At 37.9% G+C, this 288,358-nt stretch overlaps 3 protein-coding genes and 1 long non-coding RNA gene across 12 annotated transcripts; 2 read left to right on the forward strand and 2 right to left on the reverse strand.

Moving 5' to 3' along the window:
* Positions 1 to 13,868: 13,868 nt before the first annotated feature.
* MOSPD2 (motile sperm domain containing 2) lies at positions 13,869 to 47,269 on the reverse strand. Of its 3 annotated transcripts, XM_085550498.1 has the most exons (16): positions 47,232 to 47,269; positions 46,970 to 47,033; positions 44,929 to 45,020; positions 37,621 to 37,776; positions 36,816 to 36,902; positions 34,970 to 35,124; positions 32,599 to 32,659; positions 31,299 to 31,337; positions 30,166 to 30,290; positions 26,048 to 26,218; positions 23,192 to 23,304; positions 19,600 to 19,696; positions 18,706 to 18,802; positions 18,034 to 18,163; positions 16,471 to 16,573; positions 13,869 to 15,964 (listed from the first exon to the last, which is right to left on the reverse strand). In XM_085550498.1, exons 3-16 carry the CDS (start codon positions 44,999 to 45,001, stop codon positions 15,818 to 15,820), a joined length of 1,554 nt encoding a protein of 517 aa, XP_085406624.1. In that variant the 5' UTR covers positions 45,002 to 45,020; positions 46,970 to 47,033; positions 47,232 to 47,269; the 3' UTR covers positions 13,869 to 15,817. The 3 variants fall into 3 exon arrangements, 2 of the variants coding, with proteins under 2 accessions (XP_085406624.1, XP_015742196.3); XM_015886710.3 differs by lacking the exon at positions 44,929 to 45,020; XR_014947247.1 differs by lacking the exons at positions 23,192 to 23,304; positions 44,929 to 45,020.
* Positions 47,270 to 47,366: 97 nt separating this feature from the next.
* Positions 47,367 to 62,881, forward strand: FANCB (FA complementation group B). Of its 4 annotated transcripts, XR_014947228.1 has the most exons (10): positions 47,367 to 47,479; positions 47,917 to 48,947; positions 49,704 to 49,856; positions 50,349 to 50,441; positions 55,318 to 55,446; positions 56,247 to 56,410; positions 58,449 to 58,903; positions 59,742 to 59,979; positions 60,523 to 60,628; positions 62,136 to 62,260. XR_014947228.1 is itself a non-coding variant. In XM_015886683.3 (9 exons), the coding sequence occupies exons 2-9, from the start codon at positions 48,015 to 48,017 to the stop codon at positions 62,554 to 62,556; spliced, it is 2,586 nt and encodes an 861-aa protein (XP_015742169.2). In that variant the 5' UTR covers positions 47,367 to 47,479; positions 47,917 to 48,014; the 3' UTR covers positions 62,557 to 62,881. The 4 variants fall into 4 exon arrangements, 2 of the variants coding, with proteins under 2 accessions (XP_015742169.2, XP_015742182.2); XR_014947244.1 differs by lacking the exon at positions 60,523 to 60,628 and having other exon boundaries at positions 56,251 to 56,410; positions 62,136 to 62,881; XM_015886683.3 differs by lacking the exon at positions 60,523 to 60,628 and having other exon boundaries at positions 62,136 to 62,881.
* A 20,590-nt stretch (positions 62,882 to 83,471) lies between these two features.
* LOC107325658 (uncharacterized) lies at positions 83,472 to 106,216 on the forward strand. The gene is made up of 4 exons (XR_001559734.3): positions 83,472 to 83,606; positions 86,055 to 86,134; positions 86,913 to 86,986; positions 106,128 to 106,216. It is a non-coding gene; the product is annotated as an uncharacterized LOC107325658 (long non-coding RNA).
* On the reverse strand, positions 93,782 to 213,417 carry GLRA2 (glycine receptor alpha 2). 4 transcript variants are annotated; one of them, XM_085550517.1, is made up of 10 exons: positions 212,650 to 213,367; positions 210,288 to 210,421; positions 194,633 to 194,700; positions 194,469 to 194,536; positions 187,299 to 187,522; positions 173,381 to 173,463; positions 171,931 to 172,068; positions 170,276 to 170,490; positions 119,933 to 120,082; positions 93,782 to 95,299 (listed from the first exon to the last, which is right to left on the reverse strand). In XM_085550517.1, exons 4-10 carry the CDS (start codon positions 194,469 to 194,471, stop codon positions 95,021 to 95,023), a joined length of 1,092 nt encoding a protein of 363 aa, XP_085406643.1. In that variant the 5' UTR covers positions 194,472 to 194,536; positions 194,633 to 194,700; positions 210,288 to 210,421; positions 212,650 to 213,367; the 3' UTR covers positions 93,782 to 95,020. The 4 variants fall into 4 exon arrangements, with proteins under 4 accessions (XP_085406643.1, XP_015742209.2, XP_015742219.2 ...); XM_015886723.3 differs by lacking the exon at positions 194,469 to 194,536 and having other exon boundaries at positions 212,650 to 213,408; XM_015886733.3 differs by lacking the exon at positions 194,633 to 194,700 and having other exon boundaries at positions 212,650 to 213,334.
* Between the last annotated feature and the right edge of the window lie 74,941 nt (positions 213,418 to 288,358).

Raw genomic sequence — 288,358 nt, forward strand, 5'->3', positions numbered from 1 at the left:
GTTTCATTTTCATCAGTAGTTAAAATATTATTTAACCAAGCTTGTTTAATCCCAAATGACCCTGCAGATTTCTTGTGATTCCTTCCTTTTCTCATATTGCTTCCCAGTAGTAATGGGGAATGCAGTGTAATGCACTCCCCAGGCAGCTGGGCCTGTATCTCAGTCTGACACTGGATATAAACCTGACAAGGAACTTCAGCAGTTTTCTAACTTAAAAAAAAAATACCTGTCCCTTTGACTGACAGGTGTTCTGTGCTCATTTCAAATATTTAATGCACTCAGTTTCCCTGTAAATCCCCACTTTAGGAGGAACCTGATGACTACAGTGTTAGAATGCATATGGCTGGATTTGATGATCTTACTGGTCTTTTCCAACCTTAATGTTTCTATGATTCTATAATCAGCAGCTACCTCATCCAGAGCATGGTGATGGGACTGTAGACAGAAGCCACACACAAAAATGTACTGTGGTCATTAATTTCATCAAAAAGTGCAATGAGTCAGAACTTTTATTATTACAGTGTATAAAAAGGGGGAAAAAAAACCTCATTGAAAAGCTATAAAGATTTTTAAAACAAGAGTAAGTAGATGGATCTTCCTCAGTAGGAGCAAGATCCTGTGAACTCAAGCTCAAAAGAAAGAGCCTGTCTAGAGATTAAACACTGCCTGGTGGCGGCAAAGAGCTGACAATAACTCCTAAAGGACAAGTAATTCCTAAAGAAAATAAACTTAATGTTCCTGAATTTCCAAGTGATAAAAAAACCACTAGAACATCAAAGCCTAATAATTCCCAGGTATCAGCATAAAGGATTCTACTGTAATTCTCCCATCCTGTGCCAGGTTTAGATGGGATCATTGTGCTGTTATTAACTCGTCTACTCAATAAACAATCTTGAACACATATACTCAAGGAGAAAATGTGCAAGGATGTGGAGGAAACCAGAGTTTGTATTCAGGCTGTCTGTATAATACTCTTCTCAAAGGATCATGCTTGCCTTCCAGGTGCAGTACAACAAGAGTGAGAAAAGACCTGAGCCTATTTAAGCTACAGAGGCAAGACACAGCCTCTCATGCCACACTTTTCTAGATAATATTTGAATAAAATTTCACTGTCTGCTGTTGAAAAATATGCTTAAAAAGAAAAAAAAAAAAAAAAGAAAAGTTGCTAAAGCAACTTGGTCTATCAAGTTCCTGCCTGGAAAAAGCCATGGATTTTATAATGTAAAAAACATCATAAAAGTGCAACTAAATGAAGCATACATGATATAAATACGTATATCTATTGCATATGGAGCATACAGAACCTTTGGAAAAATAAACCTCAATTTCTGTTGGCAGAATAAAAATAAGCAGGTATACAAGGCCTGGGTTCCTGCTTCATTTAAAAGGAAGAACTATTGTTGCCCGTTCTTTGATTTGCTACAGATATCAGAGTGACTTTTATGAGATTTGGCTTTTCCGGCTGTTAGACCTCCACTGACTCTTGTCAAGGTCATTCCTTTGCTATGGAGACATCACATATCATCCATCCTCCCTTGACAGATGTGGGTCTACGAGGCAGCACTTGAAAGCTTTCCAAAAGATGTCTTGAGCCTTCTTTCCTTTCTAATGTGATGGAGGAAACTCACATAATATTTGTTTCTGCATAGATCTGCTCTGTTTGTATTTCCTCAGTAGTTTCTGCTGACTGCAGAGCTAGGATTTTAATCTGGGAAGAGGAATCTGTGGTATAATGGTAATGTAACCAGTGCTAACTGGAAGTAGCCAATTATAGTATGTGATTTTGGTGTTCTGGATTATAAATCTTGCAGAGAGGTTTGGAAGAGGCCATGCACACCCTCCTAGTACATTCCCAACATGCAAAGTCTTCTTACTTCTGCGCTGTCTAAGGAGAGGGGAAAAGTCTTCTTCTGCACTGACAAAGGAGAGGGAAGGAGTAGGACAAAGGTATAAAAAAGCAAGCTTGACACTTGATGAGTTCACCACTCATCCCTTCTGGAGCAGGAAAGCAGAGTACTTTTCCCCAGCATTGCCTCTACTTATCTGTGAAGGCTTTGGCTGTATGTATCCCAGTGCTTCACACTGTGCAGGGAAGGCCTCTTGTCTCGAGTTAATCAAGAAAGAACAATTTGCACTCTTGTTGGACAGCTGCTTGTGCCACCGTAAACAGCAAGATGAAGACCAAGTTTCTCAAATCTTGCAGGCTTGCCAGGACTCTGGGATCTAATTGTTCTTCAAGCATACAACAAAGGCACCACTGAAATCATGGTAATGAAGAACTTTCATGTTCCTTTAGTAGTATTACTGGAGACTTATCTACTTCATGCAACATCTTAAACATCTTTAATGCTCAAGCTTGAGCAATGGTTTTCCTCTGCTGATTATTTTCAGAAGTACTGCACTGACTTTTAAAGAAACAGGCAAGAGTATTTTCACGGAAAAATGAATGCTTTATGAAAGGTATAAACTGTAGAATATAATCTTAGGACTGGAAACATCATCAGAGAAATTGTCAGAGTATGCTGCTGCGGCAGGGGAAAGAGGAAGGGAAGCTTCTCTTATCATGTGATACACTTCTCTTTTCTTATCATATGAATGCATGCAGGGGGAGGCAAAAAGAAGGCAGAGCAATGCTTCAGAAGATGTGCTATGGAAAAATAAACAACAGGAAACTGCATGAATGTTGGTCCCAGAGACAAGAGCAGGTGCTGCATCATGGCCATGCTCAGAGTCCTTTCATTGGATGCTCATGGATTTACTTGTGGAGGATGACTCAACCTCTCTCTGGCAGCAGGACACTGGAAAAAGCAATTCAATGCCCAGAGATCCTCTGTAGAAGACCAGGGTTCCTCAAACCCTGTGGACTTCTGGCCACTTTCATACAGCTTTTCAGCTCCTCTCATGCTTTGATGTCCATTGGCCGACCTCTATATGCATTTCTACATTTATATTTGGATTCAAAGATCAAAATAAAATAAGAAATCCACTGTTTTACATTTATACAGGCAATGTATGCCTGTATCTAAATTCAAGATCTAAAACAAATAAATCCATTGTTTTATGTTTTGGTAACCGGTGCTGCAGTTAAGCTCTGGATGGACTTCCCTTTTGTTTCTCAGACAATCCACTCGGAGTTGCCTGGCTTCCTAAAACTTCAGAAGGAGAGAACATACAAGCAGACTGCATATCTGGTTATTTCTAGAAGACACAAACCAAGTAACTACCTTCAGAAACTGACTTTGTGGTGACCTATGTGGGAGAACTTCTGGAATTCTGTCATGCGTCTCCCACATTACAAAAAAACACTATGGAAAAAGCAGCAGGCTTCTGTAAACAGTGGGCACTGCTTTTGTCCTGACCTTCTTATTTTGGCTTTCTCATAAAAATAAATAAATGAAAGAACAATTAGATAGATAGATAGATAGATAGATAGATAGATAGATAGAGAGATAAATAATGAGATAAGGCTAAGACCATCCAGAAAAAGAGATTAAAAAAGGCAAAATGAAGCCAAGATATTAATGTGCTATTTATATGTTCATATAGATGTATGCTTTTTTGTTTTGTTTTGTTTTGTTCTTGTTGTTTTTTGTTTTTTGTTTTAATAAAATGCTCTATTACTCATGAGGTGCAGATTATGGGAAAACCAGGCTGTTTTTTTTTGCTTGGTTGACTGTTTTTACATCTGTTTGCAGTTACTGCTTGGAGCCACATATGCCTGACTAGAACTGTCAAGTAACCATGGCATCCAAATACATTCAGATAATAGGATGTGCACAGCTTTGCAAATAATGATGTCAAGTTGTCAGAGAGGAGAACATAACCCCTAGAACCACAGTATTGCCCTTTCTCAATGCTTTGATATTTATTTTGCCTCCATGTTGTTATTAAATTCATATGAACTTGGATGATATTTCAATTTGATGAAAACTTAAATTATAAATGAATCCATGCAGCTGGAAAGAAATCAGCTCATATAAGTGTCATGTTTGAGGTACTGAAATAAGGGAATTTGAAGCACCTCTCAATGAGACAAAATAATTGAGAGATGTTTGGTAGTATTTGTAATACATACTAATATGGAGAGGCTCTCTATGACTCAAGTCTTTCTTCATGCGGTATTTGAACATGATGCTTTCTCCTCAGATTCCATGTAAAAGTTTTTAACTCCTTCTGTGGAAAGTAAAGCCTGTATATGCTCTTAACCCTGTGTACCAGAGTGATTTATTAACCATAAGGTTTTTTCCTTCTGATCTCTAATCCCTCCATCAATCTGATCTACCGAGGATCCACTGTCTGGCTGAATTGCCACTGCCCCACTCTGCATGGCCAAGGCAGACTTCTCGGTTTCTGTGGCAGAAGGGAAAATATCACAATAGTGGACTCATGGTCATGTCCCAGAGCACAGCATTTGTGGCCACTTTCCCTGTTTGGACCTGGGAGGGCCATTGAAGAGGCTGCCCAGGGGAATTGTGGAGTCTCCTTCTCTGGAGATATTCAAGACCCGCCCGGGACACCTACCTGTGCGACGTGGTGTAGGGAACCTGCTTTGGCAGGGGGGCTGGACTCGATGATCTCTGGAGGTCCCTTCCAACCCCTACAGTTCTGTGATTCTGTGATTCTGTGATGCCATCACAGACACCTTCTGCCTTAGGCCATAGTGACACAGGGTCAGCTGAATCTCTTCCCCAACACCTGAGGCCCTCTCACTCATTGAGATACTGTGGTCTTCAAGAGACAGGAAGGTGACAGTGACCTGTCCTGACAAAGTGACAAAGCTCTACAGGGCTGCTCTCTTACTTCAGCAGAGTGACAGGGGGCTGGGTACAGCAACAAGTGGGAGAATAGGGATCATTACTGGAGTGGAAGGAGGTGGAAGAAACTGGGAAAGATGGATAGGTGGATGGATGGATGGATGGATGGATGGATGGATGGATGGATGGATGGATGGGCAAGTTTTCACGTTATGTCAGTCTGACAGCGTTTACGTTTGTTATCCTTCTGGTTCTCAGTTTTTCTCCAACATCTTTCTTATTTTACAAAAAGGAGGGGAAAAAAAAAAAAAAAGAAATAATTTGAAAACCTTACAGGAGAAGGTCTGACTTTCTATTTTTAAAGTGAGTTAATCCTACCACTCATGCCTTTGTCTGATATTGTCTCACACCTGCCAGTTTACAGTATCCTGCCCACAAACATTAGGAAGTGGGCTGAATTTTCCATCCTTTGTTTTGCTATGGGTGGGATAGAAAAGAAACCACCTTTCTTACAGAAGGAGTCCACATACACAAAATAGCACTAATCTGTTAATGAAAGTGAATTATACTATTCCCACCCTGTTAAAATGTCAAAATTAACTGATTGCCAGGCTGTCTTCCACAGGCTACACCTAGCCTTTAGATTTTCCTCTTTGACTCTTTAAGGCCTCTTCTCTTTACCATCTCCATTGGGGGTGCATCACTGCCAGCCTGGTGAGGGATTGTTCTGCTCTGCTCTGTGATGTGTTGTCTCATCTCTGCTCTGTGTGACAGGGACAGGGCCCGAGGGAACGGCATGGAGCTGTGCCAGGGGAGGGGCAGCTGGGGGTCAGGGAAAGGGGCTGCACCACAGGGCGGTGGGCATGGAACGGGATGCACAGGGCTGTGGGCACGGCCCCCAGTGCTGGAGTTCAAGGAGCATCTGGACAGTGCTCTCAGACATAGGGTTTGGTTTTGGGTGTTCCTGTGTGGAGCCAGGGGTTGGAATCTGTGATCCTTGTGGGTCCCTTCCAACGTGGGATATTTTATGACTCTGTGTTTTCTAAAATGAGGTCCCAAGTCTCAAATATTTCACCTGAGCAATGAAACACCGGAAGGACAAGTTTAGAGAGTTACAGACCTACAGATAACAATGATATTGCTTTCAAGGATCTCTTTTTATGGGTGTCAGGTAGAAAACTTACATGAATGTGTACACCGTGAAAGGGGAGGACAAGAAGATGGGCCATTAGTGAAAAGAAATAATTTAAAACAGACTTCTCTCAAGCAGTAATAAGCAGCTTGTGGGTAAGAGGATGCTGTGTTCCCAAAAGCTGAAATTGAACAAAAAAAGGCCCAAGAATCTTCTGGGCCCAAACACCCAGAAGATGCTTTCCAGGAGCAGGTTTGGTGCCAGAGGGAGAAGCACAAGGCCACAGAGCGAAAGTCCCTACAGCCTCTGTGCCTCTGCTGGGTTGAAGGTGGGAGGACACCTCCTGCCCCCAGACCCTATGCCCTTCATGTTCCCATGTCTCACACATGAGAAGCTTATGCCCCCATCTCACCACATGAAACATTTCTTTCAGGAGAGCAGAAACAAAAGGAGGCTTTCCCCTGGAGTCTCCTGCTGAGCTCAGAAGAACATAAACAAATAACTGCTAGGAAAGCCAGACTGCATGTCCTCTCCTCATCACCAAGCAGCTTGCAGCCCTCAGCTCACCTTCAGAAACTCCAGCACTGGATTTCTGAACTTTCTAATGTTTATTTTTCTTTGACAGCCAAACAAAAATTGCAGCAGAGCACTCTTTTTCCACTCCTGTCACTTTTACTGTCTAAATTACAAATGTCTCTGCAATGAGATGCCTTCACACAGACTCTGTTGTGAGCTGTGATCATTACTTAAAACACTGGTGAAGCTTTCTCACTTGGCACAAGGAGTCTCTTGATGCATGTTGCAAGAGCTCTGTTCATTTGGGGTTTTTAAACACTTCCAGCAAACCAACTCGGTCATTTTTGCCAATGATGCAGGGTACCCCATCTGTGCCAATCTCATTTGTCTAATTTAGATCAATCCAGTTAAATAGTATTACTCACTGTCACACCTGCAAGAGACTTCCCTGGTTCTTCAGCCACGTCAGAGCATTGTGCAGGAGGCCACCCTGTGGCACACCAGGGTTTTCAGCATCACACCGAGAAATAAGCAGGTCTGCATTCATCAGCATCATGGTCATTATTAATTATTAATGGTACTAATTTACAGCCAAGAAACCCCTGATTTGTGCTGGCAGGCCACTCAGTGCTCAGCACTGTAATATTGTGACCCTACATGTAAGCACAGTGCCCATCACTCTCCAGGCTGAAGGGAAGCTGAGAAGCGCTAACACAGGGCTGTCTAACCTCACAGCTTGGCAACTTCACCACTCCTAAAGTCTTCTCTTTTGTGGCAATAAAATGGCTGTAGGCATTAAATACATATAAAGTTTATATATATAACATATACATTACCGATAGAGCATAATCACATCATTTTAATTTCATTTATTAAATCTTTATGCTTTTTTAAATTATTCTTTCCCTGTACAATCAGGTTACAAAGCAGATCTGTTAGGACAGTTCAGAAGGATTTTCATCATGGAGTTGGACAAATGGCTGCATTTCACTACAGCTGCAATTTAGTTGCCAGAAGCAACGAACCTCTCTCTGCTCCGAACACACACCTGCCTACCGTGAGAGGTTAAATCACTTCCTTCTAATGGCAGCTTTGTATTTTTAGCCTTTGATCACCTTCAGCATTTGAAGACTGTCATAACTAGCAATTACAGTGAAATTTGTGTAAGTCTGAAGCAAGCCTATTTAAAAAAAAAGACTACAGGCAAAACTCTGTCAGGTTTCTGCTGAGCTTCGTGCTCCATACTACCTTCCACCTCTCAAGACGTAGATGTGGCCAGCAGACATGACACCAGTACCATTCACTCCTGCCCTCCTCAGCAGCTTGCAGCGTGCATGCCAGCCCTGGTGACACCTCTTCAGCATCACCCTGGCTGAGAGTCAGGTGAGAAAGGTGTTTATTATTTTTTATTCACGTTTTAGATAGCATTAAATCCTTTGTATTCAGTAAACAGAACTATTTTGAACATGTTTTCTACTTCTTGAAAACTACTGTGATACCACCCTTATCCAGCTTTCTACAGGCCTAAATTCTGGCTAAATACTCACTTATACCAATCAAATATTTTCTCCAATTCAATAACATTTTGATTTCATTGTCCTGCAGCGCTCTATCACAAACTATACTGGGAATTATTAATCAGTTTCTCCCACAGCATCTGGCATTTTGCTGTGTGATATCAGACAAGGCCTGGGTGGAAATCTTATCATAACTAACACCAGAACATATTGGTAGCTCTGAAGAAAATATGTGGCACAGATTTATGTCTCTAGATAGAGTCTTTTCAACCCATTTTCATGTACCAGAACTTACATTTCCTAAAGGAAAAATAAACCCATTGGAAATTTTACCCAGCAAATTTTAACCAAACTTTGATTTATCTTAATATGTTATTATGTAATAAAACAAGCTGAATCATCACATGGTTTTGGTCATCAGTTGATTGAGATTACTTTTTGGTAACAGATGTGTATAGAACAGCATCATTTTGATCTGAATGCCCTGATGTCCCCCTCCCACATCTTTCAGAGCACACTGAGAACAGCAAGGACAGGAAGGTTTCATTCCTCCAGGCAACTCGGTGCAGTCCATCTTCAAGAGAGAGCATGCACTGCAGGCATATTTCAAGCACCTGTCCTAAAGAGTGTCATGCTATGACTTGAGTAAGCTTTTTGTTTTCTTCTGAGCCCAATCTTCACATCTTTCCCATTCTTGCTTATTCATAAAGCAGTAACCTATGCAAAAGACCAGAGTGCTTTATTAGAAGTCTGACATCCTGTTTTGCAAAAGCATGACTCACACGTAAAAAACTCTATCAAAGAAACAAATCATTTGGTAAACAGATAAGTGGTTCCCTCAGTTTCAGTGATGGGAACACTTCAAAAAAAACCTTCAAAACCTGATTGCCTTCTAGGAGACTGTAACCTGGTCATGAGATTTCTATCTGACAGATAGCATCTAATCCAAATGGAAGATGACTGCATTCTTCCTTTGTTCTTTGCAAGTTCAGATGTGTTCAAAACAGGAGGACCTAAATTACAATGTTGGGCAACTTCTCGTGTGGAAAAGAAAGGTGGCTGACATCCAAACAGCAGAGATGAAATTAGGGATACTGTGCCACAACCACTTGTAAGATGATTTAGCCTGATATGCATAAGTCATTAATTTATCTTCGTCTTGATCTGTAACTGCTTGCAAAAACCAGCTTGACGTCAACCAGCATTATTTCCTAGAGCGACAAGGAGCAAGGGGCTGAGGAGTGAGAATACATTTGCTGAGGAATGGTACGTGATCAGCTAGCAACAGCAAAACGAGATGGCTGCACTTCAGCCTGTTCTTTTGAAACTCACAGCTCTGACAACCCAGAAGATCACACATCACACCACTAACAAGACAGCCTTGCTATAGATCTTGTGTGTTTCTCATGTGATGATGGGTTGGTGTATGAACAGATACAACCTGGATGCTGAGATTTGGAAATTAGGCTTGGAAAATAGAAAAACTTGAATGGGTGAAAATGATCATTCATGTTCTTCATTCCATCTGGCTCAGTGATGTCTTGGGAAGATTTTTGATTACACAGTTTTCCAATTCCACATTTCCACTGTTAAATTATATGCAGAAAAATAGATGTGGCAAGGTCCTCCCTACTGCAGCAGTATGAGCTGTAAGGCAAGCTTCCTTAAGATCTTGCATGCTATCAGAGACACTGACGCACTGCTATGTCAAAGCAATGAGAGTACGTGAAGATGATGTAAATTGCTTCACATTCATGCACTACAGTTAAGAGCTACAGCAGCAGACCATAGAAGAATCCTCTCCCCCTTGCCCTTCTTTCAGAGAAGACCTTATGAAATCCTGAGAATTCTGCTGCTTAAAGGGCCCTCGTCACTGGAATCACTGCTTTGTCTGCGTTATTTCACCCTATCATTTTTTTCTTCATCCACTTATTGTGCAAAATAGATGCTGGAAAATAGTGTATTTATCTGGTGAGGTTGGTAATACATGTATTGATGTCTTAAAACCTCTCCTTATGCAGCTGTAAGAGTTCTTAAGATACAAATGCCTTAATTAGCTGGTTTTATTAGTCCTCTACAATAGCAGAGGTATTGGAGGTGTAGGAGGAATTCCTTTACAAAGTTTTATGGAACTAAGGTTCCTTTGCAACATTAATGAAGAACTCTTAGACTGTTCCTGAAGATCTGATCTATATTTCTTAAAACATTATTGGAAATACTACATAAGATACAAATGAAATGTTTTACTATTTATTTCATATATAGAGCATGGCAAGCTATGAAAAAACACACAAATGGCACCTGAAATTCAGCCCATGGCATGCCATGTACTGTGGTTTCTCAGCTCTACACACCAGTAACTCACCTTGGCAGAACTGAGAAGCACATGAAAAGACATCACACTACATCACACGTTCTCCAGCACCGGCTCGTTATCCTCTCTGACTCATACAAAGTGACACTTCAGGAGATAAAGTGCTTCTGAGCCGTGAATGTTCTTGTTTTGTCAAAAGAGCAAAGCTCACTTCTCTACTAATTTGTCCCAGCTTTATATTTTGATCTGCAAGTACATTAAAATAAACTAATTAAATGTGCATGGCCCAAAAGTTGGCAAAACTTTGACATTTAAGACACTTCTTTGTTGTTTGTGTTAAGCAGATTCCAGTCATTACAGCTGGAAAGACTAATTTGATCTTCTTGGACTTCAGTTCTCCCCATGTTTAATGGCAATAGGACCAATGTGTATTTCAAGATTTCTGTTATGATAGATACACAATAAGACAGTGAAGTGCTCAAACAGTAGAAGCACAGCAACAAAGACAAGTGGAACAAACTGAAGAAACAATACAGAATGAGCATGTTTCCTCTTGTCTGCAATTCTCCTGCAAACACGGTTTTCTTGAGTCATCTAAGAACTAACATGCCATTTCCAATTACTGACTGCTCTAAGGCAGCATTTATGTGACTAATGAACTTCAGGTACATATCCAAGCTGAGATGGCTAATGGAAGGTAAATCTCACTGGAAATGGATGGAGTGCAAATGTACCCAGCTGCCACAGAATCACAGTGTCACAGAATCACAGAATTATCAAGGTTGGAAAAGACCTAGAATATCATCCAGTCCAACCATCACCAATACTTCCCAGCTAAATCATATCCCTCAATACAACATCCAAACGTTTCTTGAACACTCCCATGGTCGGTGGGAGTCTGCTCTTTTCCAAAGAGCAGACAAAATCAAGACACAGCTTTTTCCTTGACTACTTCACCTTTTTCTTTTTTGTGTAACACTTCTCAAGGTTTCTAAAAGGTGTACCTACCTAATGTAATGGAGAGAATTACATACGCCTCCAGAGATGCTGTTGCAATTTCTCCTTGATTTGGGAGATGGGTAGTGGGTGCCCTGAAGGCTCTCAGACTGCACCAGATCCTCAAGTTCCCCATCCATACACCAGTACATGACAGCAGCACAGGTTGGAAGAAAATTACTTAGCACCTACTCCACACTCAGCCAGGCATTCAGTGTGAAGGACTGTGACAATCACAGTGACTGCCAGAACAGCAGCATCTGGGATTACATACAGACTAGCACAAATGAACATTGCTTTTCTATGGTTTCCCACTGCTTTCCAGGCTAGACTGAGAACCCATGTTTTTACATCATGGCAGCATGTTAAGCATCAATCTGTAAGTGTCAGTTGTAAAAGATTAATGAAGCACCTGTGGTGGCTGCCCAGACCTGCTTTTCCTTGCAGGAGTTTCTCAAATATAGCATACTAGAAAACAAAAGTGTAACAAATTCTGTTGATGCTTCCTTTCCACACCATTGTTGTCATCTGTATTTATTTAAACAATGCTTCTTGTTTCTGACAGTTTCCTTGGGGTTTGAATAACAGGTGTTCAGATACAGCTCCAAGCTGTCAAAAATGATACTGGCAATGATTTTAACAGATACAGGGCAGCGGAAATATAAGAAGTTTGCAGTTTTGAAACATTCAGCACCACACAGGGTTTGCTAAACTGCATCACCGTTACCCAAACGGATAATCTTAATTCAGATCTCATCATAATCACAAAATGAGATGGTGGTCGTGATGAGACTGATAGTGGAGACCTGGTTTTCTTGTGTCTGAAGCATCTATTTGCAAATTAAACTAAACTACATTGGATCTGAAACAAAATATATCAAAATTGCTTTTGTTCCCTCCTGGGCCCTAGAGTAAGGCAATACTTGCTCTAGGGAGGCTACTTCCATGGCCATGGAATATACCATGTGCCAGTGCTCCACTTTGCATTCACAGTCACAGTCTCACAGTCTCGTGCGGGTTGGAAGGGACCTTAGAGATCATTGAGTCCAACCCCCGGGATTCGAGCCTCTGTGTAGCAGAGCGGCACTTCTACCACTCGCGCCACAAGGGATTCGAACCCGGGCCTCCGGTGTTGCAAAGTAGCGTTCCTACCACTGCGCCACCAGAGGCGCCAAATTCCTGGCAGTCGAAATGAAATTGATAAGATGGGCAGAACCTTTACCATTTTTCTCCTAATGCAGGAATGCTAGTTTACTGTTTTGGCTATTTCATAGCATACAGGAATATACAGGAACATACATAAGTACTGGAATAACAGGAGTAGGTGTAACAAGTTTTTTTTTACTTAGCTATATAGCAGAAAGTACCCACGACACTATCAGTTGCTTCTGGTAAGATCTAACAAAGTCTTTTGCTCCACAATAAAATAAGCTTGCACAGACACGTAATTATTTCAGGAGGAAGGTCTGAACAAGACGAAAGAAAAGATGTACAGCGACATAATGCTTTTGAAAAACATTTCAAGGAACTCACTGCTTTCCTGCTGGTTGAATCAAGTGCTGGCATATCTCACGGACTCATCAAGATGAAGAAAATGCATAATTTACCATCCATCTAAGAAGGTATTTTTAGCAAGAGGCAAAATCTACAAAAATGTTTTGTGAAGAAAAACCCAAGTGGTGGTAAAATAATGAATACATTCTACTGTGGACCTAAGGAAATAAAAGATAAATAAAGAGAAGATAAAGGCTTTTTTTTTTTCATATTCAAGTTTTCCTAAATTTCCACCAACGCTAGTACAGGGCTAATACACCAGATAGGATGAGAAAACAGGAAAGAGGAAGTATTACTAACAAATCAGAAGACACTGAATTGGCACAAGGAAGAATTACTACTACTGCTACTGCTATTCTTTGGACTGTGCTACGACTGGAGTTTGTTCTTGGATGTATGAGGTCATAGAATCACAGAAGGGCCTGAGTTGAAAGGAACCACAATGATTATCTGGTTTCAACCCTCCTGCTATGTGCAGGGTCATCAACCACCAGACCAGGCTGTCCAGAGCCACATCCAGCCTGGCCTTGAATGCCTCCAGGGATGGGGCATCCACAACCTCCTTGGGCAACCTGTTCCAGTGCATCACCACTTTGAGTGAAAAACTTCCTCCTCATATCTAACCTAAACCTCCTCTGTCTCAGTTTAAAACTATTCTCACTTGTCCTATAACTATCCACCCTTGTAAACAGCCTTTCCCCCTCCTGTTCATATGCTCTGTTCACGTACTAGAATGCCGCAGTGAGGTCTCCCAGGCCTTTCTTCAAGCAAAACAAGCCCAGTTCCCTCAACTTTCCTCACAGGAGAGGTGCTCCAGCCCTCTGATCATCTTAGTGGCCCTCCTCTGCACATTGCCAGTCTCACTAGAAAGGAAGTTCAATAATACTTCCTCTCAGTTCTGAGTAAAATGTCAATTCACGTGACTGCTGAACACTCTATAACTTCAGTATTGTCAGTAGTTCTATCACACTGGAGGCGATGGGCCATTACCATACTGACCTCTCATTCATGTTAAGCACCCGTAGACTAAAAAGAGAATCAAAACCTAAGAAGATGTAGCTATTTTTAAAAGACTAAACATTAAAGACTGTGTATTTCCTCAAATTTATTTTGTAATTGTATTTTTCTGGAACATATTAAAATAGAAAAAAATGCTCATCTGATTCATCGTACAAAGAAAATACCAACATAGTAATAAAATACAGAAAATATTTATGAAAGCACCGAAACATTAAAATATTCATATTGGCAAAGGCTGTAAGAATATATTTCTCACAATTTTACAGTAAAGTGCTATTCAATCCACTCAAATCAAGGAATCAGCATTTTAATAGCATGGTTAGTAGTTATTATCTGAAAGTTATCAATCACTTTGTTACTCTTCTCAACAACACAACAATTCATTCTGCTGGAAGCAAAGCATCTGAATTTTGTGCTGTGAAAATAACTTAAAACATTCAGTGGTTAGCAGTGAACAATGTAACCTGTGAATTCATTCAGAAAAAAAGGAAGTCGAGAAGGAAAATGTACAGAAATCGGATAAATGAAAAATGAAGAAACGCAGACCATGGTAAAATAAGGTATAAATTAAGAAAGGACAGAAGACCAGGCACCAAGCAATTATGACAATTTGCCTTTTACACAGTAGTTTTTAGCAATCGCTTTGAGCCATTCCTGCTTCTTTAGTTGATCACTTTATTAATGCATTTTCTAACCTGCCCTTTTCTATTCCCTACAAATGATACTATAACTACAACACATCAGAGAGATACCATCACCAAAGAGACAGAAGCAGATTATGACCTTTGCTTTTCCCCAGTAATCTCTTATTATCTACTGAAGCCAATGAACCAAAGCTAAATCTATTTATTACAAAGCTAACTTGTAGCAAAAATTAATTCCAGTAAACAAATTAGACATCATCTACAGTTATAAAATTAATTTTTTGAAAGATACCATCAGTCTCCTTTAAGGTGTTTAGCATTTTAATGTACATATTTACAGCCATGAATACAAAGAATTCTTGTTAGAATAAAGTAATGCTAGCTTCATACACCATTCTTACAATACTTTAAGAGAAATGGTAGAAATAACACTTCCATATTGCCTTCGGCAATACCTAATCTTCCTGGCTTGACTTTTTTTTCATAAATTCATTTGTGATTTAAGCATATTGCACATCTCAGAGTAAGTCCTTACACTATTCGTTAGTCCTTTTAGGAACCATAACTTGGTCAACAAAAGCCAACTATCACACTCCTGCAATTTCACTAAGAGCTGTTTCCAAAAATTAGCCATGAAAATAATACATAGGGAGGGAATGGGAACTGTATGTCAGCATGGCTATTATTTCATTACTATTTTTGGAATCGAGCCATAATTATTTTGCTGGTCAATATGGCTATGTGCACAGTATTTGGAAGAAAACTTTTATAGTATGTTTGCCTTCAGGAAAAGGAAAGAAAATAGAATTTAATTAAAGAAAGTAATAGCCCTGAAGTACCAAAATAATTGATAACAAATATCTTCCTTTATACCAGACTGTACATAGATTATACAAGAAGTCTGCTTGCAGTACATAATTTCTGTAAATTTTCCTGAAAGAACATGTGAAACTTTACAATACATCAAGCAGACTGCTTACACCTTCTGTGAGAGTAATTTTGAATGCAGGAATGAATGTGATGGAAATAAATGAAATACTGTATGTAAAGTATTTGAGTAGAGGAAAAAAGCAACTGAAGTTTTAAATTATGTTGTTGTATTTGGTTTTCTTCTTCCAGTTCAGTTGTATTTATTAAGTTGTAGAGTGGAAATAACTCCCAGCTCTATCATCTCCTTCACGCGCTGTTCCAAGCGTCAACCTTCAGTAACTTCCTTTGCTGGCCATTCACTTCACTGTTCAGCAAACTCATCCACAATTGTGGATCCACAAACCTCATATTGGCAGTTCCAGAATCTGAGCGTAGTACAGCAATCATTTCCACTCCAGACAACCATGATAGGCAGCATCTTTAGCGCAAAATGGTTCTTTTTAGCTTCTCTGGCTGTATGCCAGGTAGAAGCAGAAGGCAACAATAGTAACTGATAACGATGATAAAACAACTGACAACTGCTGGAACCAAAGGCAGCGATCAATCTGCTCTTGAAGTCTTTTATTAATTTGCAGTAAATGAGTTAGCTGAAAATAGAAAACATTTCAATAATTTTAAATTACCACCTATGAAAGCACTTGCTAATGTAGAGCTATTTAGCCACAAAACTTTAAGTACATTAAAAGCACAGCTTCTCTTAGTGATACTTTTTCTATCACTACATACTTCAAGAGTCTGTTCCACTAAAGAAGCTTAGAACTTTGCAGGTTATGGATAATTTATATTGCCTGTACTAAGCAGGCGACATCTCCAGAGCAAAAAGCAATAGACTCTGCTGAGTCTTGTTCACATTTGAGATGCATCATAAAACAAGACCAATGAATAAAGTGCACTGGAAGCACATCTTATTGAACTGTTAGCACTCAATAAAGTAAAATAATTCAATTACAGTCAATGATTGAGTTACTTTTGAGCTCTAAGCTTTTCAAGCAGTCTAATTTATGAAGTATCAAGGACATTTAGTACAAAACAAATCTTTTTATCATACTTTATATGCTTGCTCATGATTTAGCACAAAGAAATACACTATTACCTGCATATGTAAATCTTCATTGGTTTTTGCTGGAATATTGAGTGCATTTTCTTTTAATGTCAGAGTAGAAGGCTTACTGCTTTCTAGGACATGACACCTGAGCCTGTTTGAATGATTAAAAAAAAAAACATGCACAGCAAAAATCAACAATTAAAATTGAACAGGGAAAGAAAACTGCCCAAATAACTGTTATTTAGATATGCTTTGTCATTTATTAATTTTATAAATTACTATTGTAGTGATAGTCTGAAAAAGTTTCATCAATTATATCTTGACAGCTTTTGATATAAAGACAGATCAAAATGATCTGTAAGCAGAGATAAAATATACCTTCATCATTTGAAATCTGTAATACAGGATTTACTCAACCAAATCCTTAGTACCTGAAATGCAGTGAAGTGCTAACAGCAAACAAAATCTAAAGGTTTAAACCTTTAGTAACCTTATTTTTCAAGTCCTCCACCTTTATCACAGTTGAATATGTGCAGGAACAGAGTTTCAAGCCACTATTAGAGGTAGTGGAATTCTACACAATTTGTAAGATACAACAGAATATCCTCTGGTAAAATAAATACTTTTCCTAGAGATGTACTACTAGATAATACTAGATGCGAACAAACATAACAAAGTAAAAACAGGTATATCTGAAATAGTGTGTTGGGGTATGTGTCTTTGTAGGGCTATTTTCCCATCATTATATAAGGAAAACACATGGATTCACATGGAATGAGTTTTACAGAGCTTCTGTACAATTATTTTTTTTCTAGCAAGTAGAGAGTACTTTCTAATAATTCCTAGTATACACTTTTTGCATTGGTAATTCTCTCCTTGCTAGTGTAAAACGAGGGTGTCATTAAAAAAAAGGGATAAATAAACTTCATTTAAATCTTTGAGTATACACATGTATATACAAGTATATACGAGGGTGGGCAGTGATAGGACAAGGTTTTAAACTAGGTCAAAGGAGGTATAGGTTAGATATGAGGAGGACATTTTTCACACAGAGGGTGGTGACACACTGGAACAGGTTGCCCAAGGTGGCTGTGGATGCCCCATCCCCGGAGGCACTCAAGGCCAGGCTGGATGTGGCTCTGGGCAGCCCGATCTGGTGGTTAGTGACCCTGCACATCGCAGTGAGGTTGAAACTAAGTGATCTTTGAGGTCCTTTTCAACCCAGGCCATTCTGTGATTCTATTATATATATACATATATATATATATATATATGTATGTACCTATACATGTATACACACACACACGCACATAAATACACTGCACAGGTGCATTTTCACATCTATTTATATTTTTTCTGTTTAACCCTTAAGCTGTACAATAAAGCTACAATAAAAAGAAAAGCACGCACAGACTACCATGCATGGTGTTTACATAAAATATTAAAAATCTCATCATTTAAAACAGAGAGAAAGCCAATGGTAACATACTTCAGTCAGCAAGCACACAACTGAGTTTGGAGAATCCTTTACTGACTATGATAATGCAAGTGCTATAAATCAGATAAATTACAATGGCTAAAAAAAATATCAGCAGAAAGCCCTATACTTACCTATGTTCCATCACCTTGGTTCTAGGGACTTCTTTCCAAAACTGAGCCAGTTCTGGGACACCAGATCCAGAAGACTGGTCCATTTCTGCTGCCATTATAAGGAAACGATCCTGCAGAGAAGCTGAAAAACCTGCCCTCAAAGAAAAAAAGTCAAAAGAAAAAGAAAAAATAAAAGGGAAGTGCTTGGGTAAAATATTAGTATTACAAAGCACATGGAGCACTTTTGAGCATAGTGTTATAAAATGAGAACTTGCGCAGAACACTAAAGACTGACTTATCGAAACTAAAAATGATACAATCATTCCCTTATGCTCAACAGTTTTAATTACCATTTTTTCCAAATTTCTTCAGTTTCTTTTCAACAGAATTAGTTTCATCTGAGCAATTCAATGGTAACCCACAACTCTTTAAGGAATGTATTTTTTTACTATAAGAAATAGACTCAGTTGCAGACAACACCTGCTTATGCCTATGTGGAGTAGTAAATCAATACGTGCAGCTACTCAAATGCTGCATGACAAACATGTTCACTTACAAATGGTAATACTGTCATACAGCAGTTAAGTAGACAACAGTTTCACTCAGCCTTTCTACCTGCGAATGTTTGTAACCAGTCAGCCTTGATGTTATCATCCAGGTTTTCTAAAAAATTTTGCATAAGATTTTACTTACCACCATGAAGAGAGACTATTATGTCTAACGACGTGCCAGGTTCACAGCTGCTGTTACTGGGTTTAACTCTGTATTTTTCAGGAGCAGTTGTCCTTACCTAAATTAAAGAAAAAAAAAATAAGCAGGTATACAGTACATACATAGATGATGACCATTCATAATCTAACTCTGCAATGACTAATAATACAGAAATCCTTGAATACTGATTAAGACAGAGTGATGCATATCTTTAAAATACCTTACCCTACAGGAATAATCACAATCACACAATTCACAGGAATAATCACAGTCACACATCCTACAGGAATAATCACACTATTTCATTTTTTTTCCTCTCAACCACTTTCAAATGGAACACCTGACAAAATTCTTGAGAGTATGGAAACTTTAGTTACTCGTGTATGAAGAGCACATAAAACACATGTTGGAAAACCAAACCAGGATGCAAGTCAAATCAGTATTTTTGAAGCAAACATAACTCCATTCATTCCTTTGATAGTGACATTTGCAGATTGAGCTGCATCATTATGGAGAGTTACTAACTTATTCCCAGCCAAGATTTTAAAAGGCAAAAAGTTCTAAGGACATTCATCTCCAAAGCTCAGTACTTTCTTGTAGGTTATAATTAAGCACTATACTGTCACCAAAGAACTAACCATCCCTAAAGCTCTTTTTCAGCCAACGCCCCAAAGATTTGTATTACTGATTGTCTTATGGGGCACCACACCACAGGGACAAATTCAGACAAAATATCTGCTTCAAACACCCCAACAGTGTTAAGAAAAATAAAACCCTTGAAAAGAAACGTAACAGCATTTCTTCCTCCTTATCAAAACTATGTAGAAGAAGTTAAACATTTAATAAAGTAAACCAGATTGTGCTTAATATATTTACCTTAAAAGCTACTACATTTTTAGTGACGTTTGTCAGAACTATCAAACACTTTTTCTCTCCAGTTTCTTTGGATCCAAAATATAGTTCTTCCGCAGGACTGGTAAGAAAATATGGAAGGGTTGGTTTATTCAAATTATCTTTATTACGCATGATATAAAAAAACACCTCATCACTTCCACAGGTAAATAAAATACATTCAACCTTTCAGCTAGTTGCTATAAACAACTTTGCATTAAAAAAATGTGAAAAAAGAATTTTGTACTGAAGCTTACAGTTGACTCATGACCACAAATGGACCCAGCTACATCAGTTAAATTTGAGTACTACCCTTGGATTCTTCTACCTGAATGAGCATGACCACTGGCAGAAGCATGGAGAGACAGAAGATATGTACAGTCCCTTCAGCCACCGCATTTTATAATGGTATGTTAAGGGGAAACTTAATCAGTTTCAGTTCTATTATGAAAGGCCATAAGCTGTTACAGAGAGGGAGCAAGTTCCACCTCATAGGTAAGTCTGCCCTTGTTAATGGCTGTGGTGCACACACAAGAGGAGTAGGCATTTATCTGTAAGTGGCAAACATTAAAATTGCTACTGCTAAATTCATTTGTGCTTATGAGTCAGTCTTTACATACTTCTGGAGATGTGTAAATAAACCTAAGGTTTTGCTTATTTGAATATCTTGTGCAATTAAGAGTCATGCATAAAAACTTTTAAAACCACATCTAACTACTTCAATTCATTTTGGATTATGTATTCAAATGAAAACTGCGAGGCTTAAAGTAGGGCATGCTCATTTACAAGTTGAGAGGAAATTCAAGTAACGTAACAATGAAAAACTGCTTCCTCCAAATATGCAGCGTAAGGACTATGCAATGAACTCCTGCGGCCTGTAATAACATGGAACTGGGTATTCTTTTTCAAAAATGACTTACGTCTGCTTCCTTCTGCCCTTTGTCTCTTTCTAGAATACTAGTTTCACGTTTGACCTCTTCCTCAAACAATCTCATTTAATAATACCATGACTTTATTCTCTCTCATTTAAACACATCAGCACATCAACCAAGAGAAAAAAATTCTTGGTGGATGGGAAGCCTGAGCTCCTATGCTAGAAAAAGAATCCAATGGTGATTGCGTGGGAGGAAGGTGCCTATGTTTTGGAATGCACTAGATAGTCCACATGAAAGCATTCTTGATAGGGAGGAAGTAAATGTGCTAAGCAAGGCAGAAACTGATGGGTGTGAAAAAGACTATTAATGTAACCAAATATACCTCCTTTTCCTCTGAGATCTTTTATTTCCTTTCACAAATCCTCAAATAATCAACAAGAATAAAGAAAAGGACTGTAGTTACAAGGCATTTCAGTTACATTAAGCTACCGTAGATGTGAATGTTAGAGAAACTGCAAGATATATCATAAATGGGACTAGAAAGCATAAACTAGTGTCAAACAGGCAAAAAGCGTTGGAGGAAAGGAATACTGTGCCACAGCCTCATGCTTCTTGCTGTATCACCAGCAGTGACAAGTGACCAAAAAAGAAGCCCACAGCAGAACACTTGAGAGCCAGCTCTGAAGGCTTACTGCCTGTCAAGTCAAGCAGTTACGTAGTATGGGATGGAAGTGATATTTACAAGCACTCAGGCCTTCTCACACTACTTTCTTTTACTGTCTGAGGTGTGAGGGGGAATAAACAGTTCATAGCGTATTGCAAAGTCTGGTCTATAAACATACTATGAGATACTCTTTTGCTAAAAAATGTGAATAAAAAGATGCAGTTGTTGGTTTTTTTTTTGGTTTTTTTTGGTCTTTTTTTTTTATTTTTTTTAAACATTATCAAATACAATATCTTATGTGTCAGTAAGGCCAACAAACATTAGCCATTCCTAGGCAGGCGTGCAAGGCAAATGCAACAGTGATACTAATGAGGTAGAAAGAAAAGTTACTTGCAAGCATTACCATATGTGAGAGAAGAAAAGAGCATGTTTGCCAGTTCTGCTTTGTTATTCAGCTTTGGTCTTATACCAGGGCAAACAACAGGGTAGGCAGTGATAGGTGAAGAATATCAATGCAGGAGGGTCCTCTGCAGAAGCAGATAGGGACAAAAAGGCAACTGAGCCTTAGTGACTTTATAATACCAGCACTGCTGTAACTCAGCTTCTGCTTCAGTCTTTACACTGTCCCTCTGCCAAGACAACAATGCTGGTATAACAAAGGCTAACTCTACAGTTTATTCATGCCTCATGTGTGATACAGATACTTGTCAGCAGAAAACTGCTGGCTATTTGTTTGTAAATTGCAATATGTAAAAACAGTTCCGTGCTCTAAGAAGCCAGGGAAACCCTAAGCAGGTCTAATATCTACAAAGTGACAGTATAAGCGAAGAGCAACAGAAGAGTGTTTTAAGAGTTTACTTGAGGAAAAAACAGCAGGACCAATGGGGATACCAGTATTTTTATTTTCCATCACAGCAAGGCAGTCAACTATAGAGGTGCTAATATTCATAACATTTATTCTTCTTGATATTCACATAATCTGCAAGACGTCTGTCTATTCCAATAGCAGGGGAAAAAAAAATGGCTTTTTCTCTTAAACTTTCTTTTACATTTTATTGTTTTCTTTAAGTAGGTGGATGGATCTACTTCTTTTGTCAGAAGGAACGAAAACAAAGTATTTCCTCCAAGTTCTCTTCATGCAAAATCTTAAGTAGATGTCCATGGATTTTATAAATCCCTTTAAGATAACAATTCCTCAGTCTATGCCTTTATACTGCCAACCAAGAAAGTAGGACTTCACACAGTTATTTATATGCAAAAAGCTAATTTTCATTTCAAACATAGGAAAATTTGACATACAAACGTTTAGATGCTAATGAATATATCATTATTCAAATCCATTCCAAATCTAATTCAGTACAGCAGTTACAAAATTAGCTAAGGAATCATCTCTAAATTACGTATTTTCTTAATTCATCTAATTACAAACTGTAAACGAAAATAGAGATCTACATCATTTTCTAACCAAGCATCTGAACCTGAAAAGCAGTGAGAAAGGAGATTGTCTAACTGATTCTTCTTGGACTTTCATGATTAAAAACAGATTAACTGTCAACAAAAAAAATATTATAATCTGAGATCATAAGCAGATACAGCACTTCCCGCACAAAGAATTGTGCCCATTCAAATTGGTTCAAGTTACTAGCACAGTATATGCCATCTTTAATTTTGCTTCAATGGTTCTTAACAGTGGAAGTTGTTTTCCCAAAAATTGTTGATTTCATTCATGTAAGAAATAGTGCCAAATTACTAACTGTTCTTATTACAGATACACGCTGATGACAGTATTCCAATATATCTATTTATATGTATACACATACATTTAAGTAGAAAAAAGCATGCCAGTGGATACACAAAGATTCACTGAAAATGCATATAGGCAGAAGAACCATATAAATAGTTTATACTTGTTAATACCTGTTTTTTAATAGTCTGAAAATTAAAAAAAAAAAAAACAAAAAAAAAACCCCGTTTTATTTTAAAAACTAATTAATCAATGTCCAAGGCACATTGTTGAAAAGAAAATTATTATTATTACCTGATATGTAACAAAGGTCCTTTAAAAGTGGTTAGTGCTTTCTTTGCATTCTTTGGTTTGAACTCTGTTTTGTCATTTTCCTCTGACTTGGAAATTTGTTCTACAGAATTCATCTGAGTAAAAATGATGGTTATAGTGATTAACTAGCAGTCTGGGTTACACAAGCTACAGATTCATGCAGGTATTTCAAAGAACACGAGGAGGCTTATTTCAACAGTTTACATTTTAGAGACAAAATTTAACATGTATTCATTCCTTGAGGATTCTGGAAGACCATCACATTAAAAAAAAATGTAAGTTATGTTATATATTAAAAATACATGATACTACACTTTTTTTTGTTGTTGTTGTTTGGTTTTTTTGTCTTCCCCCCCCCCCCCCGGTATATTTTCCTGATGCCCAAGTTGGTTGTTTTTGTAGACACCAGATGAGCAAGGTGTGGTACTTCTAATACCAGTTTAGAAAGTACTGATGTTATACTTTTGCTGCAAAAGTTTCCAAGTGACACCCCAGTATAATCACTGTAGCACTGAACAGAAAACACAGCAACAGCTCCACATTTCATTGCACTGAATACTTGCTGAATGCATTTTTATTTCTTCTAAACTGATCTCTGAAGTACCGGGGAGCTCAATTAACAGAACTTAAGTTCTGAGGTTCTTCCTCTGTTACATTAAGAAACTACATACAAGACAACAAGCCTGCTGGACGCCCACCTCATAATTCTATAGAGTTCTTTATTTTCAATAAAATGCAAAATGGGGGTGAAAAAAAATACAGAGAATTGGAAAAATAAGTGGCATGTTGACTTGAGAAAATCAGCTAGCTAAACAGTTTGCTTAGGTTTGTGTTTATTTCACTTGAAACAGTGACAGAATATAGGAAGAGTATTTTAGTTTATGTAAATTATCTATGGTATGGGAATTGAAGAAATACAGTATCATAAAAGATAGACTTTTGTTAAAAAAAACAAAAAAAAACCCACCTCAAACATAGTAATTTCATTTTTTGTAACTGTAGTTATTTTAGAAGATCCCTGTATAAATACATTGCATAGTCAATGTGTTTGGATTTATTCTACATAATTTCAATTTAAACTACTAGGAAAGGAAAAATTACAATAGTACCCACTGAAGGTGGAGTCTCATGTGCCAAATACAGGTGTTTACAGAGAAGGCACTTACAATTAAGTTTATTGCTCATGGTTCCCTCTATTCTGTGGAATGAAAGAGGCACTTCTACAGGATGAGAAGAGGCATGCATAAAAATAAATCAGATGAATTCTTAGTAATTACAGAAATCTGCAGATAATGCAAATAAATACTAGTAACATAGTAAATAATAATGAAATCTGACAGGCCACTTTAAACCTGTCATTTCAGAAGCTGACCTCTTTCAGAAATATTCATTAAGTTATATTTATGAATAGTCAAGTACAAAATAATCTCTTTTAAAATGCCAACCATTCATAGAATAAGGAACAGTTTCTGAAAACTGTTTAGGAAGAAGCTCAGCAGAGAAGGGGCAAACACTGACATACTGTGTTAGAAATAGCAAGTGTTATTTTTATGTGAACAGAAAGCATACTGAAGTAAGACAACTGGCTGTTTTTTTTCCTATAGCAGGAACAGTGCAAACAATGGGATGCGGCCTGAATTTTAAAAGCAAGTTAAAAGTTGGGTAATAAATATGTCTTTAAATTAATGATGCATGAGTATAATTGATCAGCTTAATTCAAAAGATTGAGTAGAAAGCTTGATTATGCTGTAGGAAATAGAAAATACCATAAACCATTATTTTTAAATACTGAAAAGGTACAGTAAGTAGAAATCTGAAGTCAAACAAGTAATTAAATTAAATACTGAGGCAGTTAGCACCAAAACTAACATTCATACTAAACAGTGATTATCTTTCTGTACCCGAGAATCAAATCTTATCAGATGTGCCACAACCAAAACAAGCTAGTCTACCTGTTGTGAAGTTAGAATAGCTACGTAAGGTCTCCTCCTGACCTTAAGCTCAGTGATATATATATGTTTACATAAATAGATGGGCAATTTATAAACGAGCACTGGAAAGTCAGCCATATGTCAAATTACTCTGAAGAAAATTTAAAACTGTAAATGAAAGCAAAAATGTTAAAGAGTTTCACTGCTTTAAATAAAAGTTTTGCAATCCATATTCCAAAATGAAGTGTGGCACTTTTAATTTCACATATATTTTTTCTCTTTCCCTCCCCTGTCCTTTTTAATAACAATACCCCCACTGACTGTGATTGCATATTCTGAGGTATAACTTCACAGAATTCTACATAAAGCAATACCTTTATATTTGTGGACAAACATTACTGCAGGAAAATTACATTTTCAATACAAGATGATGCATTAGGGCTGTAGTTTCTTCTGAGATAAATGATTACTTTTATGATTTTCAGAAGTTGGCATGTAGTAAAATTTTACTATTTATCTGATATTTTCTCAAGTATTAAATTTAAGCATCTGAGAAAAACAGATGCTTTAAGTTGTTTGCCACAAAATATCCTAAGATTAAAAATTCCCTAGTTAGAAAAGTTTTGAACATAGTAAATCTTTAAATTTTACCACATAATTCACTATAATCAAGAGATACTAAGTACTAAGTACACAATTTACTGATTTAGAAGCTAGTCTTAACAGTCAAATCTTTTCAAACTAAGACTCAAGGCAGAAACTATAATTTTGATTATCCATTTCACTGTGTACATATTTCAAATTGAGGAAATATGAAGTAAAAGCCTGACAAGAAACAAATATCGCATGCCTCTTATCCTGCTTTGTAGCCATACGATTAGTTGTCTCAGCTTTCAGAGTTAGATACCTTTTTCTGATTAAGATTTTGTTCTTCATTCACATCTCCAGGCTCCTTGGTGTCGGTATCTATCTCTTCTTTACTTTCAGGCTCATCTTCACTAGTGATAGGCCCATTTTCACATAAAGGTGTTTGAAAATCATCATCTACCAGTGGAGGATAACTGTACTTGAAAGAATCCTAATAAGAAAAAGGAGATTTATAAAGGACCTCTTAGGATAATGCAAAGAGCCTTTTCTACTGTTTTTAAGTGGAAATACCATCAATTCATTATATTGTTACAAACGACTTGTAGGTTTCAATTATCCATTTTACATTGCATCACTGTACAGAAAGCTTATGCTACCAATAGTTCAATTTCACCATTGATTGTATCATTGCCAGCAGCACTTAATGGCCACTCAGAAGGCAACAGTATCCTGCACTGCATCAAAAAGGAGTGGTGGCCAGCAGGGAAGGGGAGGGGAACATCCCTGACTACTCTGGCCTCCTGAGGCTGTCTGGAGTACTGTATGTGTTGAGACCTGGTGCCTCCCAGCTCAGCAAAGACATAGAGCTTTTGCTGAGGGGCCAGAGGAAAGTCACTAAGATGATCAGAGAGAGCTGGAGCACCTCTCCTATGAAGACAAGCTGAAGGAGTTGGGCTTGTTCAGCCAGGAGAAGATTCCTGGGAAACTTTATTGCAGGCTTTAATATTTAAAGACAGATTATAAAAAGGAGGGAAATCAACTTTTTACACAGTAGTTACTGATAGAACAAGGGAGAATAGTTCTAAATTAAAGAACGTGAGATTTGCATTACATGTTGGGAAGGTTTTCACTGAAAGGGTGATGAAGTGATGGAACAGGCTTCCAAGAGAGGCTATGGATTCCCCATCCTTGGAGTGCTCAAGGCCACAATGGATGGGGTCAGACAGATGCTTGGACTTCATGATCTTGAAGGTCTTTTCCAACAGAGATGATTTTATGTTTTCAAAGAACACTCCAAGTGACAGAAAAAGTTATTTTTTTAATTTTTAAGCACGTAGTAGTTGCAATTGAAAAGTAATATTTAAATCCTCTAATTTTAATTGACTGTGTGGATTTAATGAATTCTGCAGCTCATACTTTTGCATGCCAAATCAATTCAAAGATCTCCTTCAGGACAAGTGAGTAAGAAGCAGCAGCATACTAAGCTTCTCAGTACTTCCATAACAAAGAGAACCAGTAGAAATTAGATTTTGTTAACTAGAAATGCTCTTTATCTTCCCAAATTAGTTTTCAAATGTTAGTTTTCAATGTAAGAAACCAGGTTTAAATAGGGCCCTTTGTTCTTACTGTAATTTCAAACAGCCTTAAACCCTCAAGTAAACTAAACTGGTCAATATTACAGCTTTGAATTCTGTGAGACAGACTGGAGCCATACCCCCAGGTCCCAAACTATTCTACCAGCAGAGATGAAATAAGCAGGTTTATTTTGCTTGTGCAACAGAAATAAATTATGTGATCCCATGAAAGAAATTTAGACAGTCACCCAAAGAAACCTCAAATAATACCACATACTTCCTTCTTTATCTTTAATCAAGGTATAAAGATTTCCTATCCTTCAGGCTGAAGTAACTCTTGTAGACCTCCAGCTGAAAGATGAAAGGAAAGATTCACCAGCTCAAGCAGTTTTCTGTTAAAGGGCCTGGTGAATAAGTTTAAGTATTGCTAACAGACTAATTAACTGTTAAAATATTCCAGACAGAGAGAAATATTGTGGAAAACTTGCAGAATGTTCCCCTTCACTCAAGCAATACAGAGCCTTTTCACTCCCTTCCAGCGTACAACAGAGGACATATGGCAAAGCGGCCTTAATAAAGAGATGCTAAATTTGCTGTACACCTCACCTGGCCACATTAACCCACAATGCTGAGTAATGGCAGCAGCTGAAAAGCACCTCATCATTGTGACATCTCAAAGTTCCACACTTCCCAGTCACAATCCATCAGTTTCAGTGACACTGGGTTATCTACTAACAGGGTTGAAGTCTTAGACAGATAAAGAAGACAGATTTATTTGATGCTCAATGCATCCATTCCAGAAAAATGATAATTTGCTATTATGGGAGATGCAGCATGTTGGCCATACAAGTTTTAATCATGGTAGCGATATTTTCTAAGACCAGGTGTACACAGTGGCCATGAAATCACATGCAAAAGGCATAAATTGACATACATTAAATACTGACCCAAAAACAGTGCTTCAAGTAAACAAGCTATGAGAACCAGGTGAAGAGCACAGTATTCTAGTTAAAAACACAGCTCAATTCTAGCACTAGCACAGAGAGCCTTGTCAATTCAAGGCTGAACTGCTCACTTCGACAATATGGGCAAATACATGATAATCCTTGAGCAAAATGAAGCTCATTCAGAGTTCTGAAAAATCTTCATTTATGTTTACCTTAATCAGTATTAATGTTCTAAACACTCTGCAGTCACAGTCCATTATTTGTCAATAAACATATAAGTCATCCTCCTCCTTTACTAGCTGGGTTATAATTGATTGAAGGATTTTAATGCTAAAGACAGACTTACTTGCCAACGACCCTTGACAGTACAAAAACAAAGTATATTTGAAGACAAGATCAAAACGGAAACAGAATAGTTCCCTTGACAGAGAGAAGGAATTAGTAACTTCAAGACTATATAACACTTTGGCAATAGAATTTGCTTTTTTTTTATTATTATGATTATTTTTTAATCCCCAAAGCAGTCTCAAAAATTTCTTTTGGATACCTGGATTCCATAGCATGTATTTTCTCTGCATTTCCCCAAAGTAAACAGTATCACCTGTCACTCCTAGGACAGATGTCATTAGGGAGTAAAGCAGAAAGGAGGGTCTACTTTGCTCATTCAATACTACAGCCAAAAGATAAATAGATACGCCGTGCTCTTCTTCAACTTTATCATGCTGGCTGCAAAACTGACTGTCTATTCCTAAATCGGTAGAAATCAGAGGATGAAAAGAAAGGAGAAGGGAAAAGGTGTTTCAGAGGAAAGTACAAGGAATTAGGTTTTACAAATCTGATAGTATCTTAAAATAAACAGAAAACCCCATCATCCTGTCAACAGTAATAGCAGTAGGTGCACTCCCTCATCAGATTTCAAGTTGACCCAGAAGGAGACAAGGTCAATCACTCCATGAAAATCTGCCTTCTCAGAAAAGATACTGGAGCCTAACTTAATATTTGTTAACAACACTTCCGAACAGTGACAGTTCTGAGGTTTAAAGTTCAGAACACCCATCTAAGCAGGTTAAATATCAAAAATGCTCAATATTTAGACAAAACATTTGCCGGCTCAAAATACATGGCTTTTAAAAAGCATGCATACGCTTTTTCTGCCATTATAAACACACTTGGAGTCCTTGTCAAACAAATACACTCCTATGCTACTAATCTATCACTGCCAATGCAACTTATTACCACAGATCAGTAAGTTTAGGTAAACTGCCTCCAAGATTCTGGAACTCAGTGACATTCCTAGAAGTTGGGCAACATAGAGCCAGCATATCACTAGCTAAGCACTGAAACATTTCAGGATTGAAGCAGGATAAAGGACAACCAAGTCTGCACGCTCCATACAGACGCTTAAGGAAAATACTTAGCAAAGCCACAAGCTTCTTTCTTCAAAGAGGGAAGTAGCTATGAGGTATGATAGTAGAGAATACAGAACCGTGGCTTTGGTGAAAGATGAAAAACTTCAGGGGGCCAAAAAATCTATTTTCTGCTTGCACAACTTGTCATAAACCAACACACAATCTCTCTAATTCATCAGATGGGGGAAAACAAGATAAGTGAGAAAAGGAAAGGCACTTGAAAAGGACAGGTGCTTTTTTGTTGAAGATCTGAAAACAAGGCCCCCTATGACTTGAAAGTGAATAATTAAAATCATTCACAGAATTGATTTTCATACTTAAGACTGCAAGATAGCAAATTCTCATAAAATTAATCCTTTTTTAACTGATGTGATTTGCAAACTATCACTCTGACAGAATCAAGAAATCTCACAGCCATGAAGTGCCAAACTGTAACACCACATATGTTATTTAAATAAACATGCCTCAACTTAACACATTAGGATGATGGAATGTTAATATACTTACAGTTCCACCCATGTGAGGTGGCAGATATTCTCCACTGATGTATTCCTGTACATCACTCTTGTTTGTGAATTTTAGCATGCTTATTGCTTCAGGGCCAAGCCAACCCTTCACAATTTTAAAAGCAGCTTTAAAGGGGAAAAAAAAGATATGCATAAGTTGTCACGATTTTTTTTTTCTTCAGGGTATTGGTAGATCTTACAGAAGTTGTACACTGTACCCCATAAAATATGGCAACACCTGTTCTGAAAATATTAGAATATGGGGACAGTGAAAAGAAAAAAAAAATATATTACTGGTAAGAAAAATATTTTACCAAAATAAATAAATAAATAAAACCAATAGCAACATCCTTCTCTATACTGGAATGCAGACTGACCATAGACTTTCAAAGGAAAGAGGATCTTTGATTTAGTCAGTAACTATTTCCTTCTCTTGGAATTTAGTTCAGGAAGAAGAGAGTGGCACAGGGGAGAGGTGTAAAACAATTATGTTTCAAGTCTAATTGAGGGATATAGGAGAAGTTAATTTTCTTCACAGTTGAAATATTTTGCTGCTTTAAATGGCAGTTGTTTACATTTGAAGTGGTTTCGAACACATCAGTTATTTCATTGGTGGTAAGATATGAATACTCAGGAAAAAAAGTATGGAACTAACAAAAATGTATCTGCATAGCATAGATAAAAGAATAAGCTACTTATCATATGCATATACGCATTATGGTTAAGAATATCAATTGAAACTCAATGTACACAACCAATTGCAGTTCCGAGGGTCATGTGTCTAGCTGAAAGTGTGCAGCCTACTTATTTATTTTTTGACTGGTAAGAAGTGTTTGTCAATTATTATAGTGTTCCTAAATAATGAGCTTAACTTTGAAAGGATTACAGCTGGAAGCATCCAACAAATGTTTATCAAAGTCTCCCAACTTTTAAAGGTAACATGTGAATATGAGCTCCATTTAAAGAATAAACCAAGATAAAATGCTAGACAGAAAGAGGGTGTGTTAACTATGTAATAGGTTTACAAATTCACCACTTAGCTAAAACAGAAAGCAGGGAAAAGCTTCTTGTTTATGCTAGGTTTAAGTTGCCATCTTGGGGGGAAAAAAACAACAAAAACAACAACTGACTTACCATTCATTATCCATGGCATTTCAAAGATCACTATCTTTGCTGAAAAAGAAAAGGAAATAATCTGAATACCAAATGTATGTATTTCTCTGTTTAACATGAAGTGCAGCCATAATAGTCAGACAGAAAGAGAAATACTCTTTTTTTTTTTTTTTTTAAAGTGTTAATTTTACTTCCTTGCGGAAGCAATTTGTTTATTGTTTTTTACATGCTGTATCTATCACTATAGAAAGACAGTAGGTATTTTACATGAAAGAGAAGAAAAACGGTAGAATTCCATGATTTACAGACTTATCTGACTTAATACTTTTCTGACATATTGTTACTAGTAAGTAATTGTAACAAATAAGGCAGGGAAAGGTACGAATTTACCCTGATATAGAAAAATAACTACTTAATGGAAAAGAAAACTAAGATTAACAGGTATATTCAGCATCTCCTCTTCCCAAAAAATTAGCAAGAACCTTTGCTAGTTTAGGCTTGTTCTCAGACTTCAAGTTAGGAGAGGAGCTTGAAAAACTTAACATTTTGACTCAAAAACACCCCCAAGTATTTTTCTAAAATGTCAAAAATAACATAAAAATATTATGTCAAATTTCAGTCAATGATCAAACTTCTGGCAGCAAATGGAAACCTAATTTTCAGTGTTTAAGCAGTAACTGTTACAGAGCTTCAAAATTCACAGATATCTTTGCATAACATTTAAAATTCACTATGAGCTTGCAAAAATGATTTAGTTTCCATCTATTCATAAGAAATAAGCAGGCACATATGGGGGTTTTTTCTAAATGCAAATGTGCCATAACCCCATTCTGAAAAAGCACACTGTGGCTACTGAGGATTTTTTAAAGTCAGTCTTTTGTTCCCTGAAGACTCTTTAAGGACACCAGTTGTTAGACATGTTTCCAAAACTATCCACTTAACAAGGAATTAAGGGATAAAAAGGTTCATTCAATTCTATGTGCATAAGTACAAAACAAATTGTTTGTATATCACAAAAAGCTAGCTGATTTTAGATGTATTGAAAATAAACTTCAGATTTTAAAGTTGTGCTGATTCTTACAAGCACAAATATATTCTGAATCTATAGTGTTAAAACATTCCATGCAATTCAGCTTTATCTAAAAATCTCATCTTCTGTTATGATCGAAACACTAAATTCCAAGGACAAATCTTTCATTTCTGAAAACAAGATAAAGTGCGTGCAAGAATACAAAAAAACCCAAAACTCTCCCCCACCACTAATGATATTCTTAACTCCTCTTGTTATACAAGTCTAACGTATCTCACATACAATACTTACTAAGGAAGTTCGGATAATAGTCTGTAAAACAGTTGACAATAAAACGAACAAAGTCCAAGTCCTAAAATAAAAACAGAGCAAGTAACCTAAATCAAAATATTAGAATACAAACTTGGTTAAGATAAAGCACTTGAGTAATACAAGATAAATATATTTTAGTCATCTGTACTCCAGTTTTATATGTATTACAAACATTATCCAAATTCTCTGTGCAATGCTTTGCACCTTGTTGAATTTTTGCAGGATTATGGACAAACAAGCTTAGCTTTATGATGCAAGGAAGAAGCTAGCAGGCTTGTTATCAACACAACAATTTGTTGTCTAAACTACCACGGAGTATGGATGGAATTTAAAGTATACAGGAAACAGCAGAAAAATAAACCTTTAGCACTAGAGCAGCTTGATAGATTGCTTTCAAAGCCTTAAGAATCAGAGCTAAACACAATGAAATTTCTATTGAATAACTTAACTTACACATTGTTCAATCTATAAGTGCAGTCAGAATCTACAAGAGAAAGTCAGTCAGAGGCAGCAGGCAACAAAGCTGCTTACATATCACCCATTTTAAGGATGCTCCCATCCAACGGGGAACAGGGCAGAAACGATGCAACTGAGTCACTGATATTACAGCCAGATTTTGTAATGGTAACACAGCAAAGGGTAAAAAAGAGAGATATATATGATACTGTGAGGCATACCTTATCACAATACTTGGGTGAGGTGGAAAACCATAAGTGCTTCTGTTTTCCCTAGTAATTCTAACAGAAATAACCAGAACAAAGGAGACTTCCAAAGGCAAAGTAAAATGCAGTATTGATACAATACCTAAGATCCTCTCATTAGAACAACAAAATACCATGGAGAATGGACTTCCAAAGTGATATAAACACACTACTACAACATTTACAGATAAAGCAACAAAAAATAAATAAATAACTACTGTAAAGAAGACTGTCAACAAACTGAAAGCCTGATTAGTAGCTTCAGTAATTACAAAGCAACAGAAAGCTCAGATATCTCTGGAGGCAAAAGATAGCATTTTGCAGAAGTATTTATCTCAACTGGTAGTTGCCGGTACCAAAACAATATCTATCACTTAACAGCATAAACACAGTGATAGATTGTCAAGTAATGATTAGAGTCTCCTGTGCATTAACAAGCACACTGCTCTCACTTCTGCTGTGTACCCAAAAGCAATACTATCAGCTATAAGGAGGTTGAATCCATTATTTTGATGAAAGTTCACACATAAGAATTTAGATGTGAGCAGAGAATTTAATAACCACATCAACTCTAGTTACCCGAAATGCTGCAACAAGGCATGAACCATCAGAATTACTTGACTGCATACCAATGAGAGTAGCTGACATATGAGATGAGGCTATAGCAACAATCGGACAAGCAAATGAAAAACCTGCTGGAAAACAGATTAAAACCTCAAGCTCTTTTAGGATAAAATTTATCAAATACTCTATGGGGCTACCAACTGACATTAAAAACAATCCCTAGCAAAGTGAGATTGTGCCATGGAAGACTTATGAACTGCACTTGCTGTTCTCAAGTCACAGGTAAAAACCTCCAACTCTAAATTGCAAAACTAAATTATCCCACACTTATATAAATAACTGTCTTCTTAAAAAAGTGTCTTCTAGAATATTAATTGCTCTGATGAATTAAGCTGAATAGAACACCACAGGACTCCACAGGCAGTTACTCAAAATGTTATTTTCAGAACAGATCCTCATTCTCAAAGATCTCAGCTACTGCATCCACGGGTCTGAGTACTTCACCATTACCACATTTTTCCATCCCTCACTATTGACAGATTTTGCTTCGCTGAGAAAAGAAAACAATGAAGCCTGAACTACTGAAGGTAAAGCTACAACTACATTCACAACAAAAGAGAGCTCAGACTACTGCCTTTTGGGTGCTTAAAAATTATGTTCTGCTACTGTCATCCAAAACAACTGACCAACCAATCTGATAAGTAACTATTGCACAGGAATCATTTTGACTCAGTCATTTATCAAATTAAAAGTTTTCAGTGTAGCGCACTGAATATAATATTATATACAGGAGCACATAATATTAAAACAGATTTTAATATGTAATAAAGAATTTCAGAAATTGCTTATGTTACGGGAACAAGCCTTACGCATTGCTGCTGTGAGCAACTGCCATTTTACTTAGGTTTAAAGGACACCACAGAGAATCTTCTGCTATGGAGAAACAGAATCACAGAACTGCAGTGGTTGGAAGGTGCCTCCAGAGATCATCAAGCCCAACTCCCCTGTTAAAGCAGGTACTCTGCAGTAGTTCATTCAAATAATTCAAAAAGCAAGCAGAACAAAAACCCAATGAGCATACTTACTATGTGACTGATTCCAGTTTCAGCCATGTCAAATACCACTGTTAAGGGCTTTCCATGATCTCTCTTGGCATAATGTTCTAGCCAGAAAGCTACAAGTTTCTTTTTATCAAGTTGCTGTTTTTGGTCCCTTACATGAAGTTTCACTTTGAACCAAACTGGTGAGGAGAAAGGAAAAAGAAGCACACAAAAAGTGAAACAAGGAAGCAAAATTAACAGAAACCATTATTTGTATAACTACATGGATGCACTGTGAAATTTACCAATGCTTCAGTGACTGTACTTTACACTTCTAAAGATTCTATGGTGACACCAAACAGTCATAGGAATAACTACATATTTATTTTCTCCCCTATTTTCTCGCATCGTCTGTATTAAAAGGACAAAAACCAAGCATTACAGAAAACAAGGAAGAGTAGAGAAGAAAAACACTCTTCATGTACTTTTTAAAGGCTTCTACTGCTTATCAAAGAAATTAATTCATTATTTAAAATTAAATTCATGTACTCCTCAGCTATCATGACCTGTATGTATTCCAAGTATTGCTGTGGTTGACATTTCGCTTCGATTTCTGCTTAAATTTTCTATGCTGTTGAAGTTGGCATGTTCTGAACAAAACTATATACACATTATTGTAAACTACATAAAAAGACAAGAAATCCAGAAGATGAGTAACGTCACTTAAATAAAAGCCTGATGCTTATTCTTCTGGAATAATAAATGACTCACACAGAGACAAGTTTCTCTTGTAAGAAGCTGATTTCCAAGTAACAGATTTCATAAGAATGCCTGAAACCAAACGACTGGTTATATAATGAAGTGATAGAAGTATTCAAGAGGTCCAACATGAAAAACACTCATTTTCAGTACCTCTTCAACAGAAAAATAGACAAGTCCTAGAAACAACTGTGGATGCACTAATATTTTTCTCCCTGAAGCCTAGAAAAGTTTTACTTAACGTACTATTATTTTGCTTATTAATGTCTTTTACTTCCTTATCTTAAGTTCATTCTGTGAATTGCATGGAAGAAAGTTTTCCACTTTCTATACATACAAAAATAAAATAAAAAGACTTAAGTGTAACATATTGATGGGATTCTCAAACTTCAGAAAGATCCTCTGTTCAAAGCAGAACTCTCATGAAAGTAACACTTCTCAAAGAATTTCTATATAGTTAAAAAACACCTACTTCTGATAATAATGAAAATTGAGTGATGTTTCTTGTGCCATATGCTCAAGTGCTACTTAACCGGTAACTCTTAGCTGCTATGCAACCTGAATTTGCATGCTGAGATATTCTCAACAATTAACATTCCTGGCAAAAAACAACTGGGTGTGGGAAATTGAGAGATTAATTATCAGTGACCATAAAATAAAGGTGTTATTCAATGATCTGATTTGCATATGCTTGTCATGAGACAGTTCTGCAGTTTCCTCAGTCCAACCACCAAAATATGTTACATCTTATTACTTCAATTCCCAACGTCACCAAATTGAACCAACCAGTATAATCATGTTCAGCTTCTTAAGTACATACTATAAAAATGCATCATCACTACTTATCCTTGATTAGTTATCTTGAGAGGCTATACAAAAATCATGAAGCATAACAACATAGCAATTGTTCATAAAGCACTCATGACTTACATGGATAAGATAAAAGTTCTTGACAAAACAGATCCCTGAAATAGAAACTATTCAACTCCTAATCTCTTTTAGTAAAGACAGTTCTCCATACCTTCCTCCTCGTACTTTCAAATCATTTATTTTCCAAAACAGATGCTGCTAAAATGCTTAGGAAAAAAAAAAAAGTAATAAAGGATGACTGATTATGTTTTGTGTTACTTACATAATTTATAGCCTTCTTTATCATATCCATGCAGAAAGAGAGCACCACTTTCAAACAACCATTTTGGAAGGACGGATTCAGACAAGTCTGCAAAGCCAAATGAAAGATTATTTCAGCAATCAGATTAATAATCACAATTCTGCTAAAAGTGCAAAAATCCATCAACAAAATACAAAGGTCTTTGTAAGCATCCTTCCAAGGCACTTGCAAACTTAATAAAGAAAAATTGGGCTAATTTGAGAATTTTACTACCTTCTCCTGCTCAAGCTTCACAGTATGATTTAGGTAGAAACATGAATAAGACTTAGAAGAATAAATAGTACTGCAAATGTTTAGTTTTAGGCCCATATCTACAGCCTTACTTTATCCTTTCTTAAATCAGACTGTACATTCTTGTGAAGTTCATCTACAAAACACTCCCACAAAACAAAAATCACACCTGTTCTACCTAGAGTATCAAGCCATTGCTTGACCTGACTATTATTTTGAGGTCCATTTTAGTCGTGGGGGATGTAGAGGTCGAGCCTCTGCAACTACACAAAGAAAACAAGATAGCTACTTTCCTTATTCCCATTGCAACAGACATATGGAAGTACAGCTTGATGGTAAAAGCAGCAAACCTTCGTTGTTTTTTTCCATTTATTTTTCTAAACTGGGTTAAAAAAAATAAGTCACTGCTTAGCACTCCATGGTATTTACACAATCTTCAAGAGTAAGAGCATTAAAGAAACTAGATACAGAGGTTAAATGTAGTTCAAAATGAAAGCAACATATGCCGTCACAGGAATTATTCAACACAGCTTACCATTAACAGTATATTCTTTCCTCCATTGAAAGCTTTCGTCGATCATCTTTAACGTATCATCCACAACATCATGACGCCAAATCAGGTAGTTTTCAACCCATTTATCGTCTTGCTGAAGTCTTTCCACATCTCTAGAATCGTACTTATCTGATTTATCTAGCAAATAAAATAATGATTGTAAGAATTATAGCATCTGCAATGAATACACAAAAAGGAGATTTGTAATGTTTCAATCCCACTAAATATAAAGGATTTCTTTCAGTCTCATAATTTAACAGGTAAAAGCTTTCTATTAACTTCTCATGCTATCTACTCAGAAGATATTTAGAAACACTACCAGATTACCCTCACAAAAACAATCTGTGATCCTTACTCAAACCAAAAAAACATCAGACAACAAGAAGATAGGGGAGACAAGTACAGTTTTCCAAGTCAAAACCAAGCTTCTATACTTAACACATAAGCAGGCACACAGTCTTTGTACCGGTGGGTACCAGCTGTCTGGCATCGGGATGAGAGACCAAGACGTGTCAGAACAGATATAAAAATGACTCTTTTTGACTGTACATTATATATCATCACATTTCTTTAAAAAGATTACATCTTATACTTGGCATAGATTGTTACTTTAGTGAAAGCAAAGTACATGCAACTCTAGAGCAGTTCAAAATCCTCAAGCCTCATAGTCATATCACATTAACAACAGGTTAACATGTTTTATAAAGCACTTAGGATGAAACAGAAGCTTCTTCTACTCTTTATTACCACTATTTATTCACAGCTTGGTTTTTGTTGTTGCTGTTTTATTTTTTAACAGATAAGTTTGTTACAAAAATGCAAAAGCAAATCTCCTTTTATTGTAGGTATGCTTAAAGAACACCACCTCCATTTTTAATTCAGTGTTCCTCTTTCACAATACAATCTGCATTATTGGAACGTAAATGAAACAAGAAAATTGAAACAGGCTTCTGAAGGCAACAAACACTGATAAGCATCTCTTTGCTGATCACCAAAACTCATAAGCTCTTTTAATTGTTGACTTGAACTGGTCAGTGATTTATCCCATTTATTTTTGGGGTGAGAAATTTTAACAATGGCTCTTAATTAGATGTTACTGTTGCACATAGTTGAAAACTGCTCTTCAGCAGCAATAAGTACTTTTAGGCAGAGCCACCACAATTGAATTAAGTATTTATAACTGCAAGTGATACCTACTTCAATCAGAAACCTTAACTCAGAGGAGAACATGCTAAGAAAAGAATATTACATTCTGCTAATATTTTTAATTCCATTGAGATAATTGTAAAGATATAACTTACTTGACTGATATTTTAATTCATATTCTTAGTTTACTGCTACGCAATCAACTTAAAATATAAGAATATGTAAGCATTTTAAATGCATACATCCACTCAGATTGCAGCTGCATCCCCCCCCCCCCCCCCCCACTTTACATCTAACTGCTTTTCACATACATTACTTGCTCAGTTTCCTCTTCATTATGTTTCAAGTGTTTGCTTCCTTGGACCCCATCCCACCACCTTACCTTGTTCCTTAGCCAAGCTTAGAGTCAAATCCCTCTTCTTTAGTTCCCTTCCTGCTCCTTTCCACCCTTCAGCCTCTCACCTACTAAAAGCTCTTTCAGTTCCTCCTCTGATCATTTCCATAATCGCATCAGACAACTTACTCCCTGTATTCTGACAAAATACAGGTCTGAGTACCCAACACATGAAAGACTGAAATGCTGTTCAACTTCTCTGTGGATCTAGATCACCCACAGGCAGAAATAGTTGCAAAGATTTTGCATATTTAGTTCTGCAAAGTCTAAACCGCTCATTTGAAACTTTATTATTCCTGAAGTGATTTATGGTTTGGTCAGTTTTGCCTGAGAAAGACTAACAGTATCTAGTTTCAAGTTACAGAAAGAAGAAAGGTGACCTGCAGAAACCAGCTCCAGCTCACACCATAGCAATTCAAACAGGCAACTAAATCAAGTTTTGAAAAGTGAAAAAGGTAGAAAGATTCCACATCATCGTCTGGTATTCAGTCCGAATCCCCTTCAAAGATACTACGATATACAGTAACTAAACTGACAGATCCACCCTGAGCTACAGTAAGAGTAGTACTGGCTTCTCTTAGCCTTGGAGTATTAGCTGGCCCTCTGCCATGGACTTACTGAATATGCCATGCTGGCTATCTGTACCATTTATGACTACTCATAGCCACAGCAAACCAGGGCTCTGAAATACTAAACACTTAGTTCACATCAGTGTTACATGTCTAGTGCAATAGCTTACAACTAAGTACAACCGCTATGAATAAGCACAATGCTTGTCCAAGACCCATTCCATATACATCCTATTCGTAAAGGGGATTTAAGTATTGTGTAAATGAAGAACAAAGTACATGCACCACAAAGCAGAAGCTAGAAGGATTCACACTGTTTTCTAAGGCTCCTTCTGCACTCATTATATATTTGGGAGCACAACTGTCAAAAGAACGACTAAACAGTGCATACTGTATCAAATAATAAATATGTCTGCATATTATGTGGAAGGTGCCTCAGAACACTCATTTCTGGGCCACTTACAGATTTTTCCCAAACTTTGGACTGAAATAATATTGAAAAAATAGAAATTCAACTTTAATTCATACTTTTCAAAAACAAAAGTGGAAGACGCACATAGAAAACACCACAAACTTTCAAAAGCAAAAGGTAAAGAAAGCAGGATTGATGGGCAAGGAAAGCAGAAAAGTGAGTTTCCTCCCACCCTCTTCAGCCACTAAACTCAACAAGGTGGCACACAGTGTGAATTTAACTCCAAATCAGGAGCAACCAGTAAGATTTGGCCTCAGCATGCACTTGTAGAACGCCTTTATTTCAGTCAGGGAAACACAGCAAGACTTGATAGAGCCATATGAGTACTGACTGCTGTTTTAACCTTACCTGATTTATCCAACTCTTGCTAGAAAATAAATATAATTTAGAATGAGTTTGTGAATCCAAAATAAAAATGTAATATATTACGCATAGAACAGTGACGTGAAGTCATTCCAGTAATCCAGTCATTGGAAGTACATCAATTTAAGGGAGGAATTGCTCTTTAAATCTGTATCTTGCCCCTAACTCTATTTGGAAACTTTCTATCAAACAATGCTGTCAAAGAATCAGGACGCTTATAAACTCAAGTTAATCACGCAACATTTAAATGCAGTTACTGAATTATTAGAAATTGCTGGATTCAAAGCAGAATATATTGAAAGAAAGTAGATCTTTCTCGTTTTCAACATACAGTTTACATACGATCTGCACTGCAACAGTTAATAAGACAAAATGAAACAGAAGTGGAGGGGCACTGAAATGGAAACTCAAATGGAACTATAAATTGAAGTATCTTACTTCGGACACAGTCTCCAAGACCAACCACATAACACACCTGTCAACACCTATTTATGGTATTTATGGTTTAATTTCATTTTTTTTGCCCCTACTAGCAAGTTAAACACTTCACTTCTTATACCTGCAGAGCTACCACCACTGAGTTTAGTCATCTTCTACTCAGGAAGAAGGGCATCTCTACAATTTAGTCCATAATCAACGTTTTCTAAGGTATTTCTGTTTAACCTCAAGGAAAGTGAGGAGTGTTCCAAGCAACAGCGTTCGCAGTTCCTTCAGTTAACAAAAGCTGCAAATTCAGCAACAGTACCAAGCTCTTGTCGAACATTTCATAGTTAATAAAACAGTCTATAAGCATGGAATCCTGGTTTCTCCTTCAGCTTAATAGGGTCACCCCCACTATCTTGCAGAGGAGCCCCACAACCAGTGGAAAAGGCAAAGCAGGAACATGGCAAGAATCTTTTCCTGAGTTGTTTAGTGACTAACCAAGCTCAGATCCAGAAAAGCAAGAGAAAGCATGTACTGCTTAGCAAATTGGATTTTTACCAGAGAGCACTAGATATCTAAAGTATGGTTTAAAACAGTGAAAAAAGCAAGGAGAGGAAATCAAAACTAGCTCTGTTCATTTTCACAACTAACAAGCCTCCAGGAAACCGAAAGAGGAAAAAAAGACAGATCAAATCCCACAAACAACTTCTAAGGTTTCAAGCTTCATGATCTTACTTAACCCTTTAAAAAAGGCAATGACTTGAAAACACTTTTATTTTCTCATTGAACATCTGAGGTAACAGGAGAGAAGAAAAACTCATTTTGACAAGCCATATCTTCCCATTACTCAGCTTCCTTTTTTCTTGTCTAAGTGCAGCCTTCTGATTTACATTATTTGTTAGGGATGCATCCCTCCCTACTAATAGGTGCTGTCTTCAAGTTGAGAAAACTAAGGTGAAACTATTATTTAATTATCATCTTCCAAGACAGAAGATTCTGTACTACCACTACTACTACAATAACGCAAAACCACTACAACTCCAAAAATCATGTAAAGCCAAAGAAACAAGTTCCTCCACAACATTCACTTTTTATTTTATGTGTGAGTTTCATCTATCTTACCAGGAGATAAAACTGCATCATGTTTTTTCTTGGGGTATTTTTAGGAGAAGTGAACGAAATTTCACAAGATTCAACAAGAACTGAAAAAATACAAGACTCGAAAATATGAGACAGAAAAAGATGCAGTACAGTTAAGTTCCACACTAAGATATCCTAGAGAAGTTAATAAATTACAGTCTCTAATAATGAGTCTTCCCTCTGGGAACAGCTCTATTCTGTAACATCTTTTCCAGATAGAAGTCATATACAAGGCCAAGAATTAGGGACGGCAACTACGTACCTACAAGAAAAAGGAAAAACCACAACAAAAAATACTTCGTTACGATAAAGAATTAGAATAAGCAGTAAACAAGCCTTTCAGTTTAACTAACAGTGTTCTAAATGATATTTCAGTCAAGAAGTCTTGTATCTGAAACCGTCATAATGATTCCCCTGGCTATGGTCAGGAAGAGGAAACCCACTGTAATTGACTTTTGATTTCTAACACTTTAAGTACTTTAACCACACAGATCTCTGCCTTCAATTGTTAAGTGAGGAAATCAGCAAGGCTGAAAGCAGTTTAGGAATGTCTGCAGCCACACAAGGACTGGGATGAGGAAAACGAAATCACTTCCACCCAAAAAGGAGCTGTTCCAATTCAACAAAATAAAACTACAAGATATAAATAAAATATCTGCCTCCAAAAGAGATAAGTTTAAACTTCCAGCAATCTCAGTGATCATAAAATTTACTTTCAATAGGAAGGTTAAGCATCAATATCACAACATTCTATACAAGTCTCTTTGCTAACTTGTCCTTACAATTTTCCTGTCTCACCCTTCCAAGACTCCTCAGTCTTAAAGCCAAGAATCTGTGAAAATGAATTTTTCAGAGCATAAAGAAAGGAAGGTATTCAAAACATTATCCTAACAGTTTTCAACAAGTCGCATCACCACAATTGGCATATGCATCCTAAAAACTCTATTTGCATTTGACCAATTTGATTTTACAGAATACACTTTGCCATTGGCTTGAAGTTGCAAATAATTTCTGTTGAAGATTAAAATGGAAATTAATATTCCAGGAACAAAATGTAGTTTCAGAGATCCTTTAACAAGTGAAATCCGCTGAAGAATGAGGGAAAACTGTTTGCTAGAAAACACTGCCAGTACCAGTCAGTACAGGACAATAATCTTCTTTTTTCATTGTTCCTGTCACCACCCAGATCATTTACATTTATCAGCTCTCACAAAGAATCCAAACAGACAGAATAGAAATTGGGCCCCAGACTGCCAGAATAAGACACTGCCTACCACAGACAGCACTAAGAAGCACTTTCACATGCTGAAATTCAAGGGCTTTAATTGCTACTAGGAAAAACATTCTTCACATGCTCTGAAGTTTTGTCTTCCAAATACAGACAAAATTCACCACGGACAACGGGGAAAAAAAAAGCAAACAATCATGTAACTCAAGACCTCAGTTAACATAAAATACTGTTCTGAAGGAGGATTCACAGTGGCCAAGTTTTCCTCCTAGGAAGTATTACTTCTCGGAAAGGGTAGTCAGGCATTGGAATGCACTGCCCAGGGAGGTGGTGGAGTCACCGACCATGGGAGTGTTCAAGAACGTTTGGATGTTGTGTTGATGAATATGATTTAGCCGGGAAGTATTGGTAATGGTTGGACTAGATGATCTTCTAGGTCTTTTCCAACCTTGATAATTCTGTGATTCTGTGATTCAAAGGCCATAAGTTCAGCAATGTCAACAAGAAGCTCCCCACGCAAACTTTGTGGAGGTGAGCCATTGAGGTTCTCATACACTTCCAAACTGTATCTGACCATTAGAAGGATTCTTTGACTTAGTCACATAAATGCGACAGCTGCTCAGCTGTTTAATCCAAGAAATGGATTTCTAGAGCTTTTATTTGAAAATAGCAATTTTCAAGGCAGAATGGGAAAAGTCGAGATTGTAGTGTTTAAGGTGGATGTAACTTTTATGTGAGATATTCCTCCATGTATTAGTTGTGGCAGTTAATAAAAGACTTTTCTGTATCAGCTATAAACTTCAACATAGTCTGCTTTAATCTAAAACACTGTACTCTGCCAATGAATGATTTCAATCAAACTAAGGACTTTCAAAGGCCCTATACCTTTTCATTTCACAATACACATTACTACAAACCACCACGGCATATGCATAACATAGAAAACCTGCCTGTGTGAGGGGAATCCAGCAACTACGAGTTTCAAGAAGTGACTCTTTCCTACTATCACACAATCACAGTCTTAAAATAATCAGGACCACCGCTTTCCTCAGAAGGAGAATGAAACAGATGAAGCTGTAACTTCCTAGAATCAGAATCACAGAATTATCAAGGTTGGAAAAGACCTAGGAGATCATCTAGTCCAACCATTACCAATACTTCCCGGCTAAATCATATTCATCAACACCACATCCAAACGTTTCTTGAACACTCCCATGGTCGGTGACTCCACCACTTCCCTGGGCAGTGTATTCCAATGCCTGTGTTATGAAAACTTTTCTCAAGTTTCATCACTTGCAGCTTACCTGAAAAAGGAATTTGATTCACTCTATAGACGCTCACTATTCTACTGCCACACTGAACTTTCTGTGAATGAATCAGTTTCTCAGGGTACCTTGACAGCACCTTCACTTTTTTCATGGAGATCACAATTGCTGAATATCCAGCAATCAACTGCACCTTTATAACACAGAAAGTTGCGTGTATCCAAGCCCCTTCACAGTTCTTTTCAACTAAGAGGAAAGATTAATATATATATATGTATTTTAGAACATACACGATAAAGACAGGAGGACCATAAACACACTGAAGTCTTGTGGTTTCCATACTTCAAATGGGTGTGACATCATTAATTTGCTTGTAGCATTCCTAAATGTTAGATACGGATTAAAGAAAATAATAAAAAAATATAATCTCATTTTCTTGAAAGGGATAAGAGCCCTAAATCACAATGCAAAAAAGGACTTACTAAGGAAGTGTGTGTTCAAAACATCACAGAGAGGATTATAGTCTCCCATGCAACAGTAACATGTTATTTTAACGATTCTTAACAACCAGCCCAACAGAGGCTTCATTAGAGCAACAGCTAAGTAGCGTGGAGGTACACGGAGTTAGTTACAGGTTTCTAAGGGGTAGCTCAAGCTAAGACGCAACACTCCCTTTCAGCAGGAACTGTCTCAAAGCGCTTCAAGGCAAGGCAGCTTCCTCTAAAGACAGGTCCTGAACACTTCTATGCAGACAGGCTAAGGGAGTTGTGCTTGTTCAGCTTGAAGATGAGAAGGCTCCAGGGAGATCTCACTGCAGTCTTTTGGGTACTTGAAGGAAGGGAGCTTATCAATAGGAGGGAGGCAGATTTTTCACATGGGCATACAGTGATAGAACAAGGGGGAACGGCTTCAAACTAAAAGAGCACAAATTTAGGTTAATTGTTAGGAAGAGGTTCTTTACTCAGAGGTTGGTGAGGCACTGGCACAGCTACCCAGAGAAGCTGTGGTGCCCCATCCCTGAAGGGGCTCAAGGCCAGGTTGGACGGGGCACAGGAAGCCCCAGCTTGGGGCTGGGTGGGCTGTGATGTCCCTTCTAACTCAAATCATTCCGTGATTAAGGAAAAATTAAACAAACAAAGTAAACAGCAAGTGTAACTCTAGAATAATAGATACATCTACCACAAAACACACACACAGAATGAATTGAAATAACCAATAGCAAAAAGAATTTATAGCTTAAGATTCTTCTTCATTCTCTTGCTTTATGACTGCCAAAGACAGCTTTAACCACACAGAACAATGAAAAGGTAAAATAAACTCACTGTCCTTCAAGGTGCTATTCTAATAATGCTATCATGTAATGACTAAACAAAGGCCAGTCATTTCTTTGTTTTGTATGTTTGCCCTGCAAATAATCATAAAGTCACGCTGCATTTAAGACCCTTCAAAAGTTATAAAGATAAGCGCTACAGCCAACCACAGAAAACGCATACGTGTGTATGAGTTTCTTTCATATGTTTCTTCACTAGGAGAGTGGTTAGGTCCTGGAACAGGCTGCCCAGGGAGGTTGTGGATGCCCTGTCCTTGGAGGTGTTCAAGACCAGGTTGGACGGGGCCCTGGGCAACCTGATCTAGTAAATGTGTATGTTTGGTGGCCCTGCCAGGCAGGGGGGTTGGAACTACATGATCCTTGAGGTCCCTTCCAACCCGGGTCATTCTGTGATTCTGTGATCTGTGTGCACAAACCTTATATAAAAGAAGTAAGTAACTCTTAATATCTACGATCAGGCACATCAGTGCAAAGCAGGTGTTTGCAGAATTGAGGCTTATGTTACAGGAGATACACACAACCCCTGAACTACTGGGTTATAAGGGTATTTGCATTAGGAATTAGTAAGGGTACGTTTTTAATAGAAAACATTTATACAGTCATAACAAAGCGTTCTGCTTGCTCCAGCTCTTAGTGCACTGTACTACTATATAGCTTTCGATCATAAGAAATGCAAATCAAGCTGGAATTGAAGTGAAAGCCCTTCAGGCTCTGTGTCATTCCCATCTCACGAGGATCCCTAGCGCCTTTCATTTACAAACCTAAAAGCTTCCCTAGATTCAAAACAGGGTCAGACAAACAGCAGCCTTAATTACAGACAACATAAAGCGCAAGCAGCTCCAGATAAACAACTTCTGCGGACAAACCCGACCAGAACAGCACGTTAAGCACACCATCACCATGCCCCAACACCCTTTATAGCACCACAGAGACCCAAAAGGCGGCACCAAGAGCTGGACAGGGACCGAGAACAGAGGTGCAGCCCTCCAAAGTGCGCTCACCTGACAGGTATTCCGCCTCGAAACGCCGCCTCGTCTCGGCGATCAGCGCGGCCTTATCCTGCTGCTGCGAACGAGAAACCAGCGGGACGTGAAAGGGCCCAGCACAGCACAACACAACACAACTGCTCACCTCAACCTGCGCGGCTAAGCCAGCCGACCACCTCACCGCTTAACCGCCAACCAACCGCCAACCAACCGCCACTTCACCCCCCCCCTTCGCACCAACCCCACCCGCTTTAGGGACGGCGAGAAGCCCACTCACGTCAGCCATAGTGCGGCGGGGCCGCCCGCAGTGAGCGCAGGGGGACAGGAAGGAGCGGCGATGGAGGCGCCGCGTGACCCGGGGGGCGTGGCCAACGCGGGTGGGCGTGGCCATGCGTCCACGGCGGGAGCGGGAGCCGGGCGCACAGTGGCCCCTCCTCCTACAGCGCCATGGCCCCGCCTCCTCCGCCCGCTTCCTTTCCCTTAATGCACCGCGTGGCGCGAGTTTTGGCGTTGCTGAGTGGGAAGGTGGGTGAGGCCGCGTCTGTGTGGGGGGATTAGGCCTTACGAGCTGAGGGAGCTGGGATTGTTCAGCCTGGAGAAGAGGAGGCTCAGAGAGACCTTATTGCTCTCTGTAACTTCCTGAAGGGAGGTTGTAGTGAGCTGGGGGTTGGCCTCTTCTCTTGTGTAATCGGTGATAGATCTAGAGGGAATGGTTTTAAGCTGTGCCAGGCTTAACATTAGGAAGTATTACTTCTCAGAAAGGTTGGTCAGGCATTGGAATGCACTGCCCAGGGAGGTGGTGGAGTCACCGACCATGGGAGTGTTCAAGAAATGTTTAAATATTGTGTTGATGAATATGATTTAGCCGGGAAGTATTGGTAATGGTTGGACTAGATGATCTCCTAGGTCTTTTCCAACCTCGATAATTCTGTGATTCTTTTTGTTCTGCTTTCATTTTGCAGGGGGAGAGCTTATAGCTGAGCTAAACATGATGTAAATGGAGTGATATACAGAGTTATATAGTTTTCCTGTAGGAGAATGCACGTACAGGGAATTAAAGATGCTTCTGAGTGAACAACAGCACGTCTTAGCCTACAATGGAGAGCTCCTCATCTTTCAGCTGTCAAAAGCAAAGCGTAAGGAGGGAGCAGCTGACAAAACAGTGAAGCTGTGTGTCAGGAGGATGGCATATGACAGAGACACCCAGCTGTTTGTTCAGAAGTCTTCTGGAGCATTTAATGTGCCTGCAAAACACTCAGAAACTGAAATCGTTTGCTGTGACTGCACCACGCATTCCAAAACAGGGATTGTTCTTCCTTGTGTTTTGATGAAAGTGAAAAGACGTAACAGTGTTGTCGAGCATCTTTTACTGTTGCTCCACAGCTCCAATTGGTTTGAGCAGTGCTGTTGTTTTAAATTGGATTATGAGCTGAAAGAGGACATCAGGTTGTTCGCTGGCCCCTCGGTGCTGTGGAGACATGCTAACAAGCTGTTCTACATCTCTTCTGATACCTGCACGGTTCTGAGTGCTCCTGTCCAACTTTCTTCCATTGTGTGGGCAGGTGAAATTGAGGGCGAAGGAACTGTTGTGTTAGGGATCAGAGCTGCTTGCCTGCCAGAGAGTGAAGATGGGGATGAGTTTGCCACTTCAGACAGAGCCATCTGGGGCAGTGAGTTCTTTGGATATGCAATTGAAAGGCAAAAAATGCTGACTGACACATGCTTTATGCCTCATGCTTACAGCAGAGTGGTATCTTCTGTCTGTGTCTTCAAGAATGAGAGACTGAAAAAGCAGCTCAGAGTATCAGCTGTTGCCATCACACATAAGAATCAACTGATCTGGTTCCAAGATGGTGTCCCTAAAGGTGTTTGTGAACTTCCTTATGAAAAACCATGTTTGATAAAAACTGCTGTAACCAGTGGCAATGATTTGCTATTTATTGTATCTTTTTCCTCTGGGAATATATGTGTTGTACGGAGAGAGAACTTGCAGGTATTTGTGCCTTAAGTAAAAAAAAGCTACTAGTTTAAGATTTATTGTTTTTTGTCTTTCCTGTCAACTTCTGTTTAAATAACCGGATTTAACTATAAGTTTTTAGGTTTTCACCCAGAGGGAGGTGTCACCCTGGAACAGGTTGCCCAAGGAGGCTGTGGGTGCCCCATCCCTGGAGGCATTCAAGGCCGGGCTGGATGTGGCTCTGGGCAGCCTGGGCTGGGCTGGGGAGTTGAAACTAGGTGATCAGTGTGGTTTTTTTCAGCCCAGGCCATTATATGATATGATTAAGTGTATGGTTGGTTGGTTGTTGCTTTTTTGGGTTTTGTTTTTTCTTTCATTGCTTTCTTAATATATTTGAAAATAAATCATGGTTTCTAATATTTAATGCTACACTTTGAGTCTGATGTGTAGCCTCTACTGAAAACAAAATTAATAATATGTGAATTTAAAGACAGCTATGAATGTGCTTGTGAAATTTAGGTTAAAATCATAGTTAACTGTTATTATTTTAAAGCATGAACTTCTTGGAATTGATAAGCTTTTTGAGTTTTCCTTCTCAGTGTCATAAAACATTATTTCCCAGAAATGACAAGGAGGTCCTCACTTCATTTTTCCTTAAGTCTGTAGAGACAGAATTAACTACTAGGTTTTTGTAATACTTGTCTTTCAGATAAGATACTTATCTTTCAGATAAGCCTTATCTTAACAAAATCATATAGAAGAATATGTGTTTTAAAACCTCTTCTACTTCAGGTTGTGTCCAAATGGGAGACGGTCAAGTCTGTTCTGGTAGATGATTTCATTGGTTCTGGAACTGAGCAACTGCTACTGCTTTTTAATGATGACTCCAATACAGATGTGTTAAATACGTTTAAAATAACCGACTTTGGAAAGATAAACTATGAGGTAAGTTCTGTTTGCCTTTTCTCAGTTGCTTTAAAAAAAAACTTGAGAAATGATTAAAGCAGTGGTGCTGAGTGAAATCGTACGTTTGTTGTGAAATGCCCTGAAGTTTGAATATAATGGAGTATAATACTCTCTGAATAATAATGTAGTTTATCTGGGGAGATTATTGTACTTCCTGGATAGTATCAGCATCCTTCTGGGAACATGGTTGAAGATGTTTCAGATACGTAACAGGCCTTTTACAATGCTTTGCTTTCAGTTAAGAAAATTAAGGTTGTAGTGCATGTTAATTACTGTCTCATAATCGTGTCTTTCTTTTATGTATTATCAATCCTTAATTGCTTCCAGAAGATAAGATTGTTCTTTTAAAATGAACATGGCTATTCTTCTGGTTTTTCTCACCCTTTTTCTTTTCTGTTATAATAGTGATGTGTAGTAGCCTGGACCTTACATTCAGCTTTTAAATATTTTTAAAATATTATTTTATTTTAGAGTGGTATTCATTATAAAGACGATGTTCCTGCTGCAGAAGGATTACAGGAGAATGGTTTGTTTACCATCCAAGCTCTTGAAACAAGATTACAGGTTTGTGCTAAATAGATCTGCCTTCATATTTTCTCCAAATTAATTTTCTGTTTCATTAGCCTAAAGGGTGAGGTTAATAATACTGTTTTTATTGGAGAAGTGGTTCGGGGAGAAATTAGTGTTATTAACTATCCATTCTTGAATTGGTGGTAGTCTGTTTCAGCTCCTTCAGTTGTTACAAATGCATTTAGGTAATTAGAAGGATCTAATTTAATTTTAATTAAATTTTTCTGATAATGTTGAAGCCATCTTACAAAAAGCTTTGTAACAGTTATTTTACTCATGGGTGTTTAAATGCTAGTTTTGTAATATTTTGTAATGCTAGTTTTGTAAAAGATTGACTTCTTTTGCTCAGCATTACAGACTTTGAGATGCCAGGTTTCCAAATTGTACTGGGGAGTAGCAGCTCTTCCTGAAAGAATTAACTGTTTCTTTGTCTAGAGACTTCAGTCACCTTAGTTTAAACTTCTGTCCAAGTTAGTGACCAGTGCAATTTCAACACCTGCTGATGCTTTTCTTCCTGATATTATTGATATAATATTGCGATGTGGAGTGAATGAAGTTAAAGCCCATATTAATTAATGGGGTTAAAACCCCTTTTTAATTAGCTTTATATTAGTGTGCTAATATACATGCTGGAGCATAGGTAATCAGTGGGAATATATCATCTGCTGGTGAAACTTGAAGATATAGCTTTCTAGGTTAGGTTCTGTTAGCAAACATCCAGCACACTCCTAGATGTTCTTTAGCACTATTGTGTTTGGTTACCTTGGTCAAAGTAAGCAGTGATTGACCAAATAAGAAAATTATTGAGAATAGACAAAACACTAACAACTTCTGAAGACAGCCTAAATCATGGATTAAGTCAATGTAAGAATGTTGTTAGTAATACTAACAACTTCTGAAGACAGCCTAAATCATGGATTAAGTCAATGTAAGAATGTTGTTAGTTTATTTAAAATGCTTTAAGTATAAAATAGGAGGTAATTATTCTATTCACTTGTGAGTTAGTGAAAACTTTAGCGTATGGTGGTAGTTTGATCTGTAGCTTGTAAGAGGAAGGAATTTGGACAGTTTATTACTGAAAGAAAAAGAGGACTCTGGGTCCATTAGCTAAACTGTCTGAAAGACAGAAGCTGCTATTTAGAGAACTGAGAACAATAGATTTACCTTTCCTGCAAGTGAGAAGGGAGCAGTTGGATTAATTTTGAGACCCACTAGGACCCTTGTAGCACTGTATTTATTTATTTATTATTATTTTTATAGCTCTTCACTTTGATTACTACATAGAGGCCTATTGGTTTTTACATACAGAGGTGCAAGTTTCCTTCACAACTCATTACTTTCTACCCATGGCTTGGGTAGTGATATACTTTAAACATGTTATTTTTGCTTCTGTATTCTTCTTGTTACGTTACTTTGTCCTTTAACCAAGCAGACATTAGTTTCTATCTCTTGTTTTTTGCTCCTTCTGCTTTTGTTGTGAAGATTGTCTGCCCTGCCACTGTTAAATGTTTTATGTAACTTGTCTTTTGATATTTCTCTTTTTATACACTGGCTGGCTTTCTGTTTTTACAGCTTTGTGAATCTGCGTTACAATCAAATGAATACTCTGTATTGCATATTGGTTTTGATAGAAGCAAGCCACTGACTGGAAATCTTATGTGTCATCTCCTGATAAAGCCCTTCTGACGGAGACACAGAATCCTTCATAAGGCTTTTTTTTCCCCCCAGATTTCTTTTAGACATAGTAGATCTTTAGTTTTCCAAGTCACATTCTAACACAGGCACTGTAAGGAAATTGAAAATCCTCTTATTTTTTAATGCTGAAAATCTTTCATATTGCCATGGCAATGAATTTGGAAGTAGGAGGAGGTATGATTTTAGCCTTAATGCTGCAAAGTTGCTTCCTTGCTGAGGTCTCTGTTGGTCTGTATGCTTCTTTGAATAGTAAAGTCTGTTGCCTTTTTGTTATCTGATGTCACTGAATTTCAGGAATGTTTCTTTTGATGCAGTAGTGCTTAGTTTGGAAATTTCCAAAAGTTATTAGTTATTTTGTTACCAAAATTCAAGTTGTCACGTGTTAACAGTCTCTGTGGTATCTCCTATTTTAGGGCAAAAAGAAATAGCAAATGCATGGGGTTTTTTTGATACCTCTGTTGCTACCCCATAATAAACATTTTATGCTTGCATAGTTGTTTTCTAGCCATGTGAGATCTCTGGTAGGTGTTACACTCCACAATGTTGAAATATGCTGCATTTAAGTCATGTGCAGTGATATGTGTAAGTTGCATGTTGCAGACAGTGAAACTGAAAAATGTCAGTCTGTGTATTTTTAGAACTGCTCTGTGTTTATAATGTATCCGGTCTTAAAGGCCTTCACACAGCCTTTATGCCTCTAGATTCTTAACATTCATTAAGCTATTTTTGGAGGAGGACTTCCTTTGGCAAAGTAGTGCAGCTATACTATATCTGTGGTTACAGTGTTTCTCATGGTTTTACTTTCTGTTCTGACATGAATACAGGACTATTCAACACCAACTACTGAGAGTTTTGTGAGGATTGTGGTGCCAGGCTCTTGATTAATTTTCTTTCCTTTCACTTGGCTTGCCTGTTTTTTGTTTATTTTTGGGGTTGATTGGTTTGTGTGTTCTTTTTTTCCACTCCCATTCATTGACTTGAGAATTTATTTGTTCCCATTCCATTGTGTTGTTTTGGTAGTGGGTGGGAAGTTATTCAAGAAATGCTCTGTACATTTTATTTTTAAAACTTAGATTAGAAATTATAACAAGTAGCTGTTTTCTGTACAACCTTTGCTGTGCATTGAGGTTTTTTTGATACTTCTTCATAAAATATTTCAGTTGCTTGGAAACCACAGAGACTCTTATTAAATAAAAGAGCAGCTTCACACTCTAGATATCTGAACATGCAGTTATTGGGGGTGTGCAAGGAACAATTGGATGTTGTGCTGAGGGACATGGTTTACTGGGAGCTATTGGTAATAGGTGAACGGTTGGACTGGATGATCTTTTAGGTCTTTCCCAACCTTGGCGATTCTATGATTCTATGAATTATGTTTCCCTCTAGCATTTTTGTCTACTTTCACTGTTTCACCTTTGCTTTTCACTGTAGTTCTAGTTCTGCCCATTGTGAATCTTCCTTTCCATTTTCTGCCCTTTGCAGAAAGTTCTTGGCTTAGTATTTTTAGCTTTGTATGTACGAGTATTGTTTTATTTATGAATATTGTAAGTTTAATTGCAATGTGTCAAAGCACTATCCTACTTACTACTAAGACTCTGCTTTAATTTGCTTTGCTTTCTGACAATGATTCATCTGTTGTACTGTTTGTGCTGAATTTTCTCTCAGCTTTGTTTGTTCATCTCTATACTACAATGTTTTAAAGTGGATGTTTATTTTCAGTTTTTGAAATGATTCACTTTTATTTTCCATTTCATGGTGTAGAGGCTATGACTTCTACTGGTCCTTGTTATTCTGTACATCTGGGGTATGGGCCTAAGGATGTAAGTTTTCCATGTTCCAGGAACAGTGGTAGAGAGTTACTCTAGTTTTTGCTGTGTGACAAATTTCAAGTTCTCATTCTTGTGTTGCTTGCAAAAGTCACACTGGAGAACAATTGGATCAGTAGATCATTGGCTACATTGTTTCTCACTATGTACTTCCTTGTTTTTTTTTTTTTCATCTATATCTGAATTTCTTGCTTGGGAGTTATAAATAGGAGTAATAGTAGCTTGATATTCTGCTGACTACAGTTAGGAAGAGTCTGTAGAAACAAAATAATAGAATCATAGAATAGTTGGAATTTGGAGGGACCTTTAAGGTCGTGTAGTTCCAACCCCCCTTGCTATAGACAGGGATGCCTCCCTCTAGACCAGGATGCTCAGAGCCCTATCCAGCCTGCCTCAAATGCTTCCAGGGAGGGGGCATTCACCAGCTCACTGGACAACCTGTACCAGTGTCTCACTGTCCTTACAGTAATTCTTTTTTTTTTTTCTAAAATCTGATCTAAATCTCTTCTCTCCCAGCTTCAAACAATTTCCCTTTGTCCTTTCTCTACATGCGGTCATAAAAAGTCACTCCACTCTTTACTCTTAAGTTTTTCTTCAGTCTGGCACTGGAGTATTTCATGGAAACTGGTATTTGTGATGTTTGCTTTGATAGGTGGCAAGTCATTTTTTTTTTAGAGAATGTATCATGATCAGTTCTGTTTTCTCTAAATGCCCTTTTTCTTTCCTCATGAGCAAATGGCATTGCTCCTTTTACTTGGTGTGCTTTTCATTCTGCTTGTCATTTGGTGATTACTGAATCTGATGTCTTTTTTAGTTTATTAGTTCTAAGGCTGTTTTTCCTTTCCAGTGATAGGCTTTGTTCTCCTCTCTCTTGTTATTGACAGTAACAGACTTCTCAGGAGCTTACTTTCCAGAGAACACTTTTTGAAGAATGTTTTAAAATATAATAATCTATTTATAACTTGTCTACGTATTTGTCTGTTTGTAAGGCAGATAATCTTCAGTGTAAGTCTTGACGAAAAATCAAAAATGATGTTAATAAAAAAAAAGGGGGGGGGGGAGAAACAATAATGAAAGAGTTGAATGTCTATGTAAGCATCTAATGTAAATATTCTCAAGATAAGCTCAGAATGTAATCCTAAGAGAACAAGATTCTTAGATTCATATCTTGGCAGCCAAGTAACCTGACTAGAACAATTTTTAGAAGCATTACTTAAGGAACATCAGAAACTTGGATTGTGATCCTCGCATAATATGGAAAGCTCAGAGTTATTTTGGTAGCTTCGATACCAATCCTTATTTGCAGTAGACTAGAGACTGTGTCCAATGGCTACTTTTCTATTTTACAGGCTGGTCTCACCTCTGTTCGAGAGCTACAGCAGCATTTAGGTCTCAAGAAGAGGGTTATTCTTGGATCATGCAAAGCACTAGTAGATCTTGTTGAAGGAAGAAGCCATATTTTACCAAGTGCAAAAAAGGTAAAATACAGGAAAAAAGCACAGATAGCTTCTGCTTTTTGCTGAGCTATTTGTAGAAGGTTCTTTCCTCAAACACTTGCTACTTTTACCAGTCAAAACCGCCACTATCAAAACTCTTTAATTTCCTTTAAGTAAAGTCTGATTCATTATCTTAACCTGACAATTTATGTAGTTAAGTTTATTTTTTTCCTTGAAATTGAGCTGCACAATATCTCCTGGTGACTGGTTTGTACAGGGGAATAACTTTTAACAGTGAGTTAATGACAAACAGTAGGAGGACTGTATTTTCTTAATTGGCACAGTTACCTGGATATTGAATGCCTGTCTGTTATCTAATATGATGGGAAGAATGAGCAGTGATTTCTGTAGGCAAAATTTATTTTACAGTGGGACAGAGTGAACTGTGAGCTGAAAAGATGACAGGGTTTGGGCAAATGTTATATCTGTATGCTTCTTAAACTAAGGCTTGTAATTAATTGAAAGACCATGTAGATTTCAAGTAATATTTTATTCTCCTTCAGATCAACCAAGTTTAGACAGCAAAATTTTAAGCAATTAATAAAGTAACATCTAGTGCCCTCTTTGGAAGAAAATATGTACAAGGAAAGGAGGAGTTGTTTGTCATGATAGCTTTTGTTCTAAGGAAGTGGTTTTATATCTTGTAAATCTAGTCTAGAAAATAAACTAGTTTGTATAGATTACATTTTATGTAGTAGATTTTATAGTAGAACATGAATTAACGCAATATAAAAAGAACTAATATCTGCACTAATTTATCTAAACAATCATTTTTCTGTAAGGAAGGCCTTGTCAGTCTCTGGGATGATGCAGAAAAACCTTATTCTGTTAGTAAAGAGCCATCATTGACACCTAAACTTCAAGATCACTTCGTAGAGAAATTATGGCAACGTGTTGTGGGTGACAGCTTGGTAGTTGGAGTAAAACTAACCAAATCATTTTGTTTGTAAGTATATAAATAAAATAATTTTATTTAGTGCTTTAATAGAAATTGAGACTGCAAGTAAAGCCCTGCAGCAGAAAGAGGATTTTTGAAATTTGACTTCTCTCATTTCAACTTCTGTGTATGAAGTATTTTGAGTGCATTTTGCCATTATTGTTGCTGTGGCATGTCTCTCTAGTTCTGTGCCAAAAATATATCATCTAGCCAAAAATCAGCTGCGTAAGTATAACTACGTCATTACTGGAGGCATTTATAACAGAGCTTTCTTTGACAGAAATTATGGTTCTTTTATAGTTCATATTAGCATAGGTATACTGACGTCAGTGAGAGGTATAGATTTAGCTCTATTTTAACTATACTGTTGCTGCTGCCTAAGCGTTAATATTTCACCATTCATAGATAGTGATCTCCTTTAAAAAGCAGAAGAAAATATTTTTAATTCCCTGATCGACTTAATAAATATTCAGCTATGCTGTGGTCAGATATCAAATCAAATAAGTATTTTCTGAGCCTATGCATTATATAAATTACATAGAACAAGCAGGCTTAAAAGCTTCAAAAAGATTTGTTCTTATTATTATCTTTATAGTGATTTGTTTATTCTGTTCATTTTAGTTGCTTAGCTTTAGTCATGATTACGGCTGATGTTATTCTCCCATTGACGAAGGAGCTTATTTGGAATGCACTTTGAAAGAACAGGATTATCTGAAACAAACTTATGATAGACAGTGCGTAATGTAAACTTTGGCAGTTAGAAGTTACTTTTAGACCTGTACTCTCATGGGCATTGTAGCTGACACTGTATTAAGGCAAGTTTAAGGAGTATTGATGCCTCTGAAAATCATTCAAGTGACTGTGGGGGAACTGACCTATCATGTCCTTTGGTTGTCCTGCTGGAGCTGCAGGTATATTATTTCTCAACTGCAGCTTGCTATAACTTTTCAAGGAAGTTGACCTTGTCTTCTTGACGGCTTCTGTTAAGAGCACCAAGGCAAAAGATTGTTTTTGCCTTTCCACTGTTTATTGTTTTAGCTTTGATGACAGTGACTTTGGATTTGAAAATGAAATACCTAATTCCAATATAGGTTCAGAAGTCCTGAAAAATTTGGAACTACTTTTTTAAAACCAGCAGCAACCTTGCCCTCATTTTTACAAGCTGAGAACCAATCTGTGAAGGTTAAGTCATTTGTGAAAGGTTACTTGGTAGGCGCTAGCAACAGAAGGTTGTAGTAGGTGTAGTAGGTCTACTGGGCTCCAGGATCCCAGGTTCATGGGCCTGTGGTTTTGCAGAAAAGGGTCTGCTTTCTTTTCAGCTCCAGTGTACAAGTTTTCACTGATTATTTTTGGGCTTTCTACTAATGCAAGATTATATTGATGTTTTAGATTACACTGTGAGGTGATGATACTTCCCATAAAGGAATCTCAATGTTTGTATGACTTCAGGTGTTGGTGACATCTTGAGATTAGGTTGAAAAATCTTCACTGAAAGAAGATCTGAAAAACTGCAACTAGGATTTCACAAAATAATCTTGTGTTGAATGAACACACATTTCAGAAAATTACTACATGTTTAAGGAAACAGAATTTTAAACCCTCTATTTTACTGTCTACATGCACTTCTGTTTGAATACTTGAGAAAACAGTGTAAATATTAACAGAGCTTTTAGTTCTCAAAGAGGCAGAATTTTTTATTTCTGTAGTCTTTTTTTATTATTATTAAAAAAAAATTAAGTCTTTAAAAAGTGTGAATATCATAAAGTATCTGCAAGGGCTGTGTTGAATATTCAACATTTTCTGAGTGAATTAAATGTCAAAATTATTTCAGCTTACGTGAGGGATTTAACTCCTAGGAGTTCTTAATACAAATGACTATTTCCTCTAAGATTATAAGTACTTTACACACTGCGCAGTCTCTGAATTAACTTGGAATGTTATTGGAGTTTGTAGTAGTCCTAAGCATTGTAAAGTATTGCTTTTTGTTATTTATCAAAAAAGCAAAATACAAACTGGCTGTGCAGTCATCTTATGTGGATTTTTACAGGTCAGTGGGTGATATCAGTTTATCATTAGTGATGGATCAAGACTTCTCTTTGATTTCTCCAATTATTGAGTGTCGGAATAAAATCATTAAGATGAACGAAGTCTCCTCAGCATTATTTGCCTTCTCATGTCAAATTGAGCCTCCTCAAAAAAAGATGAAATTGGACTTGCACAGCAAGAAAGATCTGAAAGAAGAATTTCGTAACAGATGTTCTAGGACTCAGGTGGATAAAACAAATACAGTCACTGCTGTTACAAGCCTTTCACCACTACTGGCATTTCATCGTGTTTGTTGTGCAGTTCTGCTACATGCAAAGAAACAAAGACATCGGAATGGTGATTTACTGAAGAGCAAAAGGATTACTTTTCTCTGTGGGAAAATTTTGCTAAGTCTGGAAGATATTTCAAATAGGAAATATTCAGTAAATATGCTCAAGGATAATAGTTATTGTGCAGGTAATTGGATTGATAGAGTTTGGATTCATAAAGATGTGGCTTTCTAGATGAGATTAAGCTAAATTTTCAGGGTGTAATTATGTTTCTTTCTTTGAACTCAACACATACAGACTTCAGAATTAAAAGCTGGGTGAAATAGTAGAAGACCCATCTTTTTTTTTTTTAATTTGTTTTAAAAAAATTGGAACCATTACTATAAGGTTTTACGGCATTGGTGCTGAAGTGCATCGAGAAAGTTTAATTTTGAAGATAAATCTGAATACCAAGTATAGGTTGCTTATTTTTTCACTACAAATAAGATATTTACTGTTGATTAGATGCATTTATTTTTCCTGATTTAGTGTTACTATTTAAGTAATACCAAAGTAACTGGAGCTTTTCCTCATCTGCACAGCTATTGAGATCCTCTATATTTTATTTTTTTTTAAGTTCCGAATTGAACTGATTTTGAACTGGGCTTTTGCTAATGTAGTGAAATGTCCTTTTGATCATTTGCTATGAATTTTAATTTCTTCCTTTAATGCCATGTCATCAGCTAACACCAAAGTGCCATCTTAATGTCACAGGAGGCTATTAATAGTGTTCTCTTGGCAAGGTGACATTTATCTTTAGAGCTCTCTTATTATATAGTTGCAGCTTTGTTAATCAGGTAACCATTTTGCTCAACAAAGATAAGTGTAAGAATATAGGCGAGTAGAAAATTTCCAAAGAAAACATTGAATTCAGGTGTAGACTGTAAGTAAAACCGGGAGTTTGAATCAAAAATGTGTGCTCATCTTCTACATGATGCCTGATCAAAGTATTTAGGTTAAGTATCTTTCTTTGTATTTTCTTGCAGCTTCCATGGAAGACATAGTTGCTATCCTTGCCGTATCTATCAGATTTACTTTTCAGATTGTGTCTTCTGATTGCACGCTGACTAGAGTAAATTCATGGCTACTTGGAGAAATGGACTGCTTACCATTTAAGGAATGCCATGACATGGTATTCTCTCATAAAGCAGGAAATATCTATGGTACAGTCTTTAGCTGGACACTGAAAAGCCCATTTGAAGGAGTTCTAACGCTGTTTTGCAGGTAAAATTGGTCAGAAGTTTTACAGTATATTCATCTTATGCTCATGCCTTTATCTTCACGTTGTCTCTTACCAGCATCATAGCCAACAGCCATAGTTCTGATATGAGAATGTCAGAGCCTGAATTGTATCATTTAATTTTGTGGTAGTACACTGAATTCCAAATAATTGTAGTCCCTTTTAATAGACGCTTGGTACCGTTTCTTTTGCTCATTTCAGTGCATAGTAATTTTATATTTGTTTTCAATATGTTTTTTCAACATATGCTGGTGTTTTTTAAAATCATAAGGGAATGTTTGTTTTTAACAAAAACAAGCTAGATTATTTAAATTACGTTCTATTTACGTCATTTTTAGTTTAGTAGTGCAACATGCATCTAGTCTAACTTGTACATTTTTTTCTGATATATTTTATTTTCTATCTGCTATTATATTGAAGAGGAAATAATCTGAAGAATTCAGTTATGTAGATTTTCAAACTATTTGGGATAAAATGATGTATATCAGGTAAACAAGTTAGTAACACTTCCATTTTTTATGATTTAGCTGGATAAGGCTCACACTGTGAACAGTAATTTTCAAGTACTGACAAACTCTTCTTTTTCTGAAGAGTTCAAGCTTAAAAACAGACAAAGAAAAACCGTAAAAGAAGGTAAGGGTACATCTCTTAGGAACCTGTAACTAGTGGTAAAAGGTAAAACTTCATTCAATTAGCAGTTGAGTGCCTTTCATGTGAGAACAAGAGTAATGTTTTTAAAAATGAAGACTTTCAATTTTAATTCCAATTTAATATCAGTACTTAATGAGCTATATAATGAGCTTATACTTGTATGTTTATACTTGTGTTTTCAGTATTGTTTTTTTCCCCCTTCATTGGATCAATCTCTTTCTAGTACAATATTTCTCTGACAGATTGAAGGTTTACTGACAATTTTTCTTTTCCACAGCCATTCAGAAACGAGATAAGCTGAATCTGTTATAAGTAGTGGAAAATTAAGATAAGTGAATTGCAATGGAACAGCTTTACTGATTACTGCAAGAAAACTAGCTACTTGAGGATGTGTTGTGGTTTGAAGAGTTAATCATCTCAAAAGAAAGCAGGGAAGGAAGAGGAAGAAACCCAGTGGAGATAGGGGAAACTAATATATTAAGAGGAATGTGAGATATACAGAATAATAAAGAATAATAAATGAATCAAAAATAAACTGGAGGAAAGAGTCAGACTAAGTGCTGGTTGTCATGCCCTCACCAACTGGTGTCCTAGAAAAGAGAACTTCCTTCTCACTCAAAATCAGGAGATCACATCTCCCAGGGCTGGAGCTTGTATAAAGTAGCTGAGTCTGCTAGAAGCAAAGCACACGGGAATTGCACCCACCACTGATCTTAAGCATCAGGCAGCCTGCCATATCATACCATGATATGGAATACTGACAAAACCAGGACAGGATGGTTTTTTTGTTTTGTTTTTTATATATATTCTTCTCTTTTTTTCCTGACATAATTTTTTAAATGTTTCCTTCAAAAGACATCTTCTGAGAAACTCATCTGGCCAAACACAGGAAATAAGACTTTGGACAAACTGCATTTCTCTTGAAATAAGTGTCAGTCTATTGCTGCATCATGCTGGTGTCTGGAGAAATAGGTTCCCATTGATTAATACCAGCACTATTTTATTCTGGGTCCTTAGTTTGGACATCTAATTGTTGTTAAGCATGACACTTCCTCACCAGTGGCTGTTCAAAAAAGAGCAGCAGTAAGCCACCTGATAGCTCTGCAGTGCATATCTATTGATGGTGACAATATATGAATCCATCTTTCTTCTGCCCCTAAATGTATACTAGATAACTTTGTGTTGTCACATGTGGTTGTTACATACGATCAATTGTTTCTTAAAGAAAGAAGTGATGCTTGTATGACTGGATATGTATTTTGATGTTGAATATTTGTTACTGAAGCAACAGATCTTTTGATGTACAGCAGCTATTCCTCATTCCATTAGAAAGTCTTTGCTGGCAGTTATGTTTACTGTATGCGTAATACTTAAAATCGTAAACAACCTAAGTTTTTGTCTGTTTAATTTAAAGTAGTTGTATTATATTTACCACTATAGAATTTTGAACACACGAGCTATCTTTAATAATAGTACTCTTACTTTGCAGAAGCCTGACTGTCTTGTTCCAGTGTCTTCATAGCCTTATTAGAGTTCTCCCACCAAGCTGTGATGTAAAACTCCTGAAATCTGGAAGTAAAGCTGCACTTACTGAGCAGTTAGTACTGGCTTTGGAAAAAGAAATGTTCACCTCAAGGAGTTTCCTCTCCTCAAAAGAAGGTAAAGCTGAAAACAACATGACAAGGTGGAATGTACCTGGCAAGAAAATCAGTGATCCTCCCATGGCTTCTTTACTGGACACTGAGGCTGGTGTTCAGCAATTCAGAGAGAGGCTTCAAAATGAAAAGGAACAGTTTGTACTAAGTATGAATGAAACAATGGATGGTACCCTTTACAAGGAAGTGGCTTTGAAAGTAGCAGAAGCTCAACTCAGTTCTGATATGATTGTGTGGAGACTGGGCAATTCCTAGAAATGTACCTAAATTTATTTTGAATACAATTTTAATAAAATTGTAATATAAAATATTTATATTCTCATATATATTTATGTCATTTACTTTATAGCTCAGGTGTTTGTAGAGATAACAGTATTTTGGTTGATGACTTCAATCTGATTCAGGAACATATTAAAAGTAAAAGTCATTATTTGGTTACAGTTTTCTGAAACATGTTTTAAGGTACTTTTCTAATAAATATTATTTGAAAGTTATAATTCTTGATCTTTAAATGAAATAGGAAGAAGTAAGTATGGATTGTTTAAAATAGTCCTATTAAATTTCTACTGGAACTATTAAACCAGACTATGCTAAGTTTGTTTATTTTAAGTCTTAAGACTAAGCTACAGGAAGCTAAGCAATTTTAATTCATAATTTGATTATGAGGTTTGATAATTTCAAAGCAGCAGCCTATTTTCATGATATATAATGCCTTTTAAATATCTTTTTCCATATCTACACACCATTTGTCAAATCTGAGGGAGAAAGCTCTGGCTGTACTTTGCAGCCCATTTTTGAAGAGGCCACCCTTGGATTTGAGATATTTTGGAGTATGCACTGGGGCTGGGGAAACTAGATTAAGCCTTTTACAAAATCCATGAACTCTTGAACATTCATCCTTGTGATCATGGATGTTATTGGGCTTTTAAATTGTTGAGGTCCATCCTTGCTGACAAGACCATGGAAAGGCTAATTTGCTTAGTAAATCTTGGACAAAGCTCTCTTTCCTTGGAATTTAACCCAGCTTCTCTGAGTTCCCAGTTCCCTGAGTTATAAATGTTTGTCTGTTGATATGAGCTGCTCAGTACTTTAGACCTATTCTCCACTACTGTAAGTAATGAGAAACTCCTTGCCTGTAACGCTTTACTTCTGCCTAGAAGAAAATAGTATGTGTGTATCCCAGAAGAGAGCTGCTTGTGATCTTGCATGTACTTCTTGTTATGATAGTTGCTTTTTTATCTTTTTCTTTTTCCCTATCATAGGTATATATATATTTTTTTCTTAGCTTTGCAAGTGACAGAAGGCTTGGAAAATCACAAATCATAACACTTTGTTTCCTTTTATCTCTGCTTTATGCAAGCAAAATTGTAGTGTTTGTCACCTTTTGTTCAAAAGTTGTCAGTTTGCTGCAAACAAGGTTTTAATAGTTAACAGCTTCAGCATGTACTCTGGCAGTGCGTGTTTGGCTTGAAGAATGAAAGCTCTATTGATTCAGAAGAACAATCCTTGGTTTTTTGGTTTTTGTTTTCGTTTTATTTATTTATTTTGTCAATAGTTCCCATCGTGGTTTAACCCAGAAGGCAGCTAAGCACAACAGAGCACTTCATTTACTCCCACCCAGTGGGGGTATTGGGTGCACATAATTTTTTTAAGTGTAACAAGTGGATTGAGATAATGACAGTAAGACAGAAAATAAAGGGAAAATATTAGTAATGGTAACAAGACGGGTAGATATGCAAAACAAGTGATGCACTCATCTCCTGATGACTTATGCCCAACCAGTTCCCAGGCAGTGGCAGTCCCTGCAGGCAACCCCTCCTCTTATTGTTCTGCTTGATGTCAAACGATATGAGATGTCCCTCTGGCCAATTTTGGGTCACGTCTTCTGGTTTTGTTCCCTCCCTACTTTTGCTCACCTTCACCCCACTCACTTGCAGTGCAATGCAAGAAGCTGAAATGTGCCTGAATTAGCATAAGTTATAAGCAGTTATGGGAAGAAATCTTGAAACCTTATCTTGCAGTTAAAGGAAATACATTGGTAAACCAGCTGAGAAGAGACTTTCAGAGCAATAAAATTATTATTCATCTCAAGGTACTTAAAGGAGTTTTTGCAAAGTTGTGGAAACAGTTTGGCCATTGATTATTTTAGGAGGAAGCAAGTTGTCTATAGTAGCATTGGTGTGCATGTCTCTCTAAAGGGAAATTCTCATTTGTATTTCCATGCATTACTTGGCAGAACTAGCAGAGTTGACAAAATGAAGAGAAGCTGCTACATACAGAAGTTGCCAGTTTGTAATTCCATGGGCTTGGTAGCTATTGTTATTTAAAAGCAGCACGTAGTTAAATCACATAATTACATGATTCTTCCTTTGCCAGATAATAACCTATACAACAACATGTTTCTGCTAATGAGTGCTTCCAGAGGCGTGAATGCTGATTTTGGATCATGAGATGAAGTCATCGTAAGCTTTCCTAAGAGAGCCCTAAGATTCCTGGGAGTAGTTTCCCAACTCTCTAGTAATAACACTGCACAACTTCCTTTGGAAGTGTTGTAATGGATAAATGTAATGTATATACATGAGAGATACCTCAACATCCCAAAATCTAAATATCTGCTAGAAATGCCTGGAAGGTTTCTGCTGGTTAACTTTTGGGTCAGGAACCATGCAAAGAAGTACAGCTTTTCTGAGCAAAATTGTGCCAAGTTCTCTAGCATCTTCTCATGAAGTGGCAGCAATGGGAACATTTTTTTTTAGAAATATTTGATTTCCTAAACTAGAGGTGTTGGAATTCTGTTTCTCTAGTGTGATGATTAATATCTGGACATGTTCTGCTGAAACGTAAAATCCAAATTGCGCTAAGAGAATCACTTAGGTTGGCTCCCTATGTTTCTAGCTCATTTTCTGGATTTCTGTATTATGATAACTATTCACACAATGCTTGTGCTTCCACAGAATTACTCAGCAGAAGCAACTACTGGGAGGATAGTCTATAAGACCCTTAGAGCTCAGGCTTTGTGATAGGTAGTTCAGGAAGTCTCTCAAAGGACCCTTTGCTACCAGGTGCACATATCTATCCCTGCAGTGTTTTTGTCTTTGTGTTTTTTACTCTTCGTTAGCAACCACTAACTTCTTGTGCAACGTCCAAGTTATGCAACGTGTTGTTGATACAAGTCTGGGTAGTAACTGTGTGCACCAACAGACTTCTGATTTTGTTAGTTTATTTTATTTTTTTCCACATATAAACTTTTGGCAAGATCACCAAATTGTGCTCAGATACAACTTGTCTTGACCCCCCGAAAGTCTAGTAAAAGTAGTTTTTATTTTCTGGAAACCATCAAGCATCAGTGTTTTCTACCAGGTATCTGTAGTTCTCTTTCTTATCAGGGCTGTGGTCAACATGAAATGCTCACTAATAACTATTTGAAGAGGCTTGATGTGAAAGGGAATCTTTGTACAGAAAATATGAGCTTTCACGCCTGATAGAACACTTAGGTCTGTCTTATCACTAAAGTCGGCATGACTTAAGGCTGTAAGACAAGGCGTTGTGTGTCAAGGGACTGTTTTCCTAGCCAAGCTGGCATAATAAATAAAATTAATTGTTATAGCAATTTTCTCCGTTGTTCGCAGACCTCTCAGCCAGGGGAAATGTGTCTGCTCTAGAGTAATCTCTGTTGGATAGTAATATTTCCTTTTTAAGTGGGTGTGTGTATACATACGCATTTTATGTCAACCAAAAGGCTGCTGGATTTGTTTTTGTGGTAATGAGAGCTAAGCCTTCTCTCTCAGCTAAGAACTAATTGTTTTCCCACAGCTTTTGAAAATTTGGAAACTGTGACAGTCTTATGACTGTTCTGAATCATGCTGACTGTGCTAAGACGGCAAAATAATAATGCTAGCCTGCTTATCCATGACTGAGTTAGTCATTAAAGGCTATTAACAAAGATGATGGGGTCAGCACAAGCAGTATCCAAATAATGGTAGTTTTCTTCTCCGCTCTTCCCTACTTTGCTGGGAGAACTGAAGTTTGAGAGTAGAAGGTAAGTGTCAGTCAATGCAAGGATAAAGGCATGAGTGTTTGGTCGTTGTTTTGGTGTGTATATGTATATATGTGTGTGTATGCATCTGGAGTTTTTTTGTTTATTTTTACAATACTCTCTATGTCTGTGTATTTTAGGCATGCCCTTAGGTGGGAACAAGGTGATCATATTGGATCAGTAGATGTTTCTACCTAAGACAAAGGCTGTATCAAATACTCCCAGGGGAAAGGCAAATGAGTAGGTGGTTTAATACCGCCCTTTAATTATTGCTTCAAGAAGGTGATGCTACTTTGGTATTTTTTGTGACCTTAGGTTTCTAGTACGTGACAACCCTTTGGTGCATTGAGAAATTCATGATTCACAGGTGCATGATGGCAACTGATACTTATAACTAGGTTAGGCTAAAGGGTTAGGTCTGCATTAGTGCAGCTGTGGCTTGAAATCCCACATTCACAAACCCCTGTTGCTTAACTGTGGTATTTAGGTCAGGTCTTCAGCTTAGTAAAGATGTCTCAGGTTAACTAATTCTTCTCCTCGTTGTCTAAGTGAGGTGGTGAATCATCCACCCAGCTGCAATCCTTACCTATGCAGAGAGGTATAAAGAAAAGTGCTTTGTAATGAGTCCTTCAGAACTGTGTGTGCTGCCTCTGTACCTGCCCCCTTCTCTATACCCAGAGCCCCAGTTACAATTTTGAGCTGAATGTATGATGTCTTTTATAATCCAGCCTTTGAAACATTCTCAAGTACAAGGAGAAAAACAGAAGCTGCAGTATCTCCCAAAATGTCTGGATGGTGAGACTCTGCTGTTTCTGCACAGTCTGTACTGTTCTTTCCCTACAGGCTCTACCGACAGGTTACTGTGACAGCCTTCCTTCTTCCCTTTCCCTTTTACTCCAATGGTTAAATGCCGAGGACTGAAAAAATGGCAGTCACTTTTGAAATGCTAAAATCAACTTTGCATAGCTTTGCTATGTCAGGAGCAAGTATATTCTCTTTCCCAAAGGATGTGACTTGCTATGTCAGATAACCTACAGATAAAGGTCATGTCCCCTGTGCAAAGCGCACCTTGATAAAGCTTTCAGGTGCCTGGTACGCTAAAGCAAGAAATACTATAACACATAATAAACCACATCTCTGACACCCCCAGCAGAATGCTTGAGGACAGACTGTAAGTTGTTGTGGTTTTTTTTAATAAGCTTTCTTTAATTAATGTTCATTTTTAATTCAAGATCTACTTACTGGCTGTGGATTTCAATACTATCAATAATCATTTAAAGACTTCACTTTAATTTTACTTTTTAATCTCATTTAAGAAAATTCAGCAGTCATTAGATATGCTGCTGTACTACAGCTTTTTAAACTTGAGTTCTAATGCAAATTTCTAATATATATGTTTTGTAGAAATCCAAGGAGGAATGAATTTTAGGGAGTTTTTGTTTGTTTTGTTTTGTTCCTTAGCAGAATCGTTTAGGTGTGACCTAATGCAGAAAAGGTACACAGGCTTCTTTAACCATCCTAAACCAGATGAGTAAGAGGAAATTGCAACAGAGAAATCAGAGGAAGTCATGTGACATTGTAGGTATGGATTTGTTTTTTCAGTGCAGTGGGAAGAGAGAATAACAGAGATAGTCAAACCAGTCCAGTACTTTTCACTGCTGGTCAGCTTTTTCAAACACATAGTTTCGTCACCATGAACAGCTGTTGGATTTGAAGAGACCTCGAACTTTCATGCTAAAACAGTCTAAGAGTAAGAATAGATACATATTTCATAGAACCACCTGTGCTGTAAGAGACCACCTTCAAGATGACCAAGTCTAACCATGAACCTGATTTGTGATCACATTCATTAGATTATGTTCTTCCCCATACTTGTCAGTGTAATGCCCACGTTGTATGAAAGTGTTGTCTTTCACCATCTCATCAAAAGACTGTCTCTGTATTAATGACATGATGATGAACACAAAAGTCATCCTCTGAATATCAGTGATTGCCACCCCTGCAGGGGACTTGTAGAAAGCCCAAATCACAGTTTCCAGGGGAGGAAAATCATCTGTTTTTTAACACTGTTGATTATTATGGGATTATTCTGGAATATTTTTCCCTAGTGACATCCTTAAATTTCTTAAAGTACAAGACCCATATTTAGCTACTTAAATACATCATTTCAATCGTGTTTCATTAACTAAAACACAGATTTAAAACTTGTTTACTCCATGTGTTTTTGACTTGCGCACTGTGACATAATTTACCTGCCTCTTATCCTAGGGAGTGCTTGTGTAGATTAATAAAGAACCATTAATATTCCTGAGGTCATATCTTTGTCATTCCATCTCTCTGATGAACTAACCAAATTATTTCAGTGCAAAGTACCTCACTACTATGCAATACTTTCTTGGTAAGCTTGTGGTATTTTTACACTTTATTGCTGAGGTGGTTTATCTGTGAAAGAAATTGCTGATTTAAGGTTTCTCCCCTTTTGGGGGGTTGAACAATGAAATAGAATTGGCAGAAATAATCAGAAAAGATGAATCAATGATCCCTGTATATTGTATTTCCCCCAAATTTGAATATATTCTCTTCTGAAGTTATAACTAAACGATCCACTGAAATACCATAAACAGTATGAGGAGAGGAGAAGGAGAGGAGAAGGAGAGGAGAAGGAGAGGAGAAGGAGAGGAGAAGGAGAGGAGAAGGAGAGGAGAAGGAGAGGAGAAGGAGAGGAGAAGGAGAGGAGAAGGAGAGGAGAAGGAGAGGAGAAGGAGAGGAGAAGGAGAGGAGAAAGAAGGAGAGGAGAAGGAGAGGAGAAAGAAGGAGAGGAGAAAGAAGGAGAGGAGAAGGAGAGGAGAAAGAAGGAGAGGAGAAAGAAGGAGAGGAGAAGGAGAGGAGAAGGAGAGGAGAAGGAGAGGAGAAGGAGAGGAGAAGGAGAGGAGAAGGAGAGGAGAAGGAGAGGAGAAGGAGAGGAGAAGGAGAGGAGAAGGAGAGGAGAAGGAGAGGAGAAGGAGAGGAGAAGGAGAGGAGAAGGAGAGGAGAAGGAGAGGAGAAGGAGAGGAGAGGAGAGGAGAGGAGAGGAGAGGAGAGGAGAGGAGAGGAGAGGAGAGGAGAGGAGAAGGAGGCTTGCAGGAGGAATAAATCCTTACTCCATTTTCCTAACAAAGAGAGATGAATTTTCCTAAATGAGTGTATTTTCTGGATAAATTGATTTAAATCCTGGCCTCATTCAAGAAATCTTTCTGAAGGCTTCTAGGCTCTGGACACCAACAAACTGATTTAGTGTTTGCTTTTGGTTTCGTCTCAGTGCTGGAGCCCAGATCCTGAAATATTCTATCCCTGCACTTAGTCTTTTTTTAGCTGTTAGCATAATTTTTTAACAGATACATCTAGGTTTAACTTCACAGACTGAAGGCAGAGAATAATAAATTGGCAATATATTCAGGCCTGTATTTATTTTGCAGTTAACTATTGTTTGTTTCTGAGTCTCTGTTCTTACTCTTTTATTTACACAGGCAACAGACATGATGCTTCAATTTTATTTGAAATTGTTTGTACTAAAGCTGGCCAATAATTTGCCCATTGTGAACAATGAAACAGCACATCTTATTGAAGTAATTGCTAACAATATTTTTGACTGTAAATCTTCATGTCAAAGCGCACACTTTGAGGGATGAATGAACAAACACTGGAATACACGTGCTCTGAGTATCAAGTTTAAGAAAGCCAGGCTTCAGCGATGAGCTATGAGAAATCATTAAGGATAACATCATTCTTTTTTCAAGGTGTAGTAGAAATCATATTTCCTTTTAAGTTCTAGTTCTTTTTACATCATAACAAAGGAATAAAGATAGTCTCAGAAGTTCATATTTCTAGCTTTTAACATGTTTGAGAGACATAAAGAACAACTTAAATCAAAAGCTAAATTGACCTTACTGATACTTGACTAAATGTTTCCAAAAATAACTATTCAGTTGTTTTGAGTGGGCCATCAAAACATAAGAAGCTTTACAGCTATCACCCTCCTACTCAAAGACTCTCCAACCTCACTGTGACAGGTGCTATTATATGGAAAAGTGATATCAGTACAACTAAATTAGTTAAGCTGTTTCTCTTACGAGTTTGAAAGCTATACAGGGCAGGAGGACTAGATTGCCAGTGAGACAGATACAGCCGCTCTGAGATGGTGGAGTTCTCTGGGCTGATTCTGGTGAGTTGTGAGAATACACTGTAGGAAGTGCTTGCTTTCTTTGACATGCTCTTTTGTATGTCCCTGTGGTCTCTTGAGGTTAGTAATGTTAGCAAAAAGATAATTCATTTATCTTAAGAAGTTTCTACAAGATAACCTATCCTGATACAATGCTTCAAAGGTATGTGCTAAACAACATTTTTATCTTATCGCTTCCTGAGGGGAAAAAAAATAAGAAAAAAAAAGTGTCTGCTGTTCTTATGCATCTAAATAGGCTTTATCTTTTCCCCTGTCAGTTTACAAGTCTTATCCTTATTGCCTTATTGCAGGTGGCGTGCATTGATTTACATCACCTTTGTGCTGAAATCCCTTATCAATCTGTTCTGAATCTGAGCAAATCTTATCTTGTAAACTGTACTGAGCTTCTGTTTGAACCATACTGCAATTACAAAACCATTTACAAATTTGTATTTGCCAGAGGAAGGGAAAAAATAAAGGCAGGTTTGACTTTACTCTGCTTGTATTAAAACTGCATGGAGAGTTTTGAAGATGAGAGTATTTATCAGTGGTGTAGATAAAGGTGATTTGATCTCACAAAAATGAAGCTAAAAGTACAAATTCCAGAAGAGTCAATGTGAAGCTATGACCTCAGACAGAGGGGTGGAGAGGCTGGCTGGACTGGGACTTCATTAGCCCACACCTATTTGAACCCCATGCCCTGGAAGACCCTCCTGATGATGCAGGACTCAGCTGTGCTTTGTAGGCCCCAGGCTGCACAGGCCTCAGGTCCTTCCATGTCCCAGCCTGGAAAGAACTGGCCACCAGCAGCTACGTGTAGTACTGAAATGAGAGCACAGTTGTGTTTTTTCCAGCATGAAGTGACAGTCAATCCCAACAGTGCTGCTGGTGAGTGGATGTGGTTGGCCAACCGAAGAGTAAACATAGATGGAGGGGACAATTTCTATCCCTTCGGCTGGAGCTTGGCAGTGTATATGACAATGAAGGTGCAGGTGAGGAGTTATTTGCAGTGAATGGATTAATGCCTTATTCTTGAGAAGCTGTCTCACCTTTAGAGGTATCGGTTCCTGTTTTTTTCTAGTGGTCTCTCTGAAGAAAGCCAGTGTGAAGGACACAAAGCAGAATGCAGCAAGCTACTGCAACTCTACCCCTACATCAGCAGTTCATGTTTCTGGTCCTTGTGAGCCTTCACAAGTTGGAATGTCAAATGAGGCAGAGGAAATAAATTCCTCAGTGAAAATTAGTAACTTGACCTGGACTTCTTCTGAGAAACTGCCTCCTCATCAGATATAAATTGTGCTCTTTTATAATGCATGCATTGTGGAGATGAGACTTCTGATGGAATCCACCTGGAGTTATCTCTCTAAGCACACAAATGAAGTTGAGTACTTGTTCAGGTGAATAAATACCTTATGAATTATTTTACTTCACACATTAGTTCATCTATTTGTTTCAGATACTTTTGCAATTGGTAGGAAAGGGAGGATCTCTACAGCCACATGTCAACGAATGACTGTATGGAGAAACAACTGGTGGGAGCTCGGCACTTTGATGTCTCTGCTGGTACTTTTCTGCTTAGCAATATTCAAGAGCCTCCCATATTAGAGATGGAGGATGGGCTCAGCGTGTTTGTGTGTTCATTTATTTCCCTCACAGCATTTTATTTACCTAGTCCTTTTCCTCTTCTGTTTCAAAATATCATTATAAAGCATGCTTTTGTGTGTGCGTTATGAACTGTAAACTTTGCTAATCTTGCATTTAAACCAAAAATCTCATAGCCCAGATTTTTTTTTTTTTTTTTTTTTTTTTTTTTGCAGAGATTTATATAAAAGAAGAGAGGAGAGGGACTTGCTACCCTGCTGATACCTAGCTAATATAGCCTATCTTCTCTGATCTTGCTGGATTTTGTAACATTTCTGCAAGACTGATAATTACTATTCTCTCAATAATAAGCTCAATCAGAGATCAGTCCTGAGACTTTGTATTATCATGTACCATGCAGAAATCTTTAAGGTATTTTAATGACATATTTTGTAGAATAGAACTTTTTAGAACCTATACTGAGCGTCCACCCACATCCTCATTTCTGCCACCGAATTCGTGCTTACATCTCATTACGCTGTATAAAATGCAATACTACATTTCGTTTCATGTCCAAAATTGTACTCTTCCACCATGGCCAAATGCCACCTAGTGGTTAAAGTAGGGATTGCAAGTAATCACAATTTTGTGGAACATGCAAGAAAACACCTGTTAGAACAATTCTTAAAGAGATCAAATTCATCATTGTGATTTGAGAAGTCTGTTATAAAAGTCTTATCTATACTAACTATAAGTTAATCAATCTTTAATTCCCTAATTGTAGCACTATGCAGTTACAAAGAATCAGTTAATAGTGATAAGATGCATTTTCCTAAAGACAACATTTCTCATTCAGTGTTGACAACTGCTTATATAGTGAGCATTTTTCAGGCTATCCAACTGGCTAGCATGTTATGTCTGTTTTGCTCCTTCCACAAGTCACATTTTGCCGCTCCTGAATAGCCACACCAAATACTTTCATGAGAGATCATGACATTTCTGTTTCTGTATTTCTTGTTTATTTTTTGTGTTTTAAAAATACTCGCTTTTTCCTAATGTTGGGCAATCTTTTTGCAGAAGAATGCAGAACCTGTTTTACAGAGATGAATTTCTTTACTTTCTCTGGTATGATTTCATACCAACATCTCTCCTTTCACAGGCTACCGCACCATTAAGCTCTGCACATTCATAGCTGGTTATCTACTACCTGATGATACTCAGAGTCTAGGATTATCTCCCACAGGGCTTACCCCATGGTTGTGGCATCTGCCTTCACAGAGAGCAGTATGAGAGCCTACCAGGCCTGCAAGATGCTGGATCACGTTAGGGAGCAGTGCCTATCAGCATGCCATGTTGAGGAGGTAGATAATGTAACTTTTCCTCCCATACATATCATCCTATGACACTTTCCTGGTCACAACTTAATGCTTGCCTTGACCTAGCCTGAAATGCAAATTTAATGTGCTCTGCATGACTGATGCAACACTAGAAAATCCAGTGCCTCACCAGGCATAAAATATCATCCTTAACCTTGGCTTTGCATGAGATTCATTTATGTGAACTGTACCTAGTTAAACTTGCATCTTTGCTTGCTTGGTCGCTCTCAATGCATCACAGTTCCTGATGTAATTTCCTGTCACTCTGCACTCATTTCTCTTGTGCTGACCCACAGAAATTTGTCAAGAAAGCGAATTGTTCATCCACCTTTTTATGAAATCGAGCTCTGAATGGTAAAAATCATAAACAAAAATAATGGCTTCTGAAAATAATCCAATACTCAGAATGCAACAGATGGTCTCCAGACACAAAAGAAAAGAGTGCCTGACCTGAAAGTCATAAGCTCCTCAGTAGAAGAAAACATGGCTTTCAAGAGAGAAATACATGATTGTTCAAGAAAATTTTTTACATTTACACAATTATATTCACATGGAAAAACAACAACAACAGCAGCAAAAAACAAGCTGTTGTGACTAAATGCTTTTATACAATATTCTCTGTTACCAGTGGAATTTCAGGAGGAAATGTTTTAGCCTTTCATTTTAGTGATGTCAATGCACTGGAGCAGAAACAGAAAATTTGTTAAAGCTGATCAGTATAGTGTATGTGTATTTACCTGTTCTTTCTGTTTTTTGCCAACATTTTGTTATTTTATTTTATTTTTTTATTATTATTTTTACTTTGAGGACATCTGTGCAGAAGACTGAAATGCCGTATTTTGATTTAAACTGCTGGAATGCAGGTATACCCTTAAACAATTCAGTAAAAAGTTTAAGAAGGAAAAACAATCCTTTTGAAAAGACTCATTCGTAATTTATAATGGAGCCCATCTCACCCAATAGATTTGTAAGCTGATAATTAGCCAGAAAAAGGAAGGTCCATCATTCGGTAATTTGATGAGTAAAGGCTGCCAACCAAAATCTCTTGGCACGGCATGTCAACCTGCAGAGCTTACTACAGATGGCATGACAGTGCCTGACCATCTGATTAAGTCAGGAGGTGCTGATGAAAAAGCAGTATGAGCTCCAGACAATATTTTCTAATTCTTCAAAAGCTTCAGAAATGAACAGTAGAATCTCCACATCCTTCACCATGAATTTCAGGAGAGGGAGAGAAACTCAGTCCCAGGTCAGTGTTAGAAGTATAACACAGCATAAAACAACAAAATTACATATGTATTATTTAACGCCATTACTGGAGAGGATGAAGTGGTGAGGAAAAAAGCTACTATAAGAGGATGAAGTGTAATCCCAGAGCATTTATAATATCCATCTTCCCTGTGGCACAAACTGGCACACATACAGCTAGCTGTTATTTCTTGCAATTTGTACAATTCAAAGCTGTTTTTCACCCCTTCTTAAAAGGCCTACCCAGCGGTCTTTACTCAAAGGAAAACTGTAAATGATAGCTACTGCATGTTGGATCTCCATTCACCCAATAAAACACAGCTGAGCTGTGTGATGAAAATCGCAGTTTTCCAAGTCTGTTTAGCAGTGCTGTGGGCATTGCAGATGCTACAGCTTTATGGAGTTACAGGGTACCACATGTGTGCATAAACACCGATTGGATAGAAATAAATAGTGATAAAGAAGTGCATTTTTTCTCTTTCCAAACAAAGCCACACCAAACCGTGCTCTGGGCTTCATTCAGCCATTTACCTCAGGGTGAATACTTGCTCTTAAACCAAGACGAACTGCTGTGAGCTTACTCCAGGCAAGACAGTAAAATCATCAAAATCAGCCACCCTGGCCATAGACAAACACAGTTGGTGAGCTGCTGGCTGCATCAGTCTGGAAAAGCAAAGCTGTTTGGCTTCCAGGGCCAGCTTCTCCTTCTGGGAAGGAGGCAGTGAGGGGATTTGTCTGTTATTAACCTCATCCAACAGTAAAATGGAGGTGTGGGTTGATATACCAAACCCAGACACCTCGTACTGCGAAAAGCCTCAACCTAGTCAACTCCCCAGCACAACTTGCAACAAGAGGATGGTGACCTATCACATTTAACACACCATACATGCCTTTTCCAGACAGACCGCAAGGAAGATAGATGTCAGATATCTTGAGTTAGAAAGGATGTACAAGGAACATCAGGTCCAACTCCAGTATTTTCCAAACCAGGAAAAATAAGTAATAGTCAGCAACCTAACCGAAGAATTAGAGACCTGAAGTCAGTACGATATTCAAACTATGGGCTGTGTTGCCACAGGAGCTGATAGCTGCCAAAGGACATGAGAGGTATGTCAAAAATGCTTTTTCTGCAGTTCTCAGGATGAACCCCAGTGAAAAATGGAGGACTTGGCAGCTGACAACTCTTGTGGATGTTGTTGTTGTTGAAAGGTACGAATTATGTCTGTTGTTTGTGTTCCATGGAGTTTCCTACAAGGGGGCTATCAGCAAAATGTTCACCTGCTGAATGCCATAATGATCTGTAAATATGATTATCTTATGAGTTTCCGTTTTCTTTCATTTGGAAAAGAGTATATCAAGAAGAGACTTTTTTTTTTAATTATTATTTATTTATTTAAGATTTATTTCAAGGTAATTGAGACTAATGTTTCAGTGAATAGAAAAAATATTTCTTGTTTTCCTGCTGCCAGCACATATGGGACACACATGACTGCTGCAGTGACACCATCTGTTCTGAATTAAATTTAATGCGTGTTTCATACATGCAGAAGGAAATGATGCACTGACTATATTATTTGGCAGAGCTCATGAACCATCACTTTAGCTATGCTTTAAGATATTTTTGGGCTTTAGAGATAGCTTAATTATAAAGGTTAGGAGTAGTTCCACAGGCAGGATTAAAATGAATTCAAACTTAAATCTAAGGTTCTATTTCTTAGTATGTACCTTTCCCAGATGACACCAATTGCATTTTCTAAGGCTTTACAAATTAAACACACTGATTAGAAATTAAAATTAATTCATATTAGTATGCCAGAGCACATAACATCCAATGTAAAAATTCTTTTTGCTGCCCTTTATCTCCCTGGTGGAAACACGTGGAGCTGTATCTTTTGCTTTCTACAAAGCAGCAACATTATGAAAGTGCTCCTTCTTCTTCCACTTCCCTGACAATACCATTTTAATCAGAAAACAGGAAGGCTGTGAGCTATACAAGCACTGCCACATTACCTGATCTCTTATGTATGGAATCAGTGCCCTTGTTGGAGGGACTGTAAAGAATGGTGCTATTTGTGAGCACAGTGCAAAGGCTCTAGGAAGTTTAGAAGGAACTTTAAGAAGAAGTTTTTCACTCAGAGGGTGATGATGCACTGGAACAGGTTGTCCAAGGAGGTTATGGATGCCCCATCCTTAGAGGCATTCAAGGCCAGGTTGGATATGGTTCTAGGCAGCCTGGTCTGCTGGTTGGCGACCCTGCCCATGGCAGAGGGGTTGACACTAGATGACCCTTGTGGTCCTTTCCAACCCAGGCCATTCTATGATACTATGATTCCAATACACATCAAATCTGCAGAAGCTTTCTGGAGGAGGTATTTTCCTGTGTTGCATGTCCTTTGGAAGGAGCAATAACCACTTGCAGTAATAGAAATGGTGGTTAACTGTTTTCCTCAAATATCTGTTTCTTCTCTCAGCAGAGATGAGGCCATAGAGCTCCAAATGTTGGCCATCTCCAGGAGCACATGTCTGCTGCCATTTCTGACTCATGAGTATAGAAAACCTCTGTAAGAGCTTGGATGTACCACCAGCACTTGGCATGCAGCAGATAAACTTGTGAAAGAAAAACCTGCTAATGTCAATAGTGATGACAGCAAATCAGTCCTCTGTGTCTGCATAGGGCTGAAATCAAAGATAAATCTACAAGAAGAGACTTCTATGGTGATGCCACTTCTGCATCACCTTGTGGCCTTTTGTTGGTTGCCAGGAGCCTCGACAATTATTCCAAACACAAGAAATTAAAGGTTCACTCTTCTAAAAAAAAAGCAGATTTTTGTTGGAAGGTAATTTTCAAATGTAGAAATATTAAGGATAAAAATGGATGTTGATCAGAAACATTATTTTGAAAATCTTAAGATATTTGCTGTGTGTCCTTCAGGGGGAAAGAAAAAGAGGTAGGAAAATGTGACTACAGATGTATGTGTTGTGTTCAGGAGAAGTAAGGCTTAGCAGAAGCTGCTTGTCAGGAATAGTGCTATAAAACCCATGTTGATCATGAGTTGCTCCAGGAAAACAGGCAGCTGTCTATCCAGGTAGTTTTGTGGCTCCTGCTCCTTTAGCACTGATTTGAAATGCATATAATGGTTATTTATTTTTAATGTTTTCCCCTCAAGGTGTCACTGCAGGGTAGACTTTAGGCTATTTACAAACCTCAGCTGTATGTTTTCATTCCTAAAAGCATTTGGCTCTCTTTGAAATACAACCTTAGCTACAAACACTTTGAGTAAACACCGCGTGGATTGGAGGTAATGCAGCATCTCCGAAATGGCAGTCTAACTTAAATTACTCTTTGGTTTTCCTTTTCTTCATCTTTGCATAACTCACCTGGGAAGAGGCATGAATGGCTAAGGCATCAGGTTTAAGCCCATTCAGAAGCAGCTGTCTTGCTGGTACCAGAAAAATACAGATTTGGGATACCATTCCCACCTCTGCAGTAATGCTTCTACCTGCACTAGCCTCCTATTGAAATACCTTTCTGGGAATCGTATAGTTTTCTGTGCAACACTGGAATCCAAGAGACTGTTAACACTTCATGACACTTTACCTGGCATCTTAGGTGTTGAAAGGCATACAGAACAATTCAGGCCTACTTAAAGTGCTTGCTACCTTTTTAAATAGGAATGGGGAAGGATTCTTTTTATTATTTGCTCTAAAATGGTGCAATTGTAATATCTGAAATTTGTTTATCCACTGGGGAGATAAAAAAGGTTTTTTTGATCTGTTTTCTGTTGTTTAAAAATAATAATTCCTGAAATCTTGAATTTTATATATCTTAGGGTATTTTGAACATGTACCTTACTATAACATTAGGTTGCAGTTAGCCAATGAGTTCAAGCTTCATAAGCACCACTTTTTAGTCAATCAAGCTTAAAAAATAACCACTAGATGGGCTACGGTAATTTCTCTTACTGTGACTCAGATTCAGCAGTATCACTCATCTATTTATGTATTAGTTGCAGAGATGAGTGAGTTGATGTAAGCATACAGTATAATCATAGAATCATAGAATTGAACCATTCTATTCCATTCATGGAATCATTGAATTCAACCCCCCTGCTATGCGCAGGGTCATCAACCACCAGACCAGGCTGCCCAGAGCCACATCTAGGCTGGCCTTGAATGCCTCCAGGGATGGAGCATCCACAGCCTCCTTGGGCAACATGTTCCAGTGCATCACCACCCACTGAGTGAAAAACTTCCTTCTCATATCTAAACTAAAACCTCCTCTTTCTCAGTTTAAAGACATTCCTCCTTCTCCTGTCACTATCCACCCTTGTAAACAGCCATTCCCCCTCCTGCTTGTATACTCCAAGTACTGGAAGGCTGCAATGAGGTCTCCCTGAAGCTTTCTGATCTCCAAGCCCAGTTCTCTTAAACTTTCCTCAATGGAGAGGTGCTCCGGCCCTCTGATCATCTTAGTGGCCCTCCTCTGGACCCTCTCTTAGAGCTCCATGTCCTTCCTGTGCTGGGAGCCCCAGGCCTGGACACAGTGCTCCATATGGAGCCTCACAAGAGCTAAGTATAGGGGGACAATCATCTCAATCTCCCTGCTGGCCACCCCTTTTTTAATGCAGCCCAGAACACAGTTGGCCTTCCAGGCTGCAAGCACACACTGCCAGCTCATGTCCAGCTTCTTGTCCACCAGGACTCCCAAATCCTTCTCCACAGGGCTTCTTTTAAGGAGGTCTTCCCCCAGTTTGTATAAATACCTGGGGTTGCCCCAACCCAAGTGCAGCACCCTGCACTTGGCCTTATTGATCCTCATTAGGTTTTCATGGGCCCACTTCTCCAGCCTGTCCAGGTCCCTCTGGATGGCTTCCCTTCCTTCCAGTGTATTGACTGTATTGCTTAGCTTGGTGTCATCCACACACTTGCTGAGGGTGCACGCGATGCCATCGTCTATGTCACTGATGAAGATGTTGAAAGCACCGGTCTGACCCCTGGGGGACACCGCTTATGGCCAGCCTCCACCCTGACACAGAACCATTAATCACAATCCTTTGGCTGCATCCAGCCAGCCAATTCCTAACCTATCAAACAGTTCATCCTTCAAATCCACACCTCTCCAATTTAGAGAGAAGGATGTGGTGAGGGACCATGTGAAAGGGTTTGGAGAAGTCCAAGTAGATGACATCCATCACACTTCTGCCATCCACCGAAGGAGTTAATACTTTGAATAGACATGAAAGAAGATGGATAGATCCTAATAACATTTGGGTTGATATCTTCTTGTGATGCATCCAGCCACTAGTGGTGAGTGTCTTCTTCGCAATGAGTGTCTTTTGTAAATAATGCAAAAATTGCAAGTAATTTACACTTGAAAATAATGTTCACTTCAGTCTTAGCGAATGCAAGATTACGAGCCATGGAGACATACGAATACAGGCTGATGAACCATGGACACTGGCTCATCTTAGCCTGGAGTGTTCTGTACATGTCAAGTGTAAGTATGTCTTGTAGGGATTCTGGGAGAAGATAGCTCTCCCTGATGGTCTTCATTCCACTTCTGTCTTGTAGAAGTTTTACTCCAGACTTCCTTGACTGTTCTTTTTTGTTTTGTTTTGTTTTGTTTTGTCTGTCTATTTTTTTTGCTGTCCCATCCACTTAGCCAAGTATTTAATCAAACATCCTTAAGAAGGAAAACAAGAAGCAAGGGTCAGCAAGGAGCTTCTACATTTCCTCTTCCTCCACCTTCATTTTGTCTTTTGCACTCCATCTCTTTCTTGTGACATTTTCCTGTTGCTAGCAACAACAGCGTATCAACATTGCCATTTTTACTGTCTGCAGCAGAACATCAGAGCTATCTCTCAGAAAACAGATTGGGACAACGGTGGATATTATGAAGAGATTCTGAATTGAAGCATGCCTGGCTGAAATATATAGAGAAAAGCAATTAGGGGCCATTAAGCTGAGCATCTCTACTTGTGATGCAGTTGTGATGATATTTTAAGTCAGCCTCTGCAGTATAATTAAATTCACTAACTAGATCAAGAGGATGTTATAAGGGTGATAATGCAGTCACTCAGAAGTTAGAAAATACAAGCATTTATGTTTTATCTGTGATCCAAAGCATGTGTTATGCAAGTCTCCTACTACTTTCTTTCAAATATATTTTAAGATCCCCTTCATAAAACAAAGTCTAGATCCAAAAACAGGGCTTGGAGGCTAGATGTGGGGTTGAAATCCTCTTTGTAACTATTCTAGCTTATAAGGATATGTATGATTAGTGAGAAGTTGCTCAAACCTGTGAGTTCACAGTGCTGGAAACACTGTGATACCTGAAAGGAAAGCCAATTCTCTGCTGCTGCACTCTTAAAATAACTTTATTTATTTATTTATTTTTTCCCCTGTAGGACTGGTCTATCTTGTTAAAGAAATCAGCTCCTGCCGTGTGATTTCTTTATTAATGGACCCTCATTGGGAATTTTCCCTCTGCCTTTGTCATGGATTTATCTAGATCAATCTGTGTCTATGGTAGGGGGCAGCCAGCCTATAGGCCACCCTGGCCCAAAAATGGGAAGGGAAAAGGGGAAGAGTAGGGAGATGGGAGCTGGACCCAAAAACAGAACAGAGGCAATGATCTAAGGAGGAAAGTTAATTTTACTAAATATGATATAAGAATTCAGGATAACAGAATATAATACAATATAATTGAAATTGAGGCTAATAAATCAAATAAAATGAGAAAGAGAGTGTCCGAAACCACAAGCCTTACCATGAATTGAAGGTGCATGGTTGGGGAGCACACCCATACACTGCCAGGCGGTGAGAGAGAGAGGGATCCTGTGACTTCCTTCCATGGCTTGTCTTCCTCTCTGAATGTGAAGTCTTCTGGGACATGTAATCCTTTTTTCTCTTCTGAGAAGTATCTGGAAAGTTGTCAGCCCATGGAATTGTAGTATTAACTCTTTAACTCCCTGTGCTTTACATGATGTTATGATGTGGTATAACGAAAACAAAATTATAAAACCATGAAGGCCTTTATGCATGCTGGCACCCTCCATTGCAAGTGGACTTTACAGTCATCATTTACCACTGGGATTTTGATAAATTTTGTTGCTGCCTAACAAAAGGATAGAGATGAGGAGAGAACACTTCATGGTGTGCAGAGCCTGGGGCCTGGGCTTGCCCAGTGTGTAAGTGTAGAAAGGCATCCACCATGACATCAAGGCAGTGGCTTTGTGCATGGTGTTCAGAAGAAAATAATTGCAGATTACTACTGCTGAATCCACAAAGGTTATTGTCTATACAGCAGCCAGAGATGTAATTGTTGCGTATGTTGGCATAGCAGGCTTAACCTCACTAATTCAATTATAGTAGCAAGCTCAAGCAATTCAATGACACCACAGAGCTCAATCACAGAAGCGATGACAGTGAAATTATAACCAAGGAGCCTTCATCTCCATGAAGTTACCTGGGTAGCCAAGGTCTCAGATGACTCAGACACCTTGAAGATGTCATGTGCATTATCATCATACCTGCCATCAAAAGTGTAGCTAGCTCATTTGTGTGCTAAAGTCCATTCCTTGAATTTTGTTACAGAAATAAGTAGTAGCATGCTTTAAGAGTATAGTATATCTATTTGTCTGTCCCTGGCCACATCATAGTCACAAATTAAATGTGAGCATTGATAATCAATTAGACAAATTGTGATTTAATTTCCTCAGGCACAGCTGTGCCCTATCTTAGTAAGATACAACTATGTGAAAAACATGAGGATTCCATATTATTACTTTATCAATATCACTAGAGCTAACCAGAATAAAGTCATTCCCTCTGAATTAAAACAAAAATAAGTTAAAAATATCCACTTACAAGTAGAAAAAGTCCGAACCCATGAAAACTCAATATTGCTCTGGAGAGAAAATGTGCTGTAGTTTTTTAAATAAAATTCATCTGAGTATCCTGCTCCTAGACAGCAGGGGTACAAAGTAAGGGTGTTTTTTCATTTCAGAAAATAGAGGCAGACCACTGAATTACTCAGACTCATTCAGCTCTTCAGCATTCATTAAGTTACAAATGTTGAGGTTCAGAGAACTCAGCAGTCACCTTGTAGTCTAGGATGTATAATTGCTCTATCCAATTTTATTTGCCCTGCTTAATGCAGTATGTCAATTCATGACATATTGATTCAACTTATGGAAGTAATTTTTTTTCCAGTTCATTTAAATTATAGTTTAGACTGAACATGCTTGAAGATGTCTATAAATTATGTCGGCTTTCAGTGAGACTACGTTCAAAAATACAATTCAAATAAAAAGTGCTAACCAATTTTGTTTAATTATTGATTTAAGCCTACCTTGTTTCTGGAAAATGTAATTACCAAAGTTGAATTTGGCCAGATCCGCAGACGATTATATGGATTCAAGTATTAATAGAAGGAACTGTCTCTCCTAGATCAATGATGGAAATGTATTCTTCACTAGTGGCTGTAAAGAAGTCCAGTAGTGATTCAGAGTATTTGTCCTTCTAACCATCCCCCAAAGGACAGAAAGCATTACTTACTTTCTGGACCCTTTCCAACATGGTATCTCATTGAAACATTGACTGGAGTGATGCTCTTTGAGTGAAGAAGGATCAGTTTGGATTTTAAACTGAAATGAATGTCTGCATAAGCTTGTGCTTATAAATACATTTTATACCTTCTCAACTTCACTCTTGTTGTCTTTTCCTGTTCAGGCCAACAAGAAATGAAATAGGAAAGGAGGGGTCTTCTAAGGAGGCTTTCACAATACGGTCACTCCTGGAAGCTTCTCCACCAGCCTCAAACTTGTGAAGCAGAGGATGAAGTCCCAGACACTGGCAACAGAAAGTGAGATTAACAGTTTAAACTGTGATTATTTAAATTATTATTGCTTGTTGCCCTAGAAGGGTGTGACTTCTGAGAACACCTGAGGATTCAGGTGTTTGACAAAATTTCTCCTGTTGAGTTTCCTATCAGATGACTTTGCCACACCATCAGGCTAAAAAGTTGTAAACCAAAAGTTTCTATTGCGACATTTTTGTGTTACTAAAACACAAATTCATTTGTCTTTAATGAAAACTGCAGCTCTCCTGAAGGTTAAATTTATTACTTCTAAAAAATTTAATCACTGATCAAATAAAAATCTTTTGCTGATACATTCATGAAGGACAGCATTAAATTTGTAGGAAGATTTGAAAAATTATGTTCAGCATTCTGAAATGGTTTCAGGATAACTTCGAACTCATGTTTTTGAATTATTGTAGAAATCACTGTGGTAGTCTTTGCTTTCATTACAAATCTTCAGCCTTCTTTCAATCTAACACGAACGCTGGGGGCTCTGAAAGACTTTCTTTCCTGAGTAACTTAGGTATGTTAGAAACACCCCCTCCAATAGAAGCTCTTTGTTCATTTTTTCACTGATCTGCATTGATGTGCTATTAGTGGGTTCAGAAGTGACTCAGGACAGGTGAAGAACCCGACTGTTCTCTTTGTGTTTGTCTTGCCCAGCCTTTACTAGACCCAGCACTGGGCACATCAGGAGTCTTTGGACAAGGATTTGAAGGTTGGGAAGGAGAATTAGAATGGCAGCAGATGCCAGGGCATGGGGAGTATTTGCTGATAAAAGAAGACCCGTATTGATTCATAACTGTTCAACAAAAGCAGCACTCCTTACAAAACCAAGAGGCTGAGATCTGCATGTTTGCAGGGCTTCATATTTGAGATCTTTCACTTTGAAAATCGTAACACTGAAAAACAGATTTTTATGAAGAGCTGAGATAAAGCGGATGTGATTTCTGTGGGGATTTCCCCGCAATGAAAGGAAACCCATGATACTATGCTGCTTGGTCCCAGATCAGGGAAGAGGTCTCAGCTGGTCAAGAACTCGGGTTATGTCCCGCTGTGCCCTCAGCCAAGAGGAAACAGCTTGCAGCCCATGTGGCACTCTGGGGTGAGCAGTACACACAGCATTAACATTCATCAGGACCCAATGACCTGTCAGTCCGGATTGGCAGCACCGCCTGAAACACCCCAGCATCTGCTGGGAGCATGTAGGGACAGCTTGTCACTACACTTTCTCTTTTTCTGTTGTTTTCCTGTTAAGGTGAGTTCTAAAGTCCCTTAAAAGTTGCCCACTGCAGAGTCACAAGTTGCAACCCACTGTGTACTTAGGGGCTTCACACCATTGGGAAAAGGCCAGGAATTGCTATCTGGGAGAAAAGAGATTTGGAATTACAAAACAATGACTGGGAAAAATTCCAGGTGAAAGAGTTGATCTGACTATAATACGTAAGGCTGAGATTTAGAAAAGCACTTAATAATTTGAGTGCCTCACTTCTTGTGAGAAATCTTTGAGGCCTTATGTTCAGAGAATAAGTGCTTGGCGTTTCCTGAAAATTATGTCTCCGTTAACATATTTCAAGTGGTGCATGAAGAAGGAGAGCTATTGAAAATCACTAGGCCAAGATGTTCTTCACCAACTTAAAATGGTCAGACAAAACATATTGTCACGCTGAGACACAGCTCTTCTTCAAGGATTTTGAACATTTTTTCTCTTTCTCTAAAGGAGTGATTAAATAACGATGTATCTGAAATCTTACACTGCACTTCAGTTGTGTCATGAAAGATGGAATTCCTATTTGATATTAATGGAGCAGGTGAAACGTGAAATGATATTTCTTTAATCTTTAATGAAATTTCTGGTTTTAGCATTTAGCTCGTCTGTTCAGTGACACAGAAGAGCTAATAATATCACTGTTTTTGAAGGATTTATTCACTACAGGCAGCCTGATTTTCTGAATCTGTAGGAGGCTGCTTAGGTGCTCCAATGATGCATGAAAATAATAATAAAAAAAAATCCTGTGTCCTTGAAGCCTAGTGAGTAGAATTGGAAAGGTATAATTAAGAAAGAAAAAATCTTGCAGTAAGCCACCACCCTGTAACAGCAACGCAGTAGTTCAGGAAATAACAGTTCTCCAGGAATTAACAGGAGCAATGGCTTCTCAAAGAGCTCTATAACTTGGATAAACACCTATACATTCAACAATAAAATGGTGAAGGGTGCTCTCTGTAGCATACTGTTTCTTTGCTAAACTACATCACTGATTTGAAATTGAACAGTTGTTTTTGTAAAGCACCACAAAATGAGAAATGTTACTAATAAAGCTGCAAAATATGGGAGGAGGAACTAAACTTATCTCGTGAGAGGCAGGACAGATAGGTGAGAAAATACTGCGCACCACCAAAAGCTTTCTTTCAATTTGTTAGTTGATGCCTGCCTCTTTATTGCATCTCCAGGTCCTGGTTGTTCTTCCATTAAGAAAAGCCATTTGGCTGAAGAGCAAGATGGTGAAGTAGAAGCAAGAGAATATCCTCTGGTAATACAGGAAGCTCTCATGGCTATACAGACTGAATCCTCACCATGAACAGCTTTGAGGAGTGAGAGAGCAATTGAGGCAGAGAAATATGGACACAGTCTCCCATGAGTTCAGGGAGTCTCCATAGACTCTTTTAAAGCTCCATATTCTCTGATATACACCCAGTGTACCTTCTCCAGTACAGCCTCTTCGGGATCAAGTAGGCTGTATGACCTCTTGAACTTATCCTCCCCCACTTTGATTTTCCATGATCATAATCCAAATATCCAAATTTTTCCCTTTTCTTTGTGGAGGGAAGGGAAAAGCAGACTGACCTTCTTAAAACAGAGGAATGTTGCAGAGTTATCCAACACATGAAATTATACTTCCAAAAGTCAGAGATGTTCTCCCGTACTCGTTAAAGCTAGCCAGAAATGGAGCTAATATAAACCTTGGCCATTCTCCCAGATGAGTGTCCTAATAATAGAAATGCCCCTCTGACTGAGTAGCTGATACTGGGGTTCTGCCAAGTGATTTCCATTAAAAAGAGCCATTGGTGACAGATGTCCAGTACAATATCATTGGTGGAATCCTGCTTGTCATTCTTAGTGCACCGCTGGCATGAGCAAGAGTAGGTCCATTTTCCATGTCCTGTTTTCAGTTCTCTTTCTGTAATTAGCACTTTCCTGGTGTCTCTGCTCTTCATGAGGTCTCTCCAAAGCCTGCTTCTCTTTACTTTCCGGTTATACTATGTATGTGCACAAACAATAAAAACAAATTTGCCCTCTTACCCTTGCAGCAGCTCATAGGAAGCCTTCCAAGCCTATGTGACTGAGCTGGGGAGTAGTGCTATGTTCAGCCCGATGTTAGTGGGTAAGTTTTTTCTGTCTCTATTATTTTGTATGGTTTCTTCTTCAATCTAAGCTGGAGGAAGAATTGTCAGTGAAACTGAGGGCATCTAGTAAACCTATCAGGTTGCAGTGGCTAGAGATGAGAGATATGCACAAAGAGCTCACAAAAGCCACTGTTACTTGGCCATATGGCCATTTAGCTATTGTTAGAAAACACCACTGTAAACACAAAAGAGCCAAAAATTTCTAAAAAGTGATTTGCACAAGCTATGATAACAGTATTCAAACAGCTGTAATCTATCTCATCCTGAACTACTCCAAGGACCAACACTGTTCACAGCTTAATCTAGATACTCTTGGATCTGTGCATTTCTGCAAGGCAAGACTTCTTGTTTTTCATAGGTAACCTGGGAAGTTGGGTGGCTTTTCCAGGCATTGGTGCCATAGGGAAACTCCTTGGCCATGTCTGGGGTTTTTTGGAACCTGTCTGTGCCATTGTTTGCTCCTTTGCCAGCAAAAGGTGAAGGGAAAGGCCGAAGAACTCGCCATTAATTTTTTCCCTTCTGTTATATAAATATCAGCTCAGATTTTAATTTGCAGAAAAGGTGTACCTCAATAGTACTCCCAGCCACATTTTATGCCAGACTCTTCTGATGTGACCCAAAAACCTTATCAGAGAGCTTTGGGCAGAATGTCTGCTTAGCACAACTCACCACAGATACATCTGAGTGCTGCATTTGCAGGATATCAGATCCACGCTTCAGCTATTTTGGATGGCATATGTATTTAATCCATGGCAGTATATTAGCAGATCAGATTTAGATTAATCAGGCTGAAGGTAACTTTTGGATCTTTTCCACAATTAGGTCAGAGATAAATATGGTAGATTGTTATGTGCCACAACACAGGCAAGCACTGGGCAGCAGGTGAAATTTTCAGGGACATCAGCCAAAGAGATGATACTGTGATGAGATTAAGGGAAGCAAAGTCAGTAGTGTCTGTGGGTATCTGCATGTGTGCACTAATGTGATTTGAGATTTCAATTTAAACAAACCATTAATTAACACTGATTTATTTTTTCTCTGCTGTTAAAGCAGTGGATATGCAAATGTGCTATATACTAAAATATCCTTTTCTATTTCCTTAGTGTTGTAAAATAGGTCCTGCCCACTGATACTGATAGAGAAAGCTGGAGCTAGAATAGCAACACAGCTGTTCAAAACCAAGGGGAAGTCCTTAGTTTTGAGGCTCTTTAATGCTTGAAATATAGTCAGCAAGCATAAGTACCTTTAAAAGTACCTTTAAAATACATTTAGTATGTTCAGTGTAAAATGTGACAGTGGATATTTGTGGGACAATTTTCTGCAAATTAAAAATTGAGCTAAGATTAATAAATCAAAGGAAATATTTAAAAGCTCTCTAGCCTCTACCAGTGCCCCTTGGAAAAGGCTTCTAAAGTACTATTCTACACACAGATTCTGATGAGAGAAAAGTTTGATTAAAATATTAAAATGTATTTAGGAAATTTTTCATTTTTGTGCTCAATTACTGCCCTTACAACACCAGGAGGGCAAGTGGTAAAACCTCCATTACAGCAATTCAAAGAAAAAAATTCACTGGACTCCAAAGTGAAAAGCAAGTGTGCTGTAACAGCGGAAAGATGAGATTCTGCTGAGATATTGCCCACAGTGAAGTTTTCTAAAGGACTCTTCACCTTCAAACTGCAATGGTTAGGATTCCATCAATACAAAAGTCAGTACAGTACAAAAGTTTTTACTTGAGTTGCAATAAGAAATGAACAAACAAACAAAACAAGAAAGAAATGTACATATATACTTACACATACATATGTTTTTCTCTTTGCTTCTTTCACAGGTTAGTAAAAAATTCTGATATTCTTCCAAGCAGGGAACGTGCTTTCAGGGTCCTGTAGCATTTCAAGTGATACATATGAAAGGGGAACTCAAATTTCCTGTGACAGGTAGCTCTTCTAGATAATAGCTTTCTTAAGCTAATGCCTTGATAATAGCCCTTCTCCTCAACCACCAATGAGCATCATTGGCAAGTACACTTAGGTCCCACACTTCTTTCAGAAGATGGATCCCACTAGCTTATTACAGGAAAAATATACTCATCCTCCTTGTTCAAAGGTTAACTAGCTCATCACAGATATCTATCAATTCTCCCCCCAAAACAAAACAAAACAAAACAACAAAACAAAACAAAATAAAACAAAACCAGCAGTCCATGTCTGTCCTTCATATTTCAAGCAGTGGACTAGAGAACAACATTCTCCACACAGTGGCAGTCTTCTTACACACTCTCAAGCTTCTTCATACCATTTCTGGCTGCCAATGCAGAGAGAGGAGGTAGTGGTGTCTCCAGTGTGAAATAGATATCTAGCGCTCTCATTTTCTCAGTGGAAAATGCTTGCTAAAGGCTCTCTCTGTCTCTGCATGCAACATTCTTATTTGGAGCTTGTGTCCTATCAGGCATTTTGCAGTAGGATCTTCATTTTTATTAGCAGGACTATACCCAGAAGACAAGAGTGAAAATATTCTGTAAAGAATCTTCTTTGATGAGTTTTCCTCCTTGGTCTTACCTGGAGGGGGTTCTGCTCCTGGCCCCACCATTGTTTTGCTTTTGCCCATCCTTTGTCCCATTCCCCTTGACAGGTCTTGCTCACGGATGCTATGCTGAGTTGACGTGTGCACTGACTGGCTCTTTCCCCAGCCCGCTCATTGACAGCACTCTGGAGCTCCCCACAGAACATCTGGGGGTGGGATAGGATGAGTGTGCTGGTAAAGTTATCACTGAACAGTCACTCACAGCACGCTTAAATTCAGAATATGCTGCAAGCCACAGAGGCCTTCTGAGTGGCATGTTCTAAGTTTGGTCATCAGGAGCACCAGGAAAATCACCCTTGTACGTGTGGCCCTCCTTTCACACCAAACATTGGTGATGCATTCTCCCTTCTCTGCTCTCAGTGCCCCACTCTGGAGCCATGTTGTTCTGTGTAATGACCACTGAAGTTGTTTTTCAAGGGTATATCTAGATTGCTTTGGATTGCTCTGTCTCAGGGGCCATGTAAGGCAGACAAAGGGCACTTGAAGCTCAAAGAAGGGAATTTACCTGGACCAAAAGTGCAAAGATGGCATTGATTCTGCTACAGTGCTGTCAAGATTAGCATTCTGAGTCACCTGAGGGAAAATGAATTCATTTTCCCTGAATCCATTTTAATTCATTTGCTAAAGAAAAGACAAAGCAGAAAGTTGTGGAACTTTCACCCTTCTGTCAATGCACTGTCGCTAAGAGGTACTAAGGAATATATTCCCCCTCTGGGCCCTAAGAGGCTTTTCACAGACAGCTGAAAGAGGAGCTATGGCTCCAGCTGCCACCATACTAGCACTTTGCTAAAAGTCAGATTCAGATCTTTTAGTTAGCTGAAAAAGCTGTGGTTTTGAATCAGTTATATAGCTGTTCAGATGATGAGAGAGCATTTTATATCATTTGTATCAGTAAAAACATGGTGTTTAGCACAAGTAAAACGTTGTTGGGATCCCCAGAATTCACTTCATTAATACTGCCTCACAGGCTTTCTCCATAGCAAGAATATTAATTGAGCTCTTTTGTTTCAGTGGGAACTCACGGAACTGAATGTATGCTTTTCACGAAGTCAGTTTTCTTAATTATTATCTGAGATGCTTGTTTTGACTCAAATTTCTGTTCTTCCTTAGAGGATACTGAAGAGAGCTAATCCGCTCTGAATATTTTCCCTCCCAGATTATTTCTGCTGCCTAGCATTGGAAACTTATCCTTCACTGGGGACTGATCTGGAAGCTGGTGAAGTCAATGAAGCACTTTCTTAAATTTTTTTTGTTCCTTCAGATTTCAGGGAGCACTGCACTGGAATTAGAAGCAAATTGGCTATATAAATTTGTCTGGAACTGGTGAAACTGCTCTTGTTTTGCAGCTTAGCCCTAAATGTGATGACATTTCACATTTTCCATGCAAAAGTAGGAGAAGTATCTTCAAATTGCATAAATATCTTCCTTTTCCTGTCAAGCCAGAGGAGATTAATTTTTAAAGTAAAATCTGTAGGGGGCATTTATGGGGAAAGCGTGACTGCGCAGATTACTCTTCTAGGCAGGAGTTCCTTCAGGCAGCCTTGGTTTTGGCTTTCCAGTTCTCAAAAAACTTGAAGGCGTGAACTTCCACATCGAAAAGCATTAGAGTAAATTACTTTGAAGGCCTGGAAGAAACTGTTATTTTTTAAGATATCAGTTTATAGATAATGAAAATGAGTAGATTCATTAAAATATTTCCATGCTACTTTGGGTAATGCTGATCTCTTCCCATATCTTTTGTTTCTTTGTACCTTTCTAATTTTAAAGAATAAAGATTGGAAAGCTTTGCATATTCTCTTTTTGTCCACACATTAAATTTATTTCTCTCTTTATTTAGAATTGTATTTCTAAACTTAGAAATGTAAATATTGTGCTGAGTCAGATCTTTTGAATATATTCATGAATCATAGAATCATAGAATCATTTCAGTTGGAAGGATCTCTTTAAGGTCACCTAGTTCAACACTGTGCAATTAACAGGCATACCTACACCTACATATAGGTGCTCAGAGCCCAACCAGCTTGACCGCGAGTGTCTCCTTGGATGGGGCATCTACCACCTCTCTGGGCAACCTGTGCCAGTGCTTTACTAATCTTATCATAAAAAACTTCTTCCTTACATTCAAAATAAACCTTCCCTATTTTAGTTTGAAACCATTTCCCCTTGTTTTAACACTACAGATTCTGCTAAAGAGTCTGTCCCCTTCTTTCTTATAGCCTCTGTTTAGATACTAAAAGGTAATGTGACTTCAAGTGATGCAGAACCCTGTTGTTGATATTAGGATACCACTTCAGCACAGTGAGAGTCCTTTGCAGGAAATGCCAGTGCCTGCAATCTCACAGATTACTTCCACATTCCTCCAGAATGTTTTCAGTAACATCACTTATTTAAGGCTATAAGTTTTGGCTTCTGCCTCACCTTTGCTCAGCAGCTCCTGGGCCACTAACATCAATAATAGGTTTGAACAAAGCTGAAGGGTTCTAGCAGTTTAGCCTGCAGTAGCTAAATATAATTTTCCCATCAGTTCTTTCCTATTGCCTATTTCCTACTACATCTCATGCTGGGGAAGAAGTGACGCAGGGCGATAAAGTTGCAGTACCTGTGGAGGAGTGGGGTTGGCCTTTACTGTTCACTTCTGCAGCAGGATTAAAAAATCTGTCTCCAGAGGCATCATGTATCCCAGGATTTCCCCCCCCCCCCCAACAGTTAAAAATTGTCAGTAACTCATGTGACACTCTAAAAGCTTCTATTGCTATAGCACTTCTGACCTATGATTCAGAGAATCATAAGTGGTGGCTCTGTATCCTGAAAAAATATGGAGAAAAAGTACAGAGAAGCAAAAAGAGATCTCTCATATTGCACATTTTTGACACTTTGACTCCTATGGCAATGAGATTTTTCTTAAAGATTCTTTTTATTGATTTGGCTTTATCATAGTGCATGACAGCATCTATCCAGTGAGAGGTGACTTAACCTTTCTCCTCGAGTACTGAACCAGTCAGGTCCTACCAGTCGCAGCAGGATCCCAAAGACCTGACCTGATGCTACACTCTTGGGGACCTGCTTTAAAGACATGTTTTCTTGATAAATTAGAAGTCATTCTAATAATTTTACAGCTAAATGTGAGTAGTTTAAATGCCTCAGGGCTTCATTTCATCTTACTAGCTAGAATTTTGTCCTGCAGCTTTGTCAATTCATCTGCACACTCTTCAGAATTAATCCTGGATCTCCTTCCTTCCATCCTACTCTATTTCCTACTTCACAGAGACTGTTTGGGACTTATTTTCTAAGCCATTCTTTTTCCTCTTACATTAGTGTCTTGAAATGGAACTACTCCATTATTTTAATCTACTACTTCTCTGAGTGTGAGATGACTGCTTTCTTTAGTCCTTACTTCTCTGGTAAATCTACTGAGCATTCATTTAGGAAAGCTGTGTCCTTCTGCAAGGCAACCTAACACTGTTAGCTGACTTTTTATCTGAAGGCAGTTTCTCAGCCAGTTTACATCTTCCTGGTGCCAGTCACGCTCTTTGAATAAAGGTTCTCTGATACCAGGTTGATACTAAATCCCCTCTGGGTGAGATGGTTCACAGAACCATTGCACAGCATGCCAAGAAATCTTCTGTATCATGATGTTATCAGTGGTATCAGCACACCTCAAACTTGATCAGCAGAATGTATTTTAACAAACTATTTTGATTCTTATAACCATGTGCTGCAAAGTACGCATCGGGATCCACAGTCTCAAAGATATGAAGTAGGCTATTGCAATTCAGTCACAAATATAAGTGACAGGAGTGTTCACAGACATGAGGAAGATAAAGGTAACATATAGAACTTTGGCTTTCTGCCATAAATTTACATAACTGCTTGGGAATTAGCCTGACAAAACCTCTAGATTCCCTCCTTGGTCATGGTACAGTTGATGGAAGCTAATCAGATTGGGCTCAGCCTTGCATAACTTGTGGAATATGTCACGTTCTAGCTGCACTTTTGAGACATTCATCGACATAATCCCTGGGACGACAACATCTCTTTTACTGCAGGACTGATACAAAATTAGGCAGAATTAGAATTAGATTAGAAGGTTGCTTTTGACCATCTTATTCTTGACAGAGCAGTGGAATAGTGGAAGAGCTGGATCCTGGTGGGAACAGCTCTACTGCAAATGAAGAAAAGAGCATAGGAAATGATAGTAGCACATTTAGCTTTATTGGAATTGAACAAATACCTTTTTTTCTTCTTTTTTTTTTTAATAAACCCATTTACAGCAAGTGTAAAATTGTAATGTTTGATTCATTTTATGTTACAGGTTGTCTTCTTCTGTGTAAGCAAAAATACCATCTTTTTTTTTTTTTTTTTTTTTTTAGTTTTATTTTCTACTTTAAAACATGTAGCAAGGATTTGAATAATGCAGATCCGGCACCAAAAGGTAACAGGTTCTGAAAATCACAGTACAGTTTTAAAATTCTTAGGTTAGTCATGATATTTAAAATGATAGCCACTTTGAGTAAAGATATAAATAAGAAGTCTGTAAACAAGTTGTGTTTACCTATAGAGCTATTGATCGCAGCTACAATGAGAGCAGTAATAGAAACTCAATGCTAAACTGAGCTACACCTTTGAGGAACCAAGTTCTTACTACGTAGTGTGGTACAGGGTAGCACAATAGGTAAAATACAATTTGGCACCTCAAGTTGCATGTAAAATCAGCAGAAATAAAATGAAGTAAGTGCACTGTCTTCCAACAAAAATAAACTGGGCAGTTTCACTGGTTTTGGAGTGTCAGCTATCAAATGAATCACACAACACACAAGTTCAACCCCAAAATTACAATTCTAGTAAAGCAAGATAATATTAAAATGCACACCCACAAGGATAGTAAAGTATAAATCTGTTTTTGTTTTTCCTCTCCTTTGTCCGTAGAAATAATTTACAACCCACAAAAGGACTCCTTGGTGAAACCACTAACTACAGACATGGTCATGGAATGTAGCTCAGTAGACTTGTTTCAAATAGAAAGGCAACATTATCCTGAAAAAGTTTGGTCCTCTTATAACTCACTGTACTGTAGCCACCACAGTCTCTTGGTAGATGTTTTAGGAGCACTGTTTGTTTTCTGATTCTCTTTTGTTTCAAACAATAATATCTTGGTGATAAAGTTGAGTAAAATTTGGCCCCTTTTACAGATGTCTGGTCAATGCTGAATCTGGAAGAACACTGAGAGTACATCAGGGGAACCCTTATTGACTGGTCTCAGGCATATTGTCTCATGCAATCACTTTTCCTTCTGTAATTTTTTCCTTTTTAATTTTCTCTTCAGAGTCCTGAGGGGAAAAAGAAACCCTTTATACAAATAACAGAGAGACATTTCACTGTTTATTTACATGTGGATCACTTTGGCTGACAAGTCCTGGCAAACCAGTTTCCTACTTCTTATGAATGTCCTCATGCCGTATAATTTTGTATGTAATCCAGTAAAAGATGTTGAAAATGAGGAAGGCGAGTGGGAATGCAGCACGGGATATTGTATCAATCCTTTTTGCGCGGTCAACAAACTTCTTTTTGATGGAGTCTGAATCCTTTGGTGGTGCTGGAGGTGGGTTTGGGGGAGTAGCCTTTACTGCTGTGCCGTCTTTGACTTGGAGACAGTGACCCATGCCGTAGCCACTAAAATTGAATCGACTGTCACGAGCGACCTCATCTTCCTGCGAGAGAAAGAAGATAAATGAGAGACACAGTCACCTATGTACTGAGCATGTTGTACACTTGAATAGTTGATATGCACCCCTCCAAAGCACCTAAGTAAACCAGCTAATTAAGTTATAGTACAAAATCCAGATTTAAAAGACAAGTAATTAAAACTCAAGCAATAAGACAAGGAAATAAGGTGACTGCCAATGTTTGTGAACCTGAGCTTTTCTCTACGGCCAAGGCAACCAAACCAAATGAATAGCAGGTTGCATCCCAGCCCTCTAAGTAAGAGATCTGATGGCACAGATTTCTCATTTCCTTGGACTTGCTGCAGCAAGCAGACCTAGTTATGTTGGCAGAAGGTTATCTGCTCTGGTAGGGTTGACTTGAGTAGCCTGGGCATCCAGGAGCCAAAGCTCATGGAAGAGAATGTCCTTGGCCTAGTCTAACTGCAGCCCTGCACCTCCATCCCAGACATATAAAACAAGGATTGATCATATCATCCCCCATGCTCATAGGAATGCTCTGAGAATCAGTACGGCAAAGGACACTGAATGCTTGGATTTAGTAGTAACAGAAAGTTAGGTGCAATATTGCAAACTAACATAGCACCATCTTGCAGAATTTTTTTCTCTTGTCTAAGTAGGTAATAATTGGTTTAAGAAAGATGAGTATCTACCACTTAACTTCATCATGGTTCTGTGATGAAAAGTCTCAGGCTGCTTATGCTGGTAAAATCTCACAGCCACTTCTCCTGTCTGATAACACAGTAATATAAGCATTAACAGTCACTGGAAACTCTTCATAAAGGAAACAAACCAGTTTTATTCCTTTTATTTAGGCAGTGATGAAATGTAGATCCAGCAACATGCCCTAAACGCTTTCCCCTTGACTGAAAAATACTTCATTGTTGAATTTAAATGACCTCTTCTTGGGATCACAAGCAACTCACTCACTCAGGGAATACTCCCTAATATTTCTCTCTAACTCACAGCCTTCTGATCTTAACAGAGAATAAAGACTGCAAGAAAAAACATCAGAGCTGTAAGATACTGAATAAAGAGCACGTTTGCTGAATTTGGGATAAGGATTGACAATTATTTACTCCAAATCATGATGTAAATAATTGCTCCTTCATAGCTGCACTGCTTTCAATAATTTCATTTTTCTCTCTCCTTGTCTATCACACTGGATTTAGCTATATCATCAGGTTTGCTCTCCTTACCTTGGAGCTAACATGCAAATGAGAATAACCAGAGGTGAGATCCAAAAATATCAAATGAGGAATAGTCACTTGGAGGTGAATTGAGTGCTTGGAAGGAGAATAAGCAATAAACAGTGCTTTTGAGACCTTGTCACTTCAGGTTGAAGACTATTTTACAATTTTCCCGTGAACAGGTGCATTACTGTAAGGCTGTTTGAGCACCTATCCAGGATTTATATCCCTTTTATACCTCCAAATATCACCATCATTAAAAGTTTAGACTTCTCTGTTTCAATATTATCTATATACAGCTTGCAGTTTCTCAGTGAAAACCCCCACATTCTGCTTTTCTAGATGCTAATAAATATATAGACTGTTCTAAAGATAAAGCCATTGATACCTAAGTTCTGGATAGTCTTATGCAAGACTTCTCATGCACGACTCAACAACACCACGATGTCCTCCAATAATAAAGGGAGCTGCTTCCATTGCACTTTCCCCTTTTTACTAAATTGGAAAGAAAAAATGAATGCCCAGGAGATGTAAGGTGATTAAAAAGATAACAGATTTTGAGCAGCTGTGTTACCATATGTACTTCATCCACTTTTTAAAAAGTTTTACTTCTGTTACTAGTGAGGGATCCATGGGGGGAAGTAAAATGTACTGAACCTCACACAGGACTTGGAAAGCCCAGACTTCCACACTTTACTGGACCACAGCTACGTTTTGAGGGGCTGAGCAATTCATCTTCAATATTACAGCCCTGTTTTTGAGCTTACATTATTGTAACCCAACTGAGAAGCCATCTAAGATTGGGGAAAATTACCTTTAAATTGTATGCTACCAGTTCTTCAGCAAAAAACCTTTAGTAGTAAAGAGCCATCTGTTTCCCAGCAGTATTCAGAGCCTTACATTTCCCCCCATCAGACAGTTGGCTGTACCAGTTCTTTCTCTTATAACCCAGAGGAAAGTTTCCCCATGCTACCTTTCTATTTAGGACTTTCAGAGATGCCAATTTACATTGGATTCAAGAGGTACAGTATTCTTCTGGGATACGAGGAGTATGTGCTCAGCTGCTTTCTCTGCTTGAGCAGATTTCAATTTCCTTCTCCCTGATGAAAGTTTGAATTGGCTTGTTACCTGCTCTCCCAATGTGGTGGTGTTTGCTGGTTGCAAAAAAGCGTGCATATCAGTAGCTTTTATGTTTACCAGAAAAACTCATTACAAAGCCTAAATAACTAATGAAGAGAATAGCACCGAGTTTCTACTCAGCCACTTTTTTCCAACAGAAAATTGGTACTAGTAACACATAAGACTCCTCTTGAGCAGGGGGTTGGATGATATGACCTCTAGATGTTCCTTCCAACCTCGAACATGTGGTGATTCTGTGGTCTTTGTCTTTCTGTAAGAAAGTAAAACCACTGCCTTACAAAACAACTGGTGGCTCGCAGCTCCATCCCCATCTCATGATTTTCAACAGTAAGGCCCTCCAGGAGTTGAAGTGGCTTTGCAGTCCGGCACTCGCTAGCCCTCTAAGCACTGCCATCATCTGCAGTCTCACTGACAGTTCCTGACACCATCAGGGCTCTCTCATCTGATCAGGTATCACCTGAAAGACCTCAACATAGCTGCCTTCTTTCATAAAATAAGTCAGTCAGGAAAACTGAATCTCCTGTGGACATCAAGACCCACACATCTCGGAGGAGTTGTGGGAGGATATGTTTCATGTATTACTGCAGTCAGATGTATGTCCTGTTGGTCCCCTAAGCCCTTGAACCTTCTCCACCCAAAATAAAGCAGGAAGGAATGAAAGGCTTCCTCTCCACTGCTGAAAGGGAGAGAGTTGGGGTAAACTAAAACTGGAACCTCAGGGTCCATGGTGCTTACATGTTTTCTCACTCTGATGTGGACCAGATGGACATTTTTCTCCAAAACATAACTTCTTCACTGAAGCCTAGGACTACACACTGTGGTCATTAGCCATGTGGGGATTTTATTTTAGCAATACAAACATGTTTTTTTTTTTTAAGGCACTTTTGTATTACTGCAAAGGTATAATGTGACATTTCAGAGTATCTTCCAGTATTTTGTCATATATAGAAGATTTTGGGGAGGATTTATGGAAATAGGTTACCAAGTTTAGTTTCTTTGACAAAGAGAGCCCTTTCATTCATGCTTTAGTTTGTGAGATGAAGAATTTACCTCAGGTATTTTCCCGTAACAGCCTCCTTTCACCTGGAGGCATGGTGACCTACTGGGCATACTACCACAGGTACTTTCTAACATGGCTACAGAATCACTCTTCATTCCCCAGGTCATATTCAGTTTCCACAATCTCACATACCCTACAGTTTCACCTGAAGGCAGTCTTCTGTTTGTATTTTTCACTGGCTTAGTCACTGGTAAAAGTAAAAAAACACATTGCAGATATTTCCATCTTTGTTGTCATTGGTTCAAACATACAACTTGCATTCATTTTAAACAAAATAGGATCTTGCTTGCTTCACTTTCAGGCTATTTGTGTTTTTACAGACTTTGAAACTAAAATCGAAGAGTAGTTAGAAGCCACTGGAATCAGAGTGGTAGAATCCCCTGCCATTACATTGACTTACTTAAACCTTCTAAAGGGATGTGAAGTAGTCTTGCATAATACATACCCACAACTCAATCTGCCCTTGATTAAGACCCGGGGAAAAGAGTCACAAGCTTGGATGAAAAGCAGAACATAAATAAATAGTAAAATGAAAAGGTTCTTTTACTGTTTTTCTCTCCGATGTTCACATTCCTGAGTATTTTATAATTATCCTCTGAAAAGTTAAGAACATTTCCTGGGAACAGGCCAAATGCTTTCTACAAACACATTTTCAATACCACCTACTTTCCTAAATAGGGTTATGTGTATTTTCTCATGGTGTCATACTGAACATATTTAGATGTTGTCCTTAAACAATTTTCATCAAGCGAGAATTTTGTTTTCCCCATTTTTTTAATTTCATTTTATAAATTTAATCATTTTATTTGATCTGATTTGAGCATTAGATTATCTTGTCTTAGCTTTACAATAGACAACATCTAAATCAGAGGGTTTTATATGGTTTTCTTATTCATCTTTGATCTTTATAAATCTTTAATTTCTACTCCATCATGTCCAGAGTGTAATTCATACCAAGAAATTCAGGCCAAAACAATCAAGAAAGGGAAAAATAGTTTAGACAACCAGCCAATTCTCTGCCTTGCATGCACCAATTTCTCTATAGTGTTCTTTGTCCAGACCACTTTTAAATACTTATTGTTAGCACTGACTCATTTTAACAATGAGGAAAATGAGAGAGAGGCTGGTTTCAAACAGTGTATTTAATTTACTCTCTGATGTGATTTATTCTTTTAATTTTGCTACTCTTTTTCCAACATATGGTGGGCAAACAATTTAAATGACTATCTAGTTTAATTAAATTTCAAGGGCATAGGAGATTAATTTTGGGTGTAGGGTAGAAAATATTAGGAAAATTTCCTTTTGGCATTCATAAGCACAAAGTCAGAAAACCACAATAAATTCAGACTTGAACGCAAAATGGAATCAAGAGAAATTAGTCAGCAACATAACTTTGGAGACTTTGTTCCTAAATCATCTTTATGATTTTCTAACGCTTCTCATCTCTCAGCACCTTATAAAAAGAGAACAGTTTTGCAAAGACCGTCTTGCTGACACGAATTCAGTTCTTAGGAGTCAGTGAGCATGTGGAGGAAGGTAGTCCAACTGAGAAGCATGGCTGGGTTTTCAAATCCTTTCTGGTTCCCACAGAAGGCTCTAAACAAACTAAGTTGTCAGGAGACAAGGGAAATTTCTTTCATGGATTAACCATTTAAAAAGCAATAATTGAGTTTAGGAATAAAAGATCAGTTTTATAAGGAGGAATTTTCTGGAGAGGTTCTCCTAAGCATCTGCACTAGAGCTAGGAACATGGAAGAGATGTTTAAATTATCTGAGGAAAAGGTTCCTAGTGAAGGCAGGCTGGAGAAAAAGGCTATTAGGAATGGACAAATCTGAACCAAACAGAAAGATATCTAATACTAAATGACTACGTAACAAAATTGTAGTAGATAAAGTGACAGCTAAAGTGCATTGCAAAAGAACCTATTTAGACATAGTAATATGCTCAGAATTTGTTCCTTCTTGGGTGATCACTGTGTGAATTACCACAGAGGCGACTGAAAACATTGGTTCCGTACTAAGTGGAAGCTGGACAATGAATGAACAAATTAGAAAATCTTTGCCACTTTATCCATTCATGTTGTGACCAGTTTTTAAACATGAGAAATATTTCTGGTCATCCGAAAACAGGAAAGACACAATAGAATTAGACAAAGTGCCAGAAGCAGCAGCAATAATGATAAAAGACTTTTTATGCATGAGGAGATACAAAGTAGCTGAAATCTCTTCAGCACAGAAAAACTGTGTTTTAGAGATGGAGGATAATCACAAAAGTCATAAAATCATTGTGAAAATTAATAAATTGAGAGAAAATGAATAGTTTAAGGTAATTCTTTTATTTTCTTCCTTTCTCTTCTGTGCGAGAAATAGGAACACAATGACACAATGAAGGAGAAAGGGAGAATTTATTTCTCAGAAGGAAGCTACCTTTCATTTACCTGTGTAAATCATCTTGTGATATGTTTCAGGGGATGAAAACTGGACAATAGCACAGATTCATTAAATATATGTTAATGTGTGGATATCAAATATGTAAACTTAGTTCATGAAAAAGTACATCCTCAATTGCTTATTTTCAGAAAATAGAAAAGACCTACTTGATTATTTAATGGAGTTTTTAAATACAACTTTTCTAAACATCCATGCCTGGCCACTTCTGCAGAAAGGATCCTGGAACAGAAACCATTCGTTTTCACCCTGTATAACACGGCTTAGAATTCAGATCTTCCATTTCTTGGTCACATACTAGGAGCCAGAACTAGTGTTGAAATTTCCACTATCTTGTACTACTTTGAGTGTCATTTTTCTTCTCTTCACACAGTTGTGCCTTGAGGCTAACTCTTGGTGGTGCAGAAAGAGATGACACCTCTGTAGCAAACCTACGTGCTACAGTTCTTTAGAGGGTATCGGGGATAAAAACTGTCAATTTCACCTCAATCCTGCCCAAAAGTACAGATTAAACAGGGCCCAAAATTTGCCCTAAAATTTTTTTTTCCTAAATAGTCATCTATGTGTTTCATCAAGAACATGAATGGCCCCTGGCTGATCCTGTGGAGTGATTTTGCCCCATCACCATTCTATGTGCCATAATGGTGGCTATCTCAGTGGCTACCCTTTTACTATCTCTCTTAATACCTATTTTTCCTGCTCAGTGAGGTTTGTTTTTTTCCCTCATTTAGATATGCCTTATAAAATCTAAGTAAAATAGGCATTTTATAATAACTAGCATCATTTTAATTAATGGAAGAGAAAATGGTCATTGTCTTCAGAAAGGTTTCCAATTGACAAATTTAGGTTTGTTTTAGAAAATTGTGCCTAATCATACCTCCTATCTCCAATAAACAGCAGAAGAATCTATGAAGCATGACTGATTTACTTACTCTTTCTGTAAGAAGAGCAAGTGACCTGTTGTTAATAGAATAATGAAATGGTAGTTAATGTGGCTTCGCCCCGAACATTATCCAGCTGAAAGAGTAACATAACTTAAACATGTTGTGGAGCAAAAATATTTTCCTGCCTTGGAATATCTGTAAGTTGAATTTAAGTTTTTCAAGAAATTCTTTAATAATAGAGATTCTACAGTCAGTAAGGGTAATAAGTTCATTATTAAAAAATATATATATATATATTTCCTTCTTCTTTGGTAAAGAAAGGCTTGTTTCTCTCAATTGTGTAAATGAAGTTAATATAAATTTCTTATTCAACTTCATGTTTTATATATAATATGATTAATATTTTAATTTTGAGGAAGGGAGGGAGATTTAGAGGAACTGCTGTTTCCACAAAGCATTATAGATGTTGCAATAGAGAGTTACAGTTCCTAAATAAGAGCAGAGCTATTCCTAACACAGAAAATCTGTGCCTTGGTTTCCCTGTCTTTTAAATGGCAGTGTACAGACTCAGTGCTTTGTGTTGTACAGCCTGCATATTAAATCCTCTGAGGACAGTGGCATTTGAAGGCTGCTCTAAGTTAGCTCTCCTGCCAGTTCTCTTCTAATGACAGCAAAGGCTGACTGGTTCAGCAGTGGGAATGTCACATCAGTCTGTTTTACATCAGACAAACGCATAGTAATGACCTAGATTTTAGGATAATCTGCTTTGACCAGAAAGCTTGTGGATACAGGGCAACCAGTTTGTCACCCTGTCAATGAACAAGGCTGAGTAAACTGCAAAGCCAGTGTTCAAATGTAAGGCTGCTCTGAAATTTTACCCAGCTCTGAGATGGCCCCATCAAAGCACAGGAGGGAGGGCAACAGGGCGCTGTGGTTCAGAGATAGTGTGAGGACTATTGGATGGAAAGGGGAAAGAAAAGAAGCACCGTGCAGCCATTGCTTTTCCTACCACAGCACACAGGAGAGCTGAGTTCACAGCCCCAAGTTGTGGGCTGGGGATACCTGAGTGCACACCTTCCCCGAAGGTTTCCTGGTGCTTTTCTCCAAGCAGATTTAAATTTTCTGTGGGGGAGATGATGGTTTCTATTGCACTTCTGGGAAATTTCTCATTGCTGTCCGCCTCAGTTGAAATACTTCTTAAATTACCTTTTTGGAGCACCTCTGTGCTCTGACCTTAACATCTCAGTGTGTTATTTACTGAACAGCTGAAATTAAGAAAAAAAGCAAAATAAACAACAACAACAACAAAACATAAGTCCTCGAAATGACTCTTAAGTGATTTACTTAAGATTAACCTGATGTATGCAGGTTTTAAGATGTTTTAAGATTTACCTGATTTATGCAGGTTACCCTCCAGAACAAATTCCCACTAGCAACTTCTTCAGACTTTGTTTCTATTCCTCCAGTTCCCAATACTTGCAAATAGGGTCAGCCCACAACCTAGCTTGCTGCAGGGACTCGGTGCTCCGCCCTTCCTGCCTGGGTTGCTGTCAGGGACAAAGTGCTGCCACCTGCGCCCATGACTGAGGGTCAGCAGCAGCATCCCACCTGGTGCATGCTGAGAGTGGGAAGCATCTACAGAAATGAGTGGGAGGAAAGGAAGGAAAAGCTCATTCTGCAGCCCTGAATGAGGTGGATAAGGGTAATGGGAAGGAAAAAAGTAAAATGTAAGGGAAACAGAAAGAGAAAGGGAAAAAGAGAAAGACATGGAAAGTCAAGGAAAGAGGCCTTTTTTCTTTCTGTTTGGATACATTCTTTCCTTTGAGCCCTCTGCTACCATCACAAACACCAGCAAACATTTGGAGGGATTGCCAGTGCTTTCTCAGACAGATTTTGTGCATTTAATTTATGCAAATACCACACAAAACAAATTAAATATTGCAAATTGTATTAATAATTTAAATTCTGTAGCTAAAATTAGTTAGGAATATCTGCATCATCTTGAAATGCTCACATGCAAATTTTATAAGTTTTGTTATTTTATTTTATTTTTTTTTTCACTGAGAAGACAAACCAACTGATAAATAAATGCCTTCCTTTCCCAGTTATCAGTTCTTAGCATGGGCTCCTAATAATAAATGTTTTGAGGGTTGGTTTTCTTTTCTTATCTTCCATTACACAAATTATCCATCCTGGATTTGCATATAATTTTGTTCTTGTTAGCCAAGATCTCAATCTGCCTTTCTCTAGCTGTTTTCACATAGCTCAGAAGCGTGACTGGGTTAAACAAAGCACTTGCCAGCTACCTGCACTCCAGACTTTGTTACTGAAATTAAATTGTTGCATCTTAAAAACATCTTGACTGCATGAATATATTAAAAATTTGCTTCACAAATCCCCTTTCATAGTTTCATCTTGATTTTCCCCTTTGAAAGTTATTCTACAAAGGTCTGATATTATTTATATATTCACAGCAAAAAAAGCACTCATCATGAAGTAAAAATCAATGGCATTCAATACTATAGCAATTCGATAGTCTAGTCTTTACACAGATGGTTTAGTTTTTCCTCATCTGGTTAGTAATAAATCCCAAAATCCTACAAGGTCATTGGAAAAACTTATTCAACAGTAAGGAAATAATATTTCATTTAAAATGAGGTAGGTAGTTTTTCTTCTGCTATATCAAGCACAGAATTACACATACATATGCACGCAACCTGTTGGTATGTGCACGTATAAATGCATATGTGCATCCTACTTAATTTAGTACTCTAATGCCTTTTGCATTGGCTAAAAGAATCTATAAGTGAGAAACACACATAACTAAGGTTGATATTTTCCAACTTAAAGTTAGGAGCTCTCACCAGAGCATTTCTTAAGCTGCAACCTCTATTTTGCAAACCTTTCTACTAGCTTCTTCCCCTTCCAATGCATTTTGAGAATATATGACAGACTGAAAGTTGATCAGACTTCTATCTGGAGCCTGGACACCAGGACAATAGAAGAACAATGTATTTTAGCTCTATTACAAATAATATATTAAAATGAACCTCTCCTGTGGAGAGGAAATTGTGTAATTCAAGAAAGTACCTTCTCTTCAGCTGTCATTCAATTAGGTTTTATAGAAAATACCACTTTCTCTTACAACATCATAAACGTATCTACAATACATGTTCTCCCCATAATTTGGGAAGAAACAAAAATACTAGAACAAGACCAGGGAGTCTGCACCAACACTGGAAACATCCTGCTCCTCAAACTTGGCTACTGTAACACTAAAGCATGGGTAGACAGAAGGCTGGGCTATGCACACTCTGTTCAATGGCCATCTGGGGTTTCTGCAAGTCTCCATCACACTGTGGTAGGATGGTTTACTGAAGATCCAGGAGCTTGCTCATATGTAATGTCTCTGTGTGACACTGTGCTGAATGATATCTCATCACCACATGAAGGGCTGAGTTACCCCTCTCTGGATCTGAGGGAAGAAAATATTTCAGAGAATGAGACCACTGAAGCACCTGAGGGGAAATCTGTCTAGTGGATATTTTAAATGTCTTTGCTGCATTTAAATAGATGGTTTCAGCTTGCCAGTCTTGGAACGGCTCCTAAAATAAACATCGGTATAAAAAATAAGGCTATTTGTTTTGGATGATTAAGAGAATCTGGCTCATATATCAGAGGTGTGACAATTCCAATCACAACTTCATTTTAATTTAAAGGCGAAGAAATAAACAATGCTTTATTACTGTTCATGCTGCTGATACAATGTACTTGGCATAATAATCTATGGGATTAGTAAATTGACTCACTGGACTGCCCTTGATCATATGTTCCATTTTCTGCTCAGTGGGGCCCTCTCTAACATCTATATATAACCAGGAATAAAAAAAAAAGAGAGACAGCTTTCTCTTAGATCATTACAAGATGATGTTGCGTTCAGTTTTCCTCTTGCTTCAGAGGTTGCAAATGATGTGATCTTTCCACCATCACAGATAATATATAGCTGCTGTTTGTCGGCCTTGTCACTTCCTCATGCAGAAATCCAATACTCCCCTCTTGTCACATATTCATCTTAGATGTGTATTCTCTTGCAGGGCCCCAAATGAAACACTTGCCGTATTCCTACCTGCCATTTTCGAGTCTTGGCTTGTCCAGTCCTTCCCTGTCAAAACCTGTTAGCGATCCACATGTGTACTTGCAGTAAATATATAATCTCCTGATTGTAATTAAAATTCTGCATGCTTTTCTATTCAATAAAGGAAAACGCTGTGCATCTTAATCCAGAGCTCTGCTTTTCTATCACAGTTTTTAAATGTCTGATCACTGAACTAATTGCGCAGGCAGGTTGTTTTTAGACTGTATCACACATCTATTAGTTTTATATATCTCAAAATAAGTACTGGGCTAATTTTGGCTCTTCATGAGTGTGTTGAAAAAATGTTTTTTCAGTCCAGGCAGATCTTATAATTAGGACTGACCTCTAAAATGCCTGTAGGATGAAGGGCAGTTTTCTGGAATAGGAAAGGATGAGAGCAGAGGCTCAGAGAAAAGGCAGCTCAGCAGGAGATCAGCACACGTTACAACGTATGAACTTGTGTAGCCGTATTTCAGCAGCATATCTGCAGCTGTGCTGCTGATGAGGGAAGGGGAACCGCAGAGCCTTGGGGACAGAAAGAACCTATTGTTATTCCTGTCCAGAAGGGTAAATAATTGTTCAGAGTCTTTTTTACTGACCTTTGTTCCAGGAGAGCTTGTGAGTCAAAGAGAATTACAGGGTGTAAATCAGAAATACTCAGTTACAGGTCAGCACATTCACCAAGAGATATAATTCAGCTCACAGTCTCCCTGAGGAACAATCCCTCACAAATCTCTTTTAAACTCCTGCCTGATGTATTGGGCACATTACAGAAGGAACTATTTAAAAGCACTGATTAATATTTTCAGCCACTGTAAATCTCCCAGCATCCTGCCTGGTGGTGGCTGTGCCAGCTGACCCTCAAAGACCCCTCTTGCTCGGGTTCTCTGCCATCCTCCAATTTTGTGTATGTAGTTAAACAACGGAAGAGGAATCAATAACTGGCAAGCCCACATAGCTATCTCTACATTGTAGTGCTTTGAACATGCAAAGATGCTTAAGTCTAAGCCTCTTTACTTCAAATGCTACTGGCAGAAAAGATCCCTGTGTTCATATAAATCTGGTACCAGTTCCTAAGACATCTTGACTTCCACGTGGAAGACAAGAAGGGAGGACTTGTGGGGAGGGAAAGGCCAACGTTCACGCTGCACCATGTCCTGCTAGTAAATCTGGAGTGACCCACCTTGAGATTACAGGCATCTATCTCTGGCAAAGGCAACCCAGATCTTGCACAAGAGGCAAGGAATGCTATACCCCAAAAACTTTCTTTCTACTTTCACTCAGATGGATAGTACCTCTCCACAGGTGAGCTAGTTCATGTTTCATAGCTGAAGGAGATATTTGACAGACTCATGAGAGCTGGGTTAGGCAGCAAAGAATGCACCGCTGTGCCGGTGGAAAAGTGAGACTGAGAGCACTGGCTGAGATGCCATGTGCAATGAAGTCATCTGTTAGTATCACACGGTGTGGGAAAAATATTTGGGAAATAACAACTGTTAACATTAAATCCAGAAATGAAAATATCATGTCATGCTACAAGTCAGATATTCAACTGCAGCTATACAAATACCCATAGGATAGCTCACCATAAAAAAGGAGGAAGAAGTAACTGAAGAAAGGAGGGTAACAAATCATTGGTCCACATTTGTCAGTAAAAAAAATTCTAACAGGTTATTTCTACAACAAGGTAACACAGTATAAGCCACAAGGGAAAATGAACAAAGGTCAAAGAGCAAATAAGAGACAGACAACAAAAGCAATCCCAAACTCCAGTATATAGAAGTAATAAAAGAACCAGAGCACCTTAAATGAGCTCTCGTTTATTTTGGGAAATACATCCTTTGTGCAAAGTCATAGAAAAAAAGAGTCTTTATTTACAGTTAGAGAGCAAGACATCATTTTCTATGCCTGCAAAAACTGCCCTCCTTGGAATTTTTATTATTCTCTGTAACATTCCTATGTGGTTCCTATGAAAAAGTACATTAATATCTCCACAATGTGAGTATCCAGCACAGGTAACAGTAAGGGCAGAATAATAAAAGACCAGCCCATTAGTGGCAAATACAGAACTAACTCCACTGTAGGTCATGATAGATAAATCTAGGACATCCCTAAAATAAGGAACAAAATGACAGTGCTGAAAAATATAAAAGAAAAGCGAAAAAAGAAAAAAGAAAAAAGAAAAGAACTACAACTAGCTAATTGATTTGCTTTTCTGTAGGCTCTGAAGCCAATGGAAAAGATAAAGGCATGGTACAGCAGAGGTGACTTAGTGTTTCATGATATATATTTTTTAATATCGGGAGCACTTAACTCTGTTTTTCCCCATTGTATTTTCTTCCATGCTTGGAAGGACTAAGGGCCACTGATAGCTCACCAACCGCCATCTAAGGAAAGTGGAATGGCGAGATGAACCAGGGCTTATGCTGAATTCCTCAAGTACGCTAAAATTGTTCTTGCTCTTGTTTGTATTGTTTTACGAACAAGAGTTCATCAGAGCAGGAAAGAAAATGCAAACACAGAATATGAGTCACATAACTAGCACTCCTTTTTCTTTCAGCTCCACTCTCCTTACAGTCACAGTCACCAAACTCTGTATTACTTTGTTCATTACAAATACCAACTGTATCCTGTGAATATGCATTGCAATTTGCAAAACCATTAGTCATCCTATTTCCTTTTATCCATTATGTTGCTTTGGTTATTTCTATTTCTTCATTAACCTCAAAAAATATATTTCTCCAGTGACAGGACCCTTTCATTACACACAATCCTGGCTGTTCCAATGGCCACATGTACTCCTGGTTGCACAAATGCTGAGGAGCTAACACTAACAACTCATAGCAAGTTTACAGGAGCTTTTTAAATAATTCATAAATCATCACAATTGAACTGACTGCTCTATTTATAAATAGTAAAGGCTACTCATCACAAAAATATCTCCTCTGGCTTAGAAGAACCTTGAGTTGCAAAGTCCTAGGGCCCAGGAAGATATACTGAGGACATGACTTCCTTCCGCGTTGACCTCGGGACCTCCTCCTTCAGCACCAACCACAGAACAAGCCCTGCATTAGACAGAGACATGTTCTAACACAAGGTGCCTTTATGTGGTTATATCATCTCTGGATGGATCTTGCCACAGTGAAAAGAAGAAGCTGTTTGCTAAAGAGCTCCCTCCTGTAATAAAGATCTATTATTTCTACCCTTTCCTCACTCAAAACAGATTTTTATGGCATGGTGAGAGGTTTGACTATTGCCAAATTAGAAGGGTAAGCTGAAAACAAGTGCTACAATGAAGTACACATTGACTGGGCTGAAAAGCCAAAAAGCAGATTTGAAAACTGGGTCAGGTGAGCAACTAAGCTAACTTTGGTAGGCCAGGGTTGAGAAGTAATTCAAAAAACAACACAAACAAACATAGCTGTATGCTATGATAATTTTGAAGAAAAAGGAAGTAGCAAAGGAAAAAAAATAAGAAACAACAAAATCACATTGGTTTTGTTTGGGAAATCATTAATAGTACTGCTGGTGAGACTTCCTGGCTAGAGTGAGAAGCATGATAAGAGGCACAGAGAGAGAACTAGAATGAATAAATTCAGGCAACCTGAAGCCTAGGCATGGCAGGACATACCAGAGCCTGGGGAAAACTGGCTATTATCAGGTAGACAGGCACAAATGAGATCCAGTGACCTGTGCAGGAATAACAGTGAAAGGGAGAATAATATCTAAAGTATGTTATGCCACCTCTGCTTTTTCCCTTTAGACACAAGCACTTACATACACAATGCCTGTGGAAGGACCTGTTTGCTAGAGTATTATTGGACTTTATGGTCTAATAAAAAACAGCAGTTGAATAGCTGCCTAATTTGCCATTGTTGCTCTGTAAAAGTACAAGCACCTGCAAAACTTGAAGGAAGGCAATTTTATTCTGTGAAAACCTCAGGAATGCTACAGAAAATACTGATACAGCTTATTGATGGAGCTGAAAATTTTATAAGCCAGTGTAGAAAGTCATTCTCTGAAGACTTGAGTACCCACTCTTTGGTATAAATATCTGTAAACACAAGAATGCTGCCTGAGTGTCACATGGGATGCCTTATGACAGTGGTACGGTCATCAACATGGAACACTTATGCTTGTTAGCACTGTCATTGCATATGCAATTACACATGGTAGCATAAATATACAACTTAATTAATGCAATTAGGTGCATAACGGTTAAAACAATAGTATTAGACCTCAATAGTATTGGACCTCAACACCATGAATGTGGTCAAACTTTAGTTTTTTCAGTGATATCTATTGTACAGCTTTTATCTGTGATAAAGAAAGCAAGAGTAAGTTAACAGAAAGTAGACAGATGGATGTCTTGGAGTGTTTGTGCTAGAGAACATCAGGGCTACCTCAGTGCAGCTAGCACTGTGAGGCTGAGGAGGAAACACAAAACTTGCTTTCCTGAATGAAGTTTAAGAGCTCACAGTTGTGGAACTCAGATAATCCCTAATGAACACAGTTTGTGGTCTCCACTCTTAATTAGCTATTCGTTTGACAGATGAAGATTACAGAGCACCTGAAGGCAAGTCTCCATCACCAGCCTGCATGGGAGGGCTGAACAGAAAACAAACAAGTCAGATACAGGCAGGGCACTTCCACGTCACTAGCAGAAAAAAAACACTTCAGAAAATTTTGCAGACAGCAAAGCAAAGAGAGTGAGGTGAAAATAAAGACTTTCTGACTCCTTTGGATTTGTATCATGATATCACAGTGAAATTAAAACACAGTGTCAGAACAGCTGCACTTAAGCAAGTGGATTATATGCGTGTATGTACAAATGAACACACGGTGTTTCTGTGTTTTCAAAATTACACACACAGGATACAAGTTTAATGACTCAGAGAGCTATGCAACTCCTCAAATAGAAGTTCCAGGCTTGAGGCAGAAATTCAAAGATATAATTCTGGAATTCTGTTGGTCCACACTTTTAGGTAATCACAGCAGCCTTTTCTGACCTTTCCAATCTGTTAATGTAAGAGCAAAAACACTCTGGCATTCAGAATGCCAGACAAACAAAGCCAAACACAGGAAAACCGAGCTTACCAATGAGAACACCAGGAACACCTACTTGTCACTAATCTTGAAAATAAAGAAGTGTTGGGTGGGCAGAACAAGGGCTTTGCCAGCTCTGAAATGCCATGAGAACATCCCAATTGCAGAGAATGGAAATGGATAAATTCTTAGTGACCTGTGGCAAGACTTGGCAAAGACTTTTCAAATGCTTCTGGTTTGAAATAAATGAGGATTTGGTGAAGAGAGCGAGCACTCAGACTACTTGGACCTTCCACTGTATCTCTTCCTAGACCCTTCCTTGTGCAGTAGCAAAAGAAAATTTCATTTCCTACCACCCACTCCTAGTTGGACAATTGCTTCTTTTCTGCAAGATGAGAGATTAGTGTTACTGGAAAGACAATATTAAACAAACAACAACTAAAAGCCCTTTTTGAGGATTACCCAAATACAGATAACCATGTTTACACTGAACAGCATTTTTCTCTAGCAGTGGGTCAAGTGAAATTAATATGTCTGATCATTACATCAAACTAAAAATGTCAGTAGCTGTTTCTGACCAATCAGTTTCCTATAAGCAACAATTACTGCCTTTAAAAAGGAATTACACTCTAGTTAAAAAAGGAAAAAATAAGAGTGAGTGTGAGAGAGAGAGATACAGTATACTTCAACACCTCTTTTTTAGAAGTACTGTGAAAACTGGGTTTTACTGGAACCCATTAAGATTTTCAGACCTTGAAACAGCATGAGGTTTCAACAGTCTATTTAATACAATTTGGTTTTGCACAATGTCATTTGGACAACATCATTACAGAAAGCTTCACAATTAATTACATTCAAATAGCAGCTTCTATCCCCAGTGGAGAATAGGATTAATTGGGTCAGATGTAAATATGCGTTTCATGGATCCCACTGAACACTTGCCCATCTCACCAATTTACCCTGTAATTTGATGCAACTGGTGTGTTATGCTCTGGAGATGCACAGAGCAAGTACGGTAGCAAGTCAGGTTGGAAATACAACAACGTCAATATTCTTAGCCAGTATTACATTTGGCTCTAAAAGTATGACCCTTTCATTCTGTTGCAGAAGCACTAATTTGTATTTATTCATGTTGAAATTCTCTTCTGTTGAATATAAAACTTAGGATGGAATTCTAAAGGATATAAAGCACTGTGATCAGCATGGGATCAGAAGTTGTTCCCCTCCCTGATATCTTTACCTTCCCCTTAGAACTAACCAAACCTTCATTGAGAAACCCCGAGATTAGACTCTTGTTTGTTCCAGATTCTGGGCAGTAAAAGACTAAATATAAGTTACGTATGTGGGTTTAACAAAGTAGCCAACATGGGAAAAACCTTGACCCTCTGTTGGCAAACCTCTTTTTATGACCAAAATCTTGAGACCTCGATGTATTTTATTGCTTTCTGGAGTCTCAGGAAGGGACATTTCAAGTTAAGTGTACTCCTTCAGTCTTCTTCAGTTTTGATCATCAAATGATTTTTCAACTTTTTTTTTTTTTTTCATTGAATTTTTCATGAAATAAGGTAGACCAGAACAGATTCAATGAAAGAATCACTGTATCTATAATAATCCAGAAAACACAAGTTTGTGCCTATGTCAGGTGGTTCTTAAAAACAAAAACAAAACACTTCTTGTTGCTTTAAAGCATCAAAAATAAGAACACTGATTCCTGGCTCTTTTTAGTTTCCTCTGCCCTATTTTTGGTTTGCACTCTCCCCTAGGTATAATAAAAAATGAGACATTTGCACCCAGCTGGGGAGTACCTTTCATGAGCTGGAAAACTGCAGAGTTCATTTCTGGCGTATTTCCTGCTGTTCTTGAGTAACTACTAGGACAAACTCACTCCAGTGAATTGCAAACTTCAGTCCCCAAGGCTTGTCAGTTCCAACCTGATCTTTTCAGCCACTTCATACTGGGTAGGTACAAGAGAGGACTTGGAGCTTCTAAAGCAAGAGTAACACTACTGAGCAAACAATAAAACTCTATCAGGTACACCTACAAGCTTCTCCAGTCTAATCTGTCCCAGGTGGCACAGCATACAGCTATTTCATAGTTCCAGATCTGAAATCTTGTGACTTTATTATTCTGCAGCCTCTTTAAACTTAGTTCTCTGACCCTTACGTCCTATTTATATCTTAATAATAAGGAATCATGTACTTTCAGGCTGGTCAGTGTAAGTCTTTATAGTGCGCGATGTCCTGGCTGCTGTTTTGGAGTAGCATCTGGTCCCTCCAGAGTAATTATCTTTCCCCTTCTCCCAGAGGATACTCTGTGTTGCCCCACTCTGATCATTTCAGTGGATACTAAGGTTCACCATTTTGCAGTCTTATTAACTCCCCATCATCTGTTCTTCACTGATCTGGTGTCCACTAGCTATAGCCTGCCTTTAATTATAGAATGCTTAATGCACCCTATATCTGAGATCCAATAGGGTCTCAGAGTTCTCTCCTTGAAAATATGACCATCCTTTTTTCCCTCTATGTCTTAGTTTCAAGTGAAAAAAAAAAAACAAAAAACACACAACAACACAACACAGTTCAACATCATGAATCATCTGAAGCTACATTACCCATTACTCACAAAAACTTCTTTAACGTGAGTTTTCCCAGCTTTCTTCCTCCTACACTACTGTAAGGAAAACTTGAATTCCATTTTTCACAACACTTATGAACATTCCCTTACAAACAAACAAACAGGTTCTCCGTTCCACTTTGCCTCTTTGTCTATGTTTGTTTTTTTACTGGAAAATCTGCATTTCCAGTAAGCTTAGTCTGTTATGCTGATTACACAGCAGATTCCACCCCCATGGCTGAACACCTTCTTTCCCTACAGACTGCTTTTCATTTTAGGACTCACTGTTATGTGAGTCTTTTGGCTCATGCCTAGAGCTAGCCTAAGGATTTCTATTAAGGTGTTCTTCTAGTTCAAAACGATGCTTTTGTTTAAATGTTTGAACTCTCTACAGCAATTCCATTCAATAAATAATAAAGATACTTAGACTGATGTTAACTAGGGCCATTGCTAGCCTATTCACGCTCACAGTAAAAAGGCAAACAAGGACATTCAGATGAATCTGCAAGGTGACACAGCAACATGTAGAAATGTACTGTGCCTATTATTTAACTGGTTCTGTGCAATTGTACAGATTATTTCATCAAGATAAATTATCATTTTGGTTTCTTTACCTTCTGCTGGATTTTTTTTTTTTTCCCTGTGCATTTACATGAAAGTGCTAATGCAATTGCCCCAGAGAAAGAAAAGTAACTTGAATATCTTGAGGGTGTTTATCTACAGCAGAAGCTACCCACTCTTTTATCCGCTAAGTAAGCAAGATGTCAGACAGAGAAAAAGCCATTCAGGCTCGGAATCCTATTTTTCACAATGAAGCTCATGTGTTAGAGCTCACTCTGTGTGCACCAAAAATAGCTCAGCAAGGAGGGCTTTCCTTGAGCACTTCCATTATTCACATGATGCGGCATCTTACATAACACACGCCCTGCACGTTATCCCACCGAGTGCTGTACACACAGATGCTAGCAGACAAAAATTTCCATTGGGGACAGTAGTACTGAGTGTTTTAAAAGCAAAGGCAGGTTGTGATTTTTTTAGCTGACAGGTCTAGGAAATAGAAAATCATCTGAGTTTCTGACAGAGGGATTTTGGTGCGATTAAAACAGCAGACAGCTTTTAAAAATAGCAATTGTTCAATATGCATTTCTTCTCCCTTTTGGAGATGGAAATATTTGATCACCTTGACGTGGTAGCATTTTTTATTGGTGGGTACCTGTGTGCAGCTCTATCTAGAGATCGGCAGTTCTCTTGACTGTTTGGCCAGGTGCTGCCTCCTTCACTTAGTAGAGCTATCGTTTGCTGCTGTAATCACTAAGTCTCAGTCCCAGCTCTGTCATTTGAAAACACCATTTGTGCCTCCCTCTGCTAATCTGCATGCATCTGAGCCCCCCTGGTTGCAGCACAGTTATTTGTATTGCTTCATGTTCCCTACACATGAGATTAAATTCTCTCACAGCCTCCAGCTGCACAATTTTTGTTCAAGCTGCCAAGTATTGCTTTTAACACTAACACTCCCAAACTTCACCCCTACTCTTGGTCACGGTGTAATTTATGAAGTCATCTTTGAGACACTGGTATGAATACTAGTGTACTGTGACTCATTTTGACTACTGATCATATAACATAATAATTACTGTTTTCCAAAAGAGATGATTGAGCCTACATAAACAGAGCTCTGCTTCACTAGAAACTCATCATTTTGAAGAATAACCAAATCTTCTGTGATTATTACAAATAATATTTTAAAAAGAAGTTGTTTTCCTTCAGGTGATCTGGCACTAAGCAAAATTAGACTTCAATATAATGCAACTGTATTACATCCTCCATGTCACTAGACTCATAGCTTTTGCAGCTTGTACTCTCCCTATACAAAAAGTAATATCATATTGTACAGCAAATAAACAACCACTTCTCTCAGCAGTGAGGTAAGGCTACTGTTGACTGCATTTCATTGTGAGCAGGAAGACTACACAGATCTTTAGGACGAGCATTGAGTATTTCTTCCAACAGAAAAGAAACCGTGTGGAAAATGCAGACTGGTTGAAGAGTTTAATTCCTTATGTAAGGTGTCAACAGTTGTTTCTAACACTTGGATGGGTCAATTGTTCAGCTGTAATTACAAGTTTTGGACAGTCAGTAGTACAACCTAAACTCTCCCAGAGAAGAATTAACCTTCCTGACTTCTGACAGTCTCAGATTTCTTCTGCTTTCATACAGTGCTCAGGAGGTCACAACACTATGAGGAACACAACACAGAAGTAACAATAATGAAAGAAGGGATGTAGGCTTACAGAACTACGAACAGTTTTGAGGATCAATCTACTTAATCCAGGAATCTTGACCTGGCATGGCTTCTTCAAACTAGCTCTGAATAATGCAGTGTAAGTACTAAACCACCCCCCTTCTCTTCTGCCTCTTCTTGACTATGCCACAGTCATTCGCCTGTGACTTTTAGGTTTGAATTCTCCATAAGCCCTTAGCTCAGTGAGCAATAACTCCGGGAGCCACACACCCTGCTTTTGAGGTTTCTCATGTGACCACAGGCTATATTCCCTTCTGCAGATAAATGTGTCCTTCTCTTGAGAAGAAAAGTACTAAGCTTCAGCTATAACAGCACTGCTTCAGAAACCTTCACCTCACTAGAGCAAATCGCTTTCATGGTGGGAGTTCTCTAGGGGAAATCAACTACAGCACATCTTCTGCTCTCAGGATTTTGCAGAAAAAATACTACAGAGATTTGGTCCCTCTTTGTGTAGTTCTGGATGTGTGCGCAATACACAATATGAAGAAGCAGAAGAGATATTTCTACCAGTTTTCCACAGGCAGAGAGTAACTGGGTTTTCAATGAACCTAGATGGACTGCTAACACTATGTGACTAATCAGTGAGTCTTTGTTTGGTCTGTTTTTGTAGAGTTATGACACCAGCTTTCCAGTGGCAGCATAGTAATATTGGTTATATCCCTAAAACTTTTGTGCTTATGTTCATTTCTGTATACGGGTAAATGTGATTCTTCCTACAGTAGAAAGAATGCAGAAATAAATGAAGACTCTCTTCTACTGTTTGCTATTGTTGCTCTTTAAGTGAATGATTTATTGTGTTGCAAGCCCTCTAACATAATTTTGCAGTGTAACAGGATCTGTGTTATTTCCTTTGATTTTGAAAGCCAGTAATTCCCCTAGCAGTGAACAAAATCCACTATAATCATCTACATCTTATAATCACATAACTTTACAGACCTTAATCAAAGTAAGAGGCCTAATACATCTCAAAAGCTATTTGGGCAATGATGTTTTTGTTTTGGAAAACCAGGTACTGAAAAATTTAAATTCTAGTCCTCTTCTATTTGAACAAATGGATTTCATTTCTCAGCCACCAGCAGCAAGCAATGAGCTGAACACTAAGCTTGTTTCTCTCTCCATCACTGATTTTATTACTTCCACAACTCACTTGTAATCTGGATCTATCAGCTGCTATCATATTGCTTCAGATCTACACATCATCCTGTGTACAGAATTTCAGCCTCATGTCTCTTCTCAAAACAAGTAGAAAGAAACCAGTAAAATACATATTATTTTTTTTCTCTTCACAAAGTTTAGAACATGACAAGAAGGAACACCGCAGGTTGGCAGTTCAGGAATAAATACCATGCATTTCATTACATGTGCCTAGTTTGGTTGGGATGCAGTCATCTGAAAGATGACACAGTGTGGGATTTTCTATACCAAAGCACTTCCTATGCTCCTGCACCACGCTCGATCCCCTTACTCCCATCCCCCCATATATATGTACAGGGCCAGGGTACAGAATACACATACACTTTGCTTAGGTTTGGAGAAGGAACAGCACATTCCAGCCATGGAAAATAGCAATCATAAGGAAGGGCCACAAGAACGTGCAACATGAAACTGCTGTTCGTGCTGGGGACAGTACTCCATATTTTGTGGGGACATTTTGCAAAGAGAGTGCAAGAGGCTACTAGTGATGTCATGAAAATCATACATTCTGCTGATTTATGACATCATTGCACATACTAAAGCTCTCTCTTGCTTTCTCTTTCTCACTACAGTTTTACCCTCAAACTTGAATTGCCGATCTGATTCACTGTCCCGTAAGCTGATGACTCTTTTCTCTGCAAGCCATTCATGCGCCTCACGGAATCGACGCTTTCATTCCCAACAGTCATAGTCTGTGCCTGTCCCCAGAGTGTCAGCATACATAGCAGCAGCAAGAATAAGAACAGCAAAATGGCAACACAACAACACATACATAACACGCAAAGAGAAGAATGGCTCAGTTAGAGAAGACCATCATGCAAAAACAAAGTGAACCACTTTCAAGGCAAAACAGAGAAAATCAGAAACAGAGAAATACAAACTCAATACAAACTCAATTAAAGAGATGCAGAAAATGCTTCAAAAAGAGATGGCCTCAGCATCATCATTCCCTGTTCTGAAATTTGTGCAACCAGATTCATAGGAAAAATAATAGAAACCCTGTGCAAATAGGTAAGTGTATCGTACATCAAAAGTGTGTTATGCAGTGTTTAATTAGGGAATTGTCCATTTTGTCCATTTTGTGTATAATCAACTGACTGACTTGAGTGGTTTCTTCAGAGAATTGTGTTTAAAGTATCTTTCCCTTGATAGTCACCATAATAACCATTCTGACAGCAGGAAGAATTATGTGATTCTTCCATAATCAGAATCACATAATTTTCAAGTGACATCACTGCCATGCTATTACTTACCAGTAGAAGCTTCTTGGCAACTAGTTCACCTTTGAAGAAGTCATTATACCCCAAACTGAAATTATAGACTCCATACAGCATCTTCTGCTGTTGCAACTGGAAACAAAGGTTTCTGGTGGCAGTGTATGTGTGCCTACACACAAGAAAGCACTTCTATTCCCTCTCAGAATCTGAATGAGAATCTCAATTCATCTGACAACAGAATTAAACTACAGGACAGTACTGGATTGTTTCCCAGAGCATCCATCAAATATTCCATCAGCTACAGAATAATTATTAGACGGACCTGTCAAAACACAAATGCCCTATGCCATTCTTGCTATTCCTCAAGTAAGGAAACCATTATTAGCTACTTGAAACTCATGCGTAGCTCAAGTGAATATTTACTTTGCCTAGCAATTGTTTCTGTGGAGAAGCAAACCAAAATGTTTCTGCTGATACTGAGTTCCTGTGGAACAAATACAGGAAGGATGTAAATGCTACAGTTGTAGGAATTGATAATAAATTGACTAAAATTCAGTTTCATATCTATTCTTGACTTTTCATTTAACAAATAAGAAATCAGGAAAGATTGACAGACTTCCTAAAAATACTTCCAGACTGACATCTACACTTAAAAAAAAGCCTTTCTTCTACATTTCAATTACTGGTATAAAATTTTATAATCATAATACAAAACATTCTCTTGCTAAAAAAAACTGAAGCTAGTATCAGTAATGACATGCAAAATTGCCTTAATCCTTTTCTTTTTCCCAATGGTAATGTTTACTGGTTTTAGCAGGGAAATTCACTGCTGGTTTAGAAGTGAGGGCAGAACTGCTGACCACTCCTACAGGGAACTATGTTAAAGAATCTCCAATTTTAGCAAGAAAAGACACTAGAAAAGACAGGTCTTAAGCATATGCTTGTGTTAGCATTTCTGGATGAATTCAGAGAAATAATAATGTTAGAATGCTGTCTATATCACTGTGTCTAGCTGTTCCTTATCTGTTAGTTGGTGCCATGTAATTAGCAATATTTGGGGATTAGAAGAAAATTTGAGGTCAGTCTAGCCTAAATAGCTAATAAATGTATGGATAAAGGTGCAGCTACTTCAGCAATTTTAAGAAGAGAATAAAATTCTTGGAATAAATGAACAGTCTATTGACATTTATTGATATCTTTTTGAACTGTAAATAAAGCTGTCAGATAATTTTCAACTCCTTCTCAAAGAGTAAATCACACACACACACAAAAAAAAGGCAACGTTATAACGACACTATTCATCAAGGACAAGAACTGAGGTGAGAAATCAACCTGTACATCAAATATGTGGTCAGCGTAAAGTTGGGCATCTTGAGTAAAGGGCAACTATACCTTGTTTTGTCTTCTTTGCCTTCTTCGAAGTCTCAGAAACTCCTTGTGCTGCCGTGAAACGAAGTTGACTGCTGCATATTCCAGTAATGCAGCAAAGACAAACAGAAGGCACACGGCCATCCAGATGTCAATAGCTTTTACGTAGGAGACCTAGAAAGGAGAAGGACATGGCATATTATTTTCCAAACTTCTTCAAAAACTAATGTGAAAAAATAAGCACATTTCTGCGCAGGATGAGATTCAATTGTTTAACAATTCCGTTTTTGGTTGGTTTTTTTTTTCTTTTTGTTTCTTTTGGTTTTTTGCCTCATTGGCTTTCAACAAATAAAATTATCTAACTACTCATGGAAGTGTGTGGTTGCATGTACAAAGAATACACAAATATTATTAGCAACTGCCTTGCACAAGAGAATCAGGGTTTGTCTGAAAAACACAGTTCCTCTCATATACCCCAAAGCCCAGTTTATCAGAAAGAATACGCATATAAAATCTACTCAAAATCCACCCCAGAAGAGTTATATTTATCACCTTTTTTTCCCTTTCATGGAACAAGTATTATATTCATTAACTAGCTTCATTTTCTATCAATAACCTGAAAATAAACTCTGGGTACTGTATGCTGATTGATCTAAGTTCATTCATATATATGTGTTATTCAGTCACAGTCACTTGATCTTTATCTAACAACTCTATAAGTAAAAATAAATCTTCACAGATGTTATCTAGCAGAAATATCCAAATACAAGATGTCTTTGTTCTACTACAAGCCTATTCTGATTCAAGTGGTCCACAATAAAATCAGCTGTATTAAGCACTGCAATGCCACAAGATTTTTATCACATTACTCACACAGCAGGCCAAATATCAGCCAATTAATGAGCTGCACACTATCCATATCAAAGGTACATCAGCCTCCACAGCTACGTTTGGTCTCTGACTTTCTTTGCAGTTTTTAAGCAAAGATCTTATGATTAGGAAACAGCAGGATATCTCTTCTGTTTATCAGGTATTCTATCCAGGGTGGAATTATAATTATCTAACTTTTGTGACTGTGAAGTACATGTGAGCTAGATGCCTAAACTCCTTCGATATAAATAAATCAAGGAATGAAAAGTAATAGGCATTTCTAGGATGCAGTACATCTGAGCTGTTTTAGATGTATACTTTAGGATGAGATGACTAACACCTACTAGCACTTTTTTGTTCTCAGGTCTGTATATAGGAGCTTAGAAAGTCGTGATCTCAGCATAGATGTGTGGGACTTCATGCAGCTGTCTAAATAAAAGCATCACATACTTCCATCAGGAACTTAGCTATCACTTCCTAATCCAGCAGAGCACGAATCTCTGCTATCAAACAAGCTGGTCCTTTGGAGATGGTTCACATACCCAACAGCATTTCAAATGGTATCATCATACTACTGAAATAAGAAAGATGCACTGCACCCATACTCTGAAAAATCATAATCAGCAGGTATATGATTTCAGAATACTACCCTGAGCAGAAACACAGGACTCAGAAATGACAAGAGAACAATGTGTTCTCAGTCTTCCAGTCCAATATTTAGTAGACACATTCTCCAGCAGAGGAGACACTCCTCTAAACCTAGGATGTTTTGCATACTCTGTTAAAAATGATCTTGCTTTCATGCTCATGGCTGCCATTTAATAATGAAGAGAAGTACAACTATCTCAGTAGATTTTTGCTCATGATCATCATGGGCTTGAATGGCACTGTATTTTTAAAACACATAGAACATTTTTTGTTAACATGTAATGAAATACACTGCACTATGTGCTCCAACAAGCAATATGAGAGGAGAAACCAGCATTTAAAACCTTGCAGGAAAGATACAGAGCTCCATTTTGCAGATCCTGATCACTGAACAGGATATTTCAGAGGAGTCAGCATTGCTATTCAGCCTGCATTAGGGAAGCCCATGCTGCTGCCAAGACTATAGTCCACCTCCGCACTGTGGATGGTGCCCACTGCAAGGTTCACAGGACCACATGCCCAGGCTGAGATAAAGAGGAGCATTTAGCAGGCAAAGGTGATACTATGGATCTGTGCCTTTCAATTAGATTCACCGCAGGCATGCAGTTCTCTCACAAGCATAGAAAAATCTTACAAGTTCCTTCTTAAATGAGCAGCTGTGAAATGCAGTGAAAACTCTGCAATATCCAAGACATTCTGTGCCACAGGCTGAAGCTCAGTAGGAATCAACTCACTGTAATTTCTGTAAAATGCAGCTGAGTTTAGGCTGTTTGTTACCTTCCTTGAAGGGGCAGCTTGTTTTCCTTTATGAATGCCTTGAGGAGACATAATAGACATACATAAACAGCTGGACTGTGCTGCCAGAGACAGCACAATGCAGGGAGCTGAAACCACAAGAATCAGCATTTGTGACTGTGCAAATCCTACCCTAGTGGTCTTGTAGCAGTGATGGCAAAATAATAAAGGAAACCCCGAGTTAGACTTCCAGCCACTGACACAGCACTGCCATAAATGGCATACACATTGCTGAGCTAGATGGATTATTTTAACTCCAGGATGCTGGGCTCGGATCATGATATACTTCACAGGTATGTAGCTTGTTTTATTGTTCAGTCATTGCTACACCACAGAACAGCTTTAAGCAAGCAAACAACAAAATTATTTTCAACACTATAAAAATAAAAATACACAAAATTCTATAACAAGCAAAATCAAAATCCTTCAATTCAAATTCTTTTTTATAATTTTATGTGTACATCCTTGGTATGTCTAAAATTCTAAAAGCTAAAAGCTTTCTGCTAAAAGCCTAGAAAGTCTATACTGCATTCTGAAGTAAGATTATTACTAGCCATTCCTGAGCCTGGAAAACAACTGTGTAGATCTTTCACATCAAGGATGTCCTCCTCTGGTGCACATTTCCAGGGAAGCATTAAAGTAGGTGACCAGATTTAGAATGAGCACTTTGATATCTAAAACATACACAAAGTAAAAAAGCTGTAGGCTTAAGGGTCTCTCTCTGCTCTAGCTGAATGTCACCTGTCTTCCTCCCATCCAGAAAGGTCCACAGCCACCAGACCACAGATTGCTCTGAAGCAAACTTCTCCCAGCCACCCCTGCTGAAGCTGCTACACTTTGTATGAAAACACATGGAAATACATCTGTTTAAGGACTGGAAACAGAGCTTTCTCTTCCCAGATATAAATCTTAACCTCTGGAACAATAATTCATTCTCTATCTCTGTGTCCCAGACACACACAGGGACTAAGATGGCCCTATCACAGAGAATTTCATGGTGGCTGCACAATTTCCTCAGGGATATGAGCACCGAAAGGTTGTGAATTTGATCTGTGCACTCCAGGTGAATGCTATAACCACTTGCCTGCCAGATGCTGCAGCTTCTCGCTGCGGCTTCTCACATATGAATGAAATGCCCTTTTCTGGGAGCTCTTCAGCATTTCCCACTTATCTCCACAGGAAACTCCACTCAGCAGGCTCTACACTGTATCTCACTCCTAGATGCTTATTTCTCCTTTGCACTGTGGAAGGAACTTTTCACATCTAATTTTCAGTTAAAAATACTGCTGAGTTACAGTCGTAGGAGCTGGGCTCTGCATTGTCAAATGCTTTGTGATATCAGAGGTACTTTCATTGCTTTGGCAGGTTCTTCCAGCAAGTCCCAAGAGAGTTAGCACACTGTTAGCAGCTATAATTTTTCCCAGATTACAGTCTAGCTTGAAAACTTGCCCAACCAAAAGGCTAACATCTCGTGCTTCAGTAAGGATCTCATCAAACAATACTGTACCTCCAGCTTCCTTAACTATCTGCTTCTTACAGAACTACAATGGTAGTTCTGTAAATTCAAAAACCTTGAATCACTTCTGTCAGGTAGTATCTTGATGTAACCCTGATAGTACATTGTCTTCACTTACTTTGCAATAATTTGAAAAGCAATTGTTAGGAAAATTGGTGTCATCCAGCACTGCCATGTTCATAAAGCACAAGAAGATTTCCTTGCCCTTTTCTTTCTTTAAGTAGCTTATCTGTTTATTTTTATTCATTTATTTATTTATTTTGAGGAAGATGTGGTCAGTTAGGGATCTAATTACTCTGACTAATAAAAACATAAATTATCCCAATTACTGAGTTGCTCCAAATAATTTAGGGTCAGATGTTGAGGGTATATTTCAGAGTAAATTTGTCTGCATCGTTTGCCAAGCTTGATAAAACTGAGCACAACAAATGTGACAAAGAGACTCCTTTCCCTTAATGTTTTTCCCCATTTCTTTTTCTTTCATGTCCACTGTGTAAATAAAAGAACATTTGGTGCTCTGTACAGCATTGCTGCATTACCAATGACCTCACTAAAGTTCCTGGAAACAAAAGCCTAAGGAGGATTACATTGTTCATGAAGGTCTTGTAAAGATTAAATCTTCCACTCTTCCAGGACCTTTAATCGTAACACTGTGAATCTCTCATGTCTTCTCTGTATCTTTCTGAATATAGCCATGCATCAAAACCAGAATGAAGCACTCTATTGTGGAGAGAAGCTGAGGGAAAATGTGGTCATGGGTCCTGCAATTCAGCAGCTGTCATTTGTTGACATTTGTGAGTCAACCCAAATGTGAGCTCTATTTCTGCTACAGCAGAAGCCTCTAGAGACAACTGCTTTATCACTATGATCCAGTCTAACAGGTGCAAAACAGGAATAAAGACACTTCGCTCCCCATGTTCAACTCTGAGAAAATAAATTCAAAAATCAGTGTAAAGTTCTTGTGAAAAGAATCATATATTCACTTATTTTGTTTGATAAGATCTCATGAAAAGAATCTTTGAGATGTGATATGAAGACTAAGCCCTCTATTTTGTACAAGGAAACAACATCACAGAATCACAGAATCACAGAATTATCTAGGTTGGAATAGACCTAGAAGATCATCTAGTCCAACCTTTACCAATACTTCCCAGCTAAATCATATTAATCAACACAACATCCAGACGTTTCTTGAACACTCCCATGGTCGGTGACTCCACCACCTCCCTGGGCAGTGCATTCCAATGCCTGACTACCCTTTCTGAGAAGTAATATTTCCTAATGTTCAGCCTGAATCTCCCCTGGTGCAGCTTAAAACCATTTCCTCTAGTTCTATCATTGATTACACGAGAGAAGAGGCCAACCCCCAGCTCATCACAACCTCCCTTCAGGAAGTCATAGAGAGCAATAAGGTCTCCCCTGAGCCTCTTCTTCTCCAGGCTGAACAATCCCAGCTCCCTCAGCCTCTCCTCATAAGGCCTGTGCTCCAGACCCCTCACCAGCTTTGTAGCCCTCCTCTGAACACATTCCAGGGCCTCAATGTCTTTCTTGCAGTGAGGGGCCCAAAACTAAACACAGTACATCCCTCAACAGTGGAATCAAGTGCACCCTCAGCAGGACTGTGGGTAACACCAAGCTGTGGGGTGTGGCTGACACATCATAGGGACAGGATGCTACTCAAAGGGACCTAGGAAGGCTTGAGCAGTGGGACCAGGTCAAACTCATGAGGTTCAACAAAGACAAGTGTAATATCTTGCATGTGGGTCAGGGCAACCAATACAAACTGGGAGATGAAACAATTGAGTGCAGCACTGCCAAAAGTGCTGACATAAGCCAGTAGTGTGCCCTCACAGATGAGAAAGCCACCTGCATCCTGGGCTGCATCAAAAGATGTATGGCTAGCAGGGATATGGATATGATCCTGCCCCTCTACTCTGCACTGGTGAGACTTCATCTGGAGTACTGCATCCCAGTTTGGTGTCCTCAGTACAGGAGAGACATGGACCTGTTGAAGCACATCCAAGAGGGTGCCACAAAAATCATCCGAGGGATGAAACACCTCTTCTACGAGGACAGGTTGAGGGAGCTGGGGCCATTCAGCCTGGAGAAGAGAAGCCTCCAAGGAGACCTGATAGGCTTCTTTTTTAGTATCTAAAGAGGGGCTGTAAGAAAGAAGGGGACAGGCTCTTTAGTAGGATCTGTTGTGACAGGACAGGGAAAAATGGTTTCAAAATAAAAGAGGAGGGATTCAGATTGTATACAATATGGGTGGTGAAGCATTGGCACAGATTACCTGGAGAGGTGGTGGATGTCCTGTCCCTGGAGACATCCAAGGTTAGTCTGGATGGGGCTCTGAGTACCCTGATGTAGCTGTAGGTGACTCTGCTCATTGCAGGGGGTTGGACTAGGTGGCCTTTTAATGTCCCTTTCAATCAAATGATTCTATGATTCTGTGATTTTTCAAATGAGAATTTTTTGTTCCTACTGGGAATTTTATGATTTCTCCCATGCATTAGAAGAATTTATTGGGAAAAGAGTCAGAGATGTTTTCAGATTAAAAATGTAGAAAGAGAAGAAAGTAACATTTTAAAGAAAAGTTGAAACAAGGGTTAAGTAAAAATTCCTTCCAGTACTAGAAACTGATGTTGTATTAAATTTCATTTTAGTTTTTCAAACCAAAGCTCTTTTATGAAATTATGTTATCATAAAACTTGAACTGATAAAGAAATGGATAGCTCTTTCCAGTATGTCAGCTTAAAATAGCTGAAGCTAGAAGCACCAGCCCTGTTTTTGCCACATTTTACAGGTAGAAAAGTTTCTAAATGAAGAACATGTTGTCTGTATCTTCTTTTTCTTTTACTGTTTTTATGGATCTTCACACATATGTTTCAGTACCATGAAATATCACCATACAAAACAAATTTATTTCAGAAAATGCAAATCACTATCCCAGATCTAAACATTCAGGAATTTTGTACTATTCTGTTGTTGCCATGCTTTCCAGTTAATTATCCTTCACACTCTTCAAATGTAAAGGGTCACAGTTGCCATGAAATACCTAGTCTGATCAGATCAGCAAGACTTCCTACTTTAGTGAATATCATGGGATAAAAGAGTTCTATCAGCTTTGAAATCAAAGGGATAGATCCCCCTGTAAGAAAGCCTTCATAAAACATTCAAGCAAGACAAATGAGGCAACTACCCACCGTGGCTGCCTTTCAGACCTGTACTCAAAGACATAGGTTTCCGGAGAACAGTAAGAAGACAGAACATCAGGACTGGTTTTGCTGCTGGGATCTCCCTCTTCTACATTCAGTGATGTACAAGCTCCCTGGAAATCCAGGAAAAGTCCTCTAGGCCAAAATAATATGCTTTCCTTTATTTACCTTCTCTGTGGAAAAACTATGTGTTCAGAGAGTGATAGAAACTAGGCCAATTTTTCTTGGCTTAGCTTGCTCAATCTTTGGCTCTAACCCAGAGAGTACCTTCAATTAGGAACTGGAGCTCTGCCTGGGCTCAGGAGCAAGTACATGAGCTGCAGAAGCTTCTTGACCCCTTCTACTTCATCAAAAATATGGCAGAAGGTAAGAACAGCAGGAAGAGGATGAGGTCATCTTTGTGTTGCTTATACACACTTGCGGTGCTTACACCCACTATGACACTATGACCAATTAAGAACCAAATTAGCAACAGGTTTTACTGCAGAAAGGAATATTGCAGAGAACCCAGAAGATCACTGTGGGGAATGGAGGAGGAGAGAATGTTGCTAAAGCTGTCATCTATCAAACTGAGACTGTAGTAACTGCTTTCGTCTCCAAGACATCAGCATTCACATTCTTTCACTTATGTACTTTGTAATGAGAAAGTTTCAACCATCAGAACTGTTACTGTGTTAATGAAAAATAAGCACTCATACTCTGGGCCAGGTTTTAACAGGTTCACTGATGAACGAACCCTGTGGAAGGTGTAGGTGTCTGTACTGGTTCTGGCTGGGATAGAGTTAATTTTCTTCACAGTAGCTCATATGGCATTATATTTCAGATCTGTGAAGAAAAAATATTCATAAAACACTGATGTTTTCATTATTACTGAGCAATGCTCACACTGAGTCAAGGACTTTAAGCCTCTCTTCACTGCCCTACCAGTGAGGCTGATGGTACACAAGAGTTAGGAAGAGAAAGAACAAGAACAGCTGAACTAAGCTGGTCAAAGGACCATTCTGTACTGCACAATAGTACATTCAGAAATAAATGCTGAGAGAGGAGCTCTCATTGATCAGGGGCTGGCTGAGTGTCAGTAAGAGGGTGGTCAGCAATTGGGCTTTGCATCACTTGTTTTTTCTATTGTGTTCTCTTTTTCTTTTTACTTATGCGGAATGGGATTAAAATCAAGTCCCATATGACCCGCTCAGGAAGCCAGCTACTGCTCACAGAGTAAAATGCCTGGTCAGAGATGCTCACAGAAGTAGTTTGGTTGGCTTGTAGGATGAATGAAAAAAAAAAAAAATGGCAATAATTAGCGAATGTGAAAGACTCCTCTCCCAGTTATTTTAACAGAACTGCTCCTTTTATAATTGAATATGATATTTTGTTCAATTGTTGTTTTTGTTTTTGTTTTTCCCAGAAACATCTGCCTCACCTTCCATTTTGAAATTTCCATTTTGAAATGGAAGGTGGAAAACTTTGAAAACAGAATCATAAACAAGCAATAAATACTTAATTTAAAAATCATGAAACTAACTTTACACTCTCCCTCCATTATTCAAATCCACCAAATTCACTGGGAATTCTTAAATCATTCCAGTCACCCAAAGTTGCCTTTCTTCAGTGAATAAACTATTCATCCTATTTATTTATTTATTTATTTTCTATTTCTGTCAGAGGTTCTTCCAAGTCAGGAGATGCTAAATCTCCCACCTACTACTGATGCAGGACTAAATGTTGACTGTATCCAAGCCACAGAAATATGGAAACTTCTCCTGATTTGTTTCTTTAAAGATGGCAAGGGAGTTAAGGCATTTACTAAGGTGCTGGGGAGGGGCCAGAGGAGGTGATCACAGATTAACCACAAAAAAATCAGTAGTATGGCCAATAGCTATTTTAGTGCTGCTCACCATCCCAAAGAACCACAGACACAGTATTTATTTGTGAGTAGTAACTGACACCACTATACCAGTTCAATTCTACTCCCCCACAAAAGATCAAGCAAGATACTTTTCACCTTCTGTAAGAGTGGGACTGGCTGCTGAGACACCACAGGTATTTGACACATTCAGAACCTCTGCAGCATACCGCTGACACTTGATTCAGATGACATGAGATTGTATTATAGCACAGTGTATCAGCTGGAAGTGATAATGGGAGTACAGAACAGCAACTGCATGCTGGAGACCCTTATTTCTTTAAACTGTGTAGCTATATTTTACATGACATATTACAAAAAAGTAAACTGGTGTTCCAGGTAAAGACAAGCTATTCTAGAGAGGAAATAAAATATTTCATTTTATCATGAGTTGTGTCTATACATACTGTATGATCTTTCTTTTCAAACAGCGTATTTCCACATTTGAAAAATGTAATTCCATAAATATAGAATCAGTTATCAGCTCAGTGAAGCAAGATTGTTTGTTTTCTCTTCCCCAGGGGCATATGAAGTATTGGCATATTCATCATGTGTTATTTTCTGCAATCTTATGGCGTAGTTCCCTCTATTTCCCTTTCCTGACAATTCATTCTTTCTGTACAGGAATTTTAGACAAGCTGCACCATTTCCACTTCAAAGACTCTTTACTTCCTAGAAAATAGTATGACTATTTTTTTTTTCAGACAGAAAGAAAAATATACAAAATTATACCAAAACAAAACAAGACAAAAACAAAAGAGAAACCCTGAGCAACAGCTTCAGATATGTTTTTGAACTCGAAAGTTTGCAGCTGAGAAAACAGGCTTGTGGTATGCACAGATAACGGTGTTGGCAGTCAGTTTGGGAGTAAACTGGTGATTTTATTATGCAGTGATGATACAAGTACTGGCTGGCCTTTCCTACTGGGAATGAAGCAACACTTGTATTGGAATTTTGACTGTGGTCAAAAGCCCAGTCTTGCAAAAAAAGTGGCCAACTTTGTGTTGTGCCATTTTTCACTAAGATTATAGTAAGTTGGAAAAGTCAGTTACGTTAAGGCCAACTCAAGCTGCTAAATAAACAGTTAACTGAAAAGTTAATATGGGGGAAAAAAAAATTAGACATTTGGAAACAAGAGGTTCTGTTGACCCTGCTGTGCTGACTTTATGCCTCCTTAACAAGGCGGAGTGGAACTGGGAGTGAGCAAATCCACATAATTGTTTGCGGAGTACAGACACGTGGATGGACTAGGACTGGTTACTTCTGTCCGATCCTCTCTTTTCAGACCCTTGGAAAAAGAAGATTAGAATGCAATCCATGAGAGAGACAAAACCAGAAAATCTTCTTTTCTTCAATAATTAGGACTTCAGTTTCCACCAGGGTGTTCATGAGTCTTCTCATTGCCCAGTTCTGAAAATCACGCTGAGCAAAAACAAGTGAGGGGGTCCTCTCTCTCCCACCAGTCAGACTCTGTGTTCAGTCACACCCTGAACAGTACATGGAAAGAGAAAACTCTGGTTCTTGTCACTCTTCAGCCTGGTTGTCTCACTCTACACTCTTGGTAAAAAAGCTTCTGGTTTAACAGGCCAAAAATAATGTGCTTTGGTAGTAGGGGTGTAGAACAAAGGCAGCCAACTCTCACCCTGATGTCACATCTAGAGGTGATACAGTTTTATCAGATCTCAGACAAGCCGGTAAAATCCACAGTCTGTGCCTGAGCTGCCTCACAAACAGACCTGCAATATCAGGCAGAAGCTCTATCCACTGATATCCCCCATAATCTTTGCTCTTTTCCTCAGTCTTACTCTGTGCGTTTTTTATTTGTTAGTTTGTTTTTCTATTATCTGGAAGATGATATCGAATAAGAACTCACAGCTATTTGACTAAGTCTTTTTCCTTCCAAAGCAATCAGTTTTACAATAAAGCGTTCTTTAAACAAAAGGCAAACCTAAATGCCCCCACCAAAATGTCTGGGGCTCTCTGCTTCCATGGACTCCCCACAGATTGCTACAGCATCTAAGTGCCCCAACAGTTAAACCTTTGTGCTTGGCTTATGAATAAAGAAAGGCCAAAAATCAAGTTTATGTTGACAGAAATAATGTAAATAATACCAATATTTGCAACATTTCTTGTGTACGGGCAAAAAACTAATCAACAGATCAGTGGAGCAGCGATGATCAGTTTATGAAGGTGACAAATAAGGATTGATATCTCTGCTTCAAGGAAGCAGCTTCTTATTTGTAAGTAATTGAAGGAAATTTATCACACAAACACCCCAGTATCCAGCTGGATCGGTGCAAATTGAGAACTATATGTGGCCGGACTGAGACATGGGCAAATACACATAAGGGCAACTTTTGTAGATACATGACAATGCTGGTCTCAGGTCACATTTTCAGTAAAAACTGCTGGCTCTTCCTTTCTGGTTAAATCAGTACAAAATATTTCTTTAATGTCATTAAATGCTCACTTGCCTACTTGGAGTCCAAGTGGTAAATTCTCTATGAATGCCACCATGGACAAAAACAATCACTCAAGGGAAAAATTAAGGAAGATAAAAGTGGAGACATTAAACCATGATTGTATCATAGCTGGCAAGAGCTGCTTGTGGGATTTTGAAACAAAGTCATTAAATTCATTAACAGAACACAATGCTGATACTTACTAGAGGAACATTTATGTTTAAGATTCATTTGAAATAAGAGGATGATGTGGTATGTATCTGAATACAGCCAGAGCATCTCCTTCTGACGTCAGGTTCTCTGTTATAATTACAGTTTTCTGAAAGGTTTTTGGTTTGTTTGTTTTTCAAATAGATTTCCCAAATAGAGTATTAAGTGAGGTTCAGAAAATCCTTTCTGTTTCCTCTGTAGATCTCAAACTGCCTCAGTCACCTCAGGTGAAAAATAATTGTCATTCAGCTCAGCCACAGCCATTTCAGATGCAGTCAGTACATCTGACACCCGATTATGAAGAATTGCACCAAACTCCATTATTCTTTGACCTTTGAAGAGTTAACCAACTCAGTACACGACTGTTATCAAATAATATTCATAATGTTATTTTTGTAGCAAGAGGAAGTAATCCCTTCCTTTCACATAAATCAGACAAGAACTACGCAGATGGTTGGTGCCACTGTGGCTACCATGATTGCTACAAAGAACATTGGCACCTGTGCATACATAGCTATAATTTTTTAATTGGACACCTCAAATATTATTCGAATGTTCAAGCAAGTGCAGAACATTGTACAACATCTTATCCCCACTGTATTTTCTACCATAGTCACAACTAATTGAAACATTAGATGTTATCCTTTTCACTGAACCAAGAAATGTATATATATATATAGAAAAGGGATGCATAGAGCAATAGAGTTTTTTTATAGAGAGATATATACATTATATCTTACTCTCTGCTATTCGTGAATGGAGATGATTTTTATAGTTCTTCCCTAAGATTCTATTTCTAAATCCTGGATTTTTTAGGAATACAAGCAGTGTAATCTGGCAGAAAAAGGCATGTTTATTTTTGTGACTGTCAGTCTCTCTAGATTAGAAGTGGGTAAATTAAATAAATCCTTTAGTTAGAAAATTACTTTACCAATGCATCAGTCTAAAACAACTGAGAATGGCATAGTTTATTACATTACTCAGTATCTACATCTACTTCTTTCTTGACTATTTCTTCACCAGTTACTTAGTCTCCCTGAGCCACATATTGTTCTTAATGAATCTTCAGAGTCTGTATTCACATTTCTATTTTCATCTGATTAAACTGAAATGGAGATCAGATACTTTTAGTGCTTGTGAATAATTTAAGCAATAAGTAACTAATAATGGTGCAACAGATTTATATATGTATATATATATATATATATATAGTCCACCAAACTATTCACTTTCTGTTGCCTCTCCTCCATTCACCTTTTTTTTCTTTTTTTCTCTTTTTTTTAAAGAAAGGGGGATTTTGAATTAAAAATAAGTCTCCTTAAAAATAGATCCCAAAAACAACATCTAAGAAAACATGGGCTCAAGAAAGATAACATAGCCCAATTCCAATCATAAGTGGAAGTGAGTCATATTTCACATATAGTAAACCACTTAAGTAAGAGTAGAATTGAAAGAGGATGCACAATGGGAATAACAGAATATGGCAAAGGTGAAAATGTGTGCAGAAATAAATGGATGGTCTTAATAAGTAGGAAGAAAGAAAATGGGATAAAGAAGTAAGGTTAAAGGAAACGAAGAGGAGTTCAAATGAAAGAGGAAGAATATTAGCATTTAGCAAGTTTCAAACAACTGATTTTTTTTTCTTTCTAAACTTTAGCTGTACTTTTTCCCATGGAATTCTCCACGGCAGGGCCTGCTTGATTTATCCTGCCAGCTCCAGACAGGTGATAGGGATCCTCCAAGCAATCTACCGTATGTCTTCAGAAGTAAAAATCTGGGGCTTCCATTATACATGGTTTTGTGATAGAAGCAGCCCAGCCCACACAGCAGGTTTGAAGCTACTGACAAATACCTTATTCCCTGTTTTTCTGTGTTCTCATTCTTCAGAATTTAGTGGTCCTTTTGTTCGCTTTCCTAATCAACATTTATCAGTCCCTTCCATTCTGAGATGTCTGACCAATCATATTTTATTAACCAAATTACCCTGAGCCTCCTTTTCTCCAGGCTGAACAATCCCAGCTCTCAGTCTCTCCTCATGGGAGCTTGTATTCCATACCTTTGATCATACTGGTGGTTCTCCATTGGACTGTCAAGTACATCCATGTCTCTTTTGTACTGTGCTGCCCAAAACTCAACATAGCGCTCCAGCTGTAGCCTTCACTCAGTACTGAGTAAAGGGAAAGGATCACATCTCTGGATCTGTCAGTGATACTTTTTTAATGTGGCCTTTGCAGTGGCAAGGGCATATTGCTTCTCATGTTTATCTTGGTGTCCTTCTGTTCCTTCTGGGTGGCTCCCAGCATGTCCTGGTGCCTGGAGTATTTCCTTTCAAGCTGCAGGACACTGCCCTTCACCTTGTTGAACTTTATGTGGTTTTTGTTTATCCACTTCTCCAGCCCATCAAGCTTCAGAAGAGACCTTGCCATCCTACATGGTTGCTTTCTGCTGCTTATTATTTGTAATAGCTTACTGATGATCTGCTGACAACATGGTAACTAGGAATAAAATTGCCTCCTCAGCAATTCAAGAGACAAAATATTTTGGTGATTACAATGACAACCAGGCCTCCAAATTCTCAGACTTTGCTTCCAAGCGTAGTCATGTTTTGTTTGCAGCTATTGTGTTTTTCATAGAATTTCATTTTCACCTGAGCTGTAAATCCACGTACTTTTTGAATCATACTGTAACTTTAGATTGTCTCTAGGACTGTAATATGAAGAGCTTTGTTCAGAAACTTGCCATCACACAGCGAGGCTGAGTGAAGTAATTTTCAGCCACAACATATATCACACAGTTAGAAATCTAGTGCAAATATATGTTTTAAAAAAAGCAACAGCAAGACACATCATTGCTTCTCACTGAAAGATATTAGTACAGAAGCCTTCTAGCCAGGCATTCTTGTGTTTGGGGCACATTTATTTTCACTTCTTGGCTTAGGTCTGAAGCAAAGTACTGGAATTTCATAACAGATGACTCCTTTTTCTGAAGGTTATTTGATTGCTTATCCTAAAATCCAGTGTTTACTCTTCCAAAACCCTCTTTGTTCCTCATCCATTTTCTAATGCCAGAGTAGGAGCACTTGTTCTGCAATCTGCAGCTACTGTTAAAGCATTTAGAAACTCTCTGAGGAACAGAAAATCAGAGCCGCACATGGCTGAACACCAGAAGAACCAGAGCACTCAGCACTAGTGGCTGAGGCAATCTAGAGTATGGGTGGAGAGCGACAAGCAGGATGATGCATACACATCTCAGAAGGACCACCTGGAGATGCAAAGCACTGCAGAACAAGTAAGGAGAATGGTTTTCATTTCACTCTGATGCCACATGCTCAAGAGTTATTGGAGTCCACCATCCCATAGAAAGGAAAATCTTGCTGTCTGTAGAGTGACTTCATGGTACTGACAGATGAACGCTCACCTGTCTGGAGAAACTGCACTCCCCAAGGGTTGAGATAACAATAAATGTTCCCAGAATGTGTTAAAATAAAATTGATGTTAGTGTTACAGTAATTAACAGCTGATGGTCAAAATGTTATTTTCTTCTGTTTTCAAAGATTTTTCAGAGGGATCTGCTCCAAGGCTGGATAGTTCTGTGTGTCATGGGATGTGGGATGATATGGGCAGGTATCTAGAACAGTGCACACCTTCAGTGTTTTGCAACTTCACCCCCATAGAACTGCAGAATACTTAAAAACTTGTAGAATATGTGGAAGAGATGTTCAGTCACCTTGGCAATTACAGAGGCACAAATTACCAGTGTGCTGGGGCTTAACCCACACCTACCAAGCTCTGCTCAGTGCTATTCAGCACTCTGGAGAAATCTCTAGATTTGATGACAGTGCAAAAGTCCCTGGAGCTCTTACAGTCCTTGCACTGGGCCTTGCAGTTCAACCAGAGAACCAAACAGTGCCAGTATCAGACCCCTACACATAAGACAAAAAGCAACAACAACAACAACAAAAAAAATAGTCTGCAAAAGTAATTTCTTTTAGTTAGGACAGAAATTCCTCTAAAACAAGGATGGAAGAAGGAGATAAAGGTGAAACAGGGTCATCACAAGGACAGAGGAAGGAGAGTCAGAATTAGTAATAATCCAAAACAACTCTGAATGAGCTACAAGATATGCCAAAAGACTTCAGACATCATCCAGGTGAGCATATTGCTACCTTGCTGCCCTGATGCAGGAATAATAGGACCAATGTGCTGAACTTAATGAGAGTTAGGTCCCCTTTCTAGGAGAAAGCAATTGGAAAAGGACAAAAGCCTTTATTCTGTGGAGGTGACTCTTGTGAGCCACGAAGGAAAGATATCCCTTCAAGGAAGATCTGGCATGATTCCTAGGCAAGTGGACTACCATGGAGAAAGGTTCTGTTGTTTTGCCTGCATGACCATAGAGAGAATATAAGCAAGTAGAATGGAAAATCCATTTCTTCAACCCTAGAGGCACAGGTATGAATAAGATTTACAAGGAAGAACAATTGAAATTGAAAGCTTCCAGGAAAACAGCTATTTGGTTTCCATTGGGCAGTCTCTAAATCAAAGAAGATGGTCTGATAATATTTCTGAGGTTGATAATGAACCTTTTGATTTGCATTCATGAGGAGTGACAAATACAATAACCTTCTGCCAAATGGAGGAAAGGAACAGTCACGTTTATTGGATTATGTGCACTCAAGTTATGCTCAGTCTTTTGTAGTTGTTTTTAGTTTTTTGTATTAAATAAATAAATAAGTAAATAAATAAGAAAATAGTTTATTGTTGAAAGATGATTAATGAAGCATGAGGAATTCTGAAGTTTAGAAAATCTTTTAATCTATTGGGACACATTGCTACAAGCGAAAGATACAGGTATATTCACTCCAGAGCTTGGGCTGATTCAGTGTCTTGACACAGGCACTATTCATGAGACAAAGATGTACAGTGCCTTTCAGCAGACTGCCCAGCCTTTCATGTGTCAGGCACTGAGTTAGAGGGCGTTTCCTCTGGTACTCCTCTCTGCACTCCCTTCAGAGCAAGAAGCAAAAGCCAGCTTGTTCACTAAGAGCATAATTTGCTGCTGCCCTGCAATTCCCCCATAAAGGAATTGCCAGCAGCTCAGGGGGCTCTCACAGGAATTGTTCCTTTTGTGGAAGTCACAAATCTGGATGCTGCAGAGTACATTTTCTGTTCCCCTTCAGACAACGGGGCTATCTAACATGGGCACTGCACAAGCCAAAGTTTTCCGGGTCAAGCAGGGCATGTGTCAAAGGCAGGAGAGAGAAAAAGCAGCTTTTCTAATTTGGGGGCAATTCTGACCTGCTCAGATGAGTCATGTGGTATAGTATAACTTAAAAGTAGCTGCAGAACTCAGCCAGCCCACGCAAGGGAAGACAACAACCTATATAGAAATAACAACCTATTTAACTTTTCCCCTGTCAGTTCTATAACCACATAGAGATGAACAAAGCTTTGAAGTGAGTCATGTTAACTCAATTTCTCTCTGTCTCTTTGTCTCTGTCTCTTTTTCTTTCTGAATGCTATAAGGAAGTTTAGAAAACATATCAGTTGTAATTTTAAGTCTTGAAGACAGGGGTCAAATTATTACTCTTTTAGGGGATTTTAATAAACTGATAGCTGTGTAAGTAGTTAATTCCAACTGCACAATTGGGAATGAACAAATATTTTCTTTAAGTGTGTGTGGGGCTCTTGGACAGCCTGATCTAGTGAGAGGCAACCCTGACCACTGTGGGGCGTTGGAACTGGGTGGGCTTTAGAGTCCTCTGCAGAACGTGCCATTCTATAATTCTATGACTCTTTAAATTATTTTGCAGGCATTTGCCTTTCTAAGTCTAAAATAGACAGTTTCTTTCCAGTGCTGTAAGGCTACAGTTTATTATATCATGAGTGTTTTCCTGCTACTAGCTTAAATGACTATACAAGGAGCACACACCCACATCCTTTATACCCATTTGGTTATTAGAAGCTCAATTTCCATTATTCTATTCTATGACTCAGCAGAATTAACACATAATAAAAAGTTTCGATGCCTATTAAGTCAAAAGAATAGTGTGACAGTCCTGTATAGAAGCCCCGATTGCTCTGCTCTGTTGTTACACAACATTTGCATTCAATGTTAATAACTGTCGCTTTTGAAAACTCTCTCTTAAATACTGACCCTGCTAGCAAGATGCTGAGAAGAGCGACACATGGCTAGAAATGCAAGGAGACACACTTCATTTTATATTTAAGAGCTTTCTTTATATCTGATAAGCTATTAGTAGATGCCAGAAATTTCAGTAACACTTCCCCTATCATTGCTAATTAGAATTTTGGAGACATACTTGTCTGGCTATTGAACCCTGGTAACTATTTCTCACATGAACTGACCTTTACACACTCATCATTAAGTTTGAAATGAAAAAGAAAACAAACAAACAGAGAAATCAGGCAAGTGTTCTTCATGGAGTAGTACATGTTTGGAGACAGTAGGTTGTACCTAACGTGACTCAAAGACTGCAAGAAGAAAAAAGAAAGAAAAAAAGTAGAAAAAAAGGAGAAGAATAAAACCATGCTCTTAATGAAGATCTCAATGAAGAGTCTTAAACATAATCCACCTGTTTCCCTAAGAGTACATACAAGGCAAGGAAATACTTCCTTCTCCATTTTGCAGATTCAAAAATTGAGGTGTGCCTGCAGAGCCACATTGCCACAGTAGGAGCCAGTGGTAGAACTGTGAGCAAATATAAATCTTTTGGCTTAGAGTCCATGCCTTAGAGTCCAGATCACCCTTCCCACTTGTCTTTTTTCCACTCACTAGCCACTCCACAGAACTGCCTAAATCTACAGGAACATTTCAGGGATGACTTGACATCACCATCACTCTGCAAATTGGACTTTGCCAAAGATGTTTATTTGAGTCACTGCTGAGCATGTGAGGAAAAGAATGAGAGAATGATAGAGAAAAATTTTAGATTAATAACATTCACTCCTTGACTGTTGAAGGCAGAATGTTTTGGACATAAGAAGCAGTGAAGAGAAATTTAAGAAGTATTGTTTCTTTTTTAGTGTAGGTTAAACTCAGAGTTAAAGTGTCTTTCTTTTCCCAGTATATGCAGCTGCAGGAGAGATATTTCTAATACAATGTTTATTTAGTAAACATATTTGCCAAGTTTGCAACACTTTTGCTGCCCAAAGGGTACCTTGAACCTTATGTTATTCCAGCAGCTATGACTTTGATTGCACATCAGGAAATTTAAGAGCAGAAAACTCTCACACAAAATCACTTTGAGGTACGGAAATTAAAATATAAAGGATGCTTCTTTAACATGCTTCTTGCAAACCAGTGTAGCCAAAGCCTCAGTCTGAAACGTGGGGGCAGAAGGGGTGAAGGGAAGTACATATTTTTATCCATAACCCCACATGTCATAGATGCAAATGTTGGAATAAATGGTGTTAATGTGGGAGATGAGCTAACAAAAAGAATGAGCGTCCAAAGCCTCCTATTTCTGACAAATCTGCATATGCTTTAACACCCATAGCTGCTAACAAGCTACTGAAGAGCTTGGAAAAAGACACAGATTCTCCAACAATCATATTCTCAATATCCCTTTCATGCACATCCCACCAAATATTCCCATCCAGATTATATTAACGTGCATTTACCACTGGCAGATGTGTGTACAGCATCCTTAGGCAAAGGCTTCTTATTCGTGAAGCGTATATTCAGATCTCCCTCTCTTGTTTGCCAGCAGCTTCTTCTGCACAGAATGGTCCCTATAGGAGATCTTCTGAGCTCTTGGAGAGCCCTTTGCATTTTTTTCCAAGGGCTGTTAATTTAATCCTCAGTGTCTCTTTAGAAAGGCTTCAGGCCACTGTTCCTGTTGGCACTGATATTGCAGTGCAGCAGGTTCACTAACACTGATTTTCCATTGCTACAATAAATGCTCACAATCTTATTCCTGTGGAAAATGCCTCCTTTTTCACAGGGCAGGTGAGTTTTCATGACTGCATTGTCTGATCGCCTGTGATGCTGCATTCTATCTCCTCCAATGTTTTTTCTTCCAACTGATGCAATGTTCACCTCTCCACCGTTCTTAACAACCCAGTTCCACTCAGTTTTGACTCTTTTCTGATGACAGTACAAAGGAATAAAAATTATCAAAACAGTGAGCATTCATCTTTCCACTCTGTCCAATATTCCTTTTATCATAAACAATTAAAAGATCTGGGTGCTTACACCCAATAACAAGTTCAAATACTTTTCTTCTGCTCAGCTGCTGTTTCACTTTGGAGATAATCTAATTTCAGTGGGTCCTTCTTTACTTGACTTCAAAATCCTCAGAGCAGCTGAGTTCTGCTCATGCCCAGCCCAGATAACTCCTGCTAGGCACGAGGAGGTATCTAACTCCAGCCAGTTAGATAGGGGTCCAAATATGATTTTGGAACTGTAGTGAGAACATATTGGAAGAGTGCACTTGGCACTTATCTGGCATCCACCTAACACATGCTGACAATTTCAGATGTTTTACAAAAGACCTTGATATCTTTCATAGCTTCCCAAGCTGAGAGGATACTGATGCACCTCTTTTACCTCCTATCGTACTTATATCAGGCTATGGGCTGGGTTGGGAAGGCAAAGGGCTGTAAAGTTCAAATTGGAGTATTCTACTATACAGAAAGGAATGCAAGATTCACAGATTTTGTAGTGAGGAAAAGGACTCAACAGTTAGATATAGTATGCTGCCATTTTATGACCACAAAGAAGTGACTTATCTGGGTAGTAAATTACTCCCTCTATCCATTTTGAAATTATGATCCTCTTATTAATGGTCTGAAGAACAGTCCTCATCAATGTGAATGATGGAGGTAGGATTCTGCTCACCATTAGAACAGACAAGTATACCCTGTGTAGACTTCAGTCCATCTACATTAACTGTTTATTGGTTGTAGGAATTAATTTTCTCTCTAGAGGTATCAATTTCCATCCACTGAATAGGGAACAAAGATAAGAAATAACCACTGGCCAAATTAATCTGAAAAGCCACATTCAGGATTCTGAGGTGTCGTTGGGAGGTTAGGAATGTAGTGCAGAAGAATAAAATTAAGTTAATTTGGAGTTTAATCTAGAAACTGCAAAACCATAAATTACCCTGATTCTATCCTCTTTCTTGACGCAATCTACTAATTGGAGGAATCATTCGCTTGTTTTAAACTAGTTAGAATACTAAATTTCAAGGCTTGACAGGGACAAATGTGGTCAAAACATAGTTTAGAAAAAACCTTCAACACTGTAATTTATTTTAAATATTACTGTTCAATCACTGAATTCCCTGTGGTAATTATACTATGTTTAGGCCTGGGGATTTTTTAATCAGTGTTTTCTTGTATCTTGGGTGTGATTCCTGCAGAAGCCTTGTAATAACCAAATAACTAGGACAGCCTAATCTAATAATTTGTGCACGAATAGGATGTTCAGAGGGATTATTAAAGTTATTTTCTCACTAAAATGTTATCAGCTTAGAAAGCCAAGCTGTTTCAGGCCTATGACTTCCCATTGCAAGAATGTTTAATATAGTTGTATGATCCAGACTGCAGCTGCATATGTTAATGCCATTTATTCCATTGATTTTCCCTTTTGAAAGCAGCCCTACTACTCTAATTTTCACTTAAATAAAACTTAACAACCAAAATAATGTTGCTGCTGAAACTAAAAGCTGGAACATTTTTTTCTGGAGTAAAAACTATTATCAAAGCTTAAATATGCTTTAATTTGACAGGATTTGTTACTAACTTTGGACATGAGGCCTACACAATTTCCTCCTGTTTTAATAGCACTGTATTCCACCCCTCTTTGACCAATTAATTTAAATGATTCCACAGGTAGAACCTTATCAATTTTGCACACCAAATTGGAATTCCGCCCCTTCATACTAATTTTTTCTGCAATATAAAAACAACAATAAGAAAGGCAAAAAAATAGAATGAACTAGCATGAATGTAAGTAGCATTATTCAGACGTTTTGTTCTACCAGAGCAATCTTAATTTCAAAGCCACCTCCTACACATACACTGAAATGCAACATTTTGAAATACAATACTTCCTCAGATATTGCATTCATTGTCACACAGTTTATAGCTATCTATGGAGTACTTTGATACAGAAAGCAAAACTACATTGGTACTTTTCTGTTCTAATGATTCATCCTGGACACTGAAAGAAACACCTAATTTACAACAAATCTGACCAAAAGCACAAAAAAGTGGAAGAGGTAAAGATACAGGAAGACAAATGTCAAATATTACTCAGTGGCTTAGGCCATGATATGCACAGTATGCCATGACTCCACAGTCATACATGACTCATATTTCTCATTTGAATGATAATTCTTTTGAGTTTAATTGTAACATTGTATCCATGATCTTTTCAGTGAATTACCTCAGATTTTGTTTCAGTATCAGAGCTCACTTTCTTTAATCAACTAGTGAGATCATAGAATTAAATTGTGACAAACCTTAGTGACACTGAAGAAAAAGTTTAGGCTGCTGTTTGTTTATTCTTGTTTCTTAGCCATTATTATTCCAGAAATAACATTTCATGAAGAAAAATTCAAATAAAGATCTTCATTCTAAGGGTCGGTTATATCTGAATGCTGGGTCATTATTTCCAGTGCTATGCAAAGCTTCTTTTTTAAGAGGGACGCTATCGAATATGGCAAGGAAACCAAAGACATTGTTAAGACTATGGGACCTCCAGCAAGTCTTGGTAGCCCTGACCTCATTTGGGTGCTCAGACAGGCTTCCTCTACGCTTGAGCCCACATCTACTGTGTGAGATAAGTCTGTGCCTTCGTTTAGGCTGTGTTACAGGTAGACTGTGCACAGCTAAGTCTTCTGCATAGACCCTGGGCTTGTGCTGTAGTTAGCACTACAGCCAGCTCTGCTTTCAATTGTCTGGACTGGTCATCTGGCCTTCTTGGGCAGACCTTGGAATAATCTGACATCTCTTCCCTGCTTCCAGTTCTCTCTCTCCTCCCAGGTGAATCCCAGCCCTTGCTCATTACCTCACCTCAACTGGGACTGTCATTGCTGCACGTTATTCATGGCCCAGCCTGTGCTGTAGGTGCCCTTTATCCCTGGCTTCTTCTCCCTAATGCAGCATCCCAAATTAAGCCGCATTCTAGCAGATATCATTGTGCTGTTACAACTACTAACACGGTCATTTATGATTTATTTCACTTTTTGTGCATCTTTCACACTGCTATGGATTTGGATTTGCCTCTGAAGACAATTAGTGTGTAGCAGTATTTTGCTAGCAGCAGTATGAAAGCTACAGAGCTTTCAGATAGTGATCTGGGGAACCTCAAGTCCACTGAAATCTTTATTTTGGATGTTAATTTATACATGAAGTTGTTTTAACTTATCAAACCTGATGAGAAAAGACACAAAGGTAATAAATACATAATAATTCAAGAAAGGGTGGATAAAAGCTGCTGATACAACATTATGAAGCTTCAAGACATTCTTCCCATTGTAGATCTACCCAGAAATATCAAACTTCACAGACTTCTCCAAACTTTCGTGTAGCTAAGGCTTTGGATAATGGATCTATTTTACATGAGGCTCTCTGGCCTTTCTGAACAGGTAGGAATGAGAGGATGGAAGGCTCCCTTGGGGAAATTTCTCATTTTCTATTCTATCTCTGCTTCCATCATTCTACAAATGTATCCCGGATTTCTGTAGTCACAAACAATGAGTGAACGACTCCCTGCTAAATGGAAGAATAGTCTTCTGTGCTTCTAATACTGTTGTTATTGTTGAGGTGGTTGTAATGGAATATTACAACAAGAATCAGTAATCCATTACAAACAGCTGAAAAGTTGAAAATGGCTTCACAGTTCTGGGAATTTTATTTTAGTACTCCATGCCACTTTAGCAATTCTGGTCTTTAAATTATTACTCCTAAGTATCGGATTCCTGTATTATGCTGCTCAAAACAAGAGCATCCAAACCCTTATATGCCATAATTAATAAGGGTGGCTTTTGAAATGAACAATATTGAAATCAGGATGAAATTCAAGGAAAGGGAAAAAAGTGATGAATTAATAATGAGTTCCCCTAAAATGAAGCATACAAGGAGTAGGAATGATCATTTATATCATACATAATCTTCAGTTTTACTGAACAGTTGAACAACAGCACAAAAGTGGAACATTACCGGTATGTTAGGAATATGATCATTGTCTTATTAAATGTACATTTTCTGTCATGAATTTGAGTAAAATATAGGTAGGACCCCCAAAAGCATTTTTTGAATCCTTGTTTATATTTTCTAGTGACCTTATTCTGACAGAAACTTCTACTGTCAGGTACAAACTCTTTGTTTTACTTTTCCACTGAACTCTTTCACCTGCACAGCACAGATTTTTCTCTTTGGTTTCACGAGCCTGACACAAAATACATGTGTGGAAAAATGCCTTAACTGCAACTTTTAAGAATCTGCCATGGTTTTTTTACATGACCTCACATTATCTGTTGATATTCAACACATAATTTTCACTTTCGATCAATATCACTGCCATTTCTAGGCTCACCTTCATTCATGACTAATGTCAGAATCTCCTCAATCCATTTCTACCCTTAGGTAATGGTGCAACACCCATGATTTGTGGGTAGTGAATGTTTCATACCAGACCACAATTGCCTACACTGACAAATACAACATAACATACACATCAATTCTTTGGTCCTGCCAAGACAAGTGAAACAACATAATGCTACCTTGGCATCTGAGAAAGACTGATGCTATGGTAACATGCCACATGAAGCATGCTTAGGAAATGCCTTTATCTGCAGCGTATGGGAACAAACTAAAGTCTCCAGCAATATGCAGTCTCCACATAAACAATCATTGAAACCTTGAGTCAGTATCCAGTTGCACTGTAGGACTCTAGCCCCACCATTCATGTACTTCAAAGAAACACGGTGTTAAATCAGGACAAAGAATGAGTACTAAAGACCTGATGAGAGAAATTCTCAACAGAGAGAGCAACGTGACTTCTAACAAGTGGACATAATTGCAGTTTTCCTTGCAATGTTATTTTATGTTTTCAATAAGACATTCTGAGAATTTTAATTCACAGTTGTATATATGTACAAGTATTTCAAACCATTATATTTTCTATGCATAACATCTAATTACTCTGTCAAAATTATTTATGGAGAGCTTGAATCCCTCTTGATCTATATTTGGCCAGCAGGAGTACATGCTAAACCATAAATCACATCTTGTGTTTCACCTGAACCGCAGATTCTAAGAACCTATATGCTACATATATGGATTATGACTACATGAGCTATAGAGTAGTTTTGATCCACTTTATACCCTCACATCGAGACCCATTGGGATGGGTCTTGAAGACCTGGGGACTGTTCAGATGTGTTTGGCCATTCCCAAACGTGCTTGACCAAGTAAAGCAGAATTATTGTGCCCAATATTGAAAGTCTTCTTTCACTCAAAAAATGAAATCCAGAGCATAGATGTGGTGCACTGGAAGCACAGGTCAGCAATCCAGACTAAAGTACTGAACACAGGTTGTTCCATCTGGATAGAAAGAGCCACCATGAAACACAATCTGAGAAGGTTCACATCCATTCTCCTCCATGCAAATCAAACAGGGGAGCAAGATGCATGCTCTGCTCACACATTGCTACTGCCTGTGAACACTGTTCACCCTTTTCTCTGTCAAAAGGCCCAAAAGTGTGGCAGTAAATTAAGGTTCCTCTAAATTGCGATCCTCTAAACTCTTCAGCATCTGGAGGTGTATAAGGCAAAGACAGTGTGTTAAGCTGCCTAAATTCCCTTCCAGCCTAGGTCTGCACAAGCCCCTACACAATATCACAATTTCACAGTGGCATGTTTCAGGAACGTGCATTTTCCCTTCCAGCTAGTGATTTGAAAATAGCTGAAATGCATTTGTATTGTATTTAGCCTCCTCATTTTCACATCAGGGAAGCATGTCATCAGTCTACTGTGGTTACAGCTAGAGGTGATAGGAGGAGTGCAAGGGAAATACTAGAAAATCACCTGTCATCTTCATCAGCACGTTGTGCAATAACACATGAAGACAAGCACAGCTCTGTGGTGCTTTCTCTCATCACAATACAGAGATTTTGTTTGAGCACAAAAGGATACGGGTGTATGGGCATAGCTGCGGATGTCCCACCACAGCCTTCTACCTTTCTCTTTCAGGCAGTGTCAAACTGGTCAGGCAAGTGGGAGAGCAATGGTGTCCCTCAAGAATGGGCAAACCGGCTGCTCTGTGTCGCAAAGAGTGTTTTTTTGAGGATTTATTCTTCGCAGTTGGAGATGTTTGAGAAAAAAAAAATCCATAATTCTTGTTGGAATAGTGATAGAATAGTGATCTAGAAAGTTCTGTCCCTTGCATTATTCTGTGGTGCAAGACAAACTTGAACATCAGTGATATCAATCACTTTATCTTCTAAAGTACAGCAGACAGCTCCTCATTTAAATTTTTTTTCTGTCTGTATTATTAAAGTCACATTTTAGAAGGATTTTTCCAAAGAAACAAGCTTCATTTTATTATGAGGACAACAGAATGAAAAGTGCCCTTGCAGAAGTGGTTGTTTTTTTAAAAGCCTGGTAAATTTATAGCATTCACATTAAGGTACTTTTGAAATACCAAGGTTCACAGGCAAAATAAAAGCATTCTTTCAGTTTCTTCAACAAAAGGGTAATCACATTAAGATTCACAGCAGGCCTTCTAAATCTTTACTTTTTCCAGAACTGCATGCTGAAACATAAGATCAATCGTGATGGTATCACTGCATAATTTGCATATGGCTTTTTTAGATGTTCACTGCATTTAGTGCAAGAATTTTAACATGACCCACGTTTTCAGTGTGGCTGAGTTGAGAAAAGAGAACGAGTATGTCAGCTCCATTATTTCCATGCAAAAATAAGAGTAACAGGACAATATTAATTACTTGTATCTTGAAAAAGGCAGCTTATTTACTCTTTACATGCCTGATTTGGTGCTTTTTATTCCATGAAAAATGTCTATCTATCTGGAATTCTTATTTAAATTATGATATTTTTACCCTGATGCTGAAGTTAGAACAAAACAACACCAACACACACACATGATAATCTGCTGTAATTTTGTATTTGTAATTTGATTTTGTATTTCTATAGTCAAAGGAAAACTTGTGTCTAATGAAGACAATGCCTAAAGAAGTCTTTCTCCCATCTGCCCTTTACATGTTAAGAACTTTCAGACTGTCTAAAATACTTTCAAGGCCAGTCTAATCAGCACACTACAGAATATATAGTAAAAATGTGCAACATGTCTGAATAGGAATTACGACAAAGAAGAATGTTATATACACTGCAACAATTAAGAGTCCCAATTTCTGCAGTAAAAACAACTGTAAAAAACTATTCTAGATTTCTGTATATATGTGTGTGTGTGTGTGTGTGTGTGTGTATTGAAGTTTCATATATATATATTTCAGCATGGTTAATAAGGGAAAGATTCCTGCACTGCTGTACATGTCCATCCTGCTGCTCTACGTACATATCTCTTTGCAAGTTTTCATCAAAGAACCTCAAAGAAATCAAGCAATTTGACAACAGGAGAAAAAATCAAAACCCCAAAGCCATTCAATCAGAAAAGAGACCTAGGTTTATTTGCCCACCAAAGGACATTTTTAAGGAAGCATAGCCAAGTCCTTGGCTCCCTGGCTTACCAACCAGAACATGTATGGCTCAGACAGAACATAGATATAGCTGGACTGGACAGGATAATCCAAACTGAGTAAATCCAACACTGCAGGTATGAGAAAGAGCTAGAACGGTAATTTGAAACAGAGTTGCTTATAGGAGACACTCTCAAAAATAATATATATTTTTTTAAAATCCAGAAAAAAATACCTAAGACTATTAAAACCTCAATTAACATATAAAAAATAGTAAAGATACAAACATACTTATAGCTAATCATTCAAAGCCACATAAGGAGTGATTCAGATCTCTAAAATAAAACAAACTGAACACTACTGAATGGACAGCTTTCATTCTATAGTTCACATAATAACAAGAAGAGTGCTTCGTTCAAAGAATCCTTCCAATCTGTCCCTCACCACGGAAGAATAAAAGAGAAGGATTTTTCTAGACTTCCGTCACTGCCCCACTAAAAATTACAGGTTTGTTTCTAAAACCTTTCCAACTGCAAGGAAAAGTTCCTTAAAAAATCCCTCAAAAATTTTCTAGTATTTCCATCTCCCTCCCTTCACCTCTAGCTGTAACCACAGTAGAATGATGACATGCTTCCCTAATGTGAAAATGAGGAGGATAAACACAATACAAATGCATTTCAACTATTTTCAAATCACTAGCTGGAAGGGAAAATGCATGTTCCTGAAACATGCCAGTGTGAAATTGTGATATTGTGTAGGTGCTTGTACTCGCTATGCTGTGCAGACCTAGGCTGGGAGGGGATTACATAGGATTTTAATGCACTGCCTTTGCTGCTACACCTCCAGATGTTGAAGGAATCTCACAGCCCTTCTGTCTCTATAGTTACTTTTCTTTCATTTTTGAGGTATGACTATTATATGTATGTATTTCTTTTAATTCTCGAGGCTAAAGAACAACATTCTGTGTATAGAATAAATCATAAGCTGGTGAAAGGGGGGTTCCAAGAAAAGTTTCCAAATATTTGTGTTTTAATTTGTGTGCAAAATGTGATTTAATGAACTCTGATTTCTGGAGTAGCCAGAATAGTGTACCCAAATTTTTGTTTTTTAGTCTTACTGTGTCTTCAGTATTTGAATACACAAAAGATAAACATGAAACAAAGACAATCTTTTCATCATATCTATCAAATTTCATAACTTTGTAATGGAAAATGCTCCTAAATATAAGATAAGCCTATCTCTGCCATGATAGGCCATGGCTCCATGGGACTGCATGCTTTGGGTTCTACAGTGTAAAAATATGTGGAGAAGAAAAAATGAAGAAGCCTCATGTTTGAAGTGAGTTGTGACTGACCTCTTCATATCTAGTTTGTAGTTTGGAAAATCAAAGAGTATGGTCCCAGTGACTTAAGAAGAATCATTTTGCTTGCAACACACAGAGCTGGTCTCAGACATACAGATGACTTTTCCACAGACACAGCAGATTTTATATGACAGGTGCAGCAAATCCATTGTCAGGAGATGCCCTCATCCAGCTGTGTGCCACATGTTTATTAGGTCTGACATTGTCTCTGTTGCCTATTGTAGTCCGTCTTGTTCTGGACTTCAGCCATGCTTTACAACCTCACAGAAGCTGGAGGTAGACCCTGAATCTGAAAACATTTAGTTCAAGGAATTCTGATACTGTTCACACATGGAAGCATATGTACCTACTTTTGTTTTGTACCTCACACTGAAGAGTTGCCCTTAATTAGCAATAACAATATGTTACTTCTTGAACAAGAAACATCAGAAAAAGAGTCAATTTTGACAGGGATTTACTGTGAACACCCTTCAAGCTCCAGCTTGCAGACTGCTGGGTTTGGGGTTATTTCTGAAGAAGCATTTGTTCCCCAGTGCCCGATCTATGCTGAAGCACTTCTATTGAGCCTTTCTTCTCTCCTTTTAAACTGATTAATATCTGCAGTGGGGAGTAAGCTGAATCAGCCTGGGATCCATCCTGCCTCCCACTGTCCTATCCCTGCTCATGTAACTACCTCTGTGGACTTTTTCTCTGCTCCTTACAGACAGGCCCTTCTGTTAGTCTCCTGATTCCTTGCTGTGCTCAGTCTCTGTTCAGATGCTGAACAGTCCCGAAAAAGGCTCCTGACTTTCCAAGGAGCAATGCAGAGTGAGCAGGAATTCCTCCAAATGGCATTACATGCTGCCTCGTCCAGCCCCTGCAGCTGAGAGTACACACTTGCCATTCTCATTTGGCTTCTCCTTCCATAGTAACATGCAGCAGATGTTTGATGTTTCACTCAGCACTAACTAGAGATGCATATTGTTTAAATTTCCATTAGCGAATTCCCAACACTTTCAAAGTGTTTTTCATGTATTTTAATACTTCACTGTTATTCAACACAGAACAATTAAAAACTCTGTCTCACGGAGGTAGTTCAAAAAGTCTACAACATATGTACTGAAATGTGACTTTTCTCTTCTGAGACTAAGTGATTCAACTGACTGTACAGCCTACTGATGGACTGCCTTGGTTGCACAGTTCTTTAATACAAAACCTGCTGTCATGGCCAAGGTTTGGTCAGGGCTGCTCCAGGATATGATTCTAGTGTCACCCAGCAGGAGTTCAGTCAGTGCTGAGGACAGCCACACAACCAAGATTTCTAGCACTGTTTTTAGCAGCCAAGACCTAAGATCTGCTGCAACTCAGCAAAACGCAAATGAATAACAGCACAGGTGTTGCTGCAGTCATGTTGGGCTACAGTCTTAAACGAACATGGTTTAAGAAGGCAAGTTCATAGAATCATAGAATCATAGAATCACCAAGGTTGGAAAAGACCTAAAAGATCATCCAGTCCAACCGTTCACCTATTATCAATAGCTCCCAAGTTCTGTCTTTTTAGATCAGTTGATGTTTCTAATAATAATTCATCTGGGGGATATGAAACCATTTATGAGCACAGTTTGGATAGAAAACATCACAAACCGTATAACAAGCTAAAGCACAATAATGGAGCCTCTTAAGCCTTTCTCCCTTGTTTGAGGTGTCTCTCTACTCTTTCGTCTCTACCCCATAGGTCTGACCCATAACAGGCTCTAGTACCTGTCTCAGAGTCTGTCGCTCCAGCTCAGCTCTCAGCTGATTCTTTGGGCTCATGAAGGGGAAGACAAGGAAGAAGTCACAAGGATGAAAGTCACAGTGAGGTACTGGAGCATGTGCTTCTCCTGAGTCTTTGTCTCTTGCACTGCCACTCTACCCTTCTGATGGCAGCAGTCAGCAATTCGGTGTCTTCCCGGAATAGTTTTAACTTTCAACTAGAAAGAGTTTCAGCTCAGTTTACACTTCAGAGTGGTGAGGCATTGGAACAGGCTGCTTTGGGAAGTGCTGGAGTCCAGTCCCTGGAGATATTCAAGAAATGTGTAAATGTGGCACTGAGGGACATGGTTAGAGGTGAAATTGTTAGTATTAGGTGATGGCTGGAAATGATGTTCTCATGGGTCTTTTTCTACCTCAGTGATTCTGTGATTCTGCTATGGCTCAGTACTCCCTTCTCAATCTGAAAGGCTGTCACTCCCACTGTGTACCCAACTTCTGCGCTGACACATGTAGCATTCAAACTCTTTCTTCCAGAAAGATGTCTGAGTTCTAGCAACCAAAATATAAACTCCATGCTAAATATTTATTTTCATTCGAACTGTGTAAGAAAAGGTATGAAGTATTGCTAAGGTCATTATTCTGTAGTCAGAAAAAAAAATAGTCAGATGTCCTTATATGTCTTTTCTATTTTTAATTCATTAACAGAGAGCCAAGTCAACAGCAGATATTCACTTTGATTTTGTCATTTTCTTGAGAGGGGGCAAAGTGTAACTTTTAATTTTCAGTTTTCATTAGGACTTGTGCGCTTATACAAATTCACATACACTATTGTCCTAATGAATCTGAGAAGGCACAAACCTGTCTGACAAGCAGAAAAATGTGACTGATGCTGCTCCTAATGCTTACATAAGATTTTGCCTCTCTTATGGTGTTTTCTTCCTCAGTCCTTGCAATTAGCTTCCACCATTCCTCAGACTTGGGGATGCATCAGCTAAATGGGCTTTTTTTTCACACCTTCACAAAAGTCACAATCAAAAGCAGAAGGATTTCTGCCCTATAGACAGGAAGGAAGACAGGCGTGTAATAAAATACTTGCTCCTTTTCTCTAACAGACGATGTCACCAGTTATTCTTGTCCCTTCACACAAAGCCTCATTTTCTCAGTAAATTTTAATTACTATAATCTAAACCTTGGTTTTTGTTGTCATCTTAGCTACCTGCAGTAGATAAGTTGTCTCCTCAGGTATTTCATGAGAGTGGGCAGGACTGACTTCTTAGGCAGGCTAAAAATATTTGCTCTCATAATGCCACGGAAGGTTCTATCTGTAAGAGGATTAATTAAACCATGGCTGTGAATATACAGATATCACCTTTTCTAACTGCAGAGTGCACCTGCACACTCACACAAACAGCACAGTGAAATGATTCAGTGCCTCCAGAAAACCCTGTCACTTGATCTAAGAGCAAGCTTCTCCATCTGGGTCCCATTTAGCCAGCTCTGAAATGGATGTGTAATCCAAGGGAGCAAGAGACCTCATCACAGCTTTGCATCCTTCAGGCAGGACTGAGTCCTAGCATGCAGGAGGTAGTAGGGAGTGCTTCAGGCCCATCTACAGACCCAGTAGGTGCTGAGAGATGTCTGTCAGGGACTTCCCAAACACGGCCTACAGGAGGTTGCTTTTCACAGGACAGGATTAACCCATACTTCCCTGAGGAGGACTGCAGATAGCTTAGCAAACTGGGGATACAACCACATGGATATCATCCAAGGAACAGGTGTCTTTGTAACTATCACAACATGATAATAGAAACAACATGTTTTTTTTCATGATGATCTTGCAACAGCAGGATGGCCAAAGCATAGTACAGCAGAGAGCTGAGCAGGGAGTTGTTGGTTCACTGCCATCATGGTCAGCATGTGACCATGTTACTTCACTTGTATGGAGTTCTGAAGTTACCTTCTGTGACGAATAACCTGAAATAGCTCCAGAAATCCATCAGCCATTTTCCTTTTGAAGTTCAGGGCTCCTGCAGAACTGGGCAAGGCCATGAGAAACAAACAATAGCAATGGTAACTAATACAGTGTTGGAAGTTTTCTACTCTAATCTACAAATCACTTGCCTGTATTCCTAGGTCTGTGTGTCTGCACCACTGATTGTATGATCCCAGTATCCAAACAGAACAGGTATGTGGTAAAATAGTCTTTCCATTCTCATTCACAATTGACACACCCATGAGTAGAGTCAGTCCCTTTGCACAGCATCTATCTGTAGTACACGCATGATTGTTAGTTCACTATAACTTCTTTGGGTGCTGCAGCTCTTCAAAACATATTTCCTTAAGCGCAAACCATATCGATGTGATAGTATAAAACTAAAAATGCTATCTTGAAAATATCTGGAGTTTGAAATTTTTGCTATTATTCTACTATTTTAAAACACAATGGTGATCTGTCCACATTTTGATAAGGCACTGTAGAGGAAGAAGGTCATAAACTAAAATAGCCAGCAAAATTGTGGTTAGTGTACTAGCTGCAGATATGTATGATGATAGGGGGTAATTTCATATAACTGCAGCATCTTTTCAGCTATACATTTGGCCTGTTATTTCTGCAATAAGTAGAGAGAATCAGACATCTGTGGGGTGTAATTCAGCTCATCTATTTGATTCTTTTATATTCAGTTGGTTTAGCTTACCCCCACTTAGAGTTAAAATCAGACCCAGTGATCCCAATTTCCCAAGTTTTTGCTTCAGACTGCTAGTTACCCTGTAATCATAAAATGCCATCCTGACACTAGAAAACTTCCCTGAATTGGATGAATTGGTATTTTCAAGTAAAAATTAAGGCTGTGCTAAAAATTCCTCAATAACTATTTCTTCAACAGAGAGCTTAGGCACATGGCTACCCTGGATGAGTCCAGAACATCTCTTGGACCTTTGTGCACTGGTGGAGAGTACAGAGTACATCATGCCATCACTTTCCTGCTGCTTCTCCAAGAACCATAAATGTCAGGTAAGTTTAGCAAGTTTAGCTGCAGCAAACACATTGGAAGGTGAAGATAGCAAGAGGCACAGGTGTATTCCTGTGTATCTCTCAGAGAGAACTAAAGGAATTGCATCCCTTATGTTGCCTCTTATGTGTTTAAATTCTGCTTATTTGCCTAGCCTGTCAAGGAGACATGAACATCCCATAAAGAGAAGCCTTTTTCAAAGCAATCACACCACAAGATCTGGTCACATAAGGAAGCCCTCTGAGAATGTTTTTCACAGCATCCTGGCAACACCAGATGAAGAGTGCCTACATGTGTGGGAAGAGAGGTAGAAGGGTTAAGGATTTGTGACTGTTTGAAATGATTTGTATAAATATGTTCATTTCAAGTTCTTTCCTATGAGTGTCATAAACAGTACAAGGCTGGATTTATTTGTATGGGTGTTTTTTCAGTGAGGCTTTTTTTGTGTGTGTGTGAATCCACTAATATACTGATTACAAATTAACAGCATCAGAAATAACAGTTAAAGGAAGAAGTTTGCAAGACACTTTCCTCAGATTCCATTCGAACACTCATAGAACCATGGAGCTGCAGAATGGTTTGAGTTGGAAGGAACTCTTAAAGGCCACCTAGTCCAACTCCCCTGCAATGAACAGGCACACCTACAGCTCAATCAGGGTACTCAGAGCCCTGTCCAGCCTGATCTTCAGTGTCTCCAAGGATGGGTAATCCACTATTCAAGTCCTGGTGGCTATTTCACCATTGCTACTGGTAGTCAATAATAAGTGTCAGATACAACAGAAGATACAAGTGGTACCACATGATGGGTATATCAGAAACTAGTCAGAGTTTCATAGAATCATTTTCCTTAGCCAGCAGAACTTCCTGGTGATTTAGAATCCCATTATGTTCAGAGTCTAGAAAGGACCAAGACAGAACATTGTAGGGACACAGTAAATCACATAAGGAGGAGTTAAGGTGAATGATGCTGAAATGTTGCAGCAACTTCTCTTTAGTGTTCACATAGCATTGGAAATGGTAACAACGCACACAAAAGTACTTGTGCCAGCTTTTCAGTTTGGAATAAAACAAAATCATTCAGTGAAGAAGCACTGCTGTGTATTTGCTGGAGTCTGGTTTATTTCCTTGTTCTCCTGCAATTTCCATGGGTCTTTCTCTCAGCTTAGACTACATTTCATGAGATGCAATCTCTTGGAATGAGGATGTAGTGCATTATAGGAGAAAATATAGCATCTGAAATGTCAGGAAAGGACACATAAGAAAGAGGAGTATGATGCAAGTGATTCCCAGTTTTCCAGAAGAAATTGCAATAAAGGAAATAAAGGAAATATTATGTAATCAAAATAAATGTAAATTAGCCAGAGGATTTTTGTCAGTTTAGATGAATAGATTTAGCCTTCTTTTATGGAACAGATCTCAGATGCATTGTGTGTGCTTGCATCACGCACATGAGAGACCCATGAATCTGATAACATTAAAGAATTTCTCTAAGATAGTTCAGCCTTTTGTTTACTGTAAGAATCTGGAATCTCTCTAAGCAGACTGTTGGATGCACTAAAGCAAAAGACTCAATTAAATACTTTATATTAGATTCTGAAACACACTTGTAACCTTGTTCATGCGCTGAACTCTAAATGCGTTTACACAAAAATAGCAAGTACATTCTGATCCCAGTGGGAAAGTAGCTCTGGCAGTACAGACTAGACTCGAGCACTGGTCTCTGCACTGAGGGAGATCCAGTTTCCTGAGCTGGAGACTGACATGTGCCAAGCATTTACCTCTCCTTCCTTCAAAGACATGAAATAACAATGAAATCCACAAAGGCCTGAATACCCAAAACATGAATAAATGTAACTCAGAATGCTCATAGAGTAAGAAACATTATATAAATTGCCTGTGCCTGGCAGATCTGTGCACAAATGGAATAGTGCCACTAATGTATCACTCAAATGATATAAAAAATCAGTATCAGCTCCAGTAAGCATGCAGTGACACCAACTTATATACAGATGAATTTGGAAGGATTAGATGTTGACAATACATTCTTGTCATGCTTAATCATTGTTATCTAGAAATACTTGCACTGAAGAAACGTCAATATAAGCCCTTTCCTTGAATTTCCTCTTAGAAGACACAAAACTGTGCACAAATTTATGCCGATAATTGACTTTTTAAAAATTCACTATGAAATTACACATCTACTCTTTCATTTGCTTTACTTTGTATCTCTTCAATTTTCTATCCAAATTTATGGCTTCAAGAGTAAAACAGAGTCCTTGTGACTGTGCGTTTCTTTGCCTATAAAACAGTACTACAGACTGAATCATGCCCTGTGGGCAGCCCCACTAGTTCTATGAAGGGCCTTAGAATCATCACCTGTATCTATTTGTCTTAAAGATTAACAAATACGTAATGCTTTGCAAGGAAATAATTTGGTTATCACTTCACCCACAGTTCATTCATCCTAATCTGTGTCCACACTGTATGTGAAAAAGAATGAGGAACATTTTTCCTAAATGAAACAGGTTTGACTTGAATCATATCAAAATAGAAAATATAGGTAAAAATACTTTTGTATAGCCACTTGTCTAGGTTAAAAAAAAAATAATAATAATAATAACAATTTTTAAAAAGCTTAACGCATTAAATATTTTTGTATGATATTACATATTTTACAGTTTTTCACTGTGTGTCTGGTATGGGATTTCCCTTAAACAACTTTAGACATCTGACTTTCATGCTAGTCACCTTGGCTCCCCTTGTCAACTTGCAGAAAGAGGAACTTGAAATAAGCAATTCATCTGACCTATCCTGTATACCTGCCTGGGTTCCAGAAGACTCTTGCTGTGGAGTTGTACCTTTCTCTCTGTTGACCAGAAAGGCAGCCTAAAATAACTTTCACCTGCCAAAGTATGGACCCATGTATCTCACTTTGGAAATTTACAAGTACAGTATTTTTGTTCTGAGTCAAAAAAAACCTGCTAGTGAAATAAAGAGGTGCATAATAAAGTAGTTATGGTTACTGTAAGTGGAAAAAATTGTTCTGTTTTTCTTTGGAAAAGCTTAGATATGCAAATGCAACCAGTACATAATTTCCTTCCATAATGCTTTGTTTTATTCTTTCTTCAATCTGCTATTATAAAACAGAGCTGAAAATACTCCTTTACTCATATTCTTTGCACACAACTACATATGGATAATTTCAGTATATATGTACCGCTAGTAGATTTCAAGTAATAGCTGTTAGAGTGTTTTGATCTATTTTCTCCTCTGTTTCTCCTGTCTCCATATGATAAGCTTTTTATTTTTTTTATTTTTTTTTTCATTTCCTGTACTTATTTTATCTTATATAGTGGGAAAATAAACACTTTATATTATTACAGTTTCTCAAATACAAAATCAAAAATATAAAAGTCTTTTTATATTTACTATTTTAAAAGTTATTTACTTTAATTAGTGCCATAAATTATTGCCTTCCTGGCTTTGCTTATGAAGAACATTTCCTTCTCTCAAGCTAATGTTGCCACTGGCACTATGAGGTCTCATAATTAGATTCATAAACATCCTTTTTACATGTTCCATCTTAGTCCATATTCTTCATTTTTGGTGCTAGAGATAGGACTTCTTATGAATTATTATTTCATTTAACCGGTTTCGCCTAAACCATAGCAGTTTGCTTGGTTGAGGTTCTAAAACACTTGAACAATCATGCTACTCTGAGCTTCCCTATACTCTATCAGTATTTAACTGTCCAAGTGGACAGACCATTTTTCACCATGTATTCTTATAGTACCTGTAAGTTACCACTCAATTTCATCTCACATTTCCATTTGGATTTCAATTTAGTTCTCAGAATACCTCATTATTCCACAGTCATGGAAGCTTTCAGTGTCTTCTCTATTTTTGTCCATATTTGCACTCTTATATTTCTTTGCAAGTTCTCTGTAAGTGTCCTCCCACTGAGTATTAACCACTTAGAATCAGTTGGGTTTCCAGAAAGTAACTTGGTCTACTTCATATGAAATAAACATGGACTATAGCAAATGTTTTCTTTTTTACTAGTACTAAGTATGTTACAATCACGTAGAAGCTAAAAAAAAATTATAGTTGCAATGCCTCAATTATCAAACGAGATAAATTTGGTTTATAAATACCCTTTATGGAATTAAAGAAGGAATAGAAAAAAAAATCTTTACAAACGAAAAAAGCTTGTATGTGTATGTGTATCTATATATATACATAGAAGACAGATAACCTGAAGGATAACGAGCGCTAATCAATAGAAATGAGAGATCCCGGAAACACAAAGAAAAGTGTCAGATGGAAGAAACAGTGGTAGAACTATAAACAGTGTCAGCAACAGTATAAATAGGACCAGTGGGCAATTTCAAATCACATGCTTTTGAAGAAAGCCCAGAATCAGGCCACATGCCTGTAAGAGGAGTTACTGTGCCTCTCTCCAAAAGTGGTTCTGAAAAGGGGAATGACAACAGAGCATCAGTTAAGGGAAACTGTGAGTAAAAGGTGAATATGACTGCTCAGTCTATACACAGAACAGAGAGGAGGAGGAAAGCTATATTAAGAGCTTCCACAGTAGTGTAGCTATGGTTGCTATATTTAATATTATATGTTGTCACAATGAAGAGGAAACAAGGTTGAAAGCTGAAGAAAACATTTTACAAGTGAGAGACATAAGAAACTCAATCTGTTTAATATGCCAAACAAAAAAAGGGATCACAAGATTGCTCAGTTTCATCATTGGATTTCTTGAATAAGAACAGACATTGGATCTAAGAAGACTTTGTAGTCCAAAAGAGAAATGCACAGCAAGAAACAGTCTCTGGAAGTTTACCTGACAGAGCATCCACAGTCTCTCAATACTGTCTAAACAGTAGAAGTATATGTGTAGCTGAAATAAACATCCAAACATAATTTTCAAAAAAGGCCAGATTCATTTCTTTAAAATATCATTGATTCAAATATACAGCATCTACAGAACCCAGCAATTAGATTTCAAAAAAATACATACACCTAATTGCTTATCTTAAATGGTCATTTAGACACTTTTTACCCTCTGGACTTGGAAATGAGAAAAAACATTTGTGATTTCTAGAAGTCCATGAACCATATCAAAATAGGAACAACTGGTAATTGTAGCTTCACATACTGGCTACAGTGAGCATATCTGAAGCTTACTAGCAGGCAGAGTGGTATTGCTCTCTTCTGCTCAAAACATTACAGTGCCTGAGGCTCCTCCTGTGGCTGAAGTAGGGTTTTAATTAGAGCAGTTTTCCACAGAAGCCTTAATATTACTTAGTATTACTAAATAAACATGAAAAGTGCCTACCGGTACCTCACTAAATGATAGATCTAAATGAATGCAGTTCTTCCCTTCCTTGGGATTTTTAACATTTTGGAAATGTCTTCTGAATGAGAATAATAACAAAAATGTAAAAAAAAAAAAAAAAAAAAAAAAAAAAAAGTCACAGATTGCAGATTTTATTTTATTTTTATTCGCACACGTCAAACTTTTCTGATATTTCTGATTGGAGATTTTTCCACTTCCAAGTAACAAGGCAGTTTTAATATGAAAAAAAAAAAAATAAAAAAAATGTGTTGTGGAGAAATCCAGCAGTGGTCATTGGAAGTCAACAGCAATCAGTTGGGAAATGTTTTGAATATATGAGTACATTATTTTTAAGCACCTTTTGCATAGCTTGAAATAATTCATTTATTTTTTTAAGCAGAAGTCAGTTCCTCAAAGAAAGTGCCTGACCCCATCTAAAGTGTATATCACTGTTGGAGCACAGACCTAATACAATGTGTACAACATAGACAAAGAGGAACTGGGGAGATAGATATTATTTCTTGAAGCTGAAAATAGCCGAATTTGGTTCAAGCTGAAAACGTTATCACTGTAAATTCATTTTCATTCTGTCTTCAGGGTGACTTTCAGTTGTCTTTCAGAATGACTTCTCAAAGGATTATGAATTACAGAAAAATCATGAGGCCAATGGCTATCAGTGGCAAACACAAATTTTAAAAGTCTTTTTCAGAGATGACAGACAAAGGAGATGGATAGAGATGTTTGCACTCTGTGATCCAGAGCTGCTTTTCAGTCTGACTTTTCTTAACAAAGAGGGAAGCACATCTGGAAGAAGTCAAACATCATTGTGGAAATCATGAATGAAACTAGCCAAATGGCTTTCCACGAAGAGCACTACCCACATTCAGGCAATCCCCATTCTTTCAATTAGATATGTCTTTCATTTTGGGAAAGGCTTTTACTCATAAATGTAAGAAGCAAGTCAACTCTTACAGCTGTGCTTGCTGAGACCTCTTTACCGCTAAACAATTCACCATTAAACCCTTCGCCAAGATATAATCTTGCCTGGAATCATGTGTTAGCAAACACTTTTTGACTAGTTGCAAAAAGTCTGTCTCCTGTTCCAGCCAATGTAGGAAGAGATAAGAGGTCACCTCTAAACTTGGTAGTTGGCACATAACACTTCCAGTTTGAACAGTGTCATGCTTATTGCCTTTCTAACAGATCATCAGAATACTGTAAAAAGTAAAAAAATTGTCACTTCTATTTGTCAAAAAGACAATGCTACCCACTTGTAAAATCAACACTGTGCCACTGCTAATGAATGACGAATATATCAACTTTAGAGAGAATAATTAACCAATTGAGAAAATAATCACGCATTATTCTTCCCACTCACTAGATGGGATAGATAAAGAAAACAAGATGGAAAAAAGACCACATTGCTATTCTGTGAAACATAAAAGCAAGGTTATCTTTGTTTTCATATCCATGGATAGATATATGCATAACTAATTTGTTCTGAGCTGTTTTCTTTGAGGCATAATCCTGTCATCTTTGACTTTGGGGAGCCCTGGAAAGAAATAGCAGCGGTCATACCTGAGTTTCTAAATGTTTCAATTCAAGTCATTCTCAATTACAGCATTTCTTTTTCATTCAGAGAGGATTCTGATTCAGCTAGGAGGTTCAGGAGACAGAGAAACAGCCTACATCTCATAAAATAAATGCTGTCAGACATCTACAGCTTCTTTTAAAAAGCAAGCAAACAATTTTATTGTTTGGGAAAGGAGCAGAATGCACTGTCCAACCCTATGAGTTTTTATCATAATCCTGACAGTTAAGTTCCTTAACATTTTTTTGCTTTCCAGTCTTAAACTGCTTTTCATCCACTTTTTGATGCAAAGAACACACTCAATCAATGCAAATTAGAAATGTGTTACTTCTCATTGCTGCCTGTGAACACTGATATGGAAAGTTAAGAGATGTTTTTAAGTTGTTCATGCCCTGTAAATGGACAGGCATCAGTTTAAATGTAGCACTGTTCATCATATTAAGGTACAAAAATCCATGAAGTGTTTCGATTGCCATTAAACACAAGAAGGATTATGCTCTTCTGCAGAACAGAGATTAAAAATACGAAATCATTTACATCAGTTAAATATTTAAAATGATTTTTTAATGTCTCAGCAGACCATTTTCAATAGAAACATTTTCTCTTGCATATGACAGATACTGATATGTTCTCATAATAATAGTGTAATTACGGATAATTATTTAGAACGTAACCTGTGCTATTATTTCTATGAAAACATGTATAAGCGAACATTCGTTATATGTTGTCTTTTTTTCATAACTTACAATTTCTGCTATGATTTAGTCACTAAATTTTCTCTCCAGACTTATTGGATTCACTTCTCCAGAGCCTTAACCTTTGGTAGAATAGGGAAAACAGCGCACTATATACTTCTCACAAACAGGTATGTCTAACAGAGGTTAAAGCTACTGTGGATCAAAGCTCTGCTCTCACACTCTCTTCTCTTTGAGATAAGACATTCCAATTAACCCTTCAAGGCCTCTAGTAAGAAAAAATAAGGAGAACAGGCTTCTTCATCAAGCTTTTTAATTCTACTACTAAGAATCTGTGAATAATGATGCATTCTAATATACAATGACTGCATTTCTTTGCCTTAAGAACAAATTATACACTTTTATTGCCAATGGCTAGTTTAAAATTGTTTCATTTCGAAAGGTGGTACTACCATGACAGAGAGTAGTGTACCTCACTACTTGCAAATTAAAGTCATAGTTATGTAATAGCTCAGGTATAAAAAGAAGATACTAAGTCATGTAATTCCTTCTGCAGAGGTTTGTTGCATCCATGAGGAAAACTAGAATCACAGAACTGGTGAGGTTGGAAAAGACCTCTAAGGTCATCTAGTCCAATCATGAGCCCATCCCCCACAACGTTCACTAATGATGTCCCTCAGTGCCACATCCACACATTCTTTGAACTCCAGGGACAGTGACTCCACAACCTCCTTGGGCAGCCTGAGCCACTGCATCACCACTCTTTCTGAGAAATCTTTCCTCATGTCCAACCTGATGTAAATAGCTTCTCTCTATTTATTTATTTTTTTTTTCTTTTTTCTTTCCTGAAGAGGGGGAGAGTTAATAATTCTAGGCATCAACATATATATATATAGAGAGAGAGAGAATTCCAGATAGAAACATTTCACACATGAAATAAACATTTTTCTTTCAAGCTTTTACAGCTACATTACAATCTAAACAAAAGTTTGGGAGACTAAGACGTCAATGTCCCAGCCACCTTACAGCAGCATGCAGTTTGCAATAATGTTCAGACTGGAAGGTACACAGTCCAGGAGGCCCCAAGAAGAACACTATTTCAAATTGAATTATAACAGAAGATTTTCATAAGCAGTAATTCTAAATGATCTAATAAAGTCAAGGCTTGAGATGACTTGAAATGATTGAGCCAGAGTAGTGAGTGTTGCTGCCTCAGAGCAGGCTTGCAGTGCTTATGTGTGCAAAAGAGCAGCACTGCACGCTCCTCAGAGAGCTGCTAAAAGCTGCTAGAAGGTCCTGAAGGGTACAGGAACAAAGCTGGTGAGTCCCTTCTCCATACCAAGATTATGAAACAACAGGCAGAGTGATGCACACAGCAACTCCAGCTCTTTTCTGACGCATGAAACTGGCTCTACTCAGCGCCAGCTCTCCCAGATGACTGCATTATAAAACATTCCCAGAAAGTGCCAGGAGTACTCAAACTAAATCCCAGAGGTATTCTAAAACATCAAATATTTTTTTCTGTCACGCACGTTGGCAAGAACTCTTTTTGTAGTACAGTGAATATCACTATCTTCACTATACAGGAAAGTAAATTATGAAGTTTACATTTGCACAAAGGAAAAAGTGACTGATTACTCAGTCTTTTATCTTTGACCTTCACTGAGTAAAATCTGTTACAGAACTTTATGCATTAACATTTATCCTGTCAGTAGCTCCTCAGATGGCTTTGCACAGAACCAAAGGCCGCATGAGCTTAACTAGAAATGATATCTAAACACTTTGAGACCAAATGATTTACCAGCACATCTTTTCTCTGTGGCTAAGAGAAAGAAAGTTACGTGGTCTTTCCTAGGTGCTGTGGATAGTATCTAGATCCTTTTTCCTCCTGCTTTCTTCCTATTCTCACAAGAAACACAGGTGGTCCTGTTTTTCTCTTCTTAGCCTTGCAGCAGTTCCCAGTCTTTGGTTTCACAGAACTGGAAGTCATTGTGGAATGGAAGAAAAATTTTCTTCCCATAAAGAATGCATGATAACAGCACACTTATCTGTGCCAAAGCATATCCACCTATAGTTTTAACTGAGATACTGCCCCCAGTGAAGTTGTAACTGCACAGACCAGCCATATAAGTATCTACCTAGATCTCAAAGGAGGAAGCCTTGAAGAAAGGAAAAATGTCTTTTACAAACTGATGTGGATGGAAGAAGCAGAGAAGTTTCATCAGGCCCAAGAATTTATTATCAAGCTGATACTAGCATGGCCACAGTGCTACTGATATTCTATCTGGTACATCACCTTCTATCACCTCCTTGTATCACCTCTTCCTCTGCAGTTCACACGCTCTCTTGCACTCAAGCACATATGTATCGAGAAAAAATGACTGATATGAAAATACAAGTGAAAAGAAGAAAAAAAACCAAACTAAAACAAAACAAAAAAAACTATGAAAAAATGTAGAAGAGTACCAGAAAATACTTACTTTGAGCCATGAGGTGCGAGTAGGTCTTTTAAAACAATTTGATAGGAATTTATAGTATTCTGTAGGGTTCATTTTCTTTTGCATACAAAAATGTATTGAGGGACTATCAGTAGTTTAAAATGAAGAAATGTCTTCAATAAGTCAGCGAGCAAGCACATACTAATGTATGACTCTTGTTTTACTTTGGAACATTTGTTTTGTTGAAAAAGAGCTTCAGTCTATGCAAGTTCCTTTGTTAAACAGCATAGAATAAATCTATGTATCCAAATTCAAATACTGTGTGGAATCTAACAAAGGATATTGAAAATACAGTCTGAATACCAGATTTAGTTTTATCCAGTTTTGCCAAGCTCAGAAAAAAAGAATTATTTAAAGAAAAAAAGAAGAATAGTTAAAGCAGCTTTTTCATAATATAGATAAAAGAAGGAAGAATATACATTATACATTATGAATATAATAGGGAGGGAACAGAAAGTTGTGCAACAACAATGCGAATGACCAAACCAAATGACCATGTAGATTTCCATGTAGGCATATGACTGAAGATCTGATCCTCATGATTACCTGACTATCGAGCATGACTCCTAAGAATTTAGATAACATGGCACATTTACAGGGAAGAAAACTGACAGCCATTAGGTTGTTAGACTAGATATTAGGAAGAAATTCCTTACTGTGAGGTGAGGTGCTGGAACAGGTTGCCCAATGAGGCTGTGAATGGTCCCTCCCTAGAAGCATTCAAGGCCAAGCTGGATGGGGCTGAGAGCAACTTGATTTAGTGAGTGAGAGGTGTCCCTGCCTATCACAGAGAGATTGGATCATTTAGTTGGAACTAGATGATCCTGAAGGTCCCTTCCAACCCAAACCATTCTATGTTTCTATGTTCTCCAAAAACTTTTTTTCTAAATCCACTCAAGATCCCCAAACAGATATTTAAAAAGTGGAGATTTGCATTTTCCCCACTGAACCAATAAATATGTTTCATGAAGCAGGCATATTAAATACTATGGCACTGTTTTAGGACCATCAAGCATCCAACAGGATTTTGCAAATAGCTAATAAGGCTGGCCTAATTCTTTAAGCAATAAGTCAAGCACTCAGATACCCTTAGGATCCAAGGACCTGTTAATATATCTCATGATCATTGAATTACTCCTGGATTTCCTCCTCAGACCCTGAAACTAAAGAAGAATGACCTATTAAAAGTTCCTTTCATTCTGTTCAGCTGCGCCAAAACATGTCATGTGTTGTATGGTTTTTTTTACATGAAAATGCAAGCTATCACCATAGGCACTCCACCTCTGATAGCAAAAGAACACAGGATAATAGAATCTCTAAAAAGAGTAAGAAGAGCATCTGTTCCTTTTTTTTTTTTTAATTGTTATTTCTCCTTATTTATTCCCTTTTTTGTTTGTTTGTTTCATTTTCTCTTTCTTCTCTTTTTTTCCTATTAAGACATAATTTTAACTTTACTTCAAAATATAGAAGAATTGATGTACTCTCGAAATTTCTTTACTTGATAACTTTCAGCAGTCAATAAAGGAAAGGTTACATTCTGAGACTTGTCTGCCAGAAGCCAAAGAATCACAAAAAGACTCCAAAGACTCCAAAAATGCCAGGGAGAGTGAACAACACATAAAGCAATAATTTACTGCCAAAGGGGATGGAGTGTTGCCTTTGGTTTTGCAAGTCTCTGCATCTATTAGAATACAGTACTTTTATTACAATTGGTAATGCACTCAGTGATCCGAAGCAAAACGAAGTGAATGGAAGGCCTCCCAGTGGTTTCAGCTAGTTTTGAATGGGATTTTTTTCTACACCGATTGCTGCCTAGGTAAGGAACATGCATTCATAAAGTACTACATGTTAAATAACACAATATGAATGTGAGACAACTTCATAAAATAAGGCTGCTTTCATTTGCTTGACTTAAAGTATCCTCACATGTTTTGCTTTATGGTATAAAAAGTAATTCACTTTCCTGTACTGTAGCTGCTACTGTTTGGTTTACGCATGTGTTTTAAGAAAAAAGCAATTTGAAAAATACCCAATTACTGGCATAGCGGAAAACTTATTCTTTTTTTAAAAGAAATTCTTTAAAACTCTTGATTCTCTTGACTTGACAAAAGAGAAACTGTTTAAAAATAAATTGAATAGGAAGAGAACAGTTACCCAGTGCTCTGAAAAAACAAAAACAAAAACAAACAAAAAAACTTTATCATATTTCTCACCAATTTTATGCTTAATTTACAAATATGCTCTTTTCTCTGAGAGTTTATATGCTACTGATTTATTTAAAAAAATAAATAATGCAAGGGCATATTATGAATCTCTGTTGTGATTCCCAGAAGTTCTCCAGATCATGCTTCGAAAAATACAAGCTGCCATGTTTCTACAGTGGGTCAAATACTCCCAGAAAACATAGTATTTGATCAATCAGCAAAGGCCAAATTTCTGTGTGGAAAATGATGGCATGAACAGAGGAATACAAACACAGACTATCAGATGTGGTTAAGGCTTATAAATGTGAATCTGGAGGATGGAGAATTGGCCAGAGGAACCATGCCACTTTGGATCAATGTTCCTGGTTGTCTGAGCACTGGACTGACCAATTGGAGGAAAGGTGCCACCCCAGCTTTCTAAATGAGTTTCTTATCACTCCTTAATATGATGTTACTGATGGTAACTGGCCATGCGAACACTCACTAGTTTTCTGTAATAAACACACAATAACTTAGTTGCTATAAAAGAGGTTGAGACCATGGTGAATAATTCTTTGCAGCTATTCTTTGTACAGAAGATCAATATTTTATCCCCATGAAGAAAGCAGAATTTGATATTGTTCACTTTATGATAAAGAGTAGAAAAGAACATTTATGTTTTCTGGAACATGCACTGCAGCTCTTTCCTCATACATTAGTAGTTTGTCAGGGCTCTAAACACTTGCATGATTTATTTCTGTCTTTTGTAAGAAAGAAATCAACTTTGTAGAAAAATACATGAAAATAAATAAATAAATAAACAAATAAATAAATAAATAAATCCCAGCATATTGATTTCTTTGCTAGTGTTTTGTTGTTATCAAAATTTGACCCTGTATTTGTAGGCAGAATTACAAATACTATGAAGATAATAACTCCACAGAAGGACTATGAAAATTTATCAGAGAAGTATAATCACATTTCATTTGAAAGAAGCTATCTAGATTTTTCTCTGAAGTGCAGCAAACACAAACACCAGCTGGAGTTACGCGAGTTTCTCTGATAGCAATGCCTCCTATTTATTTCCATGAAAAGTACAACAGCTAAAAAGAGCACCATAACACAATTTGATAGAGAAAATGTTCAGATACAAAACGCTATTTTTTAACGCAGTCACCATCATGAGCTATGTGTTTTCACCAGTGAAGAACAAGAGCCAGCGTGCCACACTTGTAACAATCTGCACCATTGGAGGTGACCCACTGTCATGGTCACCACTGCTGAAAGGCACCACCCACTCCTCAGTGTTCTCACATTCAGCAATTGGTCTCCAGGAATGTTCAGCAAGTTTCAGTGAATGTCAGCGGGTACCATTTTTTCATGAATTCAGTGACACACTTTTGCTTCCATGTCAGGTGCCATTTCTTAAGATTGCTGCCATCTGTCATGTGCCAATTACATGTAATGGGATATTGTTGGGAAAGCTCAGCCTCTGCTGTCATACCAACAGTATCTCCCTGTGACATCAGGGGTCAACATAGTAAAGCAGGAGGCGTTACTTTTGGAGCCACTCTTGTATTTTTATTCTCTCCATTTCTTTTAGTTTCTTTCCTTTTCTTTTCAGAAGTCTTAAACTTATGTTTAATTTTCAATATCTGGAAGCCTATTGCCTGTGCTGCTGTGACCTAACACTATGATCAGCTGTGTATCAAAATGAATATTGGTTTTTAATATGGAAAAGAATGATTTCAAGCAAATAGAACTTTATCATGTCATGTCATGTTGAGGTTGAGAACAGTATGTAATTACTTCTAAAATGTACCACTTGCATAATTTAGATAGTAACACGGAAACTGACAAAAAAAAAAACCCAACTAGGATTCTTCTCAGATCAATTCTTCATTGCTTTTTTTTTTTTTTTTTTTTTTTAATATAAAGGAATTACTCATAAAATTAGTAGATGTTGATGCTTTGCTTTTGTTTTACTTATTTGCTTATTTAATTTTGGTAAAGTTCTAATAAAATAGTTAAGAAGAAAGAAGAAAGAATATCCTTAATTTTCCCGCTTGGCATGAGCAAGTGAGTAAATTAAAGGTAAATTTAAGTTCTATAAATACGTGTTAATTGTGTGTTAATAAGAATAGGACACAAAGTAGGATAGGGAAGAACACAACTCTTGTACTCAAATATAGGCTGTTCTCACAAAGCACAGTTGCATCTTTTTTTTCTCAGTGCTCTTTCAAACAATAACCATCCTGTCATGTCTGATTCTCTTATATATTCACGCTTTGAGCAATTTTAAAATGAATGTTTTATTGACAGCCTAACTTCCTGTGTCTTGGCAATATGTAGACAGGACTTAGATAAACACTGCTTTTAAAGAGCCATTTGGGTACTTCAGATTCAACACTGATTTGAAGCAATTATTTTCATATTTTTATTTCTAAATGCATTTTAGCTGTACAGATTTTACTAAGAAATACTATTTTTATACTAAGCTACAGATAGGGTTTTAAAATTTCTGTGTTCTTGCAACAGCAACAGCAAGAAAAACTTTCTCCTTCTTTTTTGTAAGGAATCAGATACTGCTGACAGAGACCTGTATGCAAACATGGGTGTACTGTTTTGAAGCATACTGGTTCATGTCAGTCCCAAGATTCTTCAGACACAGCTTGGCTGAATTCACAGAATGGAAATGCAACAATGACGTGCAGCCTCACTGAAATAAATGTGCTGGCCACTCTAGTGGGGTTCATGTCTTCTGACAAAGGGACAGCAGAGAAAACTAGGAGAGGATAGGAAGGATGGGATAGGGTCAGAACGTCACCTTTGACAGATGAGATAAAACCAATTTTGAAGCTAGAGGTGAACCTCTCCAATAATCAAACTGCTACAGTCTACATATTTTGGATCTTCACATTTCTTCTACTCAACAGAAGCCCAGAAACTTAACCAGCAAATGCTTCTCAACTCAAACAAGACAGAATTCAGACAGGAGAAATATTTCATCTGGGTCAAAGGCATACTAAAGTCTTACTAAAGCATTATCTTTATGGATGCGCTATCACTGAAGAGCTTCTTGGTAGGGTATGTTTGCTCTGCTAGAAATGTGGGTGGAAAGCTCCACCACAGCAACTGTACCACCACTAATTCTCAAATCAGTTAATTTGGAAGAAAGCTGGAATATATCAGCATGGAATCAAGTCGCACCATCTAGACAAAGTTTTCAGTGACTGTGAGCTTGCTGTCTACAGATCCTGCATGGTTCTTGCCAAGATTATCTCTGTGTTGACTTTCTTCCCAGAGTGTTCATTTGGTAATATTGACTGAACAAATGTTAAGAAAGCATCAATTTGAAATTCTGTGTTAATATATAAAATATTTTTAGTTTTCATGGAAAATTATACATAGCTCCAAGTGAACAAGTAAAGCTGAACCAACTGTTGTAGTCACCAGATTTTTAAGTGATACTTTCTCAATACCAACAGAAGAGTAACACAATCTGTGCGGTTTTGAAAGTTGGTCTATATGTGCTCAATTTTAACAAATTACAGTACTTGGAATGAGATTGAATATGATACTGAGGGTAAAGCAGAACAAAACACAGCATGCCTTTTGGAATGGATCATATGCTATACAAACATTCAACATTTGTGTTTTCATTACTGTTAGCATACATTCATGATCCCAGTCCTTATGATTCTGGGCAGCTGAAAAGAGGATTCTACTGGGATCATATCTCATGACTTCACAGACCATTGTTCACTGATCTACCTCTGAGTTCTCTTCCAGAAAACTGCACAAAACCTGAGTATGCAATACAAATACTACTGGAAATGCTATTAACAAAAGTATTAAAGTTGCCCCCATGCTGAAAAGTGTTGCTATGTTGTCTAATCAAATAATATATTCTGTAATCTGTATTCTCATCTGCAGCAGCTGCTCTGGATTAAGAAGACCACAAAATTCAAGTGAGAGGATATTTTTGTGTGTAGGTTGGATGAAGGACATACAGGCATCACTTGAATAAGAACATGGATTGATCCTATGATGAAGCAGAGAAAGACATCAGGACTTCTCTGAAAATATTCTCCAGAGATATCTTGATATCTTTTGGGTGTAAATATGTCACATATATGTATTTATATATATGTGTGTGTGTGTATATATGTATTTATATATATATATATGTACGTTTATATATCCATCATATATCCATCAGCGTCATAACTAGCTATGTCATCATATCTGGGAGTCTAACAATCCAGGAATGACTAGACAGAGTTCATAAAGTCCCAAGCCAGATAAAATATGTCCAGTTTTCAGGAAACTGGCTTCAGAAATCCAGACAAGTACCTAGATAATTCAGAAAGTCCATTCTGCATGCTGATGCCTAAGTGACAAAGCTAGCTGTAGCTCACTAAAAAATCTATAGCTTTGAGCCCTCTGGCAATCCCATAAACCAGCAGAAAACTCTGATCCAAATGCAATGGTACTGCAAGAGTTTGGCATCACATTGATATCACTTTCTCAGTTATTAGAGACATTCTTACAAAGATCATCAAGAAACTTCAAAAATACTATAATTTTTCTTGGTAATAGTAATCCAGTGATACAAAATAATTTCCTTACTTTTGGAAGGGAAGCTCTTGATCCTGAACTTTGAGTGGTCATTGTCAAAACTGTAGTGATACCCAGTGCAACTCTTGCTGGAGCAGCATCCATGTTGATCCAGAAAGAAACCCAGGACAAAATGACAATCAGCAGGCTAGGAATGTACATCTGGATTAAATAGTATCCCATCTGACGCTCCAAATGAAACTTCACTTCAATGCATGTAAACTTTCCTAGAACATGAAATTACTTTCATAAATGTTTTTTGCACAGTTTTATCTTGCTTTCTGAACATAAACTACATGTGAAGCCTGTTTCATAGCCTAAAGCCACTGAGTCAGCCACTTGTTGAACTCAAGAGTGGGAGGAACATGGAGTCTATGAAACAGACTGTACTCAACTCTTTACATTAACTGAGAAAACAAATAATTGTACAGTTGTTTCACCTCTAGAAAATATAGTATTGTGGGCTTTTTTGTTCTTAAAATTTAATAAGATTTTGTTATACAAAGTTTAATGTTAAAATACAACAGTATTTTGCTCTTTTAATTGCATTAGACAAAATAAACATAATTTGATGAATTGTAAAAAATTATTCTTAATGTCTTACAATAGATTTAACTCCTTTTCATTCTGATAACATCCTTTACTTGTGTCCTGATTTCCATTTATTTTGGACTATAGAATTTAATAAAATCCTTCCTTGGCACTTTGGGCCTCAAAATGAGAAGTTGCATTTATCAAAACTAAAGACAGTAATTTTCTTTTCATAAGAAAGGAATGTAACTTTATTTTTGACAGGGAAAGAACATCTCATGTTGTTTTATTTCACGGAGTGAAACAAATGTCTTTGATACAAGCAGATTGTCCCTTATGCTGAAGTAATGAAGAAAAACAAAACAAAACAAAACAAAAAACACCTATTTTAGATGACAGGGATTATATCTAATCCCAGGAAGCATCCAGCAAACTGTTCTTTGAAGTCTGTTCTTATTAATTAGACTCCAAGCAGATAAATCCAAATTTTAACAGACCTCTCCCTGCTTGTATAGCTAAAGACAGAAAACACATTTGAAACTTTTAAAAAGGTAAACTAGGAAAAGGACAAGATTACTAAACAGTTTTCCAGCATTTTATGTTTGCATTCTATTCAGATCAGCAGTGACAGCATTGCCATTTCAATTACTACATCTCTTAAATTAGACTTCATACAAAAGTTGGTGAGAAGTTGATATTTTTTGTCACTGATATTTTGATGTAATGAAGAAATAAATCAAGCTTAAAAATCAGTACTTTAAAACTGATTTATCAGTATTAAAGAAAACATTCAGTTTGTTATAAAAGCTTCATTTTGAGGAAATTAGTTTGAAGAGATTTTTACATTTGTTAAGATTTTAAAACTGTAATGATTTCAAAGAGTTTAGAATATTAGGGCATGTTTATTAGAGTATCCCTAATAATGTTTAAGGAAATTTGGGGGAAAAAAACCAAAAATGATTCAAGCAAACAAAAATAAAAATGATACATTTTTCAGATTTAAAATGTTTGTGGCTGAATCCAATTTTAATTTAAAAATAGTTATTCTTTTTTGTTGTTGCTTAATTTTACCCATCTTTTCCCATTTCACATGAAAAAGAAAACAAACCAAACCAAAGCAACAGAGTAATGCTCACCAGTGTTGTAATGTTTTGTGCAATAACCAAGTTCTTTATCTTCTTTCAAAATAAACTGTGGCAAGGTCAAGCCTTCTGCAACTTGCACAGGTCCATCACTCAGCCACTCGAATATCAGATCATTCATAGTGTAGCCAACTACAACAAAGAAATCAGAGTTCATTACATAGTAACTAACTGAAAAACTTGAAAGCAAGTATTACTATGGCTTAGAAATACATCAATTATTTCAGTAAATGTAAGCTATAATTTTAAGCCATCTAATTAATTACAGCACAATTGCAATTAGTTGCTTGTTATTAATATTACATTTCTTCTATGTTAAGAGCAAAAAATAAGTAACATAATTACTTCTGAAATACTGTCTTGCTTTGCCACTAAGAGTAATTTTTATGGCCCATGAAAGATACTACTTACAAATGAGTTGGCATTTTTCTATGTCTATGTATCCGCCAGGATTTTGCTTACTTTTCATTCTCTGATTATGTAGTTGTTGGGCAGAACAAAACCAGGATTTCTAGAATATATGATAGTGGGTCTGCAGCTTTTGTAAACTTGTGACATACCAGAGAGGTGTTCATAGGCCTGGGCTCTCTAAAGTCTCTTTTCAACTTCAGTGGCCACACAGCTATCAGGAAACTAAATAAACTGTGTCCAATCTCCAGCCTCAAAGACAAGTAGTAACCAGCAGCTCATACTTGTATAGATAAACCCACTATTTCTTCCCCACAAAACAAAGCAAAACCAAAATAAAATTTAAAAAAAAAAACCAAAACAAAAAAAAACAAGGTGGCTTAACACATATTGGCTCATACTAAGTCCATTCAAAGGACAGGAAGCAGTGCATATATGCTGGGATGCATGAGGTTCCCTCTGAACACCAGGCAGCACTTCTGTGTTGCGCAGATGATGGTGGACTGACACAGGCTTCCCAGAGAGTCTGTGGAGTCTCCTCCTTGGAGAATTCCAAAAGCCATCGGGACATGGGCCTGGCACTGTGCTCTGGGATGCACAAGATGAACTCAGAGATCCCTTCCAATCATTCCACGACTCCATAAAATCACAGATCTCTGCTTCATGAAGTACATGGCTCACATTGTTCAAAAGATTGTGACTCGATTTGATAAGACATAACTCATCCCAGGCTGTGACCTACTTGTTCTTATTTTCTTGAGATTTGTTTTCTCAGGTATGGCATTACTGTGGTTATTCCTGGAAGTGACACAGCCCTGATGGGATAGGTGGGAGAATAAAGAAAGGAGCTGGAACAGCATATAGTAGGGAACAACGCTTTAGTTAAAGCACTTTTCCTCCAGGACATTCCTTACAAAAGAGGAATATTGATTCTGACCACACAAATATAGCAACATAAATACAATCAAACCACCAAAATTATGATAAAACTTATTTGTTTGTTTGTTTTTACTAGGCAAAGCAATTGGACACTCACAGCTCTCTAGTTGCATTGTGCATGTCTGTACATCCATAGGAAAATTCTTCAAGTCCATGGGACATGATAAGGTTAAAGTAAGCCTAAAATTGGAGGGGGAAGAAGGAGGAGGGGGGGACGGGAGGGGGAAAGGGAAAAAAAGCACTTGTTAGAAATATACAGATTTTAATCAAAACCTCATATTTATACTTTGAAGGATCAAGGCCAAATCTTATAGCCTCAGAAGGTGGACACCTCATCCCCTCTTAGATTTTACGGACATAAAAGCCTGCGAAGGTAGAACGTGTAAAGCAAAGTAGGCTCTCACTGGCTTCACAGGCTGGACAGAACAGAGGCAGAGGCAAGAACAGTAAGATAAAGAAGAGATGCTCCCCATTAATGTACCAGTGAATGTTATACATATAACAGGGAAGCTAAATAATGCAAAACCTAAAATGACTGATTATGAGACATGCATTTTTGGGTTTTATTTTGGAACAGCAAAGGAAAAAATAAAAAACATAAAAATCAAGGGGTTTCTTCAACAGGGAGTGCCTTTTTGTATAGGAGAGCCATTTCCAACCCTTCATTCTTATCCATTAAAAGGAAACAACAACAACAACAATACAGAAAAAGCCAGAATCACATTGCATTAAGAAATAAAGAGTGCGGAAACAAGAAAGCAAGCCTAAAGGAACAAACTAAATTTCTCTTAATTTCTCAGCTGTTTTGTCCCAGATATGGCATAATTTCACTTAGACATGAATATGCTTGTTGTTTCTTTTTTTTTTCTTTTTTCCCCTCTCAATATTTTTGATTTAGTTTCTTTTTCTACGTTTGACTGAAATCTGTGTTTCAAGGCTCCTTTTCCACTGTTTTTTTCTTGTTACCATGGGGAGAAGAAAATGTTTTTAATAAACAAGATATTGGGCCAACAGAATTACAAATAACTATCTTCTTTGTAAAAAGCACAGAAAAAAGAAAGAGTTTGGTTTAAGTTATATAAAAAGAATACATATATTATTTCAGATTACCTTCAACACTTCAACACAAAGAAAACAAATTAAGGAAAACCTCAGTGTCCACTTGTCATCAAGTACAAGGACTAAACTCTCACTTGAAGGTACACTGAAGCATTAATATGGAACAATGGGAATACATTTTTAATTATGCCAGTGAACCAATGGGCCAGCTGCTAACCTGCAAATTGTGTTGTCACAAAGTCAAATGTAATTTATACAGAGACATATCTCACTCAACTTTGTCCCCTGTAGTTATTTTGTGTTCCTCAAGTCATTTGTGTTTCTCAGCACACACAGCTTACTCAATTTTTTTTTTTACCATGTGAATTTTTTGGGAAGGCCTGACTGTACGTATTAGTCCTACCATCCTGCAATCAAACCACTATGATAAGAAGATGTTATTTAGGTAATTATAATCAAAATGTAATAATTTTGATCAAAAATCCTATTCATCACCTCTGTGTTTTTGCTTACCCATAAGCTACATACAGAATGTACCATTCTTGTCCTTTTGACACAAGTTTCAGTGTGCAGGATGTCAATATCAGGAAATCAGAAATTGGTTGTCAACGGCACTAAAGTGCATTGAAATGAAGAAAGTCACCCAGTAGTCCTCTCTACACCACCACAGTAAATAAACTGTTACTTAACCTTTGAGAGCATGTAGCATAAGCATTAAAAATATAAGCCATAGGGCTTATAAGCCGTAGGGAAGTAAAGAATGCATTTAGTAGCAACATGAATGCCTCTGAAAGCATGCCCCTACTACTTTAAATATTTTAAGTGTCCTGCAAATGTTAATTGGCCTCATTTTACTAGTTTCCTGGATTAAAGATTGAACTATTTAAATTGCTAATCCCCAGTACTGACTACAGACTGCTTCTGCGTTATTTTTTTTTTCCCCTGAAATATTGACATACCAAATTTTCTTCCTTATTTTCGTTCTTATTCTGAAAATGAGTTTGATTTTTTGAAGTTCATTTCAAGCGTGTCTTTATGCAAATGTTTTTCTAAAAGGCTGCAAAATATATCATCATCTTCTGAAGAAGATACAACCTATACACCACTTAGATTTTACCAACCATCAGTTCTGGACTGTACACTCACTCTGTTTCCTCTCCCCTTCATTCCTTTCTCCTCCCCAGAACCCTCAAGAAATCTGAGGGTTTGACTATATACATGGGCAGGAGTATCTAATTTGTTAGCTTAGTATGAAACTCACGAGTTATCAAGTGCTTCCACACCTCTTGGGGATGAAGTGATCTATTTCCCCTACTGGCTAGATGGATATGTCAATTATTCATCTGGAGGTGAGCTGAGGAAATGAACATTAAGCTGTTTCACACAACGGCTGACAACTTTTTCTCCCTAAGCAACAATGCCTTTCAGAAAGCATAAATGATTCTCACAATTGGAAAATAACTTCTAATTCGATGACTGTTGAGGTTAGTGCAAGCGATCATGCTCTTTTAACTTGTTCTTCAACTCAGCAGAGTAGTCACTCATAGCATCTTTGCTTCTGTAATCCCTTTTACCAGGATTAAAACAAGTATTGAACTCAGCACTTTTTGCCTGGCATTGTTTGTAAACCTACTGATTTTCAACAAGATTACTACTAGCTAAATGTTCAGCTACTGGAGTCTGCAGTAGCTCAAACGAAGCCCATGGTGGTGGGTCAGTTTGTAGCAATTGACCCTTATATAGCAAAAACATGAATCAGCAAGTTTTTTCTACCAGATCCATTGCCATGTCACTACTTGTACATTTACTATAATAGGGAAATAGGATCAGAAATGGTTAGGCAGATACAGCTACCCACTCTGCCTATAACAACATCAATGACAGAAAATATTAAAAAAATGAAATAAAATGAAATAAAATAAAATATAAATGTCTCACACTTACTTGGTAAATTCAAGAGGAGCCCCTGGAGATTTGGTACAAAGTGCAATTTTAACTGGCAATTACATTGATGAATACTGTAATCATTAATACATCAGAAGAAACTGTTATACAACAATTATTTTTCAGCACCCCACTATCAAGGCAGTTGAGATGTACAAACAACATGTTTTGTAACTATCCCCTGCTACTCAGGCTTGGGTTACACAGGCAGCTCAGGGGGAGAGTTCTGGGGCTTAACGTTAGACGTGAACCAGAAGAAGGGTGCACAGCTCAGGATCCCTCTGTGCACAACAGGCACAGCGCTAGGGACAGCAGGACACCCTGCAGGCAAAGCCAAGAGCCTCCCTGCCTTCCCTCATCCATCTCACTGTCAAGGAAGAATTGAGCCCTGGAATTTGAGCAGAACAAAGACCAAAAGCAGAGCCAGAAAGCAGAAAGTGAAAAATTAGTCAACATTGTGACAAAATAATAATAAAAAAGAAACTGTTATGGAATGATACTGTAGCAGAGGCAGGGCTGTAACTCAAATACTCTAAGGACCTACTTCCTGAGGTTTATTTCCTACGCTAGGTCTGTTGTTCTGAGCAGCATCTCTTGATTCCTACAATGCCTTCAAGGTACAAAGGGCACTACTGGTATTACTTCACCCAGCATTTTACTCAAGGTCCCCCCTTCTCTGCATTTCACCAGAATAACCTGAGAAATTGTTCAGACCTGGACTGTGGGCCTCTCTCTTCCCACCCCAGATCAGTATTTTTCAATTCCAGCCACCTCAGAAAGATACCTTATCAGCATTGTTCAAAGATCTGTGTTTCCTACTTATACAAGCAGAGGAACAGTAGTTCTGAAACCTGTGGTTTATGTTACTGTAGAAGACAGAACAGCGCATCCTGTGGGAAAAGTTAAATAGCCTGACAGCACGTTATTCATTAGAAATGTCCATGTTGATGATCTTTAACACCTGAATGCTTTGTTTTGCAGTGTCAATATTTTCTACAGAAAGAAACAGGCTGGTCCTCACATGGGCCAACAGCAGAGCTCAGCATATACACACTACAGATGCACCAAGAGTAACTGTAGCCAGTCATCATCAACTGAGGAAAAGCCAGAGAGGGTGACACACATACACACAACCAAGGGTGTATAGAGGTATTCACATGAACTGCAACAAAGTTCAGCAGCACTCTGTGCTCACTTCATTCCTATTCATCCTTCTCCCTCATCCTATCTTTTCTCTGATTCTCAACATAATCTCCAAGCTCTTTCTTCATCTAACAGTTTTTGAATACTAATGCTTATCACCATAATATTGAATATCTGTAGCTTCAGCCACAGGTATTCCTTCTTTATAACCCCCAAATGCTAGAAAAAAACAACCACACTTCAGAATGTTATGTATATAAACATCTTGTGAATGGTCAGAAACACAAAACTGAAGTAAAGAACTGCCAGTACTGGGTTAGGTCCTTGGGGAACTGGGTTTACATGTTACATAATTCAATATTTACTTATATTTTTTTTAAAAAATGTAAGAAAATATCTCACTTGAGCTACAATTGCCTGATCCACAGCAGACATTAAGCTGTACTCCAACGCACTTCATGCTTACAAGCAGCTAACAGCTGGTGTGCTGTGACTCCCCCAGAACCTCGCTTGATCTAAGTGACAGCTCTCCCCCAGCAAGAAGGCCTTGATCCCGCAAGAGAATCTGGATCTCCCAGCACCAGGTGTCTGACAAGAAGGAAAATGACATTTTCATGAACAAACCTGCAAGTGTGGCATTTTGTGAGCAGGCTATAGGACACCAGTGGCCTCATAACATTTTTCCTAATGAGAAAATACTGGGGTCAGACTCCAGAATTACAGAGGTACTGATGGAAATTTAAATAGTGATGGAGATCAGGACACAAGTCTTTCCTGTCTCCTAAAAAAAGCACAACTGGCTCCTCACAAACATGAAAAGCAGCAAAAGCCTCGCCATGAGTGGGCAAGATATTGAAATAACTCTGCTTCTATTCTCATCCCTTCATTCTTTCAAGTGATACCCATCCACAGCTTAGTTAGTGGGACAGGAGATGTAACAAACAACATCTTTGCTTCTTTTTTTTTTTTTTCAGATTAGATTTTTGATTCTTACAACTGTTGAAATAACATAAAAATATTGCCTAAGCACAAGCAGGCAAAGTTCCCCATTAACTGGCAGGGGAGATGGAGTTGCACAGCAACCATGACAGCATTGCATGACACAGGAGCAAATGCCATTCAGACTACTGGCACTGAAATAAGCAGGAGAATGTAAAATCTCTTTATATCCTTCCCATCCCCCTCTCCTGGGGATCTTGATCTGTGCCTGAAAGGAGAGCACACACACTGTTCATACATCAGAAAGCCAAAAAAATAAATCCCAGTGAAATTCCTCTTTTAAAGGGCTTTTCATTTTGTAGTCCATCTCATTATTTTTTCAGAGACCTGACTCATCATTTTGAATGTCAATTCTGGTAATTTTCATAGTCTACAGGCTTTGTCCTGTTAAACGGAACAGTCAAACTGTCTGCTTTTTCCCTTATTTTTGAGGAGCCCTGGAATCCCTCTCTAATGTTTGTCATGTTCTGCAGCTTCATTTCTGTCAGATGGGAACGGGCTGAAGTTGAGCTAGGAGGAGATGTGGAGCCTTGGCTGCTCCTGTAAAACTAGATGCAGTCTGGAGTAACACGTACTGCTGTTTAGGATCATGTAGTCTCTCCCTCCAGTGCTTTGCTTTGCTTTGTGCACTGCTTAAAATGGGAGCTGGCACAAAACAGAGTGGTGGATTTTCATTACAGACATCCCACTTCTCATTGTAATGCCAGCATTGTCTGTAGGTACGCAATGCCAGCACATGAGTTGCCAGCAAATGATTTCCCAACTTTCGTTCAAGCAAATCTGAGGAATTAAATTCAAGTATGGTTTTGTGTAACAGCTAAATTCTGAAATCCATTAAAAATACAGTTTAATCTCCCCTTTCCCTCTGCTATTTTCTATATTAATTTTCCTGCAGTGTGTGTTTAATACAACATCCCTTTCCCCTGAGCATGTTGACATCCCTGTTCAAGTCATATATTGTAATGCAATTGGCAAAAGACCTCCATTTCTGTGAGCATATTCCAGGAAAATAGGCTTTTTTATGCCGTTCAATTTGAAATGGCTCCTGAACCTACATTTTTTCTGTCAAACATTTAACTGCTCTAATGTACATTCAATAGGTAAATGGTCACCAGCAGTCAAAGACATCATCATTACCCATGAGAAGAGCAGGTACGCAGATGCGTGGTTTGCTATCTAATCCCATTGGACCCAGAAGCAATCCATGCCAATTATTTTTTTTTAATCCTCTCAGCCAAGAACAACTTTATGCGTACAAATTACCCTCCAACAGCATTTCCCAATTTTTTTAGCTTAGAAAAAAAAGCCTTTTCTTTGTGTATTTGGGCCCTATGCATTTGAGATGCAAGAACATAGGGCTGTAGAAAGAACATCTTGGGCCATCAAATCTGATCATCTGTTAACACGTAGTCATTTCATCTAATCCCTTTCAAAACTGGTCAAGGCAAGATATGTGAAGAGCAGCTGAGGAACAGGATAGAGCTGTGTCAGGGAAGGGGCAGCTGGGGGTCAGGGAAAGTGTCTGCACAAGAGGATAGTGGGCATGGAACGGTCTGCACAGGGCTGTGGGCAGAGCCCCAACCTGTTGCAGCCCAAGGAGCATTTGAACTTAAGTGTTTCCATGTGGATCAAGGGGTTGGACTCAATGACCTGTGTGGGTCCCTTCCAACTTGGGATATTGTGTTCTATGATTCTGTTTAATGATATCTTGTTCCCCTCTATGCCCACTACTATTTCTGTTGGAATATTTTTTGGAATTCAAAGTACTGATGACTGGAAATACTATAACTTCCAATTTAAATTTCCCTAGGACCAGTGTAGAGTTATTTGTTGATTTCAGTTGTCCTGGCAGCATTTCCTTTAGTTTAAGCAGCTATTCTGTTGTGTTTGTATTTACTTCACACCCAGTGTTTTCGTATGTCATCTAGGGACATGCACAGTATTAGAGGAATTAGTGAGGCAGTGCATGTTCAAGTATAATGTTCATATCCCTACATTGCTTTAAATGTCTGATGAAGTGAAAATGCAACTAATTTTGTGTCATTAAAATGTAAATTATTCTTTCCTTAAGCAAGATGATCAATAGGGTTTTGACAATAGCTACGATAGTTGCATAACAATATACCTGCATTAGGCTTTATTATTTATTTAGGAGGTTTTATTACTTGTTATGCAAAACAAGTACTTTAGGCAAAACAGAAAAATAAATGTATTGGAAAAAAAGAGCTAGATCCTCAGTATGGATTTGTATGTAGGCTGTGAGAAAATGAGAGACAAGAATGGGTGAGGAAAGGGCATAGTCAAGAAGCTGTTGGGAAACCATCCCAAAGGATGAGAAGCGCATTAAGTTAAAAGACCACAAACTGAAGGGATGCCGTGGTGGAACAGATGCAGGAGAAAGGGCAAGAAGAGAAAGGATGGGTGAATAGTAGGCGGATAATAATAATTCAAGGACATAGAATTCAACAGTAATAAGAACAGCTGCTTTTCCCATAAAAGGTTGCATTATTTTAGCCTCTGAAACCGTTGTTATTATTGTAATCATGCCCATGGGAAGACAAATTTGTCAAACTCACTGTATTCACATAGCATGCAATTACAATTTGGGAAGTCACTATGTCCCAGTGTGCAGTTTAGTAAAGTCTAGTGATACACTAGCGCTATTTATACAAAGTCTGTAAGGCCTCTGCCTGTAATACATTATAGCAGCCAAATCCAAAATGTCTTTATTTTTGTGCTCTATGCCAGTTAGTAGTTCAGCACTGCTTATTATTAAAATCATTTTTATATACATAGGTAACTCCAAAAGTAATGCCTCCTATTTATTTCCATGGAAATTACAACAGCTGAAAAGAGTACAGTAAGACTATTTGATAGAGCAAATTCTCAGATAGAAAACGCCATTTTTCAACATAGTCACCACCATGAGCATTGTCACTAGTGATAAACAGGAGCCTGAATGGTGTGCTTGTAACAGTCTGTACCAGAGGAGGTGACTCACTGTTGCTGTCATCACAGCAGAAACGCACCACACACTTCTCACTGTGCTCACATCCACTGGTTAGTCTCAATAAACATTCAGAAAGTGCTAAGGAATGTCAGTGGGTGCCATTTTTACTTCATGGAGGAGTCTGATTGCCCCTCTGTTGCCACCTGTCATATGACAACAAAATGTGTCAGGATGTTGGTGGGAAGATTCAGCCTTTACAGCCATACCACCAACTTCTGCCTCCAAAATTGTGAGTCAACTAATGAATCGGAAGGCATTAGTTTTGGAGCAGCCCTTGTATTTTCTTGAGTGTGGAAAAGTTATTTTAACGCATATGAAGATTCTTTTTTTTTGCTTTTAGAAGATTAGGGAAATGAGCATGGACTTGTTTTGCCATTGGTATGGTAAATAATGTTCTATGAAAACGTTTCTGTGCTGATTAAGATTCAATTCCAAGGGAAAATCCCCGCTTTTGTCAGTGCTATCTTTGTAGGAGTTGAAGAAATAAAATGAATGCGAGCTAGGAGAGGGGCTCTTACCTACCAAACAGGCATATCAATCATGGTAACAGTCTCTCTTCTCCTTCTCTGCTAATCTGTCACGTGGGAAGACAATGCTGATAGTAAAGTCCAAATCCTCTTAAATCCCAACACTAGATTGCAAATAAAACTGAAGTCATCAAAGTTAAGCACAGGGTGTGTGCAGAAATGTGGAACATAACATTTTATACCACTCTATTATACTAGGCTGTGTCATCCTGTTGTTGATTTGCACACAATGTCATTAGGTTTAAATGCAGATGCCTTATTGGATAGCTGATATAGGTTGCAATGATGAAAATTATCGTAGATGACCCTTGCCTGAATTTACTGTAACAAGGCAAAAAAATGTTTAGTGTCACTAAAAATTGAAGATATGATCATGTATATATATATATATTTTTTTTTCAGGAATATTATGGAATTTCTTTCCCACAAATAGTCTATGGTGAAGAGAAAACATGTGTTATGTTTCTTTCAAATTTGCTTTTGCATTTCATAGAATCATAGAACCATCAAGATTGGAAAAGACCTCCTAGATCATCTAGTCCAGCTGTCCACCTACCACCAATATTACCTGACTAAATTATGTACCCAAGTACAACATCTAAACATTTCTTGAACATCTCCAGAGACAGTGACTCCATCACCTCCCTGGGCAGCCTGTTCCAGTGCTTCACCACTCATTCCATGAAGTTTTTCCTAATATCCAACTTGAACATTCCAAAGGAGAAGGGATCTTCCATCCCATAGGGCTAAGAGCGCGGCTTGACAAAGAAGACTAGAAAGCACAGGACTTTTGCTCGGAAAAGCTGAACTATACAAGTGCAATATATTATTTCTCATTACATGAGGAGAATGGAGACCATAACTTTTAATATAACCTAAGATGGTGAGTGGATTAATGAGCATCCACAGAGATTAGACACAGTATTCTGTCAGTTGGGTCTATTGCCATAGAACAAAGATTCAATTTTGGTAACTGGAGTAACGTGGCACAAGAGATGGTATTGCAAGTAAATCTGCTGTTTTCAGGCAGGAGAGGGCTATTGGATGTGCCAGGTTATCCCTCATCTACTTGTTGCCATTTGGAAGTCCAATGACCACCCTTAGTACAGCTGCAGAAAGAGACCAGTGCAACAGCTTATATTTCCTGTTCCATGATGTCCAATCAAAGAGTGCTGCTCTCTAGTAGATACTGCTTTCATCCATAATAACATTTAACTACTAAATCTGTGTCAAGAGTTGAAACCATAGAGAAGCAATTTTCCAAATTACTGCAAAATTGAATGTGCTGTGAAGATATATGTAAACTAAGGGAAAAAAAAAATAGATACTGAAAGATCTGAGGAATTTCTTCTTATGTATTTAATTGCTCTTGGAATATAAGGAAGAAAAATAATTTGTGAATTTTTTCAAATTTCCTCCCTAAAATTCCACAAGATTCTCTTGTCAAACTGTGCAACGCTTTCTAAATTCTTTATGTGTTTTAAAAAGGTGAAGTAACCTGCTTTGTAACTCTCTGGCTAAATGCAGTGGTCCTACATTTCAGAGGACAGACTTTCCTTTACATGACTACTGGGAATACAAGGTGCTTACTGGAGCATCTAATAGAAAAAAAAACGTTCCAGTCTCTTTACCTTCCTGGCCAGTATATTCCAGGTGAAATGCCATGGACCAGTGCTACAGTATAATTAAACTGCCTTCTGCATCGAGATCATATGACTAAGATGCACTGAAAATATTAAAAGGAGAGGGAGGCAATTAATGTATAACAGAAAAAAAAAAAAAAAAGAAAAAAGAAAAAAAAAGAAAAAAAAAAACAAACACCTTCCACTTTCCATCACTTTGCTAAAATAAGCTTTTCAGCAGATGCTAATGTTCTGGCAGCCTGAAGTGAGTTTGTGGGAATCAGGTACACAAATGTGTGGCTCAAAGAGAAGGCAAAGCCTCCTGTGAGGTTCTTTATCATTTTGCTGGTGTCCCAGCTGCCTACAGTGGGACAGGGAAGATTTAATCCTTGCCCCTGAAACATAAAATCAGTTCAACAGCATACACAATACAAAACCCAGGTGTCACACAGTATATGAGTGTCAGGAATAGGACTGTCAGTATCACCACACAGCACTGCCATTCTTTCCAAGGTTGTTGTCCTTCTACAAAATCCAGCCCATGCAGAGATCATTCAAGGGTTGTGAGCTCAGAGGGATGAGTCACAGGCATCTGGAGGGTGACACTGTGTGGGCTGAGATTTAGTCTCGTTGTTTTTCAGCATACAATATATACACAACATAAGCCAATTATATTGAACACTGCTATAATGAACCCCTCTTGTTGAGTGCTCTCTGCAGAGAGCTTTAAAACAAAAACTGTAGTTATTTAACAGAGCTGTGCAACTCAAAGAGTGCCACTGAGACTGATCTTGACTGAAGTACAGTTGTTTGCTGAATGTAACTTTACTGTAACTGCTGACTTCTAAAATACATGCACCTCTAAGAGCTGTTGTCACCTCACTAGGGACAAAAGTGTACATCTGTGATATTGAGCAATGCTGAGTTCCCTCCCAAAGGTTTTTGGCTGCTCTGCAGTACACCAGGACTTAGAATAGTTTTCTCTAAAGACATGGGCTGGGTGCCATTTAGCTTCCAGGACTACAGCAAAATGTCATTCTCCGCCTTAAAATTTCAAATGTCCTTCAATATAATGAAGATTTTATTGTGATTTTTGTGATATTTGTGATTTTTTATTGGACCTATATCACTATAGCTCCATAACCTTTCATGTTCCTTATATTCCTCATTTCCAAGTATTGTAAGCACAGAAGCTCTTTCTCCATACCAATCTTTCTTCAGGCTTTATATAGCATATATACCATAATATCTGAAATTAAAACAAATACCAAAGTAGTCATCTGAGCATGCATAAAATACCTAAAAATAGGCTTAGAATACTAAACTTACTTACATGATTCATAGGTGAGTACATCAGCCACTCTGGCATTATTTCCCATAACAACTCCCAGAGAACAGATTTAGTAGACTGCAAGCATGAGCATGATAGCTATCTACGGTATGGAAAAAAAGTGACAGAAATCTATGGCACCTCTACCATCACCAATGAATTCAAGATGGATAATTCCTTACTAAAAGAAGGGCAAACAGACTCTTGCTTATAATGGAGAGACATGAATGACATGCACTAGTGGTCATGGAGGTGATGGGTTGAAAGTTGGGCTAGATGATCTTAGTGGTCTTTTCCAACCTCAATGATTCTGTGACTCTACAAAACAATTCCAAGAGCAATGTGTTGTGGGGGTAACACGAGCCTAGACTGTCTGTGATCCTGTAGTACACATGAACACACAAGCACACATATCCTACACCGAATGTCCCTTTTTAGTAAAATAAGGTTAATGTTCAGTCCAAATTCTTTTCAGAAAGGGCAGGATTTGCTTCTCGTGGAATTTAGCAGCATAAGCCACACTTGCTTCTAACAGCATATTTCCATATGCCGCTGATGTATTTGTCCTTGCTTTTATTAAATTTGACTATATGACAAAACAGACCACAGTACTACTTCCCAGATGTGTTTTACAAGCATTTTAAACATTCAGAGCATGCTAAATGCTAAAAGTTAAATACCATTATGTCAGGGTAGGTCTGGTTGGTGTGTGAGTGAAAATGGCAACACTTTGCCATCCGCAATGCACTGAAACAAATCACTAAAATATTATGTTTCAGCATAGCACAACTAAAAGAAATTGACAAACAGTACATACAGAAGTTGTTTTTCTAATTACTTCTAAGTTCAGTTTTCTTCACTGTAAAACATGATTCAAAATTATATGCCATGTTAGAGGCATCAGGTAAGACTGCTTTTCTTAGTCTTTCACTGGAATACTGCTTACTCTACTTCATATAAATTTGTATTTAAGAGTGGGAATTTTACAAATGTGGTATGACAGCTTGAAATATTACTTTTCCTGCATGAACAAATGTCAGGGAAATTATTCATCTGCATTCAGAGCAGCACTCAACTGCACTGTTGCCTCCAATAAGATGGTGTCTGATGTCATTCAAACAAACAGTTGCATTCATTTCTTTCTCAGAGTGAAACAAGAAATATTTGTAAGTGACAGCATATTTATCACTCTGCTAGTGCTAGCCTCACTCTTCTACCATTTTTCTCAGACTGTTCAGGTATGTTAATTTGAAACTTTGCTCAATAAGCACTTATGTTCCATGCTGGTTAATCCATCCAAACATAGTTAAGCTCTTATCAAAGAATTTCCAAAGGAATCAAGTAAATGGGGGAAATGTTATGTTACTGTTTATTAACTTAGCATCCTACAGAACTCAGTTGTCCTTAACCTGGATCAATAATAATTCCTCAGAGAAAAATTCGGGTCAGAAGCAGAATGACTGGTCAGAAATTACAGTCTTCTGAGATGATTTCCTTTACTAGTGAGTAAATTCAGTAAACAGGTCCATTAAATAGATACTACCATGTTTACTTTTCATCTTTCAGGTAACTGACTGTGGATCATCCTAGGAAAACTCAGAGCACAATATTCTCTTTCTAAACTATTGCAATAATGCAATGTTTTTCACCTCAGCTTTTTATACTAAATTAACAGCACACAGTAAGCTGAATATTAAATACTACAAATTTGCTATTCTTGATGCCTTTGCAATGCAATTGATTCTCCACATATGTCCCATTTTATCAGATATAATCCAATCGTATTTTGACAAACTGTGTTTATCCATTCAGCCTAAATCCAGTCACATGACACACACTTCAGTGCACTTAGTATTCTAAAAGAAGCTTTCCATAATTCCAATTATTTTTATCTGTGAATAGATACATCCAATTACCTTGAGACTCATGTGTCAAATTTGTTGTGTTTCAAGCCTATTTTTACTTGAGGTTTTCAGTAGCCACTTCTAATAACTTTCCCCTTTATTTTTGAATTGCCATTTTCAAACTATGGAAGAGTTGATTTATTTTTCTTCGCAAGAGGGGTGACTTGAGCTAATAATGCTGATGGGAATTCCTGAGGCATATCAGTAAAGTATTAGACAACCTTAAGTTTCCAGCAAGGCTAGAAAGTACTGCTGTGCCACTTACTGTCTTGTGAGAACTAAAAGCTTAGCAAAGCCATGTAGGGAAATTTTCTTTCTATCCTGCTGTGATTAAATCTCATTTCAGTTGTACACACGGGGCAATAAAAAATTAAATATGTAAATTATGTTCTCCAAGACTAGCTACATCCCCAAAAAAACAGGGAGTAAGAGGAGGCAATGGGATGGAGAGCAGAAAAATAAAGTTAACTGCTTTACCTGATACTGTACAACACTTTTCCGGTCTTAGAAATCCGTAGCAGCTTATTGTCTGTTGTGACATCATGGAAGTTTGCTCCCTTTTCATTGGCAAAGAATAGATCTGGTTTCCAAATAGAGTCCAGCATGGAGGGATCCAAATCCAGAGAATCATCAGGATATTCGCTGTAAGCCAGGCGTGAATCGTTCCACTGCTGTCTCAAAAAAATGTTCACTCTGTAGTCCTACAGAAATGCCATGTAAAAAGGTTATTAAGCCACTTAGAAAAACTGGAAACTCACTTTACTTTTCTTTATGCTCTTAGACTTATTTCAGCATTATGGAAAAGGTTTATGCTAACCTTTGGATGCAAGAGTTGTCATTTGAAAATAAAGCAGTCTGGACATCGTACTGAACCAAACAAACATGGCTGGTACATTTTCCAAATTAAAATTACTTCAGTTATGAAGAAAATATCAACTGCAACCTCCAGTGTTAAATATAACCCCCTTTCAAATACTATGGATTATCCCAGTGGTATTTAGAAAGTTAAAAAGCACTGTGGTTAGCTACATACAATTTCAACAAATTTGTTATAAAACTGCTAATTTAAATAAATTATTTCCAATACGCAAATCAATTATTCCTAATGTACTCATGAATAGTTGCTAATTTCAGTGAAGCCAGATTTGTACAGAAGAAATTAAATCAGCACTTCCTATTTACTGTCTGCATCCTTTTTCCATCTACCATATGCTTTTCTCTGTATGCTTTTTCATTCACTCCTCCCTCCCTGAGTCCCCTTAAAAGTGTTCTAATTACATTCTTCTGTTCAGTGGTCTGTTAGTCACTACTGGGAAGACAGCAATTATATAAAGGTTCATTTAGAACCAGAATTTACACCATGTCGAGAACTAGCTATTAAAAGGGTGTGTGAAAAGAGCTTTTAGGGTCTAATCCAGAATCCAGTGGAGGGAATGGAAAACTGACAGTGCCCATTTTCCTCATCCTTTCTGCAAGTAAGAGCATAATCTCTCCTATCTTTCTTTGCAGTTGTAGCATATGTTTAACTTAAATTACCAGTTAGATATCCTATGAATACTCTCTTAAAAATGCATCTACTCTAAAGAGAAAATATTTAATAATATTTATATAGATCATATTACCTGAAAAAATACATTAGTGAATACTTCTGCCAACTGTACAAAGCTTAGGATTTGTTTTAGGGTAGCTGCAGTACATTTAAATGGCAAAATTGTGCTTTTGACTTGGAAAACATATGAGACCTCATGGGTTTAGATAGGCCACTGAACTTTATAGTCTAAAGAATTTATCACCCTTGAAATGTAAACAAATATTCTCACTCTGATTAGAGTTGTGGAATGAGCCCCACCAGCCTTTAGCATTCCCACCATTCTGTTGGTAGATTCATGATGAAGTGTGCTGCTGCCTGGGCAGAATATTTCTAACATATAAACTAACACAGTTTTTGAGACCTATGGGATGGTGTTTCCCAGTTTCACTAGTAGCATGTATCTCTTGCTTTCTTTATTATTTCTGTTTTGCTGTTGGGTAGACGTGAATCAAAACATCTAATCAGAACAAGACAGAACAGATAGCAGCCTAAGAATGGCACACTTTTTAAAGATCTTCCAAAAGATTATAACTATTTGTCACAAGCCATTGCGCTCTTTATGATAGTGTTGTTTCATAACAGTTATCAATCAAGTTATTACTTGCCGTACTGAGCTTACAAAATATCATCAGATCTTGAAAGAACGCACCAACCCTGAGCATATTTTCCTTTGTTTTCTGATCTTAGAAACTGTCTTACAAGTCTGTATAAGACAGTCTTAGTTATGAAGACAGAAGAAATTTTGATTGTCTCTCTACTTAAAAGAAGGCAAGGGGTGTTATCAGTGAATGAAATAGCACTATATAATCACTAGAACTAGGTGTGTAACATTCTGGTGTTTTGTTTTGTTTTGTTTTGTTTTTTAATATGGAACAAGATATGTAACAAAATCCATGGAAAGCAGAGGTGTTTCTTCACCTGTGACACAGAAATCAAAAATCAATCATGTCAGCAAACTGCTAAGAAATATCTAAAAATAAAGATTCCTTTACGAACTCCTGCAGCTGGTGATTTCACAAACAAAAGCGAATCTGGAAAATCCTTATTCATAGAAGGGCTTACATATGATGATATATATTATACCAAAAGCATAAATAATGCCAATAGGATTATATAAGCTTCTCCAGTATATACCTTCATAAATATATTAGAGCCATCACATTGATACACTTTTTAAAGTTTTTCACTACAGACTGTGCTGTTAGAAACAAAGCAGCACCGCAACCTTTGTTTCTCTCTGACTGGCTTCACTATCTATAAATACATGTTTATTTATGTTTATATAAAAACACATTAATAAGGAATAAAAATGGAAGTATAATATAACTTTCATATCATAATGCCATAATTATATTTTTACTCTTCTGCTTGTGGAATAAGCAGCCAGGAGGGACGTGCATTTACACAGTCAGATGTAATCGTGTGTAGAATTTTGAATTTACTTTTCCTTTGCTAACATTGTTAACTATCTCCCAGAGAAAAACTCTCCTGAGGATGATATCTCAACATGGAGCTCAGGCAGCCTACGGTGTGTGTTTTGTGAGTTCCTGAGGGTAGGTGTGGGAGGACTGTAGTAATGCACTCCTACACTACCACAAGTACACCTGCTCCACAAATTCTTTCTGACAGCACTGCTGCTCTGAATGAGAAGCATGGACCTGAATTTTCAATCTCAGTTGCAGTACTGATGCCAGTGATAGCTCAAGGCAACTCAGATAAAGAGTTTTCCTCTGTTCTCAAGCCATAAGACCAGCGCGATGCTAATACACTAAAGGAATATTCTTCTGAGTAGTTTTATTAGATTTATACGAAGATTTAGGGACTCAATCCACAGATACTAAGTTTCTGTTACAGAAATCTAGAGAGAAACAGTTTTTCTGTTTTCCTCAGGCTGGGCAAAGTTAGGGATATTTTCTCCACAGCCCCCAGGTTCTCACTCCAGGCCTTCAGCAAAGCTCTGCTGCCCTTTGGCCTCAGGCAGTACTGTGACAGAGTGTGCTGGGGAATCCCACTTCCTTTTCAGTGCCATTTTTCTGACGCTGGACATGCTTTGTACTTAACTCTGGTGTTATCTTTATTACCATCCTCCCCTACAATCACATTGGTACCCCAAGTGTTAAGTCAGATGTCTGATGCTACCAGCAGACTTAGCTGGTCTTGCAGACGTAGGGGTGGCTGACCAGAGAGATTGTTCTCTCTCCCAGTGCAAAACACGAACGCTAACTGAAAAATAGTGTTCTAATAATCTATTTCAAGGCCATAACAGAAAAGGGCTTGTTTAACTAGACACCTAAGTATGTAAGGTGTCCCCAGTGACTTCAATGGGAGTCCTTTGTGCAGTTTAAACTGTGTATGTAAATTGCTCATTTGCTCAAATTGGAATCTAACAAATTGATTTGCAGTGTATGTTTTCTAGTGGGACTGTCATCCACACAGCCACAGCCAAGATCTGTTCTCCCTAAAATACTTAAAAGAATGACAATTTTTTTTCTCCTATCACAAGTACTCAAAACATGACTGGATTTTGATGCATTTATCTCAACAGAGAACCTGTTGTGTAGTCAGTCATTGATTACAGGGTGTAACCACAATAATAATATCCCCATAGTTAGTCATTTCTGTAATTAACAATTAGCCCATCAATGTACGAACTGCTCTTAGCTTCTCCTACGGCTGATAGCTAAAATATCCTGGTCATTAGTGAAACTGAACATCTGAATGTTCTGGGACTTTGCCCAGCCTGATGTAGATTACTCATCTGTGATATTCAACAGCAGTGAATTTTCTGCTGAATTCCGCACTTATGAATGCTTCTAAATATAGATATAAAGCTTACTGGCATAAGGCATGATCACAATATTCTATGAAGTTACCCAGGAATGTTTTTTTTTTTTTATTACTATTATTATTTTTTCCCCCTTTCTTTGCAAATTAGTTTAAATGATGGCAAGTAGTTCAACAAAGAAAATTTCCAACAATTCCATCTTGAATCTGGTCTGGCCTTTTTAATATTTTGGTTTGGTATAATATAAACCATTTTAATGTGGAAGAAACTTGCTTTTTGGAACAAATCAAAATAAATCATGATACTGATACACATGTCCCATGTGTACATAATAGTGCAGTGTGTCTCACACATTGGCATTTTGTTTCTGTAAATCTTTGGGAGCCAATCTCGTGAAGACAGTGAAGACCCTTTTGAAGAGAGCCGGCAGACAACTCTGTATCTTTTCTCAGTTAATAGGTTTTAGCTTTTAGAAGAAAATGCGTGAGTTGTGCTAGCTGTTCACACAGGGATAAATGTACTCCTGGTGTCTATCCTAACTAAAAAGCAGAAGATTCTCCTGCTAACATTATTGACAACTGATTGAATTTAGTAGAACTGGGACTGTAATCCTGTTTGCCATGTTCCTCCTGCTGAAAGCCTCTCTAAACAAGTTTTCATTTCCCAAGGTTTCAAGTGAGCTATTGCAGCTCTTCAAAGTTATATCTTGACATCGTCCCTTCAAAATATATATACGTAGTTTCATTAAGAGTCCCTGTTCCCTGAGGCCGGAATATCTCTTTTTGACTTGCAATCCAGAATTTTAAGCTATTTTTTTATTTATTGGTCTAAATGATCAAGTGCATTTTATAGGGAAAACAAATGCTAGGAGTCAAACAAAACCCATTATTTATCACAAGGGATGCCAACATTTTTTACCACGACTGTATTTATTTCAGAAAAACAAAGCAGATGGAACAGCAATTGATGTCTGCCTCTCAGAGCAGTTTTTAAATATCATTAAACTGGTCATACTAGTCACTAAAGAAGTTACAGCATTAAGAAAGGCAATATCAAACCACTGAACTGCATCTAGGAGAACTTTTTCCACACTTTCCGGCATTATGAACAAAGCAAAATAAGAAAGCCAACAGCCTTTGTTTTTATCAACTTGAATGTTTAGCTGTTTTCAGCAGAATGTGTTAATGAACATTGAAAAGGTGCACATTAACATATTTGATAGACGGTAAAATGCAATGAGGGGATTTAATCAAAGCAATGAAGGAGTCTAATTAATGCAATCAGCATTAGGTCGTGCAAATATTTTCATTGAATGCCATCTTGTAAAGCCAGTGACGTGCAGGATTTTTTGCTACTTAAAGCTATGCTAATGTCTCTACATCTTAAGATCAACAGACACAGCTGGATAAAGAAGTCTACATTCATATCTTTCTTTTCAAACTCTTTAAACATACGACAGCAAAGTTTTCAAAACGTTGCCTGTTGATTATTATTTTAAATAAAGATTAAGGGAGTTTTCATATAAAATTTTACTTGGTTTTAGTTCTATTCTTCTAAGTTGTTTACAAAATATTACAGATATGTATTCTAAAATCTTGTTCTCTGTTAACTTTTTACTATGTATTTTATAGCTGTGTCATCTATAGAAGAATCTTTCCTACACTATATAAGAAAGCAACCTGTTTTAGTAACTACTTGCCTTTTGCCTCTGGAAAATGTTATTTAACATTTGTTATAGATTTTTTTTCAAGCAATTACATGCGAATAAAGTATTTTAATGTTAAATAAAATGCCTAAGTTAGAGAAAACATATTATTATCTTCCTTGAGAAGCCAATAATTTCAAGCCAATTTTTATCTTATTTTATAGTAGAAAGCAGCTCTTTGCTGTAACTTAAGTCAGTTTGTAAGTAGAAGTTTATTTTTCTTTAAAACTACTCAGTCCTGAAGTCCTACCTTTATTGACTCTCACTTTTAAAGGAAAAAAAAAAAAAATAGAAAGAAAAGAAAAAAAAAAAAAAAGAAAAGAAAAAAAAGAAAAAAAAAAAAAAAAAGAAGAGGAAGACGTGGGTACTGTGTAGGAATAGTCACAGAGCAGGGTAGAGAAAAAACATTTCAATTGTTTCAGAAGTGTCCATAGCTGAAAATTGTGCCCTGAGGCAATGTGCATAACTCCTGCAAAATTTCCGTGAAGGTGAGAACTCACTTTTCAGATTTCTTTATGGAAGAGGAAACTTAGAGGATATAAAGTAAAACTGGGAATCTGTCACAAAATTGTTTAGAGAATGGGTTTAACATATATACACACACACCTGATAATTACGATATCTTTATCACATGATGTGAAAACCATAAAAAAAATGTTCTTAACATTAACCTCATGAGTCAGGTGCATGTATGCTTGAAGAAGTAACCACTCTTTTTCATTCATTGTTTGCAAAATGAGTTTAAAAACCTAAAAATGCACTCAGATTTGCTTTTCCTCAGCAAGTATTAAAGAAAATGAAAGTTTAACGTTTTAGCTTTCAGACTAAAAATGAAGAAAATTAGACAACAATTGTCAGCACCATTGTTTTTCTTATTATTTCTTTAATACTAAACTTCAGGTCTTATTAAAACCCTTATCTCATATTGAAATGATAATTTGAACTATTTAAATTTTTAAATATTAACATGAATTTTTGACTTTCATACTTATTTTATGGCTGACAGTGTTCTTTGAATTCAGTCAAAAGAAAAATTTCAGTCATCTGCTATCCCAACACTTTCTAGTATGATTTTGGCTTTGAAAATAATCAAGTCTACTCATAGCTATACTGTGCATTTACTTGAGTTACCAAAGTGATTTCTAAATTCAGAGATATAGATGAGTTAAATTGAGACAATTCTGGTACTTCTGTCAGCCCAGTCTGCAGCAGCAGGTAATTCAGCAAGGATTTTAAGACCCAGTCAAACACTGAGCCCTTGGCGAGCACCCCCACAGCTGAGTTCAAGCAACTTTTCTGCCTTTGCAGTGCTAACAACAACTGGGCAGACTGGCTTGGGCTTGCCTGTAGTTACTGCCATCACAGTCAATACAGACTATGGCATGGCAACTACAGACATATATTAAGACATGAGTTCAATAGATTTATATAATGAAGTTATTTAATAAATTTTATATTTTAATGTAGGTGAAATTAGTAAATTTAAGAACCCACATCTAGAATATCTCTATTCTACATCACATCCCACTCCTTCACAAGATGGCTTCAATGACCAGTCCCACTCACCATTGTAGTTTCTGCTATTGAACCAAAGCTGTTGATAAATATGTTGCAGGTAACATTTACAGGAGGACCTGCAAGTTGAACAATAAATAGAAAAATTGACAGGTTGTGTTCATGACATATATTAAGTATTGTTGTTCTCTTGCCAATGGCATCATAGCACTTACCATTGTGGTTTCTGTGACTGATCCAAAACTGTTGATAAAAATATTGCAAGTAACGTTTACTGGAGGACCTGTGGAATGCAATAAAAATGTTGCAATATACATTGAAACAAAAGTACAGATCCCTCAGCCTCCGTACAATCTGGTACAGATGTGGCTGAAAATAAGCAGAAAGTGAGTTTTCCCAAACAGATCACGTAAACATCTATCAAAAGAAAAACATTATCAACACTGAATTAGCTGTACTGGTTTCACTGGAAGTTGTTAAATAAGTACTGAGGACTGCATCCTTCTAGGGTTTAGGAGAAGTGTTGTGTGAGGGCATGGATGTAGCATCTCTCTCTTGCTCTACAGCATCAGTGCAGGACACACTCCCTGTAGCAATGCAAGCACTATCTCCTTTTTTTTCTCAGATTGGAGAGATTACCTTTCCATGCCTATCCCACTTTCTTCATCTCTTCAGTGTTAAACTGAAAAAGTAAAATATCACTATACCAATCTTTTTTTTCTGATCATTTATATATATGTATATGTATATTAAATTCCAAAGGTGTATAGGGGAGTTATAAACATATGAAAACAGAAGGTACTAGCAAATGATCTTAAAACCCAATGCTTCATGTAACATACTGATTCTGAGTAAAGAATCCAATTTTATCTTAGTCTGCTAATGATGAGGATAGTAAAATGTATACAGGAAATGTGGGCCAGTTGTAGTAGAAAATGAAAAGTAACCAACTGAGCATCAAAGTTGGCAACTATTTTTATTTATTTATTTATGTTCCTGTTGATTTTTTTTCCTAGGGAAGTTGATGTTATTATTCCAGGGAAGGAATTGTGTAGGTATTAAACATTGTAAAGAAGTATTGTATAAAAAGAACACACCCCATTGCTTTTTCCAGTGCATGATTTCACATACTCACATTTCATCCTACTGTGTATTTCTAATCTAATTGTTCATTTAAAATAAAAGAAGTAAATTTCTGTGAAGTATACCCAAGTTTTCTGAAGAAATCTAAAACTCTTCAAAGGTAAAGAATGCATTTAATTTGATTTTACTGCCTAAAATCTAATAATAATAATAATAATAATAATAAGTTAAAAATATAAAATAAAAAAAAAATAATAAAAAAAGTATTATCTTTAAAAATTTGGGAAAGAATTAGTCGCAATCAAATAGTGTTTTTTCACCTAGAATGAAGAAGCAGGACGTCCAGGTGCTCTTCAAGCACATCTGAGACTGCCAGTCATTTTTAGGTCATAACGAAAATGCCTGTTTCTTGAGAATACTCAGGCCAAAAATATAAAGATAATAATAATAATTTTTAAAAAGGAAATAAAAATACAAGTAGCTAATGCCCAAATACATAAAAAGTAGACATTTGATATTCTGACAAGCAATCAATATACCATTTACATTCCCTGCATCTCACTTCCCCCTGGTTCTTCATAGAGTCTGTTGCTGTGGCAGCCAATGGGGCACTCCAATAAACTGTCTTCTTAAACAAGCCTGATGTTATAATGCGTCAGACATCTCCTGTGACTCTGAGGCACTTAACACTCACAGGAACTTCTCAATGCCCATTTGCAAAGAGCCATGAGTATACTGAATACTCCTTTATGTTTGCTGTGGCATGTTGCCTCATAGCTCCTGCACCAAAGGTGCACAGATGCTACTGCCTGGCTGGAGAGTTGTTACAGTTTAACCCAACAGATGGCCCAGCACCAGACAGTCATTCTCTCACTCTCCCTCTTCCCCCACTCACCAGTGGGACCAAGAAGAGAACTGAGAAGATAAAAAAAAAAAAAAAAAAAAAAAAAAGTAGAACTCATTGGTTGTGATAAAACTATTTACTAAGATGGAGAAAAGGAAAATAATTATAACATTACATATATGTAACAGTATATATGAATGTATATAAATAAGTGGTGTACAAGCAATTGCTTGCCACCCCCCAGCCGATGCCCAGCTAGCTTCCCATCAGCAGAAGAGAGATGAACTCCCACCCTCATCAAAACTCTATCCGCATGATGTCGTATGATATAGGATATCCCCTTGGTTAGTTTAACTCAGCTGTCTTAATTCAGCTCCTTGGGCCCTTTGCTGCAAATGGCATTGGCTCTGTACCACTCTGCTTAGCAGCAACTATGAGCATTGGTGCACTATCAGCATAGTTTTTCTTCTAGAACCAAAACAAAGTGTCTTATCAGACACTCTAATAAAACCATTCCATCCCATCTAAACTAAGGTGAGCGAATCCTTTCCTTGTCAGTCTCCAGAGGGGGTGAATCCATCTCAGCATCTGTGGGAGTCCCCATGCTGAGTGGTAAATGCTGAAAGATGAATGATGAACCAAACCCAGCTGTTAACTGCAGTTCTTGATAGTAATCTCCAGCTTTGATAACATGTGGCCCCAAAGCTTCCTTCATTTGGCAAGCTCATGAAAAGATTCATTTGTAGTCTTGCACTGGAAATCATTCCAACTGCAATTAATCATTTCTGCATTATCTTATCTATCCCAGCTCTGTGGTTTTGGTGCATTGTGCCCAGACTGCACCTGGCAGCCTTCTTCTCTTCACATTAATTTCAACCACGTAGCTAAAACGTCTATAGCAGTATTATTAAAAAAATTATTGCATTTGGAAAAATGCATTTGGGGAAGCACCAAACACAGCATATCCAACCAGTCAAAAGAGGTTCCTTAGGGTTGGTGCAGACTTGCACAGACTTGTGTTCAGTTCTGTTCCCTACAACATGAAAAGGATGTTAAGGTCCTTGGAAGCATTCAGAGGATGGCAACAGGGCTGGTAACGGCTGAAGTCAGGTCTTGTGAGGAGGGGTTGAGGGTGCACTGGGCTGTCCAGTCTGGAGAAGAGGAGGCCAAGAGGTACCTCACCCCTCCCTGCAGCACTCTGAGAAGGGAAAGCATAGGAAGGTGTTGGGTTCTTCTCCTGGGAATCTGGCAAACTGGGAATGGCATAAAGGTGAGATCCAGGAGCAGGACCAAAAGACAAAGTGAGAGGACAGCAATCCCATTAAAAACTGGGCATCCCCTTATCTGTGGAGTGGGGATTTTTCATCTAGGCTTAAATGAGGGATGGCAGTGAAATGTGGGTGAATGCAGGACCAAGATTTGCATGCTGACCTGAGAGCTGATATCACAGATCCCAGAACAGCAGCATAAGGCAGAATTTGGTGAAGACAGTATTCTAAGTTTCAAGTTCTGGATGTAAATGAAGTATTAGAATCCATTTATTTTCCAACAACTCAGAAAGCTTCCAGTATCCAACACAGTTCTTATGAGACCTGACACAGATGTCTCCCATGGAGGACTCTGTTTTTTGCAGCTGCAGTGCTATATCTACCCAAATTATCACTTCAAGAGTTTGCCAGTGCATCTCTTCATGGCCCTGCAGGCACATCCCTGAAGTACTGCTGGGTCACCATAGCTGCCATGGTCATTAAGCAGAAGTAAGCTACTTATTCTTCTAGTTTCCTCCCTCCTTTGACTGAGGCAAGCAGGACAAGGGCTGGAGAGGTGCTATCAAATGCTATCTGAGCCAGTCCTGTGGAGATGGACCATGTAAAAATGGGGGGCTTTGATGCTCTGGAAAACTTCCTCTGAGGCACAGGGGTCCATAAAACAGGATCCACAGCACAGGTAGTCCTTATTACATGTGTCTACATAAGCCTTCTCCTCCCTTTACCCTTCTTTCTGCCTTTAGGAAAATAGACTTCTTTTCTCCATTTTTCCTTTATCATCATCTCATGTGTGTCTCAACAACAAAGGAAATTGCCAGTCACAGGAAGCAAAATAAATGACTCTGGGACAATGCAATCACATTAAGACCTGAATATCACAGAATCACCAGATGACACTTCCTGCTGGGGAGTGATACCTTCCATTCAGGGCACTGATTTTCAATGGGATTTCTGAGGATTACATCATTCCAACTCCCTAAGTGTGACTATGCTCAGTGAACTGAAAATTTGTTGTGCTTTAGAAGTATTCTCCACAATCCAGCATAGCGATGTTTCCATCGCTTTTATTCTCTATTAATGGCAATTGTACCTATTAAAGGAAATAAATGATAAAAAGGGAATATCGCAAAGGCAAAGATCTCCAGAACCTCTGAAAAACAGTAGTTGTATGGTATTTTGCACTGATGCAACTTAACTGGGGAAAAGAAGCCAAATAAAGCTGAAATTATTGTTCTGCTTCATCAAGCTAAAACCAACATACTTGGAAAGTTCATCTGTCATATACAATAACTTAGCTTTCTGAGAATGCCGTATCTTCTGGTGGGAACATAGCAACAGTTTTGGGTGCTCACTGTTGCGTCTGAGACTCAGAATCATTTTCTGTGATGTCAATATATATTTATGAAGAAAAGAACAAGACTAAGAGCCACAAAGGCACTCACAGATCCAGAGCCAAATCTGCAGTGATTTTAGCTGTCTAAATCCTACTTAGGTATCTCATTCCTATGAATATCATTGAGCCCAAATACTATCAAATAGCTAAGGAATCTACTTGAGTATTCTATTTATTGCAGTGATATCTGTGGAGTGCTCTGCGCAAAGTAGGTGACACTGAACACAGCCAGCAGGAAAGCATTACAGTTAGCTTTCCCCCTAGTTTTCTTAGTTATGCTCATTTCCAGAAGTGCATTTATAGGCACACATACAAATACAAATAAGCAAAATGACATTAGGTATTTTTTTTTCTTTTACAGCAAGATTTAAGCTACTTTCTTCGTTTGCTTAACTTTAGAAAGCAAAAATGCAATCTTACAACATAACCTGAATATAAAAAGGTCACATTACATTCCGAAATTGAAAGCCTTTCTTCTGCAATGTACTACTGGAGACTTACAAGCCAAGTATTCCAATGATTGTCAGATCCAGGTGACTACAGAATGAGTCAGAGAAGGAGACAGTCTCTGGGGAAGTACAGCTAAAGCCACCTATATATACACTGACACAGTCTGAGGTCAAACAATGAGTAATCAACTTCTGAAGTGGTTTGTGAGTTTTCAGCTGTGGGACTATTGCTGAAAGTAACAGGAGTCATGCTGCTGAAATCCTATCAGAGCTTCATGGAAGGAGAATTCCTGCTAAGATGCATTTTGTGTGCCTGAAAGTGCCTGTGAAAATTGTTGGATTGGTGTGCCTCACAGTCAGTGAATGCCTCTATCCTCAGACTGAGTGCTGGAGGAGGAAGGTGAGCCTCACACTACAAAACCTCTTCAGCCCTGCATTTAGTGTTACAGTATAGTCCATACAATGTGTTCATTCATTCCTGCCTCTTTCTGCTCAGGATGATAACAGAAACTTATACTGCTGTCAGCTCTGGGGTTCAGTAAGTTATTTCCACACAGGTTTATCTAACAGAGAATGTACAAGAACAGTTTTGAGGCACTATTTCATTTCAAACCCCAAACCGGGAGCTTAGAAATGAAAAGTCCTTTAAACAGTTGATATGGTGCTGATTTACCCAGCTAACATGAGTTAATCTACAAAGAGCATGTAACTAATGACTGTATAAAGGCACTGGGTCTGGCTCTCACATAGGTGGTTTGAGGGCTGCTGCCAGCGTAGTCATGGCAGGTTGGAATCGACTGGTGTTACAGCTCCTGCTGAGCTCTATATCATCCCTGTGCTGCACAAAGAATCTCCAAGCAAATTACTTGAAATCTAGCTGAGATGCTTCTGCCCAAACCTCAGCCATAGCTCGTGGAAGAGTGCAGCCAGCCCCAAAACTAAAGCCTTACACAAGCAAATGAGCTTGTGGAAATAAATTAAAAACAAACAAACAAAACAAAACAAGCAAAAAAAAAAAATTGAATCAGAATTCTTTAATACAAAAGATTTCCAGTTGTAACTAGAAGCTACAGTATAAAGTTACTTAGCAGCTATGTCAACTGTGAAAGTATTCAAATGAATAATTTTTCACATGTTCATCAAACTGTTATACTTCTTTTCAGAGCTCTCCTCTCTTCTTTCATATTTTTCCATTTCAAGCAGTGAAGAGAACCTCACTATGAGGCATTTATATCTTAAATCTTTCTTCCTCCAATGCCAGAGGGCAATCAGTGCTATTTGGTGGAATTGAATTGTTAGCTTTTCTTATGACATGAAAAGAGCCAGGCCCTACTTGTTTTGTACTTTTTTTTTTAATCACTATGTTATCTTCAACAAAGTGAGCAAATGGAAAAGCTCTCAGGCTCACTGGGATCAGGTAGCAGAGATGCTCATTGCATACTATTCTGCGAAGCAGGTTGTTTTGCATTAATGAAGGCCGAGCTCCTCGTTGATGATCAGCATGTGAACTGCATAACATGTGCAGAGGTCTGGGACACATTTTAATGTGGTTAAATAAAATATGGTATTACATTTCTAGTCATGAAGCCTGAACTCCAGCATAGGGCCAGCCAAACTCCTCCTGGGTAATCTTATTTTTAATAATATTTTATAAATTCAATGTAGCCAGCTCATCTAAGAGACCACATGGAACCACAAGATTAAAAACGTTCACCAAAAGGAGAAGTCAGGGGGAAAATCTACTTAATGAAAAAAATAGAATTAATAATAATACTGAAATTCTGTTGGCTCAGTCTAGGCTTTCATTTTCAGTCAGAATGAATTGCTTTGTTCTGTGCTGCACACTCATCTCGAAACACTTATTTAAAAAACAAAACAAAACAAAAAGAAAAAAAAGAAACAGAATTGATGCTCTATTCCTTTCTTTTAAAACATTCTTACTTTGTTCCCTTTCTGTGATTCTGATCCTGTACAACAGAAACTGATGGAAGCTGAGTGTCAATAGATATTGTCTCAAAAATGAAGCTCGGTCAATACTTCTCTCTGTGGCCACAGAGAGGCCTCAGAAAATTTAACTCTCTTTTTATTCCTTTGAGCTTTGTACATCACTTTATTTCCAATTCTGTCATCTTTTCCCTTAATGTCTTCATAATGTTCTTGCTTTACTGTCCTTTAAGGTATATGTGAAAGTTTAAGAAAAAGAGCAGTTTACACAGATGATGTATAGAACATACATGAACAATGGGATTTAGAGAAGTGGGATGGCTTAGCAATAGGGACAAGAAACAACAGAAAAGGTCAGGAGCTGATATAGATGGCAATCTGCAAATGATCGAGGACACAAACATATATTCACCACATCTAGCACTAACGGTTTTCTTTCTATTTTTACCCATCTCAGCTGGTGGGAACTACCCATTTTGGACCTCCTTATAGTTCAGCTCATTTCTTTACAATCTATGCATAATATTACTCTGAAATTAACTCCTTCCTTCTGATCCATCAGCTGTTCTGTTGTACATTTAGCTCAGTCTTCCATCCTCTCCATTTAAAAATCCCTCGTCCCTCTGCTATATGGTTTCCCATATCCTGAATACCAAAAAGAATACATCTTTCACCTGAAATATATCCTTAAGACACTTCTTGGATGTCTTTCACAACCAATTTTTCCATCAAGTCACTCCGTATATAAAATGGCTGGAAGAATGACAGGGGAAATGAGAACTCCTAAAAAGTAGCATCTTATAAACTAACTGGCTTACCTTCTCGTGAGTATTAAGTCACCTGCTGTAAGGAAATTATGAGGCCCTTGATGCAAGATGTTCAGTGCATTGCTGAGAGGAGCATCACAAGGATTTCATGTAGGCTCCGAGCTCAATCAAAACTCTTCAGGTTCAGGGCATACAGTCTTTTTCTGCCATCAATAGTCATGCTGAGTAGGAGTTTACTACAAAATTTTCCATATGGGACTTAACCTCAGTGATGAGCTCATTGGCCTGAATTAAATCTGTCCCTAATTATTCATAATTCTGATAAAACTACTGAACTTATCTTCAACAGAAACAGGAAAAAAGAAAAAGGAAAAAAGAAAAAAATAATAATACTATTTTGAACAAATAGTGCATTCCTTATCCCCTGCAAAACTCACCTCAGAAATATGAGAAAAAGAAAAATAATTCTCAAGAGTATGGAGCCAAAGAACTATGAAATTATTCTCAGGAGAACGGAGCCAAATAGCTGCAAAATTCTCACAGGTGCTTGTTTTTAGGATGGTCCCTATAACTAGAATGACCGACTTCAGACTACTGTATTTGATAGGATAGCACTGCCTTCAAAGAAAAAATGCTGCAGTCTGAAGTTATTATGTGAAGTGGCCACATCTGCCTTCGTTTTCTTTCTAGTACATGGGAGAGTTTGCACATGCATTTATGCAAAAGCAATGGGCTTAATTCACAACCAGCATAAAAAGTAGCTTTGATATAAGTTACTGGTTTAGACCCATGCATGCCATTTACATGTGTCTCTTTAAAAGAGTGAAATACTGCTTTAGACTGTAGTGTGAGATGTTACAGCTTCATTCCTGCCAAACAGTTACTATTATTGTACTTATTATTTAGGATTTATTCTTTATTAAACACACTGGACAACAAAAGAAGAAAGAACAGCCTTTCTAAGACAGTTTTATTACCTGGGATGGAGGCATGAAGACAGCATGCTTTGGGAGTACAGTCATCAGAGGCAGCCTAACATAATGAGCATCCATCCAGTAAATTTTAATCCTATGTTTTCCCTAAATATGCTTGTCTAAGGAAAGCATATAACCTTTTCCCAGCTGTATTTCCTCAAGTACAAAGGAAGTAACATATAAACATGTTCCTCAGGCAGAAAATTTGTATCAATTGAATATCACTTACTTCTCTTCAAGGGAAAGTGCCAACAACTTAGCTACCCTCAGATATTCTCAATACCTTACATACATCCCGGGGTTTTGGAGAGGCAGAAATACCCAGGAAGAGATATTAGGTTTCAGAAAAAAGCATCATAGCACTGCTGTGCTTCCCTGGACCAACAACTGTTTTCTATAGGCTGAAAAATCTTTGTCCTTTGACAGGTAGAAGCAGCTGCAATATGTGCATTAAGGGACCATCTGCCCCTCTCTTTCTCAGTAAAGTTTAGCTACCTCACTTAGTATACACAGTTCTGAGCACTACCCTGAAATACATCAAATGCTAGAAAGAGCAAACAAAAATTTTAGTCTTTCCTCTAAAACAAAACCATTGGGCATAAGGTAGTTTCTAGCCAAAGCACATCTAGGCACATTAAGGAGCCTTTTTGCTTCCACTCTTTCATGCTACTGACACGTAGTTGAGGCAAAAGGAGTAATCAGTGTGTCTTCATGCCCTTGTAATACCTGAGGATTGCTAGTAGCTGGCATGGTAACTGAATACTTGATGATCTTCATGCTTTCAAGAATCTTAGCCTTTGTATTTCCGCATATTTCCCATTTTATAACATGGACTTGTTCTTAAGAAGACTGGCAGATCACTATTTATGCCAGACGTTGTGCACCTCAAATTTGAGAGATGTTATAGCCTGTGCCAACCTGTCTGCATAATTTAGGGGGCACTTAAAATAACTAATTTCTGTGATAGACTGTGAATTGCATATTTGGAAGTTGAAGCATCAAACATACATTTTCTGATGACTTAATCAGAGATTTATATTCATATTTCCAGAGGGAAGAAAAAAAGATAATGAATCTGTCTAATAAAACAGCACATTCTGCTTTATGTATACATACTCCTTCGTGCTCTATAACCACATGTAATAGGTTTTCAGTTGATAAATGTTATGCTTATAGTAAAGTAAGTGTACATGTTTTCATACATTCTTTATATAAATTGCATGTTTCCTAAGATAGGGAAAGCATAACAAGACACTTAATGAGTGACCCCAGGGCACTGGCTTCAACTGTATAAAATATTTAAATCTAAACATGACACTGAATATAATGGAAATAACACAATTAAATTTGAACATGGTCAGAACAATAGAGTCTCCTGCTTTGATATCAAAAGACTTTGGATCTGCTTTGGCATTTTTTCTTCCTAAATTCCCTTGGCATTTCATGCAGCAGCAGACCAATATTCCATGACAAGAGCCAAATGCATTGATATATCTTAATTAAATCACTGGTTCTGAATAAAAGCTACACACCAAAATGACATGAATCATTGTGGTTAACTTTATAATTATAAAAGAAGACCATGGACAGATGAAGCCAAACAGCAATTGTGTTTACACTTCTGCAAGCTCAAAGCCTTTCTGAGGAAGCTCAGAGATCCCTGGAATGAAAAAAACGATAAGCAGCATAGGTAGTCAGGGAGTTCACCTGAGCTAGCTGCCTGGCCCCACCTGTCTAGAAGTCTAGACATAAAGTAACTGGGCGTGAAGTTTCCCTGGCCTGTTGATGTTCCGCGTAAGAAACTAAAATTTAAGAGGGATGGTGAGAAGGACATGTTCCATAGCCCATCAATTTTAAAACACAGTGTAAAGGTTCCTTGCATAGTTGCAGTGAGATTGCCTGAGAACATATACTCAGGCATGTACCAAGGCAAGGCAGGAGCAGAACATCAGTTTCTTAGCTAAATAGTTAAAGAAATTAAAACAAACCAACTAACAAAACCCAAAACAAAACGCAACAACAAAAGCAAACAAACAACAGCAATAACAAACCCAGACAATATAATGTGTATAAAGAATCTTCATGTAGCATATACCTTATACCTTTGCAGTAAGATGCCTATTTCAAGGATAAAAGTAGTTCAAAGGAATACCTCCCTAATAATGGATATGTGCACATTTCAAGAAATCTACGTTTAGCAAGTATGATAGCCTAGCCACTTCCAAAAACAGTGGCCATGTAGCTTCTTTCCTCCAATAATGAACCTTCTGTGCATACTCTACCTACAATGTGTACCAGTTTCTTACTATATGCTGTCTTGCTTGCATGGGATCTCAGTGCCTACTGGAGCTTTTGAGCTTCAAACTCCATGAAAAACAGCCCAATGTAGAATACTGACTGCATCTAACATCATGGGCAGTGGTTGGTACTGACTGAAGTCTAACTTTGGGAAAGTTGTTAACCACTGGAGAATGAACCACATCAACTCCATGTCTATGTCACATATACTATTCATCTTTTGAATGCATTTATCAGCTATTTTTTCAACAGGTATTTATTTTAAAGTGTCAAGTCTAGATTAAAGTATACATCTGCAGACAGTGCGTCTTAGCTAGCACATAGAATTTGCTCTTATGTACTAAGTCTGATGCCTTTCATTTCATCTCTATGTGTCATTCAGTAGTTTCTAATCATGCCAATTTAGCAGTTCATTACTGGTCTACTCAGGGGCCAAATATGTAAGCAGTGGGCCTGAATACATGGGAAAAACTGACCCTTGGTGCCAACAAGTTATAGTATTAAAGTGCATTAGCCATTTCCTGTAACAGTTGTCAGTCTAATTTTCAGTAAATGACTTAGTCCATGTGTTTACTATTCAGATGTAAACCCACTGAATCAGCATGAAAATGACATTACAACACTGTAATCACAAACTAATCTTTTACAATGACAGCCACTGCATGCCCAAACTGCATCCCTCTAACATAACTTCTCCAAGTTTAGAAGCAGCATCTTGTGAGCAAGTTAATTCACACTGTGTTACATCATCCACTGTTAAGGGTAACACTAATGGGCACTGTTGCTGAAAATTTCCATGCAACTCCACAAAATTCAGAGTGCTACTTAGAAAAAGGTGGCTCAGTGGGAAAGAATGCTCTGAAATCATAGAGCTAAATTCAGTACAAAATAAAATCCCTCTTATCTTGATTGTTAACATTTTCTATACCTAAATATATCACACTCCTGGAGGACTTGGGGACAAATTCCCCTTTTCTCCATTCAGTGCATGTTAACCATGTACTTCTTAAAGCATAAATAATATAGTCATGCCTATTGATAAACAGTTTTCTATATGATCAGTTCCAGTTATTTTAGATTGTGAGTGGTTTTAGAAGATGAAGATCCTAAAATGTAAAGGTAATTTAGTAATTTCTGAAGGCAAAAATTTGCCAAGAAATCTGAAATTCAAGCTGACTTTCCATCAGCCTCATATCCCATGTTCTGAATAAACTGTATGTTGATCTTGCGTACCATGCCATTGCTTATTGTGTTCTTCAGGAATCCTGAGGTGAGTACAAAGTAATCTATGATAACCACTTCATCATCTTTGGCTTCCACTAGCACAAATATTTGGCTAGTGTTATAACATAGGTACCCTGCACTACTTCTGGCTTTTCTGAGAAATCAAGGTGAATGATGGAGAAAGCACAAGTCTTCACTCCTATTTTTTATTTTTTTTTGTTATTCTCGTAGCTTATCATTATTGAAAATGTATATTATTAATCACAGAAAAAGAATATCATACAGGTTTACATTTCATTATTTTACAGAGCCATGCTTAACTTACACTATAACTGAAAAAGAAAGAGCAAATCAAGTCATAGGATCCCAAAAGTATGTTTGCTGTCAACAGTAGGACTCTCAGGGACTTCAATTAGTATTAGATTGTAGTCTTCATATTTACATTTAAAAGTATTCACCTCCATGTTCTTACATAAATTATTAGGCTATTCAAATTCAATAGAAGATAAGTGTGAGATGGAAAAGTGTGCACTAACTATCTGACAAAGTGATTAAAGAAAGTCAATTCTGAGAGCTGTCACTCTGGCTGATAGTCAGGGGGACTGTCTCTCTAAGTACCTGGTCAATTTGTGTCTTGTGTCAGTAAGAACCAGAAATCTTCCCTTCTGTATTCCAGTGATTGTATAAGAGAGAAAGATAAGAAAATAATCTTTCAGTATACTGCAAAAAAACAAACAAGCGAACAAACAAAAAAACCTAGGAATTGATGTCTGAGCGCTTATGTATTCACCTGTTGCTCTCCCAGTGTCTTCCTGAATGTTCTACTTTGCAAGAATCGAGTAGGGAAAAGCCTATAACTAATGATGAAATTCTTTATCTGGATAAAACACCTTGTCCCAAGAAGCAGCATTTTCCTCTCTTTTTAGATTTTATTCCACAAATTAAACAAATAGCTGCTGCTTTCCAGTAATTCAGACTAGTCACATAAACACATTTAATTATTGTATAATTATCTGTATAAGATAAAGGGGTTCTACTCAGCTTCCTTGCCAAGAATATCCAAATTTTCTATCATTTTAAAATGCTTATCAAACTAGCAGAAAGTTAAGTAACTGACCCAAAGGAGAAAAAAAAAAATCACCACAGAAATACATGAGTAGTGGTCCAAATATCTTCATCCACACTGTATTTTTTGAAGCACAGGAAACTAACATTTACAGTAAAACCTGGTAGCCGATCTCTAGCTTATGCAGTTCTTCCTACGGGCATCTTTTGTACTTAAAATTTCTTGTCTTAAAGTATAAAATTAAATTAAGAATTTAACATTTCATATGTCAGTACAGTTATATGACTTAAAATGCCAGTGCTATATCCTCAAAAAATCTCACCAATTAATAAATATTGGAAATGGAAGCAACTTGTATTGAGATCAAAATAAAGATTCAGTTAAAAAATAATAATTATATATATATATATATATATATATATATATATATATAAAAATATATATATATATATATTTTAATAAGAATTAATTCCAAGCAAAGTAGATTCACGATGACCTTCTTGCAGCTGTACTCTAATTCTTTATAAGGAAAATACATGCTATATAGAAAAAATAACATCTTTCCATTCTTTGAAAATTTTAACAAGATTTGAGAACTGAAGCATGGTTGTGCATCATAATAACAATAACAAAAATGGTATTCTGCAGAAAAGGTTTTCACAGGTGCAGTGAATTCAAAGCCACATGACTTAATTATCTAGTCCAGAAGAAAGCCTCCAAGAGGTCAGATATATGAACTTACGAAAAAAAGAAAAAAAAAAAAAAAAAAAACCACCAGAAGATCTGCTGTAAATTCATACTGCTGCTCTGGAAAAAGATTCTTTGCTATTAGGAGCTCACGTGTGCCAACAGGCAGCAGCTTCACATTGAGAAGAAGCAACTTTAAAATGAGAAGAAGCAGCTTCACATTGAGAAGAAACCATGAGGCTCTGAGGGAAGCAGTGTCTTTCAGACAGCTCAACATGTACCTTAAGTTGTACACACCATACCTGCTCTAATCATGAAACTATGAATCTGTCTCATGCCCTTATCACCAAATGCTTTTAGTCATATACTGAGAAGAGTTGTCTTTGTGTTGTTATATGAACAGGGACTGCTATACTTAACTGATTTTACCTGAGCTACAAGAGATGAAGCAGAAGTCTTTCTTTACTTTCCCTCCAACATAAAGGATGCAAAGAAGTTCTTAACAGTAGCTACCCTCACTCAATTCAGGCAATTTCTGGCTTTATTTGCATTCTCTGAAACTTCTCTGATACTCACGCACACACATCAAATGAATGCAAAAGCCTAACTCAATATCACTACAAGATAACGTGGGCTCCTGTTCAGGAAATTAATAAGCATTTTGTAAACTCTTCTTAAATTAAAACTCTGACTAGAGTTTTATTAACTTTAAGACCTTTGGATCTGAAAATCAAATTAGATTTCTCCTCACTTAGGCATGGTAAGCAGTCAAAAAAAAAACCAACCACATCATTCCATATCTTGTAATTTGTATTTGTGGAACAGAGAGAAGAAAATGATCTTTGATCTAATTTAATTAAACACTTTTCTCATTGATGTGTAAGTGACTTTTTTCCCAACAGTTCATTTGCTGGCTAAGAAATGATTGTTTGTTCTACTCGTTATCTACTTTCGCAGCACTGCTAACAAGAAGCAGTATAGAAAATGTTGGTCAACAGAGCCAAGAGATATGAGTGTGAATGTACATTAGCATTAGAGTTGTTTACGAAGGAAGAGTTTTATTAATTTTTAAAGTATAACTGCATTTCAAGCTTTGAACTGGATTGAAGGGCCAGTTTTGGAGGAATTAGAGAACTCTTCAAAAGAGCTAAATATATATTTAAAATGAAAACTTTCCTCAGAGCTCTCTTCATTTGAAGCTGAAAGACATTTGTGTTCAGAATTTAAAGGTCTATAGCAAGGAAAACTTTCTCTGACAGTAATGACTGCAAAAGTTCACAGCCTTCTTTGTGCTGGAATGGTGGTGATGATTCTCCACAACCTGGTTCAAATTTTGGAAGAAAAGGAGAAAATCATAGAAATGTCAAACAGAACATGTTTTTGTGTTTTTTGTTAGAATCATGGGAAACTTGTTTTGATCATTCAGTCAACATTAGCAGGATAAAATCTGCTCTGTGCATACCGTGAGTCCTATCTTTCTTCTTCAGATGCCACTATAAGGAAAACCACCATTCAGCATGGAAGTGTTAAAAGTTTTCATGGCTTAAAAATTTCAGGAACAAGTCATCTCAGTTACTTTTAGAAGGAAATCCTGTTTATTTTTTGGAACTAAAAATGTCTTCAGAGACAATATCTGATAGCTAAATGTTTTTGACCTACATAAGTAAATTTGAAAAGAGAGTTTTCTGTAGAGGAGTAACAGAGCTCTGTGCACTTAGTACCTACACTGTCCCTTTAGTCCTCCCCTTGGAACAGCTTATCTGCATGACAATAATACCCTGAAATTATTGTAAAAAGAGTAAGAACTCAGATGTAACATCCTTAAACAAAACAAACAAAATAATTAATTTATCAACAGTCTTAAAAAACTTACCTTTAAAATTTGGTCTGATTCTAGCATCATACCCCGATGTCCTTCCCATCAATTTGTCCAAAAAATCTGAAGGAGACAGGGTCTGTGAGGGGGATTTTCCAGATCTTGAATCATGTTCTTTACAGAAAGTCGTCCTAAATAAATTATTAGCCACCATTAGCTACTATTTAGCTAGTATATCATTCAAGTCAGGAAAAAACTATAACAATAAATAAAATCATCTCAATTCACTGAATGCAGCAGTTAAGATTTTTAAAGAATGATGTGATATATTTTTTATCAGTAAACTTTATGCTAGAAATAAAAATGAATTTTGGATAGTGTGCATGGACACGTTTTGCTTTTCAAAACAAACCCCTTCTCTTCAAAAATAAATTTATTTGAGCTCTAAAAATTTAGAAGATTCAGTCTATTTATTTATTTATTTATTTAATGTGTAAAAAAATCTTACATGAACTTTGATATCTAATTCATATCGCTGATTTAATCAGAAGTATAGTGCTAAAATTTATGCCTTTTAGCACTGATTCAAGGTGGTTGTAAACTTCTGAACAATAGCAGTCATCACTCATCAAGCAGCTCTGGTACATGTTGGTTTTGTTAATATCAGAAGGGAAATAGATGCAAAAAAAAAAAAAAGTTCTTTATAGATGCCTCACAAAGACTGAAATCATGCTAGTGAATATCTGGCTTCTTTACCAGGAAGGAAAAAAAGGTTTCAGTCATATCTGATCTTTGTGATTTGTTTTAGTCTTTTTTTTTTACCAATTAACATCAAATAATAATTGATCAGTATGATCACCAGCTGATATTTATATTCAAGCTCCTGAACATGTCTGTTCTCAGGTGCTAAGAGTAAACTTCTGGTATCAGACCATGCATATGAAACTTGATATAGATTAAAAATTACATTTTTCAAGTACATTAAGTATTTCTGAAAATAAATAAATAAATAAATAAATAAATAAAAATTATGAGTTCCCCCAGATCATTCTGTAAGAAAAATAAACTAGTAATGAAATAGTCATATTTGGTGCTCAAAGACACAGATATCATCCTAAGGAGCACTATCTTGGTTTCTAAATAACTAATATGATATCTGTGCTTCATATATTTATTGAGCTACACAAAAAAGTAATAAAAACACTGTTTTCTTAACTACTCTCTATTTAAATATTTGCCCAAAGGGAACCACTCTGTTTCAGGAGTCTTTCTTGTTCTTTTTTTGTGCATTTACATCTGAGTACAAACAAATAGATGTACGTGTGATCATCTGAAATCAGAAGCAAATATTACATTATTTATCTTTTCATAAAACCACCAAAACTGCTAAAAGTGAATAGTATAGTAAATCTTGTGATGTCATTACCCACATTTCCAGTTGCCATATACAGGATGGGATGTTGCTTTCTTTTTGCTTTTGTTGTTGACGTGACACTTTCACATCCCTAATTTTTAATATAAAATAGATGATATTTCTCACTTAAATAGTAGAAATATTCAGTGAAGATAATAAAAACTTGAAAACTAATCCATTCTAATTATTTTGGATGATTTTTACAGACTGCTTCTGTCTTCTTTCAGTGTCCACTAGTGATAAGTTGTGCTATCATCTCATGTGTACAAACTTGTGAATGCAAGCATTTTTTTTCACTTTGACACTATACATATACATTATTATATATACAAAAGCATTTTGTATTTTACATGTAAATACACAGCTTTGTACATGAAAATAAGGAATCTCAGCTGAGGTGTTTTGGTTAACAGCAATGACTTGTTTGCCTTGTATCACAAGAAGTCAGTAGCTGAAGCAAAAGCTCATCAAGCGTTAGAAATAAAATAAAAAGAGAAAATAGAAATTAGAAGCAATAATCTGATGTACTGATACTGCAAATGAGCATAGTAATGGTTTAATTCAGCATTTTTCCAAAATCAGAAGACTGGATCTCTAATTTCAAATAACCACGTCCCTGACAAACCTGGTTGATCATTTTCAGAGCCTGAAGAGGAGGGAACCAAAGCAACTTCCTACATAAGCTCTGGAGGGAGTATAAGGATTAAATAGCATTTGGAAGAAAAACTGAAGAAACTGCTTTCAGCTATATTGTTAATCAGTAACAAAGCATGTATTTGAATCAGAGAAATGGAAAATAAAAAATAGATCACCCAAACTTGAATATTTTTTGGTGTTTGTTACCAAGCAACGAGTCTCTGAGTGTAAAAAAGAAAGTCTATATAGAATGAACACAAAACACTCTCAAATATAGCAAACAAACTAGGTTAATGTGACGTAGTTTCTTTATAGTTACAGTTTCTACAGTCTTTAAAAAATATCAATACAAAGAGCCATGTTACCTACCTGAAGTGGTTTGTCTCTAAGAAAAATGCAAATAAGGTTGTCAAAATTTTCACTAGCTGACGGTTCATTCCTTCTGCTTTCTGTGCTGATTTGGAAAATATCCCAGAAACGATTCCAGAGAGATGCAGGAAGAAAGTATGCTGGTGCTGCCTAGATTCCCAAATTCAGCAATAATTTATTTTTCTTGACAATCAGGAAAAGAAGGTTTGGATCTCTACAAACTGGGGATAAAAAAGAAATGCCAGTCCTTGGAATCATGGTCAGGTCAAGCCTAGGCTCATCTCCAGCAGCCAACGCAAAAGAGACAAAGCATCAGACCTGGTTATTCCCCACCTTGCTTTTATTGGGTGAAGGGAAAAAAAAAAAAAAGAAATAAAAAAGAATATAGAAAAAAAATTAAAAAGAGATTAAAAAAAAAAAAAAAAAAAAAAGAAAGGGAAGAGATAGAAGGGAAAACCCTACTACCCAAAGAGTGTCACCCAAAGGGGAGTAGCGTTGAGAGCAAGCAGTCTGTTGCCGATGTGTTTTATTCCCCTTTTGCTTTGAAAAGTAGTATTTAGGAAGGGTGGTGGGGCTACTGGCTCGCTTCGTTCCACTCCCCTGTGGTCAGGGAGGTGTCGGTGCTGCCGTGCGGGAGCGAGCGGGCGGCGGGGGCTGCGGGGAACCCCAGCGCCTGTGCTGGAATGAGGCGGGTAGGAGCGCACAGCGCTATAAATTCAGCACTCGGACAGCTCCGCGCCCGCCGCTGCGCATGCGCCTGGTGTCCGATGGCTGGGAGGGGAGAGGCGCGCGTGTGGGTAGATGTGTGCGCGCCCTGAGTGTGCGTGGGAAGGGTGGGGGCACGGGGTGTGTGTGCGGGGAGGAACTGAAGCATTGGCGGCTGAAACAAAGGCCATGGTTACCTGAGGTTCCACAGACCCTCAGGTCCCCTCCTGCTCCCCAGTGTCCCCATCCTTTGCCCTTCACACAGCGCTACCCACAGCCTTCATTGCTCACTGAGGGCTCCTCATGTTAAACCCAGACTGATGGTGGGTTATCACGTTGTTTGAATGAAGACAGTGTGGCTTGCCACCTCTGAAACACATATATTAATGAGTGGAAACTCTGCTCAGCCCTTAAAGCGTTTTGTTAACATGGTTTTAAATGGGGAATCTCATCTCGTGAATGTAAGTGGACAAAGTGCTTCCCTGTGCCATGCTCGTGGTTTCTCCTCCATCCACCACCTGGTCACTCTGACTAGAGGCTGGATGCTTCCATATTGGTTTAGTTGGCCTGTTGGAAAATCCTAAAGTTTGTGAAAATAAGAATCAAGTCTGTTTCAATATTCTAAAATCCAATTCAGACCAAAGCCAACCAACCAAACAAAATTTCTCCCCTCCCTAATGCACACAGACATTCTCTTATCTCCCTGGAAAAAAATCTGCCACTTAATGACAGAGATTCTTACCACATTTATAGTAATGTTCAAAAATTTCTTCTGAACTGTATTTGTTGTTTTCCCACATTGCCAAGAGATCAAAGCTACTTACTGTTCATTAAATGAAACTCTATTAAAACGTTTTGTTTGTTTTTGCTTAACACGATAGGATATGTCTGATTAAAAACACACCTCACTAGGTATTCGTAGGTGCATATGGTAGATATCACATCTTAGGCACACCTAAACAAAGGAAGAAGAAATTACTAGAAAAGTACAGACATGCAAACCTACATGAAATCTTTATTGCCTTGCCTGCTGAGCCTATGTCAGTAGAACAGCAAAAGATCCAACAGAAGAAGGGACACAGACTCTGTATTTATTGAAACTATGAAAATGTTGTGGGAACCGGTGCTGACTTACAGTGCTACAACATCCTCCAGCCTCATTGGAAGATAGTTCTTCATGCTAGCACGGCATTAAAGAAGAGTTATGTATCTTACTGCAGTCTCTCATTCCGAGAAATAAAACTCACAAAGCTACATCTGGAAACAATAAAAGAGTTTTGAGTCATCGAAGACATACTTTTCAAATTTTTCTATCCTTATCTAGATAGGAACCTAATAAAAGTACAATATATTCTTACCTTTCATTAAGATAAATGGAGAGATTGGAGAGCAACAATTTCTATCTGCTGCAGGAAAAACGATGTCTTTTTAACCGACACTGCCACCTGCTTAAAAGTGTGGGGAATCTCAGGAATGCTTGCACAGTTCCCAGTGCAGAAATCTCATGGATTTTGTGATATTACATGCTTTTAAAGGTCTATAAATGTTCATTACCTTTCTTGTCGGGAAAAAAAAAAAAAAAAGTAACTAAACATTTTAGAAGTTTTCTAACTAGAGAAAATTTTCTTGAAAGTCTTTCTTCCAAAATGTAGCTGCTAGCAGCCATTTCCTGCACTTTCACAGCTGTTTGAAATGCTAAATAACTACAATTCTGAGCTTAAAAAGAAAGGAGGAAAAAAAAAAAAAAGAGGTTGCAGGAAGTACTTTAAAATATCCTGCCTATAATTGCCATGGGGGTTGTAAAAACATGATAGGAGATGTAATAAGAAGAATTTGGGTATCTGCTCCATCATCCCTAATTACCCTCAGAGCCCAGAGACTTCAGTGACATGTTAATCAGCACAACAGTTACATGGAATTGCCAAACAAAACTTAATAAGGTCATGAAAACAGTGATTTATTGACATGGACTTCAGGTACAGTCTGCTCAGCCTGGAGAAAAGGAGACTGACGAAAATCCTTCCGATGTCAGTAAATACCTGAATGAAGGGTGCAGGGAGGGTGGAGCCAGGCTCTTTTCAGTGGCTCCCATTGGCAGGGCAAGTGGCAATGGACGCAAACTGTAATACAGCAAGTTTCTCCTGAACATCAGGAAGCGCTGGCACATGCTCTGCAGTCTCCTCTTTGGGGATCTCCAGGAGATGCCTTGGCTGCAGGCTTGGCACCCTGCTCTGGGTGTCCTGCTGGAGCAGGGGCTGGGCCTGATGGACACAGAGATACCCCCTGACCCTGACCAATCTGTGATTCTATGAACTGCAACTTCCATTCGAATAACTCTCTTAAAATATTCAGAGCTCAGACAAGCTACTTTTTTCTAACCAGAGGGCTCCAGGTTTCATGCCCATTTCTATATTGGCAGAATTATTCCTTTGCTTTCTATACCCATTTTGATGAATTGGAAAGCATGAAGAAGTTCTTTTAGTTGTTCTTTCAAAAGTCTCTCCTCACCATATGCCCATTTATTTAGATTTTTTTTCCATAATTGTTCCTCCTGTTGGAAGCCTCTGAAATCTCTCTGTTGTAAAGCATCCACAATCAAATGCTGTCTTTAAAATGTGTGGCCAGTTGTGAGGAACGAGCTACAGCTCTGCAGTTCAGGGGAAATCATTTGGAGGTAATATACCTGGGTGTCCACAGCTCTCTCCCCTGTCCCCTTCGTGTTCAGGAATGGGAGATGTAAATAACACAGACATCAAAATGCAGCAGTTTGTGTATGAGCTGTGTAGGTCCTGTTGCACAGATGCAATTCTTTCCAGTCTCACTCATCTGTTATCTCTCACAACATATTTTTGACAGTGAAAGTGTGACAAATGGGTGGGAATCATGGGCTCTGGTATAGGATGAGGTGGGGGGGCTTGTAGTAAAGTGGTGTGGGGATGTGGAGGAAGATGAGAGAGAAATTCTCTTCTTCCAGTGAAGAGACTAAATAATGTATCTTTACAGTTCCCCAGGCAGATACCTAAGATTAATAAGGGTACTAAATATGATATATTATGTCAAACATGAACTGATTCAGTCATCTCTCGATTCTACCTGATTTTCTTAAGCACTAACTGATGATCAGAAAATAGGACAGAATCGCCCTGTTTCCATGTAAATAGTTTTATAACAGTTAGTTGATGGCGCATGATTTATATTTGCCTTGTGTATGCATTTTTTGAAATTCAGAGAAATAAAATCACACTACTTCCCCAAATTATGATAAATAATTTATCAAGGAGCACACCACTGAAGAAACAAAATCCATCACTTCAAATATGCAATTAGTGTCCATAAGAAGAGAAAATTCAATACAACTCTTGGCATGTCAGATTATGATAATTGTCAGATGCTTGTTAACAAGGTCAAGTGTATTTCAAAATACTCCCAAACAAACATAAAAAAAATAGATGGAGTACAGAAAATGTAACAGGCCCAATTATATTGGAGGTAAAACAAACAAACAAAAAAGCCCTGAAGGTAATACAACATGACCACATGATGAACTAGGGAGAAAAAAACAACTGGACTGTGATTTTTGAACTGTGCTACAATACATTATGTAAAGGATCAAAAAATATTGTGTTAGTAAGAAGTCTCTTGTCAGTAAATGCAGCAATGCCATTAGCTATGTTAGGACAATACAATAGCTGGGTCTTCAGCTGTACAATACAAAATAAAGTTATGTACTTCAAATATTTTTATATCTGACATTAACAGATGTAACAAAGCATTTGTCAGTACAGTTTGTTTTTGCATGTACTTGAAGTATTTTCTTTGACTTTTTTCTTACTACTTACCTGAGTGTAATACAAAAACAACAACAACAACAACAACAAAAAACCACAAAAAAAAAACCCCAAAAAACAAAAAAAAAACCACCAAAGTTCTGATTGTTCTCTACTACATTTTCTTTATTTTTCCTTTTATTTTTCCTTTTAAATAATAATAAAGATTGCTGGAAAGAGATTATAGTAACCTTATCTTAAATTGAATTCTGTATAATACATACAATTTTGTACTGAGTACATTTCCTATACATGAATTTTTGCTTTCTGAAAGTTTGTGTATACATATATATATACAAGGGTATGTATGCACGATACATAACAGTTAAACATATTTCTACACAAATTTTATACCTTTTCACAACAAGATCACCTGCTGGAAGAAGGGAAGGTAGTGAATATAATTTTTCTGGATTTAATCAGAAGTCACCTGGACCAGCTGTCCAACTGTGAGATGAACAGGTTCACACTCCGTTAAGGAAAGTACAGGATGAATGGCAGAGCTCAAAGTATGATGGTGAATGGGGCTACAACTGGCTGGTGACCAGTCACTAGCAGTGTTCTCCAGGTCTCACTCTTCAGGCCAGTTTTGTTCAATATTTTTATCAATGGTATGATTATAGGAGTGGAATGCATCTTTAGTAAAATGTCCTGACATTTTACATAATGGGCCTTACATAAGGATCTAGATGCTCTGGAGCTTTGAGCCATCAGCAGTGGCATGAACTTCAGCAAGAACACACTGAGCATTGGTGGAGGCTTACCTGGAATATTGTGTGGAGTTCTGTTCCCCATAATACCAAAAGAATGTTAAGGTCCTTGGAAACATGCAGAGGATGGCAGTAGAGCTGGTAATGGGGCTAAAGGCATGACCTCCGAGGAGAGGTTGTGGACATTGGGTTCTGGCAAGGTGACATCACTGCTCCCTTCAGAGCCTTGGTGAAGGGAAGAGGGAGGTGCCAGACTCTGCTCCTGGGAACTGATGGCAGGGTGGAAAGAGCAAAGAGCTATTGAGGCAGGATCAGACTGAGCATTAAAAGATATTTCAGCTTGAGAGCAATTAGACACTGGAACAGGCTTCCTAGAGGTGTGGCTGATGCCCCACACCTGCCAGTGTTCAGGGGGCATTGAGATGCGTTTTACCTGTGAGACATCCCAAAAGCAGTCAGACCTATCCTATCCTATCCTATCCTATCCTATCCTATCCTATCCTATCCTATCCTATCCTATCCTATCCTATCCTATCCTATCCATCTTAACCTATCCATATCAGTTCCTGGTGTAATTTTTCTTGTACTGCAAAGGTAGTGAATTTGAATACACCAGGTCTCATTCAAAAACTTGTTCTCTCCTATGTTTAAGGTGTGACAGTTCAACAGTGTAATTAGATGAGGATTTACGTTTATCAGTCAGCTAAAACAGATTCAGCACTTTTTTCTTCCTTTTTTTCTTTTTCCTGTCTTTTTTTTACTCCTTTTTTTCTTTTTCCTGATTTTTTTTTTGTTGTTTGTTTTTGTTGTTGCTTTGGTTTTTTGGTTTTTTTGGGGGGGGGCATTATCATCAGATTCCTGCTTTTCCCAAGGACTTTCTATGCTACAAAGCCTGTTTAAGTGGTTGATGATACTTTGCTTCTAGCATTGTACCAGTGAAGCCTTAAAAATATACAAGAGCATTTGATACAAACAAAATGACAACATTGTATTTGGAGTAGAATAACATTGGAAAAAAGAACGGATATAAATATATTTATACATACATTGACCAATCCAGGTCTTATTACCTTAGAGAGTAGGAGGACGAAGTAAGGTTAACATGAGCTACTCATTCAGTCTTTGACCTTCTCTTGTAGTTCATGCTGGGGTTCACCGGCAGATGTCCAAACAGAAATAAAAACTACTACTCAGAAACATCACAACATTGATCTTTCTCTACATTTCATACTTCCTTCTGGAAACTTAGCTATGACTCTGAATCACTGATAGCTCTTAGATGTCGTTTGTAGCTTAAATTACATATATATATTATATACCACAAACTTCAAGAAATCATTCAAGGCATCCCACCACAGCAGTCAGACTCTACTAATGACTGAATATCAGTCTTAAACTTCATACTGGTGCCTTGGATTTTAAATCTTTGCTTGTGAAGTTAGAATCTCTTTACTTGGAAATACCTGATGGCTTAGTAGGAGGCAGGCACTTCAGCAGCCAGAGGCTTTTCCATCTCATTCCAGCAGTAAATTTCTCCCTCTGCACTGTGCCAGGCTGTAGAGAAAGTCACCAGAATTGCTATCCATCATCTGCCTTTTTACAGAATTCAGCAAATAACATAGTTAATATGCTAACACCCAAAGTATAGTTAAATGAGTTCATGGGGCTCATTTTTTCCATTGTCTTTCTTTTTGTTCCTTTGTATGTGTCTGGGCTTTGAGCTGCCACCGCTAAGACATCCCTTCTGTAGGAAATCAGCTAAAAACACTTCCCATGCATTTTTGTTTTAATCTCACCTGAATGAATACATCCTCAGTCAATTTTTCTACAATATGCAAAGTGAGATTACTAAGTCACTAAAATGAAAGATCAGTAAACTAAATTATTTTTACATTTGGTATCTATTAATTTATACACACAAGTTTACTGTAAATACAGTAAATCCCACCAACATCCTTTGTCTACTGTGTCTGAATTAACTGCAGTTATGAGAGATAAGTATTTGTAGGAAATCAACAGACCACTCATTTCTTAGAACTGTGTGGCTGAACTCATTGCCTGGTGAACATCCATTCAGACTTTATATTTCCATTTTTTGTGGCAAGAAAGTATTGTCCCAGTATGTCTGGTAGCATGACTAGCAAAGAGCACTGTTTAACCATGCTATTAAGATGATTTATCTAGCGAATACTTGCTTCCAATATATAGATACATAAAAGTTCTGTCACAGTTCTTGATTTTATTTGCAGCAATAATTTTGTTCCAGATGTACATGTTAGCCTGATGAGCAAAATATGTTACTCCTACTGTAAAACAGAGAGTTCAGCAGGCAGCAGAATTGTATAGTAGCAATGAGTAATGCTGCACAACGTAATCAGTTTAATCATATCTTCTCTTAATGCTTGTAGGCTGAATTTGCTTCTGTTCTGATGGCATTATTTTGTAAATTTTGGTCTTTGATATTTAATCAAGTATGCATTCTTCCTGGCTCGCAACAAAACAATTTTTTACCCCATTTAATGCTTATCAAGCTCATTCAAAATAACATTTTTAAATAGACTATACAATATGGCATCTGATCGAAGCATAAGGATGCTAAGATCCGGAACGGTATAATCATACGGGCTGAATGAAGAAAGCTGTAAAGCTTAATTTATTTATAAATGGATTGCAAGAGTTACTCTAAACTGATCTTTTAATTTTATAAGCCTGGTGAAGAGCATGATAAAAGCAATCACAGTACAAAATATGAATGGTTTAGATAATCACTATGTCCTGTTTGTGCTGATTAGCCATCCCCTCGCACATCTAAAATGCAGACATGTAGCCATTTTCAGTACTGTTAAGGAAAACAGAAGTATTTGAAATAATGCACAAATAAAAGAAAATAAACAAAATAATAAAAACAGAAACATAAAACCACTTTGTCACAGGTGATATTTGGACACCTACCTTTGGCATTTGCAATGCAAAGTTCTCAAGTAACAAAGAAATGTGCTGTGACAAAAGCAGGCAGCATGCAGTAGGGTAGCAATGTGATGAAACAGATATTTCTGTGTGCTCTGGGAAGTCCCTTTTATCATTTTCACACTACAGGCGTCTCTTACTTCTATTTTTCTTCTAAATTTCACTAGAGAGGTGTATCAAGAGCAAGTATGTGAAAGTGTGGGTGTATAAATGCCTTTCCTCTGTATTCTCCATGGTTCTAGACACTGGGAAAGAAAACATTTTTACCTTCTCTTACAACCTGTTTGGTTCCTCAGTACAACACAGAGAGGGAGGGATGTCAGCTTCTGCATCCCAGTGACTTGCTGTTAACTCTGCTGGCAGCATACAAGCATTCCTGTGAGATGGAGTTTGTTTAACTTGAAAAGCAGGGGAAAGGCCCTAGAAGACATGTTGCCTTCAGACTCATAGGCTGTTATTGGTATGCACCTTCATAATTTGTTTTCTTTATGGCTAGTGGTGATCTGCAATGTATTTTCTAAGCCATCAGCAATATTAGAGCTATGATTAGTTCTTAATTTTAAAGCATCTCTTTGTTTATGAAAGGAATATATCCTGCGCTGAGGTCAGAAGCCTTGACCTGGAGGAATCAAACTGCTGTTGAGCTCTGCCTCAATTACCTTTCTTTAGGATCAACTCTTCTGTAAGGCTCTGAGATCTAAAGACTATTGGTGTTCCAGAAAATGTGATTTATTTATAAATTTCTTGAATAACATCAGCATGCTATGTGAATTTATATTAAAGACTTTCATGAATTCTTCCTAGCATACACTGAATAATACATAGTACGAGAAAATTGCATAAACCAGTATTTAAACTTGTTGGAATAAAAATTATTTGAGAAGTGGTATACAAAGACATAATTAAAGGAGGTAACATAATGTATTATACATCGTGTTGTAAAATGAAGATTACCCATACATTTCCTGACTGGAATGCTTAACCATAAATATTTGTATTCTTTCACATTACTCTTTGTATGAAAAACAATACATATTCAGATTTCAAATGATTAAAAATTGACTGCCTTTCTCACCTCCAGTAGTATTAACTGCCAAAACAATGTAGAATATTAAAGAGAAAACAGAACGAAAAACTATCACAAAACATGTATTTTATCTAAGTTCTTTTCTCTTTAGAAAGTAACTAAGCAACAAATTCATATTAAACATTTTACCCATATTACTGCTACATCTCCAAAAGGAATTTAACTAATGCTTATTAACTCACTGTATTGAACAGTGGCCTATGGAGCAATGGTAATAAGATTTTATGAAAGGCCCGAGTTTAAAACTTTTGTTCCCTCTCAGTACATGTGCATAATTACTATTGACGCCAGTATGAGTTATACATTCATTACACAGTATGTACCAAGAGGAGAAAATGCTCCAACAGAGAACGTGGATCTGTTCATATCTATCTCTCAATTGTTTACACTCTAGGGAATAAGCAAAGGTCATTTCTCCCAGGCTTTTCTCCTTTCCTGCCAAAGTATGAGCCAAATTAAAGTCAATTGGAGCTTCATTGGAGCTTTCAGACGTTGTAAGTATTCGGCTTGTTAACTAGGTTTGTTTCAAAGCACTTGTAAATTAAGAAACAAACAAACAAACAAACAAAAAACAACACTGCTTTTTCAAGTGCTTTCCATAGTGCCTGCTTATGCCAAGGCTTCAGTCCTTTCCACCGTTACATTTTATAGCCTGGTAGTTAATGCCTCCTTTACAGTCATCTGTCTGGTTGTGGTTGTGTATCCTAACAACATTCCAGAATCTGCATATTTATAAAGGAATACACTTTGGAAAAATTGGAGTGTTCAGCTTTTACTGCTTTAAAAACTGAAAAAAATTGTATGGCAGCTGTTAATATGTATATGAAACAAAGACAGGAGCAGGAATTATTTTTTAAAAGATATTAGCCACTCACTAGTTAATGTTGCACTATCTCAGAATTAACCCTGCCAACCTAAAATTAGGAGCAGACTCAAGAAAAAGACATTTTTGTACTCTAAATGCTGATGAAATATCATCTGCACAGCAAATCTGTAGATCTTACATAGCATTTTCTTGAGAAGTTGAAAGTGATGCCTATGAATGTGTCAATTTTCACAGTATTTATGGTCAGAATTTCAATTTATTTACATGTGAACTCTCCAGGTACCTGAAGACAATCTTCCAAATAACCTTAAGATGACTAAAGATCTATTTGTCTCACCTACTAACAGGTAATCCATTGCAAACAGTGAACTCCAACTATCTGATGTGAATTATTGTGCAATCCAAAATGTAGAAAATCCAACCAAATCTATATGTCCTCAACAGACATCCACTATCGTAGAGTTATGGAACTGGAAATACACATTATTTACTGAGAAAGCAATCGTTTCTTTGAACAAAACCAAATGCTCATATATTTCAGTTAACTCCTTGATTCTTCTCTTCTTGAAAAATCATAGAATCATAGAATATCTCAGGCTCGAAAAGACCTTATAGAACATCAAGTCCAACCACAACCTAACCATGCTACACTAACTAACAACCCTCCGCTAAATCCTGTCCCCGAGCACCACATACAAACAGTTTTTAAATACATCAAGGGATGGTGACTCAACCACCTCACTGGGGAGCCTATTCCAGTGTTTAATGACCATTTCTGTAAAGGAGCTTTTCCTGATATCCAACATAAATCTCTTCTGGTACAACTTGAGTCCATTTCCCCTCATCCTTTCACCAGTGAGAAGAGACCAACCCCAAAGAAAAATATTGTGAACATGATGATGTCTTCCTGTATGATTATTTAGAACCATTAATGTGGAAGCCTCCTCCAGTATCATTAGTAGGGATAATGTAAACTATTTGGGAAAAAAAAAAAAAAAAAAAAAAAGAAGAAGAAGAAGAAGAAGAAGAGTCAGCAAGTCAAGACAAATGATAAACATAGCATAATTAACGAATCATCTTTTCTACTTTTAATTGACCACATTCACTGGTATATTCAACTCAATATTCATTGTTGGTCCATATCAACGTTACTTTAAAAGAAGGAAAACAAAAAAAAAAAAAAGTTATGAGGAATATATTTTAAATTTTCTATTTACTCAATTTTAAATCCAAATTCTCTTCCCTGATTTGCATGACTGATTTCTACATGTCCTCATGCAGAACTCACATGGATATAACCAGGAATTATGACCACGACCACTTAAGATTTGATTTACCTCCTACTAAAACCAAACAAGTGTGCTTTCTGACTTCATTTAGAACTCATGTTCATTGGGAAAGGCTGAAAAACTATGCAGATAATGGAAAGGAAGAGTTCAGTCTTTTGCTTCCTTTATTATCATAATTGTTTTTGATGGAATAATTTAGAAATATAAAAGTGGCATTTCTCTGAATATAAATGCTAGTCTTTTCGATTTAGCAAACATTGTTTCATTCTGCATTTTTTTAAAGCACATTCTTCCCTCAATTAATTTCCTCTCTTGTGACGAAACATTTTTCATGATATTATCCATCCTTTGCTAAAAATTCACAGAGCAGTCAAATCCCTTCCATGTTACTTATGTGCTTTCACTTGTTAACTAACATCCTCGAACTTCTCACTTTTTCACATATTAGACTTTATTTCAGTCCCACAAAAAGCACTGTTCCCTGAAATAAAATAACAGGAAAGAGAACCCAATTACTGCATCTAAGTTTTCTGCCCCATTAAAAAAAAATTAAGATATTACTGAAGCACTGCCTGAGTTCCCATGTGAATATCTGTAATAAGATGTCTTTTCCCCAATGCACAACTACAAGATATGTTTTAGGATGACTCTTCATGAAGACAAACCCAGACTTAGCCCACGAGAAAAAAAAACAAACAAACAAAAAAAACAAACAAACAAAAAAACCTAAAATAAAGATGATACTTAGTGTAGAAAGTATTTCTATTCATATAGTATTTTAGTAATATTTTTATTCAGAATGTCATGTAGGCATAAGTAAATATGAACATAAGTTCCTAAAGAAGTACAGAAATGAGAAATCAATATGTAGAGGCTTCACAAAGGCATTTAAATAAACTGAGACTGTGCAGTAAAGATCTGCAAGTATTATCCACGTGATGTCATTGCTAATTTTGAGCAAAAGCTCAACTAAGTAGCAATGCTCCAGGGTTATTTGTCTCTAATATAAATCTTGTTTCAGGGCAGCTGCTTGGGAATACCAAGAAATCCAAACATGCTGTGTCCATAATGCTTGAGTGTCACTGAGGTCCGTTCAGTTACTACAGAGCTGACTCTGAACTCTGAAAGTTCACCTAAAGTTATTAAATATATATATATATAATATATATGTGTTTAAATATATATATATATATAATATATATGTTATATGTGTGTGCGTGTGTGTGTGTTATCTTCCAATTAACCATTCCTTCCAGAGGGAAACAAACAAACAAACAAAAACAAGAAACCTCTGATAAAAGTAATGTTCAAACCAGTAAAGCAGCATTTCACCTTTTCTTGTACATCAAAAGAAATACATTTTGAACAGGGAATTAGGTGCTATTTCTTCCCTTCTTTCATGCATTCCTGCCTTGTACCAAACACACATGGAGGTAGAGGGCATTACCAGGAATCCTCATTACAGTAGTGCAACTGAACAGCTTGCAAACAGCACATCCATCATCCTTGTTAAACAGCCTGAAGAGCAGGAGGAACTGGGGAACACCTCACTCTTAAATGGCCAGATTCAGAATGTCCCTAGATATTATTCAGTAGAACAAGGTCATCAAGACTTGACAGAGAATTCCTATAATAATTCTTTTGGATCTTCACTATTGATCCACATTTTGAGAATCTGTTGTCTAAAGCTGCTTTGCAAAGTTATGTATCGTCTCATATCACATATGCTGAAAACAAAATTAGGCATAAAATGAATAATGCCTTTAGTATCATTCCAGAGAATCAAGAGCATCAAGAATCCAGGCATTTGTATCATATATTTGCATCACACAAAGCTTTCTTATGTGACCTAAAAACTATAATATCATAGCCATGATCACCACAATGTGACATTCCCAGTATCTGTTCTGATTACACAGGAAAAACCAAGGCACTCAGTTATCAGGAAGTCAGAGCCCACACCAGCCTGGCACCAGAAGACTGTCCAGAGCTTTTGTAGCCCATTAATATCCCCAGCTGTGAGCCTCACTTGTTTCTCTGGGAGTTATTCTTAAAAATCAGCCTCTAGAACTAAAGAGAAAACAAAGTAAATTTTTTCCAATTTAGAGGTGCCTGGTTTTATTTCAGTTTTCAGACATCTTCTGGATTTTCATTCTCCCACATGTCATTTTAAACTTAGCTACAACTGTAATATCCTGTGGATATTCACCTGGTGGAACTGATGAAATACCTCTCCTTTATCACTATATTAATAGATTACGTGTTGTGTTGACTAACTGACAGTCCATCTACAGAAATTTCTATTTCAATTCCAGTCTCTCACCTACGTGAGGAATACACTCAAGTCACTGGAGACACATGAAGAAAGAGAAATAGAAAAGTTTAGAGAAAAAGGTCTTTAAAGATCACCACATACAACTACCTGACCACATCAGGGCTAACCAGAAGTTATCAGAACATGGTATAGAGGGCACTGACCAGATGATCACTGAACACTGACAGGCATGGGGCATCAACCACCTCTCTAGGAAGCCTGTTTCAGGGTCTGACCATCCTCATGCTAAATGAACATCTAATGCCTAGTCTGACCCTCCCCTGGCAGCTCTGTGCCATTCCCACTCTGCTATTTGTTCCTAGGAGCAGAACACAGAACCTCTGTTTGCTTCTGGCATCTGGATGAGGAGCTATGAGATACTATTTAGTGGCTTGTGGTAGCAAGGGTAATGGGAAGACGGTTGGACTAAATGACCTTGTAGGTCCTTTCCAACCTTGTGATTCTATGATTCTATGAATCCATGATTGTTCCCCTCCTCCAGGTACTCCAGAGAGCAGTGAGGTACCTCTCAGCCTCCCCTCTTCCAAATTGGACAGCACAATGTCCTCAGCCTCTGCTCATGGGACATGTCTTCAGCCCTATTACCAGGTTTTTTGCTCTCCAAATACTTTCAAGGACCTTAATGTCTTGTTATATTTTAGACCCCAGAACTGCACACAGTGTTCAAGGTGAGCCTGCACCATCACTAAATATAGCAGGAACATCACCTCCTTTGACTAGTTGGCTGTGCTATGTTTAATGCACTCCAAAATGTGGTTTGCCACTTGCCTGTCAGGACACACTGCTGGCTGCTAATGAGCTTTCAGTCACCATCAAATCCAGGCCCGTTTCAGTCCAGCCACTTTTCCCCCAGTCTATGACTGTGCCCAGATTTGCTCCATCTGCTGTGCAGCACCCAGCAGTCGCCTCTGTTGAAAGTTATGCTGCTGGTGACTGCCCAATTCTCCAATCTATCTAGGTGTTTCTTCAAAGCCTCTTGTCCCTTCAGGAAGCCAACAGCAATTTAGCGTCATCAGCAAACGTGTGAAATGTGTGCTCCATTCCTTCATCTAGATCACTGATAAAGTCACTGAACAGAACAAGCCCAAGGACTGAAACCTGGGGAATACTGCCTGTGTCTGGTCATCAGCCAAGTATAGCCCCATTCAATGCCATATTTGAGCTCCACTATTCATCCTGTTCATCTCCCAGAACACCATGTCTGTTCAACTTGCAGCTGAATAATTTGTCCAGAAGGATATTTTGAGAAACAATGTCAAAGGCTTTTCTAAAGTCCAGAAATGATTACATCCACCACCTTCCCGTCATGCACTGAGCAGCTGACCTTGTCGCAGGATTTTCCTTTCATGAACCATGTTGACTATTCCTGATAATAGGTTTTTTGTTGTTGTTGTGTTGTTTTTGTTGCTTTTTTCTTTAAATGCCATTAAATAGCACCCAGAATAATCTTCTCTCAGACTTTTCTAGGGACTGAAGTTAGTCTAACATGTCTTCCTGAGTCTTCTCTCCAGCCTTTGTAGATTATCAGCTATGATTTCCTGAGTAAACTACCTAACTTAGTCACCCTGACTAACAGTGAAATGCAGGTCTAAGTTTCCATGGAAATGATATAATGAGATGAAAAAAGATACATAACATCAGGTAGATTCCAGATTTGTTGAATTTTCCATAGAGTTATAAAAATAAAACATTCTTTCAAAGTTTAATCAAGTTTTTATTCATAGTTTCTTTGTTTTTTTACAGAAGCTGACATTTACTGCAAATATTTTGGAGGTATTTGCCAGTTCTACTTTGTTCAGTTTCACATCATTTAATAGAATGCCACTTAGAATTGAAGAGGGGGCATTTAACACTGGAGCAGGAGGTGGCAAGATTCCATGTGAACATTGTAGCTAATTAAAGAGAATTTAGATCGCTGATTGTTAAAGAGAACATTATTTTTCCTGCCTGATAGATAACTCATTTTCATTTTTAAAGATTAGCACTCATATGAAACAAAATGGGAAGAAAGCTGCAAAATTTCTTGCGTAGTCTATCCAGATTCTGCAAGACATCTCGGTGATACCTGCAATACTTTCAAAAAGGGGAGGGCTGTATAATCACTAGTATTACAACTTATCAAGAACTGTTTCATCCATCAAATGAATTTTTTGACTCCTCGCAATGCCTCTACAGCAGTGAAGTGAACCTCAATCATTTCAGGGTATCATAGGACTCACACCTGTTTTTCATTAGAATATAAAAGGAATTGTAGATGCAGTGAGGAAGAAAATGAACAATGAGCATCTGACTTCATATAGGAAAGATATATTAGGCAGTTTTGTAGCTGCATACTTTATTTGATGAAAGGTGTTCATGGCATTTTCACATTCAGCAGAGGTAAAAATTTTAAACCGATGGATACTATATATGTGTGTGTATGTGTGTTTAAAAAGTAGTGTAGCAGAGTTTATACATTAAAGTTTTCTGTTTCTCAGAGAATAATGTTCATTTTTCAAAATCAGAATACAAGGTATAGCAGTATTTCATTTCTGGGTGGGTTTTGTGCTCTTTTCTTTTGCTTTTCCATGACCACTGTTAGATCAATCTGCAGATGTATTCAGCTAATGACATTGCCAAATCCACATTCTCAAAATACTAACTTAAAGAGTGAATTCCATTGTCTGTCAATAAGCAGCATCAAGGAATGAAATCCCTGGGGAGAAAATGGCTGTCCCGCTGAGGTGTTTCAGACCATTCCCTGCCTGCAGAACACTTTGCTGTGATGTTCTCTCTGAAGCCTTATTTGTGTGAGGCAAGCAGCTTCACTTCCTGGCTCCTGGGCTCTCTGCTTCCCTGTCTTTCCTCTCTTGCCAATCCAATTGCATCTCACAGTACTCTCCTCAGTAGTAATTTTTGGCTCACTCTGCCCATGAGCATAGCTCAGAATAAGATATCTTCTTATATCAGGATTCTGGCTCTTCTTTTACCTGGACCCTGAAATGATCTCTAGTGGCTGAGTGCTTAACACTTCAGGAAGAGTAAATTACTGCAGCTGATCATGGGAATCAATCAACAATTGGGAGGTAAAAATAAAAATTAAGAAAAAAAAGTGTGCACTAGATTTTGTATTTAACAGCTTGAAATGATCAGTAAATTTATTTCTGCTTACAAAGAAAATAAACCTAAATAACATAAACCAATCTACAATTATAACCTCCACTTTACTTAGTCGTAAATCCTGGAAGTTATCTAATCCAAACTGCTCATAAAGTTATTGGAAAATTCCAACACTGTGACACTTGTTCAGATGAAATTTTAGTTTGCCTTTTATGCCTATAAGAGACAGCAAGATCTTTGTGATCTAAGTCTCTTTTTGTGAATGACTCCACAATTGTAATCCACAGCCCAGTGCTGTCCGTCAAACAGACCAAAAAAGAGTGTTCTCATTTAAAAGTTTGAGACTAAGAATGCCCAGCAGTCCATGAAAGTGAGAGTTGGCAGTAATATAATCGAGGACTCTGAGGACCATCATAAGATAGAATCTGTGCTTCTGCCTCATGTTTCAGAAGGATGTGCACAAGATCTGCATTCAGGACAGTTGATGACTTTCCCATTCTCTTTCACACAGTTTTCTGTACACCTCAGTAACGCCATGTGCTTAAACATAATATTGTGTGGCATGTCTGTTATCTTTAGAATCACTTTCTGTCCTTCATTTTAGCTGAACAGTAGCTGTACTCCTTTCAGACCAGAATTCATTAGATGTGCCCAGTTCTGACATAGATTTCCTGCAAGCTGGCTTCACAATTCCCCCTGGTCTCAGTTTTACGCATGGAGGAAAGCATCCAATGACTACTAATGAATTTGAAAGCCAATATTTTACTGTTTTTAACACAGTCTGAGGTAGAAAGAGCTCAAGAAGTTTTATATGAGGCATCATTACTTTAACTAATCTGAAGTGATACATCCTGTGTATAGTATACTTGAGGCATTCCTAGAAGCATTAATTTAAGTGATAGTGTTTTCTTAGGAGCAAAGGGAATATTTCAAGACTTCCTCATTAGATGTCCCTTAGAATATTACTATTAATTATTTTATTTTGTTCCATGAAACATAGCTTAAAACGCTGAAATGATCATTCCATTCTGTTCAGCACTGGCAAGAGCTCATTTGAAAGGCTGGGCCCATGCTGGAGCATTGTTTTTCTGAGGTCTGCTAACTAATTAGAGAAGGTCCAAAGGAAGCAACCTGGGCAATCCTGTATCTGCACAGACTGTGGAATGAATGGATAGAGAGCAGCTACATGGAGAAGGACTTAGGGATACTGATGGATGAAAATTGGACATGAGCCATCAGCATGTACTTGCACCTGAGAAAGGTAATCATATCCTGGACTGCATAAGAAGCATGGCTGCATAAGAAGCAGGCTGACAGTGATGATTTCTCCCCATCTCTTCTGCCCTTCTGAGGCAGTATGGAGTACTGCATTTATCTCTGGGTCCCTTGTTGTAAGAAAGATGTGGTGCTACCGATAATCAGAGTGCTGTTTACCTCTCCTATGAAGATAGACTGAAAAAAGTGGGGTTGTTCAGGATGAGTAAAAATGTTACAGGGAAACCTTTTAGTGACCTTCTAATATTTAAAGGGGACTCACAGTAAAGATGAGGATAGACACTTTATTAAGGAGTATAGTAACAGGACAATAGGTAATGGATTTAAACTGATTTAGATTGGATGCAAGGAATAATTTCTTCACTTTGATAATGGTGAGGCACTGGAACAACTTGCCCAGAGAAGTTGTGGATGTCTTATCCCTGGAGGTGTTCAGCATCGTGCTAGGTGTGGCTTTGGGCAACCTGATGTAGTAACTGTGTACCCGCGTACAGCAGGGAGGTTGAACTAGCTGATCTTTAAATGTCCAGCCAAAACCATTCTATTCTGTGATTCTATGCTTCTGCAGTTCTATGAAGAACGATAAAATATCTTGACATGCCTTAATCTCAGAAAAAGGAGATCAAAATTATATACAACTGTTTTCATCTATATAAAAGATAGCTCCAGAAACAAATTGCCCCTTCATTGTAAGCCTTGGAGTCAGAATAAAAATGTAATGGGCTTAAATTACATCAAAGAAGACTTGGATTTGAAGAAAAAGTTGCAACCAGTAAGTGTATTTGGATGCTGAAACAGTTTTCCTCACATTGCTGAAGTCCCTCAGGACACTAATTATTTAGTCTTTCTGGAAGAGGGAACTATTTATCATGATTTGTATTGTCTTTTCTATGATCATTATTCTAACTCCTCCTGTTTTCATCCTGAATTTCTAATAACACAAAACCTACTGCCTCTCCCACCAAAAGGACTGACATCTTTCATAGTCCTTATATGTGGATACAAAGATGCATTTTCAGATTCACATCTGCAGGAACAGCAACAGACAGTGATGCACACACAGGGAATTTATCAAGAAGCTATTGTGAGATTACTAGCAATCAAATGATCTGTGGAAACAGTGTTTGAAATCAGTGCAGATATGGATTATTGTTTTTCTGAATAAATCTCACAATGTCTGTATCTTTAAACCAAGGACAGCAACCCCAACAAGTAGCCTCAGTGACTCGTGGATTGATTTTCCCAGATGTGTTGCAGCGTTTTAGTAACAAGTTTACAGATGCATTTTGTCTGTCCCCTGTCTCCTGCAGCCCCATTCCCAATAAATATTTATAAGCAATTTCTTTTATGGAACAGCTGAACTCCTAGTTTCCAGACAGTTTACTTGATGAGAACAAGAATGGCTGAAGGAGAGATATCCAGTGCTGCTGAGTTTCAAACACTGCTCAGACCTACAGGCACTGGATAGAAAGCAACCCAGGAACACTCTCCTAGTTCACCCTGTTCAAAGCACTAAATTACAGAAAAAAGAGATAATACAGGTTTTGTCTTAGCTGTGTAACTTTCCTCCACACCAGCAAATAATGTGACTGATAATTTCTCTGAGTTTAATGGTCAACTAGATTGTAGCTTGTAACTCAACAATAGTACACACAACCACCGTAGAGCACCCAGAAAGATTTCCTTACCGTCTTTCAGTTCCTTTCAATAATCTATGTAGTATAAATACTAAGAACACTATGAAAAGTAAATTTTCAACCATGGGGTTTTTCAACCTTGTAGTGAGAACATTATGTGTATCAGAATTATTTCTAGTTGGATATTATCTTTGTGCTTTAAAGACTACTTGGACTAGGAATTAAAGCTTTTCATTTTACTTCTCACCCTAAGAAGTGTAATGGCTTGGATTTGGGTGTAAGCAAGATAAATGTCAGTTAAGAATGACAATGGTGAGAATGTTTTCCTCAGTCTTTGAGAAAGGGATCAAGCTTTCTGCCTTTCAAGTCTTTGATGATATCCTTAATACATTCAGATTAGTTTTAAATGGCATTGTTTCCTTCACTTTATTGAAATAATTACCATTAAAGTTATTCTGGAATTTTCTGCTCCCAAATATGATGTGTACCAGAGTAGCTCTTTAAAGTAGACCTATCATTACTATTGCATCCTCTGTAGATTCAATTTGTATGTTTTTATTCTTAATTTTCAGACTACTGAATTTATGAAGAACAGTTTTGATATTCTTAAGGAACTGGATATATGCCAACAGTAATGCTAGTAAGATTTATTTATTTTTTCTTTTTGCTAATTAGTATGTTGAACATAGCTAATTTCATATCAGTCATGAGATTTTACAATAGAGGGTAATATACTGTGAGCCTAAACGTCCACTTTATCTAAAAATCAGTAGTGATAACTGCATTGTAGCATCCTACAATAATGACCCAATTAACCTACCATACTCTGCTCTAATAGATCCCAGTCTGATGCAGTATCTATGTCTAGTTTCAAAAAAAGTAGATTGGGTACACTCTAAGCATTAAAGAAATGGATATTTCTCCGTTTTCCATGCCAGACAGAGCATGCAGTTCTAAAGGAAATTATGTGTTTTTTCCTACATTCTGGGCTGTCCAAGGAAGAGTATATCCAGGGTATTCTGGAAAAATAAAAAAGGGCTGTCTGGGATGAGCATGAAATAACTGAACTGAGAAGGCTAGTCAGCAGCCTTCCTCATATTAGTCTAAGGTTCATACCAAAGACAAAAAAAGTTTCGATAATACTTGTTTTTCAGTCCCACTTCCTCCTCCTGAAACCTGATTTCTGTAGACCCATTTCTTGCCATTTCCCTCCTTTATAACAATGCGCTTCCCTGATGGATTTTTATATATATATATATATATAAATATAAATATATAAATATAAATATTTATATATAATATATATATATAAATATATATATATATTATATATATATATATATATATATATATATAAATATAAATATAAATATTTATATAATGTATGCTTTTATATATATATATATATATATATATATATAAGTACATACATACATACATTTTAACAGAGCTTTCACCAATATGAGGTTGTCACAAGCTGACAGTCCTTAGTGAACCATGGGCAATGTCACTCCCTTCTGGGTGTCCTTTGAAAGTGCTCCTACACTCCAAGGTAAATGAGACTTCATGGAACACCTCACTCACATAAAATTACTTTAAATTTTCACCTAGGAACCTGGTCCTACAGCCATGTTGAGGCTTACATAGGTAAACAAAAGAGGAATGACGGAGGGGTGATCTCAGCATCCCTCCCATGATTTTCATTTCTTAGCTTAATTCAAGGTTAAACTTAAAGCTATCCTGCCTGACACCCCTGACGAAGAAAATGAAGGAGAAGCTCTTGTTTAACCAGTATGACACTTTCCCTTGAGAGACCCACAATGGGGGGCATCTACTATTACAACTATTATAGCTGTTTTAATCATAACCCACCCTTCTATCCATGCATGGTAAGGGTTTAAGGAAAGGCTTCTAAAGCGCTTCCTGTTTCTCTCACAGGAAGCTGAAGGAAGGGATGCTGGGAGGCTGTGAGTGAATTTTATGGAATTGGCTTTTTAATTGATTCTTCATATAAATGGGAATCTTTTGGAGTTATTCAAGGGTGAATTTTCTGTTTCCAAACGTAGAGGAATGTAGGAAGGCCACAGAAATAATTGCCACAAAATGGATGAGAAATCATTAGGGAAAGATAAGAGTTTTTACAGGGTCTGAATACTGGAAAATAAAAGTGGCATACACTGGAAGCATTTTAGAGAAGAGTTACCCAGATAAAATAGAAATTAACAGGAAAATAATTAAAAATTAAGGATACCTGAAAAGGCAAAAATGAGTGCTGTGGTAAAATAAGAGAATTAAAGAAATATTATAATGTTTAAGACTTGGCAGTAAGTACTGACTTGAAATGTAGAAAAACATTTTCTACAAAATAGAGATGATTAATTTGTTTTTCTTTTCTTTCTTTCTCACCAACCAATATCTAGAGTAATGTTTGCAGAGTATAATTGGCAGATTTCCATTTATGTCAGTTTCTTGTTTCCTTCACATTTCTGTTTCTGGTATCAGCAAAAAGAAGTGTTAATTAACCTTTGCTGCAAAGCAATGTAAGACCATGTTCAGAATTCAAAACATCTGACAGGAGACTGCAATCTGCAGTAAATTGTAAGTATTGCTGGCCTGTCAATTAAACAGGACAATACAGGGGAAAAAGGACAGAAGATCATATTATATTCTTGAACTGAAAAGAGCAACAAATTGGTCAGTCAGAAATAATTGTCTGCATCACTGACTGCAATTACTTTTAATGGGACTGTGGTAGTATCAGCATGCTGTTCTTAGACACTACTCGTGAGCCAGAGAGATGAAACTGTTCAGGTTTTTTGAAAACATGACTGAAGGACAGATGTTTCACTGCAAAACTGGAGCTGATTCAGAAAGAAATGCATAGGGTAATAATGTGCTGTAAATTGTCTGAAAATAAATACAACAAACTTCTGAAATGAGACAAAATGACTCAGAGTATTACACCAGACTTGGATAACAGCAGTAACACTGCATAAGATGGCCAAATAAAACTAACTTAATTGAAGGCATTTCAGTATAGCATTGTGTGTTTTTTTAATTATTTTCGTAGCTCTAAACTTTCTGGTTTTCTTGAAACAGTCAAGCCTTCCTAAATGCAAGGAAAAAAGGACCATGCAGAAGAAACTGTGGTTACGTGGAAAGGGCAGCTCAAGATTTCTATCTCACAAGCTTCTGAAGGTGCAAAAGAGCACCAAAAACAGGCTCCAAAAGTAGCTGCCAGATGAAGAACAGAGGACACAGCTAAGAACCTATGTAGAGGAAGAAGAAAGATGTTGATGCTCAAAGCATAACTGGCCTTGTTTTTCCAGGCTCTCAATTCCTGTGGAAATCTTTTGATAGGGTAGATACAAAGGTTAGTCTTTGATACGGTGGATGAAAGTATGTTTCTCACCTGTTGTTTACTTAGTTAAAAATATTTTGTGCTTTTTTTCTATTTTTAAGGAAATCAGATTTTCCTTGATTCCCTTTCAGTTTAATTTTTTTTTTCTTGATATCTCATTAGATTTTTATGTTTTACATAAGTATTCAGTCTTTGCTGGTCATTTGCTCTTGCAAACTTTATACCAAGCAGAAAGTGAAAAAAATAATATTTCTAGAAATACAGTTCTGGAATTCAAATGATATCTTCAATATGTGAGATCAAGAATGACTGGGGGATGTAAATTTAGTTTGTTTAGAGTACGTAAGTGTTTAATTTATCAAATTAAGAAGACAATAATTAAATTGAACAACAATCTAGAAAAGATGGTTAACAACACAGGCCTCCTTAGTTTTCTAATTATGAAAGTTTCACACAGACAGGAAAAAATGTATTAAAAAAAAACACATGCGGAAAAGAGTACAATTATGGATGTCATGATTATCAGTGAATCTTAAAAAATGCCATAATGAATTTCAGTTTCATTGGATCTATATTTTTTATTTGCAGTATTTTCTAATTTTTATCCACTGAGGTCTTGTTCGATGAAGAGTCTACTGCTTCTTGTCCAAACCACATCATGACTGCTAATTAATAATGAAAACTTTTCCTTGTGTCACTAATAGAGAAAATGTTGTTCTGTTGCTGAAAATTATTAGATTGAGTTCTGCAGAGGCAACTTACTTCAAGAAATTTTTTAAAATGCCAATTTTCTGACTTCCGGTCTCTTGTCTCAAGGGTTTTCTCTACTTAACCTCAGAGTCCATTTCTTCTGCCTTGTACTATGAGGAACACATTTAGTTCTTGTAGTAAGGATGTCCAGTGTAAGCACAGTCTACATAACTCATTGAATTTAAGATTGAACTGATTTTAAGATTTCTACTGAGAAAAAAACCCAAGACTCCTTGTACAGTTTGCCTACTGACAAAAGCAAATTCTCCTTTCCACTGTCAATACTTTACATCTGAGTTCATATTAGAGGTACAAAGGGAAATGTTGTGCCATACATTAACTACAAATAAATGCCTTCTGGCATTCACATGACCACCTCAATATCTTACCTTTCAGTAACAATTTGCTTACACGTTTTGCAGGAGCAAGGAAGCATGAAATGACTTGTCCCCCGTGTTATAGCAATGTCAAGAGAGTTCCCAGCCTGTGCTGGATCTATCATTTGTATTTCTAATTTAAGCAGCTGAATTCCAACAGCGTCAACTCTTCCCCTGAAATAATTTACATTTGTCTGCAAACACTTGTGGTTTATTTCTCACTCTTAGTATAAAACTGGACAGTCAAGTTAACATGATTTCCAGGTTTCAAGTATTGCTCTGTTTCTCCAGTAGTTAGGATGCTATGTGAACAATACTGTGCAGCACCTGCCATACAATTGTTTGGAAAATAATAATAATGTTAATAATAATAATAAATTGTTGCACTCTTGCATCCCAAGATGACAAGTTATCCTGGGTTAATCCTTTTAATTACTGATGGCAGGCAGGGTGACCTGCCAGCACCACCTCCTGGTAAGTAGGTACCTGAGCTCGGTAAGCGCCTTTCCTCCTGCAATGCACTGAGTGAAGAAGGCATTCATCCGTGCCTGAGGAAAGATTAATTGCTACTTTATAATCCTCATAAACTGGTACACTGCCATCTGTTTTCACTACAGTGAACATACAACGGGAATGATAGTTCCTTCATTTTCAACTTCCCTGCACTGCTGTTTTACAGAGGTTCTTGGAAGTTTTTGGTAGGACTTTTGTATGAAGATGGGGTACTGTTCTGCCTTTTAACTTGACTTCTGGACTCACTGCTGCTAGCAGAACTGATGTGAGTGTGGAATTTTGCTCCAAGAGCAATTCCCTCCTGACTGAGCACCCTGCCAAAAGCCCTCTGGATCCCCTCTGTCTGTGATCTACTACCTGTTTCCCTGCAATCACAGAATCATATACTAAACTGAGCTGGAAGGGACCTGCAAGGATTACCAAGTCCAAACCCTGATTCCACCAAAATTAAACCCACTCAAAATTAAACCCTATATCTGACAGCGTTCTCCGAATATTCCTCAAAATCAGACACTTGGGGCTGTCCCCACTGCCCTGGGTAGCCTATTCCATGCCCATCACCCTCTGGGGAAGAACTTTTTCCTAACCCCCAACCTGACCCTCCCCAGCACAGTTCTATGCTATTCCCTCAGGTTCTGTCACTATCACTGGAAAGCAGAGCTCAGCGCTGCCCCTCTGCTCCCCTTGTGAGGAGCTTAGCCTCCTATTCTCTGCACTGAACAAATTAATCATCTGGTGAGGTGAGGCACTGGAATAGGTTTCCCAGGGAGGTGGTAGATGCCCTGTTCCTGAAGGCATTCAAGGCCAGGCTGGATGGGGCTCCGAGTACCAAGATCTATCCGTAGGTGTTCCTGTTCATTGCAGGGGAGTTGGACTAGATTACCTTTAAAGGTCCCTTCCAACTCAAATGATTCTATGATGTGTGCCCCGGTGGCGCAGTGGTAGGAATGCCACTTTGCAAACACTGGGGCCTGGGTTCGAATCCCCCCTGTGGCGCAAGTGGTAGAAGTGCCGCTCTGCTACACAGAGGCTCGAATCCCGGGGGTTGGACTTGATGATCTCTAAGGTCCCTTCCAACCCGCATGAGTCTACTATCTATTATTATCTATCATTATTATAATGATTTTATGAAACCAAAGGACTTCAGCGGCTCCTCCTATATCTTGCCCTCTAGACCCTTCACCATCTTTGTAGCCTTCCTTTGGACACTCTCTGATAGTTTTATGGGGCTTTTTGCACTGTGGTGCTCAAAACTGACCACAGCAAGCTTCAACAAGCAGGCCTGGAGACTTGGTTTAGCATTCAGAGCTCAAGGAATAAAAAGGTATTATTCTTCCCACGACTTCCTCCAATATGAAGAATACCTTTGGACTCTCACTCCATCTCTCTCTCTTTACTAAATTTTCTAGGTTGTCGGGATAGAGCTTCTTTCACAGGTGTGTAAACACAGGGAATTGCAAAGAGATACTGCTGTTGGTGGAAAGTTTAGGCAATAATGAAAGTCATTGTAACTTGAATCTAGTCTTGTGAATGGCAGAGAGCAGTGCTTCTGTATCTACTGTCACTGCCCAGTAGCAGACTGCCTGGTGGTACAGGAGGGTATCCAAAGGCCTCAGTCTCACAGAGCTGTGTATGAGCACCATCACATAGGTGTGCAGCTCAGCTAAACCTCTCAGGACCATAATGGCTGTGGTAGTGGCACTGTTCTGCACTGAAAGTGCATACTTCTATCCAGCACCTTTAGGCATTAAAATCATACATGTTACTGCTTTTTCTGTCCTACTTTACTGCTATTTGGTGAAGCAGAATGATCAATTTTTGAAATAAAAAACACAATTAACACTTTTTTTCTTTTCTTTCCTTTTCTTTTCTTTTCTTTTCTTTTCTTTTCTTTTCTTTTCTTTTCTTTTCTTTTCTTTTCTTTTCTTTTCTTTTCTTTTCTTTTCTTTTCTTTTCTTTTCTTTTCTTTTCTTTTCTTTTCTTTTTCTTTTCTTTTCTTTTCTTTTCTTTTCTTTTCTTTTCTTTTCTTTTCTTTTCTTTTCTTTTCTTTTCTTTTCTTTTCTTTTCTTTTCTTTTCTTTTCTTTTCTTTTCTTTTCTTTTCCTTTTTCTTTTCTTTTCTTTTCTTTTCTTTTCTTTTCTTTTCTTTTCTTTTCTTTTCTTTTCTTTTCTTTTCTTTTCTTTTCTTTTCTTCTCTTTTCCTTTCTTTTCTTTTCTTTTCTTTTCTTTTCTTTTCTTTTCTTTTCTTTTCTTTTCTTTTCTTTTCTTTTCTTTTCTTTTCTTTTCTTTTCTTTTCTTTTCTTTTCTTTTCTTTTCTTTTCTTTTCTTTTCTTTTCTTTTCTTTTCTTTTCTTTTCTTTTCTTTTCTTCTCTTTTCTTTTCTTTTCTTTTCTTCTCTTTTCTTTTCTTTTCTTTTTTTTTTGTTTTTTAAGACCTGAAAAGCAGCAGTTTCATCAAAGCACGGAGTATGGCAAATACTGAGACTTTCTTAAACTAAAAAAACACAGATGATCTGGCAAACTGCTTGGCAGCTATGCCTTTTCTCTGGCTAACCAAGAAACTGATCAAATGGCTTGTGCTTTAATTACATCCCTATTTTCAAACCACAGTTCTAATGCTTTTCAAGGTTGTAACAGGCTGTGCTATTATCTTTTTTTCCGCAAGTGAGCAGGGAGTTGTTTGTTTTCCTGTACTCAGTTTTTTCATGATCTCTACTAAAAAGCATCTGTAGTGTTGAAATCAAGGCAGAAAGTATTCAGAGTGGATCATGTGCAAGCAGAAACATAGAATCACAGAACATCCTGATTTGTAGGGTACCCACAAGGATCATCAACTCTGACACCTGGCTCCACACTGGACCATCCAAAAATCAGACCGTATCTCTGAGAGCACTGTTTAGATGGTCCTTGAACTCCAGCATTCAGTGCTGTGCAGCCCATTCCATACCCACCACCCTCTGGTGAGAACCTTTCCTTAACACCCCACAGACACTTCTCTGCTAGACAGAGCAAAAGGTTAACAAGTTGTGTGTGCCTTAAGTAAGGAGAAGACATGGGAATTTCATGTAGTTGCTCACCACAAAATATCATACAAACAAAAGAACAAGCATTGTTACTTAATACAAAATAAATATAATTTAAAATTAGGAGTGTTAACTTGGAAAAAGGCTTGTGAGAGTCTCAACAAATCATTTTCAAAACACTCAGTTACTAATAATACATTTATTTGGTGGTTGTAGATGCAAGAAGCAGTGCTTAGAAATGATTCAGTGAGGCCCAACTCTTAGAGGTGCTTCAGGTTAGAGGAAAGAAGGATCTATTAACACAAACTGTCCTATATTCTGACCTTTGTTATCTCTCTTTGATTCTTTCCATGTTGCTCCCCCTCTCAGCTATTATGAAGGATGATAGAAGGACCCCACAGTAAGGGAGAGAAAGGGACTTCACAGAAACTGGAATAGGAGTTGTGAAAAGACATTTTATGTAGAAGCTGTTAGAAGAATGGGGATTGCAGACACTGCGTCTGGAATAACAAGGGGGATGCGGCCTTAAAGATAAGGGTGGAACAGTCCAAGAACAGTGAGGTGATTAGATGTCCACATGGCAAACTGGAACCAGATTGGGGGGTGCCCCTCCCACAGGGTCAAAAGTTTAAAGCATGGAAGATGATGAGCCTTCCCCCACGAGTCACTACACATGCTCAAGGAAAGGGGGGACCGCATGTTACATGCTTTCTCCTAACAGTGTGCAGGTAAGGTGGAGCTATCCCCCTCGCACCAGGGTGTATGTGCAACATACCTGCTTTATAACTACTCTGTGGTTATGAATTTTGATTCTGCAAGTCAATTAATTTTGCAACAATTCTTCCCTAAGGGGATTTTTACAAGCATCCCTAATCTTTTAAGTTTGAATATAGGTGAAAATTGTTCTGCACCCTGCACTTAACTCCAGATATCTCTATTACAGTAACACCCAGTGGCAGCTTCAGGATCTTTCCATTCACCATCAACTAGTTCATACATCAAGGCATCAATATGGACCACCTCTTTACGACCTCATCTTGTGCTCTCTCCCCTTATCTTCCTGATAAACCCAGGGTGGTCTTCATGAGTTATATGCCTTTTCTTTTCTGTGATGACTGCTCATGTGAAAGACAGGAAGAGAGACAACCTACACAGTCTAACAGCATCATTCCTTTCCTATTCTCAGGACAAGAAAAATTTCTCAGGGGAAAAAAGCAGATGTTTAAGAAAGTCAGGCCTGAAATACAGGTTGTCAGGCCCGAGCAGAAGTCTAAAGCTAGGGAACTACTAAAAGTATTTGTGCAGGGAAAAGCTGTTAAGATTAAACATGCTTACAATAAATCCTTGGTTGCAAGAGTCAATTTCACCATTTTCTCTCCAATGATGTAGAATTCCACTTCTGCTGCACACAGGAGAAAATAGCTAACTATCTGTACAATTTACTTCTAACCTACAAATTCCTATAAAATAACACTGTACCCATACTGCATAGGTAAGTATTCTGGCCTACACTTCTCTGAGCAAGATGCTTGTCTGTTAAGTAGCACTAACAGTGCACATCTACTCCAGCAAAAAAAATGGACCACAATCCATCCTTAGCTGTGTTACAGAACAGTTTGCATCTCTGTAGCTAAGCCTTCTGCCCCACAGCAACAGAACAGCCTTATCTATATCATATATTAAGAATGATCCATAGCTCATACTATTCCCTAAGCAACTTTGGTCTTAAATAAAGACTGATTGTTGACCACAAAAAAATGCCCCAGAGAAAGTGGGATCCTCAGTTCTGGTTGACTTCTGATGACTCATTAGGACAGGAATCCACTTAATCTACCCCCTAACTTAATGAATACTACTATGGCCATATGCCCAATATCACAATGTCCATGTGCTTCCAGAATATAGCAACTGCATTTTATAGGGATTTTATTAAACCTGACACCATTTTTAAAAAGAGTGTGAGCTTTTCTCCCTCTGTTGCTGAAATGAGCAGAGCCCTGGAGTAGAAAATCTGTCTCCTCAAAGCATCCCACAAGGCATGCAAGATCCACAGACATTTATGACCAGATACCTCTTTAAAGTGGAAAACTCAAACCCTAACATTTGAAAACGAGTCAACATCCATCTCATGGAAGAAAGGCATGTCCTTTCTTCTAGTCCTGTTTTCCTAACCAGTAACATTTCATGGCTTCTCTGGCATCCAAATCTCTTTCTTCCACAATCTTTGAGGCCTGTCCAAGAGTCTGTTCCCTACAGAAAGCACCTGAAGTGATTCTTTCTTATAACTTGCACCTGTGCTACAGGTTTACTGTCAACTCTTCCTTCCCCAACCCTGCCTCCCACATCTTGGCTCTGAAAGCCTCTCCCAGCTGAATCAGCCCAGCAGCTTTTGGTGGAGGTGATTTCTCCTCTCCAAAAACTTCAAACTTCAACCAGGCTTTGCCAGACAGCATGGGTTAATTAAGCAGCTTCACACTCTTCTGCCTGTCCACATGCTCTTCAAGAAAATTATCAGTATAAGTACCAACATGGTAAATGTCCATAACCTCTGTTTTGAACCTCACCTGCAATGCTACTCCAGATCCTCGCCACTTTCCCAGTTAATTGATTTCTTCTTCTTAATCAGCCGAAGACTCATTTCTGGGCAATTCATATCCTATTGGTTTTTTTGGGGGATTATGTGCCAAGTGGTGCAGAAGGGACAGGTACTGGACAAAACTCATCTCCCGAAATCCCGCATTGCCTAGAAAATATCTGGATGCTATGGAAACATTGTGACAACATTTTACAGGCTGGTTCAGCCTAGTTCTGTGCCCAGTGGGGTGGAGGGATTTCACAAAATCCACACCTCTGGAAAAGCGAAAAAGGGGATCCCCAAATAATTAAAAACAGCAGCAACGATCTGAGGAGAAACAAACTAATTTACTAAATATGGTATCAGAATGCAAGATAACATACTATAATACAATATAATTAGAACTGAAGCTAATAAATCAAATATGATGAAAGAGTATCTGAAAGCTGTAGGCCTTACAGTAATATTGAAGTGACGTGCGCAGTTGGGATGGGAAGCAGTGAGGAGAGGCAAAGGAGAAGAGCAACCAAGAGAATAGTCTGATAAAGTGACCTTGCCAGGAGTTCTGTCTCCTCTCTGACCGCAAAGCCCCCTGGGGAATGTAGTTCTTCTCTTCTGGGCAGGTACCCAGAACTGGAGCATTAACACTTTAACTCCCAGGGCACTACATGATGTTATGATGCGGAATACCAGTAACCAAAAATCATAAAACCATGACACACTGTATACTTGTTTCAGTGATTCCTCAAAATTTTCCCACTAATTTAAAAGAAACTCCTCCTTTTTCTTTTTCTTTTCCTTTTTCTTTTTCTTTTTCTTTTTCTTTTTCTTTTTCTTTTTCTTTTTCTTTTTCTTTTTCTTTTTCTTTTTCTTTTTCTTTTTCTTTTTCTTTTTCTTTTTCTTTCTTTTTTCTTTTTTTTAATATAATAAGTAAAATCTTTTTGTGTGCATGTGTGTCAGGTCCTTGAGATTTCTCACTGACAAAGCAACCTCTGAGCTCAAAAGCAGTAGCCAACTGCTAGGTATCGCCTTGTAAGCTATGGCGGGCTCCATACAGAGAGTCATCTGACAAGGGATGGTGAATCCCATAGTGTAGGTTCACACAGATTTACTACCTTGGATTTAGAAACAGTATACATGCTTTTGCATCAATCAGTCAGTGAAGGCTACTATGCACTAAATGTCTGTAAGCAGCGACAAAGTCCACCCTGTCTCTTTTCCAAGACCAAGCAAGAACAGGCAACCAGACCAAACAATTCATTCTTTCATCTCTTCAGAGAATTTCAGTGTTGAATAGGAAACAGTCTGTCTATAATGATCTCCTGAAAATAAAATACAATTGAAACCCCTTATTCAGAGTAAGCTTTTAAATGATTTTAAGCATTATTGCAAATTGCCCTAAAGACATCTTAGTATGACATGGCATACATTTGTTGCCCGTGACATTTATTTTAATTCCTGCTGCATGACAGCTTGCCTTAGTATCTGCAGTGTGATTTGAGAATGGAACAAAGCGCAAACAAATGTTAATGTGCCATATGCAAACAACATTTAGATTTGCTGTTGGCAGCGGAATTCAGAGCGTTATTCAGGAAAATTCCAGCCATGACCCTTATCAAAAATGTCAGTCTGCAGTGAAGTACTTGCATCTATATAAAAATAAATAAATCTGCATGCTTTTTAAAATTAGCTTTGATTGGGATATTGGTTTTGTTCCTGTTTTTGTTCTGTTTAAGTTTTGCTTTACTTACAGCTACTTACATGATCTTGAAATATATCAGATATACTAACAAAGTACTGAATTGTATGTTTTATACTGCTTTCAAGATGGATTTCATCCACTGTAATGATTACAGAGCAAGAAATTAAATTCACTTTTAATTGCAGAATTTTACATAGCATATGAAACAAGTTCTCTCAGAGACCAGTGCTGGTAGGAAAGAATCTTTGCTTATACAAATAGACTTCTAAGTAGAAATGAATCAATTCATCAGTTTTTTAAAAGTGAGACTTTTCAGAACGAGTGTTGAGTTAAATGCAATATGTCTGTGTATTTGAGTGAGAAGGGATCAGGGAATAGGAGGGGCAGAGTGCACCAAGAGGGGTAAGCTTAGCCACAGTCCGTGTAATCATCCTGTGCAGGAATTATTCTACAAGAAAAATCAGATGAATTAACACTCTGATTGGTAAGTCTGATTTCTGATGAAAGTTTATTTCCAGGAGAAAATCTGTTGGAACTGCAAAATAAGTCTTGAAATAGAAGATCTAATATTATAATATAGCCAGCAAAATATACAGTCCCTAATGTTTTCTAATAAGACTGAAGCAATTTGTTCTGATAACCTCAAGTAACAATATAGATCACGGTCCACAGTATTTAATATAATGAATGCTGAACTTAGACAGCAAACTCCTGGGGAAACTGTGGATGAGGATAAGCAGATGTAGCACTCCTTTCTCATCAGGAAGCAATGGGGAGGTCCCCAAAGAGCTCAGCCCTGACTCTTCTCTGGTAGTGAGGAGGATACCAGCACATTCGTAATGTGTAGTCTACTGGGTGTAACTATTATACCAAAATGGTCAAACACTAATCTGATGTCATCAAAACAAAAGTTTTCAGTCTTGCTGAAACAGAATGTAAACGTTAACATTAGGATCCAAGGGATCAGCATAAAGCTGCATCAGAAGAAGTTCGGACTAGATTTTAGGAAAAGGTTCTTTGCTGAGAAAGTGGTCAGGTTCCCTAGGGCACTAGTCATGGCACCAAGCCTGCTGGTGCTTGGACAATGCTCAGACATATGGTTGAATTTTTAGGTAGTACTGTGTGGAAACAAGAGTTGGACTCTATGATTCCTGTGGGTCCCTTCCAACCCTAGACTGGTTCTAGGATTCTGTGGTTTTTCCCAGTGGCTTTTTATGATGCTATGTCATATATAGCTTTTCGATCATTCAATATTGTCAGCACTATATACATGAGTGTATGTGCCCTGTGAGTGTGCCTGTGTGGCCAGAAAACTCTTTCTTCAAGGGTTTTTCAGTTAGCAATAACAGCATATAATTACCTCTCCTTGGTCACATACTTCTAATGTTTTTTTCAATACAAAATAAAATGCAGACGGCACATTTAGTTCCATAAATATTCATCATCAGTATCTGTATAATGTTTATTTCTAACTGGCTGTTCTGGGAAGAGGGATATTTATTTATGTGTTCTGTATTCATCAGTGCTGTGGCACTATAAATTAGTCTTTAAAAACTGGAAAGTTTTGTACAGTTCAGGTGGACTTCGGTCATATTGTGGTGGAAGTCTAATCACATTTTAAGTTGTTTTGCTGCATTGGTTTTACTAAAGTGATTTTTCTGTTAGGACAAAGATGGTGAATTGGTGTTCAGTATTATCGTTCCACATAAATCCACAACATCCTAACAGATACAGTTTTTGATCTTTAAGTCTGTGGCTGATGAATTCATTTTCATGAAGCAGATCAGCACAGCTGAACACAAGATGACCTGAGTTTGCTGATCAGAGGATCTCAGACAAAAGAGAACCTCACAGCTGGCAGAATTTGAAATCCTAATATTACCACCAAATAATCTTAACTTTGCCTTTTTATCCCAGAAATAGGGCAGTTCTAAGCACTGTTAAGAAATACATAAGAGAACAGCAGCAGGGTTCAGACACTAGTTCCAATACTTGGAACTGATATTGCTGCCTTCCCACTGACAACATGCCAATGACAGCACTTGCTAGGCTTGTACAAGTTTCAAAAAAAGAAATCCTCTGGTCACTGCAAGAGAAATACTTTCAGCCTCTAGATACTGAGGCTGACATAAATAGAAGTGCCTAAATAAAGAGATAGAAAGTTCATTTATAGCTATGTTATTACCATATTTGGTCTGAATATATACAAAGCAAATCCAGTTTAATTAAAGGTAATAAAAGAGCATTAGAAAAGTTTTACTTCCTGCAGAAAGAAGCTCATAACAGTGGTTAGAGCTGTAGTCAAATGTGCAGTCTACCCAAACAGTTAAACAGAAATTTTATATCTCATCCACAAATACTTTAAAATTGGTAAGAATTACTTCATGTGAGAGCTGATCTCTGGTTTACTCCTTTTCCTGTTCACAGCAGCGTCACTATGCACTGCTCAGAGTTCCCTTGCTTGAAACTTACATTGACTCTTGAGAGTACTTTGCTATTAATTTCTCATGGATTTCACTCTCTCATTTATTTGCAACCATTGCAATCCCTCTTTGCTCATCTTATCGGGCAACTATATTTGATCTGTATGTAGGACCCACCCACCATACAGTCACTGTGACAGCAGAATGCTGCCTGACCTCTTCTGAGAAGAGCTACACAACACTCAGCTTTCAGGTCACTTAACAAGGGCCTGGACAAGCTTTATACTTTGAAGCCTTGTGCAGGAATTGGAGGGAGTGTCAGTGAAAAGAATGAAGTGTGAACCTCCAGTTTCTTTCACACTGTGAAAAGGCCAAGGCCTGTTTTAGCTGTAAAGCATATTAAATTATTTAGTTCAATTGTTGCTTATAATGATCTCAAAGAGTTTTATATGCATAGTTCTTTCCAAAACAATGCATGTGTTGCAGCATAATCTGTACTTTTGAAATTTATTTCAAAACTCTGCAGTGTTTCACATCTTTACTGCTCCAGCCAGATAGAAACAAATAGCCAAAGTAAATAGCCAAAGTTAATAGCCAAAGTTTGCTGGAGTTCTCTATTATCCTCTACCCAATCAGAATGCATCAGATGTCATCACTTACAATCTAGTAAAAAACAGTCATATAGCACAACTCTCTTGTATGACTGTAAATCCCAAGTTTATTAAAATAGGTGAAGAATGAAAAGCAATTATTGAAATCACAACTCAGATATTTGGCTGCAATAGATTCCACATCTCATGATATCTCATGACATCATTGTTTTTACTAAGTGATTTGAGACTCCTGAAAGTAAAAAAAATGCTTGCTCTGTCATGCCTCAGTCTTTAGGAAGCCTGCTCAAGCAGTCCTTTGGAAAGCATGTAAGAAAAGCAATGTGTCTGGAGAGTTATCCTCCATTATGAAAAGAAAGAAACTGTCTCTTGTTCAGAGAGTAACATTCATTCATCTCTCACAGAGCTCACCTTTAACCACGTGGGAGCTGAAGGCACAGAAAGCTGTTCTTCTCACCTCAACTAGGTGAGCAGGGATGTACCTTAACAATGACCTTTGGCTCATCAGACCTGGTATGCACAGAATGGGAGATGGGTGACTTGCATCCTGTTCTCACAGGATGTATGTGTCTTTTGTTCAGAACTTGTGCTTCTAGTAAGTGCTTTTGTTTGCTTTTTTATAACACAGCCATTGATTTTTCATATTCCACTGAACTTCACACTGAACTCTATCTTCAGTTTCTTCCTACAGGACGTATCAATTGGTGGCTTGATTGGGGAGCAATCTGGTACCTGATATTTGTGAATAAGGATGGAAGAAGATCCCTGAAAAGCTTAATTTTGAGACAAAAATAAACAGGAAGACAACCTCATAGTTAATGGAGGTGGGGAAATGATGAATAAAACTAGTGAAAGCAGTGGGAAACTATTTCCATGGACAGCTGCTTATTTGCACCACTTCTCATGAGACACTTTTAGACACATTTTTGTGAGAACGAAGAAAAAAGTAGTGGTTCAAGGATTTCTTCTCAGATTGGAGGATTTGTTGTAGAAATGGAATAAGACTCCCTGCTTCTCACTTGATTAGCTGAGAAAAACATATTTGAAAAGTCTATTTTTGGATGTGACCAAGGCCTCCCTAAAGCTATTAATCAGTCAGAATCAATCTTTTCTCTTGGATTGCAATTACTACTTTCTATATTTAAAGGAAACATATTTAGATTTACTTCACCATCTCGGGGAAAAATAAAATAAATATCTTAGATTTTGGGGGATCACAAAATTGTACGAATCAGGGTCTTCTGGAGATCATCTAGTCCAAACTCATCAGGACCTTAATCATGTTTCTGACCCTCTGCTGGACTCTTTCTGGGAGATTCCTGTCTTTTTTGAACTGAGGAGCCCAGAACTGGACACAGTGCTCCAGATGAAGCATTACCAGGGCGGAGCAGAGAAGAAGGATCACTTTCCTCAACCTACTGGCCACACTATTTCTTATGTACCCCAGGATATCATTGTCCTTGTTTCTCACAAGAACACGCTGCAGGCTCACGGTCATCCTGTTGTCTATCAGGACACCTAGGTCTTTCTTTGCAGAGCTTCTCTCCAGCAGGTCAGGACCTCCACACTTGTTATTGTTGAACCTCATCAGGCTCCATTCTGCCCAGCTTTCTCATCTGTTCAGGGCTTGTTGGATGAAAGCACAAACATGAATCAAACATGTAAAAGGAAATTGTGACTCTGTGTATGTCAGTGGGAGTTCTGAAGTACATAAGCTATCAAAAACAGAATAAATGAAGTTCATTTGAAACTCATCAGAGAGATCCAGAGGAACCTTCTCCTAGGCCTGGAACTACAAACAGAAGATTTAACCCACTTAGTTTAGTGACCCAAAGTCACTGCTAATATATACTACAGTAAAAACTCCCTCATTCTATTTCTACATCTCATTATTGCTCCTGTTTATCTCTGTTCCCTTCTGAGGAATGTGATATCTTTTATTGCCATTAAATCTAAACAATGACTTAACCTGCAATGACAACATAAAGCTAGAAAATAATGTCCTAAGCCTGTTCTCAATAACATTTGCAAAGGAAAGGTCTCCAGTAGCTGTAAGTGGATAAGAATGTGGAGAAGCTGATTCAGCTAGAAGAGGACCAGTCTGTCATTGTTTCCAAGCCAATTTATATTCAATTACAAGATGCTTTCTATAAGAGAAATTCTACCAAATTTAATAAATATAAACTCCAACATGGAGCTAAAAATGGTCTGCTTATGGAATTTCTTCAATTTCCTTTCCAGCATGCCCTGTTCTTTTCCTTCATTACGTAATTTTGTCAGGCTGCATGTTTTCATTTTCATTCTTCAAATGAGAAAGATTGTCATCCTTGTCATTCAGAAGATCACTGGACCTGTTGTGTCCTGCCTCATTAAAATACACCCAGTCAATTATAACCTGTCCAGAACCATTATCTTCACTGTTTTCTCAATTTCCCATGAGCATTTTTAAACATCTCAAATTATCTTATATTTGATAATATGACTAAGAAATTTCCCTTTTGGAGATAATCCAACGACAGGATCCTAAATCTAATTTGGGCTTCTTGCCCCATCCATAAATCTTGTAAACAATCAGTTTCTTCTCATGGGAAATCAGCTTCAAAGGAGATACTGCAGAGAAGTTCCTTTAGGATACATAGGAAGGTGCTCTACAGAAAGAAAACAGTAACCATACTTTTCTCTTAGCTGGAAGGTACTGAAGCTTGCAAAGTGTGAATTAAGTGCTTGTGAAGGCTCAGCCAACCAAACTCGTATTCTCGATGCCTCTCTCCTTTGCAGTTACGACTGTATCTGAAGGAAACCAGGTCAGCTCCCTCAGTTCCTCTGGCAGGTGAACAACTTGTTTCATCCTTTTTCTGTTGTGTGCTTGGAAATCAAAAGAAATGATTTTCTGTAAGGGAGCTTGTTGTGTATGCATTAATCATAGCAGTTTGTGGGGGAATCTCCTCTGAGGCCATTCAAGGAAAGAGAAAGAAAGCATCTATTTCAGGATGTAAGCCCTTACGGACAAAATGCAAACACAAGTCAAGACAAACATTTGCCTTGCTGGTGAGTGTGGGCTGAGGAAGACCCTGCTGTAAAACACCCCAACAGTGGGACATGGAGGAAGTTGTGCAAGGCAAAATTATTTAGAATATTTCAGCACATAAAGATACAGCCAGTGGGATTATAAAAAACAATGAAACAACTCGGGTGCTTCATATCTGCTTACTGAAACTCCATATTGGGTTCTTCTACTGCTTCAGTGCTTGCAAATTGGGCTGATCATCTCAGCATTAGATAGCCAGAAATGGCCAGAGTGAAGGGCAAAATAACTGGTCTTGGAAACTTTTCTTTTGTGCGGGGAAAACTGAAGCAGCTGCTGCAAGGCAGCCCTCTCCATCAGGTGTTTCTTCTGAGCCCGTTTCCACAAACTTTGTTGTGGCATGAGGAGATGGGCTGAGAAGATTTCAAGTATTATTAGTCATTGCAAGGAGTGAGTGAAGGCACAGCAGCAGAAGAAATGTGGTCCTAGTGCAGATATCAGTGACTTGTAGGTTAAATGCTGAAACTAAATTAAAATCTCAGCCTCTCTATGCTCAAGAGATCTTGGTTTCCCACTTCACTTCACATGAACTGAGAACAGTGTATCTAAATGATGATGGCCTCTTGCTTTATCATCTGTCCATAATTTTTATATTCCCTTCTTCATATTGCTATTACATCATCATTGTTCACCTTTATTTTAACCTTTGGCTTCCAATCATGGTATTTAGATAGTACTATGAAACAACCAGAAGACTCTAAGCCCAGAGTGATGAAGTAAATAGTAACAATAGGAGCTGGTAAAATAATGCTTTGTGATATGCTCTCTGAGAGCAGAAAGAGATAAATCATCTCCCATCATCAAAATTGACAACTACTCTCACCACAAAACTCTTGACTACTGAGAGAGATGTCACTGCACTCTGCCCTTTGGAGTCTCCATCCCACCCCTCCACAATCCTGCAGCCACAGAAACCAGGAATTTACTAGGATTTTAAAATAACTTAAATTCATCACAGCTGTGGCTTGGAGCTCAAAGCAAATCAGAAGATGTTCAAGGAATTCATTTTTAAAATAATCTCATGTCACTCTTTTTATTTTTTCTAAGAGATTAGTTTGAAGGTGCCCTTGGAATTGTACATGGTCACATATAACCACTGTTTCAAGATTGCTGTGATTTTATATTACCATTAATCAATAAAACACATATTAAGTGCTTCACTGTGCCCTTGCATGATTTATTAGGCCTTCCTTCATTAAAGTTTTTGATCAGAAAAGTAATTAAAGAGTGAACTGTGGCAGCAACACATACATTGCATCAAATATTAAAAGCATGTATCTTAGAACAAAAACAGTAATTAATGCTTGAGCTACCGTGGGTTACACTTGATGTCAAACAATCTGAACTGTTAGAAGCAATAATCCTTGGCTTTCCCACAGATGAACAAAGTGGATATGAAAGTAATGAAGACAAGCATAGTAAGTTTGTTTCCAGCACTACTACTTCAAATAACAGCAAATAACAAGTGAGTTCTGAAATTTGAAGTACTACAAATGTATGTTCTATACATTAGTATATGATTTTAAAGAAAATGTCAGACCTTTCATTAGATTCATTATCAATCATTGAGAATACTCATAACACATCTGGAATTTGGTGTGTTGAACATGGAAAATGATAGTAATGTCTCCATAGATAAAGAAGATTTAGATTCCCTTTGTAGAAGGGAATGAAAGTGCAGATGAGGCAAAGGGGTGTCATTATATTCCTCCATGAGGAAAAAATGGCATCCTGTGATGTTCACTTATGCTTGCTGGAGATTGGTGGAGTCCAAACAGTGGATGTGTGTGCGGCAGTGGGTGGTGCATTTCAGTGGTGTCGGCAGTGACAGTGTTTCACCTCCTCTGCTGCAGTTTTCTATAAGCAGGTCATGCAGGCTCTTGTTCAGCACTGGTGAAAATGCATAGCTCATGGTGGTGGCAATGTTAAAAGATCACGTTTTGTAGCTGAGAATTTGCTCTATCAAACAGTGTGATTGTGCTCTTTGAATCTGTTGTAATTTCCATGGAAATAAATAGAAGATGTTGCTTCCAGAGCAACCTATATACATTCATTGCATATTTGCTTTCCTCTTGGTTATTTCTGAGGAATAAAAAGTCTCATATGTTTGTCATTTTAAGTAGAAGACCAAAAAAGAATAAACAACACATGTCTGTTAAGAGGGAAACACCTAGTTCTTCTTTTAATCTGATATCGTATTGCTAGTTAAAACTTCCTCTTTCCATCATAATCTCTATCATAAACTGGGATTGAGATAGTAAATCATCAAACACTTTATTTCATAAGCTTCATAGACTCCTCAAACCTTGGACCCTGACTGTTTTGAGAAATACCACATTCCTAAACATCGCATTCACACTTGTATTTATCTTATTAAAATGCACAATTTTGAGAAGTAGTCTCCTCTTCATTCCCTGTTAATTACACTCTATCTGCAGCCTTCTGCACCACCATAAAATACTTGGAATGAATTTTCTCAGTGACAGTTTCATATATTGCTCAGATCATCACCCAGATGTGGCCGGCCATGAGCTGATTAGCTTCTTGACCAACAGGACATTTGGAGGAATACATTTCTATAATGGGTTTCATTTTGTGCCAGAGGGAAGGAACGTTTCTATGAGTGGGTGTTTACCATTTTTCATAAAACTGGCTTACAGCACACCATTGCCATCTGACTTACAAAAGACATGTTTGCTTCCATCTGGATGAGTTACTAAGTTGTCTGCCTGCACCTATCATTCACTTCTATCTTTCAACTACACATTATACAACGACTGAGGGAAATCAAAGATGAGCAGGAAGAAATCAAGGGTTCTCATGATCAGTGTATGTTTCTTAGTACCCCTCTGTTCCCAAACAGACCCAGTGAGGTCAGCTGAGCATAGCAACGATCCTCCTCTAAATAAATACTCACTGTAATAGCCTTGCTCTTATCAGCTCATACTTTCCTTTCTTAAATTGGATTCTAACTAGGAAAAAGACTCTTCTTTGTGTCTTATGCAGAAGCCAGAGCACACATATCCTACACATGCCAGAATGACACAACAGGCCTCTCCCACTCTGGGTGTACTAAAAAGAAATAAGGTGTCATTTTGAATAAAGGAAGGATTTCTGTTTAAAATTATTCTGAAATCCACAGATTCATGTCAGTGATATTCCCACAACTGTTAAGATTTTTCCCACTGTGAATTTACAAATATGTATATTCCACATGTACTTGCAGTATCACATGAAAATTTCAACAGGCTGCAAACAGTACCACAGCCCAGTCCAATTCTCATTACAATACAAACAGGCTTTCCTGCAGAATTCTCTAGCAGATTTCTTTGCATTACACTATAGAGTGACAATACTGGGATCTTTTATAATGTTTTGATACTACAGTACAACATGTTTAACTTTTATCATAGAATCATAGAACCATTAAGGCTGGAGAAGACCACTAAAATCAACCAGTCAAAAAATCACTAAAAACAACCATCAACCCATCAGCACTATGTCTACTCAATCATGTCCCATTAAGTTATATGATAGAAGATACACACACAGTTTCAGACAGAAAGATTCACTTTAATCAGCTTAACTCAAATAATCTTCAACCTGAAGCACAGTAGATGCACTATATGTGCTTTTCAGGCTAACCAGAGTTTGATATAGGCTCAGGGCTCCCTGATTTTGCATATTCTAGGAGTTGCTATAAAGCATGACTTGGATAAAAAGACATTATCTGTAGGGAAAAAAAAGAGAGAGATAGAGAAAAAAGCTTTCTGCCTACAAAACAGACCATCCTTTCACACAAGAAAAGATAATTTAAGGACAGCTCAAGCTTTTATCTGCAATAAAGACTGAAACAGCAAGCTGCTATGAGAAATTAACTCTGATAAGTAGGCAGACACACTTCTACCTGACCCACAGCACTTTCACTTGTTTCACCTTCCCTATTACTTGCTGAGACACTAACCTCCTTGTTCTGCGTTATCAGCTCCCAACCTTGGGCTGAGCTTTCAGGCTCTCATGCTGTTTGAACACCATTGGCGTCATACTTCAAAAAGTTGCCTCCTGTTATCTCAGACGCTTTGTGAAAGTCTAATTGCAGATGCTTTTCCCAAGTGGGCACTGGCAAGTGAATGCTTCGTTTTATCATGTGCCAGCTTAGCAATAGCAAGCACTCACTACACAGCTCACAGACCTGCTTGCTATATCTCACAGCACGTTTCCAGAGTGCCTTAGCTTAGAAGCTAAGCTGGAGTCTGCTTTAGGTTAAATTCAAGCATTTGTGGCTTTATTGCAATGTCTGTTTCGCCTTTACTGCAGTTCAAGGCATGGGCATTCATAGCAAAAGCATTTTCCACTTGAAAGAAATTCCTAATGCTGAAAATTTAATGCTGTTTTCAGGATTTGGCAACAAAATCTCAAGCTTCAGATGGGAAGAAGAATTACATTATATGGAAAAATGTTGTCACCTAAAGAGAAAATCCCACTCTTTTCAGATTGTAGGAGATAGTGCCATGATAGTCTCCCCAGAAGAACTTCTCCCCAGAAGCTTATCTCCATGGGAGCATTTTCCTCACAAAGTTGTTTTAACTGAGTGGTGTTTTGACCTAGATTTTTTTAATCTTTGTTGGTACCTAAGCTGACCATACAAGGGTTGGGCACTCAAAAACACTAGGTGACTTCTTCTGTTGTCTCAAATAAAAGTATCCAACTTGCTAATAGAAAAACACAAGTGGAATGTGGCTTGCATTTCTAATTACATTTTTCTAATTACTGCAGCTGAAGCTGTTTGGCTGGTGAAATAAACAGGAATTTTAAGAGCCATTTATTATTAAGAGTAGTTGGAGAGAGAGCTCTTAAAAAGAAAGAAGCTGTTGATTGATAGCCATTGCCTTCAGATAACTGCATGTAAGTTCATTTTTTTCCACATAGAATTTGCTGGAGAGGTTTTAAACTACTGTACACTGACAATGATAACTCCAAATCTATAAATCTATGGGAGTGCCTACTTGCACTCTCTCTAAAACACATCCTATCTCCAGGATGCCCAATTAACTGTGCAGCTGAAGATCTATGGATCTCAAGGATCTCCCATACCCTTCCCTCAGCAAGAAGTGAAGAGCTGTCATTGTACTGTAAATGCATATCTATCAGGCTAATTCTTTGTCTTTGAAGGCAGGCAGCTCAGAACTATAGTAGCCTCCCTGCTTTTCATAGTTATTTATGTAGCAGTCTGGCCCTCAGATTGCATCAGGATGGCAGAGCAAATGTCTGTACTCTTCTTTACCTCTGCTACAAAATATTGTTTGTTCACCAAGACTTCAGTCAGCCTTCAGTCACCAACAGAAGACTCAAAGGTTCATTTAAAAACAACAAAAAAGTCTGATTTTTTACGGTGTGGTTATTGGCAGGAGAAAGAAGATACTATAGATTTAACCCACATACTAAACATTGATATTTCAGACTTCAAAGAGTTCTTCCTTCTATACTGGGCAATTTTTGTGCTGAGAAGCCTTAGATGGATTACTTATGTCTTTCCTTTAGCTCCCACATCCTAGTATACTACAGAAAGAAAAAAAATGCGCCATTTTTCTTTGCTGTTGTTGTATGGTTTGTTTTTGTTTTGTTTTTTTTGAAAGGACAGATAAAATAATCTCCAAGAGTAGCATTTTCTCACATGCTGAATCATCCTTAAGCATTTGTACTGCAAACATGACAAAAAACAGATGTCCTACTTTTCAGATCATTGTTCCTCCCTCCTCTCCTCATGAATCAATGAAGGCAAAAGGCAAATGTTTCTGAGTAGTGCCTGTATACTTGAACCTGTATTGAACCCATTCACTTTACCATGATGGAATGAAGATTGATGTACACTTTTGTTTCTCAAATGTAAGTGCCAGCATTCATCCTGATGAATGTTGCCAAGACTCAAGCAAGTTTGTTTCTAGCAAACCATTTTATTATCCATTTCTCATAACAAGAATACAAAGCATGAAAACAAAGCCTAGCAGACAAAAGTGAGCATAATAGGAAGACCCATTAGACTAGAATTAAACCCAGAAACCCGGAATAGCTTCCAAAGCCAAACATAACTTATTTGACCCTAGACCAAGCAGTAACACTGTTTGATAGAGCAAATTCTCAGCTACAAAACATTTTTAACATTTTTAACATTGTCACCACCATGAGCTATGCATTTTTGCCAGTGTTGAACAAGAGCCTGTATGGTCTGCTTATAAAAATCTACAGCAGAGATTTCAGCAGTGCTGAAATGCACCACCCACTGCCTCACAGTGTTCACATTCTCTGCTTGGACTCCACCAAGCAAGCATCAATGAATGTCACTGGATGCCATTTTTTCCTCATGGAGGAATATAATGACACTCCTTTTCCTCATCTGCATTTCCATATCAGACACCATTGTGTCAGACTGCCACTCTGCTCCCATCTGTCACATGACAACAAAATGTAATGAGATATTGGTGGGAGGGTTAAACCTCTAGTGTCATATCACCAACATCCACCTCTGACATTGTGAGCCAGCATCATGCACTTTCAGAGCAGCTCTCTTATACATAATTGTACATAATGCTATCACACATTTTTCACAATTATTTGGAGGACAAAGCATGAATGAAAGGCGTCACTAAAGAGGACATGTTCTCAGCTGCAGGAATAGAAGCGTGGTCAATTTTATAGATATATCTCCACCACAGCAAGAGATTTGGCCTGTAAGAACTGCCCTTTCTCTTCTCTGTTAATTTCTGAGGCTGATAACACCAAAAAGACACTTGTGTATTTTGCAGACCCAGTAGTTTGACCAGAATACTTTCTCTTCTTTCTGGTTCTCTGGTCATGAGCAGAGTATGGTGATCACATTTCTTTTCAGATTTACTGACTTCTTTCTTATGGAGAAAAAACAGTAGAGTAAGAGGGCTATAAGGAAGACTAAGACCTTTTGCCACAAGGCATTTTAAATCTGCATAAGATGAGCACACGAATACAGAGTTCTGATGCCTGAAAGCAATTTAGCAGTGTGACAGCCACATGGAATAACAAGCAAGGACACTCCTCCTCCTTCTCAGCCTACCCTACACTTCTGCAGCCCTGCATACACCCATCTCACACCAGCTGCTCCTCAGGGGACTGCAATCCCAAATTAAAAAATGGAAAAAAACAATTGTCTTTCATGTTATCATCACAATTTGGTCTATTGTATAACAGCAGAAAGGAAGGACAAGTCTGGTGAAATTGAGAACTGATCCCAAGCTTGCTCCTCATAATATTTTTATTGTATGCTTCCTTTTAAATTCCTTCCATTCAGTTTGGAAGAATTTGTGCCACATAAAATAATGCTTTGTTTCTAAGTGTAGTTATTGTTTCAATTATTGTTTCATAGTTGTACAGGAGGATATAGCCTTCTTCCTACTACTGCCTTTGACTGAGTTTGTATTACTACAAAATTCCAATGTAAATGTAAAGTATCAAAGTAATTGGCCAGCTGTTCTTTCTGCTCATTTTTACTCAAACCTTAGGGACAAATACTGCATATCTAAAGCTCATCCAAATAATTAACTTCAGTTCCTTTTGCTGGGTAATTGTAATAGGTATTTCAAATTTTCTTTAAAATCCCAGACTCAGACAACTATTTTCAAAGATTGTAACATCTCTTCACATTCAGTGTTCAGGAAATCTGTATTTTCTCTGAGTGTTTTACTGAAGATATATGCCATAAAGGAGGAAAGGAATCCTTACAGGTCTATCTGTTAGGTGCTTATGGTGTTAAGTGCTAAAGTAGCAGGAAAATGGGAAAAATAAATATTTTCCTTGCTTTTTTTCTTTGTTTTTACCTCTACAGTTTTTACAGTTCCTCATAAATTAATTTCTTTGGCTTTGCCCATTCACCTTTTTTATAAATGCACTATAGCTACTATAACTAGAGCTACTTTTACAACTCACCAAAGAGCAATGCAAACACAGATTAAGAATAAAAGTTCCCAATGAAGTGGAGCATCAAGAGTTTCTCATGCAAGCTACTGCCAAAAGTAATTCTGAGGCTCTTTTGTCAGCAAATGCTTCACAGCGTGATAAAATGAAATCATTTAAGGCAGGCAGTCACAGACTGTAAAGGATATCACATATAACACAATGACATTTAAAGAGGCTTCAGAAGTTCTGTAAGTGCAACCTGTATCTGAGTCAAAGCATTATGTCTCAAACTTACAGCTGTACGTTTTAAAATTTTGCTTCAGTGTGACATTAACTCCCTTTGGCATCTTTTGAAATCATAAATCCACAAAAATCAAAAGTTTAAATATTGCCAAGATAAATACAAATGTAGAGATGTGCCTGGAGTGACTCTTAAGGTCCCATTTCCTTTTAGAAACTCCAACATCAAGTTGAAGAGAGGCTGGAATGATTTTTCTGGAGAGATAACTCAATGTTGAATACTGCCAGAAATAAAACAGTAGAAATCAGAAATACAGGTCACTATTTATTACTTTGCTTAGCTCATTGTAGGTAATTCTCAGACCCCATTCATCTCAGCTACATCATATTAATTGGATGCAGGTGGTCTGCACAAAACAACAGAGAAAAGAATGAAAAGCCTAAGGAGGGTTTCTTCATATTGTGTTCTAGGTTCTGAACTACAGCAGCTTCTCCACTGAAATGCCAGGCTCTCTTTTTGTTTGTTTTTTATGGTTTTGTTTGTTTGTTTGTTTGTGTGTGTATGTGTGTGTGTTATTTTCCTTCAAAAGAAAGGTTTTTTCTTCAAAAGAAATTGAGACTTCTATAGAAAATATCTTAATAAAAAGAAGGAACTCAAAAGGCTCAAAGGCTCTTTCTGGATTTCCTGTAGAAAAAAAATTACCTTCTTATTAGTCTGTAAAATACCTCATAAACTTTTCATGCTATATTGACAACTAATAACAGTAATAACAATACACTGATAAGGCTGATTTTAACATACCTTAAACAGTTTACAGCTTCATCTATGTGCCAGCATAATCAAGACACACCTAACAGATTTGTATCATGTCATTAAAAATTATTGATGTTAAATGTAGAACAAACAGAACTGAGCCTAACTGTAAGTTGAAAGGTCTAAGCTCTAGAAGGAGATACAGAGTTTTCTCTTTTATGGATCCAATCTCCACAGTATTAAAAAGGATGGGAAAGAGCACAGAAGAACATATCTGCACATCCATATATAAATGCATGTATACTTTCTGCTGAACATGAGAACTGAATTAAGAGCAAAAGAACTGTGAGTGAGAGTGAGAGTGAGTGAGAGTATCTTAACTTGGAGATCACCAGAAGCCACCTGGACATGGGCCTGATTTTCTGCTCTGAGTGTTGCTGCTGGGGCAAGGGTTGGACCTGATGGACCCAGAAGTCCTTTCCCATCTCGGTCATGATGTGAATTCTAGACCTAGAAACAAGAAGTCAACAACCAAATGAAAGCGTAATTTAAATAAATAAATTGGTATTACAGTGGTATTACTGATTCAGGAGAATTAAGAAAAGGAGAAGGATATGGAGAAGTGGAAAGGGAAAGGAGGACAGGGGAGGAGAAGGGGAAGAGGAAGGGAGAAGGGAAAAGGAAATGAAAATGAAAATGAAAATGAAAATGAAAATGAAAATAATAAAAATGGAAATGGAAATTTCAGGCCTTAGGTCTTAATCATCAAAACCAAGGAATAAAAAGCTATTCTAGATGAGCAAATCTGTTTCTTTTCTACTTTAAGTAACAACCTCTTGTAATGACTTTCCGAACTGAAAAATTAGGTGTTATGAATTGTAAAAGTTTACCTCAGTAGTCTAAGTGGATCTGTCTTTCATGAAACTACCAAGCATCCACACATCTCTTTTTCAGCCTTAAATTCCTCATGTCTCTAACATTTATTGACAAAATGTGTAATGAGATAGTACGCTGGCAGTTAATATTTGATGGCAGGCTTTAATTTTAACAGTCTTTCAACCCAGTAGCTGTGTAGCTCTGCTCTAGATTTAGGCACTTAAATTTAGATAATCAAATGTAATTGCGGTAGATGCTTTCAATTTGAAGGCTGCTCAGCTGTGGAGTCAAACATTAGTACCACTGAGAGAATCTGGACCATGTTTAAGCTGTGGGTGGCTGCTCACTGAGTGGCTGACACTTATTCAAAATTCAGCAATATCTGTGTTGGCAAATCTTGGTTAAAGAGATATTTATCTCCTAGTACAAGCTCTACTTATCTTAGCAACAAATCTGGAAACATTTAGAAGTTTACAAATTGGAAATGAAAGCTAATTTATAACTCCTGTGCTTGATACAGGTTATTTTATATAAAACATTCGACAGCTTTAAAGACTAATTTATTTTTCACTGAACTTTTCTCTCCAAGTCTTGAAAATAATTAGTGGGACCTGAAATGCTTATTTTTAAATTTCTAATTTATTCAAAAACAATCATTTGAGAATCTTACAAATACTGAGAGAACTCGATTACAATCAGTTTCTTTTAGATCTCTGTGCTGATTGATTTGAAACCACAGAATCATAGAATCACAAGGTTGGAAAGGACCTACAAGACCACCTAGTCCAACTGTCCTCCCATTACCATTGCTACCACAAGGTACTAAACCATATCTCAAAAGCAGTATTTCAGTTCTCTCCTGTCCAAATACTCCATCACTGGCCAGCCTCACTGATTCAACTTCATCTTAGAGCTGCCAACATCCGTGATGAACTTTTCTCCCAGAGAACTGACTCTTGGTTCTGGATATATAGCTCATAAAAGTAATCTACAGAGGAACGAAAGTTTAAGGCAATCAAACTGCAGCCTCTGTGAGACATCATGGAATTACTTTTGATTTGAGGAGTCTAAATCTCTTATTTATTTATTTATTTATTTATTGTTTGTTTGTTTGTTTGTTTGTTCGTTTGTAAAAATGTGAATTTTTTCTTGAAAAAATGTCAGTGCTTCTAAATTTGCATTATTTTGGCAGCACCATGAAATATATGTCAACAGTAATAGAAGCAATATGTGTAGTCCAAGAGTAAATGACAACAGTAGCTAATTAGCTTTCCAAGTCAGTGCAACTTTTTTACACTGGCAATGGAAAAATAACCAAGGACACAGCTACAGCTATCGCAGCTATAAGTTGTAATATAGCTACATGTTGTACTGAGACTTTAAGTAGCATCACAGTAAACAAAAATGCACAAACATGTCCAACATTCACACTTGGTTGCTTACTCCTTGGCCTATACTCATTCTAGCTCTGGAAGTTGCCAGGAGCACACGTACATGCAGAACATCAGACAGATTTAGACAGAGAGTGAAAGAGACCACTCTCATCAGCAGCATATGGGCTACACAGCTAGGTGTGGAATTAGGCAGCAAGCTCACACATCTCTCACAGCTACAGTGTGCTTCAGTCTTTAGTCAGATTTAGTGGGTTTACTGACCTCCAGATGCACAAAGCCTCTGTTGGCCACACTTAATTAGACAGGCTTGTAGATATTTGGCCTCAGTAGAATGTCATGAAGACACAGAATAAATTCCAAAGATAGACCCAACAATAGCCTTTCTCACACCGGAGCTAAGGAGGTTGTGGATGCCCCATTCCTGGAGGTACTCAAGGCAAGGCTGGATGTGGCTCTGGGCAGCCTGGTCTGGTGGTTGGCAACCCTGCACATAGCAGGGGGGTTGAAACTACATGATCATTACGGTCCCTTTCAACCCAGGCCATTCTATGATTCTATGACTCAATGATTCTGTGATTCATTTTATTCACATACAAAGGTCACATGTCTCGCTGCACATTGCATAAAAGCATCATGAAGAAAAAGCACAGGTCCAACTGGTGGCCCAGGAGCAGCACTTAGTTATTATGGTAACCCCTTGAGATGTACCTGGAAGTTCTGGCACATTTTTAACTGTTTCTTAAGCACAGATCAAGAGCCTACAACAAGGACAATGCTACAGCTCTCTGCAGAGGCTCTTCCACTGATGTGCATTGCATACAAAATTGAGGAGAGGGAGTGGTACGAATCTTTGTCCCTAAGGCCCTGCCCAAAACTGACACAGAAGTTGTTTAAAGGCACAAACTCTGAAGACTCGGGAGCTTACGTCAATGAGAAGGACATGGATAACAAAATTCACATAGATGTCATGGCTATAATATCTGCCTGTTCCTCTGGAAGCTGGGTAATTTTCTCAGCACAGAAATACCAAGCTTTCAGCCTCCATTCACTGCAACTTTATGATCTGTTGATTCATAAACCTGCCACTACAGCTTACTTCCATAAACTCAGGCTGAAATTGCTTTAGTGCAATCATGTCTGGTCTATTAACTCACAAATTGTCTTGATCTTTTGAAGATGGCAGCAGCTGCATGTCCTCAACACAGAACAGCAAAATATAAAAACAATCCTTTCTGTTCTTGCACACAGTATCTGTTAACTTGCTGCATCAAATACAAACTCTGCAGCAGAAAGAAGGAAAACTGTGTTCAGTCTGTTTGGTAAATAAACCCAGAGCTCGGAGAACGGCTATGCCACAGGGGCAGGTTTATGAGTCAACAGATCATAATGTTTCAGTGAACAGAGATGCCAAGCTTGATGATTATCTGATGAGAAAATTGCTTATGGAGAGAGAATTTAAATCTGCTTTAAGTGAATGTTTAAGCAAGGAAGTTTTAATTTCATTTTCCGTAAATGCCCATGACAGAGAAATAAATCAAAAAATAAGTAAGTGTATCTACAGGAAAGGAAAACAAAAAAGATTACAAGACTTTTTTGTTTGTTTGTTTCCCTGGAATTACAAATTAAGAACCAGAAGATCTCTCGGTACATACTTTTATCAGTTTATTTCCTTCAGTACCTACCCATGACCTACTTGAAGGCACGCAGTAGGAAAATATTAAAAAAAAAAAAAAAAAAAAAGGAGTTTACATACACCTACACAGTCTATTCAGATACCGTAACAGAAGAAATCAAACTATAATTTTCTTTCTGTATTTTCTAAATGCAACTTTGCTATTCACAATAGGAAACGAAGAGCGAGAGAGAATACTGACGATCACAAGGTGGAAAATGAGATGCAAAGATTCACCACTGATAATACATGAATACTGGGAAAAATTTTAAATGTTTTTCTCTGTTGCAATTCACAGAAGAAAAACAAAAGTGGCCCAGCGTCTCTCCTGGAGACTGCCTGTTGTCAGGTGCTCTGTTACTTACTCATGTAACTTGTTTCCTTTGTATGTCATGTGTAAAGAGAAATAAATCATTCTTCTTGCTCCACAGGCTTGCAAATATTTTTGCCATCAGATCAGCACCGGGGAGACATACAAGGTTTTCTCTTGTGACCATATTCACTTTTCATCCTTCTTTCTGCCGCAAGGCAGCTAGTTGAAGCCAGGTTGCTCTTCTCTCCCAGAAGGCAGCACACCAAAACCTCATGATTTCATGTCCAATCCTCAAGCACTAAGGTGGCTCGGAGTCTGCAGCACTGCCATCCAGTAGACCAGACAGGAACCTTACTGAATTGAGAAATTCACAGAATTACTGAGGTTGCAGACGACCACAAGGATCATCTAGTCCAGCCATTAACCCATCACACCGTGCCCACTAACCATGTCCCTCACTGACACATCTACATGGCTCCTGAACACATGCAGAAATGGTGACTCCCCTGTCTCCCAGGGCAATCAGTTCCAATGTCTCATCACACTTCTGGAGAAGAAATGTTTCCTAGTATCTAACCTGAACCTTCCCAGGAGCAATTTGAGGCCATTCTTTCTCATCCTATCACTGTTACCTGGAAGAAGAGGATGACACCCACCTGACCACAGCCTCCTTTCAGGCAATGGTAGAGAGCGATAAGGTCTCCCCTGAGCCTCCCTTTCTCTAGACTGAACAATCCCAGTTCCTTTAGCCATCCCCCTCCCCTCTGGGCTTATGCTGCAGACCCCTCACCTGTTTTGTTGACCTTCTCTGGATGTGCTCCAAGGCCTTAATATCTTTAGTGTTCTTAGGGGCTGAAAACTGAAAACATTATTCTAAGTGCGGCCTCATCAGAGCTGAGAGCAGAGGGATGATTGCCTCCCTGCCTCTGCTTTCAGCAGTATTTTTGGGCACACTGCTAGTTTGTGTTCAGCCAGCTGCTATCAACTAACACATCAGGCTCAGCTTTCCGGGCACTGTGAAGACACACAAGAGTCTGCAGACACGAGCAGAAGGACAAAGCTCAAAACATAAATACAGAACAAAACTCACCAAGTCATCTTTGTCCAGCAAGCAGGCTAGGAATTTCAGACTGTAAGAAATGACAAAACTGTTTTCTTGTAAACAGACTTTACAAAGCTCCAGATTGGCATTAAAAGGTTAAGGCACATCATTTCATGGACCTTCCTGTATGACTTTTAAGAATTACGTGACCCACTTGCACCTTTTCAAAAATGGGAACTCTGACCTGTCACAAGTTTACTCTTTCATTTCTCCATGGTCACTGTTCTGTTTTTTTCTCAACTGAGAATCTGATAGAGGGGTCTAGCATCAACAAGGCAGAAGAGAGAAACAGTGAAACAGCCAACATAAGGAATCTCTTGTCATTACAAAAATAATAATAATAATAATAATAATAATAATAATAATAATAATAATAATAATAATAATAATAATAATAAAAGCTTTATTTTTTTCTTCTTTACTCAGACTTTCTTCTCCCTCAATTCTTTTGCTAAAGATGAAGCCTGTGATAATGAATATCCAGAGTGATTCTTCTCAGCGCTCTCTAAGGCTTCCACAGCATCCCCCAGATGCTGATTTCTGACTGTATTTATTAACTGCCTTCAAAGAATCTCCACAAACCTCCCTTCTCAGCAGGATCTAAGGACTTTTATACAGCTTCTACAGTGAACCAATGAAATCTATTCAGGACTATCTTCAATAGTTTGTGCAGGCGGTTTGGTTCACAAATTTCTTCAACAGTTTTGAAACTTAAGCAGTAACTTTGGTTTTATTCAGCATGAACTCATAATTAGTTCTCTCCTGGTTTTTTGCCTCTCATTTTCAGGCAGAAAAAAAAAAGTCACTCTTTATTCTAATTTAAGAGCCAGATTCTTCCAGATCACCCGGAAGAGTCACACTGAATCTGGATGAGTCTGCCTTGGCTCAAAAGAATTCCCAGTTTTTCTTTCATCACCTTCTAAACTTTGCGCTGTACTCTTGATTGCTTAAATCTGAATATCAACTGATTAACATCATTGTGTCAAGGGTCAGTTCCCAGTTAATCAACCATATCCTAAGCTTCCACATGGCACCCTCAAACTTTTCCAGCTAGTCAGAGTTGCGGGACATAACTCAGACATTCATCCCTACAAAGGAGAGCATCTTTTTGTTCCAATAAATCTGCTTACCCAAGTGTGGAAACCAAACATTACATTTATCTCAGGTAACATTTGTTCATGTGAATATTAGATGGGTATTAGACCAAAGTGCCTGGCTACAGAAACAGGGCTGCCATTTGACTTGCGATGGGAAAGAACAATGCTAGGAAATTTACATGATGGCCATGTATATAGTGCAGCAAAGCTCTTGGAATAAAAGATTTTGAAGAATCAGTCATCCTTGTTTCAAGACACATTGATGGAAAAGGATTTTACTTAAAGATGCTCATGTTTGATATTGTTTTTATGGTTCTCATGGGAAGCAGCATTTTGCCTCATGCAAGGAACTTAAAGAGACAACCAAGACCAGAGTGCTTCAGGCTGAATTCCCCTCATTCCTCCCACCTCCTCTGAATAAATGAACTTCCCTACAGTCTGACAGAGTGGAGAGATTAATTCAGAATATGTGTGCACAGTACACCTGGCAGACCCGATAAAGCTTGGCTCAAAGAACTAAGATGAAACAAAGGCATAAATAAAACAGGAGAAGGATTTACAAAAGGACAAAATATGGGCAGCCATTTAGAGGTGACAGTAATTATTTAAGTAAATGTCAAAACTCTTCAAAGAAGCCGGGGGAAATATATTCATGAATATTTAAGGCTGGAACGTGAGCACATTGATTTGCCATTTGCGAGGTTATGTTTCCTTCTTATCTCCTCTCTGATAGCTACAGTAATGGGCATTAAAATCTGTTCCTGAACAAATGCAAAGAAACAACACAATGTTTGAAGACCTGTTGATTCCTAGATGTATTGAAATCAGTGGTCCTTAAATTCACTTAGAGCCCATTTCCTGAGCCTACACATGTTGATGAAAACAAGCAAACAGCAGAATCAGATCACTGTAAGCAGATCACTGTAAACATGCAGAGACACTTTTCCTGCAATAGCCAGTATTTCCTGAGCACAGTGAGACAACAGAAGTTCACCAGATCTTTCAGCTTCAACCCAGCTTTCACCATCACAGGCAAAGGAAATGACAGATTATCATAAGAAAAGTGACAGCACCCAGCCAAGCATGAGAGAAAATTTGGCACTGCTCTGCCACATACTTTCATCCACTGTGAAATGCCAACTGGGCACCTACTACCCAGCTACCACTGTTTGACCCCAAACATGGGCATGCATTAACACACAATAAGCAGCTGCAACAAAAACTTTGCAGACTGATCAGTGTCACCAAAGATCTGCGTTAACTATCAAGACTGACAGAAGAAACTTATACAATTAAGTGACAGCAGATAAAATGGTAAGTGAAATTCAGTATATTGAATTCTGTATTCAAGAGATGCATGTGGGGAAGGGAGGAAGGCAGGGTGGAAGGATGCAATTATGGAAGGATGGAAGGGATGAATGGAGGAAGGGAGGAAGGGAGGAGGGTCACATTAGGATGCCTGTTTGTATGTACATGGTTTCCTTGGTGCACAGTCCTGGTCCTCCATCACCTAAAAAAACATCACCTAAAGGGATGGGGTTTTTATGAGAAGACTGTTCAAAAATAAGCAATAGTTTCGACATGAAGAAAGATATTGTAAGTTAAATTTCTTCAGCATAGTAATGGGGTGGCTGAGTGGAATATGCACAGTCATGACATGAAAAGAGTAAATGATTAATCTTCACACAAATGGTAGCTCAGATGAGGAGGCTTTCATTATAAAAACTGAGAAGTCTAAAATTTTAAAGAGACTCAAGGGGATAGGAAAGAACAAGATGAATCCGTACTGGAAGAGATCCTTTGAGGTAAATAAAACATAAATCACATTATGTACAGAGATTTCCTGAGCAAGGAAAGGTCCAAAGTCAGAAGAATAAGGTGCAAAGTATTGCATGAACTGATTTTCTTACATCTGAATAAATTCAGTGACTTTTTGCTCAGTATTTTACACAAAATGCAGCAACTACCAAAGTTACAGAGTTTAACACTGCACAGTAGAATTATCTTGTATTTGTTTTTTCTACCCATTAGTTTAGTTTGTATTTAATTAAAAAACAAGACCGCTCTTCCTGGATCTGGACAATCTCAAGAAGAAAAAGGGTAAAGTATCTTATATCACAGCCAAAATAATCACTGAGGCCATCTTTGATTCTCAATGATTCTCAATATTCTCTTATCTTTATTGAGGGCCAGCAGTGTCATGGGTCCATGGTTAGAAGAGAATTTTGCCTCACTCTTTCTTGTCAAATTCTGCCAAGCACATACCTATCTTCAATCAAGAGATAATCTTTAAACCCAGTTTTAGACTGATCTATACTGCAGACATCTTCTAAAATATGATGTAGACCATGCTGACCACAGAAGTATCCAGCTAGTTTCATTTAGTACAGTGATTTGTGTCAATTGCCACTTGTATCTAGGTAAAAATTAGGCATTGAACTAGCACTCACTTGACATAGCTTTTATGTTCCTGGTAAATGCTAAACAGCAGGACATAGCTTCTTGCAGTTATCTGGAAGGTCTCTTTGTTTTCACATCTGACTAATCTGGGTTTGATACCAAGGGAAATCATTTAAGTTGTTCTATGTTGGAAGAAGAGAGTGACTTTTAAATAAATATAAATGGTATAATTTAGCATAACGACAATTCATTATCATTCAATCTTAAAACCTACAACACAGGAGACTCTGAAGAATATTTCACTCTGAAAAACAGTAAGATGTGTTTGTTCTAAACCATCACCAGAACTGAAGGAAAACGTGGTTAAATAGCACCTGTAAATGTGATGTTAGCTTAGGATGTTACTAACTCTGATCACATCAAATAAAAAATTTCACATTTATATAATTTGATACAGGAATTCTGCTATGGAGGGAGAAAGAATAGTACAAGGCATCACAGGTAATGGACATTAAAATATTTGTTTATATAATTTATTTGCTCTTTTGTCATGAGCTACATCCCAGTGGCACAAAAGGAACTAAGCACAAGAAGGACAGTTCTGTAAGTGTCAGCAACCATTAAGTACAAAAGGGATCACTGAACATCTGCTACACTAATTTTTTATTGATAAAACACTCTACCAGCTCATGTTAATCTATAAAATTTCATACTTCTTAGCTTCTAAAATTTGTCATTATGAGGAGGAAGCGTTATATCACGGTAACAGACTAGTTAAAAACAGAAGAATAGGAACAGTCTGATTACAGAAGAAAGAAGCCAGTAATTTTGAGAAGAAAATATTTTGGTTTTCAAAAAGTCCAGGTTTACAACTGAGATGGTAAATGCTTTTGGGAATGAGAAGCAAGTCTAGCTCCCATCCATTACAGAAGGACCAGAAGTCCAACTGCCAGCTCTGTGCATGACAACATCTGCTGCTTCCACCTCCAGGATAATTCAGAATGCTTTGTGGCATTCTGGGAAGATCAAGCAGAAGGTGGATTATTCCAATGATGTTGGCTAAATGGTGGCTTTGATCTCAAATATCTATAGTCCTCGGTTTTTCCAACTACTGGTCTTTTAAATTTCCAGAAAAGAGAAATCCATTAAGTTCATTGCCAGATGACTTACTTTAGTATGTATGGAAATTCTGCCTAATCTCTTTGAGACAAGAACACTATTTATGTTTTTAAGCTACTGTGAAGTCTATTCCCTTACTTTATCGTATGAAATTGTTATCTCAGGGCCAGTTGTACCTCTGCCTATTTCACATTCTACTGTTCAATCTGCAAATTTCCAAGTATAATCTTCAGTTACCATGGGGAAAATATAAGAAAATTTGTGCTAGTCCCCTCACCTCCTAGTCCAGCATAAAGGGCTCCATGTCAGTATGACATCATTATCTGGAATCACAGAAAATCACTGAATTCCTGCCTTGTGCATCTGGGCTCTTCTACAATTAGAAGATAAACTTTATTCTTAAAAGTAGGAAAGGACTTTATTCACAAACTTGAAATGAAGTGTGCACATGCTAAGAACAATCCCCAGAGAAACTGGAGCTCCCAGGATACAAGTTTCCACGAAGGCACCATGACCATTAGAGGCTTCCTTAGTCTTAGAGGTTCTTCTGTGTTTCTGATTCTCTACCAGCAAAGTTTTGATCCACAACTGCAGGAAATTTTCTGCACATTTAGAGCCAAACTGAGCTGAAGCAGTGTCCATGTTCCCATCCAAGGTCTCTCATGCCTCATATTAACAGCTGTTATTGTATGTCTATCTAAGTGCATTTGTGTTTTATACTTAGAACTCGCCCTTTTTGATCCAGGAAACAAATTGCTGCTACCTTGTCTTCCTAGCTATGCAGTGCAGCCTCAGGCACATTCTTCATATATGTGTATTGATGTGGATATTTTTTCCATGTTATTTATACTCATTAAAAGTTCAGATGCGTTACTAATATTCTGCATGTATGGTAAAAGATCCTTTCTCCACAGTACACATAAGGATCAGAAATTCAAAATTATTTCTATATGCCATTGTAAACGTTCAAGCAAATGTAGTCGTTTAACAGCCTATTGGATGGGCTTACTAAAATTAGAGCATTAACTATGCCATAATACTTCCTTTTACATTCTTAATGCAGTGCAGGATTAGGATTCTCCATGATGAAAAGTGGCAATTCCTCCTATCAATGTTTAGAGTAATAGCACTGTCATCAAGTTTGAAAGGAATTTAATTCTTTGGATGTGTGAGATTACCATTTCTTTCACTCAGCTGTCTCATGCTGTATAGTCACCTCTGAAGAACACATCCAGCTTCATTTGATCAGAACCTGTGACTTTTCCTCTGTGTATAGAGCAATGCTCCAAGTCATCCAGTGCAATTGTCCCCAGCAGCAATTGGTCCAAGGAAACACTAACACCAGCTACCATCGTTCTTAGTGCTAACTAGGATTCTAGTGCTCCCTTTTACGCTTCAACTATCTCTTCCAAATGGCAAATTTTTGATAACTTCCTTGTTCCACAGAATGCATTACTGCCTTTTAAAAGAACCATTTTACATCAATATGCATGTACATATTTATTTTGCTTCTCTCTCAAAAACTGAAACTTGGTACTCTATTAAGATTCAAAATATCTGTGTTTAAAATCATGTTCACTCATTACCATTTAGTGAGCTTTTCTACACTCCAATCTATGTATTGATTCCATCAGTTCCTAGATCATTTCTCACTTCCACAATTTGTCTCTTGTTTTTCATAATAGCAATTAGAAGTGTATAAATCAGGCTCTCTCTAAAACAGGAATACACTAAATCTTCTTTTTTCTTTATCATATCAGAAGAAAGTCCCTTCTACACTGCAACTGCCATAGCAAGATGTCTTATGATGGCAGAGTGACATCATGAGTGGTACAAGCATATCAAAATATGGTGCATTTTAATAAAGTAATGACATGGGTACAGATAGGCTGACCCCATACACTGTGCAAGAAGCAAGGGCAACAGGCAGGTGATGATCATTTATATTACATTAAGTTTAAGGTTATTTAACATAGAAACAGATTTACAAAAATGCAAGTACAGCTTAACAAATGGTTACACAGTTGTTCAGAAAAAGGCAATACTATTTTTTCTGAGAACAGTATAACATAGAAGGATGTGTGGTTGTTGGCAACTGTGGCTCTTGTTATGGGACTAACTTGTCTTTCAGTAGCAAAAATAGTTGCAAGGGAAAGATGTTAAATTGTAGAAACAGATGCTGTACTCAATAATGGAATTAAAAGAGATTACAAGTGTGTGTTTAATTCAAATCTGGAGTAACAGTCAGAATACTGTTATCTGTCCCCAGTGCTCATCTTGCTATCTGAGATGTGTGAAGTCACAAGCAGAACTGAGGAAGCAAGAAATGTTTTCACTATAGTTTAGGTTTGTACATTCTGCACTGTGTCTTCTGAGCACCATCCAAGGTCTTAGTAGGGGATGAATGAGGATACATCCTCAGAAGCTCTACATTTGGCAAACTGCTTGGAAAGCTAAGTTTACACAATCGAAGCAGCCTGAAGCATAGTAGCAGATGGCATTACAGACAGATGCTAAGAAAAAAAAAGTGTTATTTTCTGCAAACATACACAAGCACTGAATGCTGCTTAGATGAAAAGGTTACTACATCATGCACTAGTTGCTTGTTGCTTTTTCAAGAACAAGAAGCACAAGTTTAAACTTTTTTCCTTGACAAATGGCTAAGATAAAATAAAGCTATGTTTTAATTTATGCACTAAAAGAAACAGTAGGACAACAAAAATGAACAACTTGGTTTTGATTTGTCTCTTTTCTCTCTCCCTCTCCTTTTTAAGCTTAGAATATTGTACTGGGGAGAACCACTGGCACCCTGAATTTAACAGTACTAGTTAATGTCATTTTAAGGCTGCCAAATATGTGAACAGAAACAGGCTAGACTTCTAATGTTGTAGAATATTTCCCTATTTAGGTAATAACTCCATCTGCCACATAACTTCATCTACCTGTCAAACAGTTTGTTGTTTTTCTTCTGAAAGAGATTTTACAATTAAAATCGTACTGAAATGAGAGACATAGTTTTCCACAGAAAGAAGACTCAGAATGCCCTCAGTGAAAAATGATCTATTTAAAAAAAAAAAAAAAAAGTTGATTCATTTGTAGAATGGCTTATTATACAAGTATGTTATTTTTCTGTGTGTTTCAACTTTACCATTAATATGAGCGAGAAAAATGCACACATTTTTTATTCAAAATGAAGTTGAAACAAATTTACTTTCCAAGCTTTCTTAACAAAATCCTTCTGAAAAATTCTGTATTTAAGAATCTCTGTTTTCTGATTGAAGATGGTTCCATAGTGCTGCTTACTGGACAAGATGAATACTTCATTGCAATAACTTGGTGGTTATTATTCACAGCCTGATGTTAAGACAGCTAGTCCTGTCCTACTGCCTCTTACTCCCTGAAAAGCATACTAAATAAATAAACAAATAAATGAAAGTGAATGTACAGGCAGAAACTTAATTTACACCATTAACTTCATCAGCTATCCAAGCTCCATTTGAGCAACAGATGATTTTAAAAGTAGCTCCTACCATGAACTAAAACTTCAACTCTCAAAAGAAATCATTTCTGTTTTCAACAGCCATATATGTATGTGCAACCCTTACCAGAGAGTTTTGATGCAAACTTAGGAAAACTTGCCTCCCTTATTTTCTCGACCTCAAATCCTTCTATTCTTCATAACTTTGAGTCTGTGTAAGCATTCAGTTTTTGGCTAATGCCTATTCAGTGACAGAAAGTCAGCGTGCATGTTTTAGTTTGCTTTCCAATTCTGCCATTCTACAACAGAATGATGAAAACACACCAAGTTTCTTCAGCAGTTTGCTGATTTTAACAGAAGGTGAAGTAGTATAACTGGGTTTCCCATGAAGTAACTTGGCAATTTAATTATCAAATGCATTAGTTGTGTTTCCTAGTTTCAGTTAGTAGGTGAGAGAAAGCTAAAACTTCAAGTAAGCTTAATATGCTGTTAAGAAAGATACTGGATAATGGTACTTCTCATTAGTAAAAGGTATCACCACCTAGGGAGTTAAGCTTTTTGAACAGAGAAAGCCACCAGCAGAAAAGTAGTCAGTCTGCCCTTCAAATTCACTTCTTTTATTGGTGTATTTCAGCATTTTTTCTTGTAAATACCACTGCCAAAAGAACATTTAAGGCAGTTTCAGCATATGTTGGGAGATTTAAGTCATAGTTCCATCAATCAATGTCTCTTATTCTGCTAGCATTTGACAGGTGATAAACTGGTCTTAAGTTTTTCTAGAGTAAACATCTCTAAGCAATGATAAAAAGGAATCAATCCTAGTACAATTAAGCAGAGAAATGTATGAGATCTGCACACTCTGGGAGTGAAGCAAATCTTGTGGTCAGTAGACAAAAAAGGTGATTCAGAAATACAGAAGATACATTTTTAAAGCAAGTAAATTCTGTATAGCAGAAGTACAGTTAACAAGAAGAGATATGAGTTAAGTGACAGATAACCATAATTTCAGTGTTAAAATATCAGTTTGGATTGTTGTTAATTTGTCTTAATGTACTTAGCAGTATATTAGCAGAAGATATTTTAAGGTACATATTTTAGTGTCTCTGTGGCAGATGTTTGGTTTTCATAAACCATGCATATATTTTACATTTAAAATGAAAGCAGGTGTGCCTCATCCGGAGAATAATTACACTGCAAAGCAAAACCAGCATGTTACTCTACACTGAATTACCAAAGCCATCCTCCTTGAACTAGATCTGGCTACTTAATAGCATTCATTAGCTGGGAACAGTTCCCAAAGCACTATGTTAAAGGCATTTCCAAACCGTGTTGTCCTAGATCAGGAAGAAAAATCAGCACATGTCCAAACAAAAGCTGCAACTTTTTTTTGTTCCCAAAAGAGAATTGAAATGGACAGACTTTCTTATACCTGACATGAGAATACAATACAGCTGTAAGAGAACAGATAATCAAAGCTTCATGGACCGTAAACCATTCTGTAATGAATAATTCCTTTATTTTTTATTTGTTTTGTTCTATCAGATGCAAACCACAGAATAACCATTGTCCCACTGACTCTGTGTCAGTGTGAGGATTAGACGGAAGAGTAGAGAAAAATATGTTTAACTGTATTTGTATAAATAAATAATATGAAAACATTTCAACAGTATTTGTAACACAGTTTGCTTTCTTTCAGGTAACATAAGCAATCTCCATTTTAAGCAATACCTCTTGAACCACAGAAAGAACATCCAGCAGTTCTGAAGGCTAACATATACTATATTAGTGCTCACACACAAGGTATTGACACCATGATGGGCTCAGTCTTCTCCTCCATGATACCAGTCATGTAGGGCAAGAGGCAAGCTTTAAGAGCAAATATTGTAAGAATAATTCATGTTCTGAAAGACACACTCACATAATGCTATATAATGCAAAACAGTCTTCTTATTAGCAGTGACAGTGAAGATAAAAGCCAACCTACCTACAGTCTACAGAACATGTTCTGCCAATACATACATGTGAACCCCCCTTCTCTACTCTTTGCTCTTTCGGACACAGAACACTCACCTAAGAAGCAATGCAGACAGGAACCGTTCAAATAAATATCAGACATCTAACACCAATTAAGCTTCCCTAGCTTTCCTCTTGGCCTACAACTTTCACTCCAAAAGGGTACAGTACAGATCTTCTGTAGGATCCATGGTTTGTTTGCAGGCTTTTGAATCTTTCAGTTGCCCCAAGGCATCTAAAATAGTACCAGGTATTCATGCACCTGAATTCTACTCAGTGATCTGCAAGGTGAAAATCTCAAAAGCAACATGAGCATACTTTGTTTGCAATAACAAGGTTTTTGTACTTTTTATTACTGTTTCCTACTTTCACATTACCAGGAAAAAGCAAAGCAACAGAAAAAGTGAATGGTAATACACATCCTTCATTTGTAAGTCCTTTGCAAGATGAATTTCCCACACTGTCTAGAGATACTTCCACATAATTCTTTCCAAATCACACCCAGCTTCACTGTGCCAGAGGGCTGCCATCCTGTAGCCAAATGGTGTCAGAATATGGAAGCAGCCTACACATACTTTCTTTCAATTAAGCCAAAAATATTATGCCTTCCAAATCATGATGCTGGTGGAGACCAGAGATAGTGCTAACAGCTTAACAGAGAAGCAAAGCCATATAACAACTTCAATTAAGGAATAAAAATTACAAGAAATAGGAAGTGCAGCTGATGTTTTTCTGATACTGTAAATGGATCTCTAAAAATGGGAACAAAACACTGCTTTTAGTAGTATTGGATGTTGCACAAGGAAAACTATTAAAATATATTCCTGAATTTACACTACAAATATTGTTCCTTACAAAATTTGCAGATGTCTTGTGCTGGACATTTTTCCTGCAGAGGAAGCTGCTAAAAAGAGAATTAATACATGTAGGGATTGCAATCAGTGGTACATAAAAACGTGAATAAATGGTAGCCTAGAATCCAGAAAGAGGGATAGTATCTTTTCAATACTGGAAAAAACAAACAAACAAACAAACAAAAAACTAGTAAAACATTTTTTTTGAGCTTAAACAAACATCTTAAATAAAATATGTGCTCCAGTGATAATTGGAACATTGGAACATGCAGTCTTACCTGTATCCTTCAACAAGCCAAAATACAAGAAAAGTAACGGAATATGTTTCTTGAGGACTAATATTCTAGGTCTCATTTGCACTATGTTCATCCTAATAATACTGAATTATGAAAACATTTAGCTTTGTACTTTGAAATTCATTTGCTCAAGCTATGTACTGCTATGAATGCAGGTAATATTAATCAAGTATCCATTGAAGCAGCAGCTTGTCAAGAAAGAGTTCATCGTCATATTTTTTGATGAATGTGCAAGCATGCTCCTGTGATTTCATCACAGTTTTCAAATGAACTTAGCCTTGAAATTTGGAGTATTTCCTGGTGTTGAGTCATCAGTGTCAAAGCTCTCTTTTTTTTCTGTTTCATGCTGCTTTGTCAATTCTATTGTATCACTCTTTCTGAATTTGTCGTTTGCCATCTGTAGGAAGAGAATGTCCTGTCTTTGTTCAGCCCCTTCTTAAATGGTTAATTCAAATGAGAAACAGAACATGCTTCTTGTATGTTATCTAGAATGGTTAGCTTAGCAGTTTAGACTAGTGTTCTCTAAGAATATGGTAAATATAACACCGGTAATAATAACCAGAGACTTTGATGAGCAGTAGTAAAATAATCTTGTAATTTGGAATTAAGTCCTAGCCCCAACTTTTATATATCCATATTGAGGGCAGGTGGATCAAATTAGACAGTCTGAAGATTCCTGCTTAAAAGCATGACTGAAAGGTCATTTCTCAAAATGCTTCTAGGCAGTTAGTGAGGCTACTGACATAGCCTGACCTTTCACACAGGCACTTTACAAACTGTGCATGTGACATGGCATAACAAACTCACCACAGCAACAATATGTCACGAACTTAAAGTATTAAAATTAATGGGAATTTGTAGAGGGTGTGTGTTCTCAAAGATCTAGCAGAAGGAATATTTTAGTTGTATGTTTCGAATGTTCAGCCCAGAGAAGGCAACAAGATCCACTCTAGGAGACATAAAAACTGAATAAAAAACAACCTAAACCAAACAAAGTAGAAGATGGAAAAAGCAACTGTTTGTAAGATATTTCTTAGGGATCATCCTCTACACCTATTCACATATTATATTAGAATAAGTATTTTCCCATTCATACATAAACATAGTCCATATTTCTGTCTACAGACTATTCCTGTGTTTTTTGTGTTCCTTTGAATTTCTTTCTTTCTTGAAACTTGGCCTTTTTGTCAACATATTCATAAGTGTAAACACAGTTTCGCTGTGAAATATAGTTTTATTTTCTGTTGTTCTGAAAGATTATTCATCTCTAAGGTTCATGCTTGGGCAAGAAACAGCTTGGATGTAGAAAGTAGAAAACAAACAATAGCTGAAAATAATATATATTTTTTAAAGGATGAAAGAGTCCTCTGCTACACAGCATGGGAAGATGGGCCAGGGGCACCTTGTGAGACAAGAGTGTTGGGGGCTCCCCATGGGGAAGTCAGGGCAGGCCCTGGCAGTTTGATCCCATCCTATGATCCCAGCCATGGGAAGGCAGTCAGGGACAGTGGTGCAGACCTTGGACGTAGAGTCTTTTTGGGGATATGGACAGGCTGAAGTTGGGATGGGTTTGAGCTGTGGAGAGCTGGAGCCCAACCTGCTGTTATCTTGCTGGGGAAGGGACTAGCAGCCTCAGGATGGTGTGGGGGTCTGGGCTTGGGTGGGTCAGGAAAGGCCCAGGGATGGGCATGGACAGACAGAGCTCACTGGACATTTGTTGTACATTTTACAGATGTTATACAAGGAACAGGTAGATTACTGAAGGTGAGGTTGAGAGGTATGGCTGACAAGGAAGCATTAGATAGTGGGGCATTACTGACCATGATGTAAATGACATGGAATAAGGGATAGAGATTGCACTGAGTCTGGCTAGGGTGGAGTTCATAATAGCTCCTATGGGGCTCTGCTTTAGATTGGTGGCCAAGAGAAGGGTGATAACAAACTAGTGTTTTAGCTGTTGCTGAGCAGCACTTGCACAGTATATAGGTCTTGCCTTTTTTCCCTTTCTGGCCCCAGAGAAAGTAGGCTGGAGAGATGGTAAGGGGTTGGGAGGTGTCCAGATTTTAGCTAGCACAGAGTTAATATTCTTCATAGCAGTTGGGGTGGTTCTGTGTTTTGAATTTGAAATGAAAATAATGTTGATAGCACACCAATTTTTTTCACTGCTACTTGCTTACACCAAGTCATACACTTTTGATTTCCCATACTGCCCTAACAGTGAGGATGCTGTGGCTGCACAGGAAGCAGGGAGGGGACAGCTGACCCCAATTGATTGAAAGGATATTCCATGTCATATGATGTCATGCTCAACCATAAAAGCTGGGGATACATACACCATCTTAGTCTTGAACCACAATTTTTTCTTCCTCTTCCAAATTTTTCTCCTACGTTATGCAGGTAGGGAGTGAGAGAAACTGAGTGGGGACTTAGCTGTCACCTGGAGTCAACCTAACATAGTTATACATTTAAATAATTGTTATGAATTTAAAGGGTGGAGCTATAAGGTTCTAGTTTGCCTGTGTGATGTTAAAGATGCATCCCACTGAAGAAATATTTCAACACTCTGCCTGTGTTGAAAAGAAATTGTATTGGACAACAAAAGCCAAATTCAGTAACACCATATGTGAACGTTCAAAACCCATTTGAGTCAGTCACAACGCCATCAGGTCACAAGTTACACATGATTTCCTCTGGATAGACCACTGTTTGAGTAACCTTGTAAAGCTGTTCTTTGTAATTGAGGACAAAAGCTAACCACCCTGAAGAATGCAATCTGCTCTAACATCCCCAGGAAAGCACGGAAGGACAGCTCTTCCCATCTGCAGGGACTGTTGCCCTTCAGAGGTGACGCACAGGACATGTCAGAAAGCACAAAGGGATGTCTGGGGAGAGGTCCTCTGCCTCCCATTCAGCAAAGAGAGTGCAGAAAGAGAAGTGCATGAAGCCTTACTCTGATAGTTCCAGCACAAAAATCTTTGGTGGGTGCTCCCCTACTCCCTGCTCCAGTCTTTTTGCTTTCTCTAGCTGAGGCTAGATTCTCCCTTTTGTACTCTCTGCAAAGTATTACTGCTTCCCCAAATATGGCAATTGTTTCCTGACAGAGGTTTCAGTAAGAGCATTTACATCCAAAAATAAAAGTTCCAGCAGTTAAAAAATAATGGAAGAAGAATTCACTGTCAGATCTGTTTCCCATCTTTACAGGGAATGCATTCAGAAAACAGCTGCTGCATTGGCAACAGCCCTTCACACCTGGCCTCACTGTGGCAGCATATCTTCACTGACACAACTCAAAAGCAGCAGAAGAGTGGCAGCAGAGCAGCACTGAGAGCAAACCCATTTCATTATTCTGCCCTTTCCATGGGTCAAAATGTGGCATGGGAAAAAAAAAAAAACTGTAAAAAATCTGTTTTCAGTTGAATTTAGTCATCCTTTCCTTGAAACATGATAATCAGAACACTGAACATTAACACAGAAATAGATGTTTTGCTGAAGACCAAGGTTCGGGCCATGTACAACAGAAAACGCAGTGGTCCTTTGGATTAGAGCAGGGAGAAAGCTTGGTAGAGTAAGTGTAAGGAATGGGAGTAAGGTATTGCTAGCAAGTTAAGAAAAATGTCAGATGTAGTACAAGAGAAGACCTGAGCTACATCTCTTCATCAGAATGTATTATTTAACCTTTTGTTCAAAAAGTGTTGCAGAAAGCAAGTACAAACTAGCAAAATGTTGACTAAGGATCTCCTAAAATATTAATATCCAAAAAAATTTAACTGGTGGTAGGTGAATGGCTGGACCAGCTGATCTTAGTGGTCTTTTCCAACCTTTTAATGGCTATATGTTTCCGTGATTCAGGCATAGCTCTTATCTTGCATAATTGCTTTTATATGCATTGAAGTGAATGCAGTGGGAAAATCAGACAATAAGTCTGGAGGTGATCCTTCATTTAACCTGAAAAGAGTTGTAATGCAGTTAGCACTCAAATCCCACTGCAGTCCCCACACTTTTCTAGAATGAAAGGATTTACTGCTGGCACATATTCTTCTTGTTTATTCCTGTATAATATTGATTTTATACCACGCTGTCACACAGCTTTTTGCTTCAGTGTAAGTGAGCACAGGACTCTGTATGTTTTTGTGACCTTGCTCCTTACAATGAAATTTTGCCTCTTACAGATTGTTTTAGCAAATCAGATGTTGTTATCTGATTTTATCACTTCAGTCCAGCAATTCCTTTTTTCTTTCACTGACTTTGATTAACATGGTTGTGCTAGACTTAATAAACCAGTACTGCCAGTTTCATTTCTTGTCAGTCTGGACCACTGCCTTGCCTGCATTCTCTCTGCTCCTGAAACAGGATTTGTAGTTGAGATTGCTATTTAGAGTATTTATCCTCAACTTGACTCTGTTCTCATTTCTCAGGAATCATTTTCTTCCCACTGTGTTTATAAGCTTGAAATGCAGTTGAGGACTTTTAGGTCACCAAGCAAATTTAAATTTAATTGTTTCATGAAATAGAGCTGCTCTCTTGAGAAAACCTGGCTGAAACCCTGCCTATGATATTAAACAAGGATTTGGATGAAAGATTCAGAAACATGACTGCAATATCATCTCGGTATTAATATAAATAATTGTTAGGCAAAGGAGAAAAATTTACACTACCCCCAAAGCCCAGCTATTAAGCATGAAACCTTCTTCCATCAGTTGTCTGGAATTATCCATTTCTGATTTGATAATTCTTGCTGAAATTCCCAACTAATTCACCTCAAAATTTTTGCAGCTACCATTTCAAGCTATACCACAGGCCAAACTCGATATCAGTTACAAGCAGTACTGCATGTGTTTTGTAAGACTTCTCACCCTCACTTTCCCTGTTCTGATGCTGTCCTTGGCACCACATCTGTTTTTGAATGTTTCCCACTGAGGAAGGAAATGTGATCTTGCCAGCTGTGAAGCATGCTGCACACTTTCCTGTGCAGCAAAATCAAACTGTGTTTCGCGTAGTTTGAGAGGTCTCCCCATATTTACCTAGATTATTTCCTGAAGAGGAAAGGGGTCCAGAAGAACTGGTTCATATTCAAGAAGGAAGTCTTAAAGGTGCAGGAGCAGGATATCTACCTGAGCTGCAAGATGAGCCTGTGGAAGAAGAGACGGGATATTCAGGGAGAGTAGAAAGAAGTTGTTAAGATACGCAGGGAGAATATTAGAAGGGTAAAAGACCAGCTTGAACTCAACTTGACTATTGGGGTAAAAGAGAACAAAAAACTTTTCTACAAATATAGTAACAGTAAGAGGAAGATCAATAAGAATCTCTGACCTTTAGTGGATGTGGCTGGGAACATGACCACAGAGGTCACGATACTTCTGTTCCAGCTGAACTGCCACAGGTCCATGGGGCCAGATGAGATCCATACAAGAGTGCAATCTATCAGCATTTCTGGTCAACTTGGAGAAGTTCCAGATGACTGGAGACTTGCCAGCATGACTCCCATCTACAAGTGTCATAAGGAGGATCTGGGGAACTACAGGTCTGTCAGCTTGACCTCGGTGCCAGGGAATGTCTTGAGGGAGATCACACAGCAAGTGTAGGACAACCTTGGGTACAGACCTAGCCAGCATGGGTTTGTGAAGGGTAGATCCTGACTGACCAGCCTGATCTCCTTCTATGATCTATTGACCTGCCTGGTGGATGAGGGAAAGGCTGTAGACATAGTCTACCAGTCTTCAGCAAAGCCTTTGACATTCTGGATAAGCAGACAGCCCGTGGCTAGGACAGGAACACCCTTTGCTGAGCAAAGAACTGTCTGGATGGCCAGGCCCAGAGAGTGGGGGTGAATGGAATCAAATCCAGCTGGTGACCTGTCACGAGTGGTGTTCCCAGGGGTTGGTACTGGGGCCTGTCCTGTTCAATATCTTTATTGATGACCTGAATGAGGGCATTGAGTGCATCCTTAGTAATTTTGCAGATAACATCAAGTTGGTAGGAAGTGTCTATCTGCCTGGGGATAAGAAGGCCGTACAGATAGGACAGACTAGATAGCTGGGCTGAGACTAATGGGATGAAATTCAACAAGACCAAGTGTCAGGTCCCACACTTTGTACACAACCCCAGGGAATGCTACAGGCCTGGGGCAAAGTGGCTGGAAGACTTTGTGGAAGAAATAGACCTAGGGGTTTTGGTCAATGCTTAGCAGAACATGAGCCTGCAGTGTGCCCAGGAGGTCAAGAAGGCTGGTGACATCCAGGCTTGCATCAGAAATAGTGTTGCTAGCAGGAGCAAGGAAGTGATCGTCCGTCTGTACTCAGCACTGGTGAGGCCACACCTCAAGTACTGTGCTCAGTTTTGTTCCCTCACTACAAGAAAGACCTGGAGGCCCTGACGTGTGTAAAGAAAAAGGCAATGAAGTGAAGGGTCTGGAACACAAGTCTTATAAGGAGTGGATGAGGGAACTGGGATTATTTAGTCTGGAGGAATCCTTATTGCTCTGTACAGCTGCCTGAAAGGAAATTGTGGTGAAGTGGGGGTAAGCCTCTTCTCTCATGTAATTAGCTTTAGGACTAGAAGGAATGGCCTCAAGTTGTGTGAGGGGAGATTCAGATTGGATGTTAGGAATACTTCTCAGAATGAGTGATTAGGTGCTGGAATGGGTTGCCCAGGGAGGTGGTGGAGTCACTGACCCTGGATGTGTTCAAGGAACCTTTAGCAGTTTAGTGGGAAATACTCTCAATATGTGGATGATTGAACTGGATGATCTTGTAGGTCATTTCCAACATTGGTAATTCCATGATTCGAAGATTCTTTGTGTTTACATCATTCCAAGTGCTACATTTAGTAGTATATTGCTTTAGAATAATATTGCTACAGAAGTATACACAGACAGAAGAAATTCCTCCCTAGCAAAAGAGTAAAAGGGCTGTTGCCATTGCTAATTTCAAAGACCTTCAGCGCCTGAGTCAGAGCACAACTCCCTGAATACACAGCTACTCCAAGTTTCTGATTTAACCCCATTCTGTGACTTCTCTACTGGGGCGTTGACATGACTCAAACAGGAGTGAGAGAACACTTTATGTCAAAAGAATTCAGCTTTACACATCTTACTCTGAAGTTCCTCCATGTAAGGAAACGCTTTCTAATCAAAGAGAGAATGGATCTTGGTAACCAGCCCTGCTGGAAGCACAGATGTGAAGATGCTTCTCAGTCTCTCATCATTTCTAGTCCTGCAGCAAAGAACAGATGTCTATAGCTCTCCACAAGATGTCCATTTACACAAGTATGGTTATCACAGAACTGGCACTAGCAAAGGTTTGCAGAGCACTTTGCATTACCCCATGAAGAGAGGGGACACAAAATATCTCCTTCATCCTTTGGTCCAATGCTAACAAGCCTATCATCTCCTCCTTAGATCACAGATCACATCTGCCATGAAGACAGGTATTTTCCCTCTGTAAAATGAGAAATCAAAGCACAGAGCTCTTATTACAGACATAATCATAATGACAGAAAAAGCAATCCTGATTCTCCTCATAAAACTAAGCTTTGTTTATTTTTGCCTTTTCACTAGTGTTTTTAAGTTGTTACTGCACAAGGGAGAAGTCGATGTTTCCTGAGTTTTCATAAAAGTTGCCTGCTTAACTCAGGGCTTCTGAGGGCTTTTCTAACCATCACTGTTTATATATGTTTTCAAGTCTCAGCATCTCCTTAATCTACATATTCTCCTTTTAACAGCAGTCTCTGCTACACGTTATAACAGCTCAGTTAGGTGTAGCTGAATAAAAGGCATAACTAATTATTTAGCACAGCAAGTATTGTGATATCTGAGGGTAAGTAATGCAAAAAGCCAATTGTATGTCAGCAGTCTGTAATGTGAGCATCTAGTTTTTCGCATAAGAAGTTAATCATGTACATCCAGTACATCCTTGGATAGCCAACAATTTGCTAGACTAATCTCTGAAAGAGATGCTAGAAACTGCATGAAAATAGAACTTGATTTCTACATGGGGGACAGAGCTGTGACAGAATGTGAACTGGAAGTAAACCAGATATGAATGCAGAGTTTAGATCAAAGATATCTATGTAAAACATCCCATGAAGCTGACCGTGAGGCTCTCAGTAAAGGAAAAATAAAAACACAAGATACATGCTTAATCTTTCCATTTCCTTTCCCTTTTCTTTTTGTTTCTTCCTGTCTGGAAATTAGCAGCAGTTCACTGTATTCATGATTCATGTGAGGCCAAATTGTGGCTCATAGTAGCTGTATCTCCACCCTCACACCATTTATTCTGACTTTCAAAATATATTCCGGGGACCATGGGGATAAGCAAAGGTTGTTGTGATGCAGATTGCAGATGCAACTCCTGTTTCTTAGTTTTGCCAGAGAATAATCTTATCTGTTTAAAATCCTAATATCCAAATGTAATGGAGAGTGAGAAATTGAATAAATATTTAAATCTGAAAATGTTTCATCGAATAATAGCATAGGTTGAAAAGAAAATTAATGACAATCTAGATACAATCCCCACTGCAATGAGTAGGAACTAGACCTGGTTGCCAAAAGCCCCATCCATATTGGCATTGAATGCTTCCAGGGATGAGGCATACACAACTTCTCTGAGCAAGTTATTCTAGTGTCTCATCTTCTGTGAGTAAAAAACTCACCTCACACCTACTCCAACATACTGGATATGTCCCAGACTTCTTTCAGTCTGTACCATTTGGCAAAAAGTATACTCTATTTGAAAACAACCTGCCAGCTCTGGGAAGTGGAGAGCAGACTCATTATCCTCAAAATTGGGTTTGCATACTATCTTTTGCCCTCTTGCATCAATATCAAGAAAATTTCCTTGATTTGGCTCAGGAATTGGCTATCCAAAGACAGGCCAGGCCCTTTCAGAACAGGAGAAAGGTCACTTTAATACTTATTTAGAAGAGAGAGAACAGCTATTTAAGCATGATGAGTAGAACACTGATCAGAAATTACACTTTAAACCCATGGGGTTTAAAAAAAAAAAAAATGTTGCCTTATCCAGTGTTTTTCTTCTTTTCTTTTTACTGTCTTCTTAGATTACTATGAAAGCAGCTTGTGGAGTTTTTTGGAGTTTTCTCATGCCTTGTCTGGAAGGTGCTTAATTAAGAGTGAAGAAAAACAGATGAGAGAAAGAATTATATGCAATTTACCTAAAAGCCTTGTTCTCTTTATTTCTCACTTTTCATTGCTTTTGTATTTCCAATTATATACACTTGTTATTACACTTATTTCTTTAGTCATCTGTAAAATTCTCTGGGAAAAGGAGTAGACAGTGTCTATATTTCTAGTGGGAAATGAAAGTGGAACAGAAAGAAGGGAAGAAAGGAACAAAGGTAGAAAGGAACAAAGGTACAAAGGAGCAAAGGAGCAAAGGAAGAAAGAAAGGATGTTGTCTGACTGCAAAGCATTACTTCTGCACCCAAAACTTCATTGTTTGCATACTCAAAATCTTACGTGAATGTCCTCCCAGCTTAATGTTATGTGGAAGGGCCATGCACCATTCAGCTCTCAACCCTTTTATATCATAGAATCATAAAATCATGAAGTTTGTAAAAGACCACTGGGGCCATCTTGTCCAACTAGCAACCCATCACAACATGCCTAATAACCATGTCCCTCAGTGCTACATCTTCACGGTTCCTAAACATCTATCTCCAGGGACAGTGACTCCACCACCTCTCTGGGCATTCCAGTGCCTCACCAGTCTTTCTGAGACTTGTTTCTTATATCCAATTTGAACCACCCCTGGTTCATTCTGAGGCCATTTCGTTTTGCTGTTTCCTGGGAGAATAGCTTGATCCTGACCTAGCCAGAACCTCCTTGAATGCAGTTGTAGAAAACAGAATCATTCCTTTCTCCTCTTGAAATAAGTAATATGGCAGGAAGGGTTACTTACAGAGAGCTCAAAAATTGTTTTTGACAATATGTGTTATGGCTGACTACATATACAAGGCCTCCAGCAGAAAAACTTCCAGAAAAATTACAAGGAGCAAAACTATAAGGAACAACTTTTACTTTGACTAATGAAGTAAGCACCCTGACAGGAGTGCTGTATGCTATATTTATTCCAGCAGTACCGAGTTATCTTCTTTAATACATGAGGCACTGGGAAAGAAGATAGCAGATAATGCTGGAAATGGTAATAGGATGCAGAGTCAAATGACAGCTGAGCTCATGGTGAGTGTTTCTCCCAGATCAGTTCAGATCAGGGGTCTGTCTGACAGGGACATGGGCAGAGATAGTTATCAGTCCCCCTCAAACTGTAGCAACAATTTAAGAAGAGATAGATACACAGTCATAGCCAGCTTAAGTCTTTCAAAAAGGTAATGAGGTTCTGCTTCTCCACAACAGTGCAAATTATCTGATGTCTTGAGTAAGTGTGTGCACTGCCAACTCAGTGACGTACCTGTTGTTTTGTATTCTCTCAGTACTAAGACACCAAGGTAGTGGAGGCTGTGGCACAGGACCCTTAGCAGGGTTCCACTGCCCGCCATGTCTGCCATTTAAATCAGTAGTAGAACATACAATGTAAATGAATTATTCTGGGAAAAGTGTACCTGAAAGGTAGCAGAAGTAGAAGGTAAATGGTTTTCCTGGTGTTCAAATCACAGAGCATCAAGTGATGATGGTGGCTCCTGAGGGTTGAAAAAAGCTGGGATACAGATCAAGGAAGTCTTGATGTCTTCTTCATAATGAACTAATCCATAGCCAAATGTGAACCAGGGGCCACACACAAATAGAAAATGATTCCTATTGAATGTCTTAGGTTTTTGAACAATTCCATACTTCTCTCCAAAAATCAAGTGAATTGATGACCCTCAACAACTGGTTGCCAGAGAGTAGGTATGAGCCATACCATAACATCTTGACATTTTTCCAGGCATCTTCTTCATCTTCACATATTGCACTGGGAACTGTAAATGTTCTTGTTAGTTTCAAGGTCAGCTTTTATTTCACATCACTGCTTCTGAGAGACATTTCTTCAACAAATAGCATCCTCCTTTCCAAAGAAAAGACTTTTATCACAAGGAAGTGTACACTATCCTACAGAGAAGGTGGATTTATTTATCACTCAAGAGATACACATTAAACCTCCTCACATTACTTATAGACAGAAAGACAGATTATTGTGGCTGCAAGAGAATAGTAGCTCTAATGAAAGAAAATGAATCTCCAGCTGATTTGTTCTAGGCTACTAACAAAGGCAAGAAAGAGATCCTTATTTTATTATAAGAAAAAACTCTCCCACACATTTGCAATATAATTCTTCAATTTTACATGCTTTCAGAAGGTTTTTGGTTTTTGTTTTTGTTTTTTTTCTCAGAAATCCCATGGACAGCATTGCAAGAAGAGATTTTGTGTGATTTTCCTATTGACTTAATTTTCTGAGAGCACCAGCATTTTTCTGAGTGCACTTATAATTCAGTATTTCTTTCCTCATATTTCTTGTCTCATTCTGCAGCTAAAAGAGGCTGGTCCCATTCAGGGGCCGCAGCTCTGTTCTGTATTTGATTTGTGAGGTGTTCATAAACAATTTTAATGGAAGAAATGGGCAACACTCTTCTGCCTCTCAAATGGCTATATGTAGAGCTGACAGAGATTATCTGATATACACTTCTTCCAGACCTTACTTTTGCCTGAATACATTTGCCCATCCTTGGTGTGAATAAAAACATACAACAGCTATCTAAGGTGTCTGAGTTAGGGAAATAAGTTGTTTATGAAAGTTCTCCATGTGGTGATTGGAAATGGAAATAGTTGAAATGCTCACAGTGTGCAACACTTATTAGAAGCCTCACAGCATAATGTAGCTCTCTTTTCCAAACACAGGCTCCACTGTTGCAATTACTCAGACAGAATGTCTGCACAACTGTACAGAGAGTGAAAAATAAATCCTAAAAGAATACTGAGCTATGAATTATGGAGATCTATATTTGCATTTGAGAAGAATGCATATGATAAAACCTGTCTGCAGTCATCTTTC

This window comes from Coturnix japonica, chromosome 1 (genome assembly GCF_054131305.1).
Source record: "Coturnix japonica strain WE chromosome 1, WE-NBRP24, whole genome shotgun sequence".
NCBI lineage: Eukaryota > Metazoa > Chordata > Aves > Galliformes > Phasianidae > Coturnix > Coturnix japonica.

Coding starts and splice junctions, on each gene's coding strand:
- MOSPD2 (XM_015886710.3), bottom strand. Junction 37,777..46,969: donor CGAGGCGGAATACCTGTCAG/GTGAGCGCACTT, acceptor TTTATTTGCTAG/ATAAATCAGATAAGTACGAT. Junction 23,305..26,047: donor AAAATCTTAATCAGAAAAAG/GTATCTAACTCT, acceptor ATTTTTACTCAG/ATGAATTCTGTAGAACAAAT.
- FANCB (XM_015886683.3), top strand. CDS start 48,015: ATGCTTCTGAGTGAACAACAGCACGTCTTAGCCTACAATGGAGAGCTC. Junction 48,948..49,703: donor TACGGAGAGAGAACTTGCAG/GTATTTGTGCCT, acceptor CTTCTACTTCAG/GTTGTGTCCAAATGGGAGAC. Junction 49,857..50,348: donor TTGGAAAGATAAACTATGAG/GTAAGTTCTGTT, acceptor ATTTTATTTTAG/AGTGGTATTCATTATAAAGA.
- GLRA2 (XM_015886723.3), bottom strand. CDS start 212,717: ATGAACCGTCAGCTAGTGAAAATTTTGACAACCTTATTTGCATTTTTC. Junction 120,083..170,275: donor CAAGAGCTTCCCTTCCAAAA/GTAAGGAAATTA, acceptor TCTCCTTTCTAG/GTCTCCTACGTAAAAGCTAT. Junction 95,300..119,932: donor GGCAAAGAAGACAAAACAAG/GTATAGTTGCCC, acceptor TTTCTCTCGCAG/GAAGATGAGGTCGCTCGTGA.